The 259,838-nt window shown below is 67.6% G+C and overlaps 19 protein-coding genes and 2 non-coding genes across 44 annotated transcripts in view; 6 read left to right on the top strand and 15 right to left on the bottom strand.

The window, feature by feature from the left end:
* STK11 (serine/threonine kinase 11) overlaps positions 1-6,989 on the bottom strand; it is a 20,357-nt gene extending 13,368 nt beyond the window's left edge. For all 3 annotated transcript variants that reach the window (XM_041760636.1, XM_041760637.1, XM_041760638.1), the window contains exon 1: positions 6,560-6,989. In XM_041760636.1, coding sequence (XP_041616570.1) covers positions 6,560-6,849 — 290 coding nt within the window. In that variant the 5' untranslated portion in view covers positions 6,850-6,989. The remainder of the gene's footprint in view (positions 1-6,559) is intronic.
* Positions 6,990-20,610: 13,621 nt separating this feature from the next.
* SBNO2 (strawberry notch homolog 2) lies at positions 20,611-66,617 on the top strand. 7 transcript variants are annotated; one of them, XM_041761116.1, is made up of 32 exons: positions 20,611-20,742; positions 34,015-34,206; positions 38,537-38,610; positions 39,213-39,324; positions 50,996-51,157; positions 53,121-53,204; positions 53,446-53,542; positions 53,910-54,064; positions 54,166-54,299; positions 54,376-54,466; positions 54,547-54,690; positions 56,415-56,532; positions 56,645-56,750; positions 57,123-57,276; positions 58,007-58,183; positions 58,672-58,769; positions 59,141-59,223; positions 60,221-60,412; positions 60,591-60,760; positions 61,432-61,563; positions 62,126-62,261; positions 62,346-62,458; positions 62,538-62,609; positions 62,690-62,798; positions 62,954-63,028; positions 63,121-63,264; positions 64,248-64,342; positions 64,431-64,523; positions 64,639-64,770; positions 64,956-65,032; positions 65,194-65,384; positions 65,458-66,617. In XM_041761116.1, exons 2-32 carry the CDS (start codon positions 34,087-34,089, stop codon positions 65,934-65,936), a joined length of 4,119 nt encoding a protein of 1,372 aa, XP_041617050.1. In that variant the 5' UTR covers positions 20,611-20,742; positions 34,015-34,086; the 3' UTR covers positions 65,937-66,617. The 7 variants fall into 7 exon arrangements, with proteins under 7 accessions (XP_041617050.1, XP_041617054.1, XP_041617051.1 ...); XM_041761120.1 differs by lacking the exon at positions 20,611-20,742 and adding an exon at positions 20,784-22,429 and having other exon boundaries at positions 65,194-65,380; positions 65,458-65,677; XM_041761117.1 differs by lacking the exon at positions 20,611-20,742 and adding an exon at positions 20,786-22,422.
* A 1,206-nt stretch (positions 66,618-67,823) lies between these two features.
* GPX4 (glutathione peroxidase 4) lies at positions 67,824-70,023 on the bottom strand. 2 transcript variants are annotated; one of them, XM_041761122.1, is made up of 7 exons: positions 69,879-70,023; positions 69,008-69,102; positions 68,787-68,931; positions 68,555-68,706; positions 68,453-68,477; positions 68,146-68,205; positions 67,824-68,067 (listed from the first exon to the last, which is right to left on the bottom strand). In XM_041761122.1, exons 1-7 carry the CDS (start codon positions 69,960-69,962, stop codon positions 68,035-68,037), a joined length of 594 nt encoding a protein of 197 aa, XP_041617056.1. In that variant the 5' UTR covers positions 69,963-70,023; the 3' UTR covers positions 67,824-68,034. The 2 variants fall into 2 exon arrangements, with proteins under 2 accessions (XP_041617056.1, XP_041617055.1); XM_041761121.1 differs by lacking the exon at positions 69,879-70,023 and adding an exon at positions 69,359-69,583.
* Positions 70,024-75,663: 5,640 nt separating this feature from the next.
* On the top strand, positions 75,664-79,585 carry POLR2E (RNA polymerase II, I and III subunit E). The gene is made up of 8 exons (XM_041764545.1): positions 75,664-75,926; positions 76,136-76,310; positions 77,581-77,696; positions 78,110-78,190; positions 78,619-78,677; positions 78,775-78,853; positions 78,964-79,041; positions 79,125-79,585. The coding sequence occupies exons 1-7, from the start codon at positions 75,870-75,872 to the stop codon at positions 79,027-79,029; spliced, it is 633 nt and encodes a 210-aa protein (XP_041620479.1). The 5' UTR covers positions 75,664-75,869; the 3' UTR covers positions 79,030-79,041; positions 79,125-79,585.
* Positions 79,586-82,673: 3,088 nt separating this feature from the next.
* On the bottom strand, positions 82,674-93,260 carry ARHGAP45 (Rho GTPase activating protein 45). Of its 4 annotated transcripts, none has more exons than XM_041764299.1 (23): positions 93,062-93,260; positions 91,874-92,204; positions 89,941-90,084; positions 89,684-89,771; positions 89,525-89,597; positions 89,380-89,446; positions 89,146-89,283; positions 89,003-89,067; positions 88,800-88,910; positions 88,640-88,720; positions 87,241-87,423; positions 86,955-87,092; positions 86,663-86,853; positions 86,466-86,587; positions 86,303-86,386; positions 86,112-86,216; positions 85,861-86,033; positions 85,533-85,721; positions 85,330-85,467; positions 85,020-85,246; positions 84,742-84,934; positions 83,840-83,942; positions 82,674-83,523 (listed from the first exon to the last, which is right to left on the bottom strand). In XM_041764299.1, exons 1-23 carry the CDS (start codon positions 93,149-93,151, stop codon positions 83,153-83,155), a joined length of 3,405 nt encoding a protein of 1,134 aa, XP_041620233.1. In that variant the 5' UTR covers positions 93,152-93,260; the 3' UTR covers positions 82,674-83,152. The 4 variants fall into 4 exon arrangements, with proteins under 4 accessions (XP_041620233.1, XP_041620232.1, XP_041620231.1 ...); XM_041764298.1 differs by lacking the exon at positions 93,062-93,260 and adding an exon at positions 92,850-93,026; XM_041764297.1 differs by having other exon boundaries at positions 86,466-86,853.
* A 1,081-nt stretch (positions 93,261-94,341) lies between these two features.
* Positions 94,342-109,935, bottom strand: ABCA7 (ATP binding cassette subfamily A member 7). 3 transcript variants are annotated; one of them, XM_041760408.1, is made up of 47 exons: positions 109,891-109,935; positions 109,103-109,616; positions 108,903-108,996; positions 108,587-108,728; positions 108,389-108,501; positions 108,210-108,280; positions 107,884-107,964; positions 107,524-107,725; positions 107,304-107,443; positions 106,969-107,085; positions 106,591-106,758; positions 106,162-106,418; positions 105,801-105,977; positions 105,312-105,534; positions 105,012-105,233; positions 104,714-104,915; positions 104,344-104,454; positions 104,043-104,214; positions 103,674-103,805; positions 103,443-103,582; positions 103,187-103,324; positions 102,803-102,987; positions 102,650-102,722; positions 102,197-102,399; positions 102,008-102,056; positions 101,770-101,868; positions 101,542-101,696; positions 101,146-101,270; positions 100,971-101,072; positions 100,512-100,799; positions 100,323-100,355; positions 100,036-100,213; positions 99,785-99,954; positions 99,329-99,506; positions 98,973-99,088; positions 98,446-98,590; positions 98,231-98,354; positions 97,531-97,660; positions 97,339-97,459; positions 97,199-97,261; positions 96,199-96,305; positions 95,871-96,012; positions 95,489-95,623; positions 95,298-95,401; positions 94,945-95,037; positions 94,613-94,853; positions 94,342-94,531 (listed from the first exon to the last, which is right to left on the bottom strand). In XM_041760408.1, exons 2-47 carry the CDS (start codon positions 109,166-109,168, stop codon positions 94,409-94,411), a joined length of 6,450 nt encoding a protein of 2,149 aa, XP_041616342.1. In that variant the 5' UTR covers positions 109,169-109,616; positions 109,891-109,935; the 3' UTR covers positions 94,342-94,408. The 3 variants fall into 3 exon arrangements, with proteins under 3 accessions (XP_041616342.1, XP_041616344.1, XP_041616343.1); XM_041760410.1 differs by having other exon boundaries at positions 106,162-106,379; XM_041760409.1 differs by having other exon boundaries at positions 95,298-95,348; positions 106,162-106,379.
* A 949-nt stretch (positions 109,936-110,884) lies between these two features.
* Positions 110,885-117,573, bottom strand: CNN2 (calponin 2). Its single transcript, XM_041762152.1, has 7 exons — positions 117,420-117,573; positions 114,050-114,171; positions 113,682-113,748; positions 113,462-113,599; positions 112,571-112,687; positions 112,327-112,473; positions 110,885-111,856 (listed from the first exon to the last, which is right to left on the bottom strand). The coding sequence occupies exons 1-7, from the start codon at positions 117,480-117,482 to the stop codon at positions 111,581-111,583; spliced, it is 930 nt and encodes a 309-aa protein (XP_041618086.1). The 5' UTR covers positions 117,483-117,573; the 3' UTR covers positions 110,885-111,580.
* A 2,806-nt stretch (positions 117,574-120,379) lies between these two features.
* On the bottom strand, positions 120,380-120,486 carry LOC121496418. Its single transcript, XR_005989224.1, has one exon. It is a non-coding gene; the product is annotated as a U6 spliceosomal RNA (small nuclear RNA).
* Positions 120,487-120,841: 355 nt separating this feature from the next.
* Positions 120,842-129,452, top strand: TMEM259 (transmembrane protein 259). Of its 2 annotated transcripts, none has more exons than XM_041762151.1 (11): positions 120,842-121,231; positions 124,998-125,276; positions 125,794-125,893; positions 126,698-126,808; positions 127,038-127,160; positions 127,248-127,348; positions 127,438-127,495; positions 127,633-127,713; positions 127,833-127,965; positions 128,035-128,134; positions 128,241-129,452. In XM_041762151.1, the coding sequence occupies exons 1-11, from the start codon at positions 121,004-121,006 to the stop codon at positions 128,784-128,786; spliced, it is 1,860 nt and encodes a 619-aa protein (XP_041618085.1). In that variant the 5' UTR covers positions 120,842-121,003; the 3' UTR covers positions 128,787-129,452. The 2 variants fall into 2 exon arrangements, with proteins under 2 accessions (XP_041618085.1, XP_041618083.1); XM_041762149.1 differs by having other exon boundaries at positions 120,843-121,231; positions 127,630-127,713.
* GRIN3B (glutamate ionotropic receptor NMDA type subunit 3B) lies at positions 129,379-136,558 on the bottom strand. Of its 2 annotated transcripts, XM_041762147.1 has the most exons (9): positions 135,460-136,558; positions 133,686-134,278; positions 132,356-133,388; positions 131,136-131,281; positions 130,743-130,858; positions 130,516-130,667; positions 130,136-130,300; positions 130,001-130,059; positions 129,379-129,884 (listed from the first exon to the last, which is right to left on the bottom strand). In XM_041762147.1, exons 1-9 carry the CDS (start codon positions 135,886-135,888, stop codon positions 129,497-129,499), a joined length of 3,081 nt encoding a protein of 1,026 aa, XP_041618081.1. In that variant the 5' UTR covers positions 135,889-136,558; the 3' UTR covers positions 129,379-129,496. The 2 variants fall into 2 exon arrangements, with proteins under 2 accessions (XP_041618081.1, XP_041618082.1); XM_041762148.1 differs by having other exon boundaries at positions 129,861-130,059; positions 135,460-136,557.
* A 1,707-nt stretch (positions 136,559-138,265) lies between these two features.
* On the bottom strand, positions 138,266-144,523 carry WDR18 (WD repeat domain 18). Its single transcript, XM_041764390.1, has 10 exons — positions 144,264-144,523; positions 143,279-143,389; positions 141,916-142,049; positions 141,561-141,702; positions 140,985-141,128; positions 140,813-140,877; positions 140,587-140,711; positions 140,244-140,410; positions 139,609-139,677; positions 138,266-139,493 (listed from the first exon to the last, which is right to left on the bottom strand). The coding sequence occupies exons 1-10, from the start codon at positions 144,471-144,473 to the stop codon at positions 139,362-139,364; spliced, it is 1,299 nt and encodes a 432-aa protein (XP_041620324.1). The 5' UTR covers positions 144,474-144,523; the 3' UTR covers positions 138,266-139,361.
* Positions 144,524-147,830: 3,307 nt separating this feature from the next.
* ARID3A (AT-rich interaction domain 3A) lies at positions 147,831-175,568 on the bottom strand. 5 transcript variants are annotated; one of them, XM_041762806.1, is made up of 9 exons: positions 175,409-175,568; positions 171,526-172,169; positions 170,540-170,873; positions 156,392-156,464; positions 154,007-154,190; positions 153,216-153,463; positions 151,610-151,906; positions 151,095-151,193; positions 147,831-150,819 (listed from the first exon to the last, which is right to left on the bottom strand). In XM_041762806.1, exons 2-9 carry the CDS (start codon positions 171,936-171,938, stop codon positions 150,650-150,652), a joined length of 1,818 nt encoding a protein of 605 aa, XP_041618740.1. In that variant the 5' UTR covers positions 171,939-172,169; positions 175,409-175,568; the 3' UTR covers positions 147,831-150,649. The 5 variants fall into 5 exon arrangements, with proteins under 5 accessions (XP_041618740.1, XP_041618744.1, XP_041618741.1 ...); XM_041762810.1 differs by lacking the exon at positions 175,409-175,568 and adding an exon at positions 175,359-175,377; XM_041762807.1 differs by lacking the exon at positions 175,409-175,568 and adding an exon at positions 175,255-175,351.
* Positions 175,569-181,210: 5,642 nt separating this feature from the next.
* On the bottom strand, positions 181,211-186,231 carry KISS1R (KISS1 receptor). Its single transcript, XM_041763847.1, is given in 6 exon segments — positions 181,211-181,751; positions 181,754-181,982; positions 182,260-182,865; positions 183,203-183,327; positions 183,935-184,084; positions 184,087-186,231. Coding segments are annotated over 6 exon segments (1,620 nt in total). The 5' UTR covers positions 184,181-186,231; the 3' UTR covers positions 181,211-181,335.
* Positions 186,232-186,346: 115 nt separating this feature from the next.
* R3HDM4 (R3H domain containing 4) lies at positions 186,347-195,023 on the top strand. The gene is made up of 8 exons (XM_041763846.1): positions 186,347-186,496; positions 190,444-190,598; positions 190,976-191,100; positions 191,495-191,618; positions 192,580-192,665; positions 193,128-193,213; positions 193,296-193,351; positions 194,109-195,023. The coding sequence occupies exons 1-8, from the start codon at positions 186,414-186,416 to the stop codon at positions 194,210-194,212; spliced, it is 819 nt and encodes a 272-aa protein (XP_041619780.1). The 5' UTR covers positions 186,347-186,413; the 3' UTR covers positions 194,213-195,023.
* A 1,029-nt stretch (positions 195,024-196,052) lies between these two features.
* On the bottom strand, positions 196,053-196,159 carry LOC121496420. The gene has a single exon (XR_005989226.1). It is a non-coding gene; the product is annotated as a U6 spliceosomal RNA (small nuclear RNA).
* A 277-nt stretch (positions 196,160-196,436) lies between these two features.
* Positions 196,437-207,445, top strand: MED16 (mediator complex subunit 16). Its single transcript, XM_041764189.1, has 15 exons — positions 196,437-196,538; positions 197,048-197,226; positions 198,208-198,315; positions 198,638-198,807; positions 199,147-199,578; positions 200,064-200,169; positions 201,762-201,917; positions 202,048-202,259; positions 203,092-203,298; positions 203,499-203,709; positions 204,019-204,152; positions 204,493-204,685; positions 205,018-205,234; positions 206,328-206,411; positions 206,888-207,445. The coding sequence occupies exons 2-15, from the start codon at positions 197,094-197,096 to the stop codon at positions 207,012-207,014; spliced, it is 2,490 nt and encodes an 829-aa protein (XP_041620123.1). The 5' UTR covers positions 196,437-196,538; positions 197,048-197,093; the 3' UTR covers positions 207,015-207,445.
* Positions 207,446-209,935: 2,490 nt separating this feature from the next.
* On the bottom strand, positions 209,936-212,377 carry CFD (complement factor D). Its single transcript, XM_041760461.1, has 6 exons — positions 212,224-212,377; positions 211,460-211,551; positions 211,050-211,206; positions 210,814-210,958; positions 210,462-210,719; positions 209,936-210,154 (listed from the first exon to the last, which is right to left on the bottom strand). Exons 2-6 carry the CDS (start codon positions 211,533-211,535, stop codon positions 209,993-209,995), a joined length of 798 nt encoding a protein of 265 aa, XP_041616395.1. The 5' UTR covers positions 211,536-211,551; positions 212,224-212,377; the 3' UTR covers positions 209,936-209,992.
* A 1,291-nt stretch (positions 212,378-213,668) lies between these two features.
* LOC121496213 (neutrophil elastase-like) lies at positions 213,669-215,488 on the bottom strand. Its single transcript, XM_041764575.1, has 5 exons — positions 215,400-215,488; positions 215,136-215,292; positions 214,670-214,811; positions 213,997-214,227; positions 213,669-213,905 (listed from the first exon to the last, which is right to left on the bottom strand). The coding sequence occupies exons 1-5, from the start codon at positions 215,467-215,469 to the stop codon at positions 213,669-213,671; spliced, it is 837 nt and encodes a 278-aa protein (XP_041620509.1). The 5' UTR covers positions 215,470-215,488.
* A 10,353-nt stretch (positions 215,489-225,841) lies between these two features.
* On the top strand, positions 225,842-230,825 carry PLPPR3 (phospholipid phosphatase related 3). The gene is made up of 7 exons (XM_041761773.1): positions 225,842-226,134; positions 228,007-228,192; positions 228,269-228,410; positions 228,490-228,685; positions 228,772-228,829; positions 228,904-229,077; positions 229,362-230,825. The coding sequence occupies exons 1-7, from the start codon at positions 225,844-225,846 to the stop codon at positions 230,733-230,735; spliced, it is 2,421 nt and encodes an 806-aa protein (XP_041617707.1). The 5' UTR covers positions 225,842-225,843; the 3' UTR covers positions 230,736-230,825.
* A 205-nt stretch (positions 230,826-231,030) lies between these two features.
* Positions 231,031-243,004, bottom strand: PTBP1 (polypyrimidine tract binding protein 1). 4 transcript variants are annotated; one of them, XM_041761777.1, is made up of 15 exons: positions 242,876-243,004; positions 240,851-240,881; positions 237,528-237,603; positions 237,047-237,219; positions 236,819-236,965; positions 236,558-236,728; positions 236,359-236,469; positions 236,113-236,287; positions 235,800-235,877; positions 234,936-235,084; positions 233,722-233,755; positions 233,195-233,287; positions 232,890-233,106; positions 232,730-232,807; positions 231,031-232,612 (listed from the first exon to the last, which is right to left on the bottom strand). In XM_041761777.1, the coding sequence occupies exons 1-15, from the start codon at positions 242,881-242,883 to the stop codon at positions 232,480-232,482; spliced, it is 1,674 nt and encodes a 557-aa protein (XP_041617711.1). In that variant the 5' UTR covers positions 242,884-243,004; the 3' UTR covers positions 231,031-232,479. The 4 variants fall into 4 exon arrangements, with proteins under 4 accessions (XP_041617711.1, XP_041617709.1, XP_041617712.1 ...); XM_041761775.1 differs by lacking the exon at positions 242,876-243,004 and adding an exon at positions 241,778-242,191; XM_041761778.1 differs by lacking the exon at positions 235,800-235,877.
* Positions 243,005-243,934: 930 nt separating this feature from the next.
* On the bottom strand, positions 243,935-250,256 carry LOC121494575. Its single transcript, XM_041761138.1, has 5 exons — positions 250,199-250,256; positions 249,703-249,872; positions 249,127-249,282; positions 247,579-247,728; positions 243,935-247,022 (listed from the first exon to the last, which is right to left on the bottom strand). Exons 1-5 carry the CDS (start codon positions 250,254-250,256, stop codon positions 246,189-246,191), a joined length of 1,368 nt encoding a protein of 455 aa, XP_041617072.1. The 3' UTR covers positions 243,935-246,188.
* Between the last annotated feature and the right edge of the window lie 9,582 nt (positions 250,257-259,838).

Here is a 259,838-nt window from a genome sequence, read left to right as displayed (position 1 = left end):
TGAGTTCAGGCCTCACACTGAGCATGGAGCCTACTTAAAAGAGATAAAATAAAATAAAAATTAAGAAAACAGAAATAAAACACGTGAGTTGAGACAAGGAGGCCTTTCCTTCATCCAACCGAATGGCAACCACCTGTGGGGGCAGGTGCCAAGGAAGCAGGGCTGGGGAGTTTGGAGCTGAGCTCCACGCAGCCCCTGGTGGGCGGCGCCTGTGACCACGCTTCTAAACTCCCCATGCAGGGGCGCCCGGGCGGCTCAGCGGTTGGGCACCTGCCCTGGGCTCAGGCCATGACCCGGGAGTCCCGGATCGAGTCCCACGTCGGGCTCCCTGCATGGAGCCTGCTTCTCCCTCTGCCTGTGTCTCTGCCTCTCACTCTATGTGAGTCTCTCATAAATAAATAAAATCTTTAAAAATACACACACACATACATACATAAAGTCCCCACACAGACGGCCAATACAACTGCACTCACTCTGGGAGCAGGGGCCCCCCACTGCGAGTCCAGGGGCCCCCAGAAAGCTCACTCCACGTCCCTATGGGTAAGAGGGGGAGCCCACGGCTCTGCACGCCCTTCTCCCCTTCTCGTGTCTTCAGACAACCTGGGCCGAGGCTCCCCGTCCGCCTGCTGCCGTCAGGATGAAACCACCTCCCGGGTCCATCCTCGAGAAGCTCGCTGCAGAGCAGAGGGCAGCACCCTTTCCTCCGCAACAGAACAGCCCAACGCTCCTATTCCCATGCCCGTAAAGTAAGTTCTGAGAACAAAAGGCGCCCCGCTCATGTACTGGGCTGACCCACGCGGTGTGCGGGACGGCTCGCTCGCGTTCGCTCGGTTAACTGCGACCGACGCATCGTGTGCAAACACGTCACCTCATGTGCACTCGGAAGAAGGGACACAGCCCAGAGCCTGACGGAGGGCCAGTGGGGGCCCCGCGCCGAGGCTGGAACCGGGGGCGCACGGCCAGAGCTTCACCAGCGAGAAGGCAGGAGGGCGGCCCGCCACGCCGCCTGCCCAGCGGCCTCTGGGGTGGGCGGAGGGGTTTCATCACCTCTGTATTTCCAACGTGTCCTACAGTCACTCTCGGATCCAAAAACAAGGAAAAACAACGTTTAAAGAAAAAGGAAAAGCAAGCTCAGCCAGGATGCAGGAAGTGAAGGCAGAGGAAGCCGAGCTTCCGGCCCGCCTCCCCGCCAGGGCTCAGGGCTGTGGTCACCAGCCTCCCCCCAGCGCCACCCGGGACCCGCCGGCGTTGCTGCCTCACCAAAGTGGCCTGCTTCGTTCACTTGTTGATTAACCAGAAGAAAAACTGACTGAGGGTCATAAAGCCACTCAAGCTTACAGTGAAACACAAAGTAGCTGCCTCCACGGTCAGATCAGCCCCGAACAAAACACTCGGGCACAGGGACAGGCCCCGGCGCAGGGACAGGCCCAGGCCCAGGCCCAGGGCCACTGCTGAGAAGCACGGGCTCCACACACCCCAGAGGGACACTGAGCCAGCCCAGGGAACCCCCCATATGTCACTCCCCTCCAGACAAGGACGGGTCCCCTGGGCACCCAAGGGGCAGGCGAGGGGCAACGGCGGCTCAGGTGGAAGGACATCAGGCCAGATCCCCCGACCTCTCAGCAGTAGTAGCCGTACGACCCCCCGCGCGGGGAGGGAGACTAAAACCAGGGAAGTTGCTAGAAGTGCAACTCACAGATATTTACACCCGTCCCCCACGGGCATGAGTCAGGAAAGGCATCAAGTGGAGGCAGCCCGAGACCCCTCGGGTGAATGGACACACGGAACGCAGGAGTGTCCCCCGGCCGCGAGCAGGAGCAAGGCGCCCACGCCGCCCCCGGGACGGACCCTGGCCCATGACGCTCAGGGAGGGAAGCCGAGGCAGGAGGCCCCACAGGCACAGGGTGGAGTCCGCGTGTGTGACACGTGCAGGACAGGGAGGGGACTTGTGGGGGGGGCTGGGAGCTGACGGGGGCGGGGCTTCCTTTTGGGGAGATGGAATGTTCTGCAGTCAGGTGGTGCTCAGTTCCACGACCTGGTTAAGCACTAAAAGCCACCGAATTACGCCGTAACGCTCTGAATTCTGCGCGGTACGTACCAATAGAGCCGGTAAAGAATACAGTCCAGCCACACGGCGGATGCAGGACAAAGGCGGCTTCGGCAGCCTTCCATACACCCAGGCCTGGCACACGTCCCGCTGGTCCCCAGAGCCCAGGGTGGCCCTGAGCTCCCACAGTTCAGAATCAACGCCCCCCTCCCCCCACAGGGACCGACCAGACATTCAGGGAGGCCCCGGGCCCTTGGCCGTGGGTGTGTGCGCGGACAAACCTCGCCCTCCTGCTGCCGCCTCTGGCAGCCGGCCAGCCTGGGCTCCCAGTGGAACCCTTCCCAGGACGGGGCGGGGGTGGGGAGGGACAGATGCTGGGACCTTGTAGAGGCCACTTGGGACAAGAACAAGAGCCGAGAGTCCGGGCTCTGACTGCGGACTGAAATCCCAACCATTCACTGTCCAGATCCAACTATGTGCCCATCACCACAAGGCGGTCCCCGGCCTCACTGACGCCCCAGCCTGGAAACCCACACCTGCTTACAGGCCACCGCCGCCTGCCGAGGACCCGTGCTCCTGGCCACTCAGGACCGAGAATCTGGTTGGACCAGACTGGCTGGGGACGCTAGGGGGACCGGCACTCTGGACATAGCTTATCAAATGCACACGTGCTCCCTTTGACCCAAAATCTCCACTTGAGCTGACATGCCCTTCAAACACCCTTGCACTTGCAATGGGACGGGAAACCAAGTAATTCCCCACCGCAGCACAGGAGCCACCAGCAGGAGGCAGGTGAGGTCTGCCGGTGGAGCGCTGCACCCCAACAAGACGGCCATGGGGACGACCTAGAAGCCTGACATTAGAAAAGCAAACTGGCTGGGCCGGAAGGGCAGGGGTCCAAGAACCACGCCTGAGAGGCAACAGTGACTGCCCCGCGACTAGACGGCGAGCAGCAAGCGATTTCCACATTTCTCAACAGCCGACAGAAGAAAACCCCACAAAGGACAATGTTTTGTAATACACGAGACTGAAAAGTGAGTCGTGGCGTCTGCACACTGTCGTGGGTGCAGCCACTGGGTCACGCACCTGCTGCCTGTGGCTGCCTTCCCGCTGCTCCAGCACGGACGTGCAGCAGTCCGAGGCCTGCAGGGCCCAGCCGGTTTACTACCCGCCCTGCGAAGTGCGCCAGCCCGGGGAAGCAACTGTGCAAAAGGGGAAGAACGTGCAGTTTTGCCTATACCCGCACAAAACCCCACGGGCAGGACACGCGGCAGCAGATCCCCCTAGTGCCCCCAGAGAGAGGGAGTGAGGGAGACTCCACAAACATTTGCCTTCTTCCCAACTCCTATGGGTTCAATCCATGTGATTCTGCTGCCTGTCAGAAAAACAAATGAACGTGACTTATCTCCTAGAAATGATGTGGGATAAAAATACAACAATAAAAACGATGAGGGGTGACTGGGTGGCTTAACCAATGAAGCATCCCTCAGGTCACGATCCTGGGGTCCTGGGATGGAGCCCCACATCGGGCTCCCAGCTCAGCGGGGAGTCGGCCTCTCCCTCTGCCCCGCGCCCTGCTCATGTACGCGCTCAAATAAGTAAATAAATAAATACAATTCTTAAAAATAAAATAAAATTGGTGAGTCTATAAAAAGTCTTATCTATAAAAAGATAAAAAAAAGACTTGAACGCATGTGACGAGAACGCGTTCTGAGTTCATAACTGATATATATTTTTTTTTACTTGAAGCTTTCTGAAACTCTCTTGCTGTATAAGAACATACTAGCTTCGGGGATCCCTGGGTGGCACAGCGGTTTGGCGCCTGCCTTTGGACCAGGGCGCGATCCTGGAGACCCGGGATCGAATCCCACATCGGGCTCCCGGTGCATGGAGCCCGCTTCTCCCTCTGCCTGTGTCTCTGCCTCTCTCTCTCTCTCTCTGTGACTATCATAAATAAATAAAAATTAAAAAAAAAAAAAAAAGATTTAAAAAGAACATACTAGCTTCAAGGAGCATGAGGGAGAGGGGGGCGAGCACAGGCCCACAGCAGTTCTTGGGAGAAAACCACACGAAGTGGGGACGTCCTAAGCCTCCCCCCAACCTTGATCACAGACGTCATTTTTTTAAAAAAAGCTTCTAGTCCAAACTGGGACTCCTGAGGCTTGTCTGGAAGGTTCCGGACACTTCACTTGGGAAAAAGCAATTGGAGTTTATTAAGCCTCTCGAAGACAAAGGAGCCTTTTTTTCCCTGCAGCCGGCTGGCAGCAAGGCTAACCCGGGAGCCCAGACCTCCCCTTGCAAGGACACCCCTTTCCTTCTCATAAAAGCCGGGTCCTGAGCTGATGAAACGGGCCAAGTGCCCTACCACTGTGACACCTTATGCCAACTGCCAAGCCAGCTGGGGACTCCCAACACTGTACCTGCCAGGCCTCAGTTTCCCCTCAGGTTCTTCTGATGGACACTGCAGGACCAAGGGCCTCGCAGCCCCAACACTGCACACCCAGATGTCTCCACCAGCTCTGGGGGCCTTGCTGACCATTCAGGAAAGCAGAGACTGGGACGCCAGCGCCCGTCAACCCCCCAGTCAGGTTCTGGTCATGTGTCTCCATGGAGCATCGGGGAACTCTTGTAGGTGGCAGTCTGACCCTGGGTGTGTGCCGTTCGTCAAGTCTCACGCCGCGCGTCATGACCGAGTGCCCGCACAACAGTACGTTGTGCCTCAGCATAGACAGGCATGTGTCCACCGCAACAGGGGTCCGCAGAGTCTTGGGGCCTGCTCCACTCTGCTGCCACCAGCCGCCCCAGAACCACCAGCAGGGTGGGCTTGGGTGCCCCAGCCACAGGTCAACTGGTGCTAGAACCCAGCCCTAGCCCTTGAACGGGACTCACGGACTCTGGGAACCTCTAGGCGCTGCTCCCAGAAGGCTGGGGTCTGGGGAAGCCCCAGCAGCACGGAGCAAAGGAGCCAGCACCCAAACACCTGCACGGACCCTGCTGCCCACACATATCAGGGGATGAGACTGAAGAGGAGCCAGGAGGACCAAGATGGACCTGGGACACTGGGGGAGGACTCTGTTTCCAGGGCAGGAGCTCACTGTCCCCCAACCCACAAGGGTGGCAAACGGGCAGCCCGAGGCCACATAACTCCCAGGTGCTTCTGGCTTAATGAGCCAACAGGACTTAGAAGCTAGGGTTGAGTGGGGATTTCTGACTGGAGGCGAGGGTCACCTGGACCTCAGGGGGCGCTGGCTTGCCACCTGCCTCAGTCTCCCCCACCCCACCTCACAGGTAAGAGGCTGGCCCCAGGGCACCCGGCCATCCCTTCTCGGCGCCCACAGGCTGGGGCATGAAGACTGTAAAAAGGCCTCGGCACAACACTGCCAGGCTTGCCTTCGGACAGCACGGGAAGACGCACGGGAAGACGCACGGGAAGACGCACGGGAAGACGACCGCCCCGGCCGGCTGCGCATCAACAGCAGAGCCAGTCCGGTTTGGGTTCTCCGTTCCATCCACGGCTTCACCACGCCCAGACCCAAGCCAGCCCGGAGCGAGGGAACACAGCTCAGCTTCTGCGTGAGAGCCAACCCGGCCAGGAAGGGGGAGGTGCACGCGGATAGGGGAGCAGCACTTTCCAGGATGGGCCTGGAGGGACGTCCAAGGTCGTCAGTCCTGCTGCCTGGCCCGAGAGATAAACCCCTTCTGGGAAACTGGAGGCTGGGAGGAGCAGGAGCCCAGGCGGGGCGGGGACCCAGTGGGTGGCAGCCATGAGGAGGGACGCCCCCTCCTGAGATCAGCGAGAGGGATGGAGACGCACCCCCCCCCATGCTTGGGGGTTGGGGAGACTCCTGCACAGACTTCAACACCTCTGCGACGCCTAGGGGCTGACGCGCCTGACGAAGTTTGGGTAAAAAGTTTGCCAGGACACAATCTGGTTCCTCTCCCAGGGAGTCACCTGGGCCTGCAGTCACGGATGTGCCTGGTGTCACATCCCAAATGAGTAAGAAAGGGCTGAGTTACCCCCTGCTGACCGATAAGCCAGGGCAAACAATTATTTTTGGCAACCGCAGGGCTCCCCTCCAACAGGGTAAACAAATCGCATTTCGCCTGGCCCTAGTAACAGCTGCACGCTGCGCAGAAAACCTGCTGGTGGTGGCCAGGGCCGTTTAGGAACACAAATTCTCAGAGCCAAATAAACATTGGCTGGTTACACTGGGCACCTAAATTCTTTCGACAGCTGGGAGGGTGAAGGGGGGGATGGGACGCACCCTCATCTGGGAAAAGGTTTGGACGCCAGCATCCGAAGGAAGGGGACACCCAGCTGCCGCAAGCTGGCCTGACTCGCCGCACGGTACCTGAGCAGGTTCCCAACAACACCTGCCCTGGGGAGGAGGACACGGGAGCTGCCCGAGCACCTCGACAGTTTAAGGAACGGGAACAAGCAGGAAGGAAAGGGGGGGAGGATGACCGACCTTGCTGGCTGCCCGCGCAACGACCCAGGAAGCCCACACTTACTTCTTGACGTTCGCCTCGCCGTTGGGGATCCTCCGCAACTTCTTCTTCTTGAGAATTTTGACAGCTCTCCTGCACAGCGTCTCCGAGTCCAGCACCTCCTTCACCTTGCCGTAGGAGCCCTCCCCTAGCAGGTCTCCCATCAAGTACTTGCCGATGAGCTTGGCCCGCTTGCGGCGGGGCTGGTAGATGACTTCCGTGGAGTCGATGCGGTGGATGAACGTGTCCATCCCCACGGACATCAGCTCCCCCTCCGTAAACATGCCCAGCTGCTGCGGGTCGGCCACATCCATTCTGGACCCAGCGCCTCCGACTGTGGCCGGCGGTCCCTTATCTCCCTTATCTGCTACCCCTGGTGCGCGGTTCTTCCTTTTGCCCCCCTAAAATTCCCTTCTCCAAAATAAAAGGCCCGAAAACAAACCCTACCCCCCCCCAAAAAAAAAGTCAACAAAAATGCAAAAAAGGGAAAAATCCAAGAGAAAAAAAAAAAACAGGAAAACCCTTGTCCGGAAAGAAACGATTGTACTAGTCGTGAGTTCAAGAGGCGCGCGTGGCCCGGAGCCCCGGCGGCCGCGGGCGCGGGGCGTCGCAAGTCTGGGGGCCTGCCCGCCTGGCGGCTGCGGGCCGGGCCGGCGCGTCCACGGGGGCCCTCCGGAGGCCGGTGGGGCTGCCGCGCGCTAGGTCATCCTCCAGGGACTTCAGACCCTCGGACGAGCGCCGCTGCGGCCGGGCCGAGTCCCCTCCGGGCCGGGCATTACCGGCGGGCCGGGGCGCGCGCCCAGACAGGGCCCCGCGGCGACCCGCCGGCCCCCGGGCCCCGGGCTGCGCCGCCGAGCGGCGCCGGCGGCCGGGCGCGCTGCTGGGGGCGGCTCCCGGCGGGGCCCGCCGTCCCGGGGGCCCGAGGCCGCGGCGGGCGCCTCTCCGGACGGCGCGGGGGGCAGCGGCGTCCGCCCCCGCCAGCCCCGGGCGCGCGTCGGGGGGCCGGGGGGCTGCCCGGGGCCCTCCCGCCGCGGGGAGCAACTTCCGTCGGAGCCGGCGCCCCCGCAGCGGCCGCCCCCCGCCCCAAACGGCAGCCCGCGCTCGCTCTCGGCCGCGAACGCCGCCGGCCGCGGGCCGCGGGGCGCGGGCACCCGGAGGGCTCCGAGCGGCCGCGGCGGCGCAGGCCGAAGGCCCGGGCCGGGGCTTCCCGAGGCCGCCGGGGCCCGGACGGCGAGCGCCCCCGCCGCAGCCGCCGCGCGCGTGGAGCAGGCGGGGCGGCGCGGGGGCCCAGCCCATGCAAGGCGCCGCGGAGCCGGCCGGCGCCCGCCGCCGCCGCCGCCGCCTCCCGCGCCCCGCCTCAGTCGCGGACACCCCGGGCCGCCTCCCCCTTCCGCGCCCGACACGCCGCCGCCATCTTGTTTACCTCCCGCCCCCGCCCTGCGCCGCCGCGCCGCCGCACGCCCGCCCCTGCCGCCGCCGGCGTGCCCGCCCATTGGCTGAGGCGGCAGGCCCCGCCCCCGAGGCCCGCCCCGCCGCCGCCGCCGATTGGGCCGTTTGGACCCAGGCGGGCGCCCAAGTAGGGATTGGCTCACCCTCGGCCCCGCCCCGGGGGCGGCTACCGCTCGGCTCATTGGGCCGCCGAGGCGCCCGTCACGGGGAGGCGGGGCTGGCGGGAAGCGGGCGCGCGGGGAGTCGCTGCGGCGGCTCGGCCTCGGAGGGGCGCGGGGCGGCGGGCGGGGGTCGTGGGCGACAACGGCCGCCGGGGAACGGCTGTGCGGCGGGCAGCGCGCCCGCGGGCCGGGGGACTGGGCTCGGGGGCCCCGGGGCCACGCGGCCGGCCAGCGGGCGGAGCCTGCGGGGCTGGGCGGGGGGGGGCGTGAGGTCGACCCCGCGCGGGGCGTGGAGATGACTCCGAGAGGAGTAGACGGAAGAGCGCCCGGAGCGGTCCGTTCGCGGCCGAGGGCCCGTGCCGAGCGTCCCCGGGAGCTGGGGCCGGGGAGGGGGGGGGCGCTCGGCAGGGTGGGCTACGCGGGCTGGAGGAAGCCCCCGGCGCCTCCCCTGCGGCGGGCCGCCCTTCCCCGCCTTTGTGCCTTCAGGTCCTCCGAGATTGTGTTCCCGGAACCGTCGGCCCGTCCCGCGTGAAGCTCGGACTCGCCCCAGCCCGGGCCTGGGGACTGGGGGCGCTGGCACTGTCCGGGGTGGGCTGCAGGCCGCGGTTCTGAGCCCAAGACCTGCCGGGTACCCACGGCCGTGTGCGTGAGGCACCAGGGGACAGCGTGCACCGGGGGACAGCGTGCAAGGGACATCGTGCAACGAGAGACAGCGTGCACCGAAGGACAGCGTGCAACGAGAGACAGCGTGCACCGAAGGACAGCGTGCAACGAGAGACAGCGTGCGAGGACAGCGTGCAACGAGAGACAGCGTGCGAGGGACAGCGTGCACCGGGGACAGCGTGCGAGGGACAGCGTGCACCGGGGACAGCGTGCAAGGGACAGCGTGCAACGAGAGACAGCGTGCAACGAGAGACAGCGTGCACCGGGAGACAGCGTGCGAGGGACAGCGTGCACCGGGGGACAGCGTGCACCGAGGGACAGCGTGCAAGGGACAGCGTGCGAGGGACAGCATGCACCGAGGGACAGCGTGCAAGGGACAGCGTGCAACGAGAGACAACGTGCGAGGGACAGCGTGCACCAGGAGACAGCGTGCACCGGGGGACAGCGTGCACCAAGAGACAGTGTGCACCAAGAGACAGCGTGCACCAGGGGACAGCGTGCACTGAGGGACAGCGTGCACTGAGGGACAGCGTGCACCGGGGGACAGCGTGCACTGAGGGACAGCGTGCACCGGGGGACAGCGTGCACTGAGGGACAGCTTGCAACGAGAGACAGCATGCGAGGGACAGCGTGCACCAGGGGACAGCGTGCAACAAGAGACAGCGTGCAACAAGAGACAGTGTGCGAGGGACAGTGTGCACCGGAAGACAGCATGCAACGAGAGACAGCATGTGAGGGACAGCATGCACCGGGGGACAGCGTGCCCTGAGGGACAGCGTGCACCGGGGGATAGCGTGCACTGGGGGACAGCGTGCACTGAGGGACAGCGTGCACCGGGGGACAGCGTGCCCTGAGGGACAGCGTGCACCGGGGGATAGCGTGCACTGGGGGACAGCGTGCACTGAGGGACAGCGTGCACCGGGGGACAGCATGCACCAGGGGACAGCGTGCACTGAGGGACAGTGTGCACCGGGGGACAGCGTGCAAGGGACAGCATGCATCAGGGGACAGCGTGCGAGGGACAGCATGCACCGGGTGACAGCGTGCGAGGGACAGCGTGCACCGGGGGATAGCGTGTGGGGGACAGTGTGCACTGAGGAACAGCGTACACCGGGGGACAGTGTGTGGGGGCAGCATGCATGGGCTTCACCCCATTCTCGGACCAAGGACGTCTCAGAGATCAGGGCGGAAAACCGTCCGGGAAAACCCATAAGACCAAGAAATTGTTCTCTGAAAGGATTTTGAAGAAAATGACGGACCTCAGATCAGATTGGCCAAGAGAGAAAGAGGAGCGACGTCAAGAATGACCGAAAGGATGTCCCTACAGACGCCGCCGATATGATAAAGGATCGTGTACTGGAAACAACTCTGTGCCGGTAAATCCAACATCCTCGTTGCGATGGGACAGCACCGTGGAGGACCCCAAGACGAGGGCTGCCTCAGGAGGAAGCAGATAATCAGCCTAATCTCAGAACGAGCGGAAACCTGCAGTGAAAACCAAAGACAAGGAAGGCCTAGACCTTTCGTTGGTGAATTTGCACCAAACGCCTCAAGGAGAGGGGACGCCACTTTTAGACGGTGTCTTCCGTAGAACACACTAGGACGGGGTGCAGCCCAGCTCGATCCCTTTGGTCTCGCCCACTGCTGTGGCCGCCGGCTTACACCCCGCGTTCCGAAATCTTGGCGTCGGTAGGCTTCCCGCGCCTTCCCGGAGCCCACCCCCCTCTCCCCCACAGGAGGGACCCAGGACATGTTCGGTGACCACTGTAGAAAGTCCACGAAGGCACCAGGTCAGCTCAGATGCACCCCCCCCCCCAGGAACCCGCCCCCCCGGGGCACTCCCTGCAGCACAGCCCCGTATGGTTTCCTGTTCAAGACTTGTCACCATGAGAAGTTGTCCCAAACCTTCCTTTACCTAGTTTTGTTCCGTCTCTGGCACTAGACTGGAGCTGTCTGGGACCAGGACTGGGTCCTCTGTGTCCTCTGTGTCCTCAGCTATGAGAGCTGTGCCATCCCTGACAGTAGCCACTGACCACGCGTGTCTATTAAGCCCTATAGCGTGGGTGTCCAAACGTGTTCTGCGTGACGACACACAACTTCCAAGGCCTTGCAGGGAAAGGTAAGAACTTCTACGACGTCTCGTTAATAATTTACACCGATGCACAATCACATGAGGATTTTAGAGGTTGGGTTAAAAGAGACATGTTGGGACGCCTGGGGGCTCAGCGGCTGAGCGTCTGCCTTGGGCTCAGGGCGGACCCGGGGTCCCGGGATCGGGATCGAGTCCCGCCTCGGGCTCCCCGCAGGGAGCCTGCCTCTCCCTCTGCCTGGGTCTCTGCCTCTCTCTCTCTCTCTCAGGAATAAATAAATAAAACCTTTAAAATAAAGTAAAACATGTTACTAAAATTAACCACTTCACACCCACGGGCATGGCTGTGACAAAAGCAACGGACAATCGTAAGCGTTGACAAGGACATAGAGAACCTGGAAATCTGGTAGGAGTGGTGCAGCCACTCTGGAAAAATGCCAAAAGGTTAAATACAGTGTGTCCGTGCTTCCGTGCGGCCCGGCTGCTCTTCTCGTGGGCGTGGGCCCGCGTGTCCACACAAACTGGTACACTGCGTGTCCACAGCAGCACGATTCACGACGGCCAGGAGTGAGGAAAATACCCAATGTCCACCCGCAGATGAACGGGTACACACACCGTGTCCCCCACCCACGGGCACGTCCCTGGGCCGCCAGCAGGAGCGAGGTACCCACGCGCCACGCCGGGGACCGACCCCAAGCCCACGACACTCAGGAAGGGAACCAGACACAGGAGGCCCCACAGGTGTGAGTCCGCGTGTGTGACACATGCAGGACGGGCTCGTCCACACGCAGGGAGGGGGGTGGGGTGCTGGGAGGGGGTCTGTTGGTGGGATGGGAAGGGAACGGGGGTGACTAATGATGGGGAAAGTGTTGCTCTCGGGGGTGATGGAATGTTCCATCACAGGTGCCCTGAGCGAGGCAGCCAGCCACCTGCCCGGGGCCACAGTGGAGCTGGGACTCCAGGTTCCAGGGGGTGGGGAGGCAGGTCATAGTGGGACACCCCAGGTTATAGTGGACGCTCTAGGTTATGGGGGGGCCCCTGGCTACAGGCCCAGGCCCCAGGTTACAGGTGGGAGAGCCCTGAGACTAAACGGTGAGGCCCGGGGCTCTGGCCTTGCCTCCGCCCTCCTCTCCCACGCTCCCCCTCCCCCTCTCTTCTCCCCTGCCCGCCCGGGCCCCCCATGCAGACGCCTGCGCCCAGCGGGGCCCTTGCCGCCGCTGCTGCCCCTCCCACTGCGCCAGCTCCGAGGCCCAGACTCCCTGTACCCCCTTCCCCGAAACGAAACGAGGACAGGAAGCCAGCGTGCCTGCTGCCGGCCGCCCGGGGGCTGCTGCACCTGGGGCCCCTTCTGCTCCGTGTCCTCAGGGCCAGGCTCTTGAGCCCAGGCCCAGCCGTCTCACGGACCGGCTCAGCCACAGAGTGGGGGCCCCAGGAGCCCCACGGGTGCTCCCAAGGGGACGTGAGCCTCCCCCGGGAATCCCGCGGGGTTCCAGGTCAGGGCGCGGCCGGGAGGGGCAGGGTGTGGGGGGCCCTGTGGCCGCCAGGGGGCGGGCGGGGACTGCAGCCGGCTGCGGGCTGGGGCGCGTGCGGCTCCCTGTGCACGTCCACGTGTGTCTGCGTGTGTGTCTTCACGTGAGGATGAAACGCTGCACACCACGGGCTCGACACCCCCTCCTCACCCCTCAGGGCGGGGACTCTCTGGATTATCACCGTTGTCACCACTTTTGGGTCTTGTCGCACACACGGTCACAGGGCAGCTATGCCCAGAGTCACACACTTGTCGCCACGCCAGGTGCTCCGGCTTCCCCAGGCCTGAGGACCCTGTGGAGGGCGGGGTCATCCTCTCTGGGGTCCCAGGGCCTCCGGGGGCTGAGCCGGGTCCCCAGGCCCCCCTCCCCGTGCGATGCCAGGAGTGCCCCCGGTGCTGACGCCCGCGGCATCCCAGACACGCCCGGGTGTCCCCGGGGCACACCTGTCCCCAGGTGGGACTCTGCTTTAGAGACACACCGAAGCGTCACCTATAGGAGAAAGGGTGTGACATCTAGGAGTTTGCTTCGGGCCGCCCTAGGCGGAAGGTGCCAGCTGAGGCACTGGGCAGCCCTGGCACGGCCGCGGCGGTTATAGTCCCCGCAAGGTTCGTGGGGCTGCAGGTGATCCCTGACAGGTGTCCCTGTCCAAGTCCCCGGAGCCCGTGAGTGTGACCTCACGCGGAGATAAGGTTTTTGCTGTTGAAATCAAGTCACGGGTCTCGAGACGAGATCATCCTCGGTGACTGAGGGGGAGCCTGAATCTAACGACAATCGTCCTTATAAGACACACGCTCGGGAAATTTAACGGTGATGACCAGGTGTCGCCGGAGGCAGAGATGGAGGGAGTCACAGCCACAAGCCTAGGGGTGCCTGGAGCCCCCAGAGGCAGGAAGGGTCCCCCCACCCCAGAGCCTGCTTCTCCCTCTCCCTGCTCCTCCCCCATAAAATAAACGTAAAAAAAAAAAAACCTTTAAAATACAAGAAGATCTTTCCTTCACTCCCGAAGCCCCTGCACACCCCTTCCCTCTGCCCCCAGCGTTTCCCAGAAAAGGATCCAGTTTTGCCCCTCGCACCTCCAGGTATTCACTTCTTGCCACAAAATCCTTTCAAGCCTTCTTTGCATTTGGGAATGTGCATGCTGTGGCCGGAGCTGCCTTGGGAGCCCGGTGGGGGGCTCTTCCAGGGGTGGTGGGCGGAGGGGGTCCCCGAGGAGCTGTCCCCACACTGGCTGCCTACCGTTCTCCACTCCCTGAGACTCAGCCCCATGTGGACGCCTCTCAACTTGAATTGCAGGGTGGAGGCTTGAGGACACTTCCCAGAAGCTGATGCCTGGAAGGGGGCCCCTCCCTGGGACCAGAGGCCCATCACTCACAAGGGGTTGGGACTCACAGACACATGCTGCCCGGCAAGACACACAGCCAGGCCAGCACAGAACCGGTGCTCCAGAACCTTATTGGGTGTGAGTCCCCATTCTCTAGTTGGGGAACCCAGGCAAGGCCAGATTGCGGGGCAAGAGGCACGCGGAGGGATGGTCAGGGATGAGGGACCCACCATCTCGGTGTGGCCAGGCCACTCTGGTCTAGGCTGGGGGTCGTTATGCTGCAGCGTCGTTATCCTTTCATCTTCCGTAGCCAGACATAGGTCCTTTCTGCCCCAGGGCCTTGGCACTTGCTGTTCCGCTGTTTGCGACGTGCTTCCCCCGAGGGTCAAGGTGAGCAGCTCAACTGTCACCTCCTCAGAATCACCCCTACCCCTGGCCCTCCTGGCTAAGTGCTCCCCGCCCCAACACACACATCACCCCCCACTCGGGGTGCAGGTCGCTGTCGATGCACCCCATCGGGGGTGACTGTCTGAGGTTGCACCGTGGTTCTGACACACAAGGACGTGCAGGTGTGCGGTATGCGGGTGCGGCTTTCTCCTCCTACCTGGCTCCCGGGGAGGCTGCAGGAGGCCCTCTGTCCAGGCCACCTGAGGGGGACAGTGACAGTCGTGGTTGACACACGCTGACCCAAAGCTCCCTGCTGGCCTGTAGGCCGAGGTCCTTCCTCCCGTCACCATCCTCCAAGCAACAGAGGAGGCTCCTGGGCTTGGAGGGATGCCTGTGTCACTGCCCAGGGACGACGCACGGCCGCGTGGAGCTGGGGTCGGCTCACCTACTCTCTGAAGGGCCAGAGACCAAACACTCTCAGCCTTAGGGGCCGAACGGACTCTGTCACAACTGCTCGGCTCTGCTGCCTGTGCCGTGAACGTGGCCGCAGACGACAGCTAGACGGAGGCGCGTGGCTGCGCCAATCAACCTTCGTTAACGGGCACTGAAATCTCACATCATTGCTCGTGTCGCAAAACGATTCTTCCTCTGACCTTTTCTTTCTCCACCACTTAAAGACAAAAAAGTCGTGGGGCACGTGGCTGGCTCGGTCAGTGGAGCCTGTGATTCTTGATCTCGGGGTGGTGAGAATGGAGCTTCTTACTTATTTACTTACTTAATTTATTTATTTAGACTTATTTATTCATGGGGCACCTGGGTCGGCGGTTGAGCGTTTGCCTTGGGCTCAGGGCGTGATCCCGGGGTCCTGGAATGGAGCTGCAATCTCCAATTGGGGTCCTGCTCAGCGGGGAGTCGGCTTCTCCCTCTGCCCCGCTCATGCTCGCTTGTGCTCTCTCTGTGTCAAATAAGTAAAATCTCTAAAAAAGAAAACAACAACAACAACATAAAGGTCTGTTTCGGTGTCGTGCAGTCTATGTCGTGAAGGGTGACAGGCTGGACCCGCCCGCAGACCTCTCGGGGCAGCTACAGTCTCCTTCAAGCTTTGGGCTTGGTCTGCAGAGGCTGCGTGAGGGAGCCAAGAGGTGCAGAGATAGATGAGTGTCCTGGATCGAGCCAAGCCTGAAAGCAGTCTGATCAGTGGTCTCATCCTTGGGGAGGGGAGCGGGGGGGGGACACTGGGCGGTGCCTGAGGATGTCTGCGGTTGTCACACTTGGGGGGCTCCTGGGATGGAGGACATGGGGGCCAGGGAGGCTGCTCACCACCACCCCAGCACCCCCAGCATCTGCTCGATGCAAAGAACCATTTGGCCCCAAATGTCAGCAGTGCTTCCGGGGAGAACTGTGACTTAGATCTATCCCTGGACCTTTCGGTTCCAGGAGCAGAAAAATTCCCATTTACAAAAAAAAAAAAAAAAAAGAAAAGAAAAGAAAGAAAAAGAAAAAAAAAAAAGCTAGTTTCAGTTGCGATTTCTGTCACTTGTAACCAAAAGATTCTAACCAACCCGGGAGAGAAGACTCATGCAGGGGGTTTTGGACGTGGAAGTGCGGCCGGTGGCCTGGGGGGGCTTCACCACCTTGGGCAGGGAGCCCTGTGCAGCAGCAGCAGCCCGATGGGGTCAGGTTTTAATATTATTTACTTAGTTATTTGTATGTTTATTTATTTGGTAATTATTACTATTTTATCGGCTTAGGTCTGTAGGAAAGCCGCAAAGGCCGCGTGGAGGGCTGGCGAGCCCGGCGCCCTTCCGTGCGCTGTGAACCTCTGACATTAGCCTGGGACGCTTGTCGACGGCACACGACTAACGAATGTCCTCCGTCCGTCTGCGGTTCCTGTGGTTTCCCCCAGGGCCCCTGTTCTGCCCCAGGACCCCGCCGGGATCCCGCACGACACTTGTCACGTCGTCTTAGGTGCCCCCAGAACGTGGCAGCGTACCCGACTTCCCCTGACTTGGGAGCCTGGACGGCGGTGAGGTCGGGTCTACAAGGCACCCTCGCCTGGGGTTGGTCCAGTGTTACTCTCTGGGTGAGACCGGGGTGACGGGTTTTGGAGGAAGAGCACAGAGGCGAGGTGCCCGTCCCCGCCGGCCCCTCGGGGCCCCTGCTGTCCTCTCCGCGCTTGCTCGATGGCCCCGGGGCCCCCTGAACCGGCCCATCCATCAGAGGCACGGCCCCGACTGACCCCGGCGGCGTATCTGTGACTCGGGGCGCAGGTGTCAACCCTGCTGTGACATCTATCACCCCTCTGGTTGCCTGTGGCGATTGGTTTTTAAGCCTTTTTAAAATTTATTTTATTTTATTTATTTATGAGAGAGAGAGAGGCAGAGACACAGGCAGAGGGAGAAGCAGGCTCCATGCACCGGGAGCCCGACGTGGGACTTGATCCCGGGTCTCCAGGATCGCGCCCTGGGCCAAAGGCAGGCGCCAAACCGCTGCGCCACCCAGGGATCCCAAAGCCTTTTTTTTTTAAAGGTAAACTCTACACCCAAAGTGGGGCTCGAACTCCCGACCCCGAGATCAAGAGTCGCAAGATCCGTGGGCTGAGGCCGCTGGGCAACCCTCGTCTTTTTGCTTTTCTTTCCGTGACGTTCACGGAACATAAAATGAAGCCTTTTCAACATACGATTCACCTGCGTGGAGCGCACTCAGCAGCTTCAAACCGTTTTCATCATCCCTACAAACATCAGGTCCCCGTCCCCCTCACCCCTGCCCAGCCCCCAGCCCCCGAGGCCCCTCCCCGTCCACGTGTCACACGCATGGACTCACACCCCGCGGGGCCTCCTGTGTCTGGTCCCCTCCCTAAGCATCGGGGGTTCGGGGTCCGTCCCGGGGCGGGTGGGGGCGCCTTGCTCCTGTTCGAGGCCGGGGACAGGCCCGTGTGCGGGGGACACGCTGTGTGTATCCGTTCATCTGTTTGCACTTCTTGGCTATTATGAATCATGCTGCCATGAATTGTTTTTTTTTTTTTTAAGATTTTATTTATCTGACAGAGAGCAGGAGAGAGAGCTTGAAAGAACACAAGCAGGGGTGAGGGGTAGAGGGAGAAGCAGACGCCCCACTGAGCGGGGAGCCCCGAAGTGGGACTCGATCCCAGGACCCTGGGATCATGACCTGAGCTGAAGGCAGACGCGTCACCGACGGAGCCCCCCGGGCGCCCTGTTTTCTTTAAACATTTTTACCACAAAGTCCTCCCCATGCCCCAAGCCCTGCTCAAGTGGTTCTCGCCAGATTCTCATAAAAACTCTCCAAGGAGGTACTAGGATTGTCCCCGATTTGTGGACAGGGACACTGAGGCACCAAGGGGTTAAATCCCTTGCCTGGGGTCACGCAGCCACTGGGCCGGCAGAGCCAAGATTTGAACCCAGGAAGTGTCCAGTCAAGTGCTGTCCGGCGAAGGCTCCCCTCCGCCCGTGGGACGTGAGGTGACCGAGGTGACCGGCTGGGGAGGAGGTCTGGGCCAGCTCCAACATCCGCCCCCAAGTGCTGGCCTGTGGGTCCTGCAGACTCTGATGGGGACTGTGACTTGGGAGGGGAGCCTGGTTCCTTCCTCAGCCCAGGGGTGGAGGACCATGGTGTCGTGGGGTCCTTGTGGCTGCGGAGCCTACCTCCTGGGGTGCACCTGGGACCTGCATGTGAGTCAGCAGGCCCCAGCTGGCCCGGAGTTTCCCTCCAGGGCAGGGCAGGTCCCAGGGACGGTGACATCAGTGCTCAGGGCTGGCACAGGCCGGAGGACGCTGGCCGGGTGGGGCTCTCACCTGGCAGGGCGCGCAGGCTCCGTCCTGCTCCTCCGCGGCCTGGGAGCATCCCGGGCGCGCCCCGCTCCCTGTCCCCTGAGATGCTTCCCGTGACGGCAAGGCCCCAGGCCTCAAGTCACCCTCCCCCTGTCCGCCTCGTGGCCCCCGCAGGTCTCCCCTGTGCTCACCTGCATCCCTATGCCCGCCTGCCCCAGCTGCACCCCTGCTGCCGCTCTATGTCCTCCATGGCTCCCCAGTGCTCTGGGGACAAAGCCCAGCTCCCCTGTGACCCAGGGTTGCGGGTGAGTACGGGTCAGGAGGCCTCCTGAGGGCCCTCATCCCCCCAGCCCGCCCCCAACTCTCCTCCCCCTCACTACAGGCCACTGACGAAAAAGAAATTCGAAGTCTGCTCCTTTGGCTTCGGGGCCACAGATCAGCCTCCGCAGACCCGCGTCTCGTCCCTAGAGGAGCCGGGATGTGGCCCCAGTGTCCCAGGCCATCGGCACATGCAGCGACCTGCAGCGACCTCCAGCCCCCGCCGACCGACCCTGCCACCGCTCTGCCCCCCAGCCCCCTGCTGCCCCCAGGATAAAGGCAGCCCCCACCCCGGGCCAGGCCTCCCAACCCCCACACGCTGAGCCCTCTCCCTGAGGGTCCCCCGCCCCCACAGCCTCACCACCCCGGGGAGGCCCCCTGGGCAGGGCTCACGTGTACCCCGCAGCCGGTGTCCCAGCCCAGCGCAGAGCCCCGATCCTGTTGGGGGCGGATCTCCAACCCATCAGACAGGTTTGCTGTTCCCTGCACCGGTCCTGGCTCAGAGGCAGCCCCGGTCGGAAGGGGGTGAGACCCTCTTGGGGGCCCAGGCGGGGCCACGAGGGGACCAGGGGCCGCGGGGCCCTGAGCCAGCAGCAGAGTCGCCGCCCGACGACCTGCGTCTAGGGAGATGGCTGGACGGGCAGCCAGGCTGGCGGGGGACAGAGGCGGGGGCTGGACAGGGTGACAGATGGGGATGCAGACCCAGAAAGCTCTGGGGCAGGAGGGCGACGGATGCGGCTGCTGGGACCTGAGCGGGCCGCTGGCTCCTGCCTCAGTTTCCCCTTCTACACCACGGGGGGCGGGAGGTGGGGGAGGGGTTTGAGAGGGAGAGAAGGCGGGCACAGGAGCAGGGATGGGCCGAGCAGGCGTGGGCAGAGAGGGCAGAGAGGAGGCAGGAGCCGAGCCGCAGGGGCCGGGGCCGGCGGGGGAAGTGGGTGCAGAAAGGAGAAGTGGGGACGGACCCACGGCCAGGAGGGCGGCAGGGAGGCGCTCCCACTGCTGGGGAACGCCGGGGCTTTCCAGAATGTGGAGAAACAGGAAGCCGCTCTGTCCCTGCCCCCACCCGCGGGACAGCGCCCACCTGCCCCCCCACCTGCCCAGGTCTGAGGGCCTCTGCTGGAGCCACCTGGCAGCCCCGCTCCTCCTCCCGGGTGAGCCCTCCGCCTGCCTCAGTCTCCCAGGCCGCAGGATGGGCCCAGCCCTGGAGTCCTCCCCGGGGGTCTCCTCCACGGCACCTCCCAGGCGGGGAAACAGAGGGGTGGCCCGGGAATCTCCCCCTCGACCCGCAGGGAAGCCCCCAGGGGCCCTGACTTTCGGGTCTTTCGGAAGGTTTCTGCGCTTCCAAACGATTATAGCCACAAGGGCTAACGCGCACGGCGAGGGCACCCGCGCCTTGGCCGCGCCGGGTCCGGTGGCCGCGCCCGTGTGGCAGGTGGCAGTGCTGAGGTTCGGACGGGACCTGGCCCGGCTCTGAGACCCCATGTCTGCCCGTGGTGTCCCCATACTGGGTCGTCCAATGTCACCAAGAAAATCACGGGACTTCCAGTTAGACGTGACCTTGGGGCACGCGGCTGTTGCTTGTTTAGCATAAGTATATCCCGAGTGTTCCGGGGCCGCCCTTAACCCCCGAAACCCTGTTCTCCGCGTACCTGGGTGCCCCGTGTGGCACCTGGCGGCCCTACTGCCTCGAGCGGGGGCAGAACCCCTGGGGGGGCTCGGACAGGGGGACGGCCTGCGGGAGGCTCTCCGGGCACAGCCTCTCCGCACAGCCCGGGGCCTTCTGCGAGCCCTGCCCCAGCGCAGCGGGGAGGGGGCGCATCTGACCGGGCGGGCTCCGGCCCTCGGGGGAGGCCTTGTGCCACCCGAGCCGCGAGAGCTGCGGCTGTCGGGGGGACCCCATCCCCGCCTCTTGCCCCCCGATATAAAAAACCAATTCCTCGTCTCCGACTCCGGCCTCAGGCTTCCTCGCGGTGCCGCTGGCGCTCAGCGCTCACTCAGGTGGCGGTGGACCGTCCTCAGGAAGCGTCCACGGGGACACGTGAAACGTCCCTGACGGCCGGGCGCTGGGCCCGGTTGGCTGTGTCAGGGACCTAGAAGGCGGCGGCGCCCCACGCCCACGCCCGCTTGACGGGTGGGGGGCGGCGCTGTCGGGGGTCGCAGGGCCCTGGAGCCCCCGGGCGGGGCCCCCTGGCGGGGCCTCGGGCTCGGGAGCCCTGTCGCTGCGGCTCCCCCAGGCTGCCTCTTGCGATTCCCTGGAAATCCCCGAATCTGACTAAGTCCCTAGACATCCCCGGACTTGGCAGCTGCTCCCTGCGGAGACGGCTGGACCCACCCCGGCCGGGCAGACTGCCCCCGTTCCAGGCAGTTACCCACAGGGACCTTGTGGCTTCCCGAGGTGGACGTGGCACAGGTCGCGTCCATGCCGCCCTGCGGCTCGCTCCGTGACCCCGGGCCGGCTCCTGGACGGCTCCGCAGCGCCGCGCGCCCACCAGCGACACACAGGTAACGGCGGTCCCCGCCTGGGGACGTCGCGGGTGTGACCCGGGGCTTTTGCCAGACCTCGCACCCGGGGCCCCGCGCTTGCTCTGACGCTCTGCTGTCGCCGCGGTGACCTTCCCAGTACTTGCTGAACGAGGGGCTCCGCCGTCGTTTCGCGCCGGGCGCCACAAATTCTGCGGCGGGTCCCGTGTGGGAGGAAATGGGAAAATGCAACCGGAAGCCATCTGTCCCCCATGTCAGCTCATTCGTGCTTTTGAATCTTAACTGCTTATTGCTCAACAAGGTTTATTTTCATTAGCTACGAAAAATAGTCTCAAAGTCAAAGCTACATCCCCAACTGCCAGAAGCTACACATACCGGGGCAGAGCTCGTTCCGAATGAATTATTTCTCCTCTCTGGGCCTCGGTTTCCCCATCGGCTCCTTGTGCCTGCAGGTTTGGCTGCAGGGAGTCCCCGGCCGGGGATTTTGTGGGGCAAACAGGTTTTAAGCATACTCATGTCCTTTATGGACCTTTATGTGTTTGTGAACAGCTCGTGTTTGTCCAGACCGCCCTTCCTCCGCTCGTCTATCTGGCAAACTCCTACTTGAACTTCAGAGCCCCAGCTTCAATACCCTCCTCCTCTGGAATTCACTAGGCAGAGATGTCACCCCTCCCTGGGCCCCAGGCTTGATGGGGCAGATGGGAGTATCTGGTCCTGGCTCTGTCTCGCCTAGACTGGGAGCTTCCCGGGGGGCGGGCCTGAGCACTGAGTCCTCTGGGGCCCCAACTTTGTCCAGCTCAAGGCCAGGCACAGAGTTCACAATACGCAAGCAAGCACCCAGAGAGGGGCCTGGAACGGGGCAGAGGAGGCCTGTGGCTGGCGGTGAAATGGGGACAGAGCTTTCACTACTGAAAACCCAGCTACGGAAGGGGTGGTGCCTCCCAGGCTGGATCTGCCCGAACCGGCCTGGCCCACTCGGCAGTGCGGGGTTCAAGTCGCAGGAAACCTACCGTCCGTGCCAAAGGCGAGTCCCAGCCTCTTCCTGGCAGCGCCGCCAATCCCCGCCTCGTTTGCATCAGGCCCTGGGACGCCCTAACGGGGGCGGGCAGCTGGGGAGCATCTCAAGTCCCCGGGCTGCCTGAGAAGACCTTGCTCGCCCTTGGGGTGGCTCGTGGGGCGCCCCCGACTGCCCTGTGCGCTGAGCTCCATGTTAGGGGGTCCCCGAGGTCCCAGACTCCTACTGGGGCGCAGACAGAGGCGACTAAGGGAGAGCTCGCGGGGGCGGCGGCCGTTTCTGAGGGTCTCTAGGGAGTATCCGAGGAGGGGGCCTCGAGCTCAGGCCGGGGTTACAGGAGGACCCCGGTGGCCGAAAGGTCAGGTGCGAGAGCGCAGGGGTGCGGCGGATTCAACTCCATCTTCACGTTTGCCGGAGGAAGAAACAGGCTCGCAGGTAACCCACCTGCCGGGGTCCCAACAGAAACAGGCGGGGGCGGGATGCGAACCCGTGACTCACCGAGTCCCAGCCCCGCAGGAAGGCGGCAGGCCCCGCCCCCTGGAGGCCCCGCCCCCGACGCCCCGCCCCGCGGCATGACCGGAAGTGAGCGGGGCCCCCAAGATGGCGCCCGAAACCCGGAAGTGAGCGCGGCTGAAGCGAAGCTCGGAGACGGAGGCGCCGCGGGCTCCGCGCCCGGCCGGACCCAGGTCGGAGGTGAGGCGCGTCCGGCCCGACGCTCGCCGCGGCTCCGCCGCCGCCGCCCCGGCCCTGAGCCGCGCTCCCCGGCCCCGTTGGGGCCCCGCCCGCCGCGGAAGCGCGCGCCCGGGCCGGGGGTGCCGGGGTTCCGGGGCCGCGAGCGGAGGGAGGCGGCGGCGTATCCCCGCCCTCCTGGCGACCCCCGACCCCCGACCCCCGACCCCGCGTGACCCCTGACCCCGCCCCGCGGCGCCCCCTTTACTTCCGTGCGTCTTCGGGGGCCCCCGCCGCCGCCCGGGAAGGGGACCCTCCGTGCTGACCCCGACGCCGCCTGGGTGACCCCCGACCCCCGACCCCCGACCCCCGACCCCGCCCGGGGAGCGTGGCGGCGCGGCGCTGCTGACGCCCCTCGGTGCGCGCCCCGGCCCGGCTCCGCGGCGACTCCCGCCCGCGCTGCCCGGCGCCGCGGCCCGGCCTCCCCTCCCCGCGGGGCTGCCCGGCGTGTGGGTGGGGCGCGGCGGCGGGGCCGGGGCGGGGGCGGGGGCCGGGGCCGGGGCCGGGGCCGGGGGAGGTCGGGCGGCCGGGGGTGCGGGGCTCCCCGACTTCCGCCTCTCGGAGGGCGCGCCCCGCCCGCGCCGGTGTCGGGGGACAGGGCGCTGCCGCCCGGGGCGGGGGCTCGGCGGTGTCGGGCAGGCCGGGAAGGAGCGGCCGGGCCGGGTCGGGGCCGGGGCCGCGCTGTGCTGCGAGCTGGGGGCGGCCGGCCGTGGCCCGCCCGGTCCTTCCTCCCCAGCCTCCCCGAGTGCCCCGGAGGCGCCCGCCGGCCGCTCGGAGCTCGTGTCCTGACCCCGGCCGCGCCTGCAGCCGTCGGCGGAGTCCTGAGGACGCTGAGCCCGCGTCTGGGCCCCCGGCGGCGGGCGGGCGAGGTGGGCGAGCGGCCCCGGGTCCCCCGCGGCGATGCCGACAGGCCCGGGGAGCCCGGCAAGCGCCAGCGGCCGTCGCGGGGACCCGGGGCGGCATCCTGGGATCTCAGCGGCCGGGAGGGCGCTGCTGTTCAGCGCTGAACCCCGGAGCAGGCTGCAGCTGCCTGGGGTGTGTGTCTTGTGCGGGGGCCTGTGTCTTGGCAGAGGGGCAGGGCCCGGACCCGGGAGAGCCCCTGAAGCCGGGTGGGCCGGAGCCGGTGTCCTCCAGCTGCGTGCGTCACCTTGGTTCAGTCGCTGGCCTGACCTGGAGGGACACGGAGCCTGGGTCCCCAAACCCTGCAGGCCTGGCTCCCACTGGGGCGAGACCAGCTCAGGCTGGCCCGGCTTAGTTCTAGCAAAGTGTCAGAGGCCCCTCCAGCAAGGGCCAGGCCGGAAACGCTGCCCCAGCGAGCGCGGCCGGGAATAAAGAGGCAACTGTGTCCAGTCCCCAGGGGCCGCCTCCCTCCCAGGATGGCCTCCCCTGGATAAGAGGCCAGTAGGGCTGCTGGGCGGGGGCGGGGATCTGCTTGTCGTCCCCTCCCGTCCTGTGCTGCTGCTGCTGCTGCTGCTGCTGCTGCTGCTGCGGGGCGGCTGGTGGGGGTGAGGTCACGTCGAAGCGTAAACACCCCGTGAGGCTGGCGTGCAGAGTGGAGAGGCAGCCCCCGTGGTGCCAACACCGTGCACGCGTGGACACGTGAGTGTGTGTGCGTGTGCGAGCACAGGTGTGCGTCCGTGTGTGTAGCGTGCACATCCACACAGGGGGTCCATGTGAGTGTGCTCACGCGCTGCACACCTTCAGGTGTACGTGCGTGTCGTGCCGTGTGTGGACATTGCAGAACGCTGTCACGGGCGTGGGATTTGTGAGGCGCAGTCTTGGAGTGTCTCCAGCCACTGTGCCCACAGCCGGGGGCCGTGGGGTCCATGGAGGGGGGACGGAGTCCAGTAGCCAGAGAGCATGGCCACCCTGACCGTTCCAGGCTCCGCTGCCTCCTCCTCACCTGCTCATACCTGGGTGCAGCCTCGAGCCCAGGTGTCCGAGGCGTGTGCCTCTCCCCCAGTGGGCCCCAGTCCCTGTCCCTGGGATCAGCCCCTTCTCCCATACTGCTGAGCAAACCTCCTTCATCCTCTTGCCATTGGTGACAGCTGACCCACAGGTCCCCTGCTTCCCTTGCTGCGAGGCAGGTGACTCGGGTGAGGGTGAACTGATTTCTGATGCTCAGGCTCCGTCACCTGCTGTTCTGGCTTGCCAGGCCCCGGGGGGGGGGGGGCAGAGATAAAACTTATCATTTGTTCACGTACTACCATGTGGATAGACCTCAAAACCCGACGCTCAGGGAGGGCACCAGACACAGGAGGCCCCTCGTGCTGTGAGTCCACGTGTGTGACACGTCCAGGACGGGCTCCTCCATGGATGGGGAGGGGGCTGGGAGCAGGGGAGTGACAGCTGATGGGGACAGGGTTTCTTTTGGGCTGATGGAATGTTCTGGCACTAGCTAGAGATGATGGTTGCACAACTCTGAACACATGAAAACCACGGAGTTGTATGCTCTAAATGCACGAAGTGTATGGTTTGTGAGTTGTGCCTTCACAAAACAAAATGTTTAACCAAAAAAGCAGGGCCTGTCCTTGCCCGTCAGATGGCCACGTGCTGTGACCGGGGGTGGGCAGGGGTCAGGGGAGCGGGCCCCAAGCACGGCACCCTGCAGCAGCTCACGCGGGCACTGGTCGGTTTGCCAGGCGACCTCGGGCCCCACGAGGAGGACGGAGGAAGTGCCTCCTCCCCGCCGGACGGAGGCTGGGAGCCCCTCGCCAAGCGCCAGGTCTGCCCTGGGTGGACATCTGTGTTGTGTACCAAGTTGTCCTGGGGGCACTTGGACTTCGGGATCTGGGTGCCCTGGGTGGGAGGCCCCGGGGGAGCTCCCCCCTAGAGCCTGGGCCCTGGAGGAGACGGGAATGGCTCTCCTGCGGAGTGCCCTGACTGCCGTGCCCCCACCCCCATGAGGCCAGGTGACCCCTCCCCCCCGTGACTTGGTGCCGAGCGGTCCCAGCTCGGGTCTTCCATGTGCTGTAGCTCCTCGGTCAGCTGCAGGGGTGCCCCGCTCCCATGCTGTCCACAGGAGGGCGGGCAGGGACGTGGGAAAGCCAACAAGGTGCCTGGCAGGGAAAGGCACTTAACTGGGCCCTGCTGTGTGATGGGGGCAGTTTTGGGTGTCCCGACCTCCCCGGGGCTCCTGGTCTGCCTGTGTGTCTGCGGCAGCCCCTCGCGGCTGGTACCTGCAGGCCCCCAGAGCCCTGCAGCAGGGGCACCACCAACATTCACGAGGACGGTGTCCTCCCCTGCTGCCTCCCTGGGCACACCGTTGCCCAGGCTCCCGTGCCTTCCAGAACATGCTCCCTGCGCGAAGTGCTGTGGATGCCGTGTCCTTCCTTGTGCGGTGGCATTGAGAGTAGGCGCCCGGGTTGTCTGTCAGGATCGGCCTTTGTCACCTTAGGAACAGGTGCCCGAGTGAAACTGAAAGAGGCCTTCCTCGCCCTTGTTCCCAGGCCTGTGCGTCTCAGAGCCGCGGTGCCGCATTCTGGAAGGCAGGTCGCTCCTGTTCCCTCGGAGCCCCAACCCAGAGGGTCAGAGGCCGCTGACGTAGGATACTGGGCTGCCAGGAGGAAGGGAGGGGGTCCGGCCGCAGGTCTGCAGCGGGCAGTAAACTTTAATGGCACTGACTCACCAGGTGGGGCAAAACTCCCTGCCCCAGGGGTGGCCCAGGGGTGCCAGGGGTGGCTGGTACCCCGCCCGCAACCTGCAGCCTGGCCTCTAGCCAGAGCAAGATCGCATCTTCCTCCGCCCGTGACGTAGATTAAGGAAAGGCTGCCCTCGCCCTCCCAGCAGCCGCAGGTGCCAGAGGCAGGTGTGGCGGCGGCAAGGTGCGGCGCGCTGGCCCGCTCAAACCCTCGTCTCTGACTGGGGCGCCGCGGGCGTCCCGACCTGTCTGTGGCTAGGTTTGCGCGGGGTCCGCGTGGGGCTGGAGCTCAGCAGGGCACCAGGGGCTCAGTGGGGCGGCTTCAGGGTGCCTGGAACGTCCTCCTTGGCCACTGGCCATGGGAGCTGTGACGTGGCCGTGTGGGGTCCCTCCCTCCCCTGCCGGGTCACAGCGGGGTTCTGAGCTGGGCACCGCCGTGGCGCAGGGCAGCGGAGCCTCCCCCGGCGTCGTTCAGGTGAACGTGAGCTGCCCAGGGCCATTCTCGGGGTTTTCGTCAGATTCCGGCCGTCCAGGAACTCGGCCCACGGTTTTGAGGTTGGGGCTCGGAGGGACGCGGCCCCGGGTCGCTGGCAGGGGCTGTCAGGAACAGCCTTGGCAAAGGGTCCAGGTTGCCCCGAGGGCGGGGGGGCGGCGTTGCGGGGACCTGGAGCAAGGCGCCCCGTTCGGGAGGTGGGCCTGAGGGCCGGCGGCCGGAGGAATCAGGGCTGCACCCCCGAGCCGAGACCCGCTCCCCCCGAAGAAGCAGCCCCCCTGGAAGCCCTGGGCCCCAGCTGGCTCCCCCCCCTGGCCGGCCCCCCAGGGCGTGCTGGGGTGTCTGTCCCCAGAACCTGTTAGTGTGAGGGAGGCTGGGCCGCCGGTCCACGTAGGGGTTACGCGCCACCTGAGCTCCGCGGTCGGCTCCGCGGTGGCCCCAGAGGCCAGGTCACCCAAGGCCCCCGAGAGGGCTGTGACCCCGGACTCCCCAGGGCCCAGCGTCCTCACGCGGTCCTCAAAGGCAGACTTTGTCCAGCGGAGGCCGAAGGGGAGTGAGAGACTCGAGGCTTGAGTGGGCCTCTGTGTGCCGCTGCCAGTGGCGGGGACACGGGCCCTCTGTCCTGCTGACAGCCGCGTGCACTGGGAGGCAGATCTCCGCAGAGGCCCCGCGCACAGCCCAGGCTCGGGGGTCCCGGGCGAGGGTGGCAGGCCCGCCCGACTGCTGGCCTGTGGGACCCGAGGCAGGCCTGGGGTGCCGCCTGCCACGGGAGAAACAGAGACGGAGCTCTTGGGGCTCCTGCTACTGTGATTTGGGGGGCCTCTGCCCTCTTTCCGGAGGCGGCACAGGGCCCAGCCCACTGCTGGCGTTTGCTGGGGATGGGGCGAGTGGACTGCGCGGCTCGGGGGCTGTGCCCAAGGCCAGCCCAGAGCCGGGAGGAGTCTTCCTGCAGGACACCAGCCCTCTTGGGGTTTGGGCAGAGGTCCCTCGTGATGTTCTTGGCACCAGACTGGACCGAAGGAGGCTGCGGGGGTGCTGACCGGTCAGGCCACTCGCCTGGCGCTGCTGTGTCCTGCTCAGGGCTCTCCGGGGGGCTCGGGAGAGACACTTGGCCGCCCTCCAGGCTGAAGCAAGCACCAGGGGGGACAGAGTGGGGCACATCGGAGTCCGAGGACCAGGAAGTCCGGGGCCAGTGGGATTTGGCCTAATACCTGCTCACGGGGAGAAGACGTGGGTTCACGGGAGACCACAGGCGCAGTGTGTGTGGAGCCTTTTAAAAACCGCGAGTAAACACAAGACCTGAGTAGACACTTCCCAGAAGAAGCCACGTGGAAGGTGCTCGGCGCCCGTAGCAAGTGCTGGTGCGGATCGAGGTGTGGAGGTCGGCCACCCCTGGGTGGGGGCTGGCGGGCGCAGCAGCCGCAACGCCGTCCTGCCGCTGGGCAGGCGGTGGGTACCGCCCCCTGGGAAGCCGTTGGGCCCTCCCTGGCAAGGCTGACCCGGCCCGGAAATGAGGGCGCCCCCGAGGCCCAGGCTCTGATGTCCTCACCCATGGCAAGGAGGCCCCATGCTCTAGGCTCTTCGTGGGGGTGCCAAGGGCTGTGTGCCCCCGAAGCTGCCCACCCCGCGGGCTACGCGCCGCTGGCCGGTCCTCGTGAACTCCGGCGTGGCCCGCTCCGGCTGGCTGTCCTAGGTTGCTTTAGGAACCACCTAAGTTGCGTCGGCCCCACCGATGGGCTCAGGGCGTCACCTGCTGTGCCCTCTGTGGGGCTGTCACGGCAGCCGCTCCGGGGCAGCCGGTCCCCTGACGGGTGGCGGGGTCTGTGGGCCCGTGGCCAGCAGATGTGCTGACTGCGGAGGCAGACAGCGAGCCACCGGTGACCCCCGATCTCCGGAAGCCAGCTCCACGCGCTCCGTGTTTTCCTGGGGGGCAACAGCAGTCCCCCGGTCGTACCACCTGGGACCCGTTCTGCTTGTCCAGATGCAGGTTCTCCCGCAGGGCTGGCCTTTCACACGTTGCAGGGCCTGGGTCTGTCCTTCGGCACGTGCACGTCCCTGCCCTCAGCTCCTGGGGTGGCCCGCGGGTCCTGTGTGTGTCCCCCACATGGTCTAGCTCTGCTGATTCTGCTCTCGGGGTTCAGGCTGGGGTAACGGGCCGCGTGCTGGTCCTCCTACCGGGGCACTTCCGTTCACTCTCGGCTCCCTGGTCTTGCACTCAGCTGGGTGTCGGCTGTGCCAGGCCAGGGCTGAGGTGGTCTGGCATGGAAGAGACATGGGGGGCCCCTGCCCAGCCCAGCGTGGCCACCGCCTGTGCCGAGCCCTTCGCTGTTGGGGCCTCCTCCTCGTGCCCGTCCCCGGCACGCCCTCCCTTTCTGACCCAGCAGGACGGGAGGTTTTGTGGGAGCCCCATCAGTTGGGGCAGTGCTCCTGCGGGACGGGCCTGCGGGGGCCTGTGGGGTCCTACAGGTCACCTTCACTGCTTGGTAACAGAACCGGAAGTTCAGCCCTTGGATGCTGTGCTCTCCAGTGGGGACTCTGGGTGGGCCTGGGTGGGGGGGCTCCCCTTCCTGCCCGGCCTGGCCTGTGCACGGGGCCTAGGCCCCTGCCCGTCTTTGGCATCCCAGAGCTGCTGTGTTCAAATGCCTCCTGGGAACTCTAGAAATGTGAGGTCACATGCTTGGTGCCAGCCTCCCCGGAGCTCCCCTCAGCAGACCTCCCGGCCCCCACGGGTCACAGGGATTTGGACTGGGGGGGGCTCCAGCTGGGGTTTGCTTCCCTTCCAGTCCTAATGTTGGGGGGTGGCCTTAACAGCTGGCCTCACGCTGGGCCCTTAAGCCACAGAACTTTCGTGTCTCCCGGGCCCGGAGCCCAGAAGCCTGAGGTGGAGGGTCCTTCCTGGGGGCCCGGGGCCACCTCGCTCCCCTGCCTCAGAGGCACGGGGCAGCTGCTCTCTGTCTGCCCTGGCACCAGGCCCGCCCTGCCCGCTACGACTGCAGGGACCCTGTGTCCAGGTGAGGGCCTGTTCGCAGGTTCCCCGGGGACGTGAACTTACGGACCATCCGCCGCGCACAGCTCTGCCGCCCCATTGCTCGTCCTCCACTGGGCCCGCGCTCCTCCAAGGCCACCCTTGTCACCCGCCAGCCGGGTTCAGTCCCCTGCCTGGCCCCCGGCCCCCCTTCGCCGCTTTGCCCGCCGCTCTGGCCTCAGTAGTCCGTCGGTGAGGGAGCAACGAGCACGCCCCACCATCCTCCCTCGGGACCCTAGCTCCTCCCTCCCCTTGCTTTCAGTCTTTGGAGGAGCTGTCTGGGCCGTGTGCCCCGTCGGAGGCCTGGGTGAGCCGAGGCACGCCCAGAGCCCAGCTAGGACCTCAGCTCGGGACTGGTGCCCCCCAGGACCGACCGCTGGGTCTCACCCCACACCGAGCCGTCAGGGCCGCTGGCCTCTCCCGCCGCCGGCCTCGGCAGGGCCCTTGTTGGCTGGGCACCGCGCTGGGGACGGCCCCGGCCACTCTGACTGGTGGCTCCCCGCCCGCGGCTCTGCGCAGACCCTCTCCAGATGGTCCTGCTTGGCCAGGGTGGGGCCCCAAGATCAGTCCTATTTTACCAGGGCCTCTGCTCCCCCCCCCCCCCCGCCGCCCCCGCCACATCCTGGGATCCCAGGACCTTCACCCAGCTGAGTGGAAAGGTGGCCAGAGAGGCTGCCATGGTGTGCCCAGTGGGGGGCCAGGAAGGCCCTGTGCCCCGAGATGCAGTCCCAGGGGCGGCCTCATCCCCGCCTGGCGGGGTGCAGATGGGGCAACGAGCCGCCGTGGGCGGGTAGTCCAGGTGGCCAGCGGGGTCTGGACACCCCCAGGCGGGGTCGGGACGGTCTTCTCGGAGTCTGGGGGGCTGAGCCAGCAGAGCTGGGGTGACAGGGCTGAGGGGGTCGGCGGAGAGGCTGGGGGCCAGGGGGTCAGGCTGCGGGTCAGGCTCTCCCAGGCCTCGGCCTCTGCCCACGTCGCACTGCCCAGTTGTCTTGTCTGGGCCACTGATTCCTTGGTCTTTTTCTTTCACAATGACTCATTTGAAAACCTGATCTCGGAAGGAAATTCTGTGAACGTAAACCACGATTGTGAAGCGCAGGCCTGTGAGCACCCACGCTTCACCTGTCATGGGATGTTCTAAAAATACACACTGGGCCCACTGCATGGGTGCTGAGCTCTGACCCAGCCGGGCGCGGTCTTGTTACGTCCCTCTGTGCCCCGAGACCCCACCTGGCACCCACTGGGCTTGGACCCAAGGCGGCTGGACTGCCCAGTGACATTCATGTTTGGGGGCTCAGGAGCAGGGCTCCCAGGCAGCACCACGGAGTGGGAGGTGAGGGGGGTCAGCCGAGGCCAGAAGGTTTGGGGCTGGGACAGGGAGTCCTGAGGGTAGATGGAAGGAGGGCTGTGTTTGGGGGCTGCCCCAGTGACTTGGGGGGTTGGGGAACAGGAAGCTTGAGGCTGTGGAGGCTCTGCGATGGCGAGAGTGACATTGGACCTGGGTGTTGGAGGAACGGGGGACTGTAGGGTGGCCTCCGAGGGCATGGGGTGGTGGGGAGCATGGGGTGAAATTAATGCAACGTAAAATTTGCTCTTTCAAACTGCACAATTCAGTGTTTTTCCTGTATTCCTAGTTTTTTAAAAAGACTTCTTTTATTCCTGAGAGAGAGAGAGGCAGAGACACAGGCAGAGGGAGAAGCATGCTCCCTGCAGGGAGCCCGATGGGGGACTAGATCCCAGGACCCTGGGGTCACGCCCTGAGCCGAAGGCAGATGCTCAACCACTGAGCCCCCCAGGTGCCCCTCCTATATTCCTAACGTTATACAGATATCACCACTATCTAGTTCTGGAACATTCCATCACCCCAACAACCCCACCCCCCCAGCCGTCACCCCTCCAGTCCCCGCAGCCTCCTCCCTATCTGCGGGCGAGCCTGTCCTGCACATGTCACGCACGTGTACTCACACCCTGTGGGGCCTCCTGTGTCTGGTCCCCTCCCTAAGTGTCGGGGGCTCGGGATCTGTCCCCGGGCGGCACGTGGGCACCTCCTGTTCGTGCCCGTGCATGGATAGACCATGTATTTATCCATTCACCTATTTTTTTTTTAAAGATTTTATTTATTTATTCATGAGAGACACAGAGAGGCAGAGACACAGGCAGAGGGAGAAGCCGGCTCCATGCAGGGAGCCCGATGCAGGACTCGATCCCGGGACCTCAGGAATATGCCCTGGCCGAAGGTGGCGCTAAACGGCTGAGCCACCCGGGCTGCCCTCCATTCACCTGTTGATGGACATCAGGTCCTTCCATTCTCCGGCTCTTGTGACTCGTGCTGCTGTGAACATGTGCATACAGGTTTTGTGTGGACAAATGTTTTCATTTCTCCTGGGTTCCTGGGAAGCTGCCCGTAGTAGACCCCCATACTCCTTGGCCTCTGGCCTCTGGATGGTGCTTTCTAAGGGGGCAGCCCAGGGCTCGGTGGCTGCAGAGCCTGGAAGGACAGTGTTTGTGGGAAGGGGTTCAGCTTTGCTCCAGGATGTGGCTGCCAAGAGAGGGAAGCTGTGGTGGGCGGGGCGTGGACCGGGTTTACCAGGCTGTCTGGGGGGGGGGGGGGGGGGGGGGTGGCGGATACCTGCCGCAGAGAAGAGGCTGGTGATCCACCCAGGGACAAGGGCAAGCCAGCCAGCACCTGTGGTCAGCTATGTGAGCTTTCTCTGTTGAGTAAAGGTCATTCCTGCCTGACTCTTGTCCCGGGTGCTGGGAACAGAGCCCCCTTGGGAAATCCCCCAAATCCAGGAGAGTTCTGGGGCCTCAGTGAAGGCAGTGGTCACTTAAGTGGCAAGGCCCAGATTGCAGAGGCCTTGGTCCCTGCTGAGTGCCTGACCAGCCTTGCCCGTGGACCTCCCAACAACCCGGTTCTGCAGAGCAATCCTGGGGCTCAGCGCAGCTGCGGTGCCCTGAGTTGTCAGACAATAATCCGGTTGTTGGAAGGCTGAGCTGGGTTCAGCTGAGCTGGGTTCTGACCCCGTCTGCATGACCCCAGAATCTTTCAAAGGAACTGCCGAGACCCTGAATCACCATTCGCTGTTTGTCAAGGGAGACCCGAGGACTTTCCACCCCAGGCTGCTCAGTCTGTCCGGGCCCCGGCCCGCAGGAGCCCAGGCGCAGGCCGGAGCAGGCCGGGCCCACGGCGCTGTGGAAGTGGGGTCCTGGCAGCAGGCGGGAGCGGTGCAGGCCTGGAGCCCAGCGGGGCAGCGCCAAGGCTCGAGGGCCCAGACGCCTCGGTCCGCGGAGCTCAGGCCGGAGGCCCCTTTTCTGGCGGAGCTGGGGTAGAGGCAGCCCCTCCCCGCCCCCTGAGGGATTGCATAAGCTGCCCGGACAGTGATTACTGGAAGTCCCGAGGATTTCTTCATCCAGGCTTGGCCGGGAGTGGCAGCTGCCTCCCCTTCCTGCCCCGTGTGATTAATGTCCTCAGCCACTGCCTGCCCCAGGACGCGCACCGCAGCGGTGGGTGGGGCCCAGGGGAGCCCAGGGCGCAGGCCTGGGGCAGATGGAACCGGGTGGCAAGTCCTGTGCATCTGCCGTCAGCCCCGCGGCACCTTCCTGGCCTGCTGTGGAGAACCAGAGGCTTCCCGGCGGGGCCGCTGTGTCCTTACCCCTTCCTGCCTCAGCTTGGCCCTGGCTCCCCTGCGGCCCCCCTGCAAGCCTAGCCTGGCTGCAGAGGGACAGGGTTGGACTTTGCCTCCCAGCCTGAGACTGGGTCACAGAGGCAGGCCCGTGGGAGCCGCTGAGGCTCCGGGCTCACACCAGGGCCCGTGGCTCTCCGTGGGTGGCGGGAGCGGCCCCCCAGGGCCCGGGTTATTTGTTACTGGGTGGGCCGGGCAGCCTGACATGGCCGTGTAAACAGCAGGGCTGGGGTGGCCCAGCCGCCCTGGAAGGCCTGCCACCATCCTGGGGGCCGTCCCCGGAGCCTGTCTCCATGCTGCCCCAGGTACCGCTCCCTGTGGCCAGGAGCCCCACTGGGTGGCACTTGATGCCCAGGGCGGGTTGGTGGTCAGGAGTCCAGGCCCAGTGTCCCCAGGAGGGGCCACCAGGTGGCGGTGGGGGCCGAGCCCAGGTCCTGTCCTGGCAGCCGAGCGGCTGCTCAAGCATGTTCAGGCTGGACTTGAGATAGAGGCCCCCGCCCTGCCCCAGCACAGCCCCTGGGAGGAGGCTGGGAACCCAGAGGCGCCCTGGCCACCCTGCAGTGTTAGTGTTCGGGCAGCCTCGGCTCACACCCTCCCTCCTGGATGCGGGCCCGCCGCCCTGAGCCCACCCCCTCTCCCTTGTCCCTGCGGGGTGTGCACACGCCCGTTGGGGCTCACAGGGTGACCTCGGCGTGTGCTGTGTCTCCTCAGGTCATGATGCCGCCACCGAGGAGCAAGAAGCCCAGATAGACGCCCCCACGGCCTGGGTCGTGGAGCCACCTGATGCTGGCAGTGGGGCCCGCCATGGACGGGGACTTTCCTCAGCATGAGCCCCCACCAGCGGGCAGCATCCTCTACAGCCCACCCCCCCTGCAGACCCCGCTGTGCGGGTCCAGTGTCCAGGTGAGTGCTGGCCACCCCAAGGTCGGCCCAGGGTGGGCGCCGCCCTGGGGGTGCAGCTGCAGCCTCCCCTTCTGGGGCCTCGAGGGGATGTCCCAGCCGCCAGCATTGGAGAGAGGAGGACCCCTGGCCTCAGCTGCCACCGAGTTTCTCGAACATGAGCCACCAGGTTTGTTTTGCCAAGGGCATGACTGGTGCTCAGTGGGATGCTCAAGTTTTTTTTATTTTCAGGTTAACAGACTTATTTATTTATTTATTAATTTATTTGAGAGAGAGAAGGAGGGGGAGGAAGGGAGAGTCTCCAGCAGGCTCCCTGCTGAGTGTGGGGCCGAGGCAGAACTCGATCCCAGGACCCTGAGATCACAACCTGAGCGGAAATCAAGAGTCAGATATTTAACGGACTGAGCCACCGGGGGCCCCAAAGTTTACATCTTAAACAGTGTTAGGATTACAGGAAAATAAAACACAAAGTTTCCCCACACCCTCCTTTCCCCATTGTTAACATTTTGCATCAACATTCATGCTAAGTTCTTAACTGATGACCAGCATCAGGGCATTATCGGTCACAGCCCGCAGGTGACCGGGGTTCACCGTTGCTGCTGCACGCCCTGTGGGTTCACACGAATGTCACGGACACCGAGCCACCGTCCCCGCGTGGCCCAGAGGAGGCCCTGGCCCTACAGACCCCCTGTTCCACCGAAGCACCGTCCCCACTCCGGGCACCACAGGCCCTGTCACTGCCTCCTCCATGGCTCCGGCTTTTCCAGAAGGTCCTAGACCTGGAGCCACGGGTGTGTGGCTTCCCTGTGTCTGGCTCTGCGGCTCGGTTCTTTTCCGGGCTGAATGACACTCCCTTGTCTGGGTGGAGCGGTCTGCCCATCCACAACTGAACGGCATCTCAGTTGCTCCTAAATTCTGACGAGTGTGATGAAGTATCATAAGTAACAAAGCCACGCAGGGTCCAGCCTGGCCTCCTCATATGGTGGAATGTATGAAGGATCCAGAATTCTGCTCCAGTCAGTCCTGGAGCCCCCTCTTCTGGGGCAAAACCAGGGTTGTTTCTGATGTAGAAAAGCAAACTGTTTCTCAGCAGGGAGACTAGAGCTGCCTGGAGGGCAGGAAGAGAGGTGCCAGGGCACAGCAGCAAGGGACACATGGCTGCGGCTGCCACAGGGCCCTCCGTCCCCTCCATCTTGCTGCCTTTGGACTGGGAGGCGGCCAGGTGGCAGGAGAGAGCGAGAATCATGAGAATCACGCTTGGGTTTCAGAGGAGCCGGGAAGTGGGCCACTAGGGTCAGGCACAGCTCAGGGTGAAGTGCCCAGCCAGAGCCATCAGGAGGCATCCTGGGTCCGTAATCAGGTGTTGGAAAGCAGTTGTGGGCCCAGAATTCACCCTGTGTCCAGGTGTGCCCACGTTGTCACCTGACATAATGGGCACAGAAACCGAACTACTAGCAGGGGCCACAACCGCCTGGGGAGGGCAAAAATGAGTTCCCGCTGAAGACGCCAATCCCAGGCCGTGGCTGGCATCCAGTGCCTCTGGCCAGGGTCCCAGACCCCGCGGCGTGCCTCCTCTCTCTGCCCTTCCTGTGGGAGCCGTGGCCACACATCCTCTGACCCTCCCTATCCCCCCCCCCCCCGCCTCCCTCTGGACTTCCGGCCACGTTGTCGTGGCCGATGCCTTCCTGTTCCCCACGTGCCACCTGGCCTGCGGTGGTAGACGGGTGCGTTCCCAGGGCTCGCTCTCACCCCATTATGTAGGCTCAGAGAGTGCTCTTGTCGTTTCTATAATGTTTCCCTCTTGTTAGCATCCCATGGTTTGCTGAATTATTTCCCTATTGTTGGGCTTTTGGGGTGATTCCAGTTTTCTGCTGCTGTAAATAGCACCAGTATGTCCCCCCCCATAGTGGATTAGGCCGGGGGTGTCCTTCTGAATCAGATTCCTGGGTCAGAGGGAGCGCTGGGTGGGGTCGCAGAGCTTGGGGCAGCTCCACAGGATCGTGCACCTATCATGCCACCTTTATGGTGGCCCAGGGCGGTGGCTAGGATGCCAGCACTCCCAGATGGTGGCGTGGAGGGGCACCTGGGGCCGCGACGTGCACCCGATGCAAGGGAGAAGCCTCTGTGAGCCAAGCCCACTTTGGCCAGGAGCCCCTCGGCTGTCCGAACTTGGCGGAGTGCTCTCCATGGTGCTTTTGAGGCTGGGCCACCCGTCCTGGGGTGTACACGGAACCTGTCCCCGCAGGATGCCAACCAGGAGGGCCCCCGCCCCCAGCAGGCCACACCGATCCAGCTGGTGCTGACCCCGGATGTGTGTGTGGTCAGACTCCTCCCCGCCCCTCTGTCCCAGCTGGGCTGAACCAAGCTCAGGAGGGAACCGACCCCCTGGACTGTCACTGTCACTAACGGTGGCCTGATTTAGCAATAAAAATAGAGACATTTAATGCAACTTAAGTTTCATGTAAACACAAGCGATATTTTAGTGTGTTTCCCGCTCAGTATTTACACCGTAATTGTTTACTGTTTGTCAGAAATCTCAGTTTCGCTAGATACCTTGTGTTTTATCTGACAGCTGTATTTCATCTGCTGCCCAAGGAAAAGTGTCACCTTCCTACATCAGCTCACACGTGGCCCAGGGAGCTCTGGATTAATGTCCCAGGGCATGTGGCTCCCCAGGGGAGGGAAGCCTGGAACCTCCCCAGGCAGGCTCGGATTGGCTGGTGGGGGTCAGGCGCCCACCTCAAGGTCGTGTCCCAGGGGCCTGCCCTGGAAAGGCAGAGGTACGCCTCTGGCCCCCCGAGGAAAAGCCCAAGGAAGGCTCTGATTGGCTGTGTGGTGCGCCCTTGGGGGAGGACTCGCAGCCTCGCAGAGCCCCGCGCTGGGGCCAGCACCTGGCTTCCTGGACGATGCATCCATCCGAGGAGACCTGGGGGTCTGGGCACAGCAGGAAAGGTGGGGAAGCCCCCTCAAGGCTGGCTCTGCCTGCTGTGGGTCCCGAGTGGCCCGTGCCTTGTGTGCACTCAGGACAGTTCGTGCTAGTTCACAGAATGTTCTGGGAGTGCCTGTGGCCCTGGGAAGTTTACATCCCTCTCTGGAGTTGGAGTTCTCTCCTTTCTTTTTTCTTCTTTTTTTTAAAGTAATCTCCATACCCAGTGTGGGCCTCGAACCTACAACCCCCAGACCAAGAGTCCTAGGCTCCACTGACTGAGCCAGCTGGGCGCCCCTGGATTCTTCTCCTTGAACGGGGGCTGGAGAGAAGTGACCCTAGACCAGGGCCCCGGGGTGACCTCAGCCTGCTCTCCTGGAGGGGAGCCTTCCAGAGGCTTCCACGGTTTCTCCTAAGTGTTCATCCCCCCAGCCTTCATGCTGGGGAGGGCCCTGTGCTGTTTGTCCCGCTCCGTGTCGATAGGGTTATTTCGCAGCCTGTGCAGACTCTGGAACAGCAGGCGGGACCCCTTGACGGCGTGTCTCTCTCCTTCCTGCGTCCTGGTTCTCCCTGCGGGGTCGGGGTGGGGGGCGCGCCCTGGTGGGAAGTCACGGCCGGCTCCTTCCTCCAGACACAGGCGCCTGGGAAGGCTCCTCGTCTCCCCACCATCTGGCCTGGTTCCGGGCCAGCTCATGTGCGGAGCCCTGCAGACAGCAGGAAGCGGTGGCTGGGGATTGCTTCCGGCGGCCTTACTGAGCGCAGGACGCCCACTGGTCCCCCGTCCCTGTGGGGACAGCGACTGTAGCCATCAGGCCTCTCCCCAGCGGCGGGCAGGGACCGCCCTGACGTGATCCCACACAGGCCATGTTGTGCGCAGGCCTGTGTGTCAGGGTGGGACAAGCCACCTGTGTCGTCCGGGGGCCACGAGTGTCCACCGTCCTGCTCCCTGAAGGTGGTCCTGTCAAAGCCCAGTGCAGGGTCCCCCCAAGCCCCCGCGGACCTCAGGCTCTCCTTCCAGCCATCCACTGAATGCTTCTCAAAGCAGGCTCCCTGGAACCCCCACCTGTGCTGCAGCCTTGGGCCACACAGGCTTGGCCTGAGGGAGCTCTGAGAAGGCCAGGCCCCTGGGAGGGCCGGTGGGAGCCCCCTCACGAGCCCTCTGCCACACGGACGTCCCTTGGGCCTCGTGCTGCCTTGCCCCAGTCCCAGCCCTGCCTTCAGAGCCCCTCACACGCCCCGAGAGGCTCCTTCGTCTTTGCTGTGCTGCACCGGGTGGGTTCCCGTGCGGACGGGCAGATGGACTCATGGAGCTGTGCAGCCGCTCCCGGACGACCCAGATGGGGGACCCCTGGGTGAAGCTGCCCGGGCAGGGGTAGCAGGGCGCTCCTGACACTCGCTCTGTTTCAGAACACCATGCTGCACTGCTCCTGGTGGAGTCCCTTCTCGCCCACGCCGTACCCAGCCTTCTCCAGCGAAAGCCAGTAAGTTCCTGTGGCCTCCAGGGCCCGACATGCTCCAGCACGCCCGCTCCGTGGCCACCATATCCTCAAGGGCTTTCTAGGTTCTGTGGTCACTGGTTAAACAAGAATAGAGCTCACGGCCAGCGAAGGGCTTCAGCATCCTGCGGAGGGGGTCGTGGGCCAGGCTCTGGCCACATGGAGGCCCCTGAGACTGACCAGCTGTGGCCTGTCTTAGGGAGAGCCCATCAGGAGGAAGGGAGAAGAGCTCCGTGGGTGCCCTCTGGCCGGGGGTGGAGGGGGACGCTGACCCGGGTGTGGGGGGTGAGAACTTTGGGGGCAAAGGAGCTGGGAGGGCACTTTCCTGCAGAGGGCAGCGGCAGGAGGGGTTTTGCAAAGTGAGTAGGAGCTTGGGCCGGGGGTGGGTGGGCAGCAGACGCAGACAACACCAGGCCCAGGAGCCGCCTGCGGAGAGGGCCCAGCAGCACGGAGCCAGAGCCTCAGGGTCTCTGCGGGGCACTGTGCCCTGGTCGCGGGCACGTGGGCTCTCCGCCGAGCTGAGCTCCCCAGGTGCCAGAGCGCTCCCTCAGTCCCGACGCCTGCCCCTCTTCCCTGTCTTCCCGCAGCCAGTTCATGAGCTCCACCTCCTTCATCGCCAGCCAGCCCTGCGCCGACACCAGCTATGGACCCTCCACCACCACCCCTAGCTTCCTGCCAAAGACGGGCGACTTTCCTCAGGTAGGGACCTCGAGCCACAGCCACCCCTCGATGCCCTGGGGCCCAGGAGGCCCCTGCCTCGCGCTGGCAGCCCTGGCCAGGCTCTGGGCCCCGTGGAGCCGCGGCCTGTACTTGAGAACAGCTGGTGTCCCCGCGGCTCCCACCTGGGGCGGGGCCACATCCCTGTCAGCTTGCCGCTCGTGCCCCAGGCGTGGGTCGTGGGGCAGCCTCCGGGAGTGCCCGATCCACTTTCCCAAACCGCAGCACCTTCCTGCCCTGGACAGAGGCCCCCGTGCTTGCTCTGTCTGGGCCTCGGTATCTCAGCAAGGGTCCGCCACGCTGCCCGTGTGCCTGGCCCGAGCGACACTCCGTCAGGTGCACACGCCACCATTGGCGCTGAGGTCCCCGAACGGCCGCCATTGGCAGTGTAACCCGGCCGAAGCGAAGGAAGAGATTCGTGTGATTTCATTTTGGGGGGGAACGAGGTGGAGCATCTCCGGCAAGTGTCCCTCACGGCGGGCCCCGAAAACCAGGTGCCACAGAGATGATGTGGGAAGGGCCCGGGTGGGATCTGAGGCTGGGGCCGGCGGCAGCCTGGCAGTGGTGAGGTGCCCTCAGAGATGTGGGGCACTTGGCGCCACTGGTTCCCCAGCACCGGGTGTGGAAGCTCTCCAGCTTGGCTGGCCCCAGGGGCTCAGCTCCCCTACGCCACAGCTTTCCCTGAGCAGTGGGGCGTGTGGGGCCGGCCGGGTGGCCGTCTGGGAGGACGCGGCTCAGAGCCGCCAGCTGGCATCTGCTGGGCCCACGCGAGGTCAGCTCGGCCTGGCTCCCTCCTCGTGGAGCCCGGCCCGTGTCCATGCAGCGCCGAGCAGGGCCGCGGACCTGCACCAGTGTCCCACCCATCCAAGCCCACCGAGAATCTCGGAACAGGACCGCATGAGGAAACCGGGACTTTGCAGATGTCATTTGGTTAAAGATGGGGACCAGGGGATCCTGGAGCAGGGTGGCCCTAAACCCAGGGGGTCCGGGAGGGACACAGAGGAGAAAGCACGACAGCGGAGACGGTGAGCCCCGCAGCACGGCAGAGGTGCCGGGAGCTGGGGCAGCAGGAAGGGCCTTCCCTGGAGCTTCCTGGGAAGAGCGGCCTGGGGCACCTTGACCGCCTTGACCGGGATGTCCGCCCCGCAGGACCACGGGAGCAGATGCGTCTGCTGTGCAAGCCCTCCCCCATCTTGGGCCTGGAGGAGACGCGAGCACCGTGGGCTCGTCTGGCCCTCCACCCTCCCCGGGGTGTCAGTACAAGGGGCACGGGGGGGCCTGTGGAGCGGCCCGCCAGCCTTGCCAGGTGCACTGGGTGTCTTCTGCGGCCACGAAGCACAAGGACACGCTGGCCTCACTGGTTTAGTGGCTGCTGAGGCTCAGCCCGGGGGCACTGATCTCCATGAGGGGCTGCAGCGGCCGACGGTCCCCGGCCTGAGACCCTCCCCGAGCCTGCCGTCCCTGGCCCTGAGCTCTGGCCAAGGTCCTCCGCACACGTCCCAGACCTGCCACGTTGTGACCTGTGTCCTCTGCGGGGGGTCACCTGCACGACAGGCTGAGGACACTGAGCCCCCCGCAGCGCGCTCATGCGTCCGGCCTGCCCAGAGCCAACACGGTTCCTTCCCCAAGCCTTGGGGCGCTGCCTGTCGTCACTCCCTGGTGGAGCGGACAGCAGCTGCCTCCGCCCACGTTACTGAGCGCCTGCGGAACACGGCCGCGGCCTGCCCTGCACGGGGGCCTCGGACCCGAATCCTGCTTCTAAAGCAGCAGAACCGCATTCAGGCAGAACCTGACCCCGGTGCCAAGCGTGAGGTTAGACAGATGTGAGGCCAGGGTTCAGCTGGGGTGAAGGGCCCTGTGGCCCTGTTGGCCTCCACCACCCCCCTCGTGACCCCTGGGTCTGCGGGCCAAGCCAGGCAGGGCGCCAGAGGAGGCTGAGCCTCGGCCAGTGGACCCACCGCGGGCACTCTCTGTTCCTGCATGACCAGATGACATCACCATGACGACCAGCGAAGCCATAGCCTCGAGGATGTCCCCGTCCTGGTCCTGGGACCTGACCCAGAACATGTCACCGACCAGAGGGGGCCTGGTCGAGGCCCCACAGTGGGGTGACCCTGGGCTCCCGGGGGCCTGGTGTCCTCACCAGGTCCCCCCGAGAAAGAGGCGGGGTGAACCCCAGAGACGGGGAGACCCCGCACTGCTGACGTTGAGGACGGAGGAGGGGCTGGGGAGGGGGCGCTCCTGGAAGGCGGGGGGCAGGGGGTCTTCCTGGGGCCTGGGGGACGTAGCTCTCCATTTTGGACCTCTGAACTCCAGAACCACAGGGTCACGCATGCCGTTGTGGGCCGTGACGTGTGTGTACCTTGTTCAGTACCCGCAGGAGACTGAGGTCCGTGTGAAGCCCCGCGTGGCTGTGGCACACTCTAGAAGTGTTCCCTGACGGGGAGCCCGAGTGGCTCAGTCAGTGAAGCATCTGACTTCAGCTCAGGTCGTGAGCCCGGGGTCCTGCTCCGCCCTGAGCCTGCCTGCCCCTCCCCCACTCGTGCACTCTCTCATTTGCCCTCAAGTAAATAAATCTTAAAAAAAAACAAACTGGAGCTGGGCTGCAGCGAGAAGTGCACACGAAGCTACAGGACAACATACCTCTTCCTAATTGAACCCGAGCCCTGAGTTTCCTGGCAGCCAGAGCAAAAAGAGAAAGGAGATGAGTAGTGTGACTCGTCGCCTGCGAGGAAAAAGCTTCTCTCCCAATTTCTGTCGGGGTCAGCGCCCTCCCCCACCTTCCTGGGCCGGCGTGTGCCCTTGGGTCGCAGCCCGCAGCTGCTCTAGCCTCCGCCTCTCCGTCTGAGGGCCTGCTTCCGTCCGATGGCACTAGGGCTGGACGGTTGGACACTACAGGGCCTGGGGCCCTCCCTTGCTTCCACACAGGAGCCAGCTGGTGGCAGGTTGACTGTGCCCCTCTCTGGGCCCAGAGGGGGGTGGTTTTGTTTCTGTTTTAACTTTTATTTTTAAGTCAAGTCCACGCCCAAAGTGGGGCTTGAACTCATGACCCTGAGATGAAGAGTCACATGCTCCACTGACCGAGCCGGCCAGGCACCCTGGGGCTCCCGTTTTACCACTTCTGGGTGGGGCCTACATCCCGCGGGACCCCGCTGTCAGGAATGCAGAAGGTCGAGGCTAAGCCCCGCTCCCGCTCCCGCTCCGAGGCCGGCTGCCGGTCCCACCGGACCCACTGCGGCGGCCCCAGCGTGGAGGGCCAGAACCTGCGCCCTGGGCTCGCCTAAAACCTTAAGGTCTGATACCCTTTTCTGTGTGTTTGAAGGTTTTTGTAACAAAATGAATTTCAGGGTAGTCGAGGTCTGTCGAGAGCGCCAGGCCGCAGCCGAGCCCGCCAGCCCCACCAGCCCCGCTCGCTCTCCGGTTTCCTGGTGTGTCGCCGTCGGGGGGCACAGCCGTGGTCTGTCCTCACAGCGAGGACCCTGCCGCGCCGTGAGCACCAGAGCAGCCGGGTCGGCTCCGGGGCCCCTGGTGTGCGAGGGGCGCTGTGTTCTCGGCACCTGCAGCCCGCCCCGCCCGCACCCCCGCGATGCGTCTCCCTGCAGACGGTGCTGACCCCGAGCCCCCACCCCGTCCGCTCCTTGCCCCCTCCCCCGGCCCTCGTGGTGGTGGCCGTGGTGGCGGTGGTGGATTTCACCCTGCACTGGTGGGTGTGCCCTATGGTGACGGTCACCGGGCTCTGTCCTTGCTCCTGTGTGTTGGTCCCCGGGAGGGCTTCCTCAGGGAGAGCTGTCCCTTCCCTGCCCCTAGTCACATGTTGCTGACGGCCTGGGCCACGGTCGGTGCCGTCCTATTCCCTGCGTCTGTGTTGGCCTCGGGAGTGTCCGTCCCTGTCCCCCCTTGTAGCCGTAGGGATGGTCCAGGCTGAGCCCATGGAGACCCCCCTCAGCCTTCACGCCACCTGTCTCCCCGAGGAAGGGCCTCTGCTGACTTGGCACCTGCGGCTCTCGTCGGTGACCCGAATGGTCGAGGGGCCCTGTGGGGGCCTCCTACCCCGGGAGGGCTGCGTTGCTGTGGGTGCAGGGCGTTCCTTTCCTTCTGCACTCTTAGGATGTGAATCGCACATCAACTCGGTGGTTTTTAGTAAATTTGCAGGTCATGCGAGTATTACCTCTTCCAGAATATTCCAGTAATTCTAGAATATTCCATCATCCCAAGAGGAAACCCCAGATCCACCAGCTGTCACCCCAGCCCCCGGCCCCCCGAGCCCCCTCCCCGTGCATGGACGAGCCCGTCCTGCACATGTCACACATGTGGACTCCCACCTGCGGGGCCTCCTGTGTCTCGAGCCCTCCCTGAGCATCGGGAGCTTGGGGTCCATCCCTGGGGCGGCGTGTGGGCACCTCGCTCCTGCTCGGGGGCCCAGGGATGCGCCCGTGGGTGGGGGATGTGTTCCGTTTATTGCTCCTCGCTGATGGGCACCTGGGTGGTTCCCACACTGTGGATTTTGGTGATCGTGAATTGTGCTGCTGTGAACACCCGTAAACAAGCTTCCGTGTGGACCTGTGTTCCAGGTGTGGCTGAATCTGATTGGGGGCACTGCTTGGGGACGTGTTGAGGTCAGGTGCGGGGGACGACTCAGCGTTGCAGATCAGCCCTCCCAAGGCCTCGTGCCTCCGGGCCCTCCTCTGCGTTCTCCCCACCTGGTTGCCTCTGGGGTCCTGTTGTGGGTGTGGCCGCTCTGCCCTCTCACGCTGCCTGGCACACGTGCCCTAGGAGCGGGTGCTGCCCTGAGCCCTCCTCCCAAGTCCACCTGGACCCCTAACATCCTGGCCAGGCCCTGGGGGCGCTGGGGGAGCCTGCACCCTGAGCGCCTGCATGCAGTCAGCGGGGCAGGCAGCGGCCCTGAAAGTCCCTCTAGGCATGCCGGGTGGGTCCTGCATCCACCCAGTACGGACACTTTCCGTCTGCCAGCCTGGGGCTTCTGGGAAGCAAGGATGAGGTCACAGCTCAGAAAAGTGCTTTGCAAACTCTCAGCAGCTCTCCGCTGAGGGGCGGGCGGCATCGACTGCTCCGCAAATGGATTTCAGCAGGGATCAGAGGTCCAGGCTCGCCCCCACCAGCAGGCCCCCAGCAGTTACTGGCAGCAAGAGTGAGCAAGACGTTTCTCCTCGACGGAAGCCCCTGGCTCACACTGAGCCGCGGCCAAGAGCCCGCCCCGTGGTCTGTCCTGAGGGCCACAGGCCAGCGGAGCAGGAGCATGGCTGTCCCCAGAGGGTCTCTGCACAGACACTGGACTCCCGGAGCCAGGGGACCAGGAAGTGAGGGGCGGGGAGGCCAGGGCTGCTGCACGAACAGGCTCCTGGAGAGGGCCCTGCAGAAAGCCCCTGGTCGGGGTCCAGCCACAGCAGCAGGGCTCCAGCGCCCCTCGGCTGCTACACCGTGAAGTGCTCAGGGGCAGTTTTCTGGCTGAGGCCACTGTCCCCACAGCTCTAGGCTAACAGGGCGGTTCCTTAGGGCGCCACGTGAGCTGGAGCAGCTCCCGCAAAGCACCCCAAGTGGGGCTCTGGTGAACCACAGAGCAAGCCCTCATGGTTCTGGGGCCAAGGGCCCCTCCGGAGGCTCCGCCAGCTGGGGGAGGACTGGACGAGGCAGCGGGGAGCGGGGAGCCCCAGAACAGACTGGGGGTTCTTGGGAAGCACAGGGCAGCTGGGCCATGCCCGTCCCTCCACCCCCGGGCTGGCCACAGGACAGAGGGTCAGCCTGGGGCCAGGGAGGGCCCCGCCAGACGGCCCCACAGCTCCGAGGCAGCCAGACAGGGACGGAGCGAGGCAGCCCTGCTTGTGCTTGTGCCTAGGTCACCGAGTGTGACTTCCCCTGGGGCCGAGCAGCCCCGCCACCTCCATCCAGGCACATAGTCACGCAGGCCTGTGACGCCAGGGGACAGGGTGGCCCGGTGGGTGCTGGCTTCCCTGTGTCGTCCAGGCCACCCTTGCCCATCAGTGAACTGTGTGGCGCTGAGATTTCGGGGACGGAAGTCAGAGGTCAGAATCCGTGTTGGCAGCGCGACGGACTCTATGCCTGTTACCTCGGACGATGAGAGCTCGGTGTACGCGCTGTGCGTCTTCTACTTTGGTTCCTCGTGATTGTTTTAAAACAGAGTCCAAATCCACGCTTCTGGGGTGCCTGGCTTGCTCAGTCAGGGGAGCGTGGGACTCACGATATCAGGGTCTTGAGTTTGAGCCCCATGTTGGGGGTAGAGGCTATTTATGAAAAAAAAGAATGAGTGAATAAAAACTGTTACAGAAAGTAAAAGAAAACCCACCCTTTTAAGGTCGAATTCACAGGGTCGTGCACCCACCAGCCTATCGAGTTCCAGAACATTCCATCACCCCAAGGGCACCCCATCCCCATCAGTCATCACCCGCCCCCCCAGCCCCCTCCCCGTGCGTGGACGAGCCTGTCCTGGACGTGTCACACGTGTGGACTCGCACCCCGAGGGGCCTCCTGTGTCTGGTTCCCTCCCCGAGCATCGGGGGCTCAGGGTCCGTCCCCGGGGCAGTGTCAGGGGGCCTCGGTCCCGCTGGCGACCAAGTCGCGCTCCCGCACATGGCTGGGCCACATCCCCCGTGGACGTGCGATGGTGGGTTTTGTGTGACGTGCGTCCTCGTTGCTCCCCGGGCGCGGAACCGTGGGGTTGGTCGATGACTGCGTGCGGCTCTTCCAGGGACCGCGGGGCCGTGTCCGAAGCGGCTGCCCCGGGTCACGGCCCCCCGGCCTGGTGGGGTTCTGATGGCTCCGCGTCCTCGCGTCCTCGCCGCCACTTGTCATCGTGTGTTGCGGGCAGGCCGCGTGTCCCGGGTTCTGGGGTGCGGTGCCTGGGCCCAGGGCGCTGGGCCGCCCGCCGGGGTGTCGCTGCTGGGACTTTCCCTTTCACAGGCAGCGCCGGCGCTGGGGCCAGGCAGGGGCTGTGCTGCCTGTGGCCTGTGAGGTGCGCACACGCCCGTGACCCCTCACAGGCCGCGACCAGGCCGGGGCCCCGCAGGTGTCCGGGACCCCGAGCTTGCTCCTCTCGGCCGAGGGGCGACACCGCCACACAGAACCGTCCCCCGAAGTGGGGCTGCTGAGCGCAGCTGTTGTTTCCCGTGGGACAGGGCGCCGGGGGCCTGGTGCGAGGTCTGTGAGCCTACCTGGAGCTTGAGGGCACTGCCCTGCCCGTGCCCCGCTGTGTGCAGGGCCCAGGGGCCTGGGGTGGCGGGAGAGGAAGGAGCGCGGTGTCGGGACAGCCGTGCCCCTTGGCAAGGGTCCAAGACAAGGAGCAGGGCGGGGGGGGGGGGCAGGTTCCCACGGGGAGGCCCGCGGGTGGGGCCGTAGCCGGGCAGGGCCCTGCTGGGGGCGCCCAGTGGGGCCCCACACAGGCCCGGTGGCCCGGGCGCGGCGCGGGCGGGGCGGCGGGCCGGGCCTGCGGTGGATTCCGCCCAGTACAGGAATCCTGGCCCTGCCGGTAATCGGCGCTTCCCGGGCTGCCATCATTTCCTGAAAGTCAGCGCCCGAGGGGAAGTAGGCGCCGCCGCTGACTAAAGCCACATGCAAATGCGGCGGGGCCGGGGCCGGGGCGGGAGCGGGGCCGCGGGATGAGGGAGCCGCCGTCGGGGACCCGGCCGCGCTCGGGCTCGGGGACGGGGACGGGGACGCGCCGCCATGTCCCAGCTGCAGTTCTGGCTGCACTTCGCGGCCCTCAACCAGGTAAGGCCCGGCCTGCCCGCTCCGCCTCCCCCGCCCTGCTCCTCCTCCTGCTCCGCCGCCTCCGCCTCCCCCGCGGGCCGGGATCGCTCTGGCCCTGGCCGTCCCCCCCCGCCCCCCGCCCCAGGGTGGCCGCCGGGACAGCTGGTGCAGCCCCCCGGAGCAGGACGGGCGCCGGCCCAGGGCTAGCGGACGCACCTGTGTCTGCCGGGCGCTGCTGGGGTCCCAGGGGAGGCCCAGAGGGGTCTGGGGCAGCCCGGCCCGGCCCGCTGGTCTCTGGCTGAATTAGGGGGCACCTTTTGGCAGCTGCACCAGGTCCCACCAGGTCCTCGCTTGGTCCAGGGAACCCCAAACTCTGAGAGCTGGTGACCACGGTAGCTGACCCTGTGACCTCCCTGGTCCCCCAAGCTCTCAGGGTGACCGCCACTCCCTGCCCCTGAGGGGCTGCAGCCCACCGAGTAGGGTGGGGGCCTGGGGTCCGAGGACGTCTCCGTGGGGTGTCCGTGGACGGTGACTGCGACTGGGTCACCTTGTAGGGCTGCTGGGGCCACCGGGCATCACGTCCTGATGCAGCAGGTCGCGCGGTCTCTTCCTGCCACCCACTGTGTAAGGGAGCGGGCTGAAGGGGACCCCCCGGTGACCCCCGTGAGGCCCTGCGACCCTCGGACCCAAGAGTCTGGGAGGGTCGGGGATCTGGGGAAGGCGCCATCCCCAGAGTGGGCGGAACCCGTTACCTTGGAGCAGCGTCTCCCATGGGAGGAAGGGGACAGCACCGAGCCCCCGGCCCCTCCTCACCGTAGCGCGCTGTGTCCCCACCGACCAGGCACCGATACTTCATCACCAACCAGAGGTCCCCGCGGCACCTGTGTCCCCTGCCCAGGACCCCTCATGGCCCCTCCGGGCTGACACACTGTCCGCCTGTCCTCGCGTGGATGCCCTGGGCATCGGGAGGACGACTGGCCGGGTCCTGCAGGACGTCCCCAGGCCGGGCTCGTCCCATGACGGCTCTGAGGGAAGAGCCCCGCTCGCGCCATCCCGTCGGGGTCCCCGCGGACGCTGGCTCTGGTCTCCTGGCCGGGGGTGCTGTCCCCGTGGAGCACCGCCCTGAGCGTCCACCTTGGCCGGTCCATTCGTCTCCTGCCCTCGTCAGGGCTACTGCCCCCCGCCTGCCCCCCGGCTCGCAGCTGTCCCCCGCTCAGGAAGCAGGGCCGCCTCTCGGGGCCTCTGGGGGCTGCCAGCTTGATGGGCTCAGGGGCTCTTGTCGCCCTGACCAGGCTGGGTGGCGCCCTCTGGGAAGGCCGCGCTCCGACGCCGTTCCACGGGGATGTTAGCAAAGACCCCCGGCCCCTGTACCCACCCCCGCCCCAGGCAGCCCCGGGAGGGGGTCCCTGCCCCAGGGTGCTTCACAGGGACCCAGCGGCCCGCTTCTGTGGCCTCCCCGCCTCTGACCCCAGCCTCCTGGAAGTGGCGGACTCCCAGGAGGTCCCGGTGGGTGGAGAGAGCAGGCCTCAGGGTCAGCGGGCCAGACCCCTCCTGGCACCTCGGCGCCCCCGGCCCCTCTGGGCGCTGGCTGCTGGGCCCTCGCGCTGGGCCTGGGCACCCCAAGGAATGGCACGGTGGCCTCTGGCCTCTCGGGTCGCTGTGGCCTCCTGCCTCCTTGTGCTGCAGACTCCTAAACTTTCCGGGCCACCGCCTGCCCGGGCGGGTCCTGCCCCCACTGGCTGCCTCCTCTCCCGCACTTGCCCAGGCTGTCAGGTCCGGCCAGGGTCTGCCTCCCGTGGGTTCAGGGTGGGTGCAGCCCAGGGGCGGGAGCGAGTGGTGGCCCCTCTTGCCCCCCTATGCCGGCAGCCACCGGGGTCCAGGCACGCAGCCTCACGCCGCTGATGTGGCCGAGGGTGGTCTTTCCTGCGCAGACCGAGTCGCAGCCGGGCTGTGTGACCACCCCATCCAGCACACACATGACCGCAGCTCCTGCCCATCCCCACCCACCCCTCCCGAGGGGCCCTGCACGACAGACCCGAGCCTGCCTGGTCCCGGGGCTGTGCGCGCTCTGGGGTCCAAACAGGCCCTCGGGAAGCTGAGTGCCATCTCCTGGAGACCCCCCCCATAGAACAGGGATCTGATTCCAGCACAGAGTGATGGGAGGGGAGCTCCCCGGTGGAATGGGGCGGTCCCCAGCCCTGGCCGAGACCAGGGCCTGGTCCCAGTGACTGGGGGCTCCATGGATGCTGCCCTCCACCCCTAGAAGCCCGCTCACCTGGGGTGAGCCAGGTACAGCAGGGTGGGCTCCAGGCCCACCGGTATCTTCCTTCCCAGACTCCCAGACCCCGCTGGCTGGCCCTGGCCGTCTCCTGCCCCACCCCGCAGTGGTTAGTGTTCAGGCGTCGCAGCCCACTGGCCCTGGCCCTCCAACGGCCCCGACAGTCACGCAGGGCCCGGGGGCTCCTGGGGGCCCCTCCATTGCTCCTGCACCCCGGCCAAGGAAATGCCCCCACTGATGTGACACGTCCACGTGACTGGGGCCTTTGTCACGGGGTTAGCTTAGAAGAGCCTCATCTGGGAGGGTCTGTGGGGCTTCCCTCCTGGTGAGGAGTCGGCTGAGGGCTGTGCGCCGCCCCCACCCCCACCCCCCTGACCTGGGCCTGCCCCCTCCCCGGTTCAGGTGCTCAGGGTCTCTGTCTGTGAAACGGACACCTACTGCCCTCTCCTGGTGGCCAGTGGCACGGACACCGCAACCCACAGGGCCTGTGTGGGGTGTCTGCCTCGGGGCCCACTCCTGGCTGGTCCAGGAGCCGCCAGGTGTCCTCACGGCGGGGGGGGGGCTCCGTGTCCGTGGCCCTGGGGCGGGGCAGCATGGGAACAGCCCTGGCATTGCAGCAATAGTCTTTTATTTTTTTATTTTTTTTATTTATGATAGTCACAGAGAGAGAGAGAGGCAGAGACACAGGCAGAGGGAGAAGCAGGCTCCATGCACCGGGAGCCTGATGTGGGATTCGATCCCGGGTCTCCAGGATCGCGCCCTGGGCCAAAGGCAGGCGCCAAACCGCTGCGCCACCCAGGGATCCCCCGATAGTCTTTAAATTTAGGTTTCTAGGGGCGCCTGGGAGGCTCAGCGGTGGAGCGTCTGTCTTGGGCTTGTTCCTGACCCCGGGGTCTCGGGATCGAGTCCCGCATCAGGCTCCCTGCAGGGAGCCTGCTTCTCCCTCTGCCTGTGTCTCTGCCTCTCTGCGTCTCTCATGAATAAACAATTAAAACCTTTATTTATTTATTTTTTTAAATGATGTCCTATTATGACTTTTCTTTTTTTTAATTTTTATTTATTTATGATAGTCACAGAGAGAGAGAGAGAGAGGCAGAGACACAGGCAGAGGGAGAAGCAGGCTCCATGCACCGGGAGCCCGACGTGGGATTCGATCCCGGGTCTCCAGGATCGTGCCCTGGGCCAAAGGCAGGCGCTAAACTGCTGTGCCACCCAGGGATCCCTAATTAAAACTTTTATATAAAAGTTTAGGTTCCTAAACTACGTGTAACCTGTACAGCAAACTTCCCCCTTGAAGGAGCGGGGCTCTCTGTGTCTGGACATGTGAGCACTAGTGTCACATGCTCCCAGTGTCACTTAATTCCAGAACATTCCATCACAAAGGCAACCCCATCCCTGTCAGCTGTCACCCCTCACCCTCTCCGCAGCCCCCCTCCCAGCCCCCCCCAGCCCCCTCCCTGTCCGTTGTGGAGCCCGTCCTGCACGTGTCACACACGTGGACTCCCACCCCGTGGGGCCTCCTGTGTCTGGTTCCCTCCCTGAGCATCGTGGGCTCTGGGTCTGTCCCCGGGACGGGTGGGGGGGCCTCGCCCCTGCTGGTGGCAGGAGTGTCCATTGTGTGGCTGGGCCCTTCTCATCCTGCTTATCTTCCAGGACTCCGCGTACCTCGATGACCTCTCCAACGCCTCCATTTTCTCCTCGTCCGTGGACTCCCTCTCAGACATCGCAGACACGCCTGACTTCCTGCCGGCTGACAGCCTCAGCCAGGTGCCCACCATCTGGGATGTGAGCACCGGCCCCTCCACTCAAGACAAGGTCAGCTCACCCTGAGGACTCTGCACGGGCAGCTGTCCCAGGGCCCCTCCACAGGCCGGGGGCAGATCCAGGTCGCCCACCAGTGAGGTGGTGGTTCAGGGGTCCAGAAAATACAGAGGCGGGGGTGGCAGGGGGCGGCTCCTGCGCTGGGCTCGTCAGCCGTCCTGCGAGGGGTCCCGTCCCAGGCAGGCCCCGCTCACGGCCTCTGGGACGGCCTCTACACCGTGCTCCGCGGGGCAGACGGGGTTCACCGGGGGTTCACCAGGAGACAAGCAAAGGGCAGCTTCTAGCACTGGTTCTCCCTCTGGTGATTCTGGGCAAGGTCTGGAGGCGTTGCGGCGGGCGGGCGGGGGGTGGGTGCTCCTGGCTTTGAGTGGGTGGGAGCCCACGAGCCAAAGAGCTGGCTTGGCATCTGTCACGCTCCCGGTGCAGGACTCTGACAGGGAAGTGTGGGTGACGTGAGGCCAGATGGTGAGCAGGGTCCTCAGGCGTGCCAGGGCCGGGCGGCGGGCGCGTCGGTGAGGGACCCCCACCCCATCCGGGCCCGCCCGGGGTTCTCTGCCCGGAGAGCAGCCCCGAGCTTTCGGGAGCCAGAAGCCTGGTTCGAGGCTCTGAAAGGCGGCATTGGGAACGCGGAGGAGGGCCACGTGCGCCGGAGGGAGGGCAGGCTCCTCATCAGAGCCCACGGAGCCCTGCCCGGTGGCACCGCGAGCGGGCGTGCTGTCTGCCCAGCCACCTGGAGCTTCCTCGGCACCTTTGGCCCCTTAGGCAGGGTCAAGTGGACAGGTCTGGGAGGCCCGGGGCCCCGCCTGGGCCCGGCAGAGTGACAGGAGGTGCCCAGGGCCGCCTGGCGCAGTCCCTGTCCTTGATAGCCTTGGGCGACCCAGGCCCCCTTCGCAGTCGGGGCGAAGGGCCTGTGAGCGGCGCCCTGCTTGGCGGAGACCGTGAGGCGGAGGCGGCACGAAGCGGCCGGCAGGAGGGCGGCTGAAGCCTGGCGCCCACAGCCTGCTGCTGCCAGCCCGCCAGGGCCCTGACTCAGCCTTCCAGGAACCCGGGCCTGAGGCTGTTTGTTTTTGTTAACTTAAAAAAAAAGGGGGCCAGGGATTTGAATATGGGTTTCTGGCTCCTAGCACTTTCATCACATTTTTTTCCCCAAAAACCTTGGGCACGTTCTTAACCTTTGAGAACAGCTGGAGTCAGTAAAAATCAAGCGGGTTATCTCACGACCAAGCCCCTTCGGGACCCCTGTCATCCCCCCCCCAGGACCGTAACGGACCCTGGAGCTCCACGTGTGCCCAGCAGTGAGCCCCTAGCGCTTGCGGTCACTGGTCTCGGGAGGAGGCGGGGCCTGGAAGGGATTTCTTCATTTATTTTTCTTTTTCTTATTTATTTAGATTTCATTTCTATTTTGTTTTTCACATTCACGGTTTTCAGGACAGCCGCATGACCTACGTGATTTTTATCTTAAGGGGAAGCCTGTTTTGGAATTGCTGACCCTGGTCGGGCCCCTGCTGTGTCCCCACTGTGTCCTGGGGCAGAGCAGTAACCCCCGCCCCCCCCCCCCAGCCTCAGTGCACTGGACAAGGGTGTGGTCACTCCCTGAGGGTGGCTAGGTCGAGGGCCAGGGGTGACAGGGCCCCCGAGGGTTTGGGTCTCTGACCCCAGGTAGGCCTCATGCACCCAGGCACCCGCTTTGTGCACCAGGTTCTTGGTCTCCTTGGACCAGCCTCAGGTGCTCTGTCTCCCTAGGCCGTGACTGTGGTCTGGGACGTGGGACGTGTCCTTCCTTCATTTCTCTGTGTGATGGGGGTTGTAGCCCGTCTCTCCAACCAGCTGGCAGGCCGTGGGAGGGAGGCAGGCAGCTGGCGGGGGTGGGGGGCATGCGGACAGTGCAAGAACGGGGCCAAGCTGGGGGCGCCATGCAGGCGCTTCCTCCCCACATCTCGTCCGCTTTCCCCTCTAGCTGCTCCTGCCCAGTGGGCCGTGGACGGGCCTCGAGGACCCTGTGTCCTCCCTTTCCAGCACCCCGCTTCTTGTCAGCTACCAGGTAGGCTGGGCCCCTCCGCAGCGCTGCCTGCCCCTTGTAGATGCTCAGAAGCACCTGTTTAGAAGATGGGTCTGCCCATCTTACAGACGAGGAAACAGGCCCTGGGGACGCAGCACACTGGGGTCGGGAGGGCCACTCCCCAGGCCTGTTCACTGCGCAGGCGGCGCCCTGGGGAAGGCCGGCCGGGCCGGGCAGGACAGGCCCATCCAGCCCTGGCTACAGCTCTGGCACTAACCTTCAGTCTCAGAGTCAGCCTGAGGAAGAAGATGAGGCAGAGGAAGACGAAGGAGAGGAGCTGGGCCACACAGAGACCTACGCAGACTACGTGCCGTCCAAATGTGAGTGCCCGCGGCACCGCCAGGCCCGCATGGCCCCAGTGGGCTCCAGCCATAGGCAGGGGCAGGGCTGGAGGTTGCCAGCTGGCTCCTGGGTTTCTGGAGGGGGGAAGGCTCGGGAGCTGTGGGCAGGCCTGGGGGCAGCTGTGTAATCCCCACGTCGGGGGTAGCAGAGAGTGGTTGAGAACTAAGCCCACGTTCCTCCGTGAGCAGGAGTTTATGATTCTGCAAAGCCCCAATGGGCCCTCTCCCCTGGTCCCTGCTCTGCCCCTCTCCCTTCTGGGAGCCTCCCCCAGCCCACCCTAGCCCCTGGCTACCAGCCCTGACAGCCTGACCTGCCCCTGACCCGCCCCTGGCTGTGCCTCTCCAGCCAAGATCGGGAAACAGCATCCGGACCGCGTGGTGGAGACCAGCACACTGTCCAGTGTCCCACCGCCAGATATCACCTACACACTTGCCTTGCCCGCTTCGGACAGCGGGGCCCTGTCGGCGCTGCAGCTAGAGGCCATCACCTACGCCTGCCAGGTGACCCCGGGGCTCCCGTGTGGCCCACGTCCCGTGTGGGAGGCCCGCCAGGCACGGGGAGGCCCAGCCTGCCAGGCCCTGACCGCCTCCCTCGCCCGCAGCAACACGAGGTCCTGCTCCCCAGCGGGCAGCGGGCCGGCTTCCTCATCGGCGATGGCGCGGGCGTCGGCAAGGGGCGCACGGTGGCCGGCATCATCCTGGAGAACTACCTGCGGGGCCGGAAAAAGTCTCTGTGGTGAGTGTGCCCTCCACCCTCCACCCAGGCTGGCGGGGGAGTGGGTGCCGTGGCACCCACCAGCCTGCACCCCTAGGTTCAGCGTCTCCAATGATCTCAAGTATGACGCGGAGCGCGACCTGCGGGACATCGAAGCCCGGGGCATCGCGGTGCACGCGCTGAGCAAGGTGGGTGGGGTTGCCCCTCCTGGGGGGGGCCCCCCCAAGCTCAGTCCGGCCGCACCCCCACACCCGCCCCTCTCCCCCAGATCAAGTACGGCGACAACACTACCTCAGAGGGCGTCCTCTTCGCCACCTACTCTGCCCTGATCGGGGAGAGCCAGGCCGGCGGGCAGCACCGCACGCGCATCCGCCAGATCTTGGAGTGGTGCGGGGAGGCCTTCGACGGCGTCGTATCCTGGCTGGAGGCGGGTCTAAGGGAGCGAGGGGCCAGGCGGGTTAGGCGGGTTAGGCGGTTGTGAACCAGAGGGCCGGAAAGCCAGAGAGGGGTGTGGGTGTGGGTGTGGGGTCAGAAGGAGGGGCGGAGCCGTGGGTGCAAGGAATTCCTGGCAGGAGGTCGCCCCCAGGGAGCACTGTTGTCCTCTGCTGTCTGCCCGGCCTCCTGGCTCCAGCAGGCCGGACCCCTGACCACAGGCGTGGGAAGGGGCCCGAGGGGGTGGGGCCTGTGGTTGCAGGAATGGGGTGGGGAGCACCTCCTCCCCTCCCCCTCCACTGGGGGGGCAGCTAGGGGGCAGTGGGGCCGGAGGCCCGGCTGCGGGGCTGGGGGCTCTGCTGGCCCGTTGGTAGGTGTTGGTATACGTGTGGGCTCCAGCTACACGCAAGAAGGTCCAAGCACAAGCGGGGCAGTCTGGCGTGGGTCGTGTGTTAACTGCTTGTCCGTCCCGCACATCGGGCGTCGGCAGCGCTCTGCCAGCAGATCCCCATCCGTCTGCCCCAGTGAGGTGCCCGGTGTGGGGCCCATGGCCCTTACTGGGGGTTTCTGCTCTGCTGCCCGCTCCATACCCCGGGCCCTGCCCCCTGGTGTGCCTGCTGTCTCTGCACCGCTGCTGCTGCTCTGGGGCAGGGCCCGGCCCTCACTGAAGGGTTGGGGGGGGCCTCTGCGTAGGATGTTCCGCCCCAGACGCTGTGCCCTGTGTACCTTGGCACATCACTTTTCTCCTCCCTGGGCATGTTTGCTCATCACCACGTGTCCTGCCGCCCTGTCCTTACTCAGCCATTTCCCTGTGTCAGGGACACTGCGGGGGTTTCCAGCGTCTCTGTTGTAAACAGCCCTGAGTGGTCGGGCCCGGCCGGGGTGACCCATCGCTGCTTCTCTTTCCTCGGGCCCATTCCCAGAAGCAGGGTGACTGGCCCCAAGGCCACCCGGCACTCTCCAAAAGCCCCTGTCGCTTCTGGTCCCAGCCACAGATAGGAAGAGGGACGCTGGCCCTCTGTGTCCTCACAGTTCGATGGGCAGGTCACGGGTTTACTGTGGTCGGACACTGGCCGGGCTACAGAGCGGCTCCCACGGGCCTCAAGACGGGACCGGTGACCCCTCTGCGCGCACCGCCTGGCCAAATGACAGCACACAGAACACCCCCGGGGGCTGCGAGCTTGCTCCGTGCTCCTGCCGCTCAGTCTTGTTTTCGTAAATTCTCCAGTGAGCTTACACACACGTCGTATGTATACGTGCACACGTGTGTGCAGGAACACCCCGCTTTAAAATAGGTTCACGATCTGCATACTGGCGTGGACCGTGCCTCCCGCACCCCGTGCTGCAGTCCGTTAGCTCAGTGCCTTCAGCGTCTGCGGGCAGTTACGCAGACACCCCACAGAGTTCCTCCTCTGGGGGGACAGCGACAGCCAGGATGCCGGCCTGCTCCCAGCCCGCCCCTCGTGCTCAGAGACCCCGTTTCTCTGCTCACTGTGTGCGTGTCTGCGTCGCTGTGCTCCCTAAGGTCTTCATAAAGGCGTCACCGTCAGCCGTGCACCAGCAGTGCTGGGGGGGCCTCCTGCCTGTTCCCCCCCCTCTCCCCAACAGCCTCTAGGCACCTTGCTGAGGTCCCCCTGGGGCATCAGGCCAGGGCCTCTGGGGCTCCCCGCCTTCCAGAACAGTCCTTAACCCCTCCCGCACCAGATCGTGTTTGACGAGTGCCACAAAGCCAAGAACGCCAGCTCCACGAAGATGGGCAAGGCCGTCCTGGACCTGCAGAACAAGCTGCCCCTGGCCAGGGTGGTCTACGCCAGCGCCACAGGTGGGCACACAGGTGGGGGGTGCTGTATCCAGCCCTCGAGTCCTTCCTGGGCCTGTGTCCAGGGCCCTGACCTTGGTGGGCCAGAGGAGCTGACCACAGCGCCCCAACCCAGGTGCCTCTGAGCCCCGGAACATGATCTACATGAGCCGCCTGGGCATCTGGGGCGACGGCACGCCCTTCCGAACCTTTGAGGAGTTTTTGCACGCCATCGAGAAGAGGTGGGTGCCCTTCCCTGCCCGAGACGGGCTGGTGGGGACCATCAGGGCCCTGCTTCTCACGCACTGGGGCCTGATGTCGGCTGTGCTTGCTCCACCTCCCGGCCTGAACTTGTCCAGCAACCAGAGGGACCTTAAACGTCCGATCTCACCCTCTGCCCGGTGCTTCCCATCACTCTGGGGGACGGAGCCCCTCCTGGGCGCCTGCCCCTCCTCGGCCCAAGCTGACCAGGGGGCCTTTGCATGTGCACCCTCCACTGTCTGTGTCCTTGGCCCTTCCTCACCCGCAGCTGTGCCTTTCCCCCCCATCACCAAGTCACTCTGTTGATCAGTGGGACCCAGCACGTGGTCGGGTGGCCCTGTCTCTGTCCACAGGGGTGTGGGTGCCATGGAGATCGTGGCTATGGACATGAAGGTCAGCGGCATGTACATTGCTCGTCAGCTCAGCTTCTCCGGCGTCACCTTCCGCATCGAGGAGATCCCACTGGCCCCGGCCTTCGAGCGTGTCTACAACCGCGCGGCGCTGCTGGTACGTAGAGTGGCGGGAGCCTCTGCGTGGACACGTGTGTATGCTTCCCATCAGAACTGTGCCCCTGTCACCTTCGGAATCCGTCATCAGAGGGCCCCTGACGGGATTTGTCGGGCCCGCCTGCCTGGTATTTGGTTGGAGGCCAGCGCCTCAATGGCGTGGGCAGCTCCTCCGGGACTGGAGTGATGTGGGCGTGTAACCGGGCCCCCACCAACCCTCCCGCCACATCAGGAGCCCGTGTTCCCGGGGCTCATGGCAGTTTCCCACATCCACGTCTCTGCGTGTGGCGTGGCCACCTCTTCTTTGCGTGCGGGTGGGCTCCCTCGTTCTCACGGGCAGAGTTCACCTGCGGCGGGGCCAGCCCTGAGCATCCGCCCTGACGGTGTGCTAGAGGATGTTCTCAGCTCGAACCACAGTAGGGCCATCTCCTCACGCCCCAGTGGGTCCTTCTCTGCGGGGCGTCCAGCCCTGGGCCTACCTGCCCGATGCCAGGAGCGTCCCCGCTGGACGCCCAAGTCTGGGGGGTCCTGAGGGCCCCGTCCGCTCCCCTGTGCGGCCTGAGTGTGCCGTTTCCCCGCAGCCTTGCCAGCATTGCACATCTTAGTTTGTTGACGCTTCCTACGGTTAGGTATCGGTGGTCTTCTGCTCAGCCGGGTGGGGGCCGGCGGGCCTGGGTAGGAGCCGGGTAGCCGCTGGGCAGCAGCAGGCTCAGCTGGGCATGTCCTTGCAGTGGGCCGAGGCCCTGGGCGTGTTCCAGCAGGCAGCCGACTGGATCGGCCTGGAGTCTCGCAAGTCCCTGTGGGGCCAGTTCTGGTCGGCCCACCAGCGTTTCTTCAAGTATCTCTGCGTTGCCGCCAAAGTGCACCGGCTGGTGGAGCTGGCCCGGGAGGAGCTGGCCCGGGACAAGGTGAGCTGGTAGCCGCAGCGCCTGGACCTGCAGGGCTGCCTGGACACTCTGCCCCCGTCCTCTCAAGAGCCAGGCAGGGGCTCAGGGCTTTGTGGTTACGCCACGACCCCCGTGTCTGCGTGTTGCTGGGCTGAGCCTGTGAGGACAGCGTGTGGCACCAGTGATGCCGAGGCCCAGAAGGCTCTGGTCCTGCCTGACCAGCTCCCCTGAAGCGCGTGACGGGCACGGCCTTGCCGCCAGTCCTCCATGTCCAGACAGGAGGAGCTGGGCAGGAGCCAGGGCAGAAAATAGGAAGAGGGTCCAGGAGGGCTGAGGCCAGCTGTCTGCTGCCGTGTGGAGTTCTAGGGTGGGTCTGGGTATGGGGGGCCTGGCAGCCAGCAGGACAGACAGGGTGCAAAGAGAGAAACTGAGGCCAACTCTGGGGCTGGGCTTGGAGCCTGGGGGTCCCAGAGCCCAGCTCACCCCCACTCCATCCCCACCCCCCCAAGTGTGTGGTCATCGGGCTGCAGTCCACGGGTGAGGCTCGGACCCGGGAGGTGCTGGACGAGAAGGATGGGCAGCTTGACTGCTTTGTCTCTGCTGCTGAGTGAGTGATGCCCGCCGTCCACAGGGCAGGTGGTACAGTCAGTCCTGGGACAATCCCCCCACGTCCCCCCATGTGACAGCCGGTGCCTGGTGACCCCAGCCATGGGAGCCCAGGGGTGCCTCTGCTCAGACACCAGCCCAGCCCCCAGAGTCTCCAGTTTTAAAACCAGAAAGACTAGCCACGGGTGACCCCAGGGCTCAGAGGGTGCTGGCAGAGGGACCCGGGTTTCAGGACGAGGCTCCCAGGTGCCCACTCCCCGCACCCCCCACCACTGCCTCCCCACCGCTGCCTGCCCTCCCTGAACCCCGGGCCTCCAGCTGGGCAGCATGACCCTCTTTGTAGCGGGAGTAAATTCTGCCTCTTGCTTTCAGGGGCGTCTTTCTGTCGCTAATTCAGAAGCACTTTCCTTCAACCAAAAGAAAGCGAGAGAGAGGAGCAGGCAGTAAGAGAAAACGTAAGTGCCCCCGCCACGGCCGGCAGCCTCTGACCCCTGACCCCACCAGCCTGGCTGGTGGCCCTTCCAGGTTTCCCTGTCGGCCCGGCTCTGGCCCGAGGCATCCGCCCCTCTCTGCTGCTTGCTGCACAGCCTGCGGGGGGTTCTGGCCCTCAGCCGACCTGCCTGCTGACACCCACCCACCCCCCGTGCAGGGGTGATGGTGCAGAGGCCACCCGGCACAGCGTCCCAGGAGAGAGCCCCGGGCGGCTAGCAGCCCCCAGGCACTGCCCACCAGGGAGTCCCGGATGCCAGCAGGGCCCCAAACCTCCCCTCAGCTGCCAAGTTAGCAAAAAACAGGATGGTGCACTTAGCTCGCCCTCAGGCAGCAATGCCCCTGTGCCTCCAGCATCACTCTCAGATGGCGGGGGTGAGGGTGCAGGGTTCAGATTCTGGTACCTGGGGCCGTGATGGGGCTCACGAAGAGCATCCCTGGACGAGGTGGTTACCCTCCTTCCGGTGGACGCTGAGCATCAGCTCACCATGGGAAGTGAGGCTCAGGGCCAGCAACTCCCCTGAGCTCACACAGCCAGACCTGGGAGACATAGTCCCCCCTCCTCTCCCACAACGGGGCCTCTGGGGCATCCTGGACTATGGGAGTGCACGTAAGGTGCCTGGACCACCATCTTCTTGGGACCTGGACACATCCTCTGCCCACCAGCCCAGCCTGCCTTGTGAGGTCAGGGTGGCCTCCCGGGTACCACCCCAGGATACAACGTAGCGTCAGGAAATTAGATGAGGATGTTAAAACTGCCCCTTTACACCATGCCCGGGCCAACGGCAGGCCCCAGGAGAGCAGCCCAAAGCCGGACAGGACTGGAGGCTCGGGCCCCTAGTGTTGTAGCACGTGTGCCTGGCCCCGGCTGCCCCCCTCCCCGCATGGGGTGTCACCGGGAGCTGGGCCCTCCAGGAGGGAGGAGCAGGCCGGGCCTCCGTGAGCCTGGCTGTTTGTGTGCAGGGCGGCCACGGGGCCGCGGGGCCAAGGCACCCAGGCTGGCGTGCGAGGCGGCGGGCGTGATCCGCATCAGTGACGACAGCAGCACAGAGTCAGATGCCGGCCTGGACAGTGACTTCCACTCCTCCCCCGAGTCCGTGCTGGACGACGACGTGCTCATCTTGGACGCCGTGGGGCTGCCGGCCGATGACCGCGGTGAGGCCCGCAGCCCGGCATTTGGCACTTTGCAGACGGGGGGAGACGGGCTCGGGGAGCTGGCAGGGCCGTCCCCAGAGGCAGCGGGTTCACGCCAGCAGTCCGGGCTGAGGGACACCCTCCCGTGCGCCAGCCGTCCACTGCTGTGCGTGCTACCCCTGACCCTCTGGCCCTGCAGGGCCCCTGTGCCCCCTGCAGCGGGACCCACATGGCCCCGGCATCCTGGAGCGTGTGGAGCGGTTAAAGCAGGACCTGCTGGCCAAGGTGCGGATGCTGGGCCGGGAGCTGCCCGTCAACACTCTGGATGAGCTCATCGACCAGCTTGGGGGCCCTGAGCGGGTAGCTGAGGTGAGCTCCTTGGGGCCCCCACCTGGGTCAGGCTCTGAGGCCCCCTGGTGGCCACCCCAAGTCCCCACCCAGCACGGTGAGGCGGGGTTCAGGCCCGGAAGCCCCAAGGTCCAGCCTCCATTGCCCAGCCCACCAGGCCCAGGTGGCTGCTGGGGACTCTCCTCCTTTGACCACTGACGCCTGGTCCCCTGCTCCCCGGCCCAGCTCTGCACCCACCGTCCCCACACACCCTCATGTGCCCCAGCCTGCCTCCCACCTACACGACTGTACCCCTTCCTGGGATGTGTCCCCTCGTGTCCCCTCCCTGCCTCCCACCTACACGACTGTACCCCTTCCTGGGATGTGTCCCCTCATGTCCCACCCTGCCTCCCACCTACACGACTGTACCCCTTCCTGGGGTGTCCTGTGGTGGCCAGCCAGGTCTGTTCTGCCCCAGGCAGCCGTTTTACAATAACAGACTTAGGATGGAGTGAAAGTCTTGCTGTCGGGCCGCAGGCAGCTGGGGTCCCAGGGCAGAGGCCGTGTCCTGGCTCAGGCTCCGCAGCCCGCCCCTTCCCTGCACACACACTCAGGAGCCTGGGGGCACAGGTGCGCAGGCAGGGAGTCAGGCCTGCACGACCAGCCCCCGTGTGGCCTCAGCAGCTGACTGTCGTTCCCCTCCCCCCACCCAGATGACCGGCAGGAAGGGCCGTGTGGTGTCCAGGCCCGACGGGACAGTGGCCTTCGAGTCTCGGGCGGAGCAAGGGCTCTCCATTGACCACGTGAACCTCAGGGAGAAGGAGCGCTTCATGAGTGGGGAGAAGGTGGGGGCCGTGGAGGTGGGGCTGGGGGGCCGGGAACCTGTGAACAGGTGCTCCTGCCAGTGTTGGGGGGAGCCTGTGAGGACCCCGTGGGACCAGGGAGGTGCAGGGTTCCTGAGGGGTTGACCCCAGGATCACAGACCCTTGCAGCCCCTCCTGGGTGTGTGTGCATCACGCACGGGCGTGTATGTGCCTGCGGGTATGCGTGAGTGTAAGGGCATGTGTGCACGTGTGCCTGAGCGGGGCCCCTGCAGTGTCCCTGGCCGTCCCACCTTCGGTCACTGGCACCGGTGCTGTCATTGCTCAGTGGCTTCTCTGAGGCCTTCCCTTGAAACCCAGCGTGGGATGAGGGTGTGGGCAGGGCCGGCCGCTCCACTCCACCCAGGGTGGGCCGGGGGCAGCCGGAGCGGCCGGGACTCCACTCACCACCCACGTGGGCTCCCCCACGGACACACGTGTCAGCCTTCCGTATGGGTTGCCCTAAACGAGCCCTGGTGACCCAGCGAGGCGGGCAGGGCACAGAGGAGCGGGCAGGCTGCCGACTGTCCCGTCCTCATCCCCGTAGCTCGTAGCCATCATCTCCGAGGCCTCCAGCTCCGGCATCTCCCTCCAAGCTGACCGCCGCGTCCAGAACCAGCGGCGCCGGGTCCACATGACACTCGAGCTGCCCTGGAGCGCTGACCGTGCCATCCAGCAGTTCGGTGAGCCCCACCCTAGGACGCCCTATCCCAGGCCACCCCGCCCGCTGCCACCGGTGGTCCCTGAGAGCCCTGCTCTGCTTCCAGGCCGGACCCACAGGTCCAACCAGGTCTCTGCGCCGGAGTACGTCTTCCTCATCTCGGAGCTGGCGGGGGAGCGCAGGTTTGCCTCCATCGTTGCCAAGCGGCTGGAGAGCCTGGTGAGTGGGCGGGCGGGGCTGCAGCCGGACACTGGGAGGGGCGTGGGCAGCTCATGACGGCCTTCCCCGTCCCGGGCAGGGGGCTCTGACCCATGGGGACCGGCGCGCCACTGAGTCCCGTGACCTGAGCAAGTACAACTTTGAGAACAAGGTACCTGGAGAGGGGCGGGGGCAGGAGAGGGGGGTGGCCTGGGCCCAGGCCCCCCTGACCTCCCTCGTCTGTCCACTCAGTACGGTGCCCGGGCCCTTGGCTGCATCCTCACCACCATCCTGAACCAGACCGAGAACAAGGTGCCGCTACCCCAGGGCTACCCTGGTGGAGATGCCGCCTTCTTCCGAGGTGAGCGGGGGTGAGGGAGAGGCCCTGAGCTGTTCGGGGCCCTGGGAAGGGTGCACTGGATTTGTGTGCAGAGACTCCTGCCACGCACACTTACCAGGGGGCGGGCTGGGGAGGGGCCGGCAGGGAGCAGACATGCGAGGCCCTGCCTTCCACAGACATGAAGCAGGGCCTGCTGTCAGTTGGCATCGGTGGACGCGAGTCCAGGACGGGCTGTCTGGATGTGGAGAAGGGTGAGTGCTGGGCGCAGCCTTGCGGTGGGGAGGCCCCCGGGGCACCGTGGCGGCCCCTGACACAGCCTGAGCGCCGCCCCCTCGCCCACCAGACTGCTCCATCACCAAGTTCCTGAACCGCATCCTGGGGCTAGAAGTGCACAAGCAGAACGCCCTGTTCCAGTACTTCTCTGACACCTTCGATCACCTCATCGAGATGGACAAAAAGGAGGGCAAATACGACATGGGCATCCTGGGTGAGGGCAGCTTCCCCGGGGGGCTCAGCTCAGGGTCCCCAGGCAGGGTCCTGTCGGTGACAAAGGGATTTCCAGAGCAGGAACGGCCCCCACTTTACGGTGCCTGCCCCAGTGCCACCCTCCCAGCAGATGGGGAGAGCGAGGCCGGCCCTGGGCAGTCCCCACCCCCAGAAGCCACTGGCAGGGCCCAAGGTACAGGATCGGGGGCATCATGGAGACCTCAGGAGAGGGGGTGCTGCTGCAGCAGAGTGCTGTCCTGTGGTGGGGGTACCACATGGCCCCGTTCTCGGGTGTCCCCCAAGGCCTGGAAAGTTCATTTAGATGCACTGCATGTACTGGCATGCTTGGCCTGCTGGTGCTGAGCCTGCCACGCTGGCTGTCATTGTCCCGAAGGAACCTGACGGCCCGTGGCCCACAAGCCAGGCCCCCACCAGAACAGCAGGGGCCATGGGGCTACAAACCCACCAGAAAGGGGCCAGAATCAGTATTTTCAGCTTTGGGGGCCAGTCTCTGAGTGTTCAACTTGGCACTGGTAGTGAAAGCACAGACTATAGGAAAAGGAACGCTCTTGTGCCAGTAAAGCTTTATTCATAACTCAGTGGCAGTGTGGTCTGCTGACTCTTACGTAACCACCATCCCACAACAGCCGCGCAGAGAGGGGGCACTGTTGTCTGTAGTCACACCTACTGTGAGTGTCCAGCAGGTGCTGGGCGGGGGCGACCCCAGGCCACCCTGGGAGGGGCCGCTTCCTATCCAGGCTGCTGGGTAGGGTCGGGGCCAGGCCAATGCTGGGGAAAGCCGCCACTGTGCTCCCTGGTGGGTATCTCTGGGTGGACTTGAGCACTTGGGGCCCCCTACAGCCCAGAGCCCGGAGCCTGCTGAGCCACACACGGCCTCAGGGCATGCTGAGACCCATGGAGCCAGGACCTGCCCTGGGGGATCCCCGGGCAGGAGGGTCTCACCCCTGCTTGTCCTCCCCACAGACCTGGCTCCAGGCATTGATGAGATCTATGAGGAGAGCCAGCAGGTTTTCCTGGCTCCCGGGCACCCGCAGGACGGGCAAGTGGTCTTCTACAAGGTGAGCAGACACTGGCCCGCCCAGCATGGCAGGCCTGGCCCCACCCCCGGGGCCCCTGGCCCTGCTCTAAGCGCCCATGCTCTCGCAGATCAGTGTGGACCGCGGCCTGAAGTGGGACGAGGCTTACGCCAGGTCGCTGGAGCTGACGGGCACCGACGATGGCTTCTATCTCTCCTACAAGGTGGGTGGCCGTGAGGCCCCAACAGGTCCCCAGGGGCAAGACCCCAGCCACAGGGAGCATGGCAGGCAAGGGGCGGCAGCCCGTACCTCCCGGCCTCATGCGCACCCCTGCCCAGGTTCGGGGCAACAAGCTGAGCTGCCTCCTGGCCGAGCAGAACCACGGCAAGCACTTCACCGTGTATAAGCCTAACGTGGGTCGGCAGAGCCAGCTGGAGACGTTCGACAGCCTGCGCCGGAAGTTCCGCCGGGTACGAGTGGGGCCCGTGGCCGGGGCCAGGGTGCAGGGCACCTATTCCTCCAGTGTCCTGGGGTGGGGCCTCGGTGGGCGCTCCCCCGGCTGCCAGGAGCAGGAGGAGCAGGCCTGGGCCGCTCTGCATGGGGAAGCGTGGACGGTCTGCCCGTCCAGGTGGCTCACGTAGCTGCGTGTCCCCAGGTGACGGCGGAGGAGGCCAGGGAGCATTGGGAAAACAGCTACACCTTCTCGCTGACGCACTGCAGCCACACGGCATGGTGAGGGTGGGGGCGGGGTGGGATGGTGGGGGGGGACCGCCCGGCCCCTCCTCTCCACTGACCAGTACTGGCCGGCTGGAGGGGGCGTGTCCCTGTCAGCACCTTCCCCGGGAGGGGCGGTGGGGGCCGTTACCGGAGTGAGCCCCGCCTGGCCTCCGCAGGAACCGCCACTGCCGGCTGGTGCAGGAGGGCAAGGACTGCACGCAGGGCCTGCGGCTGCGGCACCACTACATGCTGTGCGGGGCCCTGCTGCGCGTGTGGGGCCGCATCGCCGCCGTCATGGCCGACGTCACCAGCAGCAGCTACCTGCAGATCGTGCGCCTCAAGACCAAGGACAAGAAGAAGCAAGTCGGTGAGCGGGGGGGCACGCCGCGGGGGGGGGGCGCGGGCGCCCGCGGAGGCCCTGACCCGCCGGCCGCCCCCAGGCATCAAGATCCCCGAGGCCTGCGTGCGCCGCGTGCTGCAGGAGCTGCAGCTCATGGACGCCGACGTGAAGCGCAAGAACGCGCGCGGCCGAGGCTTCCCCGCGCCGCCGCCCGCCCTGCGCCCGCTCGCGCTGCCCTGCGGCCCCGGGGAGGTCCTGGACCTCACCTACAGCCCGCCCGCGCAGGCCTTCCCGCCGCCCTTCGCCTTCCCGCCCCCGGACCCCGCGCCCGCCCCCCGCGGCCCGCCGCTGGGCGCCCCCGACGCCGCCGCCGACCCCGCCGCCCTGGCGCACCAGGGCCGCGACATCAACTTCAAGGAGGTGTTGGAGGACATGCTGCGCTCCCTCAACGCGGGGCCGCCCCCCGGGCCCCCCGGGCCCCCCGGGCCGGGCGCAGGGGCGGTGGGGGTGCCCGGCGGGGGCGGGGGCCCCGAGCGGCAGAGCGTCATCCAGTTCGGCCCCCCCTTCCCCAACTCCTAGGCCGGGCGCGACCCACCGGCGTCCGAGAGGAAGCTCGGTTTCTGCAATAGCACCGCGTCCGCGGGGACTCGGTCTTCTCCCCTCCCCACGTGGGTGGCGCAGGGCCCTGGCGCCCGAGCTGACCACGGGGAGGGGCTGCGGTGCCCTCCTGCAGCTCCGGAGGCCTCCACTGCAGTGCCTTCCCGCCCTCCCGGCCCTCCGGGGCAGTGCAGGTCCCACTCAGGATGACTCGGGGTCTAGACTCGGGGTCTAGGCTCGGGCAGGGCCTGAGGGTGGGGGGCCTCAACCTCCCTGTGCCTGTCTTCTCCTCCCCCCCAGGCCTAGGCAGGGGCTCCCCACCCCACCTCACCCCACCCACCCTTACGGGGCCTGGTCCCACCCGAACCCCTGAAATCCACAAAACTGGGTGGCCCCAAGAGCTGGAAACTCAGGAAACCCCAGGTGCTCAGGGCCCTGCCTTCTCTGGGGGGCTCCATGGGACAGACCCTCCCCCCATTAATATATGCAATTCTTCCCCACTCTTTGCTCCCTAAATTATTGCCCGGCCACCTCTCCCAGGCCCCAGAATCTGACGTGGAGCTGGCGGTGTGGACGGGCCCCTTGGTTTCTATGTGTATTTATAATGAATTCAAGTGTACATATGTAAAGAAATCTTTTTTAAATATATGTGCCTTTTCACTACTTCCCAGGTTGTCTGCTTCTCCAGCCTGCAGAGACCGTGAGGACGGGGAGGGGGCCCTGCATGTGTCCTCCAGGAGCATTTAGCAGATGCCCACAGCGACCTCACGCAGGGGAGGTCGAGGTGGCTGTCGCCTGTAGAGGGCACCGAGGGTGGGTGGGACCAGCCCACTCCTCTCGCTGACCCAGGTGAGGACAGGGCCAGGCTGGAGGAGACAGTCCCTGCCCCGAGGGGCCACTGTCTACTGTCCTGCCACCAGTGCAGTAGGCCAGCGGTCTCTGAGCTGTGCCAGGCCTCATGGGGGTGCTCTGAGACCAGTCCGTCCCTCTCTGCTGGGCACAGCTGTGGCCTCCGCTTTGGTTTTTTCCAAGGTGCGTCAGAGAGCTTTGGTGCGGGCAGCTGGGGTAGCCTGGGAGCAGGAGGGCCCAAGAGCCGGGCCCTTCCTGGAAGCCACGGGAAGCATACCTGGGTCTGGCCTGTCACCAGCTAGAATGTGGACAAGTGAGGAGCCAGGAGACCCCAAGAGAGCAGCTTAGGGTGGCTGGGCTTGCTCTTAACCTGCTTGTTCCAGTCCTCCAGCCCCGTTTCTCAGCTACTGACCTTTACTGCCGATAATAGAAATTGGCGTTTGGTTGGGAGGGGCAGGCTCAGCCACCCTCCAGCCATGCTGTCCCCCACCCCCTAACCAGGAGGGCTCTGGAGCTGCAGGCAGGAAGGCTTGGGCCCCCCGCCCAAGGGTGGACACGTGTCCATCCAAAGGATCCTCCTGGGGCAGGGGGTGCGGGGGCTGTAAGTAACACTCCCCTCCCTCTGCCAGATGAGGCAGGGGCAGGCCTGGGTGCCAGCGCTCAGTGTTCAACAATGAGGCCAGTCTTCGGAGTAGCCCTGCCCAGCGTGGCTCTGTGCCCAGACCAGCCTGGCCTGCTGCTCAGCCCCAGGTGCCTGGCTCCCCCAGGGACAGAGCCACCAGGCCCAGGCCCCCTGACCTCCCCTCTGGGCTCTGGACAGCGGTCTCTGGGCAGCTTAACACCCTGGGCCAGGAGGAACAGCCAGTAATTCCTATTACCTCCCCCAGGTCAGCTCTGCAGGCTCAAGGGGTGGGGCTGCTAAGATTAGCATCGGGGCCCCAGGGCGCGCAGGAGAGTCTGGGCCCACAGCACCTGCCCCCGCCCCGCCCCCGCCCCACCCCAGGGAGGCAGCAGCACAAGGCCAATTTGTATGTTTTATTCCCACAAGATAACCAGGGGTGGGGGGGGCGCCAAGCCTCGAGCCGGGCAAAGGAACCTTCCTCCGGCAGGGGGTGCACGCCGGGTTCTCGGGTCTGCCCCACCAGCAGGCTGGTTTTTAGACAGACCGTCATGGGTGCCGGGTGGAAGGCTCCGAGGGGCAGGGGCCGTGGGGAGGCGCATACTTGTGGAGCTAGAGGTAGCAGGGCAAGTCCTTCTCTATTACCTGGGGGGGAAAGGGGGGTCAGGGGTGGCCTCTTCCCTCGGCCCCCACCCCCAGCGGGCTTGCAGGAAGGGCACCTACCAGGGGCTCTTCCATGGGACCATACCGCTTCACCACACAGCCGTTCTTGTCAATGAGGAACTGCCCAGAGAGGGACCGTGTCAAAATGGGGAAGCCACGGGAGGGTGTGGGGGGGAAGCCACAGGGGTGGCAGAGGGGGGAAGCCACGAGAGGGGGATAAGCCACGGGAGGGTGGGAGGGAAGCCACGGGGGCAGGGGGGAGGTTGGGGTGGGGGACTGGGCCAGGGCTGGAGCACCTTGGGGCAGGGCCCAGGGGCAGGGGCAGGGGCAGGCCCTGGACGCAGTGCTGGCCTGTCCCAGCTCTTACCTTGGTGAAGTTCCACTTGATGGCACTACAAAAGACACGTGAAGTCAGACGAGTCGCCCCAACCGCCTGCGCCCCCCTCCCCTCGCCTGGCCTCCCACTCACTTTCCCAGGATGCCCCTCCCCTTGGGCTGGATTTTCATCCACTTCCACAGCGGGTGAGCGTCGTCTCCGTTCACGCAGATCTTGCTGTACATATCGAACTTGACGTTATAGCCAGCGGCGAACTCTTTGATCTCCGCATTGCTCCCTGGCTCCTGTGGCCGGCGGGTGCGGGGTGAGCGAGAAGCCGCACCCCCCCTCGCCCCCGGCCCCCCGCCCGCGCACAGCCACGCACCTGCCTCCCGAACTGGTTGCAGGGGAAGGCCAGGATGCGTAAACCGGACTCAGCATATCGGGCGTGCAGGTCGACAAGCTGAGTATAGTTTACGTCCGTCTTGCCTCATTGCGAGGCCACGTTGGTGACGATGCACACGAAGCCCCTGGAGGTGAGGGGGGCAGTCAGGCCAGGTCGGGGCCCCCGCTGCCCTGCCTGGCCCCCCGGGCAGAGGCACCCACCGGTACTTGTCCAGGTTCACCACGCGACCATCGATGTCCTTGGCCGAGAACTCGTGCATAGACTGAGCACAGCGCCAGTCGTCCCGCGCCGCGCACTGCAAGGCAAGGAGCCCGCGGCTGCCACCTGGCCCCTCGCCCGGCCCGGCCCCCGCCCCCCCGCCCCCGGAGGAGGAAGGGCTCCCAGGCGGGGCCGGGCCGGGAAAACCGAGTCCCCGGGGCGTCAACACAGTGACGGCCGCTCCTCCTCGAGCGCGCACGCCCCTTGCCCCGCAGCGCACGTCGGACCCGAGACCCCGAGGCGCAGAGGAGCCGCGGCCCCGCGGGGCCGGGGGCGGGGGGCGGGGGGCGCACCGGGTCCGGGCACTCCGCGCCGCAGCCCTGCCAGGTCGCGGGCTCCGCCTCCCTCGGGGTCTCGAGACCCGGCTCCGCCCGCCGGGGGCGCGCCCTCTTGCGCCCGCAGGCCCCAGCCTTCCGCCGCCGGGGAACTCGGCGCCGCCGCCTGCCCGGCAACCGGCGCCGCTGCCCGCGGCGGCCCGAGGACCCGGCGGCCGCGCGGCCCATGCCCGCCCGCGTCCGGCCGCGCCTGTGCCCACCGCGGGCCGCGCGGCGGGAGGGGACGCAGGGCCGGTAGCCAGGGCGCCCGTCTGTGACGCCTCCGCGCGGGCCCGGGGCGCGCAGGGGGGAGGGGCGGGAGCGCCGCCCGCCGGGTGCCCCCACCCCTCGCCGCGCCCGGCCGCCCGCCCCCCGCGGCCACCGCGCCACGACCCCGCGCGGCCCGCAGGCGCCCAACGGGGCCCCCGCCCGACCCCCGCGGCCCCGCGGCCCCGGGGCCCGCCCAACGGCCGCTGGCCCGCCGCGGCGCCGCGCTCACCATGGTGCTGGCCAGGCCGGGCGCGGCCAGGGTCCCGCACAGCAGCGCCGGCTTCAGCAGGCGGCACAGGCGGCGGAGGCTCATCGCGGCGGCGGGGGCGCCGGAGGCAGCGGCTCCTCCCCTCGCTGAGCCGACCAATGGACGCGCGCCGGCGGGCCTCGCCTCCCCGCCCTAGGCCACGCCCACCGGCGCCCTCATTGGTCCGACGCGCGGAGGGGCGGACGCGTGGTGACGCCGGCCAATGGGAGGCCGGCATGAGGGTTGGGCGGGGCGGGGCTGGGCCCGGGGGCGGTGCCACGGCTGTGGGCGACTGCGCATGCTCGGCGGCGGGCGGGCTGCGGGAGGTCGCGGGCCGCGCGTTGGGGCGGGGGGGGCGGTTGCCCGGGTCGTTGCCCGCAGCGCCACCGGCGGCCCGAGGTCCCGCTGCAAACCCGCGGCGGGGCCTCGAACTCGCAGGGAAGTCGCCCCCGCTCTTTGAGCACTGGAGGGTTTTCTTCTAAAAGTGCATAAAATCAAAGGGGGTCCGGGCCCGCTCACTCGCGGCTGCAGCGTGGCCCGCGGGCGCAGCGACGGCCGGGGCCCAGGTCGGCCCTGGGGCGTGAGCCGGGGCCCCGCAGCGGCGGACGGTTAGCGGGCCCGGCGGCCGCGAGGACGCGCAGGTGCGCGCCGTGCAGGGCCCGAGGGAGCTGCGCGGCCCGGGTGGCGTCGCGTGCGCCGGCGCGGGGGGGCTCGGCCTGCGCGCTCCCGACTTGTTCCCCGCGGGCTCCGGCCTTCGGTGCGGGAGAGAGCCCCGCCCGCCCCGGGGACCGAGCCAGGATTCCGCCGCGGGCCCAGCCGCCCCGCCCTGCCGGGCCCGCACTTCGACCTCCGGTCCGGAGGCTGCCGCGAGCTCGCGGCGCTGCGACCCGCGTCCTGCCCGCGTCCGCCCGTCCCGGGAGCGAGGCTGCAGGGCCCCGGGGGCAGGACGCCCCGCGCTCGGCTCGCTTGGGGGAGCGTTAGGGCCCCCCCGCCCGTGGAGCAGGCCCGTGCGAGTGCACACGGGGTAGAGGCAGCGGGGCGGAGAGGGCACCCCCGGGCCGCCTTGCTCCACTCCGGGTTGCACAACCGTCCTCACGGGGCCTCCTCCCTCCAGCCCAGGCCAAGTTCTCAGCGTCACCCCTCGGACAGGGCCCCCACGGTCTCGGCCGGGCCGCCTCCTCTCCCTGGAGGCCCCATGCCCCCATCCCCGCCCCCCCCCCCCCCCCCGACCCTGCGCTTGGCGGGGGAGCCTGCCCGGCTGGGGAACGCTGCGGTTTCCAAGGTTGCTGCAGTCGTGACCTCTGTGCAAAGCTGGCCCCGACGTGGTGGTTTCAGGGGGGCCGGGAAAACAGCCCGGGCCGTGCCCTTGTGGGCCCCCGCCCAGTCCTGAGGCCCGAGCTGCTGAGCCCCAGGCTGTGGCAGGGGTCTGCGCTTTGGCCGGTGAGACTGCGTTTTGCAGGGGCAGCGGAGTGCAGGGGAAGTCTCAGGGCTCCAGGAAGGCTTCCCGGTGGCGGCCCGTGTGTCCCCAGTGAGGAGGCTGAGCTGTCCACCGGCTATAGGCGTTTTCAAAGTGGAGAGAAACAATCTGCCTAACATAAAATTTGCTATTTATCCATCTTAAAGGGTACAGTGGTTTTTTTTGTTGTTGTTGTAGTATATTTAAAACGTCGAGGCGCCTGGGTGGCTCAGTCGGTTCAGTGTCCCAACCCTTGATCTCAGTTTAGGTCTTGATCTCAGGGTCATGAGTTCAAACCCTGTATTGGGCTCCCCAGGGTGGAGTCTATCTTAAAAAACTAAATAAAAATAAAATAAAATGTACAACCATCACCTCTAAGTAATTCCAGAACTTTCCAGAAGCCTCCCCTATTAGCCATCACACCATCCTCCTCTCCAAGCTCCTCACGACCACAAGCCCCCTTCATGTCCATGGATGAGCCTGTTCTGGGTGTTTCACACATGTGGAATCACACACTTCGTGGCCTTTGGTGTCTGGTTCGCTCCTTGAGGGAGTGTGTTTAGGATCCTTCCCCAGGACAGCATATGTCAGTGCTTCACTCCTGTTTGCCACCAAGTAAGTTCCCGTGTGCGGACGGACACACTGTGTCTCTCTGTTCCTACATTGATGGGTGTTTGGTGGTTTCCACCTTTCGCCTTGTGATGCTGTACAAGTTTCTGTGTGGGCACATGTTTTCATTGCTCCTTGGTATGCCCCTAGGAGTGGAGTCACTGGGTCAAATGGTGAGTCATGCTTAACTGTTGGAGGAGCGGCCAGACTCTTTCCACAGCTTCTGCTCTGTTTTACATCCTCACCCACGAGTGTACGGACGGTGGCGGGATTTCTGGGCCTCGGGCCCTGCCATGTGGTACAGCGTGGTGAGGGGTGCGAGGGAGCAGGTCGCCACTCTGTGTCTCTGTGTCCTGGTGCTGAGGGCACAGTCACTGGACTCGAGTCACTGGAATTGTGCTCAGGCCTTGCCAGCCTCTCTGGGGTCCTCAGGCCCACTTGCTCCCCTGAGCCCTGTCTCCTCTCTTCCCGTCTAACAGCAGGTCTACCTACTGTCCACACCCCCATTGCTGTATCTACTTGGCAACCATACCTGACCCTCTCGGGGAACCATCCAGGCCAACCCTTCTTGGGCCCAGCCTCCCCCACCCGGCCCCAGGTTCCAGCAATCCCACCCACTCTCCTTGCTCAGATTTGCTCCTCATTCCAGCTGCTTCTCCCATCCTAAAGTCTGCTCCTAGCCCCCTCCCTGTCCTTTGGCCCCCTCTCCCCTTGGCGTCATGGCCACGTCTCCAACTCCTTTCTTCCCATAAATCCCACCCGGGCCAGGCGCCCTCGTGACCCGCCCTCCTCAGGGTAACCAACAGTGTCTGCTTGGCTAAAGCCCGCCGAGTCTTCAGGTCTGCTCAGACTCGCTGTTTGGTGGCTTTGGTGATCGCTGTCTCCCTCCTCCTCCTCCTCCTCCTCCAGACACGTTCTTCACCCTGTTCCAGAGCACCTGGCACCTCCTGCGCCCTTTCTTCTACCCAAGGAGCACTCCTGTAACACTGCTGGCACCGGGTGCTGCCGTCGTTAGCCAAGTCCCCCGTGAAGTGGGTGCTGTGCTTGTCCCTGTTCTGTAAGGCAGGGGGAAAGGAGGCCCTTAGGCACGAGGTTGAGTCATGGGCCTCGGTTCACACAGCAGGATTGGCCGCTGCTTCGGGGTCTGTGCCCTCCCCTCCTCTCGGCCTCTGAATCTTGGCAAGGGTTCGGGGCTGTTTGGTGACCTCATCCAGGCTCCAGTCTCCAATGACTCCCACGTGCCTGTCTCTACTTGGACCTTGCCCTGGATTCCGGACCCATACCCCGCTGTCTCCTCCACATTTCTCCTCAGGTCGACAGGAACCTCTTCATTCTTTCTCTTGGTTTTAATTTTAACTTACTTTTAAAGTAATCTCCACACCCAGTGTGGGGCTGGGACTCACGTGCCATCAACAGCCAGCCACGTGCTCCTGGAGTGACTCTCTTTTTTTCTTCTTTAAAAAAATATTATGTATTTTGTCTTTAAAGATTTTATTTATTTATTCCTCACACACACACACACACACACACAGGGAGGCAGAGGTAGGAGCAGGCTCCACACAGGAAGCCCAACGTGGGACTCGATCCAGGGTCTCCAGGACTACGCCCTGGGCCCATGTCAGTGCTAAACTACTGAGCCACCCGGGCTGCCTTTCTTAAGATTTTATTTCAGATTATTTATTTCAGAGAGACACTGCATGACCGAGTGGGGGGAGGTGCAGAGAGAGAGGGAGGGAGAATCCTAAGCAGACTCCTGAGTGGGGAGCCCGACTCGGCTTGGGGCTCAATCCCTGCCCCTGAGACCATGACTCCAGCCAAAATCAAGAGTCAGAAGCCGAGGGGCACCTGGGTGGCTCCATGGTGGGGCGGCTGCCTTCGGCCCAGGGTGTGACCCTGTGGTCCCGGGATCGAGTCTAGCATCGGGGTCCCCGCAGGGAGCCGGCTTCTCCCTCTGCCTGTGTCTCTGCCTCTCTCTCTCCGTGTCTCTCAGGAATAAGTAAAATGTTTTTTAAATGCCTACGAGCCTCATTTCCCCTTCTGTACAATGGAAATGGAGTGTCCCGGCTTCAGAGGGTGAGCTGAAGCCCTAAAGGGACGGCCGTGCTTGCAAGGGGCTTGGCACCGCTCCTGGGCGCGGCGAGTGTGTGCACCGTCCTGCCCGCTGCGCCCACCGGCCCCTGCCTGCAGCCCCAGCCCCGTCGGCGCGCCCCAGTGGAGGCCGGCAGGAACCTCCTGCTCGGGGATGCGTCCCCAGACACGGCGAAGGAAACGGGCCAAGTCCCCTCCGTCCCAGGGAGACGGAGCATAGAAACCGTGAACACAACAAACAATGACATTAGAAGGTGACAGCGTGATGGAAGACGTAGATGGGAGGTTTTTGGTTTCAAACAGGGGACTCGGGACGCCCAGGTGGCTCAGTGGTTGAGCACCTGCCTTCGGCCCAGGGTGTGATTCTGGAGACCCGGGATCGAGTCCCACGTCGGGCTCCCTGCGTGGAGCCTGCTTCTCCCTCTGCCCGTGTCTCTGCCTCTCTGTGTCTCTCAGAATAAATAAATAAAATCTTTAAAAAGAAAAAAAAAAACAATCAAGGTACTCAGGGAAGGCAGAGAGCGAGAGAGGTGGCAGCAAGAGGTCAAAGGAGAGGGAGCAGCTGTAGGAATGTCAGAAGAAGGGCGTATCCGCCAGAGGGTACAATGTGTGCAAAGGCCCTGGGGCTGCACTTTGCCTGCTGCGTTGGCTGCAGGAGGCCTGGGGGGGGGAGGGGAGGGGAGGTCAGAGGCTGTCATGGGGCAAACCTGGGGCAAACCTGGGAGGCCTCGTTGATTGCCTTCAAAAGCCCGGGTTTTCCTTTGCTGTTGCTGCATTTCAGCTGAGAGATGGGGGAGGGGGAGAGGAGGGAGAGGGCCACCTGGCCACAGATGGGGGCTCACGTCGGCGCCTGCAGTTCTGAAGGTGGAGGGTTTGCAGTCGGACAGGATGGACAGGATGTGGAGAAGAGGCAGGAAGGAGGAGCGGAGCTGCCGGCCCAGGGCGGACAGACCAGGGAGAAACGGGTGTAGACGGCAGATAAGAAACTGGCTGCGGAGGAGGTGCCTGGGGGGCTCCGCTGCTTAGACTTCTTCTTTTTTTAATTCTCGAGAGACAGAGAGAGAGAGAGGCAGAGACACAGGCAGAGGGAGAAGCAGGCTCCACGCAGGGAGCCCGACGTGGGACTCCAGGTCTCCAGGGTCACGCCCTGGGCTGCAGGCGGTGCTAAACCGCTGAGCCACCCGGGCTGCCTTTTTTTTTTTTTTTTTTTTTTTAAGACTATTTACTCCTGAGAAACGCTGGGGGAGAGGCAGGCTCCTGCGGGACCCGATGCGAGACTCGAGCCGACGATGCGGGGATCACACCCCGAGCGGACGCTCAGCCACGGAGCCACCCGGGCGACCCGAGGCTGCTGCGCAGTAAGGCGGCGGCGACGCCCAGCAGCGGGATGCATACCTGGAGGGGGGCCTGACGACGAGCCCCGCCGCCCCAGGGAGGCGAGCCGAAGGCTGACCCCACCCTGGCCTCAGTTTCCCCGCCCACACCTCCCCTCCGCCCTTCCGCATTCCAAACTCCCCACCCACACGCGCATCGCGCGGAAACCACAACTCCCGACAGGCCCCGCGGCCGAAACCCCGCGAGAACTTCCGAGGCGAGAGTGGGCGGTCCCGTTCGCTCGGCTCTGGCTCCGCCCACCGCCGCTCGCAGAAGGCCCGGGCTGCCCTCGGCGCTGCCGCCCGCGAAGGTCTCTGGAGTCCGGCGTTCGCTGTGGGCAGCCCCGCGCCGGGCGGCCGGGGGGCTTGGCCAGGGCTCGGCGCAGGCGCAGTCAGCGCGGGTCCCCGCCGCGGGCTCAGGCGTGTGGGTTGCGAGCGGCGGCCGCCATGGACGACGAGGAGGAGACGTACCGGCTGTGGAAGATCCGCAAGACCATCATGCAGGTGAGCCCGCGCGGTCAGGGCGGCGGCGGGCGCAGCTCGGAGTTCGGCGGGTGCGTCCCGGCCTCTGCGGCCCCTTCCTGTCCGGTCCCCACGCGCTCGGCGGCGCCGGGGCCGCGGCCCTGTCCGTCCTCCGCGGTGACGTCATCCGCCCGCGCCCCTCCCGCCCTGCCCTCTGTGCCCGGGGGTCACCCGGCTGGTTCTCCCTGCAGCTGTGCCACGACCGCGGCTACCTGGTGACGCAGGATGAGCTGGACCAGACGCTGGAGGAGTTCAAGGCCCAGTTTGGGGACAAGCCGAGCGAGGGGCGGCCCCGGCGCACGGACCTCACGGTGCTGGTGGCCCACAACGACGACCCCACCGACCAGATGTTTGTCTTCTTTCCAGGTGAGGGTCGCGTGGGCCCTGGGTGGCTGCGTGACACCTAGTAGTCCGCAGCCCTAGTGTAGCCATCCAGGGGCGGCCGTGGCAGCTGCGTGAGCCGGTGTCTACACCCGCCCTCCCGGTGCCCAGCCTGCTGCAGACGGTGCCACGGGGAGCTGATCGGAGTCCTGGGTTCTGGTCCCCGCTGACTGTTCAGTGCAGCTGGATTGTCACAGGCCTCCCGGGGGCCCCAGCCCCCTGCCCAGAAGCAGGGGCGTCGGAAACCTTTGCAGGAGGGACTCCCCTGGTGCTCGTGCAAACAGCGAGCGTCCCCGTGTGTGGGTCGGCCTGTGGCAGGGCCCTCCCTGGAGTGGGCCCGGGGCGCCCGTGTGCTCCAGTGGGCCACAGGACGGGACTGAGCGGCCGTGCTGGTCCACCTGGACCCCCGCGACTGGGCGCCGCAGACCGGGCGGCTTCAGCAGCAGCCTGACCTCTTCCAGGGCTGCAGACAGGACGTCTGAGACCAGGGTGTGCACAGGGCTGGGTCCCCCCGAGGCCTCTCCCTGGCGAGCAGGCGGCCGTCTTCTCCATGAGCTCCCGAGATCGTCCCTCTGTGTGTCTGTGCTGTCGTGTCTGACTGAGGCCCACCCTGACGATCTGGTGTAACCCCTTCTTTAAAGATCTCAGCTCCAAGTACGGTTGCACCCGAGGTCCCGGGGGTTAGGATTGTAACACAGGGGATTCCGGGGGACACAGCTCAGTCCCTGACGCTGCCTGTCAGGTGAGCAAGGGTCCGAGGGGAGTGCTGTGACGGGGCAGATGTGCTGCACCGCACGCACATGTCCTGGCAGCAGGCACCCAGCTGCTCACCTTCCACCAGGCTCAGAGGGTCCAGCAGGTCTTGGCCCCTGTACTGTGGTGAGCGTGAGGGTTCCCACCCTGGCCATGCAGGGAGGGGGTTTGGTCCCTCAGGTCAGCTGCTTCATCTGAGGATATCCAGACATCGGACCACGTAGGTCCCCAGATTCAGTTTCCAGGGAGGCATCCATTAAGTGGGTAGATGCAGGATACCCCTCAGCTCCATGGTGGATGGGGGGGAGGACTGGCACCCTGGTAGGTTCCCTGGGGCCCTAGAAAGGGGGGGCTGGTCCAGAGAGGCACTGCTACACCTTGGCAAGGTCGAGCTGGAGCCCGTGCGCCCAGCAGGGTGGAAGTGAACGAGCAGGTGAGTGAGCAGGGCCTATGGGGCAGGAGGGGCTCTTGCAGTGTAGACCTCCGTGTGTTCTGTCCCCAGAGGAGCCTAAAGTGGGAATCAAGACCATCAAGGTGTATTGCCAGCGGATGCAGGAGGAGAACATCACCCGGGCCCTCATTGTGGTGCAGCAGGGCATGACCCCCTCCGCCAAGCAGGTGGGCACGCTGCTCGTGTTGGCCACACGTCCTCAAGGGCCCCAGGATCTGGGGATCTGAGAAGGAGCGGCTCTCCCGTGTGGGGAGAAGCCAGAGCCGGGAGGTGCCCTGCATGGGTGCCAGCATTCCAGTGAGTGAACAGGTCCGAGGAGGGGCTGCTGTTTGGGACGGAGGGCCAGCTCTGTGCGCTCGTCCCTGCAGGGTCCTCTACGTCACACCAGCACAGGAACAACTGCAGGAGCATTTTGTTAGGTGTCACAGTTTGTGTCGGGTGGTCTCTTCCTCCCAGAGGAGCCTCACTGACTTGACACGTGGGAACCCTCTTTGGCTCCCACCTGCCCTCAGCCCCTGGGAGAGATGGGGTGGCGGCATCTTGGCCCTTGGCTGTGCGTGAGGGTCAGCCTCTCTTCCAGTCCCTGGTTGACATGGCCCCCAAGTACATCCTGGAGCAGTTTCTGCAGCAGGAGCTACTCATCAACATCACGGAACACGAGGTGAGGACCTTAGTGGGGGTCTGCGGGAGGGGAGGCTGGACGGCTGGTGAGGTGGCACCTGCCCGAGCATGGGGAGGGCCTGGGGATGCACCAGGTGCCGCTGCTCCTCCTTTGTGGGGAGGAGGAAGCAGAGCCGGAGTCTCAGTGAGGCCCTGGGCACTTGCCAGGCGTGCAGTCAGGCAGCTGGGGGGCAGGGGGTGGGGTCTGTCCAGGGGCCCCTGCACTCCCCAGGTTATACCCCCAGGCGCCTACAGGCCATAGCCCCTTCCCCCCAGGCGTGGAGTCAGGAGCAGGGTGGGGTGGCAGCTGGGACCCTTGGGTGGATGGTTCACTCCAAGGAAACAGCCTGTGGCTCTCTGCTCCCCTTTCCCGTGTGGGGGCACCGTGGGGCCTGTCACACCCACAGACTCAGTTTCCCCTCTCGACAGCTGGTCCCAGAGCACGTCGTCATGACCAAGGAAGAGGTGACAGAGCTGCTGGCCCGATAGTATCCTTCATCCCATCCCCTGGGACCCCATTCCCCCGCCCCCAGGCTCTGCCCCCCCCCCCCCCCCCCCAGTTTTTTCCCTGACTGAGCGTCTCAGCAAACTCCGAGAGAACCAGCTGCCCAGGATCCAGGCAGGAGACCCTGTGGCACGCTACTTTGGGATAAAGCGAGGGCAGGTGAGAAGGTCCACCCCGGCTCCCATAGAGCCGCGGCCCTCAGTCCTGTGGGCTCCTTGCCCGGGCCCCGCTGTGAGCCCCTACTCCAGCCACCCCCCACACATTCGCAGGTGGTAAAGATCATCCGGCCCAGTGAGACCGCGGGCAGGTACATCACCTACCGGCTGGTGCAGTAGCGGCTGGCTCAGGTGAGCTGCGTCCTGTGGCCGCGGGGGTGCAGGAGGGCCTGTGTCTGTCCTGGCAGTGAGCCTTTTCTTCCTGTTCCCCTCAGTCTGTCACCTTCCGGGAGGCGCAGAAGTGGCCCCACTTCGCACTCGGCTGGTTTCGGCTCGCAGCACAGACGTGACGCCTGGTTGTGCCGCTCCCGCCCGCCCGGCAGCCCAGAGACCAATGGGGGCTGTGGCCACCGTCCCCATGCTGCACGCCGGGTGGCTGGCCTGCCCTGTGGGAGCCACGGCCCTCAGGAACCTCACTGCTGCTTCTGGGTGCTGAGCCCTTGCTGGACCTGGCACGAGCTGCCTCCGGGGGACGGACGGGAGGCCACAGGGAGGCCCGCAGGCGGCCAGTGACAGCGGTCCTGGGTCAGGTTTCTGGCTGCCCGGCACTGTGCTGTCACCGTGCCCCGTGGGTGGCCCTGAGGCCTCTGTCTGTGAGCACACCCCCCGCAGCAGGGAGCCAGTCGCTATTTGATGTTGGGAGTTTTTAAAAATTAAAGGTGTTTGAGTAAACAAAGCGGCCTGTGTGAAGAAACTAGCCTTGCCGTGAGTGGCCTCACTCTAGGCGCTCGACCCTGGGCCGCCCCCTCGTTCCGTGGCACCTGCTCTCTGCGACGGTGGCTGCGTTTCGTCTCGTGCCTGGGAGGCCTCGGGGTGGGGGGGCACGTGAGGCGGCGGCGCTGCCAGGCTTGCCCGCGGCTCTCCTGGCCCCGTTCCCGCATCAGCGTTTGGGGTCGGGTTACCCGGTTTCCCGGATTGTGTCTGATTTCAGAGGGAAGCCTTCCTGGTCCCGGGTCGGGGTTCACGTGCGTGTTGCCGATTAGCTGAGCTGCGACTGGCGAGCCGCGCGGCGCACCACCTGTGGCTCTTCAGCACCGCCTGTTCTAGGGCTCTAGGGATCGTCATCTCCCCAGCAGCAACCCTGGCCCCATCAGCAGCCTCCCCCCAGCCCCTCTGCTCCTCCCCAGCCCCCTCCCCGTGCGTGGACGAGCCCATCCTGCACGTGTCACACGTGTGGACTCCCACCCCACGCGGCCTCCTGTGTCTGGTTCCTTCCCTGAGCGTCGGGGACTCAGGGTCCGTCCCCAGGGCAGCGTGTAGGGGGAGCCTTGCTCCTGCTTGGGGCCGGGACGTGCCCATCTGGGGGACGCCCTGTAGCTCCAGCTGTGGGTGCACACGCTTGCGTACCCGTTTACCCTCCAGTGGACACTGGGCTCGTCCAGTCGCCAGCAGTCGTGGATAACGTTGCCGTGGGTGTTCACAGGCAAGTTCTGTGTGGAGGTGTGTGTTTATTTTTTTCCGGGGTGTATCTAGCTGTAGAATTGCGGGGTTGCACGGAAGCTGGTTGCCCGCTGGTGGAGAAACCACCGGCTGTTGGCCGTGACGGCAGCCGTGCGTCTTGTTCCCTCACCCTGGCTGCGCTCGCTGCCGGCCTCGGGCGAGCTGCAGCCTCCCTGTCCTTGTGACTCTTCCCTGGTGACTAACAGCGTGAGCAGCGCTCATGTGCTCAGAGGCCACTGGCTTGTCATCTGGAGAAAGGTCTGCTCGGAGCCCTCGCGAGGCGTGTAGTCGGGCCGCCGGCTCCGTCCCCCCGGCACGTGTCCACACGTAGGCGTGCAGGCCCCTTATCACGTGACACTTGGCGGAAGTGTGCTACACGTTTTAGATTTTTTATGTATCTGTTCGTAAGTTTGCTGTGTTGACACTTTGCCTTCAAGTCTGGGGCTGACTCCTGGGCCTGTGTGAGCCGCTGCACGTCGCTCTCAGGCAGACACAGATCCCGATACTCTCTTGAGCAGCCTGCGGGTCGTCCTGGGTCAGTGCGCGGGGAGGGGGCTGCTTCAGGGCCCCCCTCCTGCGGAGCCACCCAGGTGTTAAACGTTCTCCTTGGTGGTGTCTCTAGCAGTGGTGCACATGTCCCCTGCCCCCCCCCTTGGCCAAAATACAGACAGGACAGATCCCACTCCCAGGAGGTCCCCAGAGGAGGCCTGTCCACGGAGACAGGAGGTGGTGGGAGCGGGGGCTGGGGCAGGGGGCGTGGGGTCAGTGCTTCCTGGGGACCGGGCCTCTGTGGGGAGGTGGAAGGTTCTGGAGACGGGTTGGCGGGTGGGGGGATACAGGCGGGGTGAGTGCTTTGTGCCCTGAGCTGCACAGAGACGGTAAATACTCTGTACGTCTCAACCGCAGTAAGGAAAAGCATGTTGGTTATCGGTGTCCTCCCCGCAGGGTGGGGTTTGAAGCGTGTTTTGTTTGTAAATGAAGGAAGCTACGCGTGCTCTCTGCGTGTGAGAGAGACCGCGTGTCACTGCGGCAGAGGGGCTGGCACGCCACGTGGGGTCTGGGTGGTGTGACGTGAGCCTTGGCTGTTCTTCAGGGCGGACTGTGGATCGGTTCAAGGATTCCCCCTTTGCCTTAGGTCGGGTTTGCTTTCCCTCCGCAACGGCCGTCAGCCTGCGCCTCTGTCCCCGCCCGCCCCCAGCAGCACCTGGCTTTCCTTTGGGAACTCACCCCTTTGCTACGTGGGGACCAGAGCCGGCCTCTCGCTGAGCGCCGCCTGTTCCGGGCCCCCGCGGTTGGCCAGGTTGGGTGGTGGTCTGACGCCTGCCTTAGGCTTTCTGGAAGGGGCACCTCCTCCGTGGGTACCGTGGATTGAGGCGGGGGGGCCCCAGGCCCCTGTGACATGCTGTGAGCCTGGTGGGGCCTGGCCTGCAGCTGGCCCCAGTCGGTAAACTAGAGGCCCCTGGTGTGCGGGGCCAGCCCGGCTGCAGGGGTCCGCCTTTGTGGCCCGCTGCCCGGCTGAGCACAGAACAGTTCCATCCGTTCGTTCTTGGGACTTTTTTAAATGTGTATCAGGCCGGCCGACTTGATCGCGAGGGGCAGACGATGGGTACTTCCAGCTCCAGGCCAGATGGCCCCTGCGGCACTTAAGGCAGCGGGGGCGCAGGCACACGTGAGCCAGTGGGCACGGCCCCGTGCCCTTCGCGTCAGGCTGCTGTTTGATGGCTCGGTGACCTTTTCTGGATCCTTCTCAGCTGCCGCGGGGCAGCGCGGGGGTGAGCTAGCTGTGCAGAGTGCTATGACGGGCGCTGCCGCTGGTTCCCTGAGCTGGCCTGTGCTGCCCGTCTGGGGCGCCCTCTCCCCAGCTGCTCTTGGCCTGATGGCTGGGACTTCACCCCGCGTTCCCCAGCGGATGAAAACTTGGGTCTTCCGCTGCCGAGCTGTCCCTGGGTCTCCATGACCAGTCCAGCTGCGGTGAGGGCGTAAGGCATTGGGGAGGGTCCTCGCCTGCTCCCGGCTCAGGGTTTGCTTGCTTGGCCACAGCTCTGAGGCTGTTTGGTGTAAATGAGATTCACACTTGGGTTGCTCAGGCACATGGGCCACATTTCCAGGGCTCTGCAGCCACACGGGGCTGGTTGCCGCCCCGGACAGCCTGTCATCTGGACGGTTTCAAGGAGCAGCGCAGGGCTCTAGGTTTCTACCAAGTGCTGCTTTGATGTCTGCATGCCCGGCCTGCCTCCTGGGCCACCTGGGCCCACACACCTAAGGGGGCTCCCGCGAGAAGCTGAGGAGATCGCGATGACGGGCCTCTGCATCCCCATCCCGCCCCTGAAGACAAGATGGGTTCAGGTTAAAAATTTTATTTTAAGCAAAATCAATGCATCTGTGTAGAATGTACATCGTGACCCAAGACAGAGCCCACCCCCCCATGTGCCTATACCCCAGGGGCCCCAACTCGGGTTCCCAGGGCCGCTGGGGACTTCCCAGCGCTGCCACCTGGCCCCTGCTGTCTGGCCTCCAGGCTGGCCCCGCGGACCCGGCCACTCAGCGGGGCCTACGTGGTTCCTCTGTCCACACGGCTGAGACCACTGGAGAGGAGGACTCCCTGGCACGCAGGCAAACACGGGGCAGGCCTTGGGCTTGCTCCTTGCTCCTGGAATCTTCTGGAAAAGGCAGCCAGAAACCCCCTCCCTGCACTGGGCTGGCAGGAGGAGGCCTCACAGTGACTGGTCATGCACGGGGATGGGAGCCAGGCACAGCCGGCACCCGGCCCTCGGCCCCTGGCCTGGCCTGCCCAGCGCCCCAGCTAGACAAACTCCAGCTGTCTGTCCTGCCCGCTGCCTGCTGCCACCTGCCCAGCGCAGAGCCTCATGGTGGGCAGCCGGACCTCGGCCACGTTGTTGCACTGGTTGGCGTTGTACTCCGAGAGCTGCTGGGCCAGGCCCTCCCCGTCCCCGTCCCCGTCCCCGTCCCCGTCCCCGTCCCCATCAGCGCCGGCCGCGGCCTCCAGCCGCTCCTCGCTGCCGCTGCGGCTGCCCTGGCCCTCCTCCGCGCTGGTCTCGCTGCCCTGCTTCTCCAGGAGACTGAGGCGGTGTGCGGCGCCCCTGGCCGCCGCCGCCAACAGGTCTGAGGTCTCCTCCACCTCAGAGTCCGAGTCGTTGGAGGCCACCTGGGATTCTGCGAAGTCAAGGAAGTTGGCTTATGAGGCAGGGTGGACAGACGTGTCGAGACCTCGGGGTCCTGGGGTCCACGGCCTGACACGCTGTCACCCTCCCCAGGCCCAGCTGCCCCCTGGGACCACCCACCCGCAGCAGAGGGCTGTTGCCGTGGTCCGGGTCCCCACCCGCTGTGGCGTCCACAAACCCCTCCAGCTTCTCTGCCGCTGCTGGCACGGGTCGGGCAGGCCAGCCTCCGTCGGAGGAAACCCCACAGGCCACGCAGTGTCCAGGCACCTGACATGGCCCCGCACCGCCGCGCCGTCCCCACCGCTCACCTGGGCCCCCTTCGGCGGCCTTCTCCTGCAGTGGGAAGCCGGTCCCTGCACTCGCCTCCGGGTGGGGCGTCTGTGCCGCCTCGGCCCGTTGCACGTACGCTTCCTGCAGGGGGAGCGTGGCTCAGGCGGGGCCCGGGGTCCCGGCCATCCCCGGCTCTGCTCTCCGTCTCGTAAATAGACTAAAAACTAACAACGCCGGGCGCCCGCAAGGCTCGGTTGGTGAAGCAGCCGCCGCCGACTCCTCTCAGGATCCTGGGGGCCTGGGATCGAGTCCCCTGCTTCGGGCTCCCTGCGCCACGGGGACTCTGCCTCTCCCTCGGCCTCTGCCGCTCGCTCTCAGAGGCCGATAGAAGCCTCGTGATGTGTGTTATGGGCAGAATAATACGAAAAAAAGGGCCTAAAACTTGTCAGCACCCCCTGCAGCTGCATGTGTGGTGACACTGCATCCTGTGCATATGGGCTGAGCTTGTCCCTCTGGGTAGCAGGCCGCGGCCCACAAGGCTCGGGTCCTGCCGTGTGGCCGCCAGCGTGTCTGCCGCCCCTGCACACCCGCAGGCCCCAGCAGAGGGGACATGAGCACGACAGCGAGACGCTCGGAGGCCAAGCAAGCAGAGCTTGTGGAGGAGCAGCCAGGTGAGGAGGCACAGTGGAGCCAGCTGGGCAGCAGGGCGCTCGTGGGCTCCAGGGCAGCTGGGGAGGCGGGCCACAGGGCCTTTGCACCCGCGTGAGCCCCCAGAGTCGGTCCTTTGCTTGTAAGATACCTCTGGGCCCCCTGCTGACCACGCCGCTGAAAGCGAGCCTCACCGGGGTTTCCTGTCTCCGTCGTCGCGGCCCCCACGGCACTCACAGAGCCCGCCCCCCTCCTCGGAGTGGGCAGCCCTGGGGCCCAGCACCACCCTCACCTCGGGCCCATCGTCGAAGACCAGGCCGTAGTGGGCGATGAGGGTCTCCACGACCCGGGCCTGGTGGGGGTAGTCGACCAGGGAGGACAGGGACACGGTGGCCTCGGTGGGCCTTGGCCGCAGCAGCGTGGGCCCAAACACAATGCCCAGGTTCCCCGGAGTCATCTTGTTGTCCTGCTCCACCTCCACGATCCTAGGGTCACACGGACACGGGCACCATGAGAGGCCCCTCGGCGCCCCCAGGCCTCCAGCCCTGATCCCGCCGCGCCGGCCCTCACCTGCGCAGGTGCCGCAGCAAGTACTGCAGAGTGGCCAGGTTCTCGGGGGGCAGGTCCCGCAGCAGCTCCCGCAGCCGGCCCGCCATGGCCACAGCCGCAGCCTCGCTCTGGGCGGGGTCTGCTCGGCCCCGGGTCGCCGCCTTGGCCTCGGCCTCCGCCTTCAGGCTGTCCTTGGCCAGCCCCACGAGCTCATGGTACAGGCGGAAGGAGATGAGCGGTTCGGGCAGCTGCGGGGGGACAGGTCGCGTGGGGTCGGCGTCCCCCACCCCGGCCCGGCTCCCTGCTCCCAGCCCCAGCCCGCCGGCCCCACCTGCCGCAGGTAGAGTTTGAGGACGTTGCTGATGTCGTGGGGCAACGCCTGTGACAGCTCCACCAGCTCCTTGCCGTTCTCGAATGCCTGGCACAGCTTCTCCACGCGCGTCTTCACCCCGTTGACGCGGTAGATGCCCTGCGGGGGCCGTGGTCAGCCTGGGCCCCCCCACCGCGCCTGCCCCCCGCCCCCGCGGCGCTCACCTTGGTGTGCAGCGCCCGCTGCTCGATCTCGCAGACGCACTTCTTGATGATGAAGGGCACGCCGTCGGGGGTGCTCCGGGCCGCCGGGCCGAAGTCCTGGCCGAAGAGCTGCAGGCGGCCCTGGAGCTTCTTGTGGCCGCACTGGATGGCCAGCGTCTCCAGGCACTTCTTGTGGCAGGCCAGGCAGCACTGCGGCCGGCGGGCGCCCGTGAGCCCCCGCTCCCCGCCACGGCCGCGGGCCCACGCCCCAGGCCTCCGCCCCGACACCCGCCCGGGCCCTGTGCCCCCCGCCCGCCGCCCGCCGCCCTCCGCCCGCCGCCCTCCTCACCTCCTCGCACTCGGCGCCCTGGAAGTACACGTAGCTGTTGCACTCCCTGCACTTGGCGGGCGTGCGGAGCTTCCGCAGCCGGTGGGTGCGGGCGGCCTTGGACAGCCCCACGTGGCGGAAGGGCCCGCTGGGCAAGGCCACCGGCAGCTCGGGGCTCATGCCGTTGAGGTCGGCTGCGGGGGTCGGGCGGTCAGGCCGAGGCCTGCTGGCGGGCTCCCAGCCCCCCCCCCCCGCGGCGGTCGGGCCCTCACCCTGCTCGAAGGCGGCCGCCCCCGCGCTGCCCTCCGGCTCCACCAGCTCCTCGCTGGACGACATGGTGCCGCTGGACGACATCCGCTCCCGCTTCTTAAAGTCCCCTGAGCGGGAAACGGGCGTCAGGCGGCCGGACCCTCCCCAGAGGGCTCACCCTGCTGGACGCGCGTGCCCAGGGGGCCGCGCTCACCCGAGCCAGGGCTGGGGTCCAGGCTGCCGTCCGAGTCTGACATGGTGGTGGGCCACGACTTGTGCACCTGGTGTCCGCGCCCTCCTGCGGAACGGGGTGTCTCCAGTAGGGCGAGGGGCTACAGGGAGGCCGCGTCCGCCCCGCACCCCTGCCCGACACTCACCCCTGCGCTCCTTGGCCAGCGCCCCGTCACTGGGCCCACCGTCCTTCTCGGGGCTGCCCGTGGCCTCTGTCGCCGCGGCGTCGCCGACGAAGCTGCCCTTCCGCGTGCGCATGACGGGGGACCTGGTGGGACAGGCAGGTACGGAAGCCTCGGCAGGGGGCTGCCCCGCCGCCCCAGGCGCGAGCGGGAGGCCGTACCAGGTGTTCATGGAGGCGTAGGGCTCAAAGTCGTAGCGCACGTCGGGCTCCTCGCCGCGCTGCAGCTGGCCCACGTGGTAGGCGTACTGCTGGCCCGGGTCGTACAGCTTGCTGCTCTCGCACAGCATCTGGAAGTGCACGGGCAGCGGGGCCGTCTGCATGTGCATCATCTGGTAGTAGGAGATGGTGGCCTGCGGGGGGGTGCCGCGTGTGAGCCCCGCCACGGTTGGGGCCCAGGGGCGCAGCCGACGGCCCCCCAACACCGCCAGCCGTGGGGACGTGGGGAGCGCACCGACTTGATGGTCTGGTCGCTCTGCCGGATGACCTCCTGGATCTGCCGCAGCACCGTCACCTTGGTGTCCTCCAGCTCCTGCTTCTGCGTCTTGGCGTCGGCCACACACGTCCGGTAGGTGGCCATGGCTTCCTCCGCCTGGACGGGCCGGGGTGCACAGGGACATGTCGGCGCGGCGCCGCCAGGAGAGCGGGGCGGCAGGAAGGCCCTGGTGCAGGATGTGCCCTGCGCGGTGGGAGCCGCGGCCCCTGGGCTGGCCCTGCCCGCCCCCCCCCAAGGCGCGCACCTTGTTCTTGGCCTCCTCCTCCAGACGCCGCCGCTTGTCCAGGGTCTTGGAGGCAGCAGCCCCGGGCCCCGTGACCGCCTGCTCCTCCTCGGCCTTGACTGCCAGGAGGCGGGCCTTGGTGTGGTCCTCACAGCGCTGCGTGTAGCCCTGCTTGGCCTTGCGCAGGTTGGACTCAGCCTCTTGCTGCGGGCGTGGAGGTGGGGACGCCAGTCCAGAGCCATCCTGGGCCCGGCCGCGGCTCCCGCCACATCCTGACACCCGCCCCCCAACACGGAGCTCGCAGCTCAGCCTCCCACGCGTCTCAGTTCACAGCCCGTCCGTCGGGGTGACAGCGGGAGAGGAGGCGGGCACCCCTGCAGCAGGGCCCTGGGGGGACCATTCCAGCCCCCGGCGCCCGCCCCCCACCCAGACTGGCAGCCACGCTTCCGTCTCTCACTTCCCCTCGCACAGAACGGCGCGGCCGCCCCAGCAGGAAGCCAGGCACCCTCAGGGGTGGCAGGAAGAGCACTTGGTCAGAAACCAGGGGGCCTCCTGGGGGCCACACCTTGCAGCCGACAGACCGCGTCAGACGCTCAAACATAAACGAGCTTGTGCGACAAGACAGGCAGAGTATTTGAAAACACTCGGTGTGGGGAGGCCTACGCAGGACAGGAAACCCAGGAACCATGAGAAAGGCTCCAGCTGCCACTCACAGCTCTCTATCCAGCTAAACAGGCCACAGGTAAAATCAAAAGTCAGAACTAAACCCAGGGTGGGGGGTGGTCTATAGGTCACATCAGCGAGGGTGGTTCTCTCATATGTCAAGAGCTCTGGCAAATCAATAAGGAATAGGCCACGGTCCAATCCGCAGTGAGCAAAGGACAGGAAATGAGGGTTTGGAGAATGAAGTGGCAGCAGCTCAGGAGAGGCTCTCGGGCTCTCACCGCCCCCCCAGCCGGCCCGCTTTGGGCACGTGTCAGAGAACACCACGGACCCAGCAGCGAGCAAAATGTCGACGGGCAGGATCTAGTGAAACGGGCCAAGTGGCCTCCATAGCTGAGCACCCGGAGCCCACAGACAGGGGCGAGGCCGCGGCACGAGGCTGGAGCAGAAGCGCCAACGCTGCCAGCCCCGCGTGCACAGACGGAGGCTTCCGGGAGGGCCGGGGACGGAGGGCCGGGGCGGAGCCCCTTCACCACAGGCCCTGCCAGCAGAGCTTTGGAACCGGGAAGGAGCAACGCGAGGGAACCTGGCGCCTGCGGGCGGCCTGCGAGAACCTGCCTCCCCCAACCCAGACCCTCCGTGCGACGGCGGGGGGCGGGACGCGCATGTGCGCACCCCTTCCTGCACAGCTGGGCACCTCGGCCCGGGGTGGGCACAGGAGGCCACAGCGCCCCCCGCGCCCCCGCCGCCTGCGTACCAGCTTCCTCTGGGCGCGGTGCCACGACTCCTTAATCTCCTTCCTGCGCTTCTCGTGCTCGAGCCGCCTCACGTTCAGGGGCTGGGGGCACAGGCCGTGAGCCGGGGACGCCCCGCGCAGCCCGCCGCCCCCGCCCCCGCCCCCCGCCGGCGCAGCCCACCTGCACGAAGGTCTGGTTCTGCAGCGTGGCCACTGCCTGCATCAAGCCTTGGCCGAACTCCAGGTCCTGGTCCAGGGCCAGGGAGTAGATGGACTGCAGGGGCATGTGGGGCTGTGGGGCGGGGCCGGCCGTCAGGGGGTGGCCTGCGGGCTGCGCAGCCCCCATCCCTCGGCGGCCCTAGGCATCCCCCCCCGGGCCCCCACCTCCTGCGTGACGCTGTGCCGGTAGTTGTGCATGATCTTCTGCAGGCCTTTGACAAAGTCCATGTCTGCGGGCAGGCAGGGAGCCGTGTGAGTGCAGGGGTGGGGGGCCGGGCCCCCCCAGAACCCCCGGGGGCCCCGCCTACCCAGCGCCATGCGCTTCTCCAGGTAGCCGGTGAGGTCCTTCATGTACTTGGCCACGTTCTTGGCGTACTGCAGGGCGGCGTCCACGCCCCCCTCGCAGCGCTGCAGCAGCATGTCCACCTCCTCGGAGGGCAGGCAGCCTGCGGGGCACCCGCTTAGCCCGGCCTGGCGCCCCAGCCCCGCCTCCTGCCCGCCGACCCCCCCCACAGCCCGCCATCGGCCGAGGAGACGCTCACCCGCGTCACCGTCTTCGGCGCTGGCATCGGCCCCCTCCGCCGCCGGCCCGTACTGGTGCTCCACGGTCTGCAGGGCAGACTCAGGTGAGGCCCCGCGTGAGGCCCACCCACCCCGGCTCAGGACGCGGGGCTGCCCCGTGCTCACCTGGCTGGGGTCCCCGGGGGGCACGGACAGGAGAGTCGTGCTGTCCACTTCCCCCATGAGGTACTCGGACACACTGCAGGGCGGGGAGGGGTCAGGCTGGGAGACCCGGGGCCCGCCCCCGCCCCCGGCCCCCCGGCCCCCGCGCCCCGCAGCGCTCACGTGTTACCGAAGGACACGGCCATGGTCTCCAGGGCCTTCTCGAACTCCTCCTTGTCGGCCTCGTTGTTGCTGCACTCGTAATGGAAGCCTGGGGCGGGCGCGGGGGCGAGGGGCCGCTGGTCACCCCACGCCGTCACCGGGGGCGCCGTCCGCCAGGGGCAGCGCCACGGCAGGGGTGCCTGTCAGATTGCCGCGAGCCCTCCAAACACCCTCCAAGGGTCCCTTCCTCCAGGAAGCCCTCCCGGCCCCCCGCTGACCTCTGATCCTGGCGATGAGGGTGCCGGCGGCCGTGAGCGTCTCCATGGTGTTCAGCAGCGGGTACTTGTTGATGATCTGGCGCATCACGCGGAGGACCTCGCCCAGGCACTCGTGGGCCAGCCCCCGGCGGGCCTCCAGCAGCTCTGCCGGGCAGGGCGCCGTGAGCGGGAGGGAGCGCCCGGCCAGGGCAGCCGCCCGCCCCTCCCCGGCGGGGAGACCGAGGCAGAGGCGGGCCAGGCCGGTCTCTGTGGGCCCCCGCTGCGGCCCAGGCCGTGGTGGACGCAGCCCCTTCGCTCACGACACCTTCCGGGTCATCCAGACAGCACACACCTGCGCTTCAGGTGGCCGCCCTGGTGCCTCCCTCCTCCACGCAGCCCCCCGGCCCTTTCCCGCCGTGGCCCTGACCGCTCAAGGTTCTGGCCAGCCCTCCGCCTGCCCTGCCTGCTGCGGTCATCTACTCCCCGCTGGCAGCGGCCCCCAGCGGCCCCCAGAGGCCCCTGCCGCCATCATCCGTGTTTTGCAGATGGGGAAACTGAGGCACACCCATCATTTCTCAAATATGAAAAAAAAGATGGAAAGCTTTCCCATGTACACTGGCTCAGAAGGCACAAGAACTCGTCTGGAGGGCCCGGCTCGGCCTTGTCTCCAGGGCAGTGGGGAGCCATAGAAGGTCCTAGAGCGAAGCAGGGCTGAGGTCACATCTGTGTCTTGGAACGGGGCCTTAAATGCTCTGCACAGACACTATTTTTTTTCCCTAAGACTTTACGCTTAAGTGACGTCCACACCCGGTGCAGGGCTGGAACTCACAACCCTGAGATCAAGAGACGCAGGTGCCTCCGACTCAGCCAGCGGGGTGCCCGTCACCCGCCCTAAGGAGACAGCGCGAAGCAGCAAGCGCCAGACGCGCCCGCTCGGTAGGAACAGGAACGCGGGGAGGGAAGGGGAGGGAAGGGGAGGGATGGACGGCCAGCTGGGGCCAGCCTCGCCCGCGCCCCGACTCCCCGCTGACGGCCGGTGCTCCAGAGCGCAGCGGGGCCTGAGAGCCCTGAGGCCCCCGGGGAGACCCCAGGACGGCGGGCCTCGGCCCTCCACGCCCACCTGCCCAGGCCGCAGATGAGACACCTGAGGCCCGGGGAGGGGCCCAGCAGAGGAAGCCCCGCGCTCAACCTACATCCTCCCCTCCAGGTGGCCCAGGGGCAGGAGGGCCCGCCGCGCCCCAGCCCCCCGCACACGCCCCGGGGCGCAGCCCACCCAGGCCTGGCCTCCAAGGAAGCGCGGGGATCGGAAAGGAACCGAGATTAGCGCGTTTCCCCAGGAAGCGGCTGTGGCCCCCGCCCGGGCCAGATAACCCTGGGGGGCCCCCACCCCGCCGCGGGGCCAGGCCACTGGGGGCCGAGCGCCCAGCCCAGCTGGGGCCCCTCCGACCCGGGGGCCCTGGGGGCAGCAGGTCGGGGTGCGGGCTGGGTGCTGGGGTGCGGCCTCGGGGGAGCGGGCAGCAGGCCGCGCACGAGGTGCCAGGGACAAACAGGAAGCAGATGAAAATAACCCGGCAGGAAGCGGCTGTCAGCGCCACACGAGGAGAAAACGGAACCGCCGCCCCAGAGCCGTCACGGCGGCGGGCACACGCCGCGGCCTCCCGGGCTTCTGCGGCCTCAGCCTCAGCCGGTGGACCTGGCCCCACCTCTGCCCCGACGCCCTCCAGGGCTGCCCACTGGCCTCACGAGGACACCGGGGACGCCCCGAAACCTGGACCCAGGGGGATCTCCGTGTGTGCCTCTGGGCCCCTGTGACGTCCCTGCGCCGTGGCCTCCTGCTGGACACGTCCCCGAGGGCCTGGCCGCAGCAGCGTCGCCCCCCGGCCCCAGCCGCCCACGGGGTCAGAGGAGCGGTGTGTGGCCCCGCCCCCCAGGCTCCGGTCCCGGCGCTTCTCACCGTCACGCAGGACATAGTCCCTGAGCTTCTCGAGGCTCTTGGCCAGGCGGCCCACGTCCGCCAGCAGCTGGGAGATGTCCTCCCCGGAGTCGGGCCCGGGCGCGTCGCCGGGGAGCTCGGCGGGGCTGGCAGTGGCCAGCGGGCTGCGGTGGCCGCGGCCCAGCGTCCAGGAGCCGGCCCCGGGCAGCGGGAAGCCCGCGGCGCTCGCATGGCGGCTCAGGCTCGTGGGCCGCTTGAGCGTGCCCGTGGCCTTGGCGTTGGCGGCGGCACTCGGCGGCTCCGCGCTGGCCCCGGGGGACGCCGCGTCGGCCCCATCCTTCCTGGGCAGCTCCTGGGGAGGACGGGCGAGCCGGTAGCCAGGTACCCGGCCCCGCGCTGCCTCGGCTTCCCCACGGCCGGGGGGGGGGGCTCTGCAGGGTCTCCCGCGGACCCCATGGGGACCAAAGGCCAGAGGTCAGGGGGCCGAGATTTGGTGCCCTGCCCCGCCCACACCTGTTACCCAACATCCTCTTCCCCAGAGCTTTCACAAACAACGGTCTCTGCCCAAACCACAGCCAGGGGTGGGGCCTGTGAGGGCGTGGGGGAGGGGCACCCCACTTCCTGGTGGGGTGGGGTGGGGTGGGGAGGGTCCCGGGGGTCCTCGGCCCTGCAGCCCCCTCCAGGCTGCTGCAGGCACACCTCCGCGCAGGCGAAGATACCTCTGTCGACTCCCGTGCCCCCGAGAGTCCTGGGGACCCTGAAGTCCTCGAGCACCCCCAAAGCTTCTCAACCTCCAGGCCCCACACCCACAGGTCCCGTGTCGTGCCCTGCTGCCCTGTCAACCTTCGGCCCCGAAGCTGCGCTGTAGCTGTCACACCCGACGGCACCCTGGCCCCAGGTCCCCTGAGCCCTGCCCTGCGGCGCCCCAGCCCGGGCACCCTCCCGCCCGCCCCCCGGCCCCTCGGCCAGGCGCTCGGGGCAAGCAGAGGGCTCCTACCGTGAGCCGAACGCCGGGGTCCTGGCCTGACCTGCGGGCTCCGTGCCGTCCAGCCCGGCAGGGGCTGTAGCTGGTGGGAGCCCCCCGCCAGCGGCCCCGCATGGAGCTGCTGGGCCCTTGGCGGCAGGCGCACGGCGCACCCCTGGGCCCTGGCGCCCGCTGTCACGCCCAGGCCCCCGCCCGCGCTGCACTCCCCGGAGAGGCTCACTCACCCCCAAGGGCTGTGGGCTGGGGCTTCCCGCCCGGTTCTTTTTCGAGATGGAAGGGGTTTTCATGAGCTCCCGCTTCTTCCTGGAGAACATGGTGGGGCCTGGGCCGGGGGAGGCGGGCTGGGGTCGGGCAGGCGGGGGTCCCGCTGCTGAGCTCTCAGCACCGCCTGCTCCAGGGCCACATTGTCGCCGGCCACCCCCTCCCCAGCTGTCAGCCCCACGTGACAGGCCCGGCCCTCATTGGCGGGCCCTCCCCCCCACAGGAAAAGGCCTCCCGAGGCAGTGCCGGTGACGCAGGCCTGCCCCCCACCCGCCCCGGCCGCAGCCTGCCCCTCCACGCAGTGGGCTTCACGGTGGGGTCCCAGAGCCCACCCCCAGCTTCCACTTTCAGGGCGCGTGTGCTGGCGGGGGTGCCGGGGCCTGGCACTGCTGGCCTGGCACGCGGGGCGGGCACACGGCGGCAGGTGACACTGTGGCAGGCGGCGGGGATGCAGACCCTCAGTCCGGCACACTGGATGCAGCTGGGAGTGTGCACACACGCGTGCACGGCGACACGTGTGGACTCGGGCAGGTTTTGCCGCCACGAAGCTCACAGACGGAAGGGACGAGCCAGGGCCCCTGTCTCAGACCCGGGGCGCAGTCTCCTGCCGTCCAGCCCCGTCCTCCCTCCTGGGGCGCATGGCAAGGCCCCGGGCACAGCAGGGCCCCTGTTCCCACGGTCCAGGAGCACACGCAGACCCGCCACTGACAGGACACTGTGGGAAACATGCGCGGCCAGACCTGGGGCCTCGCCTCCGCGCCCCCCAGGCCCCAGCCCTCACCCTCCCTGACGCCCCCGCTGAGCCTGCCGGGAGGGGCGCATCTGCAGGGCACAGGGCAGCGGTGTGCGGCGCCCCAGGTCCCCCAGGCCCGGGTCCACCTGCAGACCCAGCCGAGCGGGCCCTCGAGGACCCTTTGCCCAGCACGCAGGGCTCTGGGGCCTGGGCCCAGCCAGGAGGCCTGAGGTCTGGGCCACCCCGGGGCTCCTCCAGGCCGCCCAGAACATCCCCAGGCCTCGCGCTCGTGCCCACTTCACGGCCAGGCACTCCCGGGCATGGCCCTCACCTGCAGACCCGCGTGGGTGCTGAGGGGCCGCGGCCAGCAGGCTCCCGGCCACCACGGAGGCCCCGCAGCTGGGCTCCAGCGGGCCCCAAGGCCCAGGGCGGCCCGCGAGGAGAGCCGTTGCGGACCCGCGCCGCCGGCCCACGCACACGCACACGCACACGCAGTTGCACGCGCCGAGATCTCTTTATTTCCTCCGGGACAACGGCCCCTCCCGCCCGCGCAGCGCCCGGCCCGGGTGGGGGGTGCTCAGAGCGCCGACTCGGCCGCGCAGGGCTCCGCGCGGGGCTCCGTGCCGGGGTCCGCGCCCGCCCCCGCGTCCTGCGTGCCCGCCTCGCGCTGCCCCTGCGCCGCGGCGAAGTCCAGGAACACCTGCGGCGGGCGGAGGGGCCGTCAGCGCGGGGCGCCCGGCGCCGCGCCCCCGCCCCCCGCGCCGCGCCCCTCCTCCGGCACCTCCTCCAGCGCCGTCCGGCTCACGGAGAAGTGCTCCACGCCCAGCTCCGCCCCGCGCGCCGCCAGCTCCCCGAAGACGCGGGACAGGGCGCAGCGCCCTCCCGGCGGCAGCTGGAAGCGCAGGCGGCTGCCGTGCGCCCCGCGCAGCTCGGCCCCCGGGAACGCCGCCCCCACGAAGGCCACGGCCGAGTCGGCCCGCGCGGGGGGCACCCGCAGGGTCAGCGTGTGGCCCGCTCCGAACCTGGGGGGACAGGGCTGCGCGCTCGCTCGGGGCCGGGCCGGGCCGCCCTCCTCGGGCCCCCGCGCCCCCCGCCCCCCCCCGCGCCCCTCACCTGCTCTTCAGGTGCTGCGCGCTGCCCAGACAGCGGAACCGCCCGTCCACCAGGATGGCCAGGCGCGTGCACAGGGCCTCGCACTCCTCCATGCTGCCGGGGCTCGCGTCAGTCCCTCCGGGGGCGCCGCCCGGCCCCCCGCCCCGCGGGCGCGGACCCCCACCCTCCACCCTGGACACCGCCCGCCCACCCGGACCTCTGCCGGGAAGGCCGGTATCGGGTCCCGGCGACCCCCCACCCCCAGGTCGGGCCACCCCAGGGCCTGCGTCCCCGGGCTCTGAGCCTCCGCGGGCCCAGGCCCCCCCGCCCCGCGCAGCCCCCGCCCCGCCGCGCAGCCCGGGCTCGGGGCCCACCTGTGCGACGTGAGCACCACGGAGCGGCCCTCCCGCACCACGGCCAGGAGCCTGTTCCAGAGAAAGCGCCGGGAGCTGGGGTCCATGCCAGTGGTCGGCTCGTCCTTGGGGGCGCGGGCGGGGGCGGGTTGGTTGGGGGTCCTGACCCCGCCCCGGCCTCCCAGGCCCCGCCCCGCGCCGCCCCCGCGCACCAGGAAGACCACAGCCGGGTCCCCCACCAGCGCCACCGCCGTCGCCAGCTTCCTCTTGTTGCCGCCACTGTAGGTGCCCGCGGGTCGGTCCGCGCACTGGCCGAGCCCCAGGTGTGCCAGGCCCCAGCTCGCCATCTGGGGGGGCGGAGCGAGCGGGGCAGGGGCGAAGGTGGGGGTGGTCAGCCAAGGGGCGGGGCCAGGATGAACGAGGGGGGCGACCTGGCCGGACGGGACAGCTGCGCTCCCAGGGGGAGGGGGGCCGCGGCCGGGAGGGGCGGGGGGCGGCTCCAGCCTGCGCGGGAGCCGCAGTGTGGGCGCTGGGGGCGCGCAGGTGCGCTGCAGGTGGGCTCAGGGCGGGCTGCGGGGCTGGGTGGGGGGTCACCTGGGCGACCTGAGCCTCGGGGACGCCGCGCAGGCGCGCGAACAGCTCCAGGTGCTCCCGGCCGGTCAGCAGCTCGAAGACAGCGTCCGACTGCGGGCAGTAGCCCATGTGGCGGTGCGCGGCGGCCGGCTCCCGGGCCACGCTGGGGACAGGGACGGGACGGGGACGGGGAGGGGCTCAGGGCCTCGGCTAGGCCCCCGCGCTGGGCGGCAAGGGCGGGCCTGGGTCCCCCACCCCGACCGCTGTGGTGAGAGAGGGCAGGGCTCAGGGCCAGGCCGAGCCGAGCTCGCGGGGGAGAGGCCAGCCCCGCGCCCGCCCCAGCCCTCACCTGTGACCTGCCAGCAGGGCCTCACCACCGCTGGGCAGCATGTCCCCAGTCACCATGCGAAATGTGGACGTCTTCCCTGCTCCGTTCACTCCCAGCAGCCCGAAACACTGCGGGGGCCCCACAGATGGCCCTCAGCGCGGTCTCTGGCCCGCACCCCGCTCAATACCGGGGGTGCAGGCAGGTGGAGCGCGACACTGAGCAGGGGATGCTCGTCGGCACACGCGACACACGCGTCACCCATGCTGGCACCCGGTGGGTGTCTCCAAGATCGCATGCAGCAGTGCTCCATGCGCCGCGGGCCCTGCGATCGCTGGATGCCTCCCGGAAGCACCCGAGCACCCAGGCTGGGTGCAGTCAGCCCAGTGTGGAGAGAGTGGGAGCTCACGGGCGGTGCTTGACAAAGTGACAGCAGCTCACGCTAACACTGCACATGTCTCCAGGTGTGCACCAGCCCCGGGAGGTGGCGGGTTCAGAGCACACAGCCAACACGGCTGCACATAGTAGTTGTGTGAACGTGAACTGTTTTGGGGCACGTGCCCGAGAAGTACTGGCTGTGGGCCAGCGCTCAAGGGAGGGATGTATACAACAGGCGCCCAGTAGGTACTGTCGATGCCCGACAAACGTATACAGATGTCCACAAAAGGGGGCTCAATGATACAACTGGTTCTCCAACGGTGGCACACAACACAGTAGGCGCTTGGTAAGGTTCCTGGCACATGTGTGGCCCCCCCACGGGTGCTCGGTAACAACGCGCTTGATCTCAGTAGGGGCCGCACACGGCGGGGGCTCAACGAGCGCAAGCACGCAGTAGGTGCTTCCTGGGACAAAATAGGAGCTCAAATGTCACCAGTCAGGAGTCACTCAATAGACGGTAAGCGGGGGCCAGGGAGCTGTTCGACGAGGGGCGGCAGGCGCACGCAGCAGGTGCTGAGGGAAGGGCAGTGGGCACGCAGGAGGGCACCTCCCATGCCCCCGCACCGGGGCCCCGCCCTGGACTCACCTCACCAGGAGGGATCCCCAGGCACAGGCGGTCGACAGCCGGTGTCCTCTGCCCGTGGTACACCTGGGAGGAGTTCAGGTCCCTGAGGACGGGGGGACGGGGGGCTGCCCAGGGCTCTGCACCCACCACCCTGCACCCACCTTGGTCAGGTCTCTCAGCACCAGCACGTCCTCCTGGGTGGCCCCGTGCACCACCCGTTCCCGCTCTCGGGCCACGTCCTCATCTTCCTCCCCCAGGGGGGGCAGCGACCTCAGCCGGGGTCTGAGGACACACATATGGGTGAGCCCAAGGCCAGCCCCAGCCCCTCGCACCCCTACCCTGTCCCCACTGACTGTGGCAGGAGGCGGTTGCAGTGCTGCAACAGGAGCGTGAAGAGGAGGAAGAGTGGCCCCTGCACCGCCATGCACACGAGGTTCTTGCCGACCACCTCCCAGCGCAGGGGTGACTGGAACTGCCCGTCTCCTGTGGAGACAGGAAGGAGGACCTGGGTCATGGGAAGTAGGGGTGTGCTTGATTTCTGTCCACCCCCCCCCAATCCAGGTCACCTTGGGCTTTTAAACAAAAGGACCGAGAACTGGGTGGGCCACTCAACCAAGCTCTAATTGATATAGAAAACAGTAGTATCACCATCTCCCTTTAGGGCCTTAGATCTCTTGTGATAGGACCCCATACAGAATTACCCTCTCTAGGGCAGCCCCACTGGCCCAGCGGTTTAGCGCCGCCTTCACCCCAGGGCGTAAACTTGAAGACCCAGGATCAAGTCCCATGTCAGGCTCCCTGCATGGAGCCTGCTTCTCCCTCTGCCTGTGTCTCTGCCTCTGCCTCTCTCTCTCTCTCTCTGGTCTCTCATGAATAAATAAATAAAATCTTTAAAAAATGAATTAGTCTCTCTGGCTGCTGTGCTGGCTTCTCAGTCGACCCAAGCATGGGGGCCACCTAAGACCTCTAGTTCTCTTCCTGGGGGCTGCTGTTTGTCCCCACCCTGCGTAAAGGACGTGGCTGGCACTTCCCCACCTAGAGTGAAGTTCTCACCTAAGCGCTCAAAGGCGTCAGCCATGGCCTGGTTCCGCACCATGTCGATGAGCCCCCGACCCAAGCAGAAGTGGGGGAAGACAAGGAAGACCTGCTTCAGGACCCGACTCACGTCCTGCAGCTTCTGCTCAGGGCCAGACACAGGGAGGGGAGGTGGGTCAGGGGCCGGGGCTGAGGCCAGCGCAGCCCGAGCCCCGGCCTGCAGGGGACCACACCTTGTCAGAGAACAGCTCGAGCACGAAGGTGGCCATGCTGCCATTGATGCCAACAAACAGGTTGACGCAGGTAAGCACCACGTAGGCCGTGCTGGGCACGGAGAAGACGAAGGAGGCCGGGTACATGAGCGGCGTGATGGACCAGCTGGGGGGCAGTGGGTCGCGGGGTGACCACCGGACACCCAGTGAGTAGCCCAGACCCCTCCTCCCCTCATCCTTGCCACAGCCCTCTTCTCATAAGTCAAGACAGGACGAGGTTTTAATGTTGTTTTATGTAAACTCTACCCCCCAGTGTGGGGCTTGAGCCCCCAACCCCGAGGTCCGGAGCATGCACAGCTCCTGCCGCCTGCCGGGCGCCCCCACCCCCGCCCCAGGGAGAGATGAGCTTTTAAGGCCACCGCTGCGCATCCCTAAGTTAGGTCACACTTGGGATCCCATCAGAGCTATGAGCTGGAGGAGTCCCGGTATTCGGGGCTGGGGTGGGGGGGTCAGGAAGAACGGGCCCTGAGCAGCCAGGGAGGCCTCACCCGTAGAGCAGCAGCAGCAGCAGGAGGGCGGGCAGGTTGGCGGGGGCCACGTACGCCTTCTGCTGGAAGGCCAGGAAGATGAGCACCACGATGCACGCTGACACCAAGTAGTTACACTGCGTTGGAGATGGTAATTACCACCGTCGGTTTGCACGGGTGGGAACTGCCATCCTCACACCTGTGCCCCGTCCCAACACACCCCCTCGCCCCGTGTGGGAGGGAGCAGGACATAAAGTCTCCCACCGTCCCCCAGGACTCCACTCGGGCCATGCTGGACAAACGTCTGATCAGAAGGGGCCAGAAAGGGGAGGTGGTGAGAGGCGGCTGGACCTCCGCCCGCCAAGCATGCCCCGCACCATGTCCCACAGAAAGTTGCTGAGCCAGTAGAGAGTGGGAGGCAGGCCCCCCATAAACTGCAGGTGTTTCGCCCTGGTGACACGCTCCTCAATGAGCACGAGGGTGAAGCTGGCTGGGACAAAAGACATGGCGAAGACCACACAGATGGACACCAGCACGTCCACCGAGGAGGCCATCCTGTGGGTGAGGGGCAGAGCTGTCCAGAGAACCCCGCCCACCACCGACGGGGCGAGGGTCCATAGCCTGGCCACCTGCCGCTGGCCGGGGAGACGGGTGGAGCTATTTAGGTTGCAGGGCAAGCCTGTAACCCACTGAGCCCAGCCCAGTCCCAGTCCCCAGGCCTGGGGAGCAGAGGGGGTGGTTCCTGTGCATGGACACAGCTAGAGTGCCCCGCGCCCCAAATGACCCAGAGGCTGCGGCAGGGCTGGGCCCACATGCGGGACAGAGTGACTCACAGCGCCGCCTCCGACAGCTGCTCCTTGGTGAGATTCAGTGGGTGGTTGAGCGTGGTGATGCTGTGGGCACGGCGGGGAGGGCCCGGGGGCAGGCGGGTGTGTAGGAGCGCGTTGTTGGCTCTGTTGACAAAGGCCACCATGGCGTGCCAGCCCTTGTTGTTGAACCAGATCTAGGGTGGGGTCAGGGCCGAGCGGTCAGGGCGCTGGGGTGGACCGCCCCCCAGGCCCCTGCCCGTTCCCCCAGCTCCCACCTTGAGGCTGTCCTCGGCATCCAGGCTGCGAGCCCAGGCCGTGAGGTTGTTCAGGATGCGGTCCAGGGCCCCGCCGGGCGGGGGGCTCAGCAGTGCCCGCAGCTCCTCCACCGAGCGGCTGACCTCCTGCCCTGAGGGCAGGCCTGGGTCTCGGCCCCCCAAGGAGAAGCCCCCATACCTGCAGGGCAGGGGGCGGTCAGGGGACAGCCAGTGAGGGCCAGGGAGCCTGGGGGGAGCCCTGAGCCCGGAGCGGGCAGGAGGGGGCGCGGGGGTGGAATCCTCCTCACCTGACCTCATTCACCCACTTCTTGGTCTTCAAGCTGCGGGAGAGACAGAGACGTGAGAGGGGCCGAGACGCCGCGAGCTGGGTGGGACAGGCAAGACGAGGTGGGGCAGGAGAGCAATCGGGGGCACCCAGGCCCCGCCCCCGCCCCGCCTCCTCCGGGCTCCAGGACCCAGGACCCGAGGGCGCTCACCCCCGCTGCACCAGGCGCGGGTAGGTCTTCACCAGGAAGTCGGACAGGTTGCGGCCCGTCAGGTTCTGCACCACCTCTCCGGAGCCGGCCAGTGCCTGGGGCGGAGGGGGGCCGCCGGCCGCCGCGGGGCAGTCGGGCAGCAGGCGCCGCGCTCCGGGCTGGCTGCAGCGGCAGGCGGGGGACGGCGACCCGGGCGTCCAGTTGCCGCTGGCCAAGACCTCAGCCACGGCCGCGGGCACCTCCGGCGCCCAGAACCGGCAGGCGGCGGGCTGTGTGCACCCAGGCGTCCTGCGGGGGGGGGGGGGGGGGGCACCGAGCTTTCCGCAGGCCCTGGCACGCGGACGGACGCCCCAGCTCCCACGCCGGCGTGGGGGAGCTCCAGCCCCGCGAGGCCCGCTGCCCAGGGCCCAGACGAGAACCTGGGGCCCGGGGGCACGAGGGTCGGCCACGGGCCCTCACCTGGCGGAGCCGTCCTGCCGGTGCGCCCCCTCCCCCAGTCCCGCCTCCTCCAGCAGCATCGCCAGCAGGCGGGCTCGGTCCGAGGTCCCCGGGGCGTCCTCACTGTGGGTGCGGCTCAGAGTCAGGCCTGCCCCCAGCCCGCCCGCCTGCCGCCCCTTCCAGACCCCGAACCCACCTGAAGAAGGACACCTGAGCGCCGTACATGCTGGGCCTGAGCTGCAGAGCCGGGTAGTGTCCGAAGGGCGGCACGATGAGGCTGAACAGCAGCGCCAGGCCCACGAAGAGGGCGGGCAGCACGATCTGAGGGACAGGCCCGTCAGCCACCCCGCCGCCCTCCAGGCTGCCGGTCCCCTCCCCGCTCCCGCTCTAGAACCGCCCGGGGCTCCCCGGGGCGCCCCGTGAAGGTGCGGAGGGTGCGGACACTTCTGAGGTCCCTGGGCTGGTGGCCAGAGCACAGGCCAGGCACCCGGGTCCCCACGCAGTCCCCGGTGCCCGGGCCCCTCACCCTCACCCTCACCCTCACCCTCACCCTCACCCTCACCCTCACCCTCACCCCAACCGGGCCCCTCACCTGGGCAAACAGGCCCCGGCGGCTGCGGCACGCAAGCAGGAAGCGCTTGAGAAGCAGGGCGCGGAGCTGCTGGCGGGTCAGCGGCCAGCCCCGGAGGTGGCCCGCGGCGAGCGGCCCGGAGCCCTGCAGGGCCTGTGTTTCTGGGGCAGACAGAGCTGCGGGGAACGGAGGGTCAGCGCCCACACTCTGGGGGACCCGGGGGCGCACAGGTCAGGGTGCACGGCTCACCGAGCTCCCCATTCTCCTGGGCCTGCGGCTCCGGCACAGTCTTGAGCCGTGTGGTCCTGTCTGGGCCTGTGCTCGGGGGCTGCTGCCTGCGGCCATGACCTGCGGGCCCGGCGGGGGTCGGGGTCAGGGTCAAGGGCTCCGTGCGGCCTCCTTGGGTCTGGGTCGAGGTCAAGGGTCACAGCAGATGGGTTTGGGAATCAGGGGCAGAGATCAAGGCGCCGGGGACCTGGGGCCGTACCCTCCAGGTCTGTGTCCACAGCATGGTCCTCCATCACCTTCAGGAAGATCTGGGGATACAGGGCAGGGGCTCAGCTGGGGACCCCCTGGGAGAGAGGCACCCCGCAGACACCAAGGGTCCCCAGGCCTCGCTGGCTCTGCGGCTGCCCCCGCCAGGCCCCCTCCTCCAGGCAGCCCTCCCCTGCCGCACCTCCTCGAGGCTGGTGTCGGAGATCCCGTAGCTGGCCAGCCCCAGCTCCCCCAGCCGCCGGTCCATCTCCCGGAAGAGCCTGGCAAAGCTGCCGTCCACGGCGCCCCCGTAGGGCAGCACCAGCAGCAGCTCGTGGGGCAGCTCCTCCACCAGCCGCGCCCCGGGCACCAGCTGCTGCACAAACGAGAGCAGCTGGGCGGCACCTGGGTGGACGGGGGCAGGGGTCAGGGCGCCGGCGGGGCAGGCCACATGGTGTCCTGGGGGCAGGGGTGCGTGGCCCCGAGGAGCCCGCTCCGGCGCAGGAGTCTGGGGTGAGGCGCCCAGGGCGGGCCCCAGGCAGCGGCAGGTCGGCGGGTGCATCAGCCAGGCCGGGTGAAAGGGCCGGGATTCGGGTTCTGTGCGGTCCGAGGCCCAGGGTCCCGTGGGGCATCTCGGGGCGCTGCCCCCACTCACCAGCTGCGCTGCGCTGGCCGGCCCGCTCCGCCTCCCGCCCGGGCCCCGCGGCGGCCTCCGAGTCAGCGTTCCCCTGCGGGCGGAGGGCACGGCTGTCACGGCCACCCGGCTGCAGGCCTGGCGCTCGGGCTCGGGGGTCGGCTCAGCCCTCACCTCTCCGCCAGCGGCCGGGGACGGGCGCGCCTTCGCCAGCGTCAGGTAGTAGCCGGAGCCCAGGTGACGGCGCAGGAAGAGTGGGGAACCGCAGCAGCACACGCGGCCTCCGGCCACCACGGCCACACGGTCCCCCAGGACCTCTGCCTCGTCCAGGTGGTGGGTGGAGAGGATCAGCGTGCGACCTGGGCGCGGGGACCAAGCCACGCATCCCGTCGGGACGAGGGCTCTGCCCCAGCCGTGGCCACTAGCGGGAGTTGCCACCCCGTACATCAAGCTCCTATCCATTCCTCAAAACCCTCTTCTCAGAGCGTCATCATCAGAAACTTTCCCTGGCACCCGAGGCAGCATCTCGGGGAGCCTCGTGCCTCCCCCAACTCTCACCTTCCCGGTATTTGAGCAGCAGCTCCCAAATGCTGCGGCGGGAGGCAGGATCCACGCCGGCGGTGGGCTCATCCAGGATGACCACCCGGGAGCCACCCACGAAGGCCATGGCCACCGACAGCTTCCTCTGCATCCCACCTGGGTGGGGACGGGGCGGGCGTCCTGCATGAGCCAGCCCCCGGCCGGGCCCTTCCCCGCCCTCCCGCCCCGCAGTCCTCCACCCCGCCCAGCCTCAGCCCTCCTTGGGGCGGCTCACCAGACAGGTGGCGCGTCTGTGCACGGCGCTTGGGGACGAGCCCCACGTCCTGCAGGAGCCGGGCCTGCTCGCGGCGGACGGCAGCGGCACTCAGGCCCTTCAGCCGCCCGTAGAACCAGATGTGCTCGTCCACCGTCAGCCTGCAGCCAGGGCCGGACGCGGCGGTCACCGGGCCGGCGGAGCCCGCGCACACCCACCCCCCGCACGCAGCCCAGGCCCAGCCCCACGCACAGGTCGAACAGCACGTTGTACTGCGGGCAGACGCCCAGGTGGGGCCGGACGGCTGCCAGGCTGGACTGGATGTCGTGGCCCAGGATGTAGGCAGAGCCCCCCGTGGGCGGGAAGAGACCGCTCAGTATGGACCTGGGGACGAAGGGGTCTCAGGGCAGCTGCCCCCGGGAGGAGACACACCCCCAGAGCGGGCGCGGAAGCACCGACAAGGCCCCTCTCATGAGCCCAGGCCAAAGGTGAACCTTGTCCCCGTTTTACAGAGGAGGGAAACTGAGGCACGGAGAACACACGTATCTGTCTCCCAGGTGCCCGGGGCGACCTGGGGTCCCGCTCCCTGAGGCTGGGAGGGAGCAGGGGGCAGCCGCTCACAGCGTGGTGGTCTTGCCAGCGCCGTTGTGACCCAGCAGGGCGGTGACGTGGCCCTCGTAGAAGTCCAGGGTGAGCCCGCGCAGGGCCGGCTGCGGGTTGCCCGGAAAGCGCTTCTCCAGGCCCCGAACGGAGACCCCGGGGGTCAGGCCCGGCGGCACCTCCTCTGTGAGCGCTGCGGGGGACGGGGGGGACACTGAAGCCTGTCTGCGGAGTCGGGGACCCGGCAGGTTGGGGGGCGGGGGGGCCGCGGGGGCCGCGGGGGCCGTGGACGCGGCAGCGGCTAGGCCGCCTTATACCTCACCCTCTGGGTCCCTCGGGGTGGGAGGCGGGGGGGAAGCGACGGGAGAGCGAGGTCCGAGCCAATAGCTCCTCCGAAGGGGGAAGGTCCACGGTTTGGGGATCCCGTACTGGCCTGGGGGCAGCGGCGCCCGGTCACCTCTCGGGCCCCCGGCCTGGAGCGTGCCAGCGGCTGGCCATATGCCAGGACCGGGCATCCAGGCGGAGGACAGGCCCGCGACCCCGACCGCCGTCTGCCTGCCTCAGGCTGCCCCCGACCCTCCGTCCCCACCCCCAGCGGCCACCTGTGCCTCGAGTCTGGCCGCCCCCCCCCGCCCCGCCCAGCCTCCCCTCTGCAGCTGTGCTGAGGTCCCTCCCCTCCCCTCAGGGCCCACCTGGGCAGACCCCCTCCAGGTACCACGTGGCCAGGCCGTAGAGCACAGCGTCCAGCAGCAGGACGCCCGAGACCCACGCCAGGCTGAAGACCTCGGGGGCGGGCGCGGTGCCCATGTTGTGCCACTGGGCGCCTTCCCCCTGCTCCTCCAGCAGCGCCAGGCTCTCGCAGCCGAACCCAAAGGCCACGGGCGACAGAAGGCTCTGCGGGGCGGTGAGGGGGCAGGTGGGTCAGCGAGCGCACGGCCCAGGGTCCCCGCACGCACTCAGGGTCCCCGCGCCCGGCCCACCCGGGCTCACCGCAGCCACCAGGCCGCCCGCAGGCAGCTGGTCCCGCCAGGCCACGCACAGCACGTAGGGCAGGTACAGCACGAAGTAGGCGAGGCCCCCGCAGGCGGCGGCCAGGTTGGCGCGGGAGAAGAGGGCGCTCAGGAGGAAGCTCTGCACCACGGTGGCCACCGCGAAGGCCGCCAGGAACAGGAAGACCACGGCCGGGTGGCTGTAGGGGAGGATGTCCCCGAGCTGCAGGGCCCCCACGGCTGCGGTGAGGCCCCGGGCTCGCCCTGGGGCCCCACCCGCGCCAGGAAGGCCGCACGGCACCTTGAGCACCAGCACGAGCAGCGCCGAGCTGAGGAGGAAGGGCCCGAGGCCGCTGAGGAGCCAGCCGAGCCACAGCACGGCCGCGCCCAGCCCCATGGCCCGCATGGTGGCCCGCAGCCGGGTCTCCTTCTCGCGCACCACGGCCTTCACCGCCAGCGCCACCGAGTAGATCCAGGCCAGCGTCAGGAACAGCGGCAGCGAGCGGCCCAGCACGCGCAGGAACCTGCGGCGGGGAGGCCGCTGAGCGGCGGCCGGACACCGGGCCCCTGGACGTGCGCCGCCCCGCGCTCCGGCCTCGGGCTGCAGGTGTCAGCATGGCCACGGCCCCGCGCCCGGCCCCCGCCCCCCGAGGATCCCCGCTCCTCCCACGGGGACTGGTCCTGGTGCGGCGCCGGCGCAGCCTTAACCACGTGGACCCGCGGAAGCGGCCGAGCCCGCGGCCACCTGACTTCTGTCCCTGGGGGGGGGGGGGTGGCGAGGCGCGCTCACGCATCATCCACGTAGCAGGGGTAGGGCATCTGCTGCAGGTACAGGCGGGCCCGGGGCTCGGAGCCGCTCAGCACGCGCACAGCTGCGCCCTCCAGCAGGTCCTGCAGGTACACGAAGCCTCCCCACACGTAGCGCAGGTCAGCGAGGGGGTCAGCGGCCGGGCCGGGGTCCCAGAACCTGCGTGGGACAGGGCGGGGCTGCGGGAGACACAGGGAGGCCGAGGGCCCTGCGCACTGTGGGCGGCTCCGCCCTCGCCCGGCCTCTATCACCCACCGGGTCCTTCGTCGTGGGCCCCCAGCCCAGGGTGCACCCCTCACACCGCGGCTCCCGCATCACAGCCCCCGCACGCGGGATGCCCCACCTGTCCCTGATCTTGTTGGTCCTCGTGACAGCGTCAATGTCCATGCGGATCTTCATGCGCACGTGGCTGGGGCCACCGGGTCCAGCGGGGTCCCCAGGGTCCTCGGGCCCCAGGAAGACGACCCCGGCCCAGAAGCGGCGCTCTGCGAGCAGCTCCAGGCTGCGCGCCACCAGGGCTGCCTCCGACGGTGCGGCCTCCAGCTTGTCCAGGGTCACACACTGAGGAAGGGCCTGGGCATGGGTCCCAGGCACCCGGTCCTGCACGGGACCCCGGGGCCCCAGGGGGGCCCAGCTCCTCCATCACACTTCTGCAGGCCCTGGGCCGTGTCCGTCCTTGGGCGGCCCTACAGTGGGGCTCCCCTCCGCCCAGCTGACCGGGTTGCACCCTGCGTACCCTACAGACGGGGCTCCCAGGCGGGTGGCACCTCACCTCCATCACGCGGCCCAGCAGGCCCACCAGGTGCCCCACGTCAGCATGGGCATCCCGCCAGCCGTAGCCATCCCCACGGGGGTCCAGAAAGGTGAGAAGGGCCTTGGCCGGGTCCTGGCCTCGGGACCCAGGCCGCCTCCTTCCTCTGTCCTGAGCTTGCAGGAGCTTCTGGGGAGCGGCGGGGACATGGGGGTTTGCTTCGTGCGCGCCGGGCCGCGTCCGCCCTCTTCTCTCCCGGGGCCTGTCCGCCCCCCGGACGCCACAAGCCGCCCCCACACGCCTGCCCAGGAGGCCCGGCCCTGCCCGCTGCCCGTGTGCTGCGCAGGGATGACGCGCCCAGGGAGGCTGGGTGCTGCCGCCACCCCGTCCTGACCCTACCTGCAGCATGGCCACGTTCGAACTGTCGTTCAAGAAGCGGAAGAGCTGGGGTCCCAGGGCAGCCCACGCCTCCGGGATGTCCTTCAGCAGAGCCAGCTCCTGGAAGGTCCGGTTCACCTGTGGGAGGAGGGCGCCCACATGAACGCCCTGTCGCGACCCTGCCCTCCTCCTGAGGACCCCGCCCGCCTCGCCCGCCGTCCTGTCTTGTTCCATCTGTGCCTCGGGGCGCTGGACGTGCTGTCCCTCCACCTGCGATCCCGCAAACTGTCCTTCAAAACCCTGCGGCCGCACCGCATCCCGGCCGAGGGGGGACGCAGGACGGCGGCTGTCCTCACCTGGGCCATGAGCTGCCTGGTGAACGCCGTGTCGGGCGTGAACAGCAGCTTCCCCAGCACCAGCGGCTTCAGGCGCCTCCAGAGCAGGCGGGACAGCGGGTGAGTCTCCAGGGTCCCCACGAGCTCAGCGCAGGCCGGGCCTGGGGGGCAGGGGCACCATGAGGCCCGCCCCCACGCCTGTCGCCCCAGTTCCCGAAGGGGAAGGGAGGCCGTGACTCACTCAGGCCGCTGTCGGGTAGCGCCTCCTGCCCCACCAGCTCCTTCAGGTGGCCGGCCTCGTGCCAGCCAAGGGAGGGCCCCCCTGGGATGCCGGGCCCCCGGGCACCGCAGAGGGCCTCCGATACAGCCTCCAGGGGACCTCCAGCTCCTTGGGGTCTTCGCAGCAGTGCCCGCAGCTCCACCAGGCTGGGCAGTGCCAGGAGCTGGGGAGGGGTCACCAGAGGACGCTGGAAGCCCTCCCTGCCAGGAATGCCTTCTCCCTCTGTCCTTCTGCCCCTCAGACGGCCCCCCGAGGGAAGTGCCCGGGCTGCCCTACCCTTTGGGCTTCCCGGCTGCGGTGGAGGGTGAGTGGGCCTCTTACCTCCTGGGCCAGGTCCTCTGCGGCCTCCACGAAGTCGGCCACGGACTCCTGGGCATGGCCCAGCACAGACCCCAGGGATTCCTGGGGAGTGAGACCACGGGGTGGTACCCACCCGGATGGAGCTTCACAGGGGCTCGAGCACTTCACCCCCTCCCGTGCGGACTGCGCCAGCAGAGGACGAGTGGAGGCTCGTGCAAGGCCTCTCGGGCTGGACACTTCGCCACCGTGCTGGACACGGCCCGTCTGGGCCCGATAGGACGAGGAGTATCCCTCGGGCACCAAGGGGAGCCCAGGCAAAGGCCTGGGAGCGGGCGGGGCATTCTCACCTTCCCAAGCAGTGTCCCCAGCAGCTCAGGGGGTGGTCGGTCTTGCGCTGGGTCGCTGGGTTGAGGCTGGGCTGGGAGAAGGACAAGCTTAGGCCTGAGGCAGCCCCCACCCCGTGCCCATTACACAGCTGGGCAGATGGAGGCTGAGCCCACCCGCACCAGCCAAAGGGCCTCCTCACCTGCTCTGCCGGCGGCGCTCAGTGTTGGCATCAGCTTTCCCAGGCTGGCCAGCGTTCTGCGGGCACTGGGCCCCCCCAGGACGGTGTGGGCATCTGCCAGGAGCCGGGAGACCCTGGAGACAGAGGGAGCAGGAGGTGGGGGCTCGGCACACACCCCGGAGCCCCGGGGGCCCCCCGCACCCACGGCCGCTGGCTCACAGGGAGTCCTTGAAGTTGCTGAGGACGCCGGGCTGCTCGGCGGGCGTGGGCTGCGGGAAGCAGGTGTTGTTCAGGGTGCAGACGAGACCCTGGAGCCAAGGGACGGTGCCGGCCGAGGGCAGCGGCTTGTTGGCAAAGTGGCCTGTGGGGACGCGGGCGTGGGAGCCTGAATGCTGCCCGGCTCACCCCCTCCCGGACAGCGCGCTCGCCCAGACTCACTGGGTGCCCCGCCTGTGCCCTCCGCCGCTCACTGGGCCCCTGTGGAGGGGTGGACACTGCCCCCCCACCCCGCCCACCCCGTCCCTGGGGGGCTTACATTCGTGGTGCTCCAGTGGGGGGTGGGAGTGGCGGACGGCCACCAGGATGAAGAAGAGAAAGAGGGGCCACAGCAACTCCACCAGGAGCTGGACCTGGGGGAGGGGCAGGAGAGGGGGGCCGTGGGGGCCGAGGGGGCCGAGGGGGCCGAGGGGGCGCCGGGCACTCCGCCCCGCCCCCCGCCCCCAGTCCTGGCATTACCGGCTGTCTCCTGCGATACAGGAAATTCTTCCAAAGCAGCAGCATTAGGTGCGTCCGGAAGGCCATGGTGGGGACGCACGGGGCCCCGACGGGGTCGGGCCGAGGACGTGCCTGTGCCCGCGGGCGCTCCCTGGCCGCTCTGGCCCTCGCTGCTCGATGCCCGGTGCAGGGCTCTGGACGCCCCCGGACAGCAGCCGCTGAGTAAAGGGTCTCTCGGGTCCCGGGCGGAGCGGGCCAATGGGAGCCCCGCCCGGCGCCGTGCTCGCACCTGATTGGTTGCCTGGGCTGCCGCTCCCGGGGGGCGGGGATCCGCGGGGCTGGCAGGTAATTCGGGGGGCGGGCGGGGGGCGGGGGGCTCGTCTCAACTCTTCCGCCCCCAGACTCCACCCGGGAGCCCGAAGGGGCGTAAGTACGCGACGCGGCGATGCGCGCTCCTGGAACGAGCGATTCCTGACGCCGACCTCGGCTGCAGCTGCCCAGCGCGGCCCTACTTCATCGTTGCACCCTAGGGAAACTGAGGCGGGCGGGGGGGGAACTGAGCCCCCGACCTCCACTGCAGGGCTCTGCTCCATCCGGAGGGAGCTGGGGCCGGGGGGCTGCAGGTGCATGGCGGCGGCCCCTCTCAGGTGAGCCGCCCCCCCAGGATCCGGGGTCCACCTGCCGCCGTGAAGGTGAGCGGGGGTCTGCGCTCTGCCCTCACCCGCCCATTCCCAGGGGGCCCGCTGCCCTCCCGCGCCCCGGGAATCCTCGAGTCTCCTCCCCCGCCCCGCCCCCCGGGAGCCCCTCACCTTTCCAGCCCCCCTCTTGCCTCCTTCCCTCCGCCGGGACAGCCGCCCCGGATTGCGGCCCCTTTAAGAGGCGTGTCCCGCGCTGGCTCTACGGCCCCCGAGGCTGGTCCCCCGGCCCGAAGCCCCGCCCCTCGCGCTGCTATTGGCCGCCGCCCCCGCCATTCACAGGCCGGGCCTGCGGGAGCCGCGCGCGCGGGGGGGGCGGGCCCGTGCGGAGCCGGGTTTCTTAAAGGGACCGTTCTCTCTTGCTGCGTCACCGTGGGGCGCTGGTGGCCGCCCTCACGCGCCGGCCGGGCAGTGTCCCCGCCCGCAGCGCCGCCGCTCCTTTCTCCCACTGCCCGCGGGGGGAGCCCCGCTCCTGGCCAGACTCGCCCTGTGACCCTGCGAGGGCCCGGTGACCCCCGTGTGTCGGTCCGCACAGTGCGGTTCCACCGGCCAGCCCTTGCCCGACCCACAGGGACTCCTCTGGTCCCTACAGTGGCGAGGCGACGGAGGGGGAGGGGCCCAGCATTCTAAGGGGAGCTCCTGTCCTAACGGTCACATCACTTTGGGGGTCACCTCCAGACCCGTTCCAGAAGCTCGGGGTGGGGAGGGTCCCAGCGCATGGACCCGCAGATCCCGGAGCGGGGCCTTGCTGTTGGGGCTCCGAGGATGAATAGGAGTCCGCCGGCCGGTCTGCTCCCGCGCAGGGAGTGGCACAAACAGAGGCGGGCGCGGCTGCACACGGGAGCTGCGAGTGGGGCTCCCCACCTCCTTTCCAAGCAGCCGGGAGGTCCAGCCTCTTCCCCGGCCCAGGACCCAGGTCCTGACGCTCCGATCCCTTCTTCACCTGGAATGTCAGGCCCGCACTCACCTGCCAGCCCTGGGCCTCAGCTCCTCCCAGGCCACGGGTGAGGATCTGCTGGAGGCTGGCCTCCCCACCCCAGGGCCCCAGAACCCTCCATCCCCCCATCCAAGCTACCCCCCCCCACACACACTCCAACTCCACCAGCCGTTTCTTCCTAAAAAGAGGTTTTTATTGCCTTTGGTCCACAGTCACATTTCACATTATCTCTTGGTCCCTGGGCTGCTGGATGGGGCCAGTCCCCCGGGGAGGACCTCCGCTGGGGGTCCCTGTGCAGTACTTGGCAGAGGAATGAGGACAAGTAGGGGGGCAGGGGTGGGGCGGAGGGGGAGCTCCGGTGGCTTTGCCTCAACCACTCGGAACTCTGTCGTCCTGCCGGGCCTCAGTTTCCCCACCAGCCCCTTGGGGGCAGTGCTAGAGAAATCCGGTCCCTTACAAGCCCTCAAGTGATTCAGGCCGGGGCCGGCCCTCCCCTTCCTTCCACCCCCACCCCCACCACTGCCCTGCAAAAAAACATTTTTCTTTCATTAAAACTGCCTGAAACTTCTGCGGGTACAGAAACCACAAACTGATCAGAGAAAAGGGAAGAGAAGGAGAAGCAACCGGAAACCATTCAGGGCTGGTCCCCGCCTGCCGGGGTGTCTTTCTCCCCCCACCCCCATGGCTCAGCCCAAAGCCTGCTGGGAGATCTGCGGCGGGAACCTTGGCAGGCAGACCCCTGTGTGCCCCTCACCCCTGCCCACAGGCCTTGGGCGGGCAGCGCTCAGACAAGGAGAAAATCAAGACGAAAAACAGAAGAACCCCGCAACCGCCCAGACTGACGTGGGGAGGCCCCCGCAGGGCGCCTCAGTAGTCGGCCTCCTCCTGCGGGTAGGGGGTGCACTCCGGGGCCTCCCCGGGGTCTGGGCCGCCGCCTGCAGCCCCTGCAGCCCCATCCGCCACCGGGCCCTGCGGGCAGTACTTGGGGTCGTAGATCTGCCGGCCCAAGCCGAAGACCTGGCCACTCTGGTTGGCGCCCTGAGTGTAGCCCATCTGCAGGGACATGGAGGAGTTGTCGCACTTGTCCGTCCCCAGCTTGGTGTCATAGATGTGCCGCCGGGTCCCGGGAGCCGTCATGCCCACCTGGGGAGAGAGGAGAGCGCTTCAGGGCTGCGAAGGGACGGGGCAGTGGAGGCCGAGTCCCCACACCGTCCGCTCCTGTCCTTGCACGGGGCACAAGCTCCTGTGGGGCCTGGCCAGCCCTGCTCGGACGCCCTCGCCTCTCTGCCTCCGTGCAGAGCGCATCTCCCTGGGAACCAGCAGCGTCTGGGTCCAGCTCCCCCTGCCCGCCGGGGAGCTCCCCGGGTGGGGCCGAGGGCCCCCAAGCACCTGGGAGTTCCAAGATCTGCAACGTGGCAGGACAAGTGAGAATCACAGGATGTGAACATGTCAGAGGTGGACGGGCCCCTAGGTAGTCCTCCGAGGGCCCGCAGTGACTGACCCGGGGACGCACAGCGAGGTAGGGACAAATCCAGAGCGGGACCGTCCGCGGGAGGCAGGCACGGGGCCAAGCATGCCCACGGGGCTGGGGGCGGGAGGGCCGGGGGCCCCACCTGGCTGGCACACTTGTTTGTGCCCATCTGGAGGCTGATGGTTGAGTGGTCCATGGGGGGCAGGATATGGTTCTTGGGGTCGTACAGATGCCTTCGGGTGCCGTAGGCCGTCATGCCCGACTGGCTGGCACATTTGTTGGTGCCCATCTGCAGGGAGGCAGGCGGGAGAGGTCAGGCTGCCGCCCCAAGGCCTCTAGACCCTGCCCCGGGCCTGGGTCCCACCCCCACACCCCCCAGAACCCACCTGAAGCCCGATGACGCAATGGCCCGCCTTCATGGTGGCGTCGTCGAAGTTGCGCTCCTGCTTCTCCGAGTATTTGACCCCAATGTCCACGCCACTCTGCAGCCCCTTTGTCTTGGCCTGAAGGGGAGGGGTGCTGGGAGTACCGGGGAGGGGTGCTGGGAGTACCGGGGAGGGGCTGGGAGGGCCCAGACCGTGCGTCCCTGGGGGTCGGCCCACCTGCCACCAGCCACCTCGCCCCAGGGCACGGCGCGGGACGGGGATTCTGGGAGGCGTCCTGGCAGCCAGCCGCTGCCCCCTTCCATCACGACCTGCTACCCGCCTGCTCCCGAGCGTGGCCCTCCCTGGCCGCCCCTGCCCCCGCGTCAGCCCCGGTGCTCCCGAGGGCCGCGTTCAGCAGCTGCTCCAACCCTCCGGGGCGCCAGACCCCACGCGTTGGCCGGATTCACCTTCCTCAGGCTGCTTCTCACAAGCTCTAACTGACCTATCACCTGTGGGGGGTGAAGGTGAGGCCTGGTGGGAAGTCGGGGCTCCGGCTGGTGGCGCCGCACCCCCAGGCTCCCCGATTCCGGCGCCGGGCGCGCTCTGGCAGGGAGGGCGGGTGCTGCGCGCCTGTGGGGCCCGGAGGCCCCGGGGGGACCTCGGCACCTTCCTCTCCAGTCTGCTGTGAACCCGAAACTGCTCTAAACTATTAAGCTTTTTTTTAACTAACAGATTTCTTCATCGCCTGCTTCCTCCCCTCCAACGGCGAACCCGTAAGCGGGTGGGCTGTGTCGCCCCGTTCGCCCCAAGTCCCGAGCGCCTGGCGCCTTGGGGGCTCCGCGGGGTCGGCAGGGGAACGGACCACGGGCGTCTGTGAATCCGCGAGGGCCGCGGCGTGGCCCCGGGCCTCACCTTCCCCGCCAGGGCGAGAAGAGACACCTGCACCTGGGTCATGTTCCCGCTCTCAAACAGGTCGTTGGCCTCGAACAGGTCCACGGGGTTCATGCCGTAGCTGACCATGGCCTTGATGAAGGTGGACAGGTTCTCCAGCTGGGGAGGCGGGGACGGGCGTGAGGCGCCTGCGGCCGGGTGCGTCCCCGGGCCCCGCCTCGTCCCGCCCGCCGGCCCTCACCTGGTGCCAGTTCTGCAGGGAGCGGTTGATCTTGGGGACGGAGCCTGGCTGCAGCTTGTTCATGAGTCTGGGGGGGGGGGCTCCATCAGCGCAGGGGCCCCCAGGGACCCAACCACGACCCTCGGCCGCCCTCACGCCTTCCCGAGCGGCCCCACCGCCTCTCCCTGGGCCTCAGTGTCCCCTGCAACGCAGGCTTCCCCGGGGGGAGGCTCTCCCACCCCGGGGAGGGAGGATGCTCGCCGTCCCGGAGCCTGGGCCAAGCAGTCACGCGGGACAACGCAGGCCAGAGACACCGAGCCCGGTCCCGGGGACAGCGCGCAGAGCCGCAGGCAGACCCCCAGGCAGACCCCCAGGCAGCCAGCACTCACGTGCACAAGATGACTCCGTCCTTCAGACCTTTCTGGAAGTCGGGCCCGATGGAGAGGCCCGTGAGCCCCTCGATCCAGCTGCGGAGCTCCGCCTCCTTCTGGGGGTCATACTTGGACAGCAGCTGGATGGAGCGGGGGGGCACAGGGTCGTGGTGAGGCGGGGCAGCGGCAGCCCCGGGGAGCTCCAAGCACGAGGGACCCCACGCGCCCCAGGGACCGCCCTGCCCCGCCCCGCCCCGTCTCTCCTCCCATGGTCGCGGGCACAGGGACAACCCTGGGCGTGGACACCCCCCTCCCCGCCACGCAGACGCGCCCGTCTCCTGCCCATCGGCCACTTGCAGGGGCGCCAAGTGGCGGGCAGCACAGCCCCGTGGCCCCTCAGCCCCTGGCACCCCTGCACGCCGTCCCTGCCCCGTCCGGAAATTGTTGTGAGATGCACGTGACGCTCACCACCTTGACTGTTTTGTTTTTTGAAAGATTTTATTTACTGGAGAGACCCCGCTCGCTCCCAGGACCCCGGGATCGGGCGCTTCACCGACTGGGCCCCCAACGCCCCCATTTTAACTATTTGAAAGGGAACAGTTCAGTGGTTTTAAATACACTCATCATGTTGTGCAACCATCACCTTGGTCTAGTTCCAGAACATTCCATCACCCTCAAAGGAAACCCTGGCCTCATCACCCTCATTTCCCCCCGACCCCCCCGAGCCCCCTCCCTGTCCGTGGACGAGCCGGTCCTGGACCTGTCACACGCGTGGACTCCACCCCATGGGGCCTGCTGTGTCTGGTTCCCTCCCTGAGCGTCGGGGGCTCGGGTCTGTCCCCGGGGCGGCGTGGGCGCCTCACTCCTGCTCGCGGCCAGGGGCGTGCCCGTGCGTGGATGGGCACGTGTTTATCCCCTCGTCCATGGACACCTGGGTTGTTTCTGCCTTTCGGCTACTGTGAGTGGCACTGCCGTGAACGTCCATCCACAAGGTTTCAGTTCTTGCGGGAACAGAGCGAGGAGCTGGGCCGCACGGTAACTAACCTACTGAGGAACCACCGAAGCCTTCTCTGTTCTTGAACCGACCACACCAGTTGCTGCCCCAGGGCCTTTGCACAGCTGGGTCCCTCGAGTGCAGTCAGCCGTCCAGCCTGGAGGTCACCTCCTTGGAGCGGGCCTCCCTGACTGCCCGGCCATGAAGCCCTCCTCAGACCCCGAGGCCCCGCCGCCTCCAGCTCTTGTCCTTACACCGCACGCCGCGTGCTTCTGACCCGCCCCGTGCACTTGGCCGCCCAGGCTCGGTGCGGTGTGCACAGTCCGTGCTCACGGCCGCCGTCGGCACGGCCCCCACCCACAGACACGGGCGCACCCGTTCCCTCCGGGCACCACGGGCCAGGAAGGCAGGGCGGCCCGGAGCGGGGCTAAGGGGCGGGTCCGGCCCCGTTCAGCTGCGGACCGTCCCGGGCAGTGGGCTCCCTGCGCATCAGCCCACACCCACGCACCGTGGCCCACATAGGTCCCGGTCCCGGACGCTCTCCCCTGCTGTCCTTCCGCCCCCTCCCGGGGACTAGAACCCCAGAGCCACCGCCTGCAGACCCAACTCCTACTCTCAGCTCCGCTCCTAACTTCCTTATGACCTCTCCCCGTGCCTCAGTTTCCCCGTCAGTTTCCCTGGCCTTTAGGAGGCCCCACCTGTTGGTTCCCGCATAGAAAGCCCAGGGCCTGGGATGGGGCTGAGCTGACCTGAGTCGGAGGAGACAAAGGCGGGGAGGCTGGCCCGCTAACGGGATCCGCCCGCCTCCCCCCCCAGGCCTCCGTCTCCCGGTTCCCGGTTCCCGCAGCCCCGCGGCCCTGCCCGGAACAGTGAGAAGCTGAGCTTGAGGCAGCCCGGCGGGTGCGGCCACCTGGCCACCTGGCCACCTGCACAGCTGGGCTGGGTCCCCAGGGCTCCCAGGGAATGGGGTCCTGGGCCAAGGCCGCTACCACCGCCTTCCTGCCCCCCCCACCGCTGTCCCCCCTACTGCCCCCCCCGCCCCCCGCCGTCCAGCCGGCCTTCAGCACATTCCACGCGGCCACAAACTGCCAGGAATGCAGCTGCTGCCTCCCTGCTAAATCGGGACCAGCTGTTCCCAGAGGTCTAGAGCCCCCCCACCCCCCAGCCAGCAGGAAATCCAGGGACTGCTCAGGGACCGCCAGCCGCCAGGGGTAAACGGAGGCACCCAGGGCCAGGCAGGGGCCTCCAGAGGTCTCCAGGTCCTCTTAAGTAGCCCGGACGCGGACAGGGTGTGGGTGTGCGGCCCCAGGGACCCAGCGGGCCTGCCCCCACCCTGCCCGTCCTCCAGCCCCGCAGGCCACGGCCGGTGGCAGGGAGCCTCCCGACCTCCGCGTCCCAGACGGAGCAGGTCTCAGCTTGCCCCAGCCCACCCCGCGTCTGCGGAAGCCGCCTGCGCCCCAGCTGGGGTGCCACCCACTTCCTGCTGCCCCGCGGGAGACGCAGGGGGCTGCCCGCCAGGACAGGTGGCCCTCAGAGGCAGCCGGCCGCGGCGGGCGTCCCGACTCTGCCCCTCGCAGGCTGTGTGGCCCTGGGCAGCTGTGACATCTCTGCGCCCCGTGAACACACCGTGGGGCTCTTAGACTTCCCTGCTGTCGGGCGGGGCGGCCCCCCAGTCCCCGAGCCGCCAGCCGGCGGGTAAACGTTCACCCCACGCAATTATTGCTGGCGTGGAAAAGAACGTGTTGACGGAAGGTTCTGGAGCTTGCCGGGCGACCCAGCTGTGGTTCCCCAGCCTCAGCCTCTCTCTTCCGTCAGAAGGGCTGGAGGGGGGCTCCTGGGAGCTCAGAGGCCCCAACCGTCCCTCCTGTGCACGATCCCGGGGGCGGGGGCAGCGGCCTGTCCCCCCGCAGGGCTCTGCCCTCCACAGGCCCAGGCAGGCTCCTGGGGGCCACATTCCGGTGGCGGCATCTGCCCCGCAGGGATGACACGGGGGGGGGGGGGGGCCGGGGGGGGGGCGCTGGAAGGGCGGTGAGCCACGGGCCCAGGTCGTGTCCGGGGGTCTGGGGTCACCCCGCCGCCGGCCCTCGGAGGGACCTGCTGTGTGACCCCCGCAGGGCCGGCCCCTCTCGGCCAGGTCAACGGGGCTCTCGCAGCCCCTCCCCGGGTTCCAGGTTAGAAACCCTGTGCCCTGGGATGACCCTGGGGCAGGGGACCCCCGGGGACCCCGCTCAGGTCGGGTGAGGACAAAGGGCGAGCCCCCTCCAGCCTCCCCCTGGGCCCGCCCGCAGGTGCCGGAGGTGGACCTTGGGGCGCCCCTCTGCTTGGGCTCCCCAAGCGCGCGCGGAGCCCGGCGGGGACCCTGCGCAGCCGAGCGCCCCCGGCGCCCTCACTCACCCGGTTCTTGACCTCGGCCGACAGCCCGTACGAGGGCCCCTTGTTGAACTGCGTCGAGCTCATGGCCGGCGGGACGGGACGGGACGGGCCGGGCTGCGGCTCGGACGGGGCTCGGCGGGGCTCGGGGCGGCGCCACGCCCCCGCCGCTCATTGGGCCGCGCGCTCTTGCCCTTATAAGGCCGCGCCGCGCCGGATTCCTGCCGCCGGACTTCCTGAGCCCCTCGCCGCCGACCCCCGCCCCGCCCGGCCGGCCCGCCTCACCCCTGCGCCCCTGCGCCGCGATGGGGGAGGGCACACTGTCGGGCGGGTCTCTGACCCCCCCCGCCGGCGCGGAGGAGGACCCCTCCAGTCCCCCATTGCCGGGAGCTCCCACAGCGCGGTGGTGCCGGGCAGCCAGGGGCATTGGCGCTGGGGCTGCGGCGGGTGAGTAGGAGTTCGCCAGCCCACAAGCACAGCGTTCCTGGCAGAGCCGAAGGTGCGAAGACCTGAAGACACTGTCGGTGGCTGAAAGCACGTGGAGGTCACAGAGGCTGGGACAGGCCGGGTGGGAGTGTCCCCCCTCCCCCCTGGGGGGAGGGTTGGGGAACGGGAGCGACTAGAAGGGACACTGGAGGTCAAGGGGTGTCCTGGGGCTGAGGCTGCCCAGGGTCCCGGGCCAGGCACACACTTGGTGCTCACTTGGTGCACGCACTTGGAGCACATTTGGTGCTCAACGCAGCGGGCTTGCACAGATACAAGAATGAATGAATGAATGAATGAACTTAGTCACTCACTCATTCATCCATCCATGCCCACGACTCCCCCCTCCGATGCTTCCCCACGCGGCTTCTGGGCCGGTACGTCCTCACCAGGCGGGCTCACAGGAGACCTCAGGTGCGGCCCCAGTCCCAGAAACACCGGGCTGGGCGCGGACTCCCACGCCTGCCCCGGAGCACTGCAGGACAGAGGAGAGCCTGAGGAGGGCGCAGGGAGCGGGAGGGGCAGCGGGGGTCCCGGGAGGGGGCGCGGGAGGTGGGGTTTTACAGCAGGTGTAGGAGTCTGGCCCCTGCCCAGTGGCTGCCGGCCCTGTGAGGGCTCCAGGCCACTCTCCCTGCCCCCTCCCCGGCCGCGCACCTCCTGGTCCCCTGGTCCCCCGTGGTCCCCCTCCCCAGGTACCCACAGGGTGTCTGCCTGGCATCCTCTGTGGGTGGGCCTTGGGCCTCAGTTTCCTTATCTGTAGAAGGGGAGCCAGTGCATTGCGGGGGGTCACGGATGAGGCGGCGCGGCTCTGAGCGCGGAACACCCGGCCGCTGCCGTCCAGGTGGGGGGCGCTGCGACGTGGGGGCCCCCGGGACAGGTCCTGCGGGGCGCGAGTGTCAGGGGGAGCCGTGCCCAGCAGAGGCCGTGGCGGTGGTGGCCGAGCCTGCGCCCTGCGCTCCTGCCGCCGCCGGTGGGGCCCTGGGTGTCCTCGGGCTGTCCAGCCACCTGACTCTAGGGACACTCGGGGATGGAGGAGAGGATGCGACGCCGGCCACGTGTCCCGAGGCCCGGCCCCAGCAGCCCTCCCAGCGCGCTGTCCGCGGCGGCGAAGGCCTCCTTCGCTTAGGCCAGTTCACCCCGACTCAGGATGACCCTGGTCGGATCCCAGAGCGGCGGGGACCGTGGGGCTTCCTGCTCGGGTACGTTGTCCACCCGGGGCTGCCGGTGTGGGCGCACGGTGCGGGGTGCGGGGTGCGGGTGCGGGAGCACGACGACCTCGGGCAGCAAACGGTGCGACCCGGCCCGGCCGGGCTTCTCTCGGGGCGGCTGGGACGCAGCACCTGCCGGTGGCCGGCTCCCTGGCGCTCCACGGACCTGGGGACGTGGCCTAAGGCTTCAAGCCCCGTGTGACGGTGGCGGCGGCCTCCTCCGGATCCTGGGCCAGAGCCGGATTCCAGAAATTTTTTTTTTTTTTGCTATGGCCCTTGTGCTCACGATGTTTTTTACATTTTTAAGTGGTTGAAAAGAATCCTCTCGTGCAGCGCGTGGAAACCACATAATATTAAGGTTTTGTCACCCCCCCCCCCCGTTCGTTTACGGCCGCTGCGTGTTACCCTGGTCCGCGGACACTCCCTGGGCTCCGAGGCCGAGAAAACTGGCTTTTGGGGCTTTTTACAGAAGATCGTTTGCCGGCCTGGGTTCCGGACACTCAACCTCCCGGCACCCAAGAAATCCAGACTCAGACATCCCAAAACTCAAAACTCAAAATCCCGGGATCCGGAAGCTTAGGACATTAGGACATTAGGACATTAGGACATTAGGACACGATAATACATGACATTATTCCCGTATTATTATGTCGGGGCTGGCCTGAGGGAGGACCTGAGATTTAGGGAATCACATAACTCAGGGAGTCCTTGCCCTGAGCGCCCCCACTGGGAGCCTGGGTTCAAGTCCCGACGCCCCACCTGGCCGGCGACCTTATGGGGCGGGGACACCGGGGCCCCGGGGCCTCCTCCCCTTCTGGAAGGCCCCTGAGCGCCCTTACACGTGCCGCCAGCGCGGAGCAGGGTGACCGAGTGACGCAGTCGGGGCAGTGCACCTTGAGATAAGGCTGTCGCGTCATCACGTGTTAACATGTCAGGAATTTGGGCTTCGCGTGGGAACCCGGCAAGGGGCCCGGGAGGTCAGCGGCCGCCTTCCGCCCGGCCCGGGCCAACCCGCTCCTCCGCCCGGGCCTGACCCCTGGGGGGCCGCAGGGGGTGTCAATGATGCGGGGCTGGGGGGTCCCCAGGGCGTCGGGTGGGACCTGGGTGATGCCCGGGACGGGAGGCCACAGCTGGAGGGTCCCCTGTGCAGTGCAGCAGGGGCCCGGCCCCTCCCCCTCCTGTGGGGCCCGGGGGTCAGCGCAGGGCCCCAGCTCGGCTCCCCTGGGGGCCTCGGTGCCTGCGGGGGGGGGGCTCCCCTCGCCTGCCCGGCGCCGGGGCCTCCCTCGCGTGGCCAAAAATATGGAACGCTTCACGAATTTGCGTGTCATCCTTGCGCAGGGGCCATGCTAATCTTCTCTGTATCGTTCCAATTTTAGTATATGTGCTGCCGAAGCGAGCACGAACGCCGGGTGTCGCGCACGGCTATTTAAAGCTCAAAACTGAAATGACTTTACAGTTAGGCCCACCCCGTGTATCTGCACTCGCCGCGATTTTCCCACGCCTCCGTGTAAGTGAGTATCTCCTGGTGTCGTGCTTGCTTCGGGTGTCTCTGGCCGGGCCCAAACCCTCAAATGTGGACTCATGCTGTCCCCCAAGAATGGCTTGGCAGCCGCGAAGGCTTCTGGGGGATGATATGCAAAACACCCGGACCGGACGCAGCCCCGCCCCTGGCCCGGAGAGAGGGCGGGGCCGCCCCGGGAGGGCCGCCGGCATCCCAGCGTTCCCCGCGGGCGCAGGGGAGCCGCTCTTGCCGGCGCGGCGACTCGCTGGCGTCAGCAGAGGCCGCGGAGGCGGAAGATGGCGGCGGCGGCGGCGACCGGGCGTCGGTGAGCAGCGCGGCCACGGCGAGGACGGTCGATGGCGGCCGGGAGGCGCCCTCGGGGACCCGCGGGCCGTTAGGGCGCGACGCTGGGCGGCATGTCGGAGCACGCGGCGCCCGGGGCCCCGGGGCCCGGGCCCAACGGCGGCGGCGGCGGCGGCCCGGTCCCCGCGCGCGGGCCTCGCACCCCCAACCTCAACCCCAACCCTCTCATCAACGTGCGCGACCGGCTCTTCCACGCGCTCTTCTTCAAGATGGCTGTCACCTACTCGCGGCTCTTCCCACCCGCCTTCCGCCGTCTCTTCGAGTTTTTCGTGCTGCTCAAGGTGACCGAGGCCCCGACCCCTGACCCCTGACCCCTGACCGCTGACCCCAGCGGCCGGACCCCTCTCCCGGGTCTGCGACCTCTGACCCCGCCCCCGCCGAGGCAGCGGGCCCTCCCGCTCCGGGCCCTTTAACCTTGCGATCGGAGGCCCCTGCCCCCGCGCTGTCCGCCCGCGCCCCGGCCTCCCCTCCGGCCGCGCGCCCCGGGCCCAGATCTTGGGTTTCCCCGAGCCCCGGGGCTTCCTCCCCTGCCAGGGCACGCCCCGTGCCCCCCTCGGTGCGCTAGAAGCCACTCCGGTTCCGCCTTCACCTGCGCCTAGTCCCGGGCTCCCACCCCCGCCCCCTCCGCTTAGACCCTCGCGAGCGTGACCTAGGGCAGGACGCCCGGCCAGGGCGCAGCCAGCTCTGCTGCCTTAGCAGGCGGCCTGTCCGAGCCTCGCCGCTCAGGGGGGCTGGCCCCGGCCTAGGTCCTGGGGAGGGGTCTCAGAGAAGGTTCTGGGTTCCTGAGCAGAGTGGTGGTCCGCTTGGGCAGCCGGCCGATCGTCTCCATCAGTGCTGCGGCACCAGGGCTGGGGGATGCTGAGATGCCCGGTGACCTTTGGGTCCCTTGTCTGCAGAGGGGGCTGAAGTTGGCATTCGGGGCACTGGGAGTCCTGGCCAGACCAGGTTGTCAGGAGCCGGTGGCACTTTGGGGTCTGGTGGACAGAGCGCAGTCACAGCCACCCCACAGCGCGGGCTGCCGGTCTACCGGAAGTCCCCTGGCCTGCGAGACTGCCTGATGCTGCGCGGAGCCCCCAGAGCATCCCCAGCCCCCGTGTGGGCGACGCCCCCCGGTGGAGGGGGCACTGCCTTCCGCAGAGGATCAGGAGCTCAGCCCCCGCCAGGAGCGGGTCCTGGTCGCCTCCGTTCTGCCCCGCCGTCTCCTGACTTGGGAGCAGATGGTGTGTTTGGGCCAACCCGGCGTACAGCCGTCCCTGGTGTCGTAGTCAGGTGTCCTGGCGGCTGTCGTGCCCGCACCAGGATCTGTGGGGTAAAGCCTGGAGGCCTCGTGTACCTCGTGCATCCACCCGACCCCTGGTGCCGCTCGTGTCGCTCGTCTGCACAGTGCAGGCTGGGACCCGCCGATTTGTGAGGTGACTGCAAGTTCCGGAGAGCTCCACGCCTTTGCTTCCTGCCTGCCCAGTTTCCGAGCTCAGTGCGGAGATCGAGGTCCCTTCGTGGACTTCCTCACGGCTGCCTTTTCCTGTGCTGCCTGTTCAGCTAAGCTCGCGGCCAGGAGCCAGCCCAGCCCCCCAGGGCCCCCAGGGCTGTGAGAGGCAGTGGCTGGGGCCTGGGTTCTGGCAGCCTTGGCTTCCGCCTCTCCTGGTTTTCCTGGCATCGAGGGCGGACCAGGACCTCCGAGCCATGGAGCAGCCGCACTAGGTGCACCAACCTGTGCGGTTGGACTCAGAACCGTGGACAGCTAGACCCTGCAGCTGCTGAGCGATGCCTGTAGGGTAAGGGGGGCTCTGACGTGCAGTGCCTTCGCCACTCCCCCCGCTCTGAAGAGTGGAGGTGACCCTTGGGGTCACTGTGATGTGTGTTAGGTATGTGAGGGCCCCAGGGTCCTTGCTGTGAATGGGAGTTCGTGAACACCTCCTCTGTGCCACAGCACAGAGGGCAGAGCAGGAGTGGCCAGGTGGGGCAGGGTCTGTGTGAGATCAGCAGCCTCAGGCCTCAGGAGACAGCAGAGAAGCATGTGCAAAGGCACTGGGGCTGGCAGGTCAGCAAGGCCAGTGGGGCTGGGGGCATGGGGTCACATGGGGCAGTAGAGATTGAGGGGCTGCAGGTACCCACGCAGGGCTGGCTGCTGCCTGGCCTGGACAGGTATGGGTGTCGTAGGTTTCTGGAGGCACCAAAGCTGCGTCTGCCCCCCTGTTCCTAATGGAGAAACTGAGGGAAGACCAAGGAAGGCCTTGTCAGGTAGGGTGGGCGCTCCTGGCCCTGTCTCTAGGGACCTCTCTGCTTAGTCGAGGGCAGTAGACTTGGGGCTTTCAGGCAGGAGAAAGAAGCTGGTGTGGAGACCCCCTCGCGGAGCTGCTGGAGAGGGCACCAAGGTGACACTGCGGCCCTGGAGGCCCCTCGGGGATCACACACATTGGCGCCACCAGCCCCCCTCAGTTCTGTGAGCTTCCTCGGTAGGATAGGTCGCTCACACTGTACTCGGTCGTTTGGAGGTGTGTCCTGTGCTGTCCTCTTCCTCTGGGACCCAGCTTCTGTCTAGGGTGTTCTTTGGGTTTAATTCCCGGCTCCACCTGTCCTGACCATGCAGCCTCTGCCTTGGTTTCCCCATCTACACACCGGGGTGGAGGCAGACGCGTGTGTGACCCTGGGAGGAGTGCCTGGACATCCCCTGGCACCAGGCCACACTGCACGTCAGGCCTCTCTCAGATCTGTGGACATCTGGGCCTGGAAAGTGCAGCCTAGTTTGGGGCACAGCTGTGGCGCCTCCTGAGGCTGCCTTGGGTCCCGTTCCTCCCGTCTCCAGCTTGGCAAGCTGCAAACACGATGTTGGGGAGAGGGGTTGGGGCCCGGTGGGAGGCTCTGCAGGCATGTGGGGCCCCAGCTGGCCTTCCACGCTGCCACCCAGGCATGGGCTCCAGCGCCCTCGTCGCTGCAGCACCTGCCGCAACCTGAGCACCTGGGGCTCCAGGGTGGCTTGGGCTCTGCTCAGGGGTCTGTAGCACCCACATCACCGTCCCGCAGGGGCGCATCTGGAGAGGAGGCTTTGGAGTCAGCGGGTGGGCCCTGGCTTCAGGTGGAGCTGGGCCCGGATCGCAGCAGCCTGCTCAGACACGGAGCTTCTCCGTCCCCTGGCCCCGCATCCCCCGGGCTGGGATGAGAGTGTGCGGTGTCTGCCCTGCGCAGGGCCCGTGGTCCACGATGGCACGGCAGCACGTACGGGGCTTGTGGCAGAGCACAGAAGGGACAGGGCCGTGGTGTCCCTGCTGCTGGCCGTGCGGCCGCGAGTAGCCGGTGTGTAGGAGGCTGCACTGGCCTGAGGAGGCACAGCCCCTGGGGTCTCCAGCTCCTTGTACCCACTTCTCCCAGAACCGTGATGTGATGGGCGTCACGTTGGGCCAGCTGGGCCCTTTTCCCAAGGGCTGGGGTGGTGGCGGGTACACAGGTGTGATGCCTGGATGCGGCATCCTGTCTGGGGGAGTGACCCTTGGCCAAGGCCTCGGAGAAGGGCAACCCTCAGACCGTGATGGGGACTCAGGGGGAGGGATGGCCCTTTTGATGCACCTACAGGGTGGCAAAGGTGCTGTTGGTGGGGTGGGGCGTCGCAGGGCAGCTGCTCACCCCCCCCCTTCCACGCTGCTGACAGCAGGCAAGTCTGGGGTGGGTAGGGGGAGCAGCTCCCCTGGCCCCACCCACCCTTGCCAGGAGCCCCCCGCCCCCATGTCCCCAGGGGCAGGGTCACTCTGGGTGAGAGCTGCACGGTCCCTATTTTACAGATGGGGACACTGCCTCCCAGAGACGCAGCAGGTTGCCCTGCCAGCGCGGGAGGGGTCGGGCCAGGCAGGCTGTGTGTGGCTGGGAGGTCAGGGCAGCGCGTGAGGCTGCTGGGCAGGCCCAAGCCCGTCTGACCGGACCCCACGCGGGGGAGAGGCCGCCCCACTGGCTCTGGGCCGTTCCGGGGCCTCCCCGGGAGCGGGCTCGGCACAGCGCCTCCTGAGCAGGGCCTGGGGTGCCTGGGCCTCCGCGCTGACCGGCTCCCGCCCGCAGGCGCTGTTCGTGCTCTTCGTCCTGGCCTATATCCACATCGTCTTCTCACGCTCGCCCATCAACTGCCTGGAGCACGTGCGGGACAAGTGGCCCCGGGAGGGCATCCTGCGTGTAGAGGTCCAGCACAACTCGAGCCGCGCGCCCGTCTTCCTGCAGTTCTGTGACGGCGGCCGTCGCGGCAGCTTCCCCGGCCTGGCCGTGGAGCCAGGCAGCCCCGAGCCGGAGGAGGAGGAAGAGGAGGAGCTGGCCGTGGACATGTTCGGGAACACCTCCATCAAGGTGAGCGGCACCCGGCCGGGCCTGGCTCGACCGGGCCTGCTGGTCTTGGGGCGGGGACTGTGGCGGGCAGGGTCAGGGCCTTGGGCCGTTTCCCAGCCCTTCCTGGAAAGGGATTGGCCCCTTTGTGGGGACGCTTGCTAGGAGCTTGAAGCCGGTCTTGCCTGTCCTAGACAGGTGGCCACCTGTGGGGTGGTGAACGCCCTGTCACCAGAGACGTGCAGGTGGCCGCCAGCATGGGCAGGGGTCAGGCGGATGTGCGGCGCCCACGGTCTGCAGGGAAGGACTTGCTCAAGCAGCGAGAGGCTGAGGGTCCCGTGGTTGGTGCAGACCCTTCCCTAGAGATGGCCACTTAGGAGCGTGGCGTTAGGGTGGAGCATTTGGGTGTAAGGAGTGGGGTGTAAGGAGTGGGGTGTAAGGTGCAAGGAGGGTATCCCCGTGGAGGCTGGAGGTCACAGCTGCGGGGGGTGGAGTGCGGGGCCCTGCAGTCAGCTGACCCCTTCCTCTCTGTACTCCGCAGTTCGAGCTGGACATTGAGCCCAAGGTGTTGAAGCCACCGGGCGGTGCCGAGGCCCCGAATGACAGCCAGGAGCTCCCCTTCCCAGAGACACCTACAAGAGGTACACACCGCAGGCACCCGGCCCGCACATTCAGGGGAGTGGGTGACCCTCCGTCTGGAGGTTGTGAGTTCGAGTCTTGTTCTTCGTTTCTACTTTTTAAAGGTTTTATTTGTGTACGTGTGTGTCTGTACAGTGTACATATTCCAGGGAGCGAGCAGAGTGTGTGCACAAGTGGGGGGCAGGGCAGAGGGAGAGAGAGAGACTCCCTGCTGAGCACAGAGCTGGACAGGAATGCAGGGCTCCATCCTAGCACCCCGAGATCATGATTTGAGTTGAAGTCAGACACCTAGTGAGCCACCCAGGCGCCCCTGGACAGAGAGATTTCTTAAAAATCTTAAAAAACAGAAACAAACAAAAATCTTAAAAAGCAAAAAAAGTGCATGTTTCCCAGGCTGAACAGGTGTGTGCAGCGGGTCACATCAGGGTCACCACCTGGGGCCGCACCCCGGTGCAGAGGGCCCAAGGGTCTGAGTGGCCATCGGTGCTGACCTGGGAGAATGGCCACTCTGCCTCAGTTTCCCCATCTATCAGCACATGGGGCCGTGACAGATGCCCTGGAGCCCCCAGTAACTGGTTTCCTTCTCTGGGAGCCTCATCTGTGAGAGGCGGGCAGGGGTCACGGGGGCTCTGAAAGTCCCGTGTGGTTTGTGTGATGCAGGTGCTCCACCAGCCTCCCCAAGCCCTGAGCCGTGGGCGGGCCCTGCCTCTCCCCTCACTCCCCGGAGCCACCAGGAGTGCTCACCCAGCCCCTGAGGGAACAGGGCTAGGCCAGGGCTCCGAGGCTCACTGGGCTTGTCCCCACAGTATGGCCCCAGGACGAGTATGTGGTGGAGTACTCCCTGGAGTATGGCTTCCTACGGCTGTCACAGGCCACGCGGCAGCGGCTCAGCATCCCTGTCATGGTGGTCACCCTGGGTGAGTGTCCCCCAGAGCGAGGCCGTGGGGCTCTCCGGGGTCTCAGGGTCTCCTGATAGGCTGCCTGGGGGTAGCCCGGAAGCACTGGGGTCCCAGGTCTGGGGGCTGTGTCTGCTCTCCCAGCTGCAGAAGCTTCCTCTCTCCTCGGCATCCTGGGGCGAGAGGGTCACAGTGCTGCTTGGGTGGGGGCCCTGGCCACACACCCACTCTGTCATTTGCCTGCCCACAGACCCCTCCCGGGACCAGTGCTTCGGGGACCGCTTCAGCCGCCTGCTGCTGGCCGAGTTCTTGGGCTACGACGACATTCTCATGTCCAGCGTCAAGGGCCTGGCGGAGAACGAGGAGAACAAGGGTTCGGCGGGCCCCAGCACCAGGTGGGGGCTGGGCGCAGGGCAGCGGCTGGGCTGGCGCTCATGGCCTCCCCCCTACCTCCGAGCAGGCTTCCTGCGCAACGTGGTGTCCGGTGAGCACTACCGTTTCGTGAGCATGTGGATGGCGCGCACGTCCTACCTGGCCGCCTTTGTCATCATGGTCATCTTCGTGAGTGCTGCGGGGACAGGCGGGCGGGGGCGGGGTGCGCGGGGTTTGGAGGCCCCTCCCTGAGGCAATCCTGCGGCCCTCGCTTGCAGACCCTCAGCGTTTCCATGCTGCTCAGATACTCCCACCACCAGATTTTTGTCTTCATTGGTGAGTGTCCCTGCTGGCCGGTCAGCCGGGTGGGAGGGGTGGGCTCAGCCCCAGGCCCCGGAGGCCCCCTGCCCACCCCACCCAGCCGCCGGGCACCTCACCCGGTCTGCCCGCCCGCCGCTCTCTGCCCGCAGTGGACCTGCTGCAGATGCTGGAGATGAATATGGCCATCGCCTTCCCCGCGGCGCCCCTGCTCACTGTCATCCTGGCCCTTGTAGGTGAGGACGCAGCCCCCCCCCCCCCCTCGCCGCCCCCGGCGGCCCCACCCCCCGGGGGACCTGCCCGCCCCGGCCCCGCCCCCCGGCGGCCCCGCCCACCTGGCCCCGCCTCCCCGCAGGGATGGAGGCCATCATGTCGGAGTTCTTCAACGACACCACCACGGCCTTCTACATCATCCTCATCGTCTGGCTGGCCGACCAGTACGATGCCATTTGCTGCCACACGAACACCAGCAAGAGGCACTGGCTGCGGTGAGCACCAGGGTCCATGGGGGTCTGGGGGGGGGGGCTTTGGGTGGCGCCTCACTGTCCTCCCTGCAGGTTCTTCTACTTGTATCATTTCGCCTTCTACGCCTACCACTACCGCTTCAACGGGCAGTACAGCAGCCTGGCCCTGGTCACCTCCTGGCTCTTCATCCAGGTAAGGGGACCGTGCACCTGGGGCCCGGCCTGTTGAGGGTTCTGTGGAAGTGGGGTTCTGGCTCTGGGTGCTGGCCTGACTCAGAGCCCACCCCCAACCCCTCCAGCATTCCATGATCTACTTCTTCCACCACTACGAGCTGCCTGCCATTCTGCAGCAGATCCGAATCCAGGAGATGCTGCTACAGACCCCGCCACTGGGCCCCGGGGCCCCCACGGCGCTTCCGGATGACCTGAACAACAATGGGGGTGCCCCAGCCGCCATCCCTGACCCTGCTGGCCAGCCCCCTGCCCTAGGCCCTGGCTTGTCGGGCACTGGTGGGGGCCCCGGGCCTGTGGCTGAGGCACCCAGCTCTCTGGTGGCTGCGGCGGCTTCAGTGGCGGCGGCAGCCAGCGGTGACCTGGGCTGGATGGCAGAGACGGCCGCCATGATCACAGACGCCTCCTTCCTGTCTGGCCTCAGTGCCTCCCTCCTGGAGCGGCGGCCCGCTGGTCCGCTGAGCCCTGGTGGGGGGTTGCCCCGAGCCCCCCAGGACAGTGCCCCCTCCAGCAACTCCCTGGCGCATGATACAGCGCTCCCAGCTGCCGGGGTGAGTGGGCCCAGTCCTGCACCCACAACCCCAGTGGACCCACCCCCAGAGGTCGGTTCCTGAGCCTTGGGCAGCTGACCACCCCATCCCTGGCCATGCAGGCCCACTGGGTGTGACCCGGCTGGAGCCCTCAGGTGTCGGGGAGGCTGTCTCGGTGGTTCTAGGGACTGGCCAGCGCCTTGGGTGGTGTCGGGGTCCATCAGGTTGGCCCAGAGGAGGGTTCCTCTTCCCTTATGTGGGGCCTGCCGGAGGCCTGTCCCTGCTGTTAGTGGTGGGCCCCCTCAGCCAGCGAATCAAATCGAGGCAGGCCAAAGAGAGGGGGGGTGGGGACTCCATGGAAGGTTCTGGAGAGGGCTGGTGAACCTGTGGAGTGAGCTGCCCCTTGGCAGCAGAGCTGGACAAGTCTCTACTAAGGTGAACGCCGGTGGGGGCCACCCTTGCTGTCCCGGCCCGCTCGGCTGGTGCTCCATCATGCTCAGTGCCTTTTCCACGGCCCCTGACCCCCGGTGTGTGTACCAGGGCTGGGGTCCCGGGAGGGCAAAGTCCACGCCTTGGGCTCGGGGATGCGGTGGCCGGGCGTGGGGGTCCAGCCCTGCTGGGGTGGGAGTGGGACAGGGCTGGTGGCCAAACTAAATCACTCGGTGAGGAACGCAGAAGAGCGCTCATTCCATTCTATTTAATTGCAGTGTACAAAATTGTGTTTGTAAATAGAATAAACTGTTGACAGCGGCGGGGCAGCGTCCTGCGCCGGGCAGGGAGGGACCCGGGCTGGGTCACCGTGCCGCTTCCGGTGCCTCGGAGCCGGCGTGCAGCGGGGGCGGGTCGCGGGGGTCGCCGGGGCCGTCCCCCAGCTGGGCCAGCAGCTGTCCCCGCCGCACCAGGGCCTGGCGGAGGCGCTCCCGCGCGTCCTCGATGCGCTGCCGCAGCTCCTCCAGCTCGCCGGGCCGCGGAGGGCCCGAGGGCGGCGCAGCCGGCAGGCGGCCGTTGGAGCAGAGCCACACGGGGCCGTCCAGCGGCCCAGCCTGCGCGTACGGCGCCGCCGCGGCCACCGTGGGCTCCAGTTGGAACCGCACGCGCCGCTCCTTCGCCGTGGCCCGGCGCGCCCGCGTCCAGCTCCCCGGGCCCGCAGGCGCCGCCGGGGTGTCCTGCCGCTCCTCCGCCCTGCGGATGTCGGGGGACCGGGCTGGTCGTTCTCGGGGTCGGGGCCCCCCGTGGGGAGGGCAGCATGGGGGCTGCCGGCAGAGCTGTGGGGGTGGGGAGGGCCCCAGGGCCCTTACCTCGGCTCCGGCTCCTCCTGGCCTTCCGGCGGCTCCGTGTTCAGGGCGCGGTGGATTCTCTACACGCGCAGACAGAGGCCGTGGGGTCACGGTCGCCCCCCCCCCCCCCCCCCGCCTGCGCGCTCGGCCCCTCACCTGGCTCGTGTGCAGCCAGTACTGCAGCTTGTTGCCCCTCCGGATGCGCGGGAGCACCAGGCGGTAGAACACGTGCTCGCCCAGAGAGCTGAGCACGGCGCTGCCCAGCCCCAGGCACAGCAGCACGAAGAGTCCGGAGAAGTGGTAGATGCCCACCTGCAGCGTCTGCGGGCACACGGGGGCACCAGCCCTTCGCGGGGAGCCCCGGCTGGGGGTCTGCGGCCGCCGAGTGATTGGGAGCCGGGAGTCCCCCAGACAACGCGGGAGCTGGGCTTCGGTGGGCGAATAGGAGTGCGCTGGCTCGGCTCCGCGCAGAGCGCCTCAGCCCACGCCCGCGCAGGCTCGGGGGCCCCAGGCCCGCCCCGCCCCGGCCCCCCCACCTCTGTCACGGCGAGGACGCGCTTCCCACAAGGCACCATCTTGTACCACTTGTCGTGCAGCAAGTCGATGAAACCGGAGGACTTGTAGCGGCTGATGAACTCGGACAGGTTGGAAGTGAGAGGCGAGTTTTGAGGGAGTCCGATGCCGTAGCCTGGGGGCCAGGAGTCGGGTCAGGACCCTGCGCCAGAGGAGCCTCCCCAGGGCCCCGGGTCCCAAGGACCCTCACCCTCCATGGCGAAAGGCTTGCCCACGGTCAGCAGTTTGCAGTCCGCGTCGATGGAGACTTCGTAGTCGAGGAGCGACTTGTCCATGATGAAGGCGTTGAGCTTGGGGGGGTCGCTCCTGCGGGGGATCGGGCCGTGGGATGAGCGGCCGCGCCCCGCAGACCCCGGCTCCAGGCGTCCCCCGAGGACCCCGCCCCCGGTCCTGGCCGGCCCCGCCCCCCAGCTCCCGCCCGGTGCCCCGCCCGCTCAGACCCCGCCCCGTGCACGAGGCTCCGCCCCCAGCGTCCCTCCGCAGGCTCCGCCCCCAGCGTCCCTCCGCAGGCCCCGCCCCGCGCACGAGGCTCCGCCCCCACAGGCTCCGCCCCGCGCTCAAGGCCCCGCCCCACCGGGCTCACGTGAGCATGGCGACGCCGCGGGGCGTGGTGGGCGCGCTGTGGCGCCGCATGTGCGCGTACAGGTCGGGGAAGCTCTTCTTGATGTAGGCCTCGGCGCTGCTCTCCCACACGGTGCCCACGCGGAAGCCCTGGGACGGGTGGTGCAGCTGCGGGGGCGGCTGGTCAGCGGGCGCGCTCGGCCTGGCCCCGGCCCCGCCCCTGCCCCCCGCGTCCTCGCCCCGGCCGCCGCGCCCGCGCCCTCGGAACTCCAGGCCCCAAGCGGACGGAGCCTCAAGCAGGACCGTCTAGGACCTTCCGAGGCGGGGACCCCTGGACGCGAGCCGTCGTCGGGCTCAGCACTTGGAGCTCGTTAACCAGCTCGGGTGGCCACGTGGGGGTGGCGAGCGCCCGAGCCCGCGCTGGCTGTGGCCTGGGTGACGCGCCCTGGGGGTCGCTCGCGCACGGAGCTCGCAGCCGCGCTGCTGCGGAGACGCGAGCGGGGAGGACCGCTCCCTGCGGGGTCTGGTCAGGACCCACGATCAAACACGCGGCGGGGGGGGGGGCTGGGAAAGGGGACCCCGGTGGCGGGAGGGCGTCCGGGGCGCCCAGGCGACATGCCCGGCAATCCCGCGGCTGGGGCCGGGATTTGGAGCGGGACAGGGGGTTCGTTCACGGCTCTCCTTGCTCCCTGCTCAGGAATACTGAAAGTGTTTCATTAAATAAGAGAAACGGGAAGCCTGGGGGCCACCTCTGCTGTGCCCACAGCCCTCGGGGGCTCCGGGTGGGCCGGCGGGGACGTTCTGTCTCTGTGTAGACACCCTGCGGGTGCGCCTGCGTGTCCCCTCCTCCCCTCCCCTCCTCCACGCTGCCTGTGCCCCGGGCCCTTGCACCTGCTGTGCCTTCTCTGCCAGCATCCCTCGTAGAGGTCCCTCGAATGTCACCCCCCCAGGAATTCCCACTTGAGAAGCCGGCCCCCCCGGGCTCCCTGTTATTATCTCCCTGGCACCCCGTAGCCATCTCACACCCCACCTGGTCGGCTTCTCTAGATCCCTGACACCTCCCCCTGCGGTTTGGGGATCGGCACCCGTTTGGCCCCAGCTGGGCCCCTGGCACCTGGCACATGCGCTCCAGGCGCTCAGTGTTTCCGGGAGCAGGAGGCCGCACGCGGCAGTGTCTTGGGACAGGAGCTGGGGCGGTGGGTGACCCCCCGGCTAGGAGCCCCGGGCCCCGCAGCTGCCCACCTTGGGGTCATGGATTCCCGACAGTTCCAGGAAAGTCTTGTCCCCGACCATGACGGCGGCCAGGTTGGCCGTGTAGCTGGACAGCACCAGCAGGCAGAAGATGGCCCAGAGGTTCATGAGGAGGCGCCCCGTGGGGCACTTGGGCGTCTTGCTGGACACCGTGCGCCCGAAGAGGATGGCGTAGCAGAGGTTGAGGGCTGAAGAGTAGGAGAACACGGTGGCGCGGTTCCGGCCGCGGGGCGTGAGGCCGTAGGGGCTGCGCCACTCGTACAGCGTGAGGAAGAGCGCCGTGAGGTGCAGCGCCGCGAAGACGCCCAGCCACATGGACCAGTGCAGCGGCCACGTGAAGGCGCCGATGGGCGACGCCGTGTCCCGGGCCCGCACCATGATGCCCAGGCTGGTGGAGAAGAAGGGGCTGCTGAAGTCCAGCACCTGGGAGCGGGCCGAGTTGATGCTGAAGCTGGTGACCGCCATGTGGGCCCTGCCGGCCAGCAGGTCGCCCACCAGGCCCGTCCAGCGGCCGTCGCGCAGGGCCCCGTACTTGCCGTCGCCCACGATGTACAGCTCGAAGTCGAACGGCGTGTCCTCCGCCAGGCGCTCCAGCAGGTCGATGCAGTAGCCGTAGCAGCACTTGCGCAGCGCGCGGGGCGCGGAGCCGTTGGCCAGCGCGGCGAACAGCGCATCCAGGGCGGCCGAGTCGTTGGTGCCCGGGGCCAGGCACAGCTGCCCGGCGGGGCACTGCCCGTCCTCATCCGGCTCCCGCGCGAACACGAACGGATGCTCCACCAGCGTCACCACACGCAGCTTGGGCCGGGCCCGGGCCCCCGGGGACGGCGGGGGCTGTGCGGCCGCGCCCCCCGGCTCTGGCTCCAGGCGTCCGGCCCGCCAGCTGCCCACCGTGGCCCAGGCGGGGGCACCCAGCGGGTCCCGGCGCAGGCTCCACACGCGGAAGCGCCGGGACACGTGCACCTGCGAGGAGCCGCTCACCCACACCGGCCCCGTGCGGCCCTCAAAGGACGTGTTGGCCAGGAACCTGGGGGGCAGGGGGCAAAGGTCAGGGGGTGGGGAGGAGCACTGGGCAAGCCCTCGCCACCCTCGGCCCCGCCAGCCGGGTGCGTTCGCCCTCCAGGGCTCAGCCGGGCCCCTCCCGCCAGCCTCCCCGTCCCCTTGCCCTGCCCGTCGTGTTGCTCCCGAAGCCCCATCCCCCGAGTCCCCGGCTCCAGCTCTGCTTCCACCTCAGGGACACGACCCGCTCTCCGATATACAGCAAGTGCCCAGTAACGGTGCCCGTCTGGACTCAGAGGCAGGCGTGAGTCCACGGGACGCTCACCGGGCCAGGAGGCGGCCTGGGGACTCAGGCCCAGCCGGCTGCGGGCCGTGGCAGTTGCCCGACGTGGACAGGAGGCTGCGCTCCGGCTCCGCACGGGCTGCGCTGCTCAGGGCTCGCGCCACCAGCTCCACGGCGTCGTGGACGGCGGCCTCCAGTGGGGGGCGCGCCACCTCGCCCAGTGCCAGCAGCCCTGGGGGCAGCCCCTCGGTGGGCAGCGCCTCGGCGCTCAGCGGGGTGCCCAGCAGCCAGCGGGGCCCAGGGGGCACGGCCTGCAGCACCCGCCGGGCGCGGGCCAGGGGGCAGCCCAGGAGCACGGCCGTGGGGGCCGGGGCCGCGCCACCGGGTGGGGCCCCCAGGGGGGCCAGGCGAGCCTGCAGCCCCGCGTCACCCGCGTCTGGCCGACTCAAGTCCAGCACCAGCTCCGGGGCCCGGCCGGCGCGGGCTGTCCAGAGCGCCACCAGGCCGCCGGGGTCCCGCACGCGGCACAGCGCCAGGCTGACGGCGTCCGAGGCGTGTGCGTGCAGCACGGCCACCAGCACGTCCAGCAGCGTCTCCAGGGGGCTGGCCCAGTCCAGCTGCAGGTGGAACGGGTTCTGGCAACGGGGTGGGCACAGTTAGGGCAGGCGACCCGTGGCCCGCCGCACCCTTCCCACTGCCATCAGCAGGTGCTCCGTGAGGAGATGTCACCTCCAAAGCTGGGCAGCGCGCCGGCCTCCGGCCCTCCCTGCCCTACACCCCCTTTGTCTCCCCGCTGCCATCGGCACCGAGCCCAGCTCCTTGGCCTGACCTTCAGGGCCGACCCTCCTGGCTCTGGCCGCCCGGGTAGCGTCCCACTTTTGCATTCTCCAGCTACAATCCCTTTCCCCTGTGTGTCCGCCAACTCCTACACATCCTGCAAAACCCAGCCCCATTGCCCCTCCTCTCTTCAGACTTCCCTGGCAACCCTGGGCCTTGCGGGGCCTTTCTGAACCCAGAAAATTCTCTTGGATTTGCTTCTAGCCTGGGGAGGCCGAGATGGCTTAGCAGACATCTCAGGTGGGCGGGGTGCGCAGGAGTCTGACCGGCCCCACCGCAGGCGCTCAGTTCCCGGGGGCGGCAGCAGAGGGCGCCACAGGCCCGGCTTTGGGCCCGCGTCCTCCCGGCCGGGTCGCGGGCAGGGGAGGGGCGTGGAGACCCCAGGCCTGTCCGGGTCGGCGTCTCTGCCCAGCGGGCTGGGGAGCCCGGCTGTGGGCTCCAAGGTGGATTTGGAGGGCGGGGGGCCCCGCGGTCCCCGCATCCCTACCTCCAGGCCCCTCACTGTCCTGGGCAGGGGGTCCTTCGGGGGGCACTACGGGGCACCCAGAGCCCTGTCACCCTGTCGCCTCCTTGTCCCATATTCTACGTATTCGGGCCCAAATCCAGGCCCAGGGGTGCAACCAAGAAGCGAATAAGCCCCAGAGACGTGGCGGGTGCGGGACGGAGGGGTCTGGGAAGACCCTCCCCCGCAGACCCCGCCCCGCCCCCTCGCACCCCCACGTGGCGCAGGGACACCTGCTTCCCTTCCCCGCCCCGGCCCTGCCCGGGGAACTCGAGCGCCCCGGCGCGGGAAGGGGACCCCGCTGGGCGCGGGATGGCCCCGGCGAAGGCGCAGGGGCAGGGCGGCCAGACTGCGTCGCCAGCGCCCAGGACGGGGTCGGCGCGGCCGGGTCCGCGGCCTCCTGGGCGTCCCGGGAAGCCCGCGGCCCCCGCCCCGCGGCGCCCCGGAGCCCCCTCGCCCGCCGCGCGCCCCGCGTACCGGGTCCCCGAGGGGCGCGCGCGCCTCCCGCCGCAGCACGCTGAGCACCGGGGTCCCCGCGGCGGCCGCCAGGAAGTGCAGCTGCAGCAGCTCGGGCCGCGCCTCGGGGAAGGCCAGCAGGGCCGCCACGCCCGGGGCCGCCAGCGCCCGGCACAGCCCGCGGGCCAGCGACGCGGGGTCGCGCGCGGGGGGCGCGGCGGCCACCAGCTCCAGGCTCAGGTTGCGCGGCGGCCGCGGCGCCAGGGCGGCCCGGGCCAGGGCGGCGCGCACGCGGGCGCGGGCGGCGGGCGCGCGGGGCAGGAGGGCGCCCAGGCGCACGGAGCCCCCCGGGGCGCCGCACGGCTGCGGGTGGCCCCCCGCGGGCCCGGGCCGCGGCCCCAGCGCCAGCCACAGCCACAGCCACGGCCACGGCCGCCGCGCCAACTCCATCCCAAAGTGGCCGGCGGCGCGGAGGAGGCGTCCCCGCCGGCGCGCCGCTCGCTGTCCCGGCCCGGGTGTCGGCGGCCCCCAGAGGACCACGGCCCGGGGCGGGGGCGGGGGCGGGGGCGGGGAGTGGGTGGGGCCTCGGCCCGCCCCGCCCCGCGCACCCGAGCGCCCAGGCCGAGCACCCGCAAGGGATGAGGGGGCAGGAGCAGCCCCCACGCCCGTCCCTGCCCCTCCCAGCCCGAGAACGTCGCCCGCTGCCGCCGGGGAAACTGAGGCCCGGGAAGCTCAGTCGGCCCCCGTGGTCACCCCACCTAGGGTCTCCCTGGGGAGACCGAGGCAGACCACGCCTGATGGGAACGTGTGGCCAGCTCTGCCTTCCCGCTGCAGGCGGGGAACCTGGGGCAGAGAACTCCTCCTCACCCTGCGGGACCCAGCGCCCCATGCCCCTGCGCAGGAAAGCTCGCCCGCTTGTCCCCCTCCCCAGGCAGCGCCCCGGCCTCCAAGTCTTGCCGGCTCCTTTGCTCTCTCCGCGGCCGCGTCCCCGCGCACCGGGGGAGGGCCAGGGCGGGGGGCGTCCCCGTCGCGGCGGCCCGCACACAGTAGGCGCTCCGGGGCGGCTCGCTGCGGGCTCGGACAAGGACGCCCTCCGCCTGCCCTGCCGCCCGCCACTCCCCACCCTGGCCCGGCCCAGCCGCGGTTCTTCCCGCCGCCCGGGGATGCAGCGGGCGCTCAACACACGCCGCAGCCCCGCGCGGACCCCGCTCCCCCCGGCCGCCCGGGGTGCCCCTGGCACGGAGCACTCGGCGCCCGGTGGACGTGCGCCCGGTCATCGTCCCCTGGAGCCAGCGCCAGAGAGGCCGGGACAGTCGGGATCAGCGTGTGCAGGAGTCAGGACAGCTGCCGCCCGGGCGGCTGCCAAGGCCACAGCGTGCAGCCACCTGGCTGGGCGTCTGGGGGGGCGGGGGTGTCCCAGCGGGCTGGCCCTCCCCGCCGGGGCCACCGTCCTCATCCTGGCAGGGGTACCCCGGGGCGCATCCCGCCTGGCAGGGAGGTCCCTCAGAATTGGACCCGCACAGCTCAGGGACACTCGGGGACATCACCGCGTGGGTCCTGGGAGGCGCCCCGCACTCGCACCAGGTGCCACGGCTCCTGCATCGGCACCGTCGGGGGCAGGCCGGGGCTCTCCTGGGACAAGGCAGTGCGCCCGGAGCCCTGCGCCTCCGCGTCCCCACGTCGAGGGGCCACCGTGTAAACAAGCGAACACGGGGAAGGTTTCCCCCAACCATGGTAAAATATACATAATACAACGTTCCAGTTTGGCCCAACGCGCATTTAAAACATTTTGTCTTAAGGCTCAGGGCATGGAGCACACCCACCATCTCCAGAACCTTCAATCTCCCCACACCGACCCCCCCACCGCCCCTGCTCCCACCACGTCCTGTCTCTGTGGACGGGCCTCCTCTGGGGACCTCCTGGGAGTGGGGTCCTGCGGGAGGCGTCCTTCTGGGTCTGGGTCCCCTCCCTGAGCCCGGGGGTCCGTCCATGTGGGGGCAGATGTCGCCCCCCCACCCCGGGTTGCGCCGAGTGTGGACAGGCCACCGTGTACCCGCTCCCCTGGATGGACACCCGGCACTGCCCCTCCCGGTGAGCATCACTCGTGCCGCTGTGACCCGGGCACCGCGAGTTCCCATTTCCTTTGGCGGAGTTCCCAGATGTGGATGTGCTGGGGGACGTGGGGACTATTCTAGAGGTCCCTCCCGCACCTGCCCCCCCACCTCACGCTTCACCCGCCCGTGCACAAGGCTGCGGTCCCTCTGCCCCCCCGACCCCCCGGGGACAGGCCGCTGCCGCCCACCATGTGGGGCCAGGTTGTGCTTCCACAGGACGTGGACAGAACCCTCGGCCTGCACGGGCCCGCACCGGTTCCAGAAGGCTCCATGCAGACGGAGAATGGGTGCGTCCGTCACTGACAGGGAAACCGAGTCTGAGCCCCGGGTGCAGCGAGTTCAGGCCGGCAGCAGCGTGTCCAACCTCCTCCTGTGTGGCCGCAGACGGAGGGGGGCAACCTTGTGGGCAGCCCCGGTCACGGCGCGGAGGCCACCTGCCTGTCAGTGCGCCAGGCCGGCCAGGGGTCCCCTGCTGCCCTCAGATCACAGCGACGCCCCACGGCCGCCCAACCCCCCTCCCTCCCTCCCAGCCCTACGGGAACAGGGAACAGGGGCCACCCGGTCACCTCTGTGCCCACCCACTGGGCAAGGGCGGGGCGACAGCAGATCCCAGGACCCAGCAGGTGGGCAGCTGAGGGTCCAGGGCGGCGACCACGCGAATCCTGGGGGGTGAGGGGCCGTGGGAGCAGCACCCCCAGAACAAGCAACACGGCTCCTTCCAGAACATTTAATGAGAGGTCGCAAACAAGGCAGGAGGGAGCCTGGCTGCAGGCACCGGGGCTCCGAGGGCTGGTCCAGGGGTGGGCACAGGAGAGGGGCCTTTGGTCCCTGGGAGCCCCGGGCAAACCCAAGGCCCTGCTGGCCTCCCAGACCCTCTGCACGCTGGGTAAGGGGGTGTAGACCCTGGTGCCCCAGGACCCCACCCCACATGGCAGCACCGGGCAGACCCTGCTGAGCCCCTTCCTGCCGCACTGCTGGCGGGAACCCCAAGGCCCGTGGTGACCCCTCCCCTCGGGCCCCTGGGTGTGGGGCTGCGCGGTCACGGTGGTGTCGCCAGGCGGCCAGCAGGACCCCTCCCTTGGCACAGATGGGGCACCCCCTCAGCTGTGGGGCAGATGGACCTCAGGGCACAGAGCCCGGGGACAGGGCGCCCGTCGCCCCAGAACACAGACCGGCGTGGACGACTGGCTCCAGCCGCAACCAGACGGCACCTGCTAGATCACACGGATTTTCTGGATCATTAAGCCAGGCTGTCGGTCAGGGACAGCTTTCCGGAAGGTTCTGAGGATTGCTTTGGGGCCCACGTGTCTGGGCCGGGCTCCAGGTGCTGGCTGCAGGCCACGTCCCCAGGGCAGGAGGGACAGCCGGGCTCCCTCGGGCCGTCATGCCAACAAGGAACACTGTCGGGGGCGGTGTGGACACGGTCCCCCCAGAGGACCCCGGCCTGGGCTGGGGGACCCCTGACCACGCTGCTGTCCCTGAGCCAGCCCCGCCCAGAAGCCTCCGCCTGCACCTCAGAGGCTGCCGCCCGAGTGTGGCCTGGCCCCACGGCAGAGCCCAGCCCCTCACCCCGAGAACCGGGCCTTCTGGGCACCAAGTTCACAAGTGGACCCCGCGGTTCCGCCAAGGCAGGTCCTGCCCGAGGCCCGGTGAACGTGGCCCCGGGCGGCCCCGGCAGAGGCCCGAGCAACAGGGGCTTTAGTTCTTTTGTTAAAAAAGAATAGCACCGAGAGGCCACAGGAGAGGCCAGAGGCCCAGCAGCTGGAGGACACGAGCCCGCGGGGCAGGCCTCGGGCCGGCGCAGGGCGCTCACTTGGACGGCCGCGTGATGATGCGCGTGGAGAAGTCGAAGAGGTCGCGGTTGACCTTGCGCAGGTTGTGCACCTCGTCCTCCAGCTCGGCCACGCGGATCCGCAGCTGGTCCTGGCCGCCCAGGACGCTCTGTGGAGGGACGGGGCTCAGAGGCCAGGCGGCCGGGAAGCCTCCCAGGGCCGCCGTCCCCACGGTCCCCGACAGGGCGCCCCGCACCCCCGTCCAGGGTGCGGCCGCCGCCCACCTTCTCCATCGTGCTGCTCATCACCGCGTGCAGCTGCTCCGCCCGCTCCAGGTGGCTGGGCTCCGAGCCCTGCGACACACAGGGTCTGCGTCAGCGACGGGCGGCCCCCGGGGGCACGCAGCTGCGGGGCAGGCGCCTCACTGGCACCCGACCGAGGGGGACCGCGGCTCCCACCACGCCTGGTCAGAAGCAATGCACCCCGTGTGCTCCCCGGCCCAGGCCACACCGTGGGCACAGGACCCGGAGGGACGCCCAGACACCAAGGACAGCCGGTCAGCCCCACAGCCCCACGGCCGGACGCGCTGCACAGGGACGCTGTCTGTCTCCTGCTGGACAGCGTCTGGGCACGGCGCCCTTGGCCGGCAGCCGGGTGCTCAGCAGAGCCAGACGTCGGGCTCCCTGCAGGAGGGCCGTGCACAGAGACGCCCCGGGCCTGGGGGACAGACGGGCAACCCCTGGAGGCGCCGGGGTGGGTGCAGCGGGATGAGCACCACCTGCTACTCTGCAGGAGGCAGCCGGACACATGGCACACCCCCCGGGGCCCCAAGCTCAGGTGCCCAGGGCACCACCCCAACCCCGACAGGACGTAAGGAGCTGCACCAGCAGGTGTCCCTGCGTGTGGGGGCAGCGCCCACCTGCTGGTGGAGGCCCAGGCGCAGCGTGAAGCCCCCGCGGTGCGGCTCATCCCCGTGCTCAGCGCCCAGCAGGTGCTTGTTGAAATGGGGCAGGGGCAGGCCCGGCCTGAAGTCCGAGCTCAGCATGCTGACGGGCGCCAGCATGATGGAGGCGTTGGTCACGGGGCCTGCGGGGGGACAGGCTCCGTCAGGACCCGCCTCCCCCCAGCCAGGCCACCCAGGCGCCCCCACCCCCCGCGCCGCCCGGACCGGGTCCTTCTCACGGCTCCAGGCCCGAGCCACACGCTTCCGAGAGCTCTTGGGGGAGCTGGCTGCCCTGGGCCCCCAAACCTGGGCACCTCACCTTTGAGGGTCACCGTCCTGATGCACTGCTTGCTCTGGATGTCCCAGAGGCGCACGGTCTCGTCGTGGGAGCCCGAGAGCAGGACGCTGCCGTCAGTAGACACGGACAGACAAGTCACCTGGTTCCTGGGACGGACAAGCCCCGGTTAGGCCGGGTGACCCCGAGCCAAGACAGAGAGAACGGCCCCTCCCGCTGCCCCGCTGCCCCGCTGCCCCCAGCCCCGCACCTGTGCCCTCTGAACACCTTCCCGTTGTCCTGCTCGGGCTGGAAGCTCTTCTCTCTCTGTCCAGGCTGCGGAGGCCAAGAGGGCCCGTGAGCCAGGGTAGCGCTGGGGCCCCACGGCCAGCGGCCCTCCAGGCCCAGGTGCCGCCCACCTCCGGCTGCCCGCAGCCACTCACCCAGGTGCAAAGGTCGACCTGGAAGATGGAGCCATCGCTGCCGCCGCAGAACAAGTGATGCTCGGCCAGGTCCATGGTCACGGCCATGATGCCCACGTCAAAGAGCACAGACAGCAGCAACTCGCCCGACGAGACCTCCCACAGCTGGTGGTATCAGGGCACGTGGGACAGATGCAGCCCTGACCAGGAGACCCTGGGCCCCCGGGGGACTGGGACCGCACCCACCACCCTCGGGGCCTTCCCCGGGACAGACCCTCGCTGTCGCATCCACAACCCCCGCGTGACCTGCCGGGGGCCCTGCTGGTGGCAAAGCCCCAAGGCCGGGTGCCCTCAAATCCCCCGCGGTTTGGCCAGGGAGCTGCCAGGCGCAGGCAGCCAAGTGGGAATTTCCAAGCAGACATGGGCCTGCACCATCCACCCTCTGGACGTCCTTGAGGCGGAAGCATCGGGGGATTAAGAGCTGTCTGCAGCTGCCAGCCTGGGGGTGGAGGCGATTCACCGGCTCACGCTGGCCAAGAACCTGTCCACGGCCACAGCATGACTCACGGATCCACTTGGGGTGCGGGGGGGCCCTACCTTCACGGTCTGGTCCAGGGAGGAGGTGGCCACTCGGGCCAGGGGCCCCCCAAAGCCACAGTGCAGGTCTGTGATGGGGAGGGTGTGGCGAGACCAGACGTGCCGGGGGGCCGGGGTCCTGGAGGGGTCTACCTGCAGCACGCTGTGTGGAGGACCGGACCTCAGGGGCGGGGGGCACCTCCCCTCGTCCCCACGTGGCCACCAGGCCATCCCACCCCCGAAGCTCTGCGACGGCTCCCCGGGTCCCCGCCCCCTCTCAGCCCACCTGGCTCCCGGCCCCTTCCCGGCCCGGGGCCCCGGCCTGGCCTTTCCCACATGCTGCGCAGCCCGACCTAGACCAGGCCCAAGCTTCTACCTGCACAGGCTCCACGCCAGCACCAGACAGTCTTTGCCCCCCGACAGGAAGTGGCTGCTGTCCCCCGTGAACTGCAGGCATGACACGTCCTGGTAGTGGCGGCTCAGAATGACCAGAAGGTTCCCTGTGGAGACCTGCAGAGGACACAGGTCAGTGGTTCACAGCCCAGGGCAGTCTGAAATGAAGGCTCGGTAGCTGCTAGCTGCGCCTCCTCCCGGCCGTCCTCTGCCCACCGAGTCCCCAAGTGGATGAGGATCCTGTTTCAGCTCCTGCCGCCCCGTCTAGTCACCGTGACCCTGAGTCCTGGGCATCAGGTGGCCTGAGGACCCCTGCCCAGAGCAGGAAGGGACGGTGATGGAACCATGGCCTCCAGGGAGGAACGCGTGGCTCCCTCTGCTCAGGACCAGCTGGACCCGGGACCCAGGAACAGGAAGTCACTTCAGATGCTGCCACGTGAGCAGGACTGAGAGGAAGCGGAGGCCCTAGGTGGGGGGGGACAGGTGAGCCCATCCCACCCCCGGGAAGGTGGGGTGGGCTGGGGGGGGGCGCTCCTGTTGTGAGGTGAACCGTGCTCTTATCCGAACTCCTGGGGCCAGGCCTTCCTCGAATGCCGGATCTTTGCAGGTCTAGCCAGGTCAGCCTGAGGTCACGCTGAACCTGGGAGCCGTGTCCTCACAAGAGGAAGACGTGGGGGAACACAGGCCCTTCCCCCCGAGGCCCTGCTCTGAGGGCCTCAGCTTCCCTGCCCGTCCGCCTCCACGCAGAGGGAACGGGTCAAGGGGCTCATACCTGCGTCAGGCCTTCAGCCTGAGCCGCTGCCCAGGGCGGGCCGCGTGGGGGCGCCCCTGGAGGTCACGGCCCACAGGGTCAGGAGTGCTCCTAGAGCGTGGAGGGAGCCAGCGCCAGACAACAGCCCCCTCCTGCCAACTCCTACCACGCCCCTGGTGGGGACAGGGAACACGGATTTCTGCCCACACCTGTGGCACCAAGGATTTCTACCACGACGGGCAACCTCTGATGAACCCCCGCCTCAGTTTCCCTCCCTGCACCAAAGCAAGTGCTTCTTAATCTTAGCATCCTGCACTGGGGTTTCAAAGCCCCAGGAGTGAATAACCAAGCCCCCCTACGTGTCTGTGACCCCCTGAGGACGCCGGGGAAGGACAGAGATCGTTTCACCGCTGTGGACAAGGTCCAGAAAAGCGGGGCATGATTACACATCCACCTTCTGGCCCCAAACCGGGCGCTATCTGTGCGGGAGGTGAGGCGGGTCTCTCCGCCCAAACACGACAGGTGACAACACGGCCTAATCAACCCAGCGCCGGCAGACCGGACGCCACCACCTTAGTTTTACACATCCTCTTACCTCCCACAGGTAGATGCTCTCCGCGATCCCCGCCAAGACATACAGACCATTGGGTGACGTGGTCAGACAGGTCACAGGCCCAGGACACATGATCTTCTGCTGGAGCTGGTCCTGGAGAGACATAAGCAGCCCTGAGCCTCCCGCAGAACAGGGAGCTAGGGGGCCGGTGGGGAGGAGAGCCCGAGGGCGCCAGGAAGGGGAGTGGGACGGGGCGGCCGAGGAGGGATCTGCTCCAGCCCCAGGCCTGCAGATGCAGGACGGGAGCAGAGCGGAGCCTACTCTGGGCGAGGGGGGCGCAAGGCAGAGTCCACGGCCCTGCGCGCACCAGGCAGGCGGGCTGAGCGCGGGGCTGGAGCGGCCCACGGCCCACAGGGCCGCGGCCTGGGGTGTTTCTAGGAGGAAAGCCACGGCTGTACGGCGAAGGGCAGCGTCTCCAGCGGCCTCCCCACCCTCCACGTCCTTCCAACACCAAGACACCCTCCGACCCCAGCCCACCAGCTCAAAGTCCTTTTATTTTTTTAAAGATTCATTTATTTATTCATGATGGGGAGAGAGACAGAGACACAGGCAGAGGGAGAAGCAGGCTCCCTGCAGGGAGCCCCCCCGCGGGACTTGACCCCGGCGCCCCAGGACCGTGCCCTGGGCCAAAGGCAGGCGCCAAACCGCTGAGCCCCCAGGTCCCTCGAAGTCTTTTATTTAAAAAAAAAAAAAACATCCTATTTATTTATTTGAGACACAGAGTGAGCCAGAGAGGGAAGGGGAGAGGGAGACGGAGCAGCAGAGGCCCCGCTGACCGGGGAGCCCGACCCGGGGCACGACCCCAGGCGCCCCCGGAAGTTGCCCTTTTAATGGAATCTCGCGCCCCCCGCCCCGCGCATGCGCAGCGCAACCTAACGGAGCCCCGGCCCCCCCCGCCCCTCCCCGGGCCCCTCGGGCGCCCCGCGCGCCCTCCCACGGAGCCGGGCCCGGGCGCGCGCCGCCGCACCTTGCGCTGCAGCTCCCAGGCGCTGATGTAGTTCTTGCCCAGCTGCGCCGCCAGCAGGTACTCGCCATTGAGCAGCGCCAGGCCGCGCGGTCCGGCCTGCCCGCCGCGGTACGTGAGCAGATTGGCGCCCGAATGCAGCTCCCACACCACGCAGCTCCACAGCTGGGCCGCCGAGTCCGTACACACGGCCACCTCCATGGGAGCCGCCATCTTGCCGCCTCCACCGCCCCGGAAGTGCGTCACGCCAGCGAGACGGGCCCCCGCGCCGCCAGCTAGAGCGCCGCCCACGCCGCGCCTCCAGGGCGCCTGCGCGGCGGGCGGGGCGCTGGCCACGTGCTGGCCGCGGGCGCCCGGGGCTCGTCCGTGCGCGCGCGGCGGCGGCTCGAGGGCAGGCCTCCTCCGCGTGGGCCGTGGGGAGCGGGGCGCAGGGCCTCCGGCGGACGGCGCTTCCCAGGGCCGGGTCGTCCGGGCCCCGGTCCTCGAGGTGCGCACCCCGACCAGGGAGCGGGGTGCGCGGCCCGCCCGGGCGGGGTCGGTGGGCGCGGCGCCTGCCCCCGGGGCACGGAGGAGCCCAGGCCCGGGCTTTGAACAAAGCGGCGCCAGCTGCGGACCTTGGGAAAGTTAGAATTCACTCGGGGGGCGGGGTCCCGGCGCGGGGCGGGGCTGCAGCAGCGGCCGATCCCGGCCCCGCCCCCGCACTGGCCCCGCCCCCGTCCAGGGCCTGGCCCCGCCCCCGCCCTGGCTCCGCCCCCGTCCAGGCCCTGGCCCCGCCCCCGGCCCCGGCCGGCAGGTGGCGGGCGCGAGCCTCCGACCCGGAGGCGGACCCGGAAGGGGCTCTGCAGCCGCCGCGGCGCCCAGCTCGGGGAGGGGGGAGGGGGTCCCCGGGCCCGCCTTGCAGGGGGGCGGGGGTGTCAGCGACGGGGGCTCCCGGCGGCCGGCGTGGAGGATGGGGCCGCGGAGCCCATGCAGGAGCCCGGATTTGATTTCATCCTGGGGGGGCCCCGGCGTGCAGGCCCCCGCAGCCGCCCTGGCCCGACCTGTGCCCCGACCCTGTGCCCCGAGGATGCGCAGAGCCTGGAGCCCCGGGCCTCGCGGGCAGGCACCTGGACGCTCGCCCGCGCTTCCCGGGCTCGGTTCCCCAAACACCTCTTCGAGGCCGGCATCCCGGGGACCTGTCTGGGCAGCGCCCCGGTCTGACCCGCCGCGCGGCTCCGGGGCTGGGCCTTTCGTCCGGACGCCGCCCCAGGACTTGACCGAGCACCTCTGGCTGCAGGGCCAGCGTCCCCGGCGCCCTGGGCCTCGGTTCCCCACGCAGCAGGGACACGTGCTCGCACACAGCCGTGGCTTGGGCGCTGGGTGCTGGGTGCTGGGTGCGCCTCCGCCCCCGGGGGGCCTGAGGCCTCGGAGCTCCTGGGTTGCAGGACCAGGGCGCAGGGGCCAGCCCAGCCGGCGGGGGTTGTGGGGTGACCAGTGGTGCAAATGGGTAAACTGGAGGCCCAGAGGGCGCTGGCAGTGCGCGCGGGTGCAGCCCCGGCCTCCTCCCCCTCCTCCCGGGAGGTCAGAGGTCACCCCACCCCCAGCCCGGGAGTGTGGAATGAGGGCAGACCAGTTATGTCAGGAGAGCAGCACAACAGCCGAGCTTCCGGGGCGTCTGGGACCACCCGGTTGCCGGACCTCCTGGTCCCAGATCCCGGGCTGGGCGGTGTGGCTGTAGCAGCAGAAGCAGGATTGGGGAAACTGAGGCGCCCCTTCCCCATCTCAGTCCCGCATTCTTCATTTGTCGCTCTTCCGTATGGAGCACCTCGCAGGCGGTGCGTGGACTGTGTGGACCCCTGAGAGCAGAGCAGGCCCAGGGTGCCTCTTCCCCGGGGCAGAGAGGTGGGATGAGGGTGGGGGTGAGTCACATGAAGGCCCCCCCCAGGCCCGCTGCCCACCCAGACCCCGGCTCCCTGCAGGCTCCCTCACTGCCAATCTGGATCTGTCTCCCCCCTCCCCCAGCCTCTGGGGCATCCTCACCAGCTCCAGGCTGGGGGGGGGGCAGAGGGGGCAGGGAGGGGCCCAGCGGACCGCTACCCCTGGGGCTGTGTGACCTCAGGGCCTCTTGCCCGCTCTCTGGGCCTCTCTGCGGAGGAATGAAGATGTGGACTGGCCGGTCCAGTTTGCAAGAGATGGCCCTTTGGGTTTTTTTGTTGTTTTTAAAGCCCAGTTTGTTCTTCTGTAAGCTTCCTTTTTTTTTAAATAAAGATTTCATTTATTATTTGAGAACGAGAGCGCATGAGCAGGAGAGGTGGGGGCAGAGGGAGAAGCAGGCTCCCCGCCGAGCCCTTGGGGCTCACCCCAGGACCCTGAGATCCTGACCTGAGGGGAAGGGAGATACCTGCCCCTGGGGAGCCACCCAGTCGCCCCAACACATACAATATGCTTTGTTTTCCTTTTCAAAATTATTTTTCTTTTCTCTCTTGGGGTGGGGACGGGGAGCCCTGGGAGGATTGCCTCCCCCCCCCCCCGCCGTCCAGGAGGCTGGGGCCAGGAGCAGGAGAGGCGGGGTGTGTGTGTGTGTGTGAGTGACAGGGGCCGCAGCAGCGGGAGCGACCCGGCAGGACAGGAGGGGCAGGGTTCGGCTCAGCCCCAGGGCCGGGCAGGCGGGCGGGCGGGACTGGCCCAGGCCGGTGCAGGCCGGAGCGCCGGGGAGCCAGGGGGCAGGAGGCCGGGCCTGCACAGCTGCACACGCTGACCTTGAGCCGTCGCACACCCGGTGTGCGGGGGGCACGGGGGCACGTGGCTTAGCCGCCCCTCGCGCGGCCTGAATCGCGCACACAGGGCCCCGACTGCAGCAGGGGGCGCCCGGCCCCGGGGTCCCGCTCCCTTGGGGTACACCTGCTACACCTGCGGGATCCTGAGGAGACAAGGCCAGAGCCCCGCGGGAAGGCTGGTGGGGGCCGCGGGCTGGGTTCCCGACTCTGGAGATGGCGGGGGCCCGAGGGGGGCGTCCAGGGCCACAGAACAGAGGCCCACGTGCGGCTTAGTGTCTCCCACGGTGACAAGGGCCTTTCCGGGCAGCGGGCGTGGACGTTCCAGGCAGTGGGAAGCTCTGCAAAGGCCCCGAGGAAGGCCCAGCCAGGGTGTGGGGGGCCCAGCCACACACCCTGGGGCTTGGGTTTGGGGAGTGACTGGGGCATCAGAACCCTGGCAGGACAGGAAACCCTGTGGAGGGGCTGGGGGACAGGCTAGGACACCCTGGGCCCCGGCACCAGTGTCCCCCCCAATCCCTAAAACAGACACTTTGCACCCGGTCCCCACAGGGGTGCTGATGGCCACACACACCCTGTAATCAGGGGCCTGTCCCCGGGGCACCGCTGACCTCTGGGGGCGGCCAGGTCACTCGGGGGCACATCTGGGGGGTGAGTGGCATCCCCAGCCGCACCCATCCACGCCAGGAGCCCCGCAGGGTGACCCCTCAGATGTCCCCAGACCCGCCCCTGTCCCCCGGGGCGTGGGGGGGGTCAGCCCCTGTGCCCACTGCCACCTGGACCCACACCCCAAAAATCCACCACAGGAGGCCTCTTCTGTCAGAAGTGTTTTGTTTTAATATCTCATCAGCTTTACAGGGTTACAATTGTCTTAAATATTTCTGAAGTTTAAATACAATCTGCATAATAATGTTATAAAATGTAAACTTTCAGTGTTCTTTTAAATTTCAAAATCACACACCTTTTTTTTCTTCCTTTTTTTTTATGGTTTTCTTTTTTTAGGTCTTTTGTCTTTTTTTTTGTTGTTTTTTTGTTTTTTCCCTTTTAATACCTGAATGTTCTGCAAAAACTGAAATCGATACAGGCTGCCCCGCCGTGGCCAGGGCGCGACAGGCCAGGCCCGGCCAGAGGTAGAGTCGTTTAAACCTTTTATTTTAAAAGTTTTTTTCACGTTAACCTGAGTCCCGGCGCAGCACCCACGCCGTCTGACAAACCCCAGAGAACCTGAAATTTCACATGTCAGGAATGAAAGGCTGAGTTCATGTTTGCCAAGGAAAAAAAAAATGCAAAAGCAAAATTAAGGGGGGTGGAGGGGGGAGGACAAAGTGAGCAAAAGTGATAAAAGCGGGAAAGTGGTGTAGAAATGCAGAACTATGGACACTAACCCGCCGCCCGGCCCCAGACAGCCCAGCCCCCAGCTCAGGGGGTCACGCGGAAGATTCTGGAAGCAAGGTCGCCAGCAGGGGAGCCCCGGGGGCTCCTCTTCACCCTGAGTTTGGGGTCCCCGCCCTCGCCGTGCTGCAAAGCGCCACCTGCCCGGGAATGAACAGCGCACAAGCCAAGGGCGGACAGGCCGCCCCGACCCCGTCCCCCAGTTTGCAGGGGGGGTCCTGACGGCCCCCAGAGGCCGCCCCTTCCCTACGCCCGGGGGCGGAGCCACAGGGGCTGCGGGGGGCACCGAGGCCGCCCCTACACTCATCGCCGCTGGGCAGGACACCCTGAGCTCCAGCTGGGACGCCCGCGCCCCCAGGACGCGACACCCCGACGGGACGGGACGGGCGGTGCGCACGGACGCCCTGGGCCGGGGCGGGGGTTTGGCATCGAGTCAGACCTGAGGTAGAAAGAAACGCGCTGCAGACCCCCGCCCCGGGAAGCCCTGAAGGCAGCAGGCCCGGGGGGCTTCGCTGTGTGGAGACCCCCCCCCCACAATGATTGTGCTGCTGCAGTGAGCGAGGGAAGGCCAGAACCTTCCAGAAGGAAGAGCGGGGAGGAAACAGTGCTCCTTCCGGCCCGCTCCCGGGAGGGGGCTGTGGGGTGCCCACGATCTGAGAGATGCCAGAGAGAGGGGCCCTCTCCCAAGGATGTGGGCCTGGGCCCTCCCCCCACAGGTCTCCCGGGCGACAGGAGGCGGCCTCGTGGGGGGGGCAGGGAGGCCGCCAGGCGGGCACTGCCCCCCCACCCCTGAGCGAGGCCGGGCTCCTGGGCCCAATTAGAGCCGGCAGGCTGGCCCCGGGGACAGCGGAGGCCCCATGGGACCCCCGCACGGTGAGGAGCAGGGACCCGCGAGGGCAGCGCAGCAGCATGCACCTGCCCCTGCGCCTCGGCCTTGCCAGGAGCCCCCCGGGCGCCCCGCGGTGTCCCCCTCACACCAACCTCTAACCAGGACCGCGGGGTCGAGCGGGGCAGGCGCCGTGTCCAGTTGGTCACCGCGGGGAGCTGTGGCCCCAAGCAAGCGGGGCCGAGAGAGAACGAAGAGACAGTTAAGGAGAAGACGATGGGGCGGGGGGTGTTCGGGATGCCGCGGCCCCAAAACCTGGCCCTGAGCTAAGCCCGGCTCACCCGTCCCCCGCACGGGTAACCTCGAGTGTCCCCAGGCCACATTCATCCCTGAGACAGGAGCCTGGGGCCGACGGGTGGAGCCCCCTCCTCTCCCGTTAAGACTTCCAGTCTGGGGGGGGCAGCGCACGAGCACAGCGAGGGAGACCCCCAGGTGCCCCCGCCTGCACCCTCATCCCGGCCCCCGGCCCCGCCCATAGCACCTGAGTTCATCACCTGTCCTGGCTCTGGCCCGGCGCGGCCTGCGCCTGCCAGCCGCCCACCACACCACAGGAAACACACAAAGGAACCCAAATCAGTCATGGGAAATATAGAAAGGGTCTTACTTTTCTTTTTCGGCTTTTTTTTTTTTTTTTTTTTTTTTTTGCTTTTTCAAGTCCAGTTTCCCTGAATGAACGCAAATATATAGATATATATATCCTTTCCCTAAGGTTTGATTCCTTCCCCCAAGAATAAAATAGATTATTTACAAAAACAAAACCCCGAAACCTCTTATTAAAAACCCTATAGATCTTGAGTATCACTGTTCCTTATAAAAAATAAAAAAAAAAAAAGTTCTCAAAAGCGACAAGAAAAAAAAATTTCAGCTGATCTTGGCTCAGGGGTTCATTCAACACAAGGAGCTGGGTGTGGTGAGTGTGTGATGAATGGAAAAAAAAAAAAAAGAAAACACAAAAATGAAAACGCACAGTGCAGAGATGTATGAGGTAAACAGGATCGGCCTCCACGGGGACCGGTCCGCACGCCCCGGCCCGGCAGCTGGTCCCGCAGGGCCGCGGCCCCGGAAACACGCCCCTCGCTCCTCCGGTCTCCTTCGCTGATCTCACAATCCACGTCTCTCAATGTCCGAACCTGAGTAATTCAAGTGTTCCTTGGTTTTCCCCTGTTTTATTAAATTTTCTTTATATATATATGTATATATATATTTCTTTTTCTTTTCTTTTTGGCGTTAGCTGTGGCTCCTTTGTGGATCCCTGCCCTCCCCACCCGTGTCTTCCGCCGCCCGGCCCTGCGGCCCGCCTCGCCCCCCCAGCCCGGCGGGCTCCCCGGGGCGGCGGGGGCGGGTGGGGAGCGGTGCGGTTAAGGCAATGAGTTATTTGAGGTAGAAGACGTGGCGGGTGTGGACAGCCCCGCCGGCCCGGCCTGGCTGCCCGCGCTGCTGCAGGTCCCGCCGCTGCCTCCGCGGCCGCCGCCGCCTTTGCCGGGAGCTGGGGGTGGCGCGGGTGCGGGTGGCTGAGCGAACAGCACTCCTAGTGCGGGGACAGGGGAGACACACGTCACGTGGCTGCCAGGACCACGGGCCGCCCTGAGCGCTGAGCCCACCCGGCGCCGCGGTGTTCCAGAAGGAACCCTGGGGCTGCGGGACAGCCACGGAACAAAGGCCCCTAACTTAGGGCCCCGCTGCACACGCGCCTACGCCAGCGACTCTCTCCGGCCTCCCGGGAGCAGAGCCCGCGCGACCCGGGCCCCCCGGCGCCCTGCGTTGACGGGCCGAGCGCCCGCGGCCGCGGCCGGAGGCTCCTACCTGTGTACATGATCCCGTTAATCTCCACCGACATGCTAATACTGTTGCTGCCGTTGGGGCTGCCCAGGTTCGCCGCGGGGTCCTGGCGGCTGTCGCAGGCTGCGGGAACGAGAGGCACCGCGCCATCAGCCCACGGGTGCGAGGACCCGCTCTGCCGCCCGCCCCGCGCACGCACAGTGGGTGCTCCAGAAACCCACGGAAGAACAACCTGTGGGCCTGAGATTAGTGTTTCTCTGGCCGGCAGGACTCGGGGGGCCCGTTTTCCCCAGATCCTGAGCAGGATTCGATATCGCCGAACTCCGACGGGGGGAAGCTCTATCCCCTCGCTAGCTCGCGGATGCCTGACTCGGCCTTCCAGGTGAATTCACTACGGGTCCCAGCGGCCCACTCCTTCTATCCAGTTTATCTCTCTTGTTTCTTATTGATTCGTAGGCACTCTTTACATAGGTTGACTACGAGGCCCTTACCCGTGACACGGGCAGGAGGCGCGGAGGGTGTGGGCGCTGGGTTGGTACCTTGGCTGTTGATGCGAATGCTCATAGGCAGCTGGGCCGTCATGGCCAAGAAATTCTGCTGCAGTGCACGCTGCATGAGCCGGTGCTGCTCGTCCGCCACCAGGGCCATCTTCTTCTCGGGAGGCTCCCCAGACTCCAGCTTCTCCCGGAGCTGCTCCAGGGCCGCCGCCTGAGCCGCCACGGCTGCCTGCGCTGCTGCCGCCTGCACTGCCGCCGCCTGGGCTGCCACCACGGGGTGACCCGCCAGGGACACGGGCAGGCGGCCAGGGACGGTGATGGGGATGGCGGCGTCCTCCTCTGGACGGGAGAGAAGAGGAGTTGGTGGCCAGAAGGGCCCTGTCTGCAAGCCGAGGCGGGGACGTGCACGGGGCGCCCGGGACGGCACCAGCGTGCAAAGCCCCGTGAGGCCCGGGGTGTGAGAAACCGCGGCCACTGCAGGAGCCTCAGGACACAGCACGGCAGCAACTGTGACCTGGCGAGCCCGCGGCGGCACAGGACGCACACAGTGACACCCCGAGCATCCGGGCTCCACCGTGTACTGTTTTTTTTTTTTTTTTTTAATTTTATTATTTATGATAGTCACAGAGAGAGAGAGAGAGAGGCAGAGACACAGGCAGAGAGAGAAGCAGGCTCCATGCACTGGGAGCCCGACGTGGGATTCGATCCCGGGTCTCCAGGATCGCGCCCTGGGCCAAAGGCAGGCGCCAAACCGCTGCGCCACCCAGGGATCCCTCCACCGTGTCCTGTGACACACTCAACACCCCCCACCCAGGAAGGCCAAGCCGGCCCCCGACCCCCACGGCACGGGTGAGGGGCCCCGGGCAGCCCAGCTCCAGACCCCGCCCCACACACCCTTCCCGGCCCTGCAAACCGACAGCCCACTGCGACCCGTGACCCGCTGCACCTTCCCTCCCCAACTGTCCCTCGCGCGTCTGGCCGTGGGGCCTGGGTCCGACCCGCACCGGGCCCCCTGCCGGAGGTTCTGAAGCGCCCTGTCCCGGTCACACTCCAATGCTGCCCGTTCAGGATCCCGGGGGACCCATCCGCGTGGGCCTGGCACGGCTCCAAGGTCACCCGGCTCTCACTCTCCCCGCCACGGTCGCCCCGGCTCCAACGCGGAGCCTCACGCACCGTGGACACCCGCTAAGCACCCGTGGGCATAGCTGAGCAACCCAGGCGTGCGGTGGGTAAACCGAGGCCCAGAGCACCGAAGGAGCAGGCGCTACGACGACCTTGCCGGGCTGCGATCTGACCAGTCCTGGGCCGCGGGGTCCCCCTGAATACTCAGGCCACCCCGGAGAGCTGGGCTCGGGAGGGGGCGGCAAGCACTAGTGTCGCGGAGGGCGAAGGGTCAGTGTGACGGGCCGCACCGTGCGGTGACGGCACCTGCTGCACGGCGAGCGGAGGGAGGGACACAGCAACCGGCTGTCCTGTGCCGCGGGCGCGGGCGGGGACGTGTCAGCCCCTCGGGCAGGGGAGGCGCGGGTTAGCGCGTGTGCCCGCCGTGGGGTTAACTGGCCCCGTCTGCGGGGGTCGCCCCGGGTACCCAGAGAGACGGAGGCGTCCCCGCGTCCCCGCCAGGGCAGAGGGCCCGGCCGACGCTTACCTTTCTTGATCTTGGGGGCCGGGGTGATGGAGCTGCCGTTGGTGCTGGCGGCGAGGCCCAGGGAGGGCACGGGCAGCTTGGGCGAGGACAGCATGCCGTGGGCGCCGCCCGGCGAGTAGGCGAAGAGCGAGCCGCCGAAGCTCTGGCGCCGGCCCTCCCGCCGGTTGCTGTCGATGGCGGCCTGGAGCTCGTTGGGGTTGCTCAGGCCGCGCTTCTCACACTCGTAGGGATACAGGTACTTCATGTACCTGCGCGGGCGGGGCAGGATGGCACCGGCGCCCCCGGGCCCCCACGGGCCGCCCACCGCGTGCCGCCGGCTTCGTTCCCCGGCCTCAGACCTGCGGTCTGCGCTCCGGCCGCTCCCGGCTCCCCGTGTGCCCCTCTCAGCATCTGGCCCCAGGACGCACCCCTGACGCCAGGGCCCAGGGCTGCCTCACTAATCCCCGTCCTCATTCCTTGAGCCGCCCCCCCCAACGTCCTGGGGGGCACTTCTCCCCATACTCCTCCCCACACTCCTCCCTGCACTTCCCTGTGCTCCTCCCCGGGCTCCTCCCTGCACTCCTCACGCTCCTCCCTACACTCCTACCTGAGCTGCTCTCCATGCTCCTCCCCACGCTCCTCCCTGTGCTCCTCCCCGGGCTCCTCCCTGCACTCCTCACGCTCCTCCCTACACTCCTACCTGAGCTGCTCTCCATGCTCCTCCCCGTGCTCCTCCCCAGGCTCCTCCTCACCCGCCCTGTCCTTCCTGCCCAGAGTGGCCTCCCCTCCTCGGGCCGAGGGCGGGCACTCACTGGGTCCGCAGGGTGAAGGCAGCGCTGGTGATGGACGTGGGCAGGTTGAGGCCCTTGGTGATCTCGCGCCACAGCTTCTTGTTGATGACCTCCACCAGGCCGCCCTTCTCCGTCACCAGCACGTACAGCATGAACAGGTCGAGCACCTGCTTGGCCATGATGGGGATGCGGTTCACGGGCGTCCCTGCAGGGGAGGGGCAGGGCGCGGGGGTGAGTGAGGGCGCTGCCAGCTGCCCCGGGGGGGGGGTGCGGAACCCGACAGGTGGCAGATGCCAAGTCCACAGACGACACGCCCATCCAGAGAATGGTCTCTCCTGACTCAGGGACACGGGGCGTCCTGGGCGCTGGGGGGCTGAGCAGCATCCCCACCATCCCCCATGCCAGGAGTGCGTGGTCATGACAACCACCGCCGTCCCTGACGTCGCCTGCATCTCCTGGGGTTGCAGCTACAGCTGGGAGCCCCCCGAGAGAGCGGGATCTGCTCAGTGCTCATCTCACCCAGGGGCACGGAGCCAGGGACAGGCTGCCGACCTGGGGACACGCGGAGCAGCCTTTGTTCGCCGGCTCCCATGTCTCCAAACTGCTCGCTCGCCCGCGTCCCCGGGGGACTTTGCCATGGGGACAGAGCTCCGTCATCCCCCTTACAGCTTAGCGAGTGGGGCAGTGGGCCGCTTCCTACCCCACCCGTGCCCCCTGACCCACCCGTGCCCCCAACCCTCACCCTCCGGGTCCCCGACACCTGCTCCCCCAGGGTGAACAGTCTGTGTCACCTCCTGCCCTTTCCCAGCTTCAAAGCCCCACTAACAGAGGACGACCTGGGAGGATGGAGGGGGCTGGACCTCAGACCCCCACCCCCATCTGTCAGCCCAAGAGGGAGAGTGGGGAACCCGACACGGGGGGGGGGGGGTGTTCTGCATCAGGACAGATCCTCTGGGGACCCCGCGCCCTGGCTCCGCAGCCAGGCCTGGTCGGATGTTTACAGAAGGAGCAGGGCGGGAGCAGAGGCACCGCGGAGGGAGGTTGGGGGGCCGGGGGGCCGCGGGCGATAAGGAAGGGTGGGGAGGTCTTCAAGGAAACAGCAGGAGGGTGGGGCGTCGGTGGGACCCCTCCCACATTCCAGGCCCCCAACGGGAGGAGGCCCTTTGTGATGTGAGGGAAGATGTACTGACCCTCTGGACTGAAGAGGGCTTGTGGGGCGCAGGACCTGGGGTGTGGGGGTCGGAGTGGGGGCATGTAACAGACGTTCAGCCCCCCCCCCAGGCTGCCAGTTACAGGCAGCGAGGGTCCAAGACGAGAGAAGTGAGGGGGCACTTGGGGCTGGGTTCTGACGCATGTGTAGGAGTCTGTGCTCCCTGCTGTCCAGGGCGGCCCGGCTGGCCTCCGACCCTCAGAGCCCTGAGTGGTCACCAGCTGCTGTGCCTGCCCCCGACCCCCCCCAGCTCACCTTACCCCCTGAACCCCTAGCGCACCCGCCCATCGAGGGCAGGAGGGGTGGGCTCCGGGCCTGGGGTCTCAGTGTCCCCACGGGGTGGGGGTGGGGGCTCTGGCAGGTGTGATGGGCCGATAAAGAGGTGGGGGCGGATCTCTGTGAGCACCCGGTGGGCAGCAGGCGCGGGCTGCGAGTGCTCCCAGCGATAAGCCCCCGGAACGGGCCCCTCCGGCGCAGGAGGGGTTAATGCGAGGCCGCCCCTCCCCTTCCATCTCCCTCCTTTCCGGCTGCTGGGCCTGTGTTTACAGAGGCGGCTGGAGAGGGCGGGGCGGCGGGGCCCTGGACAAAGCAGCCGCCCCTGCAGTGGCCCCAAGTGGACCCCGGCCGCCCCGCCCCTTCCTGCCTCCAGGGCTCAGAGCACTCGTCCCCTTGCCGGGCCTCAGTTTCCTTCCCTGAGCCGTGGGAACTGTAGCAACTCCCCCAGAGGGGCGTCTCTGCTCAGAGGGTTGAGCCCCCCACCCCGCCCCGCAGTGGCTGCCTCTAGAACCCCCATCCCTCTGCTCCCCAGCAGCCCTGGGCCCAGGCTGAGGCCATGGGGACCCTCCCGGGTGCCTGGTGTCCTCTCTGGGCCTCAGTTTCCCCGCCAGGACACCCCCAGACCCAGGGGAATGGAGGGCACGAGGGGCCCCGGAGGTGGCACTTGATAAACCCAGCCCAGCAGGCAGCATAGTCGGGGAGCCGCCCGGAGGGGGACCGCGGGGGGCGCAGGGGGTCTGGGGCCGCACGTGGCACCACCGGCCGTGGGAGCTCCAGTCTCTAGGCCACGAGGGCGGCCCCTGCCGTCCGGGCGGCCCTCGGGACCCCTGGAGCCGGGCCTGGGCAGCAGACTCCGCCGGGACCCAAGGACCCGCCCTCCCGCCGCGGGGACCCACCGGGACCAGGTGGGCGGGCCTCACCTCGCTTCTGCATGAAGCTGAACAGGTCGTCCAGGAACTCCTTCCTCTTGGGGTCCCCATCCAGTTCGTAGAGCTGCGGGGTCGGGAGGACGGGGCAGTTAGCGCCAGAGCTGGGGTGCGGGTGCCGTGTCCCCAGGGCAGGGCTGCCGCACACAGGCAGCGAGGACGCTGAGGCCCCTCCAAGCCCGGGGAGCCCACCCCCACCTCCCGCAACGACTGGGATCCCCGCAAGCGTCACCACCGCGGCCACGGGAACACGGCCTTCTTGTCCCGCGGCTCTGGAGGGCCCGTGGGGCCGAGCTCCCGGGGACTCTGGGGCGGTGTCCCCGCTCCCCCCACTGGGGCCAGCGTCCGCCCCCGCCTCGCACGCTTCCTCCCGTCCTGCGGGACCCGCCGTCGCCTGCGAGCTCCCAGCCAGCGGCGTCCGCAGAGACCCCGTCCAGAGCGAGGCCTCGTTCACGGGTCCCCGGAGCCACCCGGGGGACGGGGCTCAGCAGAGACAAACAGCGCCCGGGCAGGTAACTGCCAAGTGGCGGGCGCGGCGGGGGCTGTCCCCTGAGTCACACACTTGCTCCCGCTCCCGGGAGGGGGCTGCGTGCTGTGGGTGAGGACACAGGCCCGGAGGGGGGCACGAACCCAGAGCCGGGGCGCGTGGGGCCCCCTGCCCTGGGCACGGCGGCTGCGGTTGGCCCGTCGCTGCTCTGGGGGTGGGGGGCCCACGACCCAGTGACCCTCAGCTCCCAGGGGCAGGCGGGCGGGGCCGGGGGGGGACACGCAGCAAACAGCAACCTTCAAATTAAGCCCTGGGGAAGGAGCCTAGAGGATGGGCAGCAGGGGGGGCCTTGAAACCACCAAACACCGGGCTGTTCGGGCCCAAGAGCACACGGACGCCTGGCTCCTGCCGCCCGCACGACCCCACACCCAGGGAGGCAGGGTCCCTGGGGCGGCTCTGGGTCCCCCCACCCGCGGCCTGGAGACAAAGCGGGGCCGCGGGCCTGCCGGGTGGTCGGGGCTCTGTCCCTGCCCTGCCCCGGCCAGGCTGGCCGGCCGCATTCCTGCGCTGATTTATGGTGGTCAGGGAGGCCCCGATGCCCCCGCCTCAGGGTGTGTGGCCTGCAGGTGGACCTTCCCGGGGGCGTCCACCCGCCCCTGCCCCGCGCCGGGCTGCTCCTGCCCACACGGCCCACCCGCCCCCCGCCCGTCCAGCACCACGCCCCCCGCCCCCCGGAACGCGAGGGACCTCGCTGTTGGTCACCAGTGTCCAGAAGGGGTCAAGTACCAGCAGCTGCTTAATAAATGGTCGTTGGGCGAACCCCAGGACTTGAGTGGGGTCCAGGCTGGGCCGAGGGATCAGAGGCGGCAGGTGCCCTGGAGCCTGCCTCCCCGACCCCGGGCCCAGACCTTATCTGGAATTGGGGTCTTCGCAGGCGCTCCCCCCCCCACCCGATGACCCATGTCCTTGTGGGAGAAGAGACATAGCCACCAAGGACCACGTGAGGACCAGGGGATGAGGATGCTCCCTGCGGCCCCAGGAATGGCCCCCTCGCCCCCCCCCCCCTGCGGTGGTCGTGCGGCTGCCCTGGGACACTTGCCAGGGGTCAGTGGACACAGGCCCCCCTGACAGGGCAACGCCTCTCATGAGATCCCAGCTCGGGGGGCTCGGCAGTGGAGGAGGTCCACCCTTCCGGAACCTTCCCTGGGCTCAGTGCCCGCCCCAGCCCCAGCTTTCCTGCTATCGGGTCGGGTCGGTGCATTAACACAACATCTTCACCCTGAGCTCCCGGAGGCATCCTGAACCCTGCGTTCCAGGGGGAGACTGAGGCACAGGACGGAGACCCAGCAGCGGGAGCACCTGGCTCGGGGCAGAGGTGTTAACCCCCCGGCCAAATGGCGGGTGGACAGAGCCCCGTGGGGCAGGGTATTGTCTGAGGCCATAAAGGGGGCTGTGTGGCCCGGGAGGCTGTCGCCCTGGGCAGCCGACAACAAAGACGGGCAGTAAAGGCCACCCCAGCTTTATGGGGCCCCGGCCCTCAGTTCCGCTTCCCTGCAGGAGGTGTCCCGCCCTGGCCAGTGGCCCCGGGGCACGGGGGACAGCATCCAGACTCCCCGTAGGCCGGCGGGCCGCTGTCCTGCCCCTGGGGGCTCCAGGTCGTCCCGGCCTCCATCCGGCCAGAGTTCTCAGGCTGACACGGGTCGCCTGCCACAGCCACGAACCCAGGCTGGCGACCCAGAAACCTCCGGAAGCCCCCCGCCCCCGGGCCACCCCACTCCCTGACCCCGCAGCCTGATTTCCCTGGGTTGCGTGCGGGGCCCTCCGATCACAGTCACGGGGTTTTGCTCTGGCTCCTGCCTGACCTCATGACACCAGGCGCCCCCAGCCCCCCATGCCCACCCGCACCCACCTGTGCCCGTCAGACCCTCTGCCCAGACCTCTTTCTGCTTCTGGAACCTGACGGGCGCCGCGGCCCCATCTCTGGGGGACCTGGTGTCCCTCCCACCTGGAGCGCCACACCTGCCCAGCGGGCGTCACGGCCCCGCCCACCCCGTGGCTCTCACGGCTCTCGCGTGGAACCTGTGCATGGGCGGCGGGCCATTTCTCACGTGCGTGGTGGACACACCGGCCTGGTCACCGGCCCGCCCGCCCACGGGCCCCCATGAGCCCCAGGACCCGCAGGATCCCCAGGAGCACGTCAGAGGTTCCGTGTGCTCAGCTCCCAACGTCTAGAACTGGGCACACAGCAGGTGGTTAATAAAGGAGTGGACGGGGCGCCTGGGGGCTCAGGGGTGGAGCGTCTGCCTGTGGCTCGGGTCATGATCCTGGGGTCCTGGGATCGAGTCCTGCAACGGGCTCCCTGCTCCTCGGGGCGTCTGCATCTCCCCCTTTTTCTCCCTCTGTCTCTCTCCCTGTCTCTCTCCCTTTCTGTGTCTCCCAAATAAAAAAAAAAAATCTTAAAAAAAAAAAAAAAAGCACGGGAGCCCCAGTGGCCCAGGGTTTAGCGCCGCTTTCGGCCCAGGGCTGATCCTGGAGACCCGGGCTCCCTGCGTGGAGCCTGCTGCTCCCTTTGCCCGTGTCTCTGCCTCACTCTGTGTCTGTCATGAATAAATGAATAAAATCTTTGAAAAAAAAAAAAGAAAAAGCAGTGGCGCTCAGCTCACTCTAGGCTTCTGGGGGCACCACGGGGATGGGCCCTCGTCCTGTCCCAAATCCGTCATGCGCAGCCGCTCTGGGCGAGGCCGGGGGGCTGGAGGCCGCCACCTGCGCGACCCGCCCTGCGTCCACCCGGCCGCCGCCACGCCGGTCTGCTCACCCGTGGAATGGGCGCAGGACCTCGAGGATGGGCATCGGGCGTGCAAGCCTGGGTGGGAGGCCCCGGCTTTCCTGCAGGAGCAGGGGGGCAGCCGTGTCCCTCCCTGGCCCCGGGGGGCGCCCCTGCAGGCCCTCTGCCCCTCGGGCACGATGCACAGCGTCAGGGGCCTCGCAGCCACAGCTGGACCGACGTGTGTCGCTCCTCCCCCAGCCAGCGCCTCCTGCTTCACAGAAAAGGAAACTGAGGCACAGAGTGGGTAACCCCAAGGCCGCGGTCACCGCACTTGACAGCCACAGGGGCTTTCCCGGCAGCCTGAGCGCGTCCCCTGCCCGGCAGCCCCGGCTCCCGTGTCCTGTCACCCTCCTGTCCCCGCAAGGACCTGACCCCTCGGGCGGCCGCCCCCTCCCCCCGCTGCGCCCCGAGGGGCAGCCCCCCAGCCCATGTGAGCGGCTGCAGATAAGGCTCAGGTAGTGGCCGAGGCCAGATAACCGCCTCCCACCCTCCCAGAGCAGGAGGGCAAACAGGAAATTCTTGTTTGCGGCGGGAGGAGCATTTTTGTCTGGGCCGCGGGCAATCTCCTGGCGGCCGGGTGCAGGCCGGGGTGGGGTGGGGGCGCGCACCCTGCAGCCCCCCGCGGAGATGCAGACCCGGGCCCGGAGCCCACCCAGACCCCCGCACGGACGGCGGGAGGCGGCGCCACGGCCACCAGCACAGCCCCGACGGAGGGACCCGGCTCGGCGGCGCGTCCACGTGGGGAGGGCACGACTGGGCCCCCAGAAGGTCACGCCGCCAGCCCCCCCGCCCCGGGCACCGCTGTGCGGCTCCCAGCGGCCCCCGCGTCCGGCCCAAGGCCGAGGGCCCCCACTGGAAGGCAAGCGCCCGCCTGCGGGGCCCCCAGGACGACCTTTGCCCCTTTAACGGTGTCTGCTCAGGCCCCCTCCTGCCACCCGGGTGGCTCCAAAGTCCAGGGCTCCGCCGGGAGGAGGCGGCCGCTGCCCTGACCAGCTGGAGACGCCAACCAAAATCAGGGGACGTCAAGGAAGCCGGGAGGGCCGGGCAGGGGGCGCGCGGAGGAGCCCTGGGGGAGGGCAGCGGGTCCAAGGCCCAGGGCCCGACGCTCTCGGAGCAGGGCTGCCCAGCGACCCGGGGCTTTAAATCCACCCCCTTTCCCCCTGGATCGGGAGAAAAACTCATTCATGGAGGGGAGGGTCGCGTGACACAGAATTCACCATTTTCAAGTGAACGTTTCAGCGGCATTGAGCGTGTTCGCGGACCTGCAGCCGCCACCTGTGTGATTCCAGAACATTCCATCACTGCAAACAACCCCAGCCCCCCAGCCCGGCCCCCACGAACCCCCTCCCCGCTTGTGGACGAGCCCGTCCTGCACGTGTCACACACGTGGACTCACACCCGTGGGGCCTCCTGCGTCTGGTTCCCTCCCTGAGCGTCGGGGACTCGGGGTCGGTCCCCAGCGTGGCGCGTGGGCGCCTCGCTCCTGCCGGCGGCCCAGGGATGTGGCCGTGCGTGGGGGACGTGTTGTGTTTGCCCGTCCTCCTGTTGATGGGCGCCAGGGTTGCCTCCACCATAGAAACCCCTGAAAGCTGAGTGAAAAGCCCCGAGAGCGAGCAGAACAGTAAACCAGACGCCACGTCCGCCCTGCAGCCGCCCGGGGGTGTCCGAGGAGGTTTCATCTCTACATGCAGACGCCGTCGCGTGTCTCCTGCCCCAGAGCTGACCGCGGCTCCTACTGCTCTCTGGACACAGCCCAGTGTCCTGCCATCGGGTCCAGGCCCCGGGGGCTGCTCCCCGTCCAGCACCCCCGGGTCATCCTCCCCGGCATCGCTCTGCTGCGCCCCAGGCCTCGCCCCGGGGCCTGTGCAAGGGCTGGGCTCTCCCTCCTGACCCCAGGCCCGGGCAGCCCGTCCAGGGAGCCCCCCCACCCCGTACCCTCGCGTGGTGGCCGACCCTGTGCTTGTCCTGCGCCGGCTGCTTTCCCGCCATCTCCCACCCACACCAGGCCCCGAGGGCAGCACCGGCAGCTGGGGTGCAGGGCATGGCGCTCGGTATACAGCAGGTGGCCACTCATGGAGGCAGGCAGGAGACAAGGCTCACTGGGGTCTCGCCCCCGGGCCCCCCCGCCCCAGCCCCCAAGAGCCCCTCCCGACAGAGATGACTCAGCAGGCGCGGCCGTTGTTGCTGGGGCCCCAGGTGGGCCGGGCACAGAGTCCCTGGGGGCCACCCCAGCCTTCCCCCTGCACAGAAACCCCACAGCTGCCGGGCGGGGGCGGGGCGGGCGGGCTGGCACCCCCCACGGCCTCCGCCCACGGTGCACCTGGAGAAACTGAGGCGGGTGTTTGTGGGCACCCACAGCCCCGGCTTTATCCGTCCGGTCCCAGAGCCACACGAGGCGGGAGGCGGACGCCCAGAGCTCGCAGGTCCTCCCCCGAGGGCACACAGTCCCCCAGACGGCAAAGCTCCACTCTCACCCGCTCCCCACGGCGACCTCAGAGCAGATGGACGGACGGACGGATGGACGAGGCCCAGCGGGCACCTCGGGGGGAGGCAGGGGAGGGCGGCGCAGGGACTGGACGGCGGTCGTCGGCGGGGAGCCTCGGTGTGCGGGTCACTGGGGCGAGCGGGAAGCGGAGGCCGGGCGCCGGGCCTGGGAGCCGCGGGCACCGGGGAGTTTGCAGGTGACAAAGTCTGTCCTGGAAACTCCCAGGACACAGCTCGGAAAGGGGCGGGCGCCCCTGCGGCGGGGCCAGCGCTGGACGCGGGGTGCGAGCCGCCCTCCCCAGGCCCGGGCGGCGGGGACGCGAGGTCACGGAGCGGGCTGCCCACGCCGGCCCCGCGCACCTGCCCCGGGCACCGCCCGGCCCGCGGCCTGTCACTTCCCGTCAGCGCGGCCTCCACACAGATGCGGCCGCACCGCTGGGCTCGCGGGAAATTGGGGAAGTGATTCTGGGCAGGGCCGCGACATCTGTCCGCTCGGCCACGCACCCCCGGCCGGCCGCGGACCCTCCCGAAAAGACGCAGCAACACGCCGCCCACGGCACAGGGTAATAAAAAGCTCCAGAAACGAGTCACAAAGCCCCGCGTGCAGCTGAAGCTTAAAGGTGCTGCTTCCCGGATGACGGCGAGGGCCCGGCAAGTGCCCGCCACCAGCCCGCGGTCCCCTCCCCGGCCTCCTGTGGGACAGGGCTCCGTACCGTCCCCGAGGAGTGGGCGAGGGCGCCCGCGGTGCAGGACATACCTGGGGGGATCGCCCTGGGGCCACACGGGGCTGGTGGTGTCACAGCTGGGGAAACTGAGGACCCCAGGCCTGCAGGTCCAGCGCCGAGAGCGCACCCAGGAAGGCCGGTGGCCGAAGGACAATCCCAGGACAAGGGCAGGACACGGAAGCAGTGGCCCAGGGACCACACATCTGCCGTGGGAGCCCCTCGCCCGCAGGCCTGGCCCCCTGCAGACGAGCACTGTCCCCGTGGAGCCACGTCACCGGGAGACAGAGGCGCTGACCTAAGGCTGCAGAGTGACACCGGAACCCGGGACCCAGGACCCAGCGCCTCCGGACAGGCCGCGAGGGCCTCTCGGGTTGGGGGCGACCCCGCCCTCAAGCACCCGGGTCCTCTGGGCAAGTGCTTCAGGCCACACAGACAAAACTCCAGAATCTGGGGCACCTGGGGGCTCAGCGGGTGAGCCCTCGGCTCAGGGTGTGACCCCGGGGTCCCGGGATCGAGTCCCGCATCGGGCTCCCTGCATGGAGCCTGCTCCTCCCTCTGCCTCTGTCTCTCTCTCTCTGTTTCTCTCATGAATAAATAAATATATTTTTAAAAATTATTCTAAAAAAAATCCAGAACCTTCTCCCAAAACCCAAGCAATTACAGATCCAATGTTGGTGGCGGCCTGGGGGCGTCTGGTACGAGGGTCACCGCACAAAGTGCAGCCGGGGCCTGGCTCCCGGGAACTTAAATCCCGTCGTGCGGTTTTCTCTGAAAGGGACCGTCCGCCTTCGCCCACAGGAGCCCCGAGCAGCCTGGGGGGCGCAGAGACGGCCTCCCAGCCTGGGGACACTCGCAGACACCTGCCCGGGCTCTCCAGTCACAGCACAGCCACCCCGGGCCGGACTGCACCCCTGCCCGCTGTCGGGAGGCCTGGCCACACCCCAAGCCGCGGGCACGGGGCACACGAGCGGCCCCCGACTCCCGGGAGCGCTGACGAAGGCCGGCAATGGCCAGCGCTCGCTCTGACGTGACCCCGTTTTACAGGCAGGGAAACAGGCTGGGGGGGCACGGCCGCAGCCACCCTGGTGGCTCTGCTGGGCACTCCAGTCCCGGGGGGCGGGGGGCAAGGAAATGAGTCGCTTCCGGCAACACTTCCCTTCCCGGAATCGGGCACTCGGTGGCGAGCGTGTGCGCCGTCCCCAGGCTGCACGGGCAGGGGGCACCTGCTGTCCCCGGAACACGGCGCTGGGAGAAGCGGTGGGTGAGAGGGTGCTGGGGGCTGGGCGGGGCAGACGGGGGCGCGGGGCCACCAGAGACCTCCCCAGAGCCCAGGGACCCAGGTCAGGTCCTGCCGAGTCCTGGGGACACGTCTGTGCAGCGTCACCGAGCAGGGGAACCAACACCACAGCCTGGCCACAGCCACTCCCCGCCCCTGCAGCTGGACGGACACGCGAGGCCCACGCCCATGGACAGCCCTACCTGGAGGGAAACCCCGAGACCCCAGGCCCCATGCAGACACCCCCACAGGGCCCCGGACCTGGACCTCCACACGGCCGGGGCCACGTCCACCCCGGGGCGGGCACACAGCCTGGCCGCCCCGCCTGGGCACATGCTGCCCCTGCCCACCCGGCCTCGCCTGCAGCGTGGCCCTCCCCACGGCGTGACGGCCCGGCCACCCCGACGAGGTCCCCGCACAGCATGGACACACCCGTCCAGCCAGACACACAAACACAGACACACCCTCGCTCGCTGGCAGATAATGGCCCCAGACACCCGCCCGCGCCCTGGGCCGGCCCGGCCCGTCTGCCGCTCCGCTCGCCAGGCACCGGTGCCCAGAGAGGACCCGGCCTGGGTGCACCTCGGGGGTCACGGCCGGGCCCTTCTGCCCCTCGGAGGGACCGTCGCGTCCCTGGTCCCAGACCCCCCACCTCGTCCTGCGCCCACCGGCCTGTGTCTCAGGGGACACCTGCATCGGGTCAGGGCGCTACGGCGGTGAACCCACGATGACACCTGCACGCGGCACCTTCCCTCCGGGAGCCTGGGTCCTCCGTGCCCTGCTCTCCTGGTCGGGGCGGGCAGTGAGGTGCCGGCAGGGCCGCGGGGCGGGGGGCGGTGCCGGGTCTGTGTCCATCCTGTGCCCCCCCGTGCCCCCCACATGCCCCCCAGCCCCACAGGACCCCTGCCAGCCCGGGCAGCGGGGCAAGGCCGCGTCCACGCTGGGCCTTCAATAGGCAGACTGGTTACCGTTTAACCCCGTGACCCCCAATTGTCCTCTGGCCGCGTGCAGCCCGGAGCTTGGAGAAGGGGCGGTCCGCGCCCCGCCCCCGCGCGTGCCCACCCACCCGCGCCCCAGCTGCCCCCTGACCCAGCACAGAGCACAGCCCGGCTCGGTGGCCGCGTCCAAAACGGGAAGGAGCCCTGACACGTCGCCGTGGGGGTGCTGGCCCCAGGGACCCGGAAACTCAGAGGGTGGGGGTCTCTGACCCAGGTAGGGAAACCGAGGCACAGGGCCAGGCCCTGCCAGCATGTCCCCGAGGGCCCCTCTGGATCAGAGCACGCCCCCGGCAGACCCCCGGTGCCCGAGGGAAGAGCCCCCTCCCCCTCCCCCGCAGCCCCTCGGGGTCCCTGGATGGGCAGGCGCGGAGGCCCAGCTCGCCCGGAGCCAACCAGGCAAACCACGGACCCCACGGCGAGTCTGGCTGAGGGCGACGGGTCCCCTCGACCTCAGGCTTCACGGGGCGGGGCACCCAGGCACGCACTCGCGTCCAGGCCCCAGGACACACGCCGACGCGCCCACGGGAGGTGGGGACTGACACGCGGTGCTCGTGCACACGTCCACGGGCGCACACACAGGCTGCTACGGCGACGGAAGGACGGAAGGCCGCGGCCTCCAGACACCCGGACGGCCCGGCCCAGCGGGGCACAGACCCCAGGAAACACGGGGCCACGCGCCCGCCCACCCCGGGTCCCCCTCGCCCGCACGCCGTGGCAGCAGCCTGGAGCCCGAGTGGCTCAGCCACGCCCCCCGACGGGATGCCGACGACCGAGGCCGCCCCGCCCGCGGGCACCCCTCCCCGGCGGCTGCGTGTGTTATTAGAAAGCGTGGGGCGGGCCGGGCGCTTGGCAGCAGCCGCCGGGTGGGGAGCGGATGGTGGGCGTGGGGCCAGGCCCCGGCGGCCGTGACCCCGCGGCGGTGACTGGGCGGCTGGTGGCGGCGCAGGGGCCAGATAAGGTGCTTCCGGCTGAGTCAGTGCGGTCCCAGGGCTGGCACGGGCGGGGGCATGGTGCCAGGGGCTGGCGGCCGTGCACCCTCCCAGCCTCCCAGCCCGCCACGGCCCTCTGGCTCCGCGCCAGCAGCCGCAGCAGCTTTGATGAGGCGGGCACTGCCGGGGGGGGGGGCGGGCAGGAGTTCCCGGGGCTCCCCGACGCCCCTGTCCCCCAAGTGCCCCCGCAGGATGCCCCGCGCCACAGCTGGCCCCTGGCCCAAGCACACGGGACACACGTCGCCGGGTTCAGGACCTCAGGTCTGACCTCTGAACCTGTGCCCAGGCCGTGCCCTCTGCTCAGAACACCCTCTTCCCCCAGGAAAACCCCTTCCCCCGGCCTCCCTGGTCCTGCCGGGTCACAGGCCCCGAAGCATCCTCCGGCTCCAGACCCCGCCGAGGCCCCCCCCGGAGCCCAGCTTTCCTCTGCCCTCGGGTCTGCCCACCCCGACCCCCCCTTATGTCCCAGCTGCACTGTCCCGGGGTGCAGGCGTCAGCCCGTGCTGACCGTGTGGCACACTCCTACACATCCTGCAAAGCCCCAGCCCCAAAGCCGGTGCCTCCTTGCCACAGCCCAGCCGGGGCCCCTGAGGCCTGGGAGTGCCTGTGTCCGCAGCCTGGGGGCATCGGGGGCTCCAGGGAGGATGAAGGAACGCCTGCCGGCCCCAAGCCCCGGGCCCCAGCGATTCCCCCCCACCTCCACCTCCACCTCCGGGGCCCAGCCCCCAGGAGCCCAGCGGCGTCCACTGTGGTGTCATTTCCAGCAGGGCAATGGGGAGACAGACGGGCGCGCTGCGGGCCACCCCGCGGGGAACCCAGGTGGCAGGGGGCACCCGGACCCGCGGCGCGACACCTCCCAGAGCATCGCACCCCGACGCCTCCCGGCACGTTCCTGGGCGCAGGCGGCCAGAGGAAGGCCAGCGCCTCGGGTTCCCCTCCCGTGACAACGGCGTCACTTCTGGAATCAAAAGGAGACTTAAGGAGGCACAGCTGTGTTGGTCCCGTGGCTGAAACACCCACGGCCCTGAAAGGACCAAAACACGCCCCGCACGGGACCGGCGTCCTGCTGCGAAGGCGTCTGAGGCCCCCGTGTCGCCTCCACACGGGCTGTGCTGCTGCGGGGAGACGACACCTCGGGCCAGATGGGGTCCCCGCAAGGACGGAGGCCGCGGTGACCGTCCCCAGCTAAGCGCCCGCGTGTCGGGGCCCTGGACCCGCCGGCTTGCGGCAGACCAAGCAGCCAGAGGCCAAGGGCCCCCGTGCCCCAATCCCTAGAGCCAGCGGGTCCCTGCACCAGGCCTGCCCCTGGGCACCCCAGGGCCACATCCCGGCCGTGACTCCCACGCCCCTGGGTGCAGCGGCAGAGCCCGTAGTCGCCCTGAGGGAGCCCCTGGACTCGGCCTCTCGCTCGGTCCGCTTCCCGCAGTCCCCTCCACGCCCTCGAGCTCCTTCACGAGGCACATGACCACGGACGCCACCTCGAAGGGCACGAGGAAAACGTCCCGACACGATCACAAACGAAAACCTCGGCGAGGTGCCACCGTGACAGCGGGACGGTCGCGATCACAAGCGCTGGCGAGGACGCGGAGGAGCGGGAGCCTCGGGCGGCCACCGCGGGACGCAGGCAGGCGACGGGCCCCCCGAGGCCAAGCCCGGAGCCACCGCCCGTCCCGGCGGACCCGCTCCCGGCGTAGGGGCCCACGAGACCAAAGAACACGCGTGTATGCAGACGCGTGCACACCTGCTCACCGACTCACGGCGCCCAGGGTGTAAACAAGCAAGTGTCGTCTCCAGGTGAGTAAATAGCCACGTGCCCATCCGCCTGGAGCAGGAGCGAGGTGCCCACGCCACCCGGGGACGGACCCCAGCCCACGCCGCTCAGGGAGGGAACCCGACACAGGAGGCCCCGCGGGGTGAGAGCCCACGCGTGTGACACGTGCAGGACGGGCGGGGGCTCAGGGTGGGGGGCCCATGGGTGCCAGGGGATGGGTGACGGGCAATGGGTTCGTTCACAAAGCTTCATGTCTGAGGCGACAAAACCGCCCTAAGATAAACCGGAGTCGCCTGCGGAAGTCAGTGAAGACGTGAAAACCACCGAGCCGCCCGCTTCGGCGCCTGAACTACGCACACGTGCGTCTGATGCCAACGAAACTGTTGAAAACCCTCCCGGCATCGACCTGCTGAGACCCAGGATCCCACAGGTCCCGGCCGCGCGGGCCGGCGGCGCCCCTGGAGCCCGGGCGCGGTGACGGGAGGCCACCGGGCTGTCCCCAGGGCGCCAGGTCAGACGCCAGGAGGCCGAGGTCCCCAGCACCACCCCCGCTGGCTGCAGGCGGCAGGCGTGTTGGCCTCCGTCCGCGCGCGTCCCCGGGGACCCACGGAAGCTTCCGTGGCCAGCAGCCTGCCGGCCCAGGGCCCGTGGGCCACGGCGGAACCTGCCGGCCACCGGGGTCTGCGGGAAGTCGGGCCCGGGCCCTGCCAAGACTGGGGAGGAAGAGGCAGCGACGGTGCCAAGTGGGCGGCCGGCCGGCGGGGCTGCCACGTGCCAGGAAGGCTGCGGGGCAGGCGCCAGAGTCAACACGGGGCCCGTGGACAGCCGCCACGCAGGTGCTCGGCCAGCTGGGCGGGGGGGGGCGGCGACGGCAGCTGGACGGCCCCGAGCGGGCAGGAAGGAGATCCCGCGGGCACCGCAGGGCAGGCCCCCCACCGCCCACAGGCCCTGGGCCCCCGCGTCCCGTCCCCGGGCCTCCACACGCGCCCGACTCAGTCCTGCCTCAGGGCCTTTGCCCAGATGCTTTCTGTGCCAGGCGCAGCCCCCCCGACCCCTGCGACGCGCGACCCACGCGGCACACCCGGGAGGCCGCCCCCACCGCCCCCTGCAGCCGGGTCCCTGATGCCTCTGCCCCGCGGCTGCCGGGTGCCACGTCCCCAGGAGGTGCTGGGGGGACCCCGAGACCCCACGGCACAGGGGTTCCTGACCCCGGCCGGACCCTCCCGGACCCCAGGAGCTGCAGCCACAGAGCAGGCCTGGGAGGTCAGGGATCCCAACCAGCTCCGACCCCGCGACCCTGGGCCCCCCCGTAAACATTCAGGAACCTGGTCACTGTAACTTGGCCCCGCGCCCCACGTGCTACATTGACCCGGGGCCACACGCAGGGCGAGGCACTGGAGACCGCCCCTCGGTGCCACGATTCAGGTCTCCCACCCACAAAGTACGATGAGCAGGGGCCCAGCCCCGCGGGTGCCCCCTTCTGGAGGAGAGACACTGAGGCAGGGAGCAGGGTGGGGCCGTGTCTGGGCGCCCGCACTCAGCCCGGGGTCCCCACGCAGGGGCAGAGCGTCCAGCAGGAGGGGGTGCAGGGTGCCCACCACGCCCGGAGGAGGCCATGTCTGCTGGCTGTCACCCAGCCCTGGCACCGCCCCAGCCAAGCCACCAGGGCCGTCCCTCCCTCCGGCCAGCTCGCCGCTGCCCACCCACCCCCCGCCCCCCGCCCCCGGCGGCCAGCCCAGTCCTCCCAGCCTGCTCCCACCTCTCAGGGCTGCCGGGGCCGCAGCGCCATGCCCCAAGCGAGGGGAGCGGAGAAGCCCGCGCCCTCCGTCCTGCGCCCCCAGCCCAGCCCCCAGGCCCCGCCGGGCAGCCTCAAGCGCCCCCCAAGGGGCCCAGAGCCAGTTCCGGGAGGCGGCCACCCCGATGGGGCTGGCCCGGGGCACCACAGCCCCTGCCCGGCTCTCGGCCCAGCCCTGTCCGCAGCCCTGGGAGCCCTGGACGCTGGGCGCGGGGCTGGGGAGGCCGGGTCCCCGCCGGCCACTCCCGGAGGTCGGGGCAGGGCCCAGCTGGCCGCGGCCTGGAATGTGAGCCCGGCCGGACGCCATCTGGTTTCCATCTGCCCTGCCCGGCTCGGCCCAACTTCAAAGGGTCCCCCGCCCGGCCACTTCCTCTGCCCCGGCCGCCCGCAGGGACAGCACCGCCCGCGGGGACGGCACCCGGACGGGGGACGGCCCTGCTTCCTCCCCGCCCCCCGCAGCCCCGGGAGCCGCCTGCAGGCGCGAGCCGCACCGAGCCGAGGCCACCCTGCTCCACGACCTCCGACGGCGCCGCCACACCCCTGCCCCTCGCGCCCGCGGCGCCTCACGCTCACCCGCAGCCCACGCCAAGCCTGGTCCGGCCGCGTGGCCTCCGTCTGGGCAACTCCCCAGCCTGGAGCCCCGTCATGCGGGTCTGGGTCCGCCAGGCGTAGACGGCGCGCACCCCCGAACTCGCCGCCCGGCTCGCATCCCCCACCTGCGCCCCTGGGGCACTCAGGCCTCCTGCCCCGCGCAGCGTCTCCGCGGGGCGCCCCCCGACAGCGCACACACCTGCTTGAACTGCTCCTCGTACGTCCAGTCCCCGTGGTCGGGCGGCTGCAGCGGGGGTGCCACGTGGGCTGTCCCGCCGGCGTGGGCCAGGCTGGCTCCCTGACGCTCCTGGCCCCCCAGCGCCCGCGGCCCACTGTCGCCGCGGAAGGCCTGGGACGGCGGGGCCCTGCGGGGCACGAGGGCTGCGGGGCCCAGGCCGGGGGAGCCCAGGGGCCCCAGCCCCTCCTCGTCCTCGTAGTCCTCCTCCTCCTCGTCCTCGTCCTCGTCCTCCTCCAGGTCTTCCTCCAGCTCCTCCTCCTCCTCCTCCTCCTCCTCCTCCTCCCATTTGGGTTTCCTGGGGCAGGCAAGGGGCACAGGTCAGGGGAGATGGCGCCAGCTGGCTGCAGCCCCGAGGCAGAGTCTGCTCCTGGCCAGAGCCTCAGTTTCCCCCTCTCAACACGTGCTGTGAGGGACATGGGCCACCCTCGACACGGTCTCCCCGCAGCCCGGAGCCCCCGTCCACCTGCTGACCCCTCCCTGCCCTCTGCCGCACAGGCTTCCTCGGTGGGCCTAGTCGGGGCCTAGCCGGTTCCTGCCTCAGGACCTTTGCACCAGCTGTTCCTGCTGCCAGGCTCGCTGTTCGCGGCCCCAGACACCCCCACACATGCAGACCTCTCTGTTTCTCCATCACAACCCACAACCGCCCGCTTCTCTGCTGGCTAAACGTCCTCCCAGGACCACCCCGCTGGGGTCCCGCCAGCTCTCAGCCCGAGGCCCAGCAGTGAGCCGGCCAGCGCCCACCCCGCAGGCTCCCCGGGGCCACCGGGCACCGGGGCTCCTGGCCACGCCTGGCCGTCCACTAAGTCAGGACGGAATGAAGCCAGAAACCCAGACCGCCCCCTCGCCTGCCCACCACCCTCTAGAAAGTTCTAAGGGGCCGTGCTGCTCCACGGCCCTCGGGAGGGCGGGGTCAGTGCCCACAGCCGCCCCCTAGGACCCCGACTCACAGGTCACCGTCGGAGCCCACGTCCTCAAAGTGCCCGTCGCCTTCGCCGTGTCCCGGTGCCTCCCTGCCTCGGCCGGCGGCGGCCGGTGAGCCCGGAGCGCCTTCCCGGGCCGCGTCCTCGTCCTCCAGGCTGGGGGGCCCGTCCTCCGAGCCGCCGGGGCTGGGCGCCGGTCCGAGGCCCGCGGCGGCCGCCCGCATCGCGGCCAGGGCGGCCATCTGGGCCCGCTGCATCCGGGCCTTCTCCGGCTCCCTGTCCTCGTCCGGGGCGGCCCTGGCGCGGGCCGGGGGGCCGGCGGGGAGCTCGGCGGGCGCGGGCGCGGGCGGCGGGGGCGCCGGGGGCTGCCGGGCCTCCAGCTCCTGGCGGGCCCGCTGCTGCCGCTGCAGGAGCGTCTCCATCACGGCCTGCAGCTTCATGGCCCTGCGGGCCGGGCCGCCCCGGGCACCAGACGTGGGCGGCGGGGGCGGCCCCTGCGGGGAGGGGGCCCGGCCGCACTGCAGCGTGGGGGCCTCGGGGGAGCCGGGCCGGTGCAGGGTGGCGGGGGCGGCGGCGCCGGGCTCAGGCCGAGGGCATGCCAGCGGTGCGGCCTCTCACGCCGGGCGCCGGCTCGCAGCGGCGGGCGGGCTCATCCACGGGGTTGCCGAAGCCTGCGGGCAGCGGGAGACACCGTCAGACCCCGCCCGGCTCCCCGTGGGGCGCAGCCCACACAGGCCTCTGGGAAATCCCTCCCGTCCACTGCCGTCGGGGCGCAAACCTGGACACCTTCCCGGAGGCGGGAGCCGGTGCTGTCCCCATCCGCCCCCTCCGTCTGCCCTCCAGCAGGCCCCACAGCGCGGTCAGCCTGCCCTGAGCTCCCAGGGGTCCCGACCCAGACCAACAGCAGGGCGGCCCACACCCCGGAGACCCTGCATTGTTGCTTCACAGAGCAGGGGGCCCCGGCGCCCGGCCTCCGATTGGCTGCAGCCCGCCACCAGGTGGGTTCTGGGTTCCGGTTCTGAGTTCCAGGCGCTGCTCGCACCCCCCTGCCGCAGCCCTGCACCGACCCTCCAGCCCCCCACATCCAGGTCCTCAGCTAACCCTGCTCACCCCTGCGCCCCAACCTCTCTGGGCCTTTGCCCCAAAGGGAGATGGGGTCCTGACCCCGCCCACCCCCCTGTGCTCAAGCAGGGGTGAAGCAAGCCTGTGACGGCAATGGCAGGCACCGTGTCCCCATAGGGACGGGGGCGCTGGGCGGTCCCCATGCTACACGTAGGAAAAACTGAGGCCCACAGATGGGCCGTCAGAGGCCGACGCACAGAGCGGGTTCCAGGCCGGGCTGCGATGGGAACTGGGGCCTGGGAGGCGTCGCGGCCTCACTCCCCTCCGCACATGACCTCTGCCCCTGGGGACCCCCCTGGGCCCAACATCCCAGAGTGCAGGAGCTGTGCCCCGGCCTGGGGTCCCCTCAGAGCACCACCAACCCTGAGGGCCAGGGTCTCAGGCGCAGCAGGGCCCCACCAGGACAGAAGGACGAGTCCCGCCCCCCCCAGCCCAGGCCACACCCCCACCCGCCCAGGCCGCCAGTAAAACAGTAAAGTAAACCGGGCGGAACCCAACAGGCCTGGCCGTGACACCCCAGATGGCACATCACAGGGAAAGGGGACGGGACACTGGGATGTGGCGGGGGGGGGGGGGGGGGGGACAGGAGCTGCCCCAACCCAGCAAAGGGACCCCAGCTACTGCTGGGGCAGACAGGAACCCACCCCCCAGGAGTAGCTGGTGGATGCCCCATCAGCAGGCTGGCCACCCTCCTGACCCCCACGGTGACCCCCTGAGCTGACACTGACCCCCCTCAGGGGAGCCTTCAGCATAGGGCCCCCCACCTCCCCAGGCAGAGCCCCAGGAGCTGCCTTCTCCCCAGACCCCACCACCCTGGGGCTTCCATCTGGATGGCTGGAAGGGCAGGGGGCAGGGGCGGCCCCTGTGGGAAGTGGGGGTGGGACACGTCTGGGAAGGACCCCGGTGTCCAGCAGAGGCAGGGCTCTCAGGGTACAAAGACCCTCTCCGGGCCCACAGCGCTGGGGGGTGACCATGCAGTCGGTCCTCAGAGGCAGCGGGGCAGCCCCCAGCCCCCCACCCTGCCTCCCCTCCCTCCCAGGACGGGGGTCACCCCCCACCCGCCCCAAGAAGTGCTGAGGGGACACTTCAGGCCCACCGTCCAGTCTGGGCCACTGCCCCTCCCCCACATTTGACAACTTCAAGACGAGCCCCCCCTGCACGGAAACGCTCCAGGCCTCGCCCCCCCTCCCCTTTGGGGGGCAGAAGGAAGAGGCCAGAGGAAGCCACTCCCCCCCCAGCCTCCCACCCCCAGGCCTGCTGGGTTTAATGACCCTTCCGGGTCGCCCGGTGGGGGAGGGGCGCAGGGCAGGCCTCCACGTTGGGGCTGGTGGAGGGGGCAGGTGGGAACCCCAGAGCTCCCCTGGGCCCAGCCTGGGGCCCCCAGGCCGCCATTAACCCCAAGCTGGCGACGCCCACCCCCCTCCAGACCCCTCCCCCAGGAGCCCTTTGTCCTCGGCCCCTACCCCCACTTTATGACAACCCCAAGGCAGAGGCATTGCCGGGCAGGGAGCAGGCAGGGGTGGGGGGTGCCGGGTGGTCGCCGGGACCGCCAGGGGCCAGAGGGCCCCGGGGCCACACCCTCCCCCCAGTGCCTCCCGGAGAGAGGTCACCCGCTCGGCCGGGGCCTTGCAAAACACGGTTATTTAAAGAGTTGTGCAAGGCTGGGGCCCGCGGGTGGCGAAAGGGGCCCCTCACTCGGGCAGGGAAGGGGGTGGGGTGGGGCAGCGCGCTGGGCAGGGGGCTGGGGGCGGGAGGGGGCGGCCCGGAGGAAGTGAGAAAAGAAAAACCGAAGAAAGAGAAGAAATAAGACGACAAAAACCCCAGCCCGGATTTCAAAGGCTTCTTGGAAAGCGACCGATTTGCATGGGGTGGGGGTGGGGGTGGGGTGGGGTGGGGGTGGGGGTGGGGGGGCGCCGTCCGGCCCGCGACCCGAAACGGAAGGTTATTGACAAATCCGCCGCCCGGGTCGGGCCCCGAGCGTTGGGTTGGCCAAGCGCTCCCCGCGCTTCCTGCGCCCGCTTTTGTGTCCGGGGGCGCCGGGGCGCGGGGGGCTCCCCGGGGATCCCCGCAGCACCGGCGCGGGCGCGGGCGGCGGGTCCGCTCCGGGGGGACTTCCTGGCTCCGCCGCCCGCGCGGGGAGCGCGCCCCAGCCCCGCCCCCACCCCGCGCCCTGGGGACCCCGGGGACCCCGGGGACCCCGCGGGCCGAGGCGCACGAGGGCCGGGGCGCAGCCCCCCGCGCACGGGGGCCACTTCCTGCCGCCCCGGGGGGCCCGCGCGCGCCCGCGACCCCCGGCGCCCTCGCGCCCTGCGGAGCCGGGAGGGGTCTCGAGGGGGGCGCCAGGAGGGCCACCCCGACCCCGACCCCGACCCGACCCGACCCCGACCCGCGGGGCCGCCCCCCGCGCGCCCTGCCCCACTCTGGAGACCCCGGGTGGGCTTCCCGGCGCACGGCCCCCGCTCGCCCGCCGCCCCCGGCCCCCGCGCCCCGGGCCTCACCCCGCGGGGCCCGCTCGGGGGGCGCCTGCCCCGCGCCCGGCCTCCCGCCCTGCCCTGCCCTGCCCCGCGCGACCGCGCTGGCCTCCGGCCGGGCCCGAGCCGCGCTCCGCCGGGTTTGTGCCGCGCGCCGACTCACCGAGCCGCCAGCCGAGTCCGCGTCTACACCCCCATCCGACCCGATTGGTAAGAGTCTCCCCGCGCGCGGCCTCCCCCGCCCCGCCCCTCCCCCCGCGCGCTCACCGCCCCGCAGACAAATCACCGGGTGACAAATCGCTCTCAGATGCAAATACCTCGCCGGTGATTCAGCGCCGCGGCCCGGGACGCGGGGAGGGGTCTCGTGAGGCCCCCTCCCCCTTCCCGGACGCCCCCTCGGCCCCCGCGCTCGGTCCGAGGCCGCGCCGCCAGCCCCGGGTCGTGGGGAGGGGGAGAGGGTGGCCAGAAATTTTCGGGTCACGGCCCCTTTAAATGATAATAAATAATAAAAAGGGAAGGGGAACAGCGACGGGGAGGCCCCGCCCCCGGCCTAGGGACGGTGGGCAAAGTGCGCGCCGAGGCCGCGAGCGCACAGGGGCCGGCAGGAGCGTCCGAGGGGGAGGGGAGGGGACGGGAGGGGAGGGGAGGGGAGGGGGGCGGCCCTCGGCGCGGGAGGGCTGGAGGGACCCGGCCGGGTGGGGGACCCCTCCGCCGCCTCACCCGCCACCGAGGATGGGCCTGGCCCTGCCGAGCTCGGAGTTTCACCCTGTGCCCTACTCTAGCCGCGGGGCTCTAGCGACTTAGCCCTCCACCCGCCCCACCCCCAGCGCAGCCTCGGTTGCCACATCTGTAAAATGGGGATTAAACACCCGGTAATGACTCGAGCTACAGGGACGGGAAATGGGCGCAGGCCCGGGGATCGGGAGGGCGGCCAGGGCCGTGCGATGGGGGCGCTGCAGGTGGGGGGGGCGGCTTGGGAGGGGATGGCGGCGGGAGGGGGGAGCGAGGGGGGTCGGGGCGGCGGAGTGCGTGCTGCGCCCCGGAACATTCCCAGTGAGATCGCGATGACCCCGACCCCCCACGGGACTGCCACCCCTCCCCAAGGACAGGTCACCTGATGTCCCTGGTAGTAATAAGAACGGTCCTGGTCCTCTTCCGAGCTGCGGTGGCCGTCGCGGTGCCCACGGCTCTTCACGCCCCCATTTCAAAGACAGGAAGGCTGAGGCACAGAGTGGGGCGCGCCCCTGCTGGGGGGCCCGAGGCCCCGAGCGCCCCCTGGGGGCCCAGTGCAGGGGCGCAGGCTCCAGCGCAGATGGGGGGCGAGGGGGAGCCGCGTGGGGGGCACCTCTCCCGGGCCCTGGGGTGGAGCTGGAGCGCAGCCCCCTCCCAGTGCCCTGAGGCGCTGACACCTTTGCAGGACATCCAGCCTCCCCGCAAATTGCAGGTTTCCTGCTCTGGGGGGTGGGGGTGGGGTGGGGGTGGGGGTGGGGATTCCCAAGCCAGGGGGATGGGTGCGGGGCGGCTCCCCCACCCGGCAGGCCGCAGTCCTGCCCACCAGCCCCAGGGCCTCCGTAGCCTACTGCACGCAGGTGGCGGAGCCTCCACCTGTAGGCGATTAAACACCCAGTCCCAGCTGCGGGCCTCGCCGCCCCCACCCCCGGGGGGAGGGGCAGACACCTGCCCCGGGAGGCGAAGTTTGGAGAGACCCAGGTGAGATGGCCCTAGAGGGCCGCGGCCCCAGGCCCCCCTCTGCAAAGAGCAGGAAAGCCTCTTCCCCTCGGAAGAGCCAAACGGGTCTGAAAGCACCCCCTGCCCCACTCCCGTTACAGCCGTGGAGGGCGGGGGTCTCCGTGCCTCAGTTTCCCCCCGTGAAAGGAGTCCCTGTGGCGTGGTTCTGAGGATTATGCCTCCTTCTGTTCAGAAGGGGGGGCGGGGGTACCCGCAGGGGCAGGTGGGGTGCTACCCCTCCCCCACCGCTAGGGGAAAGCTGCTGCCCGGGCTTCCCTAGGGTGCCCAGCCCAGAGGGTGAGGGGCTGCGGGATTCCCAGCTGCCTCCAGCCAGAGGGATCCTATTTTTAGCCACAGGAGGGAGGGAGGGGGACCTGAGGCGCAGCCTGGGGGCCCCGCGGGGTGGGCAGCAGGCCCAGGTCCCCCACCGGCCACGGATTCCACTTCCTGCTGTTTCTCAAGCCGGGAAGTGGGTCCAGAGACAGGTCCTGGAAGGTTTCTGGGCCAGCCCGCGTTGCGGGGCCCCTGTGGGTTTGGGAGGCGCCTCCCCACGCGGGGCTGGGTGGGGGCACCCTCTTGAGAATTCACCCAGACCCCCTGCGGCCTCCCCCCCATGGTGCTCCTCCTCCTGGGCCTTGCTCCACGCCGCCCTGCCTGAGGCCCCGACCTGGGCACCCGGAGGCCTGCGCCCTCTCTCGAGCGGGCCTCAGCTCCTCAGAGGGGCCCTCCCTGACCTGGCAGGGTCACGGGGGCCCCCCAGCCTGTCACCCGTCTTATCTTCATCCGAGCACTTGTTTCCAAACATCTTTATTCATCTAACCTGCTGGACCGTGCTTGGCGCGGGCTCCAGCCCAGGCAGCGCGGCACACGCTGGGTGCTCGGTAAGTGCCGGCTGAGGGGGTGACTCCTGTGCTCCTTCCCTCCGCCCGCAGGATCATTGGTGTCTTGTCTGGGCCACCCGGAGCCATCACCATCTTGATTTCCAAACCCCAAACCGAGCCAGCCTGGGGGGGGGTCCCCTGTCACCCTCACCAGGGCTCCAGATAGACGGTCCCTTGGAGCCGGGATCCACAGATCCACGAAAATGCAACTTTAGCAACTTTTAAAATAGAAAGAAAGAAGCGAATATACTAGTAAGAGACACAGGATCCTAAATCCAGCCTGAGTTACAGCAGTGGTTTTGTTGTTTTATGATAGAGAGAGAGAGAGAGAGCGCCACAGGCAGGGGGAGAAGCAGGCTCCGTGCAGGGAGCCCGACATGGGACTCGATCTGGGACTCCAGGATCACGCCCTGGGCTGAAGGCGGCGCTAAACCGCTGCGCCACCCAGGGATCCCGTAGTTTGTTTTTTTAAAGATGTTTATTTATGTGAGAGATGGACGGATATGTTGCGGGGGGGGGGGGGGTTGCAGGGGGGCACCCCCATCATGACCTGAGCCTCCCAGGCGCCCCGAACTAGTTTATCCACATACTTGTAAAATGTCACATTTAATATTTTTTAATGGACAAGATCCCTTGAGACAAAAGTGATGAGGACCCGGAAAATTCATAATGTGGTTGGGTCAGGGGGCCAGGCTGGGTCCAGGTAGGGGTCAGGTTTGGGTGCAGGCTGGGGTCCAGGCCGCAGTCCAGGTAGGGGGCCAGGTAGGGGTCCAGGCTGGGGTCCAGGTAGGGGTCTAGGGAAGTCCAGTTTGGGGTCAGGTAGGGGTCCAGGCTGGAGTCCAGACTGGAGTCCAGGTAGGGATCCAGGGAGGGGTCAGGTTAGGGTCCAGGTTGGGGTGCAGGCTGGGGTCCAGAATGGAGTCCAGGTAGGGATCCAGGGAGGGGTCAAGTTAGGGTCCATGTTGGGGTCCAGATGGGGTCCAGGCCAGGGCCCAGGTAGGGGTCCAGGTAGGGGTCCAGGCTGGGGTCCAAGTAGGGCTCCAGGTAGGTCCAGGCCGCGATCCAGGGAGGGGTCCAGGTGAGCCCCCGCCCTGGACTCCTTGGTGGGCTGCGAGCACCACCTGCCGGGCACCTGCGGGGCTGCAGGCCGGGCGGGGGCGAGCCCGGGGCGCCGTGACTCCCACAGCGGCCGCCAGGTGGCGCCGAGTCACCTGGAAACGAGTTGCCGGGGCCATATGGGGAGACTGAGGCCCGCGGGGTGCATTTTCTCCTCCGTCGTTCCTGCTGAGGCTCCACGCAGAATTCCTCCGTAAATACGGGGCTCGCGGCCAGGTTTTAGGGGCGTCCCGCATATTGCCCGGGACCTCCTTATACTAATACGTTTTCATTGTTTACCTGGGACTGAAATGAGCCCCCTGCCTCCAGGCCGGGCCCCAGGGTTCATCCCCGTTGGGCGGCCCTGGGGCGTCCCACCCCCTCGCAGGTGCACTGCACCGGCGGGTGCCTGGTCCCGGCAGCCCTCAAAGTAAGGGGGTGGCGGTCAGGAGACAAACTGGAAAAATCTCCCCCTACCTGGGGCCACGTGTCTCCTTGCTTAGAGGTCACCATGGCTCCCACCACCCTCAGGACAGGCCCGACTCGCCCCTGCAGAGCCCTCCCACCTCCCGCTCCTCTGGCCCCACAGGCCTTCTGCCCGTTCATTCCTCCAACCCAGCACTTGCCTGCCTCAGGGCCTTTGCACTGCCTGTGCCTGCCGTCCCTGTGCTGTCCCTCCACCTCCACGCTCCGCTCACATCTCTCACACTCACCTGCTCCAGGAAGCCTTCCCGGACTTGCCCCCGACCAAGGTCAGGCTCCCAGTTACTGGCACAGGGCACAGAGGTCCCTTTGAGAACCCCCTTCACCGCCGTCCCCTCACGTCTCTCCAGGTAGTTTGCCCCCTTCCGTGGGAGACCAGGCTGCTCGTGGCACTGCCGAGGCCCAGCCTCAGTGCAGAGCCCGGCACCTGGAGGGGCTCCGGAAACCCGGTCCAGCCCAATGGGCTCCGGGGACCCCTCTTCTGGAACATCCCTTTTAAGCCTTTAACTGGGCGTTTCTGAGGTCACAGTAAATCCTGATACGCAACTTCACCGGGGTTCCCCCCGCAGTGACGTCTTGCAAAATTGTGCGACTCTCCCACATGGACACCGAGGCAATGCACCCTCCTGGTCTGCATTTCCCCATTTCATTATATGGGGGGGGGTGTCCCTCCTCACCAGCCCTGCACCCTTGCCTGGCGCCCCTAACCTCTTCTCCATTCCCATGTCCCCCTGTTGGCGGGGGACATCCTTCGGGGGTCGCCTCTTTGTGTCCTACGTGATCCCGGGAGATCCGCCGTGTCTGCAGGGCAGGGTGTGGACAGGGCGCCCACAAGTGTCCACCGCTGAGTGGCGTCCTGTGGCGTGGACGGTTGGTCTGTAGGACACCCGAGCTGTGTCCACGGTCGGCGGCCATAGGTAAAGCTGCTGCGAGCACATGGGACCAGGTTTCCTGTCACAGGACATTTCGTTTCTGAGATGAATGCCCCGGAGCCCCCTCTTAACTTTCTTTTTCTTTTTTCTTTTTTTTTAACCTTCTTTTTAAAAAATTGTTTCCCGGGTGCTTGGGTAGCTCAGGGGCTGAGTGTCTGCCTTCGGCCCAGGGTGTGACCCCGGAGTCCCGGGATTGAGTCCCACATTGGGGTCCCTGCGTGGAGCCTGCTTCTCTCTCTGCCTGTGTCTCTGCCTCTCTCTGTGTCTCATGAATAAATAAATGAATATCTTAAAAACATATAAAAATAAAGGAGGAACCAGTGACTTCAGGTCACTGTCACAATGGCCCCGTATTTTGTCCTCTTGGCCTCATGTTAACATCTCCGCCCACCTGGGTTGTTGGGAAGCCTGCGATGTCCCCAGAAAATCTGGGCCGTCGCCCTTCCAGGTGAGTGGGCCCTGGCCTGTGGGGCCACGGTGGGGGGGGGGACTCACTCCCCGTAGCCACACCCCAGGGGCACCTGAGGGGCACCCGAGGGACTCCCACTGCACCCAGCCACGCAGCGTGGCCGAGCCGTGAGGTGAGCCTCTGCAGCCCGGCTGAGCCCAGGCGGCCGGAATTGCCAGAGATCGTGGCCCGCTGCTCCCACTGCCCCCCGCTCTGGGTGCTCTGTGATGAGGCAGCCGCACCGAGCCACGGAGGGCCCGTTTACTAAGTGACACCCAGGACCCTGGGTGCTCCCCGCGGGGCGGAGACCTTATTTCTGCAATTTAAAACACGCACACGGTGGGGATCCCTGGGTGGCTCAGCGGTTTGGCGCCTGCCTTGGGCCCGGGGCATGATCCTGGAGACCCGGGATCGAGTTCCCCGTCAGGCTCCCTGCATGGAGCCTGCTTGTCCCTCTGCCTGTGTCTCGGCCTCTCTCTCTCTCTCTGTGTGTCTTGTGGATAAATAAATAAAATCTTAAAAAAAAAAAAACACGCACACGGTGTTCACGTTTTAATACATCTGAAGACGGGATGGAGCTCACAGAGTCACAGTTGCAGGCAGCGTGGACAGAATGTCTAGGGGTGCTTTGGAGGGAAAGTTCTGGAGAGTGGGGTGTCCCGGCATCGCCTCCAATTTCAGGAAACACAGAGGTAAGGCCTTGCAGTGTCGCAGCAGCAAGCGGGCCAGCGAGTTGGTGCGGAGCCTTGGCGGGGACAGGACGTCCTCAGTAGGGTTGTGTGGCACAGAAAGGACGCGCAGGGCAACCGCACGGTAGCAGCTGCTGTCCGGGCAGCACCTGTTGGGAGGGGCCCAGCTCTACCCCAGGGCGCCCTGGGGACGCTCGCTCTGCTCCCCGGCCCGCGGGGGCTGGGGGCGCGCCCAGGCGGAGCAGCTCCGCGGGCCGGGGTCGAGGGGGCGAGGGGCCGCCGAGGGGCGCAGGGGCAGACCCCGCCGAAGGCCTGGCGGAAGTGCGAGCCCAGGACGGCGGAGAGCAGCGGGTTCAGCGCCGAGTTGCTGGGGGACGGGCAGTGCGCCCAGATCTTGAGCGCTAAGCCGCGGAGCTGCGCGGGTGCCAGGCGCCGGCGGGGCGCAGCGCCTGCAGCACCAGGAACAGCTGGATCCGGCCCCAGCGGGCGGCGGAGAGCAGGACCGCGGCGGCCGCCAGCCGGAGACCCGGAGACCCCGCGCGCACGGCGCCCGCCCGCTGTGCCAGCAGCTGCCCCTGCGGCGGAGGGAGGAGGGAGGAGGCAAGGTGGAGGCGCGCTGCGGGGCTCCCCTGCACCTCCTCTCCTCTCCTCTCCTTTCTTTTCACTTAGTCTGATTTTTTATTTATTTTATTCTCTATTTTTTTATATAAATTTGTTTTTTTAATTGGTTCACTTATTATGATTTTTTAAAGCGAGCTCCGTGCCCCGTGCGGGGCTTGAACTCACCACCCGGGGATCAGACGCTAGCGCGGCGCCCCCCCCCCCCCCGAGCCTCCCCTCGGACCCCCGCACGGTCTCCCACGTTGCCCGGCCCCCCCCCCCTCCGCATGCCCCTCCCCCGGCCCGCGCAGCCGCACACCTGCCCAGGTGGCGCAGCACGGCCCCGGAGCAGGCACAGGTGGCGGCCAGTGGCGGCAGGGAGAGCGCCAACAGGTTGTAGAGCGCGAAGGCGCGCTCCAGGGCCCGGCTGGGGAAGGCCTCACTGCAGTAGGTGCGGGGCCCCGGCGAGAGGCGGTGCAGAGCCAGCACGGGCGCCCACACAGTCGCGGAGCCTGGGTCACCGGGCAGCTTGAACACCTTGCCGGAGGGACGAGGGGCGCCCGGGGGTCCCCCCATGGCTCCCCAGGGGCCTCTCCCCGCAGCGACACCGGGCGCCCCCCAGGCGCGCGCCCCCAGGGGCTCACCTTTGCAGGGAGCGCGGTTGAGCCCACGCCCCAGATGCACGCGCCCCAGGCCCGGAGAGGGGCCGGAGAGGGGCCGTTGGGGCGCGCCCAGCAGCAACACGTTGTCTTGCCACCCGTGGGCCCGCGCGCCGCACTCACCCACCCAGATGCCGAGTCTGACCGCCAGAGCCAGGCGGGGCGAGCGGCGGTGCAGGGCGCGCAGCGGGAACACGGTCACGTACCAGCGGTCCACGCTCATGGCCGTCAGGGTGGCGCCCGTGGCCTGCACGGAGACCTGCGAGCGCCGAGAGCTGGGCGATTGGCCCCATGTGGGGTCGGGCCCCCCTTCCTGCGCCCGCCCTGCGGCTCCCCACGCGTGTCCACTCAGGCGCACACGGGCTATCCTGGCAAGTTTGCTGGGGCAGGAGAGGGTGGAGGCTTGAGGTCCGCTGGGGCCTGGGGTGAGGCGGGGAGATGCAGAGCCACGCTAGGACCGCGGGCACTCGCGCCCCGTTACCCGCATCCCGGTCTGCATCTCCCCACCTGCAGGGCCTCCTCCCTCTCACCTGCTGGGGCTCCCCGCCCTGCCCCGGCCCCGCCCCTGGACTGGGGGGGGCGCCCCAGCCGCGCACCTGCTGCATGTAGTTGACGGACTTGCACATGAAGTCGCCCAGCACCCAGGCGGGCAGCGGGTAGAGCAAGGCCGTGAAGGGCACGCAGCACAGCAGGAAGGTCACGTCCGTGGCCGCCAAGTTGGCTGCAGGCAGGGAACGAGCGGGGCACCTCAGCCGCCCAGAGCTCCCCGCGCAGCCCTCGGGCCCTGCCCCCTGGTTCCCCCCCACCCCTGCAGTGACCTAGGGCAGAGGATTTGGGGCGCCGTCCAGGGTCAGTCTGCCCTGCTGAGCCTGCCTGGGCGGCCCCGCCCGGCTGAGCTTCAGCACCTGCCCCCCACCCTCACCCGCTCGGAGACAGTGAGGGTGGCCCACACGTCACCACAGAGCACAGGACACCGACACTCACCTGTGCCAGGTGGCCCAGCCCTTCCTCGAATGTGTGGACTGAACCACGGGGCAAGGGTTGCACCTGGGGTCCCACAGCCCCGCCCCCTACTTTTGTTCAGTGCACGCGGTGTTACAAGAACCGCATTCTAACCCGACACCTTCTCAAGCGGCAGGGCCATCCTCCAACCCCCCAAACCCGCCTTAACTGCCCGGTCCGGGACCCTTGGGCGCACAGTTCTGGGGCTCCCGCCCAAGATAACGGGTCGACGGTCAGCAGTGCAGGGCTGGTGGGCGGGCGCCGGCCTCTCCCCCCCGGGGACCCCCGCGTGGCAGGCGGGCTCCGCGCAGCGCTCTGGCGCTCACCTATGTAAAAGTTGGTCACCGTCCGCATCTGCTTGTGGCGGCAGATGACGAAAAGGACCAGAGAGTTCCCTGCCAGGCCGAGCAGCACCAGCACGGTGAAGAAGAAGGGCACGAGCCAGGCGTCCAGCAGCCGCAGCTCGGGGCCCGGTCGTCCGAGGCGTTGGCGCCGCAGCCTGGGCAGCCCGTGGCGTTGGCCAGCGCCCACCAGGACGCGTTGGGGGCCGCCGTGGCCGCCGCGGCACACATGGCTTTGCTGCCCTCTCCCTCCTGGCCGTGCCCCAGGTCTGGAGGGCGACTCCGCAGGGCTGGGCAGCTTCTGTGATCCGTCGCAGCCCCCCCCCCCCCGGAGTTTATACCGGGCTCCCCGCGGTGTCCCTGCCTCTCCAGCCCTGCTGGACACGCCCTCTCCTTCCCGCGCCGTCCACTCCTCCGCACAGCAAACGTCTCCCCCTTTCCGTCCTCTCCTTGCACAGGAGGGTACAGGCTGGAGGAGGGGCTGGGGGGCCGCAGGAGAGGGGGAGAGGGGTAAGCCGCCTGGAGGCCTCCGTGGGCCCTGGAAGGACCATCCTAACTGGACGGGGACACTCAGGACGGGCAGGCAGCCCGGACCAGAGCACAGAGACAAGAGTGGTGACGACTTTGACCTTGCAAGTGGCTGGGGATCCAGATGGGAGGGCCATGGCTGGTGGTGAGGCCGGCCCGGTGGAGGCTGCAGGATGGGCGCTGCAGAGCCGGCGGGGGGAGGGTGCTCCGAGCCGGGCAGGGCTCCCCAGGATCCCGCGGTTAGAAGACGCCTGGTCTCGAAACTCAGCCTCACTAGGACTCACTGCCTCCCACCTAACCAGCACCGGCAGACACTGGCCCTGGGGACGCGGGCAGTGGTGACATGGGCCCTGGTGGCCCTGGGGGTAGGAACCCGGCAGAGGGCAGTTTGCAAGGACCGTAGACCCCAAACCCGCACCCAGACACGAAGCACCTAGCCCGCTTGCCAGGATGTCCGGCCCTCACCGAGTACCGCCCAGGCAGAGACTCCACCGGTGACGAAAATGCACCTAAGAGGTGGGGAAGGGAGGAGCGGGGAGACACACAGGGGCACGGAAGCACATCAGTCAGGGGTGGGGGGCGTAAGAGCCTGGCCTGAGAATAAGGAACGTTAGGATGGGGAGACGCAAGGTTGCCCGGAGGCAGGAATTCTGGGGGAGACTGTTGGGTGGGCCTAAGGCAGTGGGGGGGGGCACTCAGCAGGTGGCTGGAGCCTCGAGGCAGGGCTGTGGGGAGCAGAGGCAGCGCAGCTCCTGGGCAGGCGGCGGCCAGGGCAGGGGGTGCTGGGTAGGGCACAGGCGCCCGGGAGGGAGGCTCCAGAAGCTGCGGCCGCCCCCCATCCCCAGAGGGAGGACATCTACTGAGCAGTTGGTGGCCGGGGGCCAGAGCAGGGACAGACACTCCCGGCCCCCAGCGCCCCTGCCCTGCTCGCTCCCCAGGGTGCCTTCTCCCTGGATTCCCATCAACTCCGATTTCTTTGACTTCGCCCCAGGAGTGACATCACACAGCAGGTGCTTTTTGGGGTCCTTCAGTGGTTCCTCCTCCTCATGCTCCTTACTTGTTGCTCTTTATTTGCAAAAGCGATGGGGTCACGGGTCCTGCACGATTTCCAACAGGCCGCCTGTGGCAGCTCCTATCCCTGGGGTGTTGCTTCGCAGGGTCCCGGTTCCCCACCTTTCATGTAGGCGGAAGGGTGGGTTCTAGATTCCGCAGCAGACTTAATTCTCTTCTCTAAGCCCTCCCATAGCTCCCCATTGCCTCTGAACAAAAACCAGACCTCCCGTCACAGGGGCACCAGGCTCACGGGTGCACGCCCCGCCGTCTACCTCGGTCCCCCTGGGGCTCACTCACCCCCCTGCTCTGGTCACTCTGGGTGCCTCAGGGCCTTTGCACTGGCTGTTGCCGCTGCTTGCCAGTCCCTCCCTCCGAGAGCTCCTCTTCCCTCCCCACTCTGTCTTGGTCACTGCTGCACCCTCAGAGCCCATCACTGGGCCCCACTCACCCCGGGGGGGGGGCAGCACTTGTTACGGGTCCTTGAGGGTGAAAGGGGGTGGGAACTGGTGGCTTATGTTTAGAGATGAGTAAACTGAGCCGCGCCGTCCAGGCTCGGGGAGGGGCTGGTGGTGCGGGGCTGGGGCTCGGGCATAGCCAGCTGACCCCTGCCTCCGACACGGATGTCCCCTCCTTGCTGGCTACCCGGCCCGGCCTCGGGGGCAGGCATCACGCGCCTCTGGCCTCAGTTTCCCCGCCTGTTCCTGGGGGCTGAGTGCCCCCCATCCCCCGCCGGTGGCCTGGGATCTGCAGGCACCGTGGCCTGGGCCCCCGCCCGCCGCGTCCAGCCCGCAGGCTCCGCCCCGGCCCGCCCCTGGGCGCCCGTCACTTCCTGCACGGCCGCGAGAAGGCCCTGCCGGGCGGCGGCAACAACAGCAGCCAGGCCATGGTCGCGCTGGAGAACCCGGAGGGCGGCTCGGAGGAGGCGGCGGCGGCGGTGGGAAGCCCCCCGGGCGGGCGGCGGACGCTGTGAGCGCGGCGGGGCGGGCGGGCCGAGCCTCCTGGGCCTCCAGCACCCCTGCGCTCCCCTCTCCCCTGCTGTCTGCCTGCAGCCCGGGCCGCCCCGCCCCTTTTCCTTGGGGGACCCGGGCCGGAGGGCTGGGGGTGGGGGTTGGTTGCCACCCGGTGTTTGGGCAGAGGGACCACAGCCCGTTTGGGCGCTGGCAGGCCCGAGGGGCCAGAGGGCCCCCCACCCCGGGCCGGGTGTGCACTCGCTGGGGGCGGGAGGTGGGTTGGATCCCCTGGCCCGGGCCGCCTGCTGGGGTCGGAGGTGCGGCCCCCGGGTGGACCCGGAAACCCTCCCGGCGCCCTGGGCCTGCCCCCCACGCCGGCCTGCGCTTACCTGTGGGGATTCTCAGCCCCCCACCCCGGAGCGCACGGGGCTCTTTGTTCATACGCGAGGACTTAACAGATTAGGTGTGCGTGGGGGGGGGCTGCTTAAAACCTGGGTGGGCAGGAGCGCAAGCGGGGGAGCCACCCACTCTGGGTTCAGACCCCAGTGGGCTCAGGGCAGGTTCCCGGCTAATCAGGGTGTCCCGGGCCATCCGCCCTGTGGTCCTGGTTTGGGGAGTGGGCGGGGGGCAAGGACAGGGCTGCATCCTCCGTGGGCTGGCCCGGCTGCCAGGGCAGTTGACGCCACCTTCCGTGCCTCAGTTTCCTCCTCTGTAAAATGAGATAGAACAGCGGCCCCTCCTCAGAATGGCTGGGATGCGGGGGGAGCTCTAGGGCTCTAGGGTCCTGCACCCGGCAGAACGGAGCATCCATTCTTTTTTTTTTTTTTTTTAAGATGTTATGTATTTGGGAGAGGAAGAGTGTGCGAGGGCGGGGGGAGCGGAGGGGGAGACAGAGAGGCAGACGCCCCGCTGAGCTGAGCAGGGAGCCTGCATGGGGCTGGTCCCAGGGCCCTGACCCGAGCCAGTCAGAGGCTCAACCAGCTGAGCCACCCCGGTGCCCTGGCAGCATCCGCTTCCTTAAGGATCGACTGAAACATTTTAGTACTTTGTTTCATTATTGCTTCCTTGTTCCCGCAGCCTTACTGGAGGTCTCCACCTGGGTCTCTCCCCAGAAGCCATGTGGGTCTCTACCCATGTGGGTGTTTACCTTCCTTTGAGGGGTCTCCCCCATCCAGAGAGAGTGTCAGCCTCCCGTGGGTCCCCGCCGGAGCTCCCTCACCTCACCTCTGTGTGTCCCCCAGGGGTGTGGTCACTGCTGGGGGCCCCAGTTGGCCCCACCCCAGCCTGAGTCACCTCTGGGCGCTGAGCCCTCCCTCCTCGGTTTCCTGCTTCGGGAAATAGGTTCCTCTCTCGCCTCTTCCTGGGGTGGGGGGGGGAGCGGCACCACAGAAGGTATGTGTTAGGCCAAGACAGCAGGTGACAGAAGGCCTCGCTCCGCAGCCTGCAGGGAACAGAACTGGGGGAGGCAAGGGGGCCTGTTCCCCCCAGACCCAACCCGATGGAGCCTCTGTTTCCGCCTTGGGCCTGTCCTCCCTCACTGGACACAGCAGACATTTCCTGAGCCCCGTGGGTCCCCAGTTCCCCCATCTGTAAAGTGGTCTCTCCGGGTGGCATGGGAAACAGGTGGACCGGCCACTCGGGCAGGGGCTGGGGGCACAGCCCGCCTGAGTGTCTAGTGTGGGAGGCAGGGGCTAAGGAGTAAACAGACGTGGACCGACCAGCTGATTAGGTTGGGCAGGAGCAGGGCGGTGCCATTTAGCAGCCCCAGAGGTGCTGAGGTGTGCTTGAGGCAGCAGGCTCAGCATGTGCAAAGGCCCTGGGGCAGACTGTTCTGGGGGGGGTGAGGCACAGTGAGGGGACCCCTGTGTCTGCAGCTGAGAACCCTCAACTGTCATTGCACATCTCATCTCCTGGGACCGAGGGCTGCTGCCTCTGCCCTGCCCATTCCCATGTCCTCGCTCTCTTGATTGGGGATCCAGGACCTGCACAGGGCCCCAGAGGCCGCATTTCTTGTCTTCTGATGGAATCTGGTTCAAGTGGGCAAGCCTGAGCTGGCGGCAGGACCCCGATTCCAGGGCTCGGCTCAGGGCATGAGGCCCCCGCGTGGGTGCCTGGCCCAGACCCCTGTGTTCACATGATGGGGGCAGCACTGGCTGGCCCTGGGGGGTGCGGGAGCCACGCGTGGTGGCAGAGCAGGGGAGGGCCCGGCTGGTCTTAGCTGGGGGGCGGCCTGAGGGGCCCCCACAGGACTCCGTGGGCTCAGGGGGGCTGGAGGGCAGTGCACCTGCTCAGATGGGCCGGGTCCTGGCCCTGCCGCAGGCCTGAGGCTGTGGGGAGCCACCAGGGTCACAGCCCCACGACCCGAGGGCTCGGCCGGGCCCTGACAGCGCCCGATAGCCCCCCCCCCCGGATGCGGACTGTTATCGGCCCGGCCAGGCTGCCGTCCTGGACTCCGTCCAGCCCTCGTGGTGGGGGTGCCCGGGCCTCAGGGAGGCAGCCCTCACTCGCCGGCTCTGTGCTGACTTGATTTGCCTCGTCCTGACGCAGCTGCCTTCGTGGAGACCGTGGGGTCTCTGCTTAGTGGCTCCGTGCCTCTGTGGCAAGTCTGCAAGAGACGGTGAACTTTCAATCCAGGGACGAGGCTGGGAGCAATAGGGGGTGAGCTCCCCACCTCAGGAGGACACCAAGCCGGTTGTGCCGGGGTCCGTGGGGGAGGGTGCCCGACCTGCCCCCCCCAGCTCTCAGGGCCCCTTCCAGACCCACGGGCCCCTACAGAGGCCATTCTTAATCCTCACGGTGCAGAGGGAGCTGAAGCTCCAGGCTGCACAGCAAAGCGTCCTCGCAGGGATTTGAACTCGGGGCTGAGATTCCAGGCTCTGAGCCGACTGGCGCCCCTGCCTGTGTGCTCCTGGCGATAGTGCCACGGGGCCCACATCCCCCACCCCCGCCTGGCGGCGCGGGTCCCAGCAGCCTGTTTGCTTGTTCCGCATGAGGGCCTTTCCGTCCAGGACACACACGCAGCTGTGGATGCTCCACGCGTGTTCCAAGCCCCTCGTCCCCACTGCCCTGGAGTTTCATGGTTTGGAAGGGACAGGCCACGCTTCTGTGTTTAGTTTGTGTCCTGCGAGCTTCGGGGACCAGGAGAGTCTGGCGGGTATTTGGACTCCGGGTTCTACTCAGTCTTGGGACAGTGGGATGCCGCGGAGAGGGATCCTGCGTGGTGGCAGGGCCGTGAGCGTCCGCGTGGGGCTCACGGTGCGGTGGGCGGGGTGGGCGCTTACCAGGGACGCTGAACGTCCGGCGATCAGAAGCAGAGCCGTGAGGTGTCACCTGGGGCGCCGCTGGGTGGGTGCGGCGTGCTGGGGCGCGGGGAGGCCGCGCTCACCTGCCGGGGGTGGCGGGGCAGGCCACCTGCCCGGGCGTCCACGTAGCGCCCCCCCGCCGCGCCGGGCCCGGTGGGTGGCCTGGCCAAGCCGCTAATCCATCTCCACAATTAAGGCCATTTGCTCGGAGGAGGGCAGATTAGCTCCGCGCGGCCGCCCAGCCCTGCCGCTGGGCCCACTGCCGGGGCCGGGGGTTTGAGGCGCACGGGCGTGGGCACTGCCTCTGGACTCCTGGGGGCCTGCGAGGTCTCTTGAGAAACTCCCAGAGGAGGGTGCGCCCAATCCCGGAGCTCGGCCGGCAGGGGCGGTTAGGGCCTGGGAGCCTGGTTGGGGGGAAGGAGGGGAGCTTCCTGTGGCCACCCACCCACTACGTGCGTCCTGGCCAGTGGTTCTCTTCTCCGGACCCCAGGTTACTCATTTGTCATCACAACGGGGCCTCGAGGGTGGTGTGACCCCAAAGCGAAATGTTGAGGGTCTAGAGAGCTCCCCGTTGCCGAGGGAAAGCGAGCAGGTGTTGCCCACGGCCCGGGGCGACAGCGGGGCTCTGAGGCCTGCCTCCCTACCCAACCCCGGCCCACAGGCCCCTTCCGGGCTGCCTGCCCGCTCTAGCTGGCTCCCAGGTGAAGAGGCTGTCAGCCTCCAAGCGGAAGCAGCACTTCATCAACCAGGCTGTGCGGAACTCAGACCTCGTGCCCAAGGCCAAGGGGCGGAAGAGCCTCCAGCGCCTAGAGAACAGTGAGCAGGGCTTGGGGGCACCTCCTGGGGGTCCTCGGTGAGGACGCTGTGTGTGTTGGCATCATCTGCTGCTTTGGCCGCGCGTCTGACCCTGAGCTGGGCCACGCTGCCGCTGGGCCGTAAGGAGCTCTGGGCATTGGAGCTTGGGTTTTCAAAGACGCAGAGGAGTTCGACAAGTCGGGGAGAAGTAGGCGCTCTGGGGGTGCAGGCTCCGTGGTGTCTGTGCCTTCTGGGGAGGACGGCAGGAGCGGGGACGTGGGGAGACTGGAGGGCCCCGATACAGAGGCCAGGGTGGAAAGATGGCTCTCGGCTTTCTGTGGAGACTGGGGGGCCCCTGTGCCAGCCCCCCAGCCCAGAGACCCTCTGTTTCCATCTAGCCCAGTACCTCCTAACCCTGGTGGAGACAGATGGGGGCACAGCTGGCCTGGACGATGGGGACCTGGCCCCCCCGGCAGCACCCGGCATCTTCGCAGAGGCCTGCAGCAATGAGACCTACGTGGAGGTGGGGCCCGGGCCCCCCTCCTGTCTCCCTCTGCTCCGGCCCCCTGGCGCCTCCCCCATCCTTGCTCCACCGCCACACCTGGCCCTGCCGATCCTCCCCCTCTGGTCCCTTGACCAGCCTGTTTCCCCCAGGGTCCCCGGCCCAAGCCAGCGCTCCCTGGGCACCCCGGGACTTCCCAGCACTCCTGGGGCATCTGCCCATCACTGGGAATGAAGGAGTCCCCGGGGGCGGATTTGGCCGCTGTCCATCCCCCGCCCAGACAGCAGGTCCCCCCAGGGGCAGCCGCGCCCCCCAGGGGTGTGTCCATGCGCTGTGGCCGTCTGCACGCCGCCGAGTGGGAACCCGAGGCTGGGGACGCGCAGTCCTTAGCCCAGGTCCTGCCCGCCTCTCCTAGGTCTGGAATGACTTCATGAACCGCTCCGGGGAGGAGCAGGAAAGGGTTCTCCGCTACCTGGAGGATGAGGGCAAGAGCAAGGCGCGGAGGAGGGGGCCTGGCCGCGGGGAGGACCGCAGGAGAGGTGCGGGCCTACACAGGAGGTTGGGGGGTCCCCTCAGGGCTGGATGGCGGGGCCTGGCCCCTCGTGTTCTGGGCGGGGCCGGGCTGAGGGGAGGAGCCTGGGATGTGGGCGGGGCCTGGTGTGGGTGGGGAGGAGCCTGTGGGGCGGGGCCTGGGGCAGGTGGGGAGGAGTCCGGGTGGGAGGAGTCTGGCATGGGGGCGGAGCCCATGCGTGGGTGGGAGGAGCCTGGCATGTGGGTGGGGCCTGGAGATGGGTGAGAAGGAGCCTGGTGTGGGGGGTGCTTGGGCAGGTGGGAGAGAGCCTGGTGTGTGGTCAGTGCCCTGGGGCCGGTTGGAGGAGCGTGGTGTGTGGGCGGAGCCTGGGGCCAGTGGGGGAGGGGCCTGTGTGTGGGCGGAGCCTGGGGCCAGTGGGGGAGGGGCCTGTGTGGGCGGAGCCTGGGCCCAGTTGGGGAGGAGCCTGGTGTGTGGGCGGAGCCTGGGGCCAGTGGGGGAGGAGCCTGGTGTGTGGGCGGAGCCTGGGGCAAGTGGGAGAGGAGCCTGGTGTGTGGGCGGAGCCTGGTGTGTGGGTGGGGCCTGGGGCCAGTGGGAGAGGAGCCTGGTGTGTGGGCGGGGCCTGGGGCGAGTGGGGGAGGAGCCTGGTGTGTGGGTGGAGCCTGGGGCCAGTGGGAGAGGAGCTTGCTGTGGGCGGGGCCTGGGCCGGTGGGGCGGGGCCTGGGGCAAGTGGGGGAGGAGCCTGGTGTGTGGGCGGAGCCCATGGGTGGGTGGGGAGGAGCCTGGTGTGGGGGGGGTCTTGAGCGCAGGTGGGAGAAAGCCTGGTGTGTGGTGGGTGCCCTGGGGCCGGTGGGAGGAGCCTGGTGCGTGGGCGGAGCCTGGTGTGGGCGGGGCCTGACCGGTGGGAGGGGCCTGTGTGGGCGGGCCAGAGGCTCGCTGCAGCCAGTGCCCCACGCAAGGAAATCCCGTAGAGGACCCGGCCTACACGCCCCGCGACTGCTTCCAGCGCATCAGCCGGCGTCTGAGAGCCGTCCTCAAGCGGAGCCGCATCCCCATGGTGAATACCCGTCCAGGCCTCCTCTTTCTCCGCCGGCTCGGTCTTTCTCGTGGCCTTATTTTCTCACCTTCTCAGTTGGCGGTGGTGTGATGGGTGATACGTCACGCAGTGCAGGTGGTGGTGGTGGTGGAGACAAGGCAGGATACAGACCCGTGTGACCAGAGTGCAGGAACCAGGCCCGGAAGGGGCTTTCCATGAGGGCGGGAGGGGCAGGGACGATGCAGGTGGGTTCCTGGAGGATGTGTAGGAGTTCACCAGGGGGAAGGCACAGGAGTTGGGTAGCATGGAGCTATCTCCGTCCTGGTATCTTTGGGAAGGGTTATGTAGCCCCAGGGAGCAGGTCAAAGGCCACATTTGAACCTAGGGCTGCAGAGGCTGCAGAGGCTGCCCAGGGCAGGGGGCCTGGACAGCTCGTCCGCAGTGTGACCTCCGGCCTCACCCCTGGGCCCTTTTCTCCTGCAGGCAACGCTGGAGACCTGGGAGGAGCGGTTGCTGAGGTTCTTTTCTGTGTCCCCCCAGGCCGTGTACACGGCCATGCTGGACAACAGGTGACTGGGGGGAGTGAGCGCGGTCGGCTCCGCCGGGGGTCTGGCTCCGGCCCACCGCCACCTACTGTCCATTCCTCTCCAGCTTCGAGCGGCTCCTGCTTCACGCCGTCTGCCAGTACATGGACCTCATCTCGGCCAGTAAGTGCCGCTGGTCTGCAGGAGCCCCTCCCCGCGCCCACAGCCTGGGGAAACCGAGGCCAGAGTCACGGGGGGGGGGGGGCATGAGCATGGGGCTGGCAGTGGGACTGAGCACTAATTCATCAGAGGCTCCTCCATGCTGGGTGATGCTGTGGGCACAGGTGCTCCTCGCTGAGCATCTTCACAGCACAGGGAGAGAGGGGCCTGTGTGGCACATCCGGGGACCCCCAGAGGAGACGCAAGGTTCTATTTAGCCGTAGCCTCCTCCACTGTGCCACACGTGTGACATGTCCCTCCTCCTGGGGCCTGTGTCCCCACTTTTACAACGGAGGTGTCAGGACACAGGCCCCCAGGGAGGGCCCTGCGGGTACCCCATTGGGTCCTCGCTCCTCATCTACGCCTCATGCCTGGAGTTGCTGGGGAGACGGTTCCCATGGCAACCCCAGGGGGGTTCCTCCTACCTGCTCCCCTGGTGGATTCGCAGCCCCCATACTTCTCTTTGTTCCCGTAGACTCGGGACAGAGGGGCTGTGCTGGGGGTGCCTCTCTGGGGGGCCGAGCTGTGACCTGAACACAGGGAGGGTGGGTTTAGGGGGGGACCCAATGGCCCCGCCAAAGGCCGGAAGCGGGTGGAGCTTGGGTGGCGCTTGGCTGTTCAGGTGTGGGGTGGAGGGGGGTCGGGGGCTGGGCCACCCTGAGCCTGAGGCCGAAGCCTGGGCCCCGCAGCGTGTTCCCTGCCGCTCTCCTCGGCCTCGCAGGCGCGGACCTGGAAGGCAAGAGGCAGATGAGGGTCAGCAACCGGCACCTGGACTTCCTGCCGCCCGGGCTGCTCCTGTCCACGTACCTGGAGCAGCGGAGCTGATGGCGGCCCCCGCGGCCTCCCCGGCGCCAACACCTCCGTGCCATTTGCTGCAGCGTCTTTGTTATTGTGACGATTCGTCCCTGTAGACTCGCTGCCGCGGGCGGCGCCCCTCACCTGGCCCTGCCCGTCGCCTCTCCAGGTAACCGCCCGCGGCGAGCGGCCTGGCCCGGCCCGTCCTTCGTTCTGCTTTCCCGGCGCGGCCCAGCGCCTGAGCAAGGAGGCAGAGGCTGGGTTTTTATCACTTTTAATGAATTTGGCATGATTTGTTGTAGATTTTTAAAGTTTCCCTTTTGGGAAAAAAAACCAAAAACTTGCCCCAGCTGATACATTGGGGGACTTTGTTCCCTTCCCTGCTTGACCCCCCCCCTCCCAGTTTTTGGGTTGGATTGGGGGTGTCTCTGGGGCTCTGCCCCTTTTCCGGGAGTGGTACGTCGTGTGTGCGTGTGCGTGCGTGTGCGTGCGTGTGCCCCACAACCTAGAACAGAAGCTCGTGCTGGAGGCTGGTCTTCCCCGCCCTGGGCTGTGCGCTGCTCTCGCCTGGTGGCCCCTGGGGCTTTGTCTGCTCTGCACACCTCCTCCCTGCATCCTGGAGGTCGGGACTTCCAGCCAGAAGCCTCTGCCCTCGGACTGCCCCACTCCCCTCCCTCTGCCCCCCCCCCCGGCCCGGCCCCTGCCTGTTACCTTGGGGTGTCCTCGCACCGGTCACCCCGGCGTGTCCCTCAAAATCAGGGCCGGGGGACAGCCCTCCCGTGTGTGTGGCTCGTTGTGCTTTGGGAAAAGTGGAGAGTTCAATAAATTTCTGGTGCTCTGGTCTCCGGCTGTGGGGTCTTCCTTTGGGGCAGTGCTGGGGGCACCGTGGGTGCTCAGGACAAGCTTGGGTCCCGGTCATCGGGGCTGCATGAGGGACACCCCACGTGCGAGGCCGGTGTGGGGGGACACGGTGCGGCGGCTGTCCCCTCCCAGGTCCCGGGTGCAAGCCCCGGCCCCGCCCCCTCCCAGATGACCACTATCCCAAAAGTCACTGGCATGAGCTTCCTGGGGTGCCAGCACCTAGTACCCTCCTGCAGCTCCAAACCACAGGAATTTGTCATCTGCCAGTCCCGGGAGCCACAAGTCCAAACAACCTGCGGCACAACCGTGAAGCTCTGGGAGGCTCCTTCTTCCTCTTCAGCCTCTGGGGGTCAGTCCCCGGGGGGTTCTTGGGGGTCCCTGGCCTGTGGCCGCATCATTCCCGGCCGGGTCCCTGCCTTCACGGGGCTTCCTGCGGTCCTTCCCGGTCTTTCCCGTGCCTGGGGCCGGCCGGGGCCTGCGGGACGTCCCGGCTGGGCTCGTCCCATGACGGCTCCCATGCTGTCCCCGTGGAGGGTCCCCGAGCGCAGCCCAGAGGGGGGCGGGAGCTGTGAGCCCCCCAGGGCAGATCTGTGTCAACTACGGGGCCCTTCTCCCTCCGGTGCGCGCTCCTCCCTGCGCCCCCTGGGACGAGGATTTGCTTCCTAGTCTGCGTCACCAGCCCGTGGAGAGCCTGGGGCTTGGGGGGCGTCGGGGCGCCGGGCGGGTACCAGGGGGCTGGCGCGGCTTGTCCAGGGGTCAGGGCCGCGCCCCCTAAGCCCCGCCTGCGCCCACCTGCGGCCACCTGCGGCCGGCCTGCACCCACCTGGGGCCCCCCTGCGGCCCGGCCTGTGCCCACCTCGGGGACTCCTGTGCCCACCGGAGGAGGCTCAGAGACACGCTGGAGCGTGCCCGGCCACGCGATGCCCCGAGGACGTGGCGGGAGGGGCACGCGGGTTCCCCAAGGGCAGGAGCCTCAGTTTCCCCACACGCGGATGCCAGGGGAGGGAAGCAAAATATGGAACGCTTCACGAATTTGCGTGTCATCCTTGCGCAGGGGCCATGCTAATCTTCTCTGTATCGTTCCAATTTTAGTATATGTGCTGCCGAAGCGAGCACGAACCACAGGGTGGCCCAGCGGGTATTTATAGTTCCAAAATGAAATCACTTTATACAGAGGGTGAACTTTTTCCACACCAGGGTCAGCGACCTCTCTCTTCTTCTACACTCCCAAAGCAGGTAGTGTAGCCAGATTGGATCCCTCGCTGAAGTTGGGAAAGGGCTCGCTGTGCTACCAACTAGAACTCAGGTGGCCGCCGGGACGCCATGAAGAGTCGTATGCAAATGAGCCGGAAGTGGGGCGGGGCGCGGTGGTCGCCGCCTTCCCAGGAGTCTCTGGGGCGCGGTCGCGCTGCGCGGGCGACTCGTTGGTCGCGGGCAAGATGGCGGCGCCGGGGCCGCGGAGCTAGGGCGGGTGTGGGCCGCGGCCGCCTGCCCGGTGAGCGCGGGGCTGGGGCTCGGGGGGCCGCCCTCGAGGTTGCGGTGCGCCCGGGGGCCGGCGGGGGCGGGGCATGGCGTCCGCGTCGGGGCTCGGAGGCGCGGGGCCTCGGGCGGCGGGGGACACGGCGGGGCTGAGCGGACTCGTAGCGCCCCGGGCCGGGGTCAGGACGTGGCCCGCCTCCGGCGCGGGGGCGCGGGGGTCCGCCGGGGAGCTCGGCGCCTGTGGCTCCGCTGCAGGAAGGGCCCGGGTACGCCCCTGCGCCCCCCTGGGGACCCCCTGGGGTGGAGGCCTCCGGCCCCTCCCCGTCCTGCCCCGGCTCCCCTCACCTCTCCGGCCGCGCGGGCCCCTGTGCCCCTCCACCTGCGGCGGCCCCTCCCCAGGCAGCCGCGCGCCGGTGTGGTCCCCCGCTGAGGCCTCCCACGAGCCCCAGGGGCGCGCACTGGGTTCATCTCGGCGCCCTGCAGGCAGCGGGGAACCACGCGGTGACCCAGCCCGCCCTCCCGCAGGAGAGCCGGCCGCCCTCGCCGTGGACCTGTGGCCTGCGGGCACGCGATGGATCTGGCCTACGTGTGCGAGTGGGAGAGGTGGCCCAAGAGTACCCACTGCCCGTCAGTGCCCCTGGCCTGTGCCTGGTCCTGCCGCAACCTCATCGCCTTCACCACTGACCTGCGGAACGACGACCAGGGTGTGCCTCCTTGCCCCCTGCCCAGCCCCCCTGCCCCAGCGTCGCGCTGGGGGGACTCTGGGTCTCCAGGCGTGCCTGGGAGCTGCGCCTCACCCATGTGGCCCTCTCAGGGTTTTGTCATCCAAAACCGTCGGGTGGTGAGGACCCTAACCCTAACCTCACGGGCGTGCAAAGGGCAGGTGCACCGCTCCTGCACCTGGCGTTGGGGGTGGGGTCGGTGGGACCCCGGAATCACCGCTTCGGGTTGGAATGGGGCCTGGGGTGTGTGGTCCACTAGGGCTGAGAGCCCTGAGCCCCAGTTTCCCAGACTGTACGTTTACATCTTGCTTTTAGAAGCTTTGAAGTAAAAAAAAAAAAAGATTTGAAGTTGCTTTGCGGGGCTCTGTTTTCTGTGTGTTGTTTAAGTAACAGGTATCTGCTGGAGGAAACTAGGAAAGCGGAGGAATTTAGAATAAGGAAAAAGAATCCTGGAGAGATGCCCGTTGTTAGCATTTGGGGGCATTTTCTTGCAGTTTTCTGATTTCTTTTTCTTTCTTTTTTTTTTTTTTTTTTTAAGATTTTTGTTTATTTATTCAAGGTGGGTAGCGAGAGAGAGAAGGGGGTGTGGGGGGAAAGAGAGGCGAGTTCCTCGCTGAGCAGGGAACTCGATGTGGGGCTCCATCCCTGGACCCCGGGATCATGATCCGAGCGAAGGCTGACGCTCAGCCAGCTGAGCCAACCACACGCCTCTCTGTGTTTCTTTTAAAAACATGGTCACACTGGTGGCAAGGTCACGGGCCTGCTGTGCCTCCAGAGGGAACCCAGGAACACAAAGGCTGTTCCTTGTTGGCAGCAGGGCTCTCTACGTGGTTAGCGGTAGCGCAGCTCCCTGCCGTCCCCGTGGGATAGATCGTTCGCTGGAATCCTCTCTGAGCCCTCCTGGGGTCCTCCGAAGCTCCAGGGTGGTTGTGGTTGCCGTGCTGACTGCGCTGTCCTCCGCAGACCTCACCCGCATGATACACATCCTGGACACGGAACACCCCTGGGATGTGCACTCCGTCAACTCAGAGCACAGCGAGGCTATCACCTGCCTCGAGTGGGACCAGTCAGGTGAGGAGGGGCCTGGGGACAGGTCGTCCTGCATGGCTGAGGGAGACAGTGATGCTCCTCCTTGACCCTGAATCTCAGGGTCACAACATGCTCTGTCTTCCTGGTCACATCCCCCGAGTCCACGTCTGGGACTTGAAGCCTCAGCCTGTGGCTCTGTGGCTGCTGCTCTTCGCATCCAGTGCGCACACTTGTTTCGGGAACGCACCTCGTGCCACTCCCCTGTTGTGCTGCCACCAGGCTGCTTCTCCCGGGCCCCGGACGTGCTACCAGTAGCTGCCCCTGCCCACGGGGAGGGTTTGCAATGCAGGTTTGCCCCCAACAGGCTCCCGGCTCCTGTCGGCTGATGCTGACGGGCAGATCAAGTGCTGGAGCATGGCGGACCACCTGGCCAACAGCTGGGAAAGCCACGTGGGCAGCCTGGTGGAGGGTGACCCCATCGTGGCCCTGTCCTGGCTGCACAATGGCGTGAAGTTGGCGCTGCACGTGGAAAAGGTGGGTGTCCCAGCTGAGCAAGCGGGTGCAGTCGGTGACGCGTTACCTGCTTGTCCACCTGCTCTCTGCCGCCTCCTCTCCCTCCACCTGCATCCTTTGGTTTTCTAGTCCTGGGCCGAACTCCTGCTTGCAGTCAAGCTGTGAGCACCCGTGTCCTCTCAGAGCTCCGCACACTGTGGTTCCATAACGTCCCGCAGTGACTCTTTCTGTACTTCCGGGGCGAGGAGGGGCTTGTCAGGTCACAAAGGGCAGACCCCTGAGGCGGGGCAGGGTGGTGTTCTCAGCTGGAGGGGGGGGCTTTGGCAGCAAACGGACCCCTTGCTCCCTCTCCCCTCGCAGTCAGGGGCCTCCAGCTTTGGTGAGAAATTTTCCCGCGTCAAATTCTCACCGTCCCTCACGCTGTTTGGCGGCAAGCCTATGGAGGGCTGGATCGCCGTGACCGTCAGCGGCCTGGTCACCGTGTCCCTGCTCAAGCCCAGCGGGCAGGTGCTAACGTCAACGGAGAGTCTGTGCCGGCTGCGCGGCCGTGTGGCCCTGGCTGACATCGCCTTCACGGGTGGCGGCAACATCGTGGTGGCCACCGCGGACGGCAGCAGCGCCTCCCCCGTGCAGTTCTACAAGGTGTGCGTGAGCGTGGTCAGCGAGAAGTGCCGCATCGACACCGAGATCCTCCCGTCGCTCTTCATGCGCTGTACCACGGACCTCAACCGCAAGGACAAGTTCCCCGCCATCACCCACCTCAAGTTCCTGGCCCGTGACATGTCGGAGCAGGTGCGCCCTACTGGGGGGCGCTCCCCCGGCTGCAGCAGCTCCACACGCTTGTCATCTTGAGTTGGGTCAGGAGTCTGGTGCAGGCCTCATGATGCTAAAACCCAGGTGTGGACGGGGCCGGTCACCCCTCGTCTTCCCCGAGGCCCCAGGGAGACCCCCTCCTGCCCTCCACCTTCCAGGGGTGCCCCCTTCCCGGCCTGCAGCCCCTCCTCTGTCCTCACCACCAGCAGTGCGGGGTCTGCCCATCTCTGGGGCTCCCCCCCCCCCAGGGGGACCTGGTGAAGATGCTGGGCCCCAAGGCCTACGGGGTCCCGGGACTTAGATAGGGACATCTTTGGGGTCATTTTTGGTGGTCACCCAGGACTCCAGCATAACCACATGTCAGTAAGGCCCCCAACTTCGTGGAGCCCTGGTAGTTTCCTCGGCTCCCACTGCGATCCGCGGGTGACGTCTCCATTCCAGCTCCGCCGTCCCCTGCACCCCAGGTGCTCCTGTGTGCGTCCAGCCAGACAAGCAGCATCGTGGAGTGCTGGTCCTTGCGGAAGGAGGGGCTGCCTGTGAACAACGTGTTCCAGCAGATCTCACCCGTGGGTGAGTCTCCCCGTTCCCGGGGGCGCTGGGCTTCCAGAGCAGGAGCTGCCCCGAGCAGCTGCACGGTGTCGGCCCCCCTCCTCGTACGTGCTCTGCGGCCGCTCGTCCCGTCCCGGAGAGCCTGTGGTCCTGAGGCTCAGAGACGCGAGTGCTGCCCGCCGTCCCACAGGCGAGTGGCCTGCCTGCCCCACCCTGACTCTCCTGGGGGAGCATGTGGCTGCTTGAGAGAATAGCAGTGCAGAGGTCCTGGGGCAGAGGCCAGGAGCCAGTGCGGCCCAGCCCGATGGGGGCGGGGCACAAACCAGCATCACAGCAGGGCTGGGGGTACACGTGTCCTCCGCAAACTCTGGTTTATGGTCAGGGCCCGACTGACCGTGTCTGCAGCTCATGCACGGGCTCGCCTCCCCCTCCCCTGTCCCGGATCCGTGTGAAACCCCCCCGCTCCAGACACCGACCCCCCCATGGCCCCCGGGACGTGCTGGCCCAGCCTGACCGCTCATGAAGCCCCTGGACGCCCTCAACCCCAGAGCTGAGAGCGGATGAAGCCTCCACAGGGCTACGTGCAGGGATCGTCTCCCGTGGGTGGGAGCCCGGCTCTGTGCCGATGGGCCTAGTGGGCCGTGCAGGAGGGGGCGACCGCCGAGGAAGCTGTCGAGGCCCCACGGCTCCTGTTCCCTGCGGTTCGGGGCAACTAATGAGCGTGAAGAGGCTCCCGGCTCCCCTCCCACAGAGCCCCCTCCTCCGTGAGCTTGGTGGCGGCGCGTGACTGCTGTGGTGGGCAGGGCCATGGGGTGCAGCCCCCGCCCCCAGCACACAGGGCACCCGGCCCCAGGGCCAGCCTGGCCACATAGCGTTGGTGCCACGTGGAGGTGCAAGTGGCTCTGGGCGGTGGCTCTGGGCGGCCTGGCCCACCCGTGCTCCCTGGACATCGCTGTGGTTACCGTTAAGCTCTAGCCTCCGGGTGGGACAGAGTCACGCTCTGTGGCCTGAGGCATCTCGGTGCTCTCTGGCCTCAGTTTCCCCTGGGGGACAGCGCTTGCCGGGACTCCCTCCCTGGGCTGGCAGAGGGTTTATAGTGGTGACATGCCGTCAGGGCCCAGCTCTCGAGGCGGAGGGGTCGGGGAGCTGTGATGGTCAGATGTCCCCGAGCGACAAGCCCGCCCGACTCTGGCTCGGAACCGCAGCTCCAGGCTGTCCTGGGAGGGGCCGCCTCCCCTGCCCGGCGGCTGGCCTGCCTGCTGTCAGCTGCTGGGCACCTCGTCGCCCCCCACCACGCGAGTGTCCGTGGGCTTGCCCGGGCGCGTCCCGGCGCGTGTGCACCGTGAGTCTGCTCACGTCACATTTGCCCACAGCCACTGGCCACGCCTGGGTTCATGGAAACCACTCCAGCAGTTGGGGAGGTCCTCGCCACGAGGCTGTGGTGCCGGATGTCCACGTGTGGCCCCAGCCTTACCAGGCTTGCAGGGTCCGTGGGTGCCGCCCTCGTCGGGGCCCCGGGTCTAGTGGGGGCATGGCAGCCTCGCCCCCCGGGCAGGGGTGTGCCCCGCTGGGGTCTCATCCTGCTCTGTTTCCTGTCCACCCCCCGTTTTCAGTTGGCGACAAACAGCCCATGATTCTGAAATGGCGGATCCTGTCTGCCACCAATGACCTGGACCGCGTGTCTGCCGTGGCGCTGCCTAAGCTGCCCATCTCGCTCACCAACACTGACCTGAAGGTGGCCAGCGACACCCAGTTCTACCCCGGCCTCGGTACGGCCGCCCGGGACGGCCCCTCTCCCCCGGGCAGCCCCTCCCTGCTGTCAGGGCTGGGCAGGCACCCGAGCTGCTACCGGCGCCCCCGGCCCTCCGCACGCCTGAGCCGCACGCATCCCGCCCACAGGGCTGGCCCTGGCCTTTCACGACGGCAGCGTCCACATCGTGCACCGGCTGTCGCTGCAGAGCATGGCTGTCTTCTACAGCTCGGCGGCCCCACGCTCCGCGGACGAGCCGGCCATCAAGCGCCCCCGGACCGCCGGCCCCGCCGTCCACTTCAAGGCCATGCAGCTCTCCTGGACCTCTCTGGCCCTGGTCGGCATCGACAACCACGGGAAGGTAAGCTCAGAAGCCCCCTGCCTGGGCGGGCCCTGCTGCTTGTGGCCTGAGGCTCCTCACCTCTGCCCCCCGGGGTCACACAGGACAGCTCTGGCCTGTCATGTGCACGTAGCAGGTGCTCAGTACGCAGGAGCCGTGAGGACGGTGGCTCTCCACCACATCCACTTGCTAGAATTGAACAGGTGTCGCACGTGAGCCTTCTGCGGGTGCGCGGTGCACGTCCTTGCTGCCGCAGGGACCCTGGCCTGGGCCCTGCCGACGGGCGAGCTGGGCACGCCCCCCCCCCCCCCCATCCCCGTGCGGCCCGGCCCCCGTCTCCCACACGGACTCTGACAAACTTGGCTTCTGAGTCACTTTTCTTCAAGACCCGTGCCTGCCTCTGGGTCCCCTCTGCCCCGTCCTGGGCGTGTCCCCACGGTGTCCTAGTGTCCACGAGGCCGGCCAGCCCACAGGCCTCTCCTCGCAGGAGGAGCCGCGCTCCTGCAGAGCAGGGGCTGTGTTTGCGGGGACCCCGCGGCCCTCGGTGGACCAGCCACTTAGCCTGACAACAGGCCCAGTGCCTGGAACGCCCGTGGGGGTAGCGAATCCCCTGGCTGTTTGGGGAAGCTCTGCTGTGGCAGAGACGGAGCACCCGCGGCTTCCCTGTGCCAGCCTCCGCCTCAGCACCTCTGCGGCTGCCACCTGCCCCCATGGGCTGGACCCGAGGCCCGGGGGGAGCTGGGAGCCTGGGGTCACCGGGTGCGGGGTGGGCTGCAGGTCCGTCCAGCACTCCCCTCCCTGCGCGAGGACGCCGCTGGCTCTGGCCTCACCGGGCACCTCCCTCTCCCGGCAGCTGAGCATGCTCCGCATCTCGCCGTCCATGGGCCACACGCTGGACGTGAGTCTGGCCCTGCGGCACCTGCTCTTCCTGCTGGAGTACTGCATGGTGACCGGCTACGACTGGTGGGACACGCTGCTGCACGTGCAGCCCGGCATGGTGCAGAGCCTGGTGGAGAAGCTGCACGAGGAGTACACGCGCCAGAACGCGGCCCTGCAGCAGGTAGCGCACTCGCAGGGCGCGCGGGCTGCTCTCCCTCCCCGTCAGCTCTCCGTCTCCACCCTTTTCTGTGGGAGATTAGGGCCCGTGGGAAGGGTGGGCCCCACTTGCCCTGCGCAGTCACCTCCGTCCTGCTCTGGGGAGCTGCTTCCCGGGCCCCGTGGGGTGCCCCTGCCCGCTCCCACCACCCGCCCCCCCCCCAGGTCCTGTCCACCCGGATCCTGGCCATGAAGGCCTCCCTGTGCAAGCTGTCGCCCTGCACGGTGGCCCGCGTGTGCGACTATCACGCCAAGCTCTTCCTCGTGGCCGTCAGCTCCACGCTCAAGTCACTCCTGCGCCCTCACTTCCTCAACACACCTGACAAGAGCCCCGGCGACCGGCTGACGGAGGTCTGCACCAAGATCACTGACGCCGGTGGGTCCTGGCCTGCCCGCAGAGAGCAGCCTGTGCCCCAGGGACCGTTGACGCCCCTCAGTGTCCACCGGGTGCCAGGCGTGGGGTGGGCCTGGTCATCACAGGTGGGCAGAGGCATCCCAGCGTCCACGGGGCTGACCCCAGAAGGATATGCTGTCCCCACGGGGGCCCAGCGTGGTGGGGGGTCCCTCTAAGGCCCAGGCCTGGCTCGCCGCCGGGGCTACGGGGCTGGGGATGGGACCAGGCATCCCCATGGGCACGGGGCACCGCGAGGCCCGGTGGGTGTGGCTGACTGCCCGCGTCCTGCAGACATCGACAAGGTCATGATCAACCTGAAGACGGAGGAGTTTGTTCTGGACATGAACACGCTCCAGGCGCTGCAGCAGCTGCTGCAGTGGGTGGGGGACTTCGTGCTCTACTTGTTGGCCAGCCTGCCCAACCAGGTGCGGCCCCCGGCTGCGTCCAGGCCCCCCGCCCCCCACCTCCCCGCCCCCCGCTGGCCGCTGCCCCACCCTCCCTGCCGCACGCCTGCCCCAGTCCCAGGCCACGAAGGCCGCCGAGTGCATCTCCCACCTCAGGTTCAAATCCACGGCAGCCCTAGCCATGGTCCCCACATCCCCACCAAGCCCCACTTTGTCCTTGCACACATGTTAGCCGCCGGGGGTAACCGCGTGGTGGCCAGGTGCTAGACCCACTGATTGTTCCGGAATGCCCGGCCCCAGGGCTGCCCTGGTCTGACTCCTGCACGCTGTGAGGGGTCCACCCGAGCTCCTCTCCCCACAGGGCTCCCCGCTGCGGCCGGGACACAGCTTCCTGCGGGACGGTACCTCTCTGGGCATGCTGCGCGAGCTGATGGTGGTCATCCGCATCTGGGGTCTGCTGAAGCCCAGCTGCCTGCCCGTGTACACGGCCACCTCGGACACCCAGGATAGCATGTCCCTGCTCTTCCGCCTGCTGACCAAGCTCTGGATCTGCTGTAAGACTGCACTCCTCAGCTCATCCCCCCACCAAAATACAAGTCCTGGCTGACCGCTCCCGTCCCCCACCCCGTCAGACTGTCCTGGCCACCAGCGCCCAGCACAGATGCTCATGAAGGTCAGCACCTGTTTGCTGGTCGGGTGTCACCGGGCCACATGTTTCTGGTAGGCTGTTCTCTCGTCCCTGGATCCGTGAGGCCAGGAGGGGCCCCAGTTCTTGCTGCGCGCTACTGACCCAGGACATGACCCAGGCACCCACCGGTGCCTCCGGGCGGGCAGTGGTCTGGGCAGGGCCGCGGCACGCAGCTCCCCCATGGTCCCCTCCCCGCAGGCCGTGACGAGGGCCCCACGAGCGAGCCGGACGAGGCGCTTGTGGACGAGTGCTGCCTGCTGCCCAGCCAGCTGCTCATTCCCAGCCTGGACTGGCTCCCCGTCAGCGACGGGCTGGTCAGCCGCCTGCAGCCCAAGCAGCCCCTGCGCCTGCACTTCGGCAAGGCGCCCACTCTGCCCACCAGCGCCAGCACCCTGCAGCTGGACGGCCTCATCAGGTGCGTGCCCGTCTCTGCCCCGTGGCCCCTGTGTGCACCGGGCAGCTGCTGCCTTCTGACCTGCACCCTGACGCGGCCTCGAGACCCTTGCTCAGCCGGTCGGTCACTCCTCCGCTCCCACCTGTCTCCATCCCTGCCTTGGGTCATCTGTGTGACGTCACCGTCCGTCTGGTCCGTCACCCCTGCGTGACACACTTGCTTCCAGCCCCCCCTCAGGGCTCTAGCATGTACTGCGTGGCCCCCGGTGGACAAACCACTGCCCCAGGCGGGGTGTTCCCACAGCCAAGGGGCGGCCTCCGGAGCCGGTCACAGGCAGCTGCTGTTGGATGGTGTGGACTCGGCCCGTGCTGCCCAGTGGCGCACAGGCAGGGTTTTATCCCCGCTCTTTAGGCAGGACAGGTGTCCCGACCGTCAGACGAGGCACTTCCTCATTTCAGGCCACCGGGTGGACCGTCGTGCGTGAACTCCCCACGCGGTCTGTGTCTTTGGGTGGAAATGTCAAGGCAGCAGCGAGCCAAAGGCAGGAGGGTGGGACCCTGTGGCCCCTCTGGGTGAAAGGCTTCAAGCACCCAACCCTCTGCATCTTCCTTCTCGTCTCGCGGAGGGAGGACCGGGTTTGCGTCTGAGTTTCAGGAAAAACTTGAACACAGGAGGGGCTGATGGGACCCCCGGGTGCTCAGCAGATAAGCCTCTCCCTCGCCCAGGGTGTGACCCCAGGGTCCTGGGATTGAGTCCCGCATCAGGTTCCCCGCAGGGAGCCTGCTTCTCCCTCCGTCTGTGTTTCTGCCTCTTTCTGTCTTTGCTCTTTCTGTCTTTGCGTTTCATGAGTAAATGAATGAAATCTTTAAAAAAAAAAAGAGGGTGTTGCTGATCACAGGGAGGTTTTAAACTCATTGTTTTGGAAACGTTTTAAGATATCCAATATCTTACACCCCGCCCAGCCCCCAGGCCCCCTCCCCACCATTCCCCCCTGTGCTGAGGCTTCTAGAGCCTTCTGGGGCCAGTGTGTCCGCAGGCAGAGGGCCCGCACGTCAGAGGTAGGTCTGTGTGTGTGCGTGGACCTCTGAGCCGCTCCCGGTCTCTCATCCGCCAGGGCGCCAGGCCAGCCCAAGATCGACCACCTACGGAGGCTGCACCTGGGCGCCTACCCCACAGAAGAGTGCAAGACCTGCACCAGGTGAGTGCTGCCCACCACACCCAGACACTGCCTCGGGGCTAGGTGTGTCCCCCACGAGAGAGCCGAGGGTCATGGGAGCACCTCCCATGTGGGCGCCAAGGCTGCCTTGGGCATCAGTGCTGAGCAGGTGCCTGGGCCTACACCTGCCCCAGGGGAGCTCCCAGGAGCCCAGCAAGTATAGAAATGCGGCCTAGGCCCTTTGCAAATACAACCCCGGTTGTTGCCAGACAACTCTGGATGCAGGTCTCGCGGCTCCCAGGGTCCCAGTGCTAGGGAGCAGCCCGGCCAGGACTCCGACCCTAGTCTCTCGGGGTGAGGGAGCCCTGCCTGAGCTGCGGTGCAAGCACGTGGAACAGCTCTCTCAGGGCTGGGGGTGGCGCAGGGAACGGCATTGGGGGGGACGCAGGTGCAGAGGCCCAGTGGCAGGTGGAAGGAGACCCCCACCCAAGGCCTCGCCCGCCCGGCTCTGCCTGCAGGTGCGGCTGCGTCACCATGCTCAGGTCGCCCAATAAGACGACGGCCGTCAAGCAGTGGGAACAGCGGTGGATCAAGAACTGTGTGTGTGGGGGTCTCTGGCGGCGGGTACCCCTCAGCTACCCCTGACTGAGCCTCACGGTGACAACATTCCACACTCTGGGCCGTGTCCGCTGAAGCCTGTGCCTGTCACTGCACGGGCAGGGAGGACACAGCCTGCAGCCTCAGGGTGCCCATGCCCCAGCGGGCTCTGCTGTCTCTGCCTCGGAGCCTGACGGCGGCTCCCGTCCCCTGTGCCAGGTGGTGACCCAGACAGGCCTGTGGCTCACGGCCTCGGGCAGGACCACAGTGCACCTGCTGTCCTGCCCGGCCCCCAGGCCCCCAGTGGCCCTGCTGGGTGTCCCAGGTCCAGGCTCCCAGGAGCCAAGATAGCCCAGTCTCTGGGGGCGCTGCTTCCGTCCCCTGACCTGTTTTGCCAGCGCACCGGGTGGTTTTGGCCTCAACAGGGCCAATAAACGTGCTCCCAGGTCACAGGTGTCCTGTTGGTGCTACAGCTCTGGGCTCCCGTGCGTCACTGTCTCGCTCTGTCTGCATTAATGGAGCGCCTACTGCGTGCCAGTCACAGGGCCCTGCAGGGAGCCGCGGGCTCGGGGTGGGGAGGCTTGTTTGCTTGTCTCCACCTCGACCCCCCCACCCCCACCCCATGGGCTGCTCTGGCCCCTGGTTTCTGGAAGCTCAGGCCTGGTCCCCCCGGGGGTCCCGCCTTCTGTCCACAAATACTTTTCCCCAGTTACGTCCTGCTGTGTCCTGCTCCCTGGGCCTCCAGGCAGCGCGGCCCTGCTGAGTGCTAATTGGCTCTTGCTGGGAGGCTCAGGTGGGCAGGCGGGGTGGACGCCCGTGCGTGTGCGGCTTCTGGGGCTGGTGGGAGCTCCAGGGGCGCGTGGCTGTCTGAGCGGGTGTGTAGGGGGACGAGCGGGCCCTTGACGGTGAGTGGGCTCCTGCTGCCCACCCTGCCGGTCCCCACTGCCTGCTGTCCCTTTAGTGACTTGGGGATGGCGAGGGCAGCCTCCCCTGGCCGAGGCCTACGGGGCGAGCGGTCACTGCCGATGGGCTGAGCTGCCCGCGAGCTGGAGCGGGAAGATGTGTCGGTCGTCGCCTCCCTCCCTGTCTGCGCGGGGGCAGGTTCCTGGGCAGTCGTGAGGAGCGCGGAAGAGGCCTCTCCCGGAGCGGCCGAGCTCTGCGGGCCCTCCCCCAGGTGGTGCCGGCCCCTGCCGCTGTGGCCGTGAGGTGCTGCCCGAGGCCCGGCCGCTTCTGCTCCGCCCTCGGCCCAGCTGCCCGCGCCCCTCCCGGCCCTGTCCTGTCAGCGGTCCTACCTGATTTACGGCCTCGGTCAAGGCGGTTAAGCTGGTTACTTGTTTTACAGCAAAGGGCCGTTCTGCACTCCGCGCGCACAGACACGACTCCCATCAAGGGGTGGGGTCCGGGTCCCCCCCTCGGGCCTGCGTGCAATGCTGTGCAGAGGTGGTGCTCCCCCCACCCCCGGACATGAAGGCCCGCATCCCAGCCACCGCCCTGGTCCCTACAGCACTGTCCCCCAGCAAGAGCGGCGGGAAGGTGTGACCCCTGGCATCCTGGGCACCTGGGTCATCCCTGCCCTTGCCCAGGGTTGTCCCGCTCTCCCCTGTGGGCTGATGACACTCGCACCTGAGACCCATCTAGAGAAGTTGTTGGAAGGGTCCCGCAGGGTGAGCAGGCTTCTGAGTTCCCTCGAGGTTGCAGAAGCCCCGACATAAGCACATCTCCCCGCCAGGCCCTCCTGCCCCCAAATCCTGCCCCTTTCCTGGGGGGCAGACCCACAGCCCACTCAGACCCCGGTCCCCCCCAGGTGCCTGGGCTGGGCCCCCAGCATCCTGTCACCAGCATCCCCCAGCCCCTGGGACCAGTGGAGTTGGAAGTTCACATGAGCAAGTAGTGTTTTAGCACAGGATGGTCCCAAATACCACGTGCGCTGTCGTCTTACGAAAGGTGTTTTTCCGAAATTGCCATTGACCTGCTGTGTGTGCTGAGTGTGGTAGCCCCACCCACACCCCCAAACCTGGGTCATTCACACCCACTCGCTGGCACCATCATTTCGATCAGGAAATTCTGAACGAGTGAGTGTCCGGGGTCGAAGGGCCAGCGATTCTGCTTCCCGTCCCCTCGTACGTCAATACGCACAATTTCTTACATCAGGTGGGAAGTCTGACCTCGTCAGACGGGCGGAGCCGCTTCCCGTGTCCTGGGACAGTGACCAAGCCACTATCAGATCCCGGCCTGGGGCCCGGCATGCGGCAGGTGCTCAGCAAGTGCTTATGTGCCCACAAGTGTGTGGCTCCGAGGCGGACGCTGTAACCCTCAGCTGCAGGTGCCCACCCCAGCTCGCCAGCCCCCGTGGGGCCCAGGACGACCCTCTCAGACCCTCAGTCTCTTTCTCAACAAGTTGGACCAGGCTTGACACGTGGGGCGGAGCAGGTACCGGTCTCCGCGGCCCCTCTCCCACCCGGTGGGAGAAAGCACAGGGCCTCAGGGCCTGGGTTCTGCCCTCTGACCTCCCTGCCCTTGCCCAGAAAGGTAAACTGAGACCCAGGACGCCCCGTCAGTGCGGGGTGGGGGGGTGCTCTAGGACGTCCATCAGCTCCCTCCTCCTGCAACCTCGCAGCACCTGGAAACGACCATGAACCTGCGCAGGTGCCGTGGCTCTGGGGCCAAATGCAGGCTCTGCCCGGGAGCTCCCTCGGACCCGAGCCTGTTTCCCCATGTGGGCCGTGGGTCACAAGAACAGCTTGACTTCAGAGGGTGCTCAGTCCGGGGCAGGGCCCCGCACACGGTGGGGAAGACCCGACCGAGGAGGCCGGACATCCGCTGAGCGGAGGGGGCACCTCCGCGTGGACCCCCCACCCCGCCCCTCCATCTCGGGTGGAAGACTCGGGGCGCCCCCGTGCGGCCAAGCGGGGACCTGCGCCCTCGGGTCCCCGCCCCGGGGCCGGCGGCGCGTGCTCAGCAGGCGGGGCTCATGCAGGACAGGACTTTATTGCTCGGACCCCGCGACCGCCGCCCCCCGGGCCTCCTCAGGCGGCCGCGCCCCCGGCCAGCACGCCGTCGATCCAGGCCGCGTAGCTCGCCACGCGCGTGTAGATGCCGGGCTTCTTGCGGTTGCCGCACACGCGCGAGCCCGAGGTGACCACGGCCTCGGCCACGCCGCCGCACACCAGCGGGCCCCCGGAGTCGCCCTGCGGGGACGGGCCGTGAGCGCGGCGCCCGCGGCATCGCCCCCCGCCTGCGCACCTGGTCTGACCCGGGTCGGGCCCCGCCCACCCTACCGGCCCCGCCCCCTCAGTGGTCCTGCCCCGCCCACCATATCGGCCCCCGCCCCGCCCACCCTGTCGGCCCCGCCCCCTCGGTGGTCCGGCCCCGCCCACCCGGTCGGCCCCGCCCCGTCCTGCCGGCCCCGCCCCTCGGTGGTCCGGACCCGCCCCCTCGGTGGCCCCGCCCACCCTGCCGGCCCCGCCCCTCGGTGGTCCGGCCCCGCCCGCGCACCTTGCAGCTGTCGCGGCGGTTGCTCTCCGCGCACATCATGCGCTCCGTGATGGTGCCGTCGTGGTACGTGCGCAGGTTGCAGGTGGCGCGGTCGAGCACCGGCAGGACCAGGTGCTGCAGGCGGTCGGGCCGGCGGCCCGTGTGGCTGACCACGCCCCAGCCCGCCACGTCGCAGAACGTCCCGGCCGCCACGTCGCGGTCCTCGCGCTGCCAGCGCAGGGGCTGCACGGCGGGGCCCAGCTCGGCGTCCTCGGACAGCTGCGGAGGGGGCGGGGCGGGGTCAGGGCGGCGCGGGGGCGGGCGCGGGCGCGGGGGCGGGACTGCGGCCCGGGTGGCGGCCCAGGCGGCTGACCTGCAGCAGGAGGAGGTCGTGCTCGATGGTGTCGCGCCGGCTGTCGGGGTGGGGCACCGCCCGCTGCACGTCGTACCAGCGCTTGGACGGCTCCGGCTGCGACAGGGAGTGCGCGCCCAGGAGCACCCGCACCTTCCCGCCGGCCCTGGGAGCGGGGATCGCGCGCGTCACAGCCTCGTCCGCGGCCCCGCCCGGCCCGCCCCGGCCCCGCCCGCCCCGCCGGCCCCGCCGCTCACACGTCCTCCAGGCAGTGCGCCGCGCTCAGCACCCAGCGCTCCGACACCAGGAAGCCGCCGCACACGTGCTTGCCGTCCACCTGCACCGACGCCATGTAGGGCCGCGCGTGGGACTCGGCCTCGCGCCCGCCCAGGATGCGCCCACGAGGCTGCGCGGCTGCGGGTGGGAGGGGGCGGGCGGGGAGGGTGACGGGGGGTCTGGGCCAGGCCCGCGCCCCACGCGGCGCCTCCGGGCTCCGCGCCAGCTCGGCCCGCGGGGCTGCGTCCTGCGTGGGACCCGCGTGGGCAGAGCTCGGCCCTGGCGCTCCCGCCCCGGGATTCCCCGAAGAGCAGCGCCCTCCGTGCAGGTGGAGCCGCGCCTCCCCGGCCGCCCGCCCCGCGCCCGGTCCCCTGGGCCCAGGTCCACTCACCACACAGGGCGGCTCCCAGCAGCACCAGGGGCACCAGGGGCACCGGGCGGAGGCGGGGGACCATGCTGGGGACCATGCTGCCGCCGTGGGGCCTGGGACGGGCACGCGTGTGAGCCGGGCGGGGGGCAGCGCTCCGCACACCCACCTGCTGGCCCTGTGGCAGCCGAGCCCAGGACGAGCCCAGGACGCGCAGAGGCCGGGCCGGCCGCTGCCCCCCCATCTCCCCAGGGTGCTCTCCCCGCCCCAAGTTTTGCAACAGCAGCTGGAGACCACAGTTTATAAACAACCAACTTCCTCATATTTCCGCCCTTCTCTTGTTTCTCTTCCTCCCCCAACTTGGAGGAGAGGTCGGGGTGGGGATGGGAGGTGGCCTGACATGCTCGTCCCTGGGGGCGCAGGGGCCTGACACCCCAACGAGGCGCATATCAAAGAGGCGGCGTGTCGAGGCAGCAGGAGGAACTGTGGGCTACAAGTGACAGAAAAGCCAAGCCAAGGGGCGCCTGGGTGGCTCAGTCGGTGATGTGGTGATGCGTGTGTCTTCGGCTCAGATCAGGATCCCCGGGTCCTGCGCTCCCTGCTCAGCGAGGAGCCTGCTGCTCCTTCTGCCCCTCCCCACTGCCCGTTCCTGTTCTTTCTCCCTTTCTCTCTCTCTCTCTCTCTGTTTCTGTCTCTCAAAGAAATAAAATCTCTTAGAAAAACAACCAAGTTGAACTCGGTAGAATCTTCAACAAGGAAATTTAAATGGGAATTTCAGGGGGGCCTACCTTCAGGTGTGGCTTGATCCAGGAGCCTGAACTATCTCTGTCTCTGGTTTCTCCTTTCCTCCTCGGTGGCTTTTCTCCTCACCAGTCTCCCTCGTTGTGACCCCAAAAGCCCCAGACCCAGCCCAGTGGCTGGGCGGGCCCCTCCCAAATCCTCCATCCTTCCAGCCAACTTGTCCAGGCCGTGTCTGATTAGCTGAGCTTCCCTCACGTGTCCCCTCCCAAACCAATCGCTGTGAGCAAGGGACGGCAGATTCTGGTCAGCCAAGGGTTACATGGCCCTCTCTAGCAGGGGGGGACAACGGATCCACGTCTCATGAACCCACAGTGGAGCCAGTGCTGGGACCACAAGGGTGGGGTGGACCTTGGACGTCCCCAGTGGGCGCATTGCGCAACGTTGCCCTTCTCTCTCTTCGCCATGGACTGTTGCATACACAGAGAAGGGTGGACAGAACACGACCGTGATCTGCTAGATCCTGACAGGTTTCCTTGCTGAGGTCAGAAGCCAAACAAGTCCTGTAGGGGATGGAGCCCAGCTCCTGGAAAAGGTGGGAATCGCAGCAAGGCTTGGGGACGACTCGGCAAGACGGCAGTTTGACAAAGGGCCCCGAGCACCCCCAGGGGCCCGGTGGCCGCGGAGACACCGCCGGGGTATACGGTGCGGTACTAGGCTGAAGGGCCAATCGCACGGCAGCCGGACGCCGCGTGGGGAGGGGGCCGCCAGGGACCGGCCAAGGCCGTGGGGCCCCGGGGCCAGAGCCCCGCCCGGGAGCCCGGGCCGCGATCTCCAGCAGGAGTGCAGGTGGGGGGCGGCTGGGACGCGGACCCTCGCCTCGGTCCTTCCTCCAGGGAAACAGGCTCGGGGTGGGGGCGCCTGTGGGGCTCGGCAGGTGAGCATCTGCCTCTGGCCCAGGGCGTGACCCGGGTCCAGATCGAGTCCCGCCTCGGGCTCCCCGCAGGGAGCCTGCTTCTCCCTCTGCCTGGGTCTCTGCCGGTCTCCCTCTCTCAACCTCTCTGTCTCTCTGTATGTCTCTTATGAATAAATAAATAAAATCTTTTTAAAAAATAAAGAAAATTTAAAATTAAAAATAAATAAAATAAAAAACTTTTAAAAAAATTAAAAAGGAAACGGGCTCAGGGAAGTTGACCAGTCACAGAGCTGGGGCTCCAGCGCGGGCTCCCGCGCACGGCTTCACCCCCCCCCGGACCTGCACCTCGTCACCTGTCGGGGACACAGAGGGCCAGCCGGGGCCCTCGGGGCGCACCTGCCGCAGCGCAGGCCTCAGCAGCTGCCGCGGTTCCATCCGGGAGCCTGGGAACCAGGAACGGCAATCGGCGCCCCTTCCCCGATGCCCTGAACTGGCCACCCTTGGGGGCAGCAGTCTCACGAGACGCCCCAGCCGCGCCGCCACAAACACCCGGACACGTTCTCACGACCAGGGAGGGCTTTATTGGGTGGGACGCGGGCGATGCGGGGCGGGCAGCGGTGCGCGGGCGGCGCCTCGTTCGGGGTCCTGCTGGCCGGGGCGCGCGGGCGGGCGGCGGATGATGGAGTCGATCCAGTCCACGAACTGAGCGACGGGGGCGAAGGCGTCGGGGAAGAACCCGGAGCCGCAGCTGCCGCGGATGAAGGAGTCGATGCCCTGGATCAGCCCGTTGCAGACCAGGGGCCCCCCGGAGTCCCCCTGTGGACACAGACGGGGTTGGCAGGCCGCGCGTCGGTGCTCGGGGGCGCGAGGGGGGAGCGGGGAGGGCACCCAGGGCCGGGGTACGTACGAAGCAGATGCCGGCCCGCCGGCGTGGCACCAGCGTGCACACGTTGGAGCGGCGGCACAGGGTGGTCACCACGGTCACGTTGAGCTCCTGCAGGATCCTGGGCGGCGGCCGGGCCGTGCCCAGCTGGCCCCAGCCCATGGCCAGGCACTGCACGCCGTTGCCCACGCCTTGATTCTGGGCGGGCAGCCTGGCCACCTGCACGTTGGCGTTGATGGTGGCCGAGCCGTTGAGCTGCGGGGGGCGGGTCAGGGCATCAGGGTCATGACCTCCCCTCCCGGGCCTCAGTCTCCCCAGATGCGCAGTGGGAGCAAGCACAGGGGCTCTGAGCATCTCCGGACGTGCCTTGAACGCAGCGCACGGTGGGCACTCGACGGCACACACCGTGGGCAGCAGCAATGACAAGACAGCCCTTGTTCTAGAACCTTCCCAGGGAACAGTAACTCCGCAAGCGGTGGGGGAGGGAGGGTTTCATCCTAGAGGCTCCCGGTCCACGTGCTCGGCCACACGAATTACAAGTTTGTTGATGGGCCGCGGCTCAGCGCCTCCGGCGCCACCTCAGTTCCAGAGCCCCGGGGGCGGGGTCCTCCCGTCCAGCGGTGGAGGCCGAGGCACCGGGAGGGGACGTGGCAGGGGCAGCGCCCCGACTCCCGGGCGCCCCTGCCCAGCGGCTCACCTGCAGGAGCACGATGTCGTTCACCAGCCTGGTGGGGTTGAAGCCGTTTTCAAAGACCCGCTGGACGGTGAACGACTGCCTGGTGGGCTCGCGCTCCCCCAGGTCATGCGCCCCCAGCACCACCACCACCGACCGGAAGTTCCTGCGGCAAACAGACGGCGCGATTCGAGGTGGCCCTGGCGGTGAGGACACCCCAGGCCTCAGCTGTGCCCCCCGAGCCCAGGAGGGTCTGCACGGACCTCACCCTCTGGGCCCGGCAGGGGAGGTGCACTAATGTGGGCACGGGGGGCACAGGGAGGGCACGGGGGGCACAGGGAGGACACGGGGGCAGAGGGAGGCGACGGGGAGCACGGGGGGCACAGGGCAGCCCCTGGGAGGACCTCGGGGCCCTGGTGTCACCGTGTCCCCATCACACAGAGGTGGAAACGAGTCTCCGGGGAAGGCGGTGGGAGCCGGGGAGACTCACAAGCCGTCCACGCAGTGGGCCGCCGACATGACGAAGTTGGGGGCGATGAGGGTCCCACCACAGAAGTGGCCTCCACGCCGCTGCAGGGACGCCATGAAGGGCCATGCGTGGGGCTGGGCCGGGCGGCCACCCACGATCTCCGAGGCCAGAGCAGGGCCTGAGGACACACGGGGGCGGTGAGCACCGGGGGCCCCAGGGCTCCTCGCGGGCTCAGCTGAGATCAGGGGGCCGAGGACGAGGGTGCGGGCGGCCGCGCCCACTCACCGGGCAGCAGCGTGGCCAGCAGCAGCAGCGGGCCCAGGGCAGGGCCGGCGGGCACTTGGCGAGCGGTCATGGTCGGGCGGCGACGGTGTTGCGGCCCCGGGCCCCCCGCCCCTCTTATAGGCCCTGCCGGCCGTTGCCGTTGCCCCACGGAGGGGCCGGGTGTCCCCACTTCCTGTGCCCCCCGGGGATGAGGGGAGGCGGGGGCGGGAGGCCCGGAGGGCGGGACGTTCTCAGGCTGTCACTGTGAATGGGTCCCCAGGGCTGCACAGGACGGGCCGTCCAGGGGCGAGCCGCCGACCTCCACGTCCACGCTCAGCGGGGCGTCCTGTGACGTCACTGAGACCGGCACCCTGCGCCTGCCAGACCTTGGCGGGACCCCCGGCTGCCTCAGTTTACCCAGGGCCTTGTGCACTGCCCCGACGTCCCCTGGGGGCGGCAGGGCGGCTGGGCCCCCACCTGGCTCGCCCCAGCCCCCCCAGGTCACAGCAGGAGGGCGGCTGGCAGTCCCCCAGGCCTGCTCCCCCATCCACCCCCACCCCTGCTCCACTTCCCGCCTCCCCCAGGACGCCGCCAGCTGCTGTCGCAAGAGGCAACGTCCTGCTGGCTCGAGGCTTGGGAAGGCGCCAACGGATCCAGGGGCGCCCGGGCCGGGGCCACCGTGGGGCCCCCACTGTCCGGGCTGGGCAGACGCTCCCGCCGCCCGGAGCCCGCGCTCGGTGTCCCCAGGGTCCCAGGGCCCCATGCCCCCCCTGTCCTGCCCCTCCCCTCCCGGCGGGACCCCCACCCTCGTTCCTGAAGGTCCCTGGAGCCTTGTAAGCCCCCGTGTGGGGTCGGGTGGGCGGAGTGGGGGCAGCCGTGTCCCTGGAGGCGTACCCCCAGCTGCATCTACTGAGCACCCCTGTGTACTCTGCGCATCCCTGTCGCGGGGGTGCAGTGTGTGGACTCTGGGTCCCCCTCCTGCGGTGGCCACTCGCCTGCTGCACCCGTGCAGGCCACAGACTGGACCCGTGTGCACCTCCATGTCCCCGTCTCTACAACGCACATGAGCCACGGGCTCTGGGGGCAAAATGAGGATAAACGGACGCGGGTGACAAAGTGGCGTCCTCGAGGGTCACTACCCGTTAGCCACCTGCGGGGCAGGGGGGTGGCCGCCACGAGGGGCGCAGGAGGGTGGGGCTCTACGTCCACTCGGGGCCCCGGGGATGTGGGCACCTCACCGGCGTCACTCAGGCCACGGCAAGAACGTCCTTGGGAGCGCGGGGACCTCGAGAGTGGGGACTGCCCCCCCCCCCCCCCCCGCACCGCGGCCTCCTCCCCTTTTGGGTCCGACCCCTCCAGAGCAGCCTCAGGGGCCTTCCAGCTGCGGGTCTCCGTTCCCATCACGGGCCGTGGACGACCCCCCCCCCACGGCCTCACTGCCTCCTCCCTGGGCACAAAGGGTCCCCCTGGGCTTTGTCTAGAAACCACCTCCCTGCCTTGGGCTCCTGGGAATTCGGGAAATTCCTGGCACCCTCCTGACACGCGTCAGCATCCCCGGCTGCCAGCTGTGGCGGCTCCTGTCCCCACCCCGCGGCTTGTCGCGGTCCGAGTTTGCATCACGCCACTGGGTGGCAGCAGAGGAGGTCAGGACGGAAGGTGCTGCTCCGTGACCGCTGCGCCCTCCCAGCCGCCTCCGACCTGTCCCCTAGGCCCAGCCCTGCGCCCGCCAGCCCGCTGTCCCCTCACCGCAGCCGTGCCCCCAGCCTTCGCCCTGCCCCCGCCTCCAGGAAGCCCCCAAGGCCCCCCAACCCCCGGCCCGGCCCCTGCTGGGACCCACATTCCCGCAACCTGGTGCTCTCACAGTCCCCGAGCCGGGAGTCCCCGAGCTGTCCCCTGAGGGCCCGGCTGGGCGATGGCCGGGGGGACTCCATTTTCTAGAAAAGGAAACTGAGGCCCAGAGATGGGTAGCAGCGAAATCAGGGTCACCCCGGCGGCGCTGGCGTCCGGGAAGGGTCCCTGCATGACCTGGGCCCTCCACGAATCTACAATCGGGAACTTGGGTGCTGGGGACCCTGGGCCGCGCTCCCCCCTGGAGGGACACAGGCAGGGCGGCGGCCGCAGGGCTGGGGGCAGGGGCAGGGGTGGGGCTGCATCAGGGGAGTTTTGAGTCTGCAGCTTCCTCTAGGACCCGTGGCCGAGGGGGACCAGGCGACAGCAGGGCTTTATTGGCCTCTTCCTGTGTACGCGGACCCCTGGCCTCGGGCGTGGCTCCAGGGCAGCACTGGACGGGCCGCCCCACGGCCCCCGCCGGGAGGGGGCTGGTGCCCGGATTGGCCCCCCAAGCCCGCCTGGGCTGCTCACCCGCTCGACGGCCCGGGCCTCTCCTCTCCAACCCTCGTCACTGTTGCACTAACACACTCGCAAGGCACCTACTGACCACCGGCTGCATTCTGGGGCCCCGCTAGGCCCTGGGGATCCTCCGCCCTGATTCTCGGGGTGGGCGGGCCGGGAGGGGCAGGACGGAGGGTACCTCGCTGGGGTCAGGCCGGGCGGCAGGGTGGTCCCGTGTGCTCCGCGGGTGGTCGTGGGCTCTGGCCCCACCAAGCCCGCCGCTCACCAGGCCTGTGTCCCGGCATCCGCACGGGGCTGTGTAAACAGTCGGCGCTCCAGAGATGTTTGCTGCAGGGTGGGTGACGGCCGCCGCCCGCCAGGAGGAGCGTGTCCCTGAGCCTCGCCTCTGCTTACGGGTCGCGCATCGAAGCAGCTGCCAAGCAGGTGAGTGACGCTGACACGGAGCCCATCGCCGGCCCCCGGCGCTGTCCCCCTGCCCCCGGGCAGGCCTTGAGCCTACGGTGCCAACACGAGGGGGAGGGCCCGGGATCATGATGCTTGGCTTGAGGTTAGGGCTCCCGGGGCCTGACACCGGGGGCCCAGGTCACGCTGCAGGGCACGGGGGGCTAATGCCTGGTGGAGGGAAGGAGGGGTGACCCCAGGGCATGGCTGTCTCCCCCCGTGACCCCAGGGCAGGGCTGTCTCCCCCCGTGACCCCAGGGCAGGGCTGTCTCCCCCCGTGACCCCAGGGCAGGGCTGACTCCCCCCACCCCGACCCCAGGGCAGGGTGGCCTCCGCGCCCTCACGGGACCCCAGGCAGCGGGCAGCGGGCAGCACACAGCTAGAGTGGATGCCGGCCACGTAGGGCGGTGAGCAGGGACCAGCCTCCTGCCCACCCACGGTCTCCGTCACGCGGGGCCTGGGAGCCCCCAGACCAGGGGGGCAGAGCCACGGTGTGACCTCACCCCAGCCCCCTTCCCCATCTGTAAAGTGGGTGACCCGGGGCTCGCCGCAGGGGGCTGGGGTCTGCTGGGGGCCGCACCCCCGTGTCCGCAGGGTCCTGGGGGCCAGGCAGGGTGTGGGGAAGCCGGGCCGGGCCTGGAGCATCGTCCTCAGGATGAAGGCCTCCAACCTTCCCCGCGCCCCCACCCGCCCCCCCGCCCCCCGGGGCATCCATGGAAGCAGCAGCAGGAGTCCCGCCCCGCCCCTGCCTCGGTGTCCCCGTTCCTGCCCGGAGGCCATGGGGCTGACCGGCTTGAGTGGATGTTGCCCCAGCACGAGCAAGGCCAGACAGACAGACGCATGTGTGGCCTCACGCACTGCCCACAGGGACCCCGGGGGCACCCCCTGCCTGGCCCCCCGGAAGCCCCACCGTGGGGAGCCCATTGGCCGGCGTCCCCACCTCCTCCTTGCACCCGTGGGACCAGAGGGGGCCTGGGGGTCCGCGGGGGCTCGGTGGGGGTCCTGACGCGTCCACGGGGCCTGAAGGCTGGCCCGTGCCCCCCGCCCTGCTCCCCCCGGGGTCCGCGCGGCCCCAGCGAAGCAGCACGTGGCCTGGGGTCCAGGGCTGGGTGAGCCCCCGTGGGGGGAGGGGCACGCCAAGGGACACACCTGTGCTCACCTATTACGGGCTCATCATTATGACAAGTTTAAACCCAGAGAAACGTAGAGACAAGCGCTCGCCAAAGTCACGGAAAAAAGAAATGTTTTTTGATGTTTCCTTTTTCTTCAAGATTTTTTATGTATTTATTCCTGAGACACCCAGAGGGAGGCAGAGACCCAGGCTGAGGGAGACGTCGGGGTCCGGGGTCACGCCCTGGGCCCAAGGCTCACCCACGGAGCCCCCCAGGTGCCCCTTAACTTTTCATTTCGATTTTTTTTTAAAATTTATTTATTTATGATAGTTACGGAGAGAGAAAGAGAGAGGCAGAGACACAGGCAGAGGGAGAAGCAGGCTCCATGCACTGGGAGCCCGACGTGGGATTCGATCCCGGGTCTCCAGGATCGCGCCCTGGGCCAAAGGCAGGTGCTAAACCGCTGCGCCACCCAGGGATCCCTCAACTTTTCATTTCGAAATGATTTCACGTTTGCGGAAGTCGGAAGGATCCCCAGGTTTGTGCCGCGCGGCTTCCCGGGGACACCACGGGCAGAGGCTGGTCGCAGGGTCTCCCCGGGGCCTCGTCATGTCCCCCGGGTGGCCCAGGCCCCGCCGGTGTCCGAGGCTCCTCGGGCGTCACCTGGGGCCACTGGCGTCGTGTGTCTGACCACGGACCGAGCCTGCGCCGTGGTGGGCGGCCCTGCGAGGCCAGTGTCCCCGTGGGGCGCACGCAGCCTGTTTTCGGACCCCCGCCCCACAGCCAGGGAGCTGTGTCCCCCATCCCCTGTCCACCGTCCCAGTCCCCACCTTTCCTGGCTCAGCCGCGCCTCATCCCAGGTCCTCTCCTGCCTGCGCCTGCTGCCCGGGCTCTGAGATCCTGGGCTGGACACACGGCTTCGGGCCTCGGTTTCCCCAGCTGTAAGGGACCCCAAGGTCAGCTGTGCCTCACCGGGCTTCGGTTATGTAATAGACGCAGGAGTGTGAGGAGCAGATACACACCCAGTCCCCCACGGGATGTCCCCGGCCCCGAGCAGGAGCGAGGCCCCCCACCCCCCAGGGACAGACCCTGAGCCCCCGACGCTCAGGGAGGGGACCAGACACAGGAGGCCCCGCGGGGTGCGAGTCCACGCGTGTGACACGTGCAGGACGGGCTCACCCACGGATGGGGAGGGGCTGGGGGGGCTGGGGTGACAGCTGATGGGGTTGGCGTTGCTGTTGGGCTGATGGAATGTTCTGGAATCAGAGGTGGTGGTTGCACAACTTTGTGAATGTGCCAAAGCCCCCGGATTGTTGGATGATTCGCTCGGAATGTGAAGTACATTTAAATAAAACTGGACGGAGGAGGGCCGGAAGGACAGAAGGACAGACTCGGACCTGCTGCTGGCCCGCGGCCCCCCGCCCCCCTGGGCTCTGCTCCGGCGCCGGGTGGGGGTGGGGGCTCGCTGCGGGTCCTCCCGGAGCTTGGGTGGCGGCAGAGGGGAGGGTGCTGGGGGGAGGGTGACGCAACAGGCAACGCCCGGGTGGGCGGGTGGGGCCCACGGACCAGCGGACCCGCCAGCACCCAGGAGGCCCAGCCTGCAGAGTGTGCCTCAGTTTCTCCCCCTGCCCGTGTCAGCGTGGCGCTGCAGGCGGGGACCGGGTGCGAACCATGGCGGCAGGTGAGCTCGTTAGGCCCCGGCCCCGGACAAGCGGGTTCCGAGTCACGGAGGATCCTCCCCGGGCCTCGGTGTCTCCATCCGTAACCCGGGGCAATGGGCGCTCCTCCGAACCTGGTGGCCACTCTGGGTGAGCCCCGGGGGTGCCGGGGTGCGGGGGTGCCGGGGTGCTGGGGTGCCGGGGCGCCCAGCTGAGGGGCGGGGGGCCGCGGGGTGGCTCTGGGCAGAGCGCTGGCCCCCGGGAGCCCCTTCCCTCGCCTTCATGGGAACAAGCACGTCCTCGCGGCCCCGGCCCCCCGAGTGTACCCGGAACCTGCAGACGCTGCGGCCAGCTGGTCAGTGCACACCCAGTGGTCTGGGCTGCAAACCCCACGGACAGCGGGTCGGTCCCCCACGCACCGAGGCCTGGCCCCGTGAGCAGGGAGCGGGCCCCTCCTGGGGCCGCGTGGACGGCAGCTACTGACCGCGGGCGGCTGTGAGGATGAGGTGAGCCCCGCAGGTTAGGGCTTGCCCGCGGGTGTAGACGGGACAGGACGGGACCCCCCCGCCCAGCATGTGCCAAAGCACGTCGACACGGGGTCCGTCAGGACGTGGGGACGCGGGCAGGCCTGGGTGCCGCGGGGAGGGCGCTGGGCCCCCGAGTGACCGCCCGGAGACGCTGCACCAGGACACGCGTTCGGGGGAGGCCAGCGGGGTCCCCAGGCTGGCGACCGGACTGTGCTCGGAGGCCCCACCCGACCCCCACCCGGCACTGCGTTCCCACCTGCAGCAGCAGGCCACTCCGACTGCCCCCGGCCCCGGCCCCGCAGCAGCCATGCCGGCCCCTAAGGTCTTTGGGGCAAAGCCCCCCAGCCCTCCACACCCACCCCGGGCCGGGCGGGGAACCCCCTCCTGCGTCCAGAAGAGGAGACAGAGAGCCTTCCGCTCCCCGGAGCCCCCGTCTCCCTCCCCGCCGTCACCTACTGGTTACCCGTCACCAACAGCCCAAGAAGCAGGACAGGAGCAAGGACCGAGCCTGGCCCAGCCCCCTCCCCGGATGTGAGTCCCCCAAGCCTGTCACCCGCTGGGGGACACCCTCGGTCTCAGCCCATCCCTGGGAACCCTCGGGGCCTCCCTCCCCTGCGGCCTGAGAGGACAGGTGGCTGGGCTAAGGCCACCGGGGCAGGTCTGCCTCTGGGTCTGGGGAGGGACAGTGGGGAGGGGCTGAGGCCTCCCGGTGCCTCCACCTGGGCTTGGAGCCCCAGCGCTGACTGGGGTGCCTGGCCTGGGGCGCGCACTCGCTGGCCCTGGAGGGTGCCCGCAGCCCACGGTCTGAGCGCTCGCAGGACAGGTGGGCGGGGCGGTGGGCAGGGCAGGGGAGCCCGCACCGGGGCAGTGGGCACCCCCTCCCCGGAACCCCTCCCCCAGGAGCACCCCCCATGGCAGCCCCTCCCCAGCACCCCTCCCCCAGGAGCACCCCCCATGGCGCCACTCCCCAGCACCCCTCCCCCAGGAGCACCCCCCATGGCGCCCCTCCCCAGCACCCCTCCCCCAGGAGCACCCCCCATGGCGCCCCTCCCCAGCACCCCTCCCACAGGAGCACCCCCCATGGCGCCCCTCCCCAGCACCCCTCCCCCAGGAGCACCCCCCATGGCGCCCCTCCCCAGCACCCCTCCCCCAGGAGCACCCCCCATGGCGCCCCTCCCCAGCACCCTGTCCCCAGCACGCACCCCCTCCCACCCCCCGCATGGCGCCAGCCTCTCCCAGCAGGAAGACAGGAAGTTGCCCAAGGCCTCCACCACCAACTGCTCCCAGGGCCTGCCTGGACTCCTCCAACGGTCCTGCCCCGTGCCTCAGTTTCCCCCTCTGTAAACGGACCCAGCGCTCCGGGGGCGGGTGAGGGTGCGTGAGGTTCACCGTTGCCGAACACAGCCCCTGGCGGGCGGGGGGCCGACAGCCAACACGGCAGGAAAGCGTGGACGCCGCTCATAATGGGGGCTCAGGCCTCAGTCTCCCCGGCGGAGCGCCTCGGAGCCGCCCTGCTCCCCGGCCCGGGGTCGAGGCCTGCTGGCCTCGCGCATGGGCTTCGCCACGTTCGACCTTCCTGGCAGTTTCACGGGGACACATCCACACTGGTGCAAGCCGCCCGTTTAGGGCGTGCGGTGCGGTGGTTTTAGGGCCGTCAGAGGCCTGCAGCCACCACAGTGAGTTTTCACCGCGGGGGCGCCTCAGGGCACGGTCTGGGGGTTCCTCGGGGAGCTCTGCAGTCGCGCCGCTGAGCAGCCCACGCCTCGGGGACCAGGTGTGCCCAGGGGCCCCGCACCAGGGCCGCGGATAAACACGCACACGCGCTGTCCACGCAGCAGGCGGCCGATGCCCCGACGTCCACGCGCTCGTGAACAGGTGCACACGGCGTGTCCACCCACCCATCAGCCGCCCGGCCCCCTGAGGGAGCGAGGCGCCCCCACACCGCCCCGGGGACGACCCCGAGCCCACGACGCTGAGGTCCCAGGGGTGGGACACGTGTGTGACTCGTCCAGGACGAGCTTGTCCCCGCCTGGGGAGGGGGCTTGGGGGGGGGCTGGGGCGCGACGGCTGAAGGGCTCAGTTTCCTCAGAACGTGATGGAACGTTCTGCGGTGATGGTTGCACAACTCCATGAAAATATTAAAAACCATTGGCATAGTTTAAAACAGCTAATGTTTTAAAAGTTTTATTTTATTATTTATTTGGGAGACGGAGACAGACAGAGAGCTCGAGCGGGGGGAGGAGCAGAGTCCCCGAGGGGCGGGGGCCCGACGCGGGGCTGATCCCAGGACCCCGGGGGCAGGACCCGACCTGGCCGACCGAGCCCCCCAGACACCCCAGTACGGTCCGGGTTTGAGCAGCTGCGCTCAGGCCGCCTTTCCCGCTCGAAGCTGTCCCTGGCTCCCTCGTGTCGCGGACTCGTGTCGGGGCTCCCCAGCTGTGGCGGGCCACCGCCCCGTCCCCCCCAGCGGGACCCTTTCTGCCAGGCCCCCGCGGGATCAGGACGGTCCCGGGACCGGTTCCCGCCCCCAGGAAGCAGCCAAGAGCGATTGCCCCACTTTCTCCCCTCCTCCTGCCTGGAGGGCCGTTTGTGGCCGCCTTGCGACACCAGGATTCCCAACTGCTGCCCCGGCTCTGGGGGACACCGAGGCCTGGCGAGAGGCGCGGCAGCCAGGTCGCAGCACCTGTTATGCCCACTTGCGGGCGAGGAAACTGAGGTGCCGGTGGGGTGTGAGCCCCTGGAACTTGCTCGTCACCACACACACGATCATCGTGGAAAACCCACGGAGCTGTGTCTTTCGAAGCAAAAAGGGTCCGAGCCAGGACTCGGACGGGGTCTAAATATTTTTTTTAAAATTTTTATGATAGTCACAGAGAGAGAGAGAGAGAGGCAGAGACACAGGCAGAGGGAGGAGCATGCTCCATGCACCGGGAGCCCGACGTGGGATTCGATCCCGGGTCTCCAGGATCGCGCCCTGGGCCAAAGGTAGGCGCCAAACCGCTGCGCCACCCAGGGATCCCTTGGACAGGGTCTAAATGGCTGAGCAGAAATAAAGACCTGGCGACAACAGTAGGTGCTCAATTAATGCAGCCCTCACCCCCGTCTAATGAGAGGTGCAACCTTGGGACTGGTAGTCGGGGTCCGTCCCGGTCCCAGGGGCTCCCCAGCCAGTCTTCAGGGTCCAGTATACAGTGGTGCTTAAGAGATGGTGAATTAAAAAAAAAAAAAAAAGGAGAGATGATGAATAAATGAACAGAATAAAATCCCGTCCTTTAGGGACCCCGTGATGTGGAACGGGGCTTTCAGCTCCCTGGGCCTCGGGGTCCCCACTGGGAATGGAGGGGCAGCCAGTGGGTGCGTGGGCAGGACATGTGGCAGCAGCAAGGCCCCAGGTGCCCCCTGCTCCCTGGGGAAGCCGCCCCCACGTCCCGGGCCATCGGGCTGGTCCTGGGCCAAGGTGGGACCTGTGGGTGGCGGGCAGAGCCGGGGTGCCGGGAGCCAGGGCGAGCCCCCAGCCTCTTGTCTCCACACCACGCCATGAACTGTGCCTGTGAGCGGCGGCCAGGGAGGGGGCGGAGGTGGGGAGGCCTGGGGGCACACGGACCTGGGCCCCCGTCCTGCGTGGATGGGGCTCCCCAGGCTGACCTGAGGGCCCAGGAGGGGAGGGAGTGCCCCCTGCAGCCCTAACCTGCTCCTACCGGGCCTGAGGGCCCTAGGCCCTTGAGATCCCCCAGGCCGCCCCCGGGGATCCCCAGGCCCCCTGAGACTCCCTGAGACCCCTGGAGACCCCTGAGACCCTGAGGACCCCCAGGCCCCTGAGACCCCCAGGCCCCTCAGGCCCCCCCAGACCCCAGGGTCCCCAAGACCCTGAGGACCCCCCAGGCCCCCTGAGGACCCCCAGGCCCCCCGAGACCCCAGGCCCCCGGCCGCCGAGGCGGGAGCCCTGCGCGCACCCCGCGCCCCCGAGGACCCCGCCGCGGACGCACACGCGCGGGCCCCGACGCGCCGAGACAAAGAGCCCCGCCCCCGGCGCCGCACAGCGGCCTCGGCGGGCGCGGGGTCTCGGCCGGGCCCTCCCGCCCCCCTCCCGCCCCTCCCGCCCCTCCCGCCCCGCCCCTCCGTGCCCCGCCCCGCCCCGCCCCGCCCCCGCCCGCGGGAGGGGCCGCGCTTTGTGCTCCCCGCGCCGCAGCCCCCGCCCCGCGCCGACGCCGGCTCCGCCCTCCGAGCGCAGGTGAGGGCCCGCGGGTGCCGCTCCGGGCCGCCCCCCGCCCCCGCCCCCGCCCCCCCCGCCCCCCCCCGCCCCCGCCCCCGCCCCCCTCCCCCTCCCGCCCCCGCCGGGCCCCTCCCCGGGCCCCGCCGACCCCGTCTGGGATGGATGCGGGGGAGCCGGGCCGGACCGCAGCGCGGGGCCGCAGTGCGCGGGGGGAGCCCGCGGGGCCCGCCCGGCCTCAGTTTCCCCGGGGCTCGGGCTCGGGCGCGCGTCCTCCCGCCCCTCCCCGCAGGCGGCGCGCAGCGGGTCCCCGGCCGGGCTGGGACCGCGCCTCCCCCCCAGCGCCTTTGTCCCTGCAGCCGGGCCTGCGAGCCGCGCACCATGATCGCCACCAAGGACAAGAATAAGGCCCCGCGGGACAGCATGACGCTGCTGCCCTGCTTCTACTTCGTGGAGGTGAGGGGCGGCGCCGCGCACAGGCCTCTGGACCCCGCCTGGGGCCGCGCGGACCGGGACGTGCGCCGAAGCCGGGTGGGCCGGTGTCACCGGGCCGGGCCGCCCAGGGCTGTGCTGGCCGAGGAGGAGCCGAGGGGCCGGGGGCTCGGGTCACCCGCAGGGGCTGCAGCGGGTGCTGGGGGCGCCTCCGGCGGGTCCAGGCTCAGGGCCCTCCTCTGCGGCGGGGAAGGCAGGTGGCCGGCGGGCACCGTCTCGTGGGTCAGGCCTGGCCCTCGGGGGGGCTTCCTGAACGTGGCAGCAGGGAGACGTGGGTGCAGCCCCTGGCCACTGAGCCTGCTCACGGCAGCCATGGCGCTTACCCACCTGGGACTCGGCGTCCACACCTTTTGTGGCCACGCCCCCGTCCACCGGGCACCCAGGCGGGCAGTGGGCTGTGGGTGCATGAGCGGGGCCCAGGCCGAGCAACCACCCCCCACCCCGCACACAGCCACGGCACGTCTCCCCACTAGGGGCAGGTCTGATCGTTTCTCAGGTTTGCATTCAGGTCGCCAGATGGGGGGTCGTGCGGTCGCTGCAGAGCCGCTCCCTCTGCAGCCCCCGTCACCCCCCTGCTCTCACCTGGGTCCTCCCTGAGAGCGTTGCACACCCACTCACGTCTGTCACACATGTAACCCTCCGCCTGCCACCTCTCCAGGCAAGTGTGTGCTCCTGGCTTCTTTCCTGGGGGGCGCTCAGCCTCCCGCTGACCCAGCAGCCCCGAGCCAGCACCCCAGGGAGCTGGACATCCAGCTGGCCTGTGGCTGGCCTGTGTCCCTGGGGAGCAGGCCGGTCTCTCAGGAAGGACCCCAAGCCTCCCCCCACAGAGGCCACAGTGTCTCGCGCGCCCGTGTCTGCTGTGGCACCAGTTTGACGGGTCCTCGCTGCAAGGCCGTGGGTCTGGTCCGGTTTGCTTCCCCCGGGAGCCTCACGCACATGACGTTTGTGGATCCTCTTCCTTTGGGCCCGACGGGCTCTCCGGTGTTCCTGGGTGAGGGTCTCGGGATGTGGGGAGAAGTGGGAGCCACGGAGGGACCCTCCAGGGGTGGCCGCCTCCAGTGGGGTCCCGGGGGGCAGAGTCAGGGACAGAGGACAGAGGCAGGTACGACAGCTGGAACCACACCGCCTGGAAGCCGGGGCGCGGGCTCAGAGCTACACCCCCAAGGACCCTCCTGCAGAGGGTTTCAGCGCGTGCGCCCGCCCAGGCCCCGCCTCAAACCCCGGGCCCAGCCTGACGAGGTCTGGCCACCCCCACCCCCCACGGCCAACTGTGCCCTGGTCATGGAGGAGGGAGTCGTGGTGCTGGGCGCGGCGTAGGCACCTCCGACGTACCTGTTCTTATACCTTGAAGCCTTGGGAGCTGGTGACTCGATCCTCCCTGCTTTCTGCTGAGGAAACTGAGGCACGGGGAAGCAGTGGGGCCAGGATTCAAGTCCGGCAGATGGCTGTGAACGTGAACCCCTTCACTCCGCTGCCGCGGGCCTCATCCTGCATGCAGCAGGCGCTCAATACGTGCTCCTTGGACACGAGCCCAGCTCCTACAAACCCCACTTTGGCATCTCCCCCCCGGGACCCCGAGGTCGGGGCTGGACGGGGGGCCGAGGGCCCTGTTACGGCGCCGCCCGGGCAGCAGCGAACAGGCCTCTCGGCTTCCTCGGCTTCCTCCCCTCCGAGGCGGCCGGGGCCCCTGGGTGCTGGGCGGGGAGGGCCGGGGGCCCACTCACATCTGAGCTCCGCAGCGCCCCACGCTACGGCGGCGATGGGCCCTGGTCGTCGTGGGGGGCAGGGGGCCGGCCGTGCCTGGGGCGTGGAGGGTGACCCGGCCGCCGCCCGCAGCTCCCCATAGTGGCGTCCTCCGTCGTGTCCCTGTACTTCCTGGAGCTGACCGACCTCTTCAAGCCGGCCAAGGTGGGCTTCCAGTGCTACGACCGCACGCTCTCCATGCCCTACGTGGAGACCAACGAGGAGCTCATCCCGCTGCTCATGCTGCTCAGCTTGGCCTTTGCGGCCCCCGCGGCGTCGGTGGGTCGGGGCGCGGCGGGGGGCGCGGGGGCGGGGGCGGGCGCGCGGGCGCAGCTGAAGGCCTCCCTGTCGGCAGATCATGGTCGGCGAGGGCCTGCTGTACTGCGTGCAGTCCCGGCTGTGGGGCCGCGGCGGGGGCCCCGGCGGGGCGGAGGGCAGCATCCACGCGGGGGGCTGCAGCTTCAACTCCTTCCTGCGGCGCACCGTGCGGTTTGTGGGTGAGTCCCCCCCCCAGCAGCCGCCCGCCCGCCCGCCCTCTGCGTGCCCGCGCCCCGCCCTGACCCCGCTGCCCCGCAGGCGTGCACGTGTTCGGCCTGTGCGCCACCGCCCTGGTGACCGACGTCATCCAGCTGGCCACGGGCTACCACGCGCCCTTCTTCCTGACCGTGTGCAAGCCCAACTACACGCTGCTGGGCACGTCGTGTGAGGCCAACCCCTACATCACGCAGGACATCTGCTCCGGCCACGACACCCACGCCATCCTGTCCGCCCGGTGAGCTCCCCACCCCACCCCGCCCCGGGAGGGCTCGGGGCGCCCGGAGCCGCCGCTCACCGCCGCTCACCCGCCGCCTCTTGCAGGAAGACCTTCCCGTCGCAGCACGCCACGCTGTCCGCCTTCGCCGCCGTCTACGTGTCGGTGAGTCCCGGCCGCCCCCGCCCCAGCCGGCCCCAGCGCGGCCTCCGCTGACCCGCCCCCGCCCCCGCCCCCAGATGTACTTCAACTCCGTCATCTCGGACACCACCAAGCTGCTGAAACCCATCCTGGTGTTCGCCTTCGCCATCGCGGCGGGCGTGTGCGGCCTCACCCAGATCACGCAGTACCGCAGCCACCCGGTGGACGTCTACGCGGGCTTCCTCATCGGGGCTGGCATCGCTGCCTACCTGGTAGGGCACGGGGGAAGGCCCGGGGGGTCCGGGGGGAGGCGGGCGGCCTGGCCCTGCCCTGGCAGCGAGTGTCCCCCTCGGAATGCCGGAGTCAGAATCTGGGGGCTCCGACTCGCCGAACGTTGGGAGGCCAGGCGGCCGGACCACGCGCCCCGCGGGGGAAGAAGCCTGGGACCGCGCCCGGTTCCGTACCGAGGGCCGGGCCTCCCCCCCGCAGGCGGGCCTGGCGAGCGGGGGCCGGGGAGAAGCCCGGCCTCAGCCCTCCCCCCCCCCCCCCCCCGCAGGCCTGCCACGCGGTGGGCAACTTCCAGGCCCCGAGCGCGGAGAAGCCGGTGGCGCCGGCGCCCGCCAAGGACGCGCTGCGGGCGCTCACGCAGCGGGGCCACGACTCGGTGTACCAGCAGAACAAGTCCGTGAGCACCGACGAGCTGGGCCCGCCCGGGCGGCTGGAAGGCGTGCCCCGGCCCGTGGCCAGGGAGAAGAGCTCCCTGGGCAGCCTGAAGCGGGCCAGCGTGGACGCGGACCTGCTGGCGCCGCGCAGCCCCATGGGCAAGGAGAACATGGTCACCTTCAGCCACACGCTGCCCCGCGTCAGCACGCCCTCGCTCGACGACCCCGCGCGCCGCCACATGACCATCCACGTGCCGCTCGACGCCTCCCGCTCCAAGCAGCTCATCAGCGAGTGGAAGCAGAAGTCGCTGGAGGGCCGCGGCCTGGGCCTGTCCGACGAGGCCAGCCCCGGGCACCTGCGGGCCCCCGCGGAGCCCATGGCAGAGGAGGAGGAGGAGGAGGAGGAGGAAGAGGAAGAGGAGGAAGAGGAGGAGGAAGAGGAGGAGGAGGAGGGCGAGGAAGGGGGGCCGGCCCCGCCCTCCCTCTACCCCACAGTCCAGGCTCGGCCGGGGCTCGGGCCCCGGGTCATCCTCCCGCCACGTGCGGGGCCCCAGCCGCTGGTGCACATCCCGGAGGAGGGGGTGCAGGCGGCCGCGGGCCTGTCCCCCAAGAGCAGCGCGGCCGTGCGGGCCAAGTGGCTCATGATGGCCGAGAAGAGCGGGGCCGCCGTGGCCGCCGCGTCCGCGCAGCCCCGCGTGGCCAACCCGCCGCGGCTGCTGCAGGTGATCGCCATGTCCAAGGCGCCGGGCGGGCCCGGGCCCAAGGTGGCCGAGACGGCCTCGTCCTCCAGCGCCAGCTCCGACTCCTCGCAGTACCGGTCGCCGTCTGACCGCGACTCGGCCAGCATCGTCACCATCGACGCACACGCGCCCCACCACCCGGTGGTCCACCTGTCTGCGGGCAACGGGCCCTGGGAGTGGAAGACGGCGGGCGGCGCGGCCAAGGCGGAGGGTGAGGGGGGCTACGAGCTGGGGGACCTGGCTCGCAGCTTCCGCGGCGGGCCCAAGCCGCCGGGGGTGTCCCCCGGCTCGTCCATCAGCGACGTGGACCAGGAGGAGCCGCGCTTCGCGGCCGTGGCCACCGTCAACCTGGCCACGGGCGAGGGGCTGCCCCCGCTGGGCCTGGCCGACGGCGCGCTGGGGGCGGCCAGCCGCGAGTCCACGCTGAGGCGCAAGGCGGGCGGCCTGGCGCTGGGCGAGCGGGAGGCCGAGGCGGAGGCGGAGAGCTACTACCGCAAGATGCAGGCGGCCCGGAGGTTCAAGGACTGAGTGCGGCCTGGGGGGGCCGCTGGGGTGCAGCGGAGGCAATGGGGGGGAGCACTTCATCAGATCAGACAATAAAAGGTCCGTTCTGGCTGAGTCCTGGCTGAGTCACTGGCCCTCCTGGCCCGGGGCCCCCACGCGGACTCCCCGGGGGTGGGGGGGGCAGCTGCAGGGCGGCCAGAGCCTAGGCCCCCGACCCCGACCCGCTCTGCCCAGAGGGAGGGGAGGGGAGGGAGAGCTAAACTCAGAGGAGGAAACAGCAGTGAAGACGAGCAGGCGGAATAAAAAGGGAAATCGAGTGCAGGGTGCAGAGACATTTATTCAAAGTCCAGCAGACTGGCCAGCTGCCCTCTACAGTGGGGACGGGAAGAATGAGCCTACAGAAAAGGTAGGAGTTGTAAAATCGCTTTAATTCGGTTCTCTCTGCATTACAAGCCGCCGGGGCGGGCCGTGGAATGCGCCGCGCTCCCCGTCACAATACTGAGCCTGTAAGTGCGGGTTACCAAAATATACATCTGTGTCACCTTTATAAAAAACCACGTTTGCTGCCCCTCGTTTTACAACAGGTATAAAAAAACTATAAATATTTACACCCTTGTTCCACCCCAACACGGACTCTCTGAGGGTCCAGGCCCGAGGGAGGGGCTGGCCAGCACGGGAGCCCCTTGGACCCGTGAGTGCAGGACGATGTGCGGGAGACAGTTAAGACTTGGGGGCCGCTGTCCCACCTTCTGGGGCCCCAGCGTTAGAGGCAGACAAAAAAAAAAAAAAGAAAAGAAAACCCAAAAAACAAACTTTGGTCCAAAATCTGCAGGAAAGAGGAAACCCTGAACGTTTAAGAGCGCTTGTCCCCCCGCAGGAGGACAGGTTAGGTGTGAGTAAGGCATCTGGAGGTGTCATGGGAAGGACCGGGGCCCCTGCACCGGCCCCCAGCCGGCCCGCCCTGGAAACTAGATCCTGCCCTGCGACTTCATTACAAGGAATAAAATAGAAAAGTACAGTATGCAAGGTCATACCACAAGTAGGAAATGGAGATTACACTCATACCATTTTTATCTTGCTATATAAAAAGTTACTTAAAACTATTTCTTTTGCATATAAATGAAAAAAGATTAGAATATTTGGTCAACTGGAAATATTGCTAGGCACAGATGTCTGCAACTGCATCAAAGCATAATACAGAGGTTACAGTGGACACAGAGCTCCGAGCTGAAGGACAGGGACGGCACCCTCGGGGTCTCGCCCCGCGCCGGGGTCCCTGGGGCCGGGGATGGGGAGAATCACACACTTGATTAAACGGATTGGGGGTGCCGGCTGGACCCTGCAGCTCACGGCCTCCCGCTGCACCAGGCGCGTGATCCACGCGGGAGGCCCACCCCCCCCGGCCCCCGCGTCTGCTGCCGCGAGAGGGCCCTGCCACAGCAGCGGGTTTTAAGGCACAAGAAAGCCGAGTCGAGGTTTGGGAGCGCCCACCCCACAGAGGCTGCAGAAGGCACGGGCTGGGGGGGCTGGGGAGGGAGCGGGGTGCACTGTCCACTCGTCACCCGGAGCCTGAGGCCGGCACCCCATCTCCCCAGGGTGAGCAAGGTGAATCGGATTTAATTTTTTTAAAAACAGGTAAACTGATTTCTCTTTTAAAAAAATAAAATCTCTGGTCTTTTTAAGGTCACTTCAGCTGCTTTTTAAAGTGGCTTTTCTCTGGAATGATGGAAGTTGTGGCCGGGCGCCGGCAGGCTGGTCCGCGGCGGCCCTAGATGGTGGACTTGGAGAAGGAGACCCGCAGGTGGTGGTTCTCGCCCAGGTCATGGTTGTGCAGGTCGATGAGCGCCTGGATGGCCTCCTCCACCGAACCCATCTGGATCAGGGCCATCTTGCGGTCCTTCCTGGGGGGGGGGGGGAGGGGTGTGGGGGGACCCAGTCAGGGCACGTGGGGGGCCTGGGTGGGGCCCACGACGAGGGGGCGGGGCGGGGCGTGACGAGGAGGCGGGGCCCACACTCACTGGAAGAACTTGAAGCCCTTGACGATCCCGCCATTGCTGGAGAAGAGGATCTTGAGGTCATCCTCGGACACAGAGGGCCTGGGGGCGGACAAGGGGCTCAATCGCTGCTCCTCGGGGAGCGGCCCCCCACCCCCACCCCACTCCCCCCCCCAGCACATACGGGATGTTGGACAGGTGCAGGGTGGCCGAGGGTGGAAAGATGTTCTGGAAGTTCTTGGAGCCCGGCTTCTTGAAGCGGTGCAGGGGTGAATTGCCGTAGTCCTTGGTGAGGCCCTGGTCCTCCTGGCCCTCGCGGGGCAGCTGCACGTTCTGGTGCTTGGACAGCGTAATGCGCACCGGCTTCCCGTGCAGCTTGTGCCCGTTCAGGTGGCTCATGGCTGGGGAGGCAGGACGCGGGTGACCCACGGCGCCCCGGGCAGGGGCCGGCCCCCCCACCCGCTGCTCCTCGTGCCCCGGTGCCCTTACCCAGCTGAGCCTGGCTCCCGTCGGCCATCTGCACCAGGGCGTTCTCCTTCTTATTGAACAAGATCTTCACCCGCTGCACGTCGCCGTACACGCCTTCAAGAGCGCAGGGACAGGGGCACTGAGCCGCCCGGGGCCCCGCCGCCGCCTCCCCCGCCAGCCCCCACGCCCCGCACACCCCGCACAGGGCTGGCTCTTCCTGAAGGTTTGCTTATTCTGCCTCTGGGCACCTGCGTCTAGTCACAGGGGATGTTACCAGAAGACTACGTTCAGCAGAGAAGTCATAAAATCCAGGAAAGGTCAATTGCCAAGAACCATCACTTTAGCATGCTACCAACACGTTTAACTCTTCGAAAAGCATGCAGGGCAATAAACCATGCGTCTACAGAATCAGGATAAATACGCAAACCGAAGGCAAGCCACGTAACGAGGCAGATGCCCAACTGCAAACTCAATAGTACATCTTAGGGCGTCAAAAATAACCTCAATTAAATGAAAACAAGGTAATAAAAGTGTGAATGATAACATACCGAAAAGAATAAAGAGGCTTTGGGGTGTGACTCTCTTTAGAGGACAGCAGAGCAAGGCAGCGAGGGACAGGGAAAGGGAGAGGTCAAGGGGCGAGTTGCCAATCGTCCACCACGAGGAGGCAGCCCCGCAGGCGTGCAGGTTGATGGATGATGAAGTTGTCAGGATGTTAATATTCAAGGGCAGGTTGGTTTCCGGAGAGCAGGGTTTGAGGGGGAATTTTGTTTTTTTATTTATTTATGGTTTTGTTTTGTTTCAAGCAACAACAGGAAGCAGAAGTACCGTGCAGTCAGTTGGCAAAGAAATTCCGGATCAGGGCAAGAAAAAAAATTGGGAAAGGGGAAGGGGAGAAAAGAAAAAAAGTAGCAAAAAAACACAGGTCAGTAAATACATAAGAAATACGAGCGCTCCATCAGTCAAGATCTACACACATTACACAGTCACGGGTTCACCTCGCGGAACAGGCAGGAGAGCGCCCTTCCCCGCGGCGGGCAGGAGACCCCGAGGAGACCCCGCGGCCGCCTCCCGCTCCTGCTCGAGGCTCCTGCGAGGCTCCTGCGAGGCTCCCGCTCGCCGCGGACGGGCCTCTGAACCAGGCTCACACAAGCACAAGGCGGAGTCTGTTAGTGGAGGGCTTCTAGTGCCGGCCCGGAGAGCCGCGGCCGCCTCGGCCAGGAAGTCACAGGAGGGGCAGACAGAGGACAGAACAGTCTGAGACGCTCATTAAAGCCGGTCCCATGTTTCAGCAGTTAGAGACCGCGAGCCCTCGTCAGCTCACCCAAGCTCCCTCTGAGCCAAAGGCAGCCCCGGGCTTGGGCGCAGGATCGCCACCCCCGGGACCGCGGCTGCGGGCGCCGCCCCTCGGCCGCAGGCAGGCCTCTTCAGACCGCGCCTCGCTGGGCCAGACTAGGAGGGCTGCTTTCACTTATCGAAAACCATTTCAACTCTGCGTATTACGAACTGGAAACGTAAACCAAGGCGTAAAGGAGAACAAGAGAACTCTGAGCGCCAAGGAAGGAGGCAGGGAGCGGGCCAGCGCAGAGGGGCTGCACCGTGCCCCGGGCCGGGGGTGGGGGGAGGCCCCAGAGGGCCCCCGGCGCCTGGGGCAGACAGGAGCTCAGGAGCTCGGCCTGCTGCCGTGTGCACTAAGATCCCAGAGTGTGACTCCCCCGCTCGTGCTTCCGGGACGCACAGCCTGGAAAGAAGAGGCACGTACCTCGGGGTTGAGGTTGCTGACCAGGAGGACAGAATTTCCCGCTCCTGCCAGGCCCGGGATGGCAATCCGGCCCGCCGCTGCCGCCGCCGCTGCCGCCGACGGGATGGCTAGAGGAGCCAGGGCCCCGTGCACGTTAGGAACGGAGAGGCCTGGAGGAGGGAGGGGGGAGGAGGCGGTCGAGAGGTGAGCGGCGGCGCCCAGGGTCTCTGCCAAGAGGCGAGCACTGGTCCTGCCCGTCCTCATGCAAAGGAAACACGCAGGAGGTGCCGTGGCCACTCTGGGCCCGGTGCCCACCGCGCAGCCTTGCTGGCGCCTCCTCGCTCTCCTCACAGCACAAGGTGCGCCGGGTTTGGACCCGTCTACATGCGCCAAACAGTACAAAAGCTCCGCTCAGTGGATGCAGAATCGAGCCCCAGGCGGGCCTCCGCCGTGCGTGCATGCAGGTGCCCGTCACCATGCAGACGACAACCGGGCGGGACACAGCAGGCCCGTGCCTGTCACGAGGGCAGGCCGGCCCCCGGGAGGGACGTTCAGGTGCGCCCACCCGGCTCATGCCGCTCTGCTTACCAGGCCACTTAAATTCATCTACTAAGGACACATCCCTCCAACCACCGTGCGCGCTCGTCCTCGCCCGGGAGGTGCTTTAAGGGAACCAGACCAGAGACTGTGGGGTTAGCGGATTCTGTGCATGGCCCTGTCCTACGACTGCCCTGTCCAGGCTCCTCGGGGAACCCAGAGACCCGCACCCAGGAAGGCGGGCTCCCCCCGAGCCTGCGCCCACGTCAGGTGCCCGTGGAAGCAGAGCTACTGGAAAGGTGTGTGGGCATGCACAATCGACGGGACCAAGGTCAAGCGTTTGAGTACCTGCAGCTTGAGGAATTGCAAAGGTGGGAGGGAAACCAGCTCCTGCATACGGAGAGGCTGACATTATACCAGGTGCACCTAGAAACAAATGAGACACTAATCATCGCACCCACCACCTCCGCCGCGAGCGAGGGCTGTGTGTGTCCGCGACCCCACACCCAGTGGGCAGTCCTGGCCACGTAAGGAGCAACTCGCTCCAACCTCCCTGGGCACAGAGTCAGCGTCACGGGGCGCCTGGGGCACTGAGACTGAGCTACACATCCTCGCCTCCCGCGGCACGCAGTGGTCCTGGGCACCGCGCCAGGAGTCTTACCGAAGGCAGCAGCCATGGTCTGGTCCAGCGAGGGCTGGCTGTCGCCAGAGGGCAGGTCCGGGCGTGTGTAGTCACGACTCTTGTCGTTGTTGTACTTGACGTTGAGGCTGGTGAGCTTGGAGAAGTCGATGCGGAGCGTGCAGCAGGCGTTGTAGATATTCTGGCCGTCCAGCGACTGTGGGGAGAGCGCGGTGAGCGGCTGCGGGCCCCGCGCTGGCCGGGCGGGCATCCCAGGGCCCCACTCACCAGCTTGGCGTGCTGGGCGCTCACAGGGTCGGCATACTGCAGCAGCGCCTGAAACTGGTTATTCTTGGTGAAAGTGATGATTTTCAAAACGGTGCCAAACTTGGAGAAGATCTGCAAGAGAAGGAGCCGTCAACCTCTGCCCGGGGACAGCCGGAGCCGGGGTCTGGGGCAGCTCGCCACATGCTTGCGGCGGCCTCACCTGGTGGAGCACGTCCAAAGTCACTGGGTAGAAGAGGTTCTCCACGATGATCCGGAGCACCGGGCTCTGGCCAGCCATGGCCATCCCAGCGTCCACCGCGGCAGCCGAGGCGGCCAGGGCCAGGTTTCCTGACTGCACGGAGTTCACGGCCTGTAGCGCTGCCTGGGCTCGCTGTGGGGGCAGGGGGAGTTAGCGCCACGAGTTCCACGCCGTGACCTGCTTCTCACCCGAGGGCACTGCACCCCAGACCCCGAGACCTACTGCCTGGTTGGGCGAGCTGTCCGTCTTGAGCTCCTTGTGGTTAGAGAACTGGATGTAGATGGGCTGGCCTCGCAGCACAGGCGTCACGGAGGTGTAATAGTTCACCATGGTGTTGGCGGCCTCCTCTGTGTTCATCTCGATGAAGGCCTGGCAGGGCAGGGGTGTGAGCCGGGACCAGACCCCCGGGGCCTTCCTGGGACAGGGGGCGCACGTGGCTGAGGCAGGTACCTGATTTTTTCCTTTCAGCATCAGGAGGTTGGTGACCTTCCCGAAGGGCAGTCCCAGGGAAATGACCTCGCCCTCCGTGACGTCACCGGGGAGCTTCCGGATGTGGATCACTCTGGAGGGCACACCTGCACTTCTGTTGTCACCCTTGAATTTCTTGCTGTCGTTCCCATTTGCTGAAAAAACAAGTAGTTTCTATGGCGTCAAGCACCGTCCAGGCCCCCATGAAGCAATCTGCCCCTCTCCCCAGAACCCGCTTCTTCCCAGACTCTGGAAAGTCACTGCAAGGACAGGGCAGTCCCCATGCCTGGTGCCCGCCCACAGGGAAGCCAGGCGACAATCAACCAGGCCCCAGGTCACAACGGCAGGGCTGATTCACCCCGAGCGTCCTCCAGAGCAGCCGAGCGCACGTGCGGGGACAGGAGGGGCGGCCACAGCCAGGGACCCGACAGCCAGGGGGACCCGACCGTGCTCAGGGCCTTACCTGCAGAGGCCGAGTTGCTGCTCATGATAAAGGGTCCGTTAGTGACACAGGCAGAGAAAAGCTCGTCGGATCCCCGCTGGAAGAGAGACGGGGTGTGTGGAGCAGAGCGGGACACCAGCCCACCCCCCAGACCCGCTGTGACCCCCCTCTGCAACTTGGCCTGGAGAAAAGACCGCACCTCCCTCCCCAATGCCTCATGGTCCTAATCTCAAGACGCTGATCCTTTTCCAAAGCAGGGGTCGAGGACCTGCCACCTGTAGGGGCTCCGCAGGTCTGTCACTTCCAATCCACGTTCTGCAGGCCCCTTCCTGTGCGGACGGGGCCTCACACCAACAGCCACTTGGGGCTGAGCCCTGCCCACTCTGTCCTACAGAGCTCAGCTGCAGCCCTGCCCACGTCACGACCGTAAGACCATCTTCGACGACCACAGGGCTGCTGGCAGGCCCAGGGAACAAAGCCCCCTTGTCGCGCTGCAGCCACTTGCTGAGCCACAGGAGCCTGCCCTATTTTCCAGGCGTCTGAGGGAACCTGAGCCTCGCCCCCGTGGCTCTGGGACAGACAGAAATACTACCTCTCCGCACAGCAGGCAGCGCGATCCAGTGAGGAGCGGGGGCACCCAGCTGAGCCCGCCAAGGCCCCGAGGAAGCAGCGTGGGTGCCCACCCTCGCCTGGCTCCGTGACTTGCAGCCTGCTGCTGTCCTTCCACAGACCTCCTGCCCCCTGGCTGCTTTCAGACCACTGCCCAGAGCATCTGACGGACCCGGGGCTAGAAGGCAGGCAGGCAGCCCTCCCTCCCCTGGGTGAGGCCAGAGGACAGAAGCACTCCACGCAAGGCGAGCAGCTGCATGGGACCCAAGCACCAGAGACCCACAAGCCTCACAGACTGGGCTCCCACTGCCCACCTCTGCCCCCGGCAGCCCAGGGCCCAGGTCTGGGGCCTGAACCCTGTCACCTGGAACCAGGAGGGGTTGAGGCCTGCGCCGCCCCGCCGAACAGGAAAGACCAGCCCACCTGGGCCTCCACCGCCTCAGCCCTTCGCCCTCAAGCTGCCTTTCCCACCTGTTCACGTCAAGGACGCCGCCTCCTCTCGGTCCCTCCTCCAAGCGGCCTGCCTGGCAGCCACTCACCCCCCATCTCCCACCAGGAGCCTCCCCCACCAGTGCTGGGCTGCCCGCGGACCCCTCGGAGCCTCCACGCCCAGCAGCGCGGCTGAACAAGGCCCAAGAGGTGTACGGACTGCCCTCTGGGTAAGGACCAGGAATGGCTGCCCCAGGCAGCAGAGGCAGCTTCGGTGGGCTTGTTCCCAAACCACCACCTCAGGACGGGTGAGCATCTGCGGAGATCCCCCCAGCACACGAGTCTGGAGGCCACGGATGCAGAGAAGTGCCCACACTCGGTGCCAGGGTTCAGAAAGGAATGAACAGACTCTCAGGCCATCCTCTGACACGATGAAACAAAATGTCAAAAACCACCAAACAGCTGCAGGCTGTCCTGATGCCAAGCAGGGTGCTTCAGGGCTCCCCAGTGAGCACGGCCCAGACAAAGGCCCACGTGGGACCCCAGATACTCAGGACACACGCCGAGTAGAGACACGTCAAGATCCCACCTGCCTGAGCCTCAAGAAAGCCTTTTCTGTCTCTGGACTCGGGGCCCTGACATGCCCCCCACAGGCTCACAAGGATCCGCCATCGACTGGCCACGCGGCCTCTAAACGGGCTTCTGCGCCCCAGGCTTTCACTAGTGACGGGTGGGCTGCGACTTCCACCAGTGGCAGCATTCCTGGCCCCCACCCTGCGTCTCTGAGGGCAAAGTGCCCACTTGTCAGCTCCCACTCCCATTCCCCCAACAACACCCCACAGCCACGGTGACATCAAGGCCACCCACAGGCCTTGGGATGTGGGCACAGCTGGGCCCCACTAGCATTAGCATCTACCGGGGAAAAAACTCCTCAAGCAGTGTACTGGCTGCTGAGCTCAGGGCAGCTCTGCTGTGAACCGCAGATGCAGATGCAGATGCGAGGACCTTCTCTTCCTCGATGGGTAGCCGAGAACCTCCACACCGCTCCCATCCCACAACTTGTGCAACCCCTCCGGGTAGGCCGGGGGGCAGATTCAGGGGGGTCCTGTTGGCGGAGCACCTCAGCCTCGGGTGGGAGATAGTGCCCCCCCCCCGAGAGCATCCCCGGGGTTTCTGTCTGAGCAGCTTACTCTGGAAGCAAAGGTCCCTTGGGAACAGGATGGCCCAGAGGGGACCCTTCCAAGGACAACCGCTGAAGAGCTGTTCCAGCTGGAAAGCAGCTCCCACAGAAAGGGGGAGGATTACTTGCAATCCAGACATTTTCTGTGATTGTTACAAATGCTCCAGATGAAAGTCCCTCTCCCCTCCTGCCACTGAACAAACAGGTTTTATCTGCAGGAAGATCAGGACAGGCAGCGTGTGAAGACAAGAACCCACTTGGGAAAAGTGAAACCCAGCCCAGGCACCATGGCCGACTGACCAGAAACCAGCTGGCTGGCTGGCTGCTCAGGTCACTTGAGCCACCTGCAGGGAGCTCAGGGAGCTCAGGGAGCTCAGGAACCACGGCCAGGGAGGGGGGACTCCCCTGGCTCCCAGCCAGGGCAGGGACACAGCCTGGAGCTGGTAAGCGACTAACCAGCAGAGCGAAGTCAGCCCCAGGATTCCCCGGGAGGTCACATTCCCGGGCGCGGTGGGGGCAGAGCCACCTCAGCCCCCCTCACTGTGGAGATAACCTCTGCCAGCTTTGTGCTTGGACACTTGCCTTCCCTACTACTCAGACACAAGTAACAGAAGTCCTGCACAGAAAGAATGTGGTGCTCCGCTTTTCCCTGACCTCAGAAAGTCTATGGAACCCGTTAGAGCAAAAACATCCAGACCACAACATCAAAAGGAGGCCCAAACTGCCGCAGAAACGCCGCATGTCCCCTGGTCCCACCACCCTCCTCACAGCCTGCTTGGAGATGTAAGCATGGGCTGACCATCAATCCAGGGGTGTGCAGATGCCCCCTTCAGCCCCGCACGGCCTGCCTCAACTAGCAACACGCACAAGCAGGCCTCTCGCCAGTTCTAGATTTCAGCTGGGAAGAAAAGGGCCACATGAAGGCCAAAGGTGCATTTGCTGTTGAGGGGCCACGAGCCCACCAGGCCCGAGACCAAAGCCTGGGACAGAACTGGGAAAGAGGAGGGGGTCTGCACACCGGACAAGGACAACATGGAGCGCTCTGCGGCAGGAGCAGACAGGCCCACATGGTTGCCGTGAACTCAGGCCGAGCAAGCAGTGAGGAAGCCGAGCCCGAAGTGCCTACCTTTGTACCAACTGCTATATCTGGGACAATGCTGTAGAGAGAGAAAAAGGACAACAGTTAGCCAGGTGTGCTCCCCATCTCAGCAGGTAGGAAAGGCCGGGCAGGAGCCCTCCCTGTCCCATCCCTGCCCGGGGCTCCAGGGGGCCCCCCAGAGAGCCCCCCAAGGCCACAGCTTGGCCTCTGGCAGCATGACGCCCCCTGCCCCCAGGAGGCCTTCTGCCAACTAGACCACTGAAGGCAGGGAAGTGAACGTCGTCCTGTAACCTCAACTTGAAAAGGAGCCACCATTGTGTTTCAGCTTCCCTCCCTCCCAGCAAGACCCCAGCCCCGCCCCCGACCTGCCCATAGACAAAGACGCCCCCTCTTCAAAGCCCCAGGAGAGACCCTGGAGGCTCCAGCTGAGGTCCAAGCACTGGGGTCTGCTTCCCTAAACAATGGAAGTGCTCAGAAAACGTTTCCAGCAGGGACGAGCCCCCCGTGAAAACGGGGGCTCCTAGGCCTTGGGGCCAGAGCCCTGGATCCGGGGAACAAATGGGGACTCAAAGTCGGAGATGGAACGTTCCTGAGGAGGGGAGACGGCTCAGCTAAGGCGATCAGATAAAATTCACAGGTTACTCATCAACCCGGCTCCGCGTGACTGGACTTTCTCCCTGCCCCAGGCGGGCCATGAAGGCGGGAAGGAAACATGGCTACTGGCGGCTGAGCCCTGCGGCCTCGCCCGGCGCCGGCCCAGGGCTCCCGCAGCTCAAGGCCCCGGAGCCCCCGTGCGCCCGCCCCGCCTGCACCGCCTCCCCCTGCTTCGGGGCGGGCTCGGCTCCTCCCGTCCAGCCCGGGAAGCCGAGCTGCGGGCCCACCCCCTGGGGCGCCCCTCCCTGCCCCGGGGCCGCTCCCCTCCCCTCCCTCCCCACTGCTCCGGGCAAAACTCACGAACTCCCGTCCACGGACTCAGAACCTCCCCGCGCCAAGAGCGAGCTTCCCAGCAAACCCCAAGGATGAAAGGCACGCGGCTCCCGGGCTTCCCACCGGCGGCCCGGCCGCGGCCCCCGACCCCTCCGCCCCGCCGCCTGCCCCGGCCCAGCCCCGAAACCTATCATTTCCAGCCCCGGCGCCGGCGCACGTGACCCCCGGCATCCGGGCCGCCGCACCCGCCCGGGGGGCAGGAGAGAAGCGGGCGGCCCGCCGGGGCCGAGCCCGGGCACGCGGGAAGGAGACAGCCCCGCGGAAAGCCGCTTCCGGCCGCCTCGCCCCTGCCCACCCGGACCCCGCGGCCCGAAGACAAAGGTCTGGGCCGGCCCGGCTCGGGCAGCTCGACGGCGCCGGGGCCCCGGGGGCTCCGCTCGGCGGCCGGGAGCGCCCCCCGCGGGCGGGAACAAAGGGGGGGCGGGGGGCCGGGCGCGCGGCCATCCTTTGTGGGCAGCCGGGGAGGGGCCGGCGGCCGGCGGGGGCGGAGGAGGGCCCGCGCCCTTCCGGGCAGGAGGAGGGCGGCGTCTCGGGGCCGCGCCCGGGCCCGCGGCGGGCGGGGGAGGCCGAGGGCAGAGTCCGCGCGGCGGGAAAGGCCGCGCACGCGCACAGCTCGGCGGGGCCGCGGGGAGCTGCGCACGCAGGCGCGGGGGCCCGGCGGCGCGCGGGAAGGGGGTACGGGGCGCCGCAAGGCTCACGCCGCGCGCGCGAAGCCTGACGCGTGCGCGCGCGCGCGCACGCGCGGCGCGGACGGGAAGCGGGAAGGGCCGCGCGGCCGCCGCGTGCGTTCGCGACGAGGCGCGCGGAGGCCGGAAGCGAGCGGGGCTTGGGCCCGGCCCGCCCCCTCCCCCACGGCCCGGAGGCGCCGCCCGCTCCGCAGCCCCCGGCAGCCTCCCGCACGCCCGCGCCCCAGGCCCGCGGAGGGGAGGGACCCGGGAGGCGCCCGCGAACCCGGGCGGAGGCGCAGCGACGCGCGGGCCGCGGCCCCGAACAGCCCGGGGCGGCGGCGAGGGGGAAGCTGGAGCGCGAGGAGGCCGTCGCGGGGCGCGGCGAGGCAGTGCTTACCCGTCCATTGCACACAGAGGAGACCCGCAGGGGACGGAGTGGAGGCGCCGGAATAGCAGGAACCGACCCAACGGCTCCGAGTTATAGACTCACAAAATGGCGGAGACGCCCGAACACGTCCCCCGCGCGCTCTGCCCATTGGCTCCCGCCACGGGGAGGGGGCGGGGCGGGCGCCGCGGGCCCCAGCCGGCACCTCCCAATGGCTAGGACGTCGCGCGGGGGGCGGGGCCAAGGGGAACGGCGGGCGGCCATTGGGGGAGCCGTCCGTCCGTCAGGGCTCGAGGCGGAAACGACCCGTGGAGACGGGGGAGGGGAGAGAAGGCGGGACCATATCCCCGAGCGTAAGCCAGTGAGCGGACTGCTCGCCTGCGGGCGGCTCTGCGGGAGAAGCCATCTTGAGAGTGGGTACGTGGCGAGTCAGGCGGCGGGAAGCGTGCTTTCCCCCAGGCCGCCGCCATCTTGCAAACGGGCAGGGGTCGTCCACGGGCGTGAGGGTAGAGGGCGGTGCGTCGCCATCTTGGGGTCGGGCAGGGAACCTGCCGGTTCCATCTTGCTTTTGGGCACGTGGCCGAGAGGGCTGCTTGCGGCTGGGCCCGTGCTCGCGGGGGAGCGGCTCGCGGGGCGGTGGAGGCGGCCGAGCGCCGCCCGGGCTGGGCCGCGGCTCCGTTTGCGCTGCTGACCTCGGACGTGGCGGGCGGGCGGTGCTCAGGGGTCGCCCCGGGGCCGGGCACTTGCATCTCCGTCCCGGCGGCCAGGGGACGTCCGCGCCGCGCAGGGGTGCAGGCGTGGGGGGACCCGAGCGCAGGACACCCCTGCACGTCGGCGCCGCGGGCGGTGCCAAGGTCCTGGGGCCGCCGCTCCCTGCACCGAGGCCTCCCAGCCGGGACCGAACCTCGCCGCGCCGAGCGCATCTGGAGCTCAGGGTCGCTAACCAGGAATGTCCCGGGGGATCCGGGGATCTGCCCCCCCCCCACGGGCTCCCCTGGGAGCTGGCTTCCGGGGCGCCAGCAGCACCGCCCGTCCGCCTTCTCTAGGGCACGAGGGCCGGGGAGCGACTGGACTCAGAGTCGTGTTAAAACCCACTTGGAGGAAGCCCGAGGCCACCTTGCAGCCCGGCAGGCCCCTCGCCCCGGGCGCCCCGATTTACGGGTCCTGCGCCCCTGCCCCAGGGCCTTTGCCAACGTTCCCCTAGCAGGAGCCCCCCCCCCCATTGAGGATGAGCCCTCTCGTGTCTACAACGCGCCAGGCTCCCCGAGGGAAATTCGAACTCGGGCCAGGGTTAGTGCGGCCCGGCGGCTGCAGAGCGAGGACCCCGGGGGTCGGGCCGCCCCTGGTGGGCCTGGAACGCCGAGGTGACACGGCCGGGGGCGCGGGTGCGAACCCACACTGACGACCAGGGTCGGGGGATCCGGGGCTGGGAGGCGCCGCACAGGTGTGTCCCCCTGCCCCGTAGGAAGGGATGCCTGTGCCAGGGCGGGGCGGGGGCTCGGGGTGCCCACACTCGGTGCCCGGCTCTGGCGAGTCGGATGGATGCCCCCCCCACTGCAGGAGCCGCCCGGCCTCCCCCCAGCCTTGCCCGCCAGCTGCTTCCCTCATTAATGATTTAGGGCGACGGTGGATGGTGGATGTGGGATCACCTTGTGTTCCTTTGCGAATTGCGAGAAGGCTCCTCTGCAGGGCGGGAGCCAGGGAGGGAGGAGCCGGCCGGGGGCGCGGAGGGTGGGGAGGGCCGGCATCCCCGGGGAGCAGGTGGCCTGCTCGGCCCCATTCCTCTTTTCACATCAGATGGGGGTTGTGGGGGTGCAGTGCCTCAGTTTACTCCTTTGTGGAAACCAAGAGGCAGGACCGGCCAGTCCTCCGGGCTTTCCCCTGTTTCACTTGGAAACGGTTAATAGTTTCAGAATATTTATTCCCGTGTTTGTTTACTGGCGCCTGGATTATAAAGGCGGTTGGGTGGGGGGCAGGGCCAGGGACCGGGTGTGGGCTGGGGGATCAAACCGGCTGCCCGGGGCTGCAGCCCCACCCCTGCCCCCGTGGGTGGCCTGGAGCCTCGCCTGGACCCCGGGGAGCTGGGAGGCGCCACCTGATGATGGCCCTGGGCTGGGGTCCTGCCCCCCAGGCCCCAGGCTGCCGGCCCATCCTCCTCCTCCATCTCGGACTCTTCCTCCCCGTCCCCTGGCAGGCCCCGTGCAGGCCCCAGCCCCAGGGGGACCCCGTCCCTGCGAGTCCTTCCCTCGGATCGTCCGGGGCACCTCTCGACGTCTCCTCCCAGATGCAGCCCATCCCTGCCGCCCAGGGGCCTGAGCTCCGCTGGCCACCTCCCGCACCCTTTCCTGTCGCAACCGTTTAATCCTCCGCTAGGAAATACTTTCATTTCCTTTCCCCAAACACAGAGGTCAGGGAGCGGCCCGAGCATCTCAGCCAATACGAGGCGGGACCCAGGCGGCTCCCCCTGGGGAGTGGGTGCTGCAGAGGGGTCCTCCACGGGGTCCGCCTGGAGACCACCCCCCCCCCCGACACAGGGGCTGCGTTCCTCGGGGTGTGCCCCACGCTGCCCGCAGCCTCAGGCCTCGGCCAAAAAGTGCAAGGATCCGTGTCCACCAGCAGGTAAACGGAGACACGTGTGTCCCCCGCGCACAGACACGTCCCCGGCCTCGAGCAGGAGCGAGGCGCCCACGCCACCCCGGGGACAGACCCCGGCCCACGATGCTCAGGGAGGGAACCAGACGCAGGACGCCCCACAGGGTGAAGACCACGCGTGTGACACGTGCAGGGGCTCAGGGGGCTGGGCGGGGGTGGGGGGGACGGCTGGTGGCCAGGATCTCTTTCCCAGTGTTGAGACACATCGCCCCTGATTGTGCCGCCGGGTGCACACTCCGGAAAGCCAGGGGAGCGCAGGCCGGCCGCGAGCAGCGAGGGTGCGAGTCTTGGGTAATAAAGCTGCTTTTCAGAAACCCTGCGTGTGAAGCTCAAGGGCCATGGGGGGGTGGGGTGAGCCCACGGGACGGCGTGGTGTCCCCTTGCAGGGTTGCCTGCGTCCCGTCCCCGTCCCCGTGGCGCCGGCCAAGCACCCCGGTGTGTGCCCAGGACAAATGCGTTCAGACCGGTGACCAGCTGTGACCAGAGCCCCGGGCAGCGCTCGCTCAGTGAGCAGCAAGGGGCTCAGCAGGCGGCGCCCAGGGGCAGCTCGGGCCGCCGGCCTCGGAGGCTTTGGGACCCGCACGCTTCGCTCTCCCTAAGGTGGAGCTCGGGGAAAACTCGACGGAGAAAATCCCGTGGGCTCGCTGTTGGCACCCGCGTGGCCCGTGGTCCCCTACGGCCGAGCCACAGCCCGTCCCCTGCCCACTGTCTCGAGCGTCTCCGTGTAAAGACGCCCCGTGTGGCTCACGTTACTGATTTCTGGGTGCCCAGCCCCAGGCGGCAGCGCCGAGGGACAAACCACCCCCAACACACGCGTCTTCCCCAAAAGGCGCGTCGTAGCTGTCACGAGGCCCGGAGCCCTCGGGGTCACCGTGAAGCGCGATCGCCCGCAGACACGCGAAACACTCGGCTTCCGGAAGCCTTCGGAGGGGCTGCTCCGCCCCGGGGCTCCATTGTGGGGCGGCTGCCTTCGGCTCAGGTCACAGGTCCCGGGGTCCTGGGGTCGAGCCCCGCGTTGGGCTCCCGGCTCAGCTCGCTCTCCTCCTCTCTCTCTCTCTCTCTCTCTGAGAAGTAGATAAATAGAATCTTTAAAAACAGAAAGGAGGAAGGAAGAGCCCTCCTCTGCCCCCGGGGCTGACACGGGACGGCCGGGCCGGGCCTCCCCCCACTGACGCTGCCCAGGGAGCACCCGGAGTGACCACAAACCCGCCAGGAAGATCGAGTGACAGTGACCCGGACAAACGTTCCAGGGGATCTGACAGATCCATCTGCGGGTACCCGCGCACGAGCTCCAGGGCGGGGGCGACTTCACAAACCCACAATCACGAAGAACAGGGCCCGGGGTTTGACCCGCAGTGCCCGGCGAGCTGGTCGCCGGCCCCGCGGGGTGTGTCGTGACCACGGTGGGGCGCACGCCAACTGGGCACCCGTAGGCTCTGGAGGCCGCACGGTCACCAGGGGAGGGCACGGCCTTGGGGTCCCTGTCGCTGGACGTCGTCCTGAGGGGCTGAGTGGAGGGAACAGCATCAGAGGCAGAGGGAACAGCAGCCTCGGGCCTTACAGGGTCCCAGAGGCAGGCGAGGGTGGCTTGGGCTGGACGGGGCCGGGGGGCGGCCGCACGGGGAGGGAAGCACGTGGACGGTGGCCCACAGCCACCACGACTCCCGCGCCGGGGGCCGTCCCCCTGAAGACCCCCTGGGTGGGCGGCCCTGGAGAGCACGGAGCCCTGGGAGGCTGTGGGGGACGAGAGAAGCACAAGGGTTGGGTACGGCCTGGGTCAGGAGGGGTCGCCCTTGGGGGCGGTGGGCAGGGGGTCCCTGGGTCTGTTGGGGGTGCGCCCGCGGCCTCATGGAGACACAGAGACCGCAGTTCGCCAGTCGTATCGGCTCTAGTCCATCCCCAAGGTGTGCAGCATCCCAGGGGGCAATTCCAGAAGGTTCCATCGGGTCCCCTCGCGGTGCAGGGTGGGGACTGCAGCAGCCTGGGGTTGGGGGGACACAACCAGCCCGTGACGGACGCCGGGGAGGGGAGTCCTGGGTCCCGGGGGCCGCTCTGTGCTTCACCTTTGAGGAACCTCGGAGGACGTTCCCTGCGGCCCTGTCCAGGGCTCCCGTCCTCCACGCCCGGCGTTCCTGCTGCCGCCCCCTCGGCGCCCGTGTCCCCCTCTGTCCCAGGGCCCCCCTCGCGGCACCCAGGCCTGGGCCGGGCTGTCTCTGTCAAGGTGCGGATGGCGGAGCCGCAGGCCGGAGACTCGGCGCCTGCGTGGGACGTCGGCCGGGCCGCAGGACGTGGACGACGCATGGAGCCAGGGCAGTGACCCTTGGCAGCTGTGACGGCCCCACAGGAAGTGGCCGCCGCGACACAGAGGCAGGAAGGCGGGGCGCACGGGGAGGCGCGGAGGGCTGCGGTGGGGGAGGTCCTGCCCCCAGGTGTGTCCACATCCTGACCTCCAGCGCCTGTCACCCCGACCTTTTTTGGAAGTGGGTCAGACCGAGGTCCCGCCGAGCGGGGTGGCCCCAAGGATGGCTGGCGACCTCGTGAGGGGACCGTGGACCAGAGGCCGGGAGAAGTGTGGGCTGACGTGGCGCAGACGGGGCGGGGGGGGGGGGGGGCAGCCGCGAGCCCGGCCCGAGGGCACCAGGGCACCAGCCCACCACCCGCACAGACCCAGGAAGGAGCCCGGCCTCCTGCCCCGACCCGAAGACGTGTGTCGTCGCTCCCTGGAAACGCGGGGACCGCGCCGCACCCACGGGACCTGCGGGGCTGGGCAGGCGGACGGCGGCCCTGACGTGACAGGGGAGCCGCCTGCTTCCGCGGCCCCTGCAAAATTCATGAAAAGGAAGATGTCTCGATCCCGCGGAGGGAACGTGAGCCGGGCTGTAAGCGATCCCGAGCCACCTGTTCACCCGCCAGCTGCCTGTCCGCGGGGTCACGGGCACCCGGGGGACCGCAGCCCCACCACCCGCTCCCTGAGGAGCAGCCCCCGGCCCCGCTGTGGCCCTCCGCGGCTTCATCACCCCGCCCCTGAAACAGCCCCCTGACCCCCCGGCTGGCGTGGACGCGCCCCTGCCGTGGACGGCGGGGGGGGGGGTGCTACTCAGCCCCCCCCACCGTGTTCTCTGCGGTCACGCTGCCTCCGTGTCGGAGATGTGCGACCCTGGCGAGAAGCTACTTCTGGGGGCGCCTGGGGGGCTCCGTGGTGGGCTCCGTGGTGGAGCGGCCGCCTTGGGCCCAGGTTGTGACCCTGGGGTCCTGGGATCGAGTCCCGCATCGGACCCCTCGCATGGAGCCTGCTTCTCCCTCTGCCTGTGTCTCTGCCTTGCTCTGTGTCTCTCAGGAATAAATAAAATATTTAAAAAAAAAAAAGCTACTTCTGGAAGGATCCAGGCGCAGAGAAGGGAGCGTTCCCCCCCCCGCCCCCGCCAGCCCGCGGGATTCTGGGGCAGAAGGCACAGTGGCCTCGAGCCTCATAACAGGTAACGTATGAAACCCGAGACCGTAAGCCTCTTGCTGGTGACATCGGTGACATCGCAGCATCAATAGTTTATAGTGGGAAACAGATACCTGATCCCTGGCCGTGGGCAGCCGCTCCCGTGGCCCCGGGCCCCCACCTGGCCCCCCTCCGGGTCCCCGGCCTGCGGGCAGCGGATGCGCAGGCCTCGCTCCTTGGGGGGGAGATGCTGCATCCCCAGCTGCTGTGGCTCCGCAGGGCCAAGGGGTGGCGGCTGCTTGGGTGCTCCTCCCAGGGGGCGAGTGCTCCAGGCTGCCTGGGGGGGGGGGGCACCGTGGGGAGGGCAGGGGAGGGCAGGGCCACTGCTGGCCCCAGACTCCTGTGTGGCTCTGAATAGGTGTTTCTGCACCGAGGTTGAACGAGGGACCAGCGAGCTCATGGAAGGACGCCCACAGGGGGAAGCTACGTGGACCCCGGTGCACGGGCCCCACCACCCTCCGGGGCAGGTGACTCGCAGGGGATACAAGACCGGAGTTGCTTGCCCTGCAGGACGTGGGAAGAGCAGCTGCTGCACCCCTGGAGGCCGAGGCGGGAGGCATATGCGTCCCTGCACATGCGTCCAGGCCCCTGGGGGGGGGGGCTCCCCGTCCTTCCTGGGGTGTTCGCCCGTTTTCTCCAGGGTTAGACGCTCCCTGTGCAGGTTAGACGTGGGGAAGAGCGGGAGTGGCCGGCTCACGGTGCGCACACGCGCTAAGCCTGGCTGGAGGCCGCCGCGTGTCCTCGGAGGTCGTGGGCGCTTCCCGCGCACCCACTTGGCTGGCCGGGCCCAGCGCGGCGGCTGAGGAGGCCCGGCGAGCCCGCTGCCCGCGTTCCAGGCTCCCGCCCGGAGCCGGTTACAGTCAGCATCTGGGGGGCTCGGGGGACGGAAGGACGGAGCCCCGCGCCCCCAGCCCACCACTCACACCCACGCTCTCCCACAGACAAGTACGTCTTTAAGTAAAAGTTTGCGTTTTGGAACGTTTTTTTTTTTTTTAAAGATTTTATTTATTTATCCATGAGAGACAGAGAGAGAGAGAGACAGAGACCCAGGCAGAGGGAGAAGCAGGCTCCACGCAGGGAGCCCGACATGGGACTCGATCCCGGGACCCCAGGATCACGCCCTGGGCCGAAGGCAGGCGCTAACCACTGAGCAACCCGGGCGTCCCTGCGTCCTGGAACTTTATTCCGCTCGCCAAGGGGACACACGTTTCGTCGATCGGGAGGATCTCCTCCGTTCTCCCTTCTGCGCATCGCGTGTCCTGAAACTTCCTGGATGACGCCAACAATCCTTCTGAAACGTCATTTTTTTTTTTTAAGAAATTGTGGCAAAATACGCATCGCATAGTTATCCCCTTCACCGTCTCTACACGCGCTCAGGCTGTCATGTAAGGGGCCCCACCATCCGTCTCCAGAACCTTCCATCTCCCCGCTTGGAGGCTCCAGGAGACATGTGTGCCGTGGGGTGTGACAGCCGCGTCTCCTCCTGCAGGAGCCCACGGCCCCGCCGCCTTCCCCCGCCAGCCCACACCTCCCGCCGCAGCCGCTCACACGCGCCGGCCTACCTGGCCTCTCGCACCCGCTCACGACTGGCTGGGCGGCAGGCGGCCCTAAGTGGGCACCGCTCAGCACACACTCACCTCCACATTCCGCAGGGCCCGGGTCCTCGGCCGCTCCCTCCCACTGGCCCAACAGCCAAGAGCTTTCCTATCTGAACAGCAAAGCTCAGCAAACAAGAATAACCCAGGACTGAGCTGACAGTCTCTTTCCCTAAAATCCGATGTCCTTATGTTTTTAAAAGATTGTGTGTGCATATTTATTTATTTGAAAGACAGACGAGGGGATCCCTGGGTGGCGCAGCAGTTTGGCACCTGCCGTTGGCCCGGGGCGCGGGCCTGGAGTCCCGGGATCGGGTCCCGCGTCGGGCTCGCGGCGTGGAGCCTGGTTGTTCCTCTGCCTGTGTCTCTGCCTCTCTCTCTCTCTCTCTCTCTCTGTCTATCATGAATAAATAAGTAAATAAATCTTAAAAAAAATGTTTTTGAAAGACAGACGAGACAGAGAGAGCACGAGCAGGGGCAGAGGCAGAGATAGAAGTAGACACCCTGCTGAGCAGGGAGCCTGACGTGGGACTGGACCCCAGGACCCTGGGATCATGACCTGAGCTGAAGGTGGACACATAACCGATGGAGCCCCCAGATGCCCCATCCTTATTTTTTTTTTATTTTTATTTATTTATGAGAGAGAGAGAGAGAGAGAGAGGCAGAGACACAGGCAGAGGGAGAAGCAGGCTCCATGCCGGGAGCCCGACGTGGGATTCGATCCCGGGTCTTCAGGATCACGCCCTGGGCCAAAGGCAGGCGCCAAACCGCTGCGCCACCCAGGGATCCCCCCCAATCCTTCTTTTTTAAGGAAAGCTATATTTCATCTCCTGTCCCAAGCATCTCTGTCCAGTTGACCTGTTTTTTTTTTAAGATTTTGTTTATTTAATTTTTAATTTTTATTTTTAAAAAATTATTTATTTATTTATTCATGATAGACACAGAGAGAGAGGCAGAGACACAGGAGGAGGGAGAAGCAGGCTCCATGCAGGGGGCCCAATGCGGGACTCGATCCCGGGACTCCAGGATCGCGCCTTGGGCCAAAGAGGGAGCTAAACCGCTGAGCCACCCAGGGATCCCCTCGATCTGGTTTAAAATCCTAGACATTCTCCTGGTGGAAAATTCTAGAATCAAGTGGGCAGGTGCAGACACTGTCAGCTTCTATCTCCCCTTGTTTTCTTGGAGATTTCCTTTTTGCTGAAGATAAAATAGGTCCCAACAGTAAAAACGAACGTACTGAGATGTTTGTGTTTATCTCCAGAGCACAGCGTCTGGCCTCTGGAATGTTCTTGTGTCATTTCCAGATATTGTGCGGGGTTCCGGCGGGGCGGCGGGGCCGGGTCGCCACCAGGCCAAGGCTTCCGAGACACGGTTTTCGAAATGCCCGTAGGTCTCCAACAACCTGTAAATTCTTGGTTATTTCTTCCTGTGAGGCTCGTCTCTGGAACCTTCCATGGGGGCTCGATTTCCCCGGGACCACGCAGATTTCAAGCCTCGAGGATCCCCGCCCAGGCCCCGTCCCCGCAGGGAGGCCGGACGCGGCCCCCACATGGCTGCTTCTCTAGGACTGGGGGGGGGGGGGCAGTTCTGATGGGTGTTGGGTGTTTCCTTAATCATTTTCTTTGCTCTGCGCCGGGCCTGGGAGGGCCTGGGGGCTGGGGGGAGCCCGGAGGGGAGACGCATGCCTGGCATTCCTCCTCTGGCCGCAGTTTGTTTGTTTGTTTTAAATTAGAGCCGCCAGGCCAGGAATTCCGTTTTCCTTCGGGATTCCAGGATTCTGCGGGGACTTGAGCGCAGCCCTAGGACCACCAGCAGAACATTCCAGCACCCTGCGGGCTGCATCCCCTCTCTTCCTTGGAGAGCCCGGCTGGCCGCAGATCCCCTGGCAGGGCCTCGCCGCTGCCCTCCCCTCTGGGCCGCCTGCAGGCCAGGCTGGGGGGAGGGGAGGGACACGGTCTGGACACCAGGCTCCCGGGCGAGGAAACCGAGGCGGGCACTGAGCCCCCGCACCCCCCCCCCCACCGGGTCTGGAGGCCGCTACGAGGCCGCACAGCAGCGGTGTCTTTCCAGAAGGTCTGCACGGCTCAGGTGAAGAGGTGAAGCAGGTTCCCGACCTCACACCCAGGGACCTGGCGTCCCCGGGGACAGCCCACGCGAGTCACGGGGTGGGAGGGCGCAAAGCAAAAGCGGCAGCAGGTGGCGGGTGTGGCCAGGTCGGGCAGGGCCTTCTCGCGGGTCCTGGGGGTCAGCTTGTGAAGAGCTGATAGTTTGCTGCAGATCCTCCCGCGGGGGCGACTGGGTCAGCCCTGGGCCTGCCGCCCCCCCCCCCCTGCTCTGACCCCACACCGCTCTCGGGCGCCGTCCTGAGGCCCCGCGGCCCCCGCTGCCGGAACGGAGTGTCCATGTCTCTGTCCCCAGCGCTGTCGCCTCGTGGCCACGGGGGAAGTGGCCCGGGGAGGCCCCGGCTGCGCTCTGGGAGGGGGCCTGAGAGCGGCCCGGGGAGGATCTGGGGTGATGGTGGAGCCGTTTGGTTGCCCAGACCCTGCTGGTGTCCCTGACCCTGGGCATGGGTCACCGCCCGCAGAGCTCAGGGCCTGGGTCCCCGGAGATCCCCTGACCTGGGGTCCTGCTGTTGGCCAGTCAGGGTCCCGAGCCCTCACTGTGTGACCCCGACCACCTCCTGGAAGGAGAATTAGGGCGAAACCAGGTAACATCCATCAGGCCTCCAGACCTCAGTGGAGGTTCTGGAGATGAGATTGTTCTTGGGAAATCGGAGAATTGGGTCCTGGTTTAGGCGCCCAGTAGGTGCTCATGCTCCTGATGCGGGGGCGGGGGGCGCTGGGCCCCCACCTGGGAGGACGCTGCTCTCAGCTGGGTTCCTGTATTTGCCCAGATTGAGGGGAAATTTGCATGATGTAGAATGAACCTTTTCTTTTTTTAAGATTTTATTTACTTATTCATGAGACAGAGAGAGAGAGAGAGACAGAGGCAGAGACCCAGGCAGAGGGAGAAGCAGCCCTGGGGTCACGCCCTGGGCCGAAGGCAGACGCTCAACCGCTGAGCCGCCAGGGATCCCAGAATTAACCATTTTAAGTGCACAATTCAGTGGCATTTGTTACATTGAGTGTATTGTGCAACCATCCCTTCTATTTAGTTCTGGAACATTCCCTTGCCCCCTCCCTGAGCGTGGACGAGCCCGTCCTGCACGTGTCACACACGTGGACTCACACCCGTGGGGCCTCCTGTGTCCGGTTCCCTCCCTGAGCATCGTGGGCTTGGGGTCCGTCCCTGGGGTGGTGCATGGGGGCCTCGCCCCTGTTGGCGGCACAGCGCCGTGCCCGACCCAGGAGCGGCTGTGTTGTGTCCTGCTGCCCTGCTGTCTTCCCACCGACGACGGGCTCCCCTCCTGCGGACGTAGCGCAGCCTGGGTCAGGCCTGGGCCCTCCTGCGGGGACCGTCAGGGCGTCCCCTGCACACGTCAGACCGCACGGTGTGTTTTCATCACTGCAGAGCCGGGTGCCCAGGGGCGAAACTGGGAAAGTTGGACAAGTTTGGGCAGCCTCGTGCTGAGTTGCCGCCTTGGACTCCGTGGGCCGGAAAAACCTGCCCAGGCCGCGTGCTGCGGCCCATCCTGAGTCCGAGGCTCGGGTCCCCAGGCCGGGGAGCCAGGGCCTGTGGCCGCTCATCGGTAGCTGCCCCTGGTGGCTTCTTTCCAGTGTGTCCTGCCTGGAGTAGGGGGGAAATGGAAGGGAGGGGAGGGGAGGGGCTGGGTGGGGAGGGGAGGAGAGGAGTAGGGAGGTGGGGGAAGGAGGGGAGGGGGACAGAGAGGGAGGATGCTGGGAGGAGGGAGGGGGGAGCAGAAGGGGAGGGAAGGTGGGAAGGGAGGGGGGAGGGGAGGGCGGTGCTGGGTGCCCCCTCCCTGCCGGCCTGCAGGAGCCCAGGCGGCCTCTCTCACCCCATCCCTGTCCCCACAGCAGGGAGGCTGAGGCTCAGAGTCAGAGTCACTGACTCACTCTCAGGGGCGGTGGGGTCTGAACCACCTGTGTCTGCCCCAGGGCTTGGCCCTTCAGTGACTGTCCAGGCTCAGCAGGGGGTCTGTAGGGCCGGGGCCTCCTCTGGGCCACGCGGGGACGTGGCTCGGTGTCCGTGACATTCGTGCGAACCCACAGGGCGTGCAGCAGCGACGGTGAGCCCTGGTCACCTGCAGGCTGTGGTTGGTAACGTCCCGATGTCGGTCGTCAGTTGTCCCAAAGGCAGCAGGCCAGGCCCCGAGGAGGACAGAGACCCGGGGAGGGGGGAGAGTCTCTGCAGCTCCCGCTCTAGCTTCCTGTGTCCCTAGAAACGTGCTCAAAAGATGATGTCCGGGGGCCGCCGCAGGCTCGGTCACTGCAGCGCCTGACCCTTGATCTCGGGGCCGTGGGCTCGAGCCCCGTGTTGGGGGTAGGGATTAAAATACTAAAATCTTATTAAAAATAAAGTCTAGGGCAGCCCAGATGGCTTGGCGGTTTGGTGCCACCTTCAGCCCGGGGCCTGGTCCTGGAGACCCGGGATCGAGTCCTGCGTGGGGCTCCCTGCATGGAGCCTGCTTCTCCCTCGGCCTGTGTCTCTGCCTCTCTCTCTCTGTCTTTCATAAGTAAATAAAATATTAAAAAATAAATAAGGGCAGCCCCGGTGGTGCAGCGGTTTAGCGCCGCCTGCAGCCAAGGTCGTGATCCTGGAGTCCCGGGATCGAGTCCCGCATCAGACTCCCCACATGGAGCCTGCTTCTCCCTCTGCCTGTGTCTGCCTCTCTCTCTCTCTCTCTGTCTCTATGAATAAATAAATAAAATCTTTAAAAAAAAATAAATAAAGTCTATTTTTAAAAAAAGGGGGTACTGAGAAGCAGGGCTCTTCTAAGGCTCAATCTGGATGTGGCACCTGATTAGGAGACGGGCAGAGGGACGCCCGGCGGGTGGTCGGGGGAGCGTGTGCCCTCGGCTGGGGTCCTGATCTCCGGGCCTGGGGTCCAGCCCGCACGCGGCAGGCTCCTCGCTCAGTGCTGAGGAGCCTGCGTCTCCCTCTGCTCGGCCCCCGCCCCCGCCCCGTGCTCTCTTGCATGCTCTCTCTCAAATTAATAAAATATTTTAAAAATGGGCAGAAGAACGAAGAGATGTTTGTCACATGGCGGCCACAGACGCGTGGAAGGACGCTCCGCGCCCCTCGGTGGCCGGGCAGCGCGGGTCAGAGCCACGGGTCAGAGCCACGGGCGGCCACCTCCCACCTGCGGGAGCCGGGACGCAGGTGGCGGTGAGGAGGTGGGGGGCGCGCAGGCCGGGCCGCGGGGCGCAGGGCAGGGGCCCTCAACCAGGTGGCCCAGGCGCCCCTCGGCCCAGCAAGGGCGCTGCCGGCGTCACCCCAAAGGACACGGGGACGGGAGCGGCAGCTGCCCGTGGAGGACCCTCGGCGCCCTGCGACCTCGCTGGACAAAGATGTGCCCCGTGGCCATGGTGGGTATGGCTGAGCCTCCAGCCGGGAGGAAGGCTCGCGTGGGCAGGCGGGGCCTGGGGCACGACGCTGGACAGAGAAAGGCCAGCACCACGCGGTCGCCGCAGGCAGAGCAGACGGGACAGCTCGGGCTCACGAGGGAAGGGAGGGAAACCAAACAGGGTGAGATCAGCCACGGAGACAAACCCTAAGAGGCTCTTGGTCATAAGAAACAGCCTGCAGGTCTCCGGGGTCGGGGTCAGGGCCATGGGGGGGTAAGCCGGCTCTCCACGGAGCAGGGAGCCCGATGGACGGCCGTGGGGCCGGGGACGTGCCGTGCGCTGTCCGTTGCCAGACACTCGGTCCGTTTCCACCTCCGTCGCGGCTGTGAGCAGCCAGTGCAGGTGTTCTCGCGGCTGCCCGCTTCCTGGGGCACGTGCAAGACCCCGAGCAGTCCACGTGCCGGGGAGGCTGGGAGCCAGCGCCTGCCGTGCCCACCCTGGCACCTGCCAGCCCCGCGACCCCGGGGCAGGAGCCGGTCCTGGGGCCCCTGTGGGTGGCCACGCTCGCGTTCCGCGCCGTGTGGTCACACAAATGACTGGCGAGCCGGCGTGCACGGGACGTAAACAGGGCCCTCCCCGTCCCCAGCCTTTTCTGTGCGACTTGGTGGGAAACGAGATTTTGGGCCTTCAAACCAGGGGCTTGGTGCGGCGCCTGCAGCTCTGCGGGGGCCCGGGCTGTGCCCCAGGAGCACCCCTGACGGCGGGAGCGGCTTTGGGCAGCCTTCACGACCCCCCCCCCCCCCCCCCGCCGTGGATGCAGCCGAGCTCACTTCCCCTGCCCTCTGCGTGGAAAACCCGCCGCCGCGGTTGGCAGGCCGGCGCCCCATGACTCATACGCTAGCTTCCTCGCCTGTAAGATTTATTTCTAATCAAAACATGCGGTATTTTATTCTGAACAACTTGGTTTGTCCAAATAAGCCTTTAGGAAGGTCAGAGGGCAAAGCGCAGGTTAGGAGAGGCTCGCGGTGCTACATCCCACGAAGGGCTCCTAGACCTGCGGTCCCTAAAATGGACAAACTCACAGGGTCGGAGACAAACACGCGTTACCCAGGGCTGAGGAGGGCGATGGGTGACTGCCAACGGGGTCGCCGTTTCTCCTGGGGCCCGGGTGTTCTGGGGTTGATGAGGTGACGTTTGCTCAACCTGGTGAGTGTCCGAGACACCCCCAGACCGTACACGTCAGGGTGGGGAGTGCTCAGTTTGAATTTTACAGTTCCTTAAAGTGGGGGCCGTGAACGTGGCTGCCAACGGCATTGGCGGGCAGCTGGGTGGCCCTGCCCCAGGGCTGGCGGGTGTCTGGGGCCCCTGGACAGTCAGCACCGCCGCCCCATGATTGCCCCCCACCCCTCCAGGGAGGTGCAGAGCAGCCCAGCTGAGATCCAGACTCCACGGGGTTGAGGGGGGTGCTGAAGGGGCACTTGTGGTGGAGCCACCTGGCAAGGGTGCGGCAGGTGCAAAGGCCCCGGGGTTGGCCGGCTCTGCCTGGTTGGAGGGGTAACGGGGAGGGGGGAGGGGGAGAGGGTTCTAGTGCGAAGGAAAGATAGTGGGGGCTGGTGGGGGGCCTGGCAGGAGCCCCTGGAGCCCCCCCGCCCCCCGTCCCCCCTTCTGAGCCCCTCCCCCGTCCCCCCAACCCTCTGCAGTCTGCGCACAACTGAGACGCTCATCGGACCCCAAGCAGGAACAGGGTTCACGGAGGCGGGACGGGAAACAAAACTACACGTTCCGTAGGGAGCCTGGAAGAAAGTCACACCCGCACACCTAATGTAACGCCGTGAGCGCTAACACGCCTATTTTTCAATTTGGGGGACTTTTTTTTTTTTAATTTATGATAGTCACAGAGAGAGAGAGAGAGAGAGAGAGAGAGGCAGAGACACAGGCAGAGGGAGAAGCAGGCTCCATGCAGGGAGCCCGACGTGGGACTCAATCCCGGGTCTCCAGGATCATACCCTGGGCCGAAGGCAGGCGCCAAGCCGCTGCGCCACCCAGGGATCCCCAGACTTTTTTTTTTTTTTTTTAATGCCTTCAATGTTCTAGAAAAGAAATCCATGGAAAGGTTTTTGAACACAGAGAAACGTGTATAAAGGGCATGTTTTCCTCTGAAACACCCTGGTAAGGCCCCTCTGTCCGCCACCCTCCCCTCTTGGGTGTCTGCACCCGCCCAGGGGCATTCTGTGGGGCTGGGACGCCTTAACCCCGGCTGGGCCCTGGGGGTCTGGCCTCCAGCGGCTCCTCTCCGGTCGGTCGGTCGGAGGTCGGAGGAGCCGGACCTTGCCAGGGGCCTAGGCCAGGTTCCCCGGGGCTGAGCGGCTGCGGCGCTGTCTGTGTTTTGCCGCCCTCTGGTGGCAGCGTGCACGAGCTCCCTCCGCTTCACACCAGGAAGTCGCGTGCAACTCCCCGGTCGTCCGGTGGGGGGGATTCATGTGTTTACTTGGTCACTAGCAACAAGAGCTGAGAGCCGAGGTTTTTCTCAGCATTGATCACACGCCAGGTGCCTGGTAACCCCCACCCCGGGCTGCGAGAAGACAGGCGCCGCGCGGGTGATCCCTCAGGGTTTCGTGGCAGAGTGGGGACTTGATCCCGGGCTGTCAGCAGTGAAGGGAACCCCAGATATCCGGGTTGAGTCCCAGAACCAGCTGAGCCTGAAGCCGGCCCTACTTTGGCTTGTTAGTTATACAAAGCTGTGAATTCCTGTTTTGTCAAAGCCTCTGCGTTGAGTCGGCTTCAGTCTGTTTTTCTTGTGACCGGAGAGACCCTCGGCCACCGGCGCAGCCCTCGTGAGTCCCTTCGTGGCCCGGGGGTGTCGGCGTGATTAGATGAGATACTGCCCTCAGCAAAGCTTAGATGTCAGGGATGAGGACCCCCCCCCCCCCCCCGCAGTGCAGAAGGCTCCAGAGGCGCGCGTCGTTCCCGTCACTTGGAACGTTCCTCCCGTGGGAGGAAGCTTCCCGCGGTGACCCGGTCGTCGAGTGTCCTCACACGGCCTGGCCGGGGGCCTCCCGCACATGCACGCACATGGTCACGGGCCGACGTCGGTCTTCCCAGGTGATCCCGTCGGGCCCTGCTTGCACCCAGGCGTCCCGCTGCTGGAACAGGGTGCCGTGGCGATCGGTCGGCCAAGCCGCGGGCCCTGCTTGCTCCCTGCTGGGACGTCCCGCGGGCGCCGGAAACCCCAGGGTCCGCCCACGCCACGGACCCGCACGCTGAGGAGCAGAAAGCCCGAGGCTGCCCACTCGGCGTGGCCTCACTTGAAGCAACGAGTCATGCCCGCAAGAGCTTCCACGGAAGGTCACAGGCTGAGGTTCGGGTGGACGTGAATGTGGGGGCCCCTGTTGAACCCGTGACAGCAGCCACCCTGCAGGCGGGGAGCGGGCAGCCCACCCGTGGCCTCCGTTCATCTGGGCTTTGCTGTGAGTTGGGCTCCATCTCTGCAGGCTCAGGGCGTGGGCCAGGGCCCAGCGGGGCTCCGGCTCCGTAAAACCCGATCCACCCTGGCCGGGGAACAGCAAATTCTTGAAACCAGCCAGAATCCCAGGTTTTTTGTTTTTTGTTTTTTTAGATTTTATTTACTTATTCATGAGAGACGGGGTGAGGGAGGTGGAGAGACACAGGCAGAGGGAGAAGAAGGCTCCACGCAGGGAGCCCGATGTGGGACTCGATCCCAGGACTCCAGGATCACACCTGGGCCAAAGACAGGCACTAAACCGCTGAGCCAC

This window comes from Vulpes lagopus, chromosome 7, assembly GCF_018345385.1.
Source record: "Vulpes lagopus strain Blue_001 chromosome 7, ASM1834538v1, whole genome shotgun sequence".
In the NCBI taxonomy this organism is placed as follows: domain Eukaryota; kingdom Metazoa; phylum Chordata; class Mammalia; order Carnivora; family Canidae; genus Vulpes; species Vulpes lagopus.
Note: the sequence above shows the minus strand (reverse complement) of the source record. Positions and strands in the feature narration are given on the sequence as shown.

Excerpts from the sequence above, each read along its gene's own strand:
- SBNO2 (XM_041761116.1), top strand. The coding sequence starts at position 34,087 with ATGCTGGCAGTGGGGCCCGCCATGGACGGGGACTTTCCTCAGCATGAG. Across the intron at positions 54,065-54,165 it reads CCATCACCTACGCCTGCCAG|CAACACGAGGTCCTGCTCCC; the intron begins GTGACCCCGGGG and ends CCTCGCCCGCAG. Across the intron at positions 61,564-62,125 it reads GCTTCATGAGTGGGGAGAAG|CTCGTAGCCATCATCTCCGA; the intron begins GTGGGGGCCGTG and ends TCATCCCCGTAG.
- POLR2E (XM_041764545.1), top strand. The coding sequence starts at position 75,870 with ATGGACGACGAGGAGGAGACGTACCGGCTGTGGAAGATCCGCAAGACC. Across the intron at positions 78,191-78,618 it reads TCAACATCACGGAACACGAG|CTGGTCCCAGAGCACGTCGT; the intron begins GTGAGGACCTTA and ends CCCTCTCGACAG. Across the intron at positions 78,678-78,774 it reads ACAGAGCTGCTGGCCCGATA|CAAACTCCGAGAGAACCAGC; the intron begins GTATCCTTCATC and ends TGAGCGTCTCAG.
- ARHGAP45 (XM_041764295.1), bottom strand. The coding sequence starts at position 92,951 with ATGCGGGGCCGCTGGCGGGGGGCTCCCACCAGCTACAGCCCCTGCCGG. Across the intron at positions 86,854-86,954 it reads GCGACCAGACCATCAAGTCG|GCCACCATCTCCTACTACCA; the intron begins GTGCGCTCCCCA and ends ACCCCCCCGCAG. Across the intron at positions 85,468-85,532 it reads AGCGGGCGCTGCACACCAAG|GGCATCTACCGCGTCAACGG; the intron begins GTGAGCGCCGCG and ends CGGCCCCCGCAG.
- ABCA7 (XM_041760408.1), bottom strand. The coding sequence starts at position 109,168 with ATGGCCTTCCGGACGCACCTAATGCTGCTGCTTTGGAAGAATTTCCTG. Across the intron at positions 100,800-100,970 it reads CGGCAGGACGGCTCCGCCAG|GACGCCTGGGTGCACACAGC; the intron begins GTGAGGGCCCGT and ends CCCCCCCCGCAG. Across the intron at positions 98,355-98,445 it reads TCGAGCTGTTCTCTGACAAG|AAGCTGCAGGACGTGAGTCG; the intron begins GTGTGGTCCCCT and ends GGCCCTGAGCAG.
- CNN2 (XM_041762152.1), bottom strand. The coding sequence starts at position 117,482 with ATGAGCTCGACGCAGTTCAACAAGGGGCCCTCGTACGGGCTGTCGGCC. Across the intron at positions 113,600-113,681 it reads CCCTGCAGAACTGGCACCAG|CTGGAGAACCTGTCCACCTT; the intron begins GTGAGGGCCGGC and ends CCGCCTCCCCAG. Across the intron at positions 111,857-112,326 it reads CAAACAAGTGTGCCAGCCAG|GTGGGCATGACGGCTCCCGG; the intron begins GTGGGGCCCCCG and ends CTCTCTCCCCAG.
- TMEM259 (XM_041762149.1), top strand. The coding sequence starts at position 121,004 with ATGTCGGAGCACGCGGCGCCCGGGGCCCCGGGGCCCGGGCCCAACGGC. Across the intron at positions 126,809-127,037 it reads TGTCATGGTGGTCACCCTGG|ACCCCTCCCGGGACCAGTGC; the intron begins GTGAGTGTCCCC and ends GCCTGCCCACAG. Across the intron at positions 127,966-128,034 it reads AGCAAGAGGCACTGGCTGCG|GTTCTTCTACTTGTATCATT; the intron begins GTGAGCACCAGG and ends TCCTCCCTGCAG.
- GRIN3B (XM_041762147.1), bottom strand. The coding sequence starts at position 135,888 with ATGGAGTTGGCGCGGCGGCCGTGGCCGTGGCTGTGGCTGTGGCTGGCG. Across the intron at positions 130,859-131,135 it reads CGCGGCGTCGCCATGCTCAC|GAGCGACCCCCCCAAGCTCA; the intron begins GTGAGCCCGGTG and ends GATCCCCCGCAG. Across the intron at positions 130,060-130,135 it reads ACTGGCTGCACACGAGCCAG|AGAATCCACCGCGCCCTGAA; the intron begins GTGAGGGGCCGA and ends CTGCGCGTGTAG.
- WDR18 (XM_041764390.1), bottom strand. The coding sequence starts at position 144,473 with ATGGCGGCTCCCATGGAGGTGGCCGTGTGTACGGACTCGGCGGCCCAG. Across the intron at positions 143,390-144,263 it reads CCTGGGAGCTGCAGCGCAAG|GACCAGCTCCAGCAGAAGAT; the intron begins GTGCGGCGGCGC and ends ATGTCTCTCCAG. Across the intron at positions 140,411-140,586 it reads CAGGACGGTGACCCTCAAAG|GCCCCGTGACCAACGCCTCC; the intron begins GTGAGGTGCCCA and ends GTCCCCCCGCAG.
- ARID3A (XM_041762806.1), bottom strand. The coding sequence starts at position 171,938 with ATGAAGCTGCAGGCCGTGATGGAGACGCTCCTGCAGCGGCAGCAGCGG. Across the intron at positions 154,191-156,391 it reads CAGCTTCATGCAGAAGCGAG|GGACGCCCGTGAACCGCATC; the intron begins GTGAGGCCCGCC and ends CCTCCCCTGCAG. Across the intron at positions 153,464-154,006 it reads GCCTTCACCCTGCGGACCCA|GTACATGAAGTACCTGTATC; the intron begins GTGAGTGCCCGC and ends CCGCCCGCGCAG.
- R3HDM4 (XM_041763846.1), top strand. The coding sequence starts at position 186,414 with ATGGTCGCGCTGGAGAACCCGGAGGGCGGCTCGGAGGAGGCGGCGGCG. Across the intron at positions 186,497-190,443 it reads CCGGGCGGGCGGCGGACGCT|GCCCCTTCCGGGCTGCCTGC; the intron begins GTGAGCGCGGCG and ends CCCGGCCCACAG. Across the intron at positions 192,666-193,127 it reads AGCGGAGCCGCATCCCCATG|GCAACGCTGGAGACCTGGGA; the intron begins GTGAATACCCGT and ends TTTCTCCTGCAG.
- MED16 (XM_041764189.1), top strand. The coding sequence starts at position 197,094 with ATGGATCTGGCCTACGTGTGCGAGTGGGAGAGGTGGCCCAAGAGTACC. Across the intron at positions 198,808-199,146 it reads TGGCGCTGCACGTGGAAAAG|TCAGGGGCCTCCAGCTTTGG; the intron begins GTGGGTGTCCCA and ends CTCCCCTCGCAG. Across the intron at positions 203,710-204,018 it reads CACCAAGATCACTGACGCCG|ACATCGACAAGGTCATGATC; the intron begins GTGGGTCCTGGC and ends CGCGTCCTGCAG.
- CFD (XM_041760461.1), bottom strand. The coding sequence starts at position 211,535 with ATGGTCCCCAGCATGGTCCCCCGCCTCCGCCCGGTGCCCCTGGTGCCC. Across the intron at positions 211,207-211,459 it reads GCTGGGAGCCGCCCTGTGTG|CCGCGCAGCCTCGTGGGCGC; the intron begins GTGAGTGGACCT and ends TCCCACCCGCAG. Across the intron at positions 210,959-211,049 it reads GCGCACTGCCTGGAGGACGT|GGCCGGCGGGAAGGTGCGGG; the intron begins GTGAGCGGCGGG and ends CCCCGCTCCCAG.
- LOC121496213 (XM_041764575.1), bottom strand. The coding sequence starts at position 215,469 with ATGACCGCTCGCCAAGTGCCCGCCGGCCCTGCCCTGGGCCCGCTGCTG. Across the intron at positions 214,812-215,135 it reads GCCCACTGCGTGGACGGCTT|GAACTTCCGGTCGGTGGTGG; the intron begins GTGAGTCTCCCC and ends TGTTTGCCGCAG. Across the intron at positions 214,228-214,669 it reads ACGACATCGTGCTCCTGCAG|CTCAACGGCTCGGCCACCAT; the intron begins GTGAGCCGCTGG and ends CGCCCCCCGCAG.
- PLPPR3 (XM_041761773.1), top strand. The coding sequence starts at position 225,844 with ATGCGGGGGAGCCGGGCCGGACCGCAGCGCGGGGCCGCAGTGCGCGGG. Across the intron at positions 228,686-228,771 it reads CACGCCATCCTGTCCGCCCG|GAAGACCTTCCCGTCGCAGC; the intron begins GTGAGCTCCCCA and ends CGCCTCTTGCAG. Across the intron at positions 228,830-228,903 it reads TCGCCGCCGTCTACGTGTCG|ATGTACTTCAACTCCGTCAT; the intron begins GTGAGTCCCGGC and ends CCCCGCCCCCAG.
- PTBP1 (XM_041761775.1), bottom strand. The coding sequence starts at position 241,944 with ATGATAGGTTTCGGGGCTGGGCCGGGGCAGGCGGCGGGGCGGAGGGGT. Across the intron at positions 237,604-240,850 it reads ATATAGCAGTTGGTACAAAG|CGGGGATCCGACGAGCTTTT; the intron begins GTAGGCACTTCG and ends TCTCTCTTCCAG. Across the intron at positions 237,220-237,527 it reads CAGCAACTCGGCCTCTGCAG|CAAATGGGAACGACAGCAAG; the intron begins GTAAGGCCCTGA and ends TTGTTTTTTCAG.
- LOC121494575 (XM_041761138.1), bottom strand. The coding sequence starts at position 250,256 with ATGCGCAGAAGGGAGAACGGAGGAGATCCTCCCGATCGACGAAACGTG. Across the intron at positions 249,873-250,198 it reads ACGAAACGTGTGTCCCCTTG|ATGCTGACTGTAACCGGCTC; the intron begins GCGAGCGGAATA and ends CGAGCCCCCCAG. Across the intron at positions 247,729-249,126 it reads GGGACCCGGAGGGGGGCCAG|AGACAGCCCGGCCCAGGCCT; the intron begins GTGGGGGCCCGG and ends GCACCTTGACAG.